Below are 226,414 nucleotides of genomic sequence, written 5' to 3'. Positions count from 1 at the left end.
ATTACCCAGTGTGACTAATTTCATTCTTCCCTAAACCCATTAGTTCCAAAGATCTCATTAGGCAAGCAGACATTTACTTGCCTCCCCTTACATGGCCTTTACCATAGCACATTTGGTGCTTATAAAAGTTGGGATGAGGAAATGTGCTGGATAATACCTCCTGCAAAACAGATGGCACAACATCACTGTGCATACGGGGCTCCAAGTTATCTAGAACAACATAACTAGTGATGCTGCAGCCTTTCAGTCTAAATAGTCCATTTAATGGGTAATATTCTATTTAAGATAGTTCTCAAAATAATAGATCAATAATCATATACCTAATAAAATCCAATAACAAATCAAAGCTGCCAGTTAAATAATTCATTAGCTTACATCACCATGTACCATCACAACAGAGTTTCTCTTGAGCCTGGTAAGACATTTCAATTGGAAGTGGTTTTGAAGTTCTTTTCAAACCCAAAAAGAAAAGCTTCATTCTAACTACCCGGGGAATTTAAAAAGTTCACAATTTTGAGCTTTAGTCTCAAAAGAATAATCTCCATTCAGGCTGAGAATTTAGCTCATTTGATGTTGAATCATTTATTGCATTTCAAGTTGAGGTTTTTGGATGGGACAAAGATGAACGAGTACCAGGAGTTAAGAAACAGATGAAGATTTTGTTTGGTCTTTTTTCTTTTTTTCTCTCTTTTTTTGTGATGCCCACTTTTGTGACATAAATAATAATGAAGCTTGCAAAGTCTTGGAGCTTCTCTCCAGTTGACATGGGTTTTCCTTTACCTCTAATTAAAACCTGGAACAATAGTTTCCCACTTAGTATTATACAGAGTAACGTTCTTGTAAGATCAATATTTTCAGATGTTGGATGATAAAACTCACTCTGAGATCAACACTTTCTGTGCTGAATTAATCAAGAGAAAAGCAAATGAAGGTACTTCTGTAGCAGAAATCATAAACCTTGAAAATGAGAAGGACTCTTCTGCCACCAAGTCACTTTCGTGGGTGTATCTAAGGACATGAAATGCCAACATACAAGAAAAAGGCTGTTCCTGTCTCCTGTCAGGCACTGGTGGTACAGGTAGTATGTGCCTTTTACTTTTGAGAGTAAAAAGGCTTACACTGCCCAATAAAGAAAATAAAATCAATGGCATCAAGAAACACCTAATCTGAAGTATATATATATACAAGTATATGTATGTACATGTATTACCTGTCTTTGCTAGTTTTTTCTAGTAGCTGTAAATTTGACTCAGTGCTGAGTGCCTGATTAAATAGAACACAGAATAAATTACTGCTTTTTTTATTAGAAAGGTGTTAATGCAGTGCAGGGAACTTGAGAAAGGCCTGAGGGTGAAACTATCTTCTAATGTGGGGATGGAGGTTGGCCTGGGTGAAGCACAGCCCTTCCTCACTGCCCTGAGATGGCAGGACAGCACCGGGCATGGCTGTGTCTGTGGAAAGGACACAGGGAAGGAAAACCAGGGACTTGGTTTAGTCCTACCTAGACTTATTTATTTGAAGATTCAAACCTGTCACCTGATCTGACTGACTCTCCTTGTCCTCCTGGGAAGAAAAATGTTGGTACAATTTCATTCCTGAAGAGCTCTTCAATCCCTGTCTGAGAAAATAATTAGGAGAGAAAGCCCAGTTGGAGAGGTCTCTGGTGCATTACATGGGTGCCATTATGGGATGCAAATGAGGTGGCAGAACTCCATTCAGGGGTTGCACCAACTCCAAGCAAGGATTTGGTTTGTGTCGCTACTGGTTCTCTAATGGGAGCACAACAAGCAACAAAACCCCACTGCTAATTGCTGAGGGCAGAGTCTCTGAGATCCAGGTTAATTCAGTGAGTCACAGAAAACAGCTTGGCAAAAAATAACATTTATCTGGCAGCTGTTTGTGAATGTGGCCAGAATAACCCTCAGCCTGCAGCACCACATGAAGCTGCAGGTAGAATCTTAGTGACTTCTCTGCTGCTGTTTGAAAACTGACCTTTTATGTGACTTGCTCTTAGTAATTGTTTTAAACCTAAAAATCAGAATTATGGTCTAATTCTGTAAGTTTCTACTTGTCACTGAAATCAGGGGAAATGATTTCTAAAGCAAGAAGTGCTCACATGTGATGGGAACTGGACGCATTTATTCCCAGGCAAGGACCACAGTGCCCAGGAAGGGGCAATGGGTGCAGGCCAATCATGTTACCATTTCTTGAATTCCCTGTGCTATCCTAAGGAAATCCTGCACATTTTTTTGCATCTGAACCAGAGCTTACAATACTTGTGAGATGAGTCTTATGTTTGCCAAATTCCTGAAGATGCCCTGATGAAATGCCATTTACAGGGCTGTGGTTTTGCCAGCTGTGACTCGCAGACCTGCTGGGGGGTTTATCCAAACACCACCCTGTTCCTGACAGGTGTCTTCATCCCCACACCAGTCTGTGTACACAAAATGGCTTCATGGAAGTGCCTGGTTTGGCAGGGCAGTAGCTTGTTTTCAAATGCAGCATCCCAGTAAAAGATGGGTTACAAAAGACTTCACCAATATGGGTAACTGCTCATACATTTCATCCCATGGAACTCAGGGATACTTTATTACTTAGGGTGAAACCTGGTTACACTGACATTCATGGCCTTTTGAATGCTTTTTGAAATTTTTGAAGGTTTTTTTGAAGTTCAAGGTCTTTTTGCAGTTCTCCCAGAACAAGTCAGGCAAAGACACAGAGAAGATGAAGGAATCCCCTCTATGTTTAAGTAGTCAAATGTGCAACCAACTGTAAACGGCAGAGGCGCCTCCCAGGAAATGAAAGCATTCCCTGCACCACGGCCTGGCTCCCTGCTCCAGAGAAGCTGCCTGCAAGGATGAACTTTGCCTCCCCATTCTCCTCCTCACAGGGACCTCTCCACTTGTAATCATTAATGAACCATCCCTGTAATGGAGGAGTGACTGTACAGTCTGGATATCACTCAGAGCTGCCTTGGGAAACCAGAAGCTGCTGAAAATGTCGAGCAGGTATCACAAAGCAGCGGCCGATGGCAACTTGGACCTCTTGAAAGAAGCCACTAGGAAAGACCTCAACACTTCAGACGAAGATGGGATGACACCCACCCTTCTGGCAGCTTACCATGGGTATCTGGAGGCTCTGGAAATCATATGCCGGAGGGGGTAAGTCAACCGGCCTCCACTGCTTAAAGCTTGTGGCTCAAAACTGTAATGAGTGCTCGTGTTTCTAATGCCCCAATGAGCTCAGACCCTGAAAAATCAGGCTGAAAATCACAGTAATTTCTTTCAATGCATTGCCAAGAATTGTTCCTTCATTTACAGTGGTTTAGGTCCAAAGCCTGTGAGGGGTGGTCTGTCGGTGAAGTCACATCAGCATCAGTGGGACCACATTGTGTATGGAGCCTGCAGGGAGTGGGACCTGGGTGGGACCTTGACTCACTGTAGTGGAGGAGAAGGTGGTCTTTTGATGATGTCTTTGAGACAGGCCTTACAGAGAAATGCATTGTTTGAAACATTTTGAGCAAAAAAGATCTCCCATTTGCTTCCAAAGTGCAGTCAGTAGACACTTGTGAAGATTTAATGCTGTCCAGAGGCAAGTCACAACTGAGAGTTTTGAAACAGTAACATCTAAGATGGCTATTTCTCTGCTTTTTGTAGTATTAACAACTGCCATTGTGCTAAAGCTGAAAACACTATTTTTTCAGAGGCTGTGATAGGATCCTTGTAAACCAGAAAAAAAAAAAAGAAAAGAAAAAAAGAAAGAAGGTTTTCTACAGGTTTATTTTCTGATAGTAATATTGCTGTATCACTTAAATGTCCTACATGATTGAAATGTCCTACTGAAATGGTAGTTACCTCCCCACCATCCGTATTCTCTTTCTCTGAGCCCACCTTTTAAGCTGTGATTCTATATTAATATCTAATAAAAGAAAATATGCTCTTGTGTAGAGATACAATTAATGAAATGTTCTTTCTGGGCTGAGATGAAGATTAAGTTGACCTGTATTTCCATTGATAATAGTTTAAAGAAAATTGGAGGGAAAAGTTGAATGACTGTTTGGAGGTATTTGAGTTTTATTAAAAATGAAGTTGAAAAAAATGTTTTTTCCTAGATTTGCTTTCTAGCTCACTGAGCTCAGGTGTGGCTGTAGTATCACAATAAAAAAGACCTTTGGACTGTGTGGTTATTGCTGTGTCCTCAGGAGAAGCAAAAATAGATTGACAGTTTTTCAACTTCTATAATTAAGGCAGCTCCAGGGAAATACCTAGTCAATAAGGTTTGTCCCTGAACACATACAAGACTAGCTAAGGAATATATAAGAAAAATAATTTCTAACTCTTTTTCTCGGTAAAGGAGCACTTTGGGACAGTTTTACACTCAAAATCTTCAAATATATGCATTCACCTCTACTTTAATCTAAGATTTTTTGGCATGATCAGTGTTTTCTTGAGAGAAGCTGAATTTTGGAAGACTTACAATCTGTTCTCCAGTCAGTTAATGTTTTCTTGTGAGAAAGTATTTTAATTATTTTTAACAAATTCGTCATTTCCTTGAAGAGGTTTTCTGACAAAGGCTCTGAGGTACAGGGTGGGTTTCTTTAGAGTGGTTGCAGATTTTAGGACTCTCAAGCTTGCAACACATTCAGCCCTTGGAAAGTGTGGCAATACTAACAATAAACCCCTTTCATCTTGAAATACTTTGTCTTCTCAGGCATCAGGAGACATTTTCTCTACTTGTCTTGCAGGTACATGAATAAAAGCAAGACCACGTAGCAGAATCTGCTCTCTTTTGAGTGAGCCTTTTTCTTGGGAAAGCAGGGAAAGGAGGAGCATCAGAACCCAAAGTAGATGTCAAATCTTATCCAAAGTCCCACTGAGCTGGGAACAGCCATTCTAGTTTGTCAGTTGTTTGAGACTCAAAGGTGGCAGGTTCCACGGGGAAAAGAGGCCACAAAGAGCTATGAAGGGACCTGGGGGAGGCCGGATGACCCAGCGCTTCCAAGGCTCAGGATAATGCAGGCTGTTTGCTAATGTGGGAATTCAGGAATCCGGCATGTTTGGCCACAGTCAGGCAGTTCCCCAGGGCAGAGCCACAAAAGCAGAAATATGTACACATGGTTTGCATATGTCTGAGTGGAGAAACTTTGATCCTCGGCTGCCACCTCCTTGCGGCAGCGCCTGCGCTCCCGCGGCCACTCTCACCCGCTGTTCCACGGGGAACCCTGACCTTGCTCCTGCCTGGGGCACTTCAGGCTGAAGGATATGTTCAGATTTGGCCCTCAACAAAGCTGGTAGTGCTTTTCTTCAGGGAGACTCAAAGCCAGAGATCAGGGCCTGAAGGACACGTTGCGACAGGACATGCCACTTCTTTCACAGTACAGCTGCCGTGGCACCAACCTCCAAGGCTTGAAATGCTTGAATTCCCAAGAGTAGAAATTCTCCTTGTAAATTTGGTCCCTGGCTCTGAAGTTGTTAAAGATTTTGGGCTGCTGTGGCTGCCTCGGTTGTTGGTCACAAGAGGCCACAAGCTCTGTTCTGAACATTGCTAGTGTTGATCCTGCCAAATGTGTACCGAAATATTCAAGCTGACTCTTGTCTGCAGGCAGCAGTTCAGTGTGAAGTCAGTGCAAGAGTTAAAAATAAAGCAATACTTTTCACTGGTTTTAAATTCAATTGAAAAATGTGGCATTTTATTTTCAAATGAGCTTCTGCTTTTCAAACCCCCATGAGCAAAAGCAGCTAAAGGAGAACAAAAGAGATAAAGAAAAACAATGGCATCTGTCTGGGTTTAAACTAATAGCAATGGAGACAAATGTGTAATCAGGTCTTTACTCTTAGTCATTTACCTATTACTTACCCCAAAACTTACTGCATGTACTCATTAAATATGTATCACTGTGGTCAGTGAGGAAACCTCCTAATATTGTCCCTGCATTTCACATGCAAAACAGAAGAGTCACCAAAACCCCTTTAAAATATTCCATGCAAAAGCTATTGAAACAGTTTTGCCAATAATTCCAATGAGAGTAAGTCAAAGTCAAAGCCTGAGCCCACTTTGAGCTGCCAGACCCCGGGATGACAAAGGAAATGCCCTGGCTCTGTTATGGGGGATGTATGAGCAGTCACACCCAGCCCTGTGAGCTCCTTTAATTCCCAGACAGGCAGCATTCAGAGCTTGTGCCACACACGCAGCTCAGGGCTTGTGTAAGTGGGTGCAGCCCCGTTCCAGTGGCTGGAGCCAAGCTGACCCATTGTCACTGGGCTGTTTTCCTCAGAGCAGAGCAGAGCTGAATGTTTGGTGTCTGTTCAATCCCACTGCAGTGCTGTGTGTGGGAACACCCAGCTCACTGTGTGCTGTTTTCCTTCTCAGAGGAGACCCGGACAAGTGTGACATCTGGGGGAACACGCCTCTCCACCACGCTGCCTGCAATGGCCACCTCCACTGTGTCTCTTTTTTGATCAACTTTGGTGCCAACATCTTTGCTCTGGACAATGACCTCCGCACTCCCCTGGAGGTGGCTGCCAGCAGGGACCGCAAGGAGTGCGTCCAGATCCTGGACAAAGCCGCCATCGAGCAGATCATGATGAACCCCAAGAAGGCTGAGAAACAAAAAGCACAGGCCCAGAGGAACGTTGAGAAACAAATCAAGGAGTGTGAGAAGCGCCAAGAGAAACACCAGCATGAGATGAATCGGAATTATATGAAAGAAAAGGCTGGCACAGTGACTTCTTCCAGAGGAACGCACTCCAGAGTAAAGCTGCCCGGTCTATTTGCTTCGAATACCACAGGTACTTTTTCCAAAAACCTGAAAGATACCTTGAAACTGAAGGCAAAAAAGATAGCTGGCAGCACAAGAAGCCAGGAAACACAAAGAAATGACCAAGAGGATGATACAGGTCAGAGAAATGTGATGCATTTGTTTGATGAGAAAGAGGAGGAGGAGATACTGAACGACCCTGATGAGAAAAACGTTGCTGATAGTGACAGTCAGCTCTCCATTTTTCAGCGGCCGGGTCTCGGCAAGATTGTGTTTGGAAGGAATTTGGCTGCAGATGTAAATCCTGGAACTGTGTCTTCCGAGAAAGAAGGTGTCAGCTTTACAATGTCCAGGGAGCTCTTTCAGTATGAAAATGCTGAGAATGGCAGGGAAGGTGATGCTGAAAATGGTGCTGATATCCCTTGGAATGAGGAAGAAGTCATTTGGGATGACGAGGAAGCAGAGAACACACCCCTTGAAGTGTTTCTGGCATCACAGATGCTGGATGAGTTTCTTCCAGTCTTCATGAGGGAAAAAATTGATTTAGATGCCCTGATGCTATGTTCAGATGAAGATCTACAGAGCATTCAGATGGAGCTTGGGCCAAGAAAGAAAGTCCTGAATGCTGTGAATAAAAGAAAACAGGCACTCAAGAACCCTGGAAAAACTGTAGATACTTGCTTATAAATTATCACCCCTGTTGCTGTAACCTGCACACTGATTCTCTTTACAAAGAGTATGCAATTCCTTTCAGATGTCTGCTAAAGCAAAGGGCAGAGAGGTTACCAATTGCTTTAGAAAGTACAGGAGGGACAAAGATTTTTCTCTCTGCATAGATGGCTGTGGTGAACAGGATATTAATTAAGCACATTCTGTCAAAAAGAAAGAATGTGAAGGCAAAAACCCAAAAAGCTTTTTCTCCCTGAACTGTTTATGAGGTTTGGATTTCTTTTGGTCCAGATAATTTAAAATATCAATGAAGGCAAGCCATGCTACATTCCTTTATAAAGCCCTTCCTTTTTTCTCCAAAACCACAATGCAAAGACCATTCTCAGAGCTTGAGAGCTTTGAGTTTTCTCCATTCACTTCTGTTCTGATCACTACAAACCACTCTTCCTAGTACTGATGATATGTTAGAAATAGCATCTGAACCTTGATTTCAGCTGTGGTTTATTGACAGTAATCACCTCTGAATGAATGTAAATAAGATTAATTTGCAGCAAGTTTCATATTTTTGACTAGTAAAGTTTTTACTACTGTACTGATAATAATTTAAAAATACATGAAGTATCTTGCAAAGAGATGTTCAGTCTGGGTTGTATTTTCTTTTCTCATCTCATTAGGCTGGATCCAATTGCCACAACTCATCACATCCTAAATGTCATCAAGACTGCAATACTTTTAACTACAAGAAGCTGAGGTTTAATTATCAACATTTTGGATCTGTTTTGGTGTATCCTCAGCTTGGCTCCTATAGGCTGCATTTACCATGCGAAGTCCCAGAAATGAGGATTCATATCACACACCGTTTCTTGTGGGTTGTTGTCAGACTTAGCCTGAGAACTGTGTATAACACACACAGAGCTCATGAAAAGAAAATGAGACTGTGCTGCTGTGGAAGCTCCTGTTCTTCACCATCTGTCTGCAGGCATTCACAGCAGGGTTCCCCTCATCTCTCTCTCAGACGTGTTCTTTTTGGAAGCCAGCACTAGCAGATATAAATTAATCACTCCTGTTCAGTTTTGTGACTCTCATAAGGCATTTGTGGCAGCTCTGGCTAAGATCACATTTACTGAGAAAGCAGTCACTGCAACAACTTTAATACTTTTCTTGTCTTAAGAAAACCCCCAAAAAACACTAAAACCAGAAAAGTAACAGACAACAAAATGAAGATGAAGAAAAATGGTAGTGTCTATTTATTTTTAATATAAATGCAAGTTACACAATTTCTTGATCCTCTAATTTGTAAGAGAAGGAAACATGGAAACTGATGCTATTCTTTCCCCTCAAAAAACTTAAGGATGGCATTCAAGCAATTCCCATTATAACTGAACCGATTCCTCTTCATGACATCAGAGGTACAACACTGAACCAGGCTCCCAGAACCTCCCATTGCCAATGAAAGCTGAGAACACTGTGGGTTTTCAGAACCAGCTCTTTGGACTGGCTCAATCTACTTTTTAAAGTGCATAGTCTGTAGCAGAGTACGTGTGAAAATAAACTTCTTCCCAAACATGGTGTTTCACTTCAAATTACAGATCTTGTGTTACATGGGCACAGGACTGGGGGAATGTTGTCATAAATAGTACATTTCCATACAGTTCCTGAATAATGCAACATTGATGGCTTCCATGTTTGCCTCACGCTAGTGGAGTTCTCCATCACTGAAGTAACAAAACTAAGTCAGCACACACACTTCTGAACACTTCAGAAATTACAAAAAGGAAACAAGACATAAAAATAGAAGGGTAATTTTGCTACAATTAAAATGCAAAAGCTTACAGAGAAATTTCTGTTGTTCTTTCTGATGTAATAAACAGGATCAATGGAGTTCAACTTCTATCCACACGAACACATCCTTTGTCGCTATTTCCTTACTGGTCTGGTACCCTTTCTTTGCTACCTCTGCAAATTACAAACTGCCACTTACTACTTTTTTCCAACTAGCTTACACCAGGCTTATAATTGGGAGTATTATTTACATCACACCTGCACTGTACTCATTAGCCTCTTCTGTACTTACCTATGCACCACCAAGGGCTTTAATGCCACCTGCTTCTGACCCTCCTTCCTGTTGCTCCACTCTATTCTACTGGCATTGTTTCATCTAACTCTTCCACAGCATGAAGAAACACTTAATAGCCTGCATGAAATAATATGCAAATAGAAATAAAATTTTGCAAGGCACAGCTCTAGCCTGAGACAGGAATTTGTTTCCAGGGCAATAGCTATTTTTCAGCAGATGCTCGATCTTTTGCAAGGCAGTTGCATAACAACACAAAACTGGAACTCTTCCTTATGTCACAGGGTTCCTCTGCCAGGGAAGGATCATGAAAATTCCTGCCCCAGCTAATATTTGGGATAATAGAACAATTACTAATCGAGGTATGGCACAGCCAAACTGAAAATATTTGCCTGTACATTTGAAGTTTACCATACTGAAATGAGTTTGTGTGGTTCCAACCTTCATGAAACTTAGAACTTACAGGCACCATAGGTTAATAGCAAAATCTCCCCACAGAACACAGATAAAAGTTAAATCAAAACACATTTTAGTTCTCATATGAAAATGGCAGTATCCCACAGAGGAATGAACTAAGGGAAGTACTGAGAGGAAATCTAACAGTGTGGAGGCATAATTATGTATATAAACTCCCACTCAGACCTGTGCTCTTAAATGAAAAACCACTGGGTCTGGGGGTGGGGAAGGTGGATTGCAAGGGGTGAAAATAAAAATGGTGACTTCCAGATCCCAGTGTAAGTTGGAAGGGAAGGGATGTCCAGGAGTCAGAGCTGGGCTGTGTTCCCAGGAGACCAGAGACAAGGTTACTGTCACTGGAGAACTGAGACCCATAGCTGCATTTAAAGTACCATCACAGGCAAATATGATGCCAGAGTCCATTCTCCAAACTGATGTATTTAACCCCAGTATGAATTAACTGTCAAAAAACCACAAAATCTATGGAAAGACGGCACATACATAAATAATTAGGGAGGAAGGCATTGATTCCAGAATGACACCAAAATATGGAAAGATACCCTGGTTAGTATCACTGCAAACATCTAATACCTGTTGTTACAAGAGAGATACATTTATTAGCAATACTGCAGATGTCTAAGATTTGCAATTAGAAAACTTGAGAAATCAGTCAACTGCTGAATTTTTACTTTTAATTCTTGAGTGTTCTAGAAGGGCTACTTTAAGATGAGATTGGTGCCTTTCTTGTTAACAAAGGATCCAAGGAAACCAAGTGCAAACCATTCTCTTGGTCTCATTGGCATTGTAGACTTCCCCTTTAGTTTGCAGCTGACCACGCATCATAAACAAATTTTGCTGCTACTGCATCTTCAATTGCCAGCCCTGAAAAAGAATTAAAGGCACCTTCAAACAGTTCTTCAGCTGTACCAACAATTTAGCTTCGGGAGGCAACAGAAGGACTAGGAAATTATCTAAGTGGGCAGGAACAGCAATTATTCCCCATCCCAAACACCTACAGTGTTACATTCAAAGCCTATGGCCATCATGGAACTCTTGGGTGTGCCCTAGGACATTCATGGAACCTAAGTAGGAATCTCATTTTCAGTGCTCACATCACCACCTGGCCCTTTCAGAGATGTCATCCAGCTCAGAGAATGGCAGTTCATCCCCACTCCTGCTCTCTCCCCAAACACCAGCCCCACAACCCACTGGCACATTGTCTGTGGGTCAGACAGACCCCATGGGTGCAGCAGCGGGGCACTGGGGCTGCACCTGGATTCAGAAATGCTGCACTCATGTCTTGAACCACTGGGAAATGGAAAATGGACTTCCTATTGTTTGCTTGCTTTCCCATCACTTTTCATTACATCAATCCTGCCAGACAAACAAATAGGGAAATCAAAAGGGAAAATGCAAATCACACCCTACTTCCTTGTGGACAGTGCGTGGCCACGGCAGCTCTGAAGATGATCAGCAGCTTTCCCACGCACGGGGGACCCCAGAAATAACAAGGCTTTGTTTCCTGTCACACTTGGACACACAAGGGGCTCTTCTTACCCAAGGATTTAAACACTGTTGTTTTCTCAGGCAGGGCTGGTTTTGTACCCTTCAATACCTCTCCCAGCTCAGCAAAAATCTCTGCCTGTCAAAAAAATACATACTTATTCAAAACCATAATATACATAAAGAGAAAAAACCCTTTTTTTTTTTCCCTGAGTGACTTCAGAATAAAGAAATCATCCAGCTCTGCATGCCAAAACTGATTCTTTTCCATGGGGAAGCAGATCAGTATTCAGGCAAATAATATAGAAACTGGACAGAAATCAGAGAAACAGAATGGTTTCCAAAGAAAAACAGCTGGCACACTTTCCTCAGTCAGTAAGGTTTTGTTACAGTGGATAGCTTGTTACTTATCCAACAAAACACATGGGATCCCACACACATTACCATATCTAGAGCTCTGATGTTAAACTTCAAAAGTGTAAATCACATTTGCTCTGCAGAAACATTAAAAGAGAAAAAGAAAACGCCATTGAACCTAAAAGAGTCCCTGCTGTCAAATCTGTGCAGAACGCTGTCTGCTCAGCTTGTGTGGTCCATCCCCAGAGGCCTGATGTGTCAATCACACTGAAATCTTAGGGGAACAAAGTTACAGGTTTTAATAAACAGATTTGAAGAATCGAGACAACTAAACACTGCAGGAAATGCAGGTCTTTCAAAAAACAATACATTGTTATCATACCCAAAGGCCAATGCTGAGTACCTGCTACTGTAATATGGTACCATGTAACAGTAAATACAAAAGTTTCAGTGCAGAGCATCATCAAAACACACTCATTTTGTGGCCAATTGCCACAAAAATAAAGCCTACCATTTACAAAAGTCTTACCCCTGATAATATAACATCTCCTGATTCAGTAAGAGCAGCCTCTTTGGAATCCACAAACAGAAAGCAATTCTTCATCAGTTCATCATCCAATTCTCTCCAGTCTGGTCTGCTTGCACCAATAGCTAAGACAACAAAACTGATAAACTTGGGAGTAATGTTTAAAACAAATTCAAACCACATGTTGTTCAAAAGACGTGTGAAATAACAATGGACATTATTGTGGAAATGTAACATACAAAAAATCCATGTTAGCCATGGAGATGTGTTGATTGATAAGACAATGAAAAAGCATTCAATGTTTGATTTGTGAGCAGAATATCCTTGTCAGTGGACTCTGGGTAACCTTGTAACTTTATAAGCAGTACAAGTTGAACAGACTACAGGTTTTCATTTATCTGGAGAAACTGAAAACAAATCAAGGAGCTTAACTTCTTACACACAGCACCAAGATCAATATCCACTTCTTAAGGCCTCAAAAAACAAACAAGAAACCCAGCAGAAAGTAAAACAATCACACAGTTATACTGTAATCATATTTTTCTTAAGTATCCAACTGTTATGGAAAAGTAAATTGCACATTGCACAAACGCCTCCTCAAACAACACAAATGCCTCAATGAAGGGTAAAAAAAAAAAGGCAAAGAAAGAAGGGAAGTCTTTGTGTCGCTTCAGTGACTCTGGACCCTAATTGATTTGGGTTGTATTTCTGGCTTCCATGCCATGACACAACACAGACAACAACTGTCAATGACAAAGGACTAAATTGAGGTTGAAAATTTGGTAGGATGCTGCTGGAATGTGGGACCTTTCTTTAAATGGTTCCCTTGGAGAAGCTGCTTTTGTCTTGTTACTACGCTATCTGGAAAGGCCACAAGGTCATCTAAACCAGGCCCACAATTAATCAAAATAAACAAAGAGGGGCATGTCCAGAGACTCCAAACAATAGTGTGGTAACATCATTACATGGCAGGCAACAACGACAACAAAAAGCACCCCCCAAACCTCACCAAAATTACAGGACAAATTATGAAGTTCTTAACTCAGTTATTCCATCTTTGTAACTCAGGCAAAAAAGGAAATCAATGTGATCAGCCCAAAAAGAAACAAACAGAGAGGCTACAAAATTGGTGGAAGAAAAGATGACAACTACCAGGGAAATAGTACAATGAGCAGCAACCACTGAGGAAATAACAAGTTTGAGTGGGTCATTTAAATGGAGAGCAAGGTAAGAATAAGGGACAACATGAGGGCAAAGAGGATGCACCACCAGGGAAAAGAGTGGTCCTCACTAAAGAGGAAAAGTCAAAACAAAAAGAACATTCAGTCCAAGGACACAGAACTGCCTTTCAACAGATGTTGATGCCAAGCAAGGATAATAAACACATCCTGTACACAATGAGAACACAGCCTACCATTGATGTGGGCACCTGGCTTTACCCAGGCCCCAGACAGGATGGGTTCTGCTGCCATGGTGACTGTTACAATCACATCAGCCCCAACAACGGCCTCCTGGGCAGAGGAGCAAACCCGCACGGGACCATGGACAGAGCTGGCAAACTTCTCCGCTTTCTCCTTGCTGCGATTCCATATCCTGACCTGCAAGGGGAAAAGGAGATAAAAAACGACAAATGAGCTTGGAGAATTTCTCCTTGCTGAAACAGAATACTTGGGTTCAGTTTTCCATAGATAGTCACATGTATCCTAAAGGTTGGGTTTTTGTTTCCATTTAATGTTCTCACCACACAAGTCACTAAATTCATGAGTGTCCAGCTACATTTCAGCAACTGTTTTGTGATAACAGAGTAACAGCTCCTTCTCAAATGAAAATATTTCCAATAAACACTTTTAAGCAAAAGGCACAGAAAGCTTATCAAAGTATGACAGACAGGAACTTTGGAGAGCCAGCCTTGGTGTTGTGGGAGCACTGCTCAGCAGTAGCCAAAATACTGAGGTGGTGTCAGCACCCTTCGAGCTGCCAGTGCAAAGCACAGTACTGGGAGGGCTGGGGAGAACATCTGCTCCATCCCAGCCACACCTCACACAACTTCATTGCCTGTACTTTATTTAGATTAAACCCTGAAACATAACAGAGAACAATAAATGGATCCTGTGAAGATGTGTCCATTACCTCTTTAAACGTGAAGAGTTCTGTGAGGATTTCATAATGGCTGTATGCTTGAACACCAGCTCCCAAAATGCACAGCACCTCTGCAAAAGCTGGCATTAACAACTGAATGGCATCAAAAGTAAAATAAAGAGAATATGTAAGTACAACAGCTTCACAGATATTACAAACAGATTTCAAAATGCCACAAAAACCAGCAGTATTTTTAGTCCTTTTAAATAACAAAAAAGTGTGTTTAGTCAAAAAGCTAGAATCGATTCATATCCATATAAACAGTATTCAATACTCACTGCATATTAGGGAGTTTAATGCAAAAGCTAGTATCAAAAAACATCTTAGCTTAATTCCACTTTTGAAATTCTGACTCCTGAAATTCAGATGTAACAGCATGAACTAACACAATTTCTGAGGCCTCAGCACAGTCCAATATTAGCAAAATGTATTACACCCACATGACTGATTAAGTAAGTGTAAAACCATAGTGTTGATGTTCTGTGCTGGCTGAAAACAGGGCTCACAATTCCAAAAGCTCTCTGTGCTCACAGTGCCAGCTGCACAGGTAAACTGGTCTTGGTGGCCCCACCCTAAAACACCTGTTTGAATTCACTCAAGCCACACATTGTACCACAGGCACATCCAGGCTTTGCAAGAGCCATCATTCATATGCATCATTGTCAAAACAGGGATGGTTCTGAGGAACAAAGAATAAAATTCAGTTCTAGAGTTGCTTTGGGTTTTCTGGTTTCCTTCTTGCCTGTGATTCACCAGTCCTTGGCAAAGGGGAAGGCAGGGCTGCTGGAGTCCAGCCCTGAGCTTCCCGTGGGTCTTGTTTATGCATTTGCTGAGGCCACTCCTGTCTAAAAAGCTTTGGAATTGTCTAGGCTCTCAACACTTTTGCATTTTGCACTTATTCTGCTGCAAACAAATTGAAATAATCTCATTGATCCACTTTTCAGTCATAAGAGCTTGTTTGAGTGTTCCTTTCAAAGACTCTGAAGCACTGATTTCAAAGGTTCCCTGCATAAAAGCAGGGGCCTTTCAAAAGCAAGTGCCATAAGGGGGACAAGAGGACAAGCAGGAGCTAAACTCCAACACTCCTGAAAATTTCCCAAAACAACAGATGGCAAGGAAGGACCTGAAGCCCCTTCAGCAGCCAAGTTCCTTTGAGGCAGCAGAGCCTGGGCTGTGTAAAAACCATCACAACTGCCCAAATACAGAATGGCCAAGATGAAGGAGGGCCTGTAACCTCATGGCTGAGGAGTTCCTTGTCAGTTGTTCTGGCCTTTGGTTCAGGAGAAGCTCTTGGGCACAGGTTCTTCACTCCAGTTTTATGTCAGTTCAGCTCCACTGCCATGGATGGAGTTCCCCTGGCATGAAGGCTGCCCCTAATGAAGGGTGAGATCAGCCTTCATTTGGATGCAAAGCTGAGGGGGGACAAACACCAGTATTTTTCAGTCCTGGCCCTCTTCTTGTTGGCTCACCCTTTGAGGGGAAGGCTAAAACCCTGATGTGCAATGCATGCTGACTTGCTCTCTTCCTGCTATTAGCAGCCCAACCAAAAATACTTTCAAAAAAAGAATTCAAACACAACAATTTCCAACTGAAATTGAAGTGATGCAAAGCCACATACAGCCAGATACACCTCACCTGCCTTTAGACATTAGGTTTATGACCATGGTCAGGGATAGTTACCTAGACAACTTCCAGTGACAACAGGGACCCTGACAGACAGACAGACACCTCTGGGCAATCATCCATCTATACTGGGCATCATCTATTTTAAGAGGACCCACATTGACCCCTGGAAATGTGCTTTTTAACTCTTTCTGCATGTCCAGTGCAACCCACCTATCCTGGCCTGACAGCAGAAGCTATCTGTCTCACTAAAACTGAATGTATCACCACAGCTACAACACGCAAAACTGTAAAGAGGCATGTGAATACAAACACAGGAGAAAGAAAATTACACCGGAAGACACCTCTGTAAATTCCTAGAAAAGAGTGCAATAGAAGACACAAAAACAGAGCTCAGGTTCCTTCTCCAATCACACACAAAGTGTTAAAGCCAGACATGACTCACTCAAAACACAAAACTCTGATTTTAACTTTTCCCTGAAAGTACATATGTTATCATAAATCTAATTTAAAGATGTATTTGATGAAAATTCACAGGCACTGAAAGCCACTTGCATCATTCCTTTGAGTTATTTTATAGCAAACACCACTAACTCTGCCCCACTTCAGAGAACAGAAGACACACCTTGGTAGCAATGGCAGAAACTGCAGCTGTTCGCTTTGCTGTGATGACACTGCCATCCAGGACCTGTAGAAAAATTCAAACAGAAGGAAATGAACACTCAAAATGTGAGGAAATACGAAACATTTTCATCCAATTTGTGAATGAAGTGATATTACAGATAGAAAAGATGCAGACATATAAAAGTTGGCAATTACTGGTACAGCGACCACAAACCATACAAAGTCACATTTAAACTGGGCAGATTCTCTGTGTATTCCAGTTCTTTCATGTCATTCCACCAGCACAAATGGAGTCAGAATGGTCAGAGCTGAACCACCCCAAATTCACCCTGGCTCTCCAGCGCTGGGAATACATGGATATATCTCCAATTCCCTGCACTCCAGTAAGACCAGGGACCAGTGCAAGCTGGCAGTGGTTCACCAGTCTGCACTGTCTTGCTCTGTACAACGGGGTGACAGGGAGCTATGGAATTCCTTTAATGTGTATCACACACGGGGCACTCCTGCCTCTGTGTGCATTAGCCACTGCATGCCAACAGATTAGGGGGCTTAAAAACTGTCAGGTTTGGTATAAGAGACCAAGATAGTTTTCTTGACCAGTTTTTGCCCTTTAATAATTATTTTTACTGAAGTCTAAATGCAAATCATCACTATTCTTAAAAAATTTCTACATTCTTTAAATACAGGGAAAAAATCAGACTCTGAATACTATTCCCTGCAATACAAATTGTGAATCTCTTTCAACTTAGAATTAAGATGGTTCAAGATCAATTCTTTATTCAGCAAGGTGGGATATGTTTTTTCCTTTCAAATGCAAGGTAAGCTGTTCCAAATCATTTCTCTCTACCATTCACCCTCTCAGACATCAGATTCAATCACAAGTAGCAGTAAAGTAGCACAGTGAGTACAGTTTAACACATATAGAAGGCTTGAGGCTAAATCCTGATTAAATATTCATTGATGATGTTGGTAAACTCAGGCCAATTTACAGCAGCTCCAGCTTCCAATAAGTAGAAGGGAGAACCGACAGCATTACCAGAGAAGGATGCAGGGGCACTCACGAGACTTACAGCTTTCAAAGAACCATTGCGAGGGTCAAACAAGAGGACAGTCGCTTGGTGAGAAGGGGCAGGGGAATCCTTCAGGTGCTCATAGAAAGTCACCAGCTTGGTTATCAGAGCATCATCCGCAGCGCTGTACGCGGGCATGACGCCGAGGTACCTTAGGAGACAATTCCCCGTGTTACCCACGGACTTTCGCACCGGAGCCCGCAGCCGCCGGGCCGTGACCATCACTGGCCACCGGCCGGTTCCTCGCTAACTCGGCACCGAGGGCCTTTCCCGGCGCTCCAATTCCTCCCCCCCGGTGCCTTCCCCGCCCCCCGGCGCCGCTGCCCCCGCTCGCCCTCCCCGGGTGCCTGGCCCCGCTCGGGGCTCGGCGCTCACCCGCCGTGCCCGGGCACGGCCAGCACGGTGCGCAGCGGCTGCACGACGCCTCCCGCGGGGCCCGACGAGAAGTTGCCCAGGGCGGCCTCCAGCGCCGGCAGCAGGAGGCTGGCGCGGGGCAGGTGCTTCTCCACCTCCTGGGCGCCGATGAAGGCGGGCGGAGCCGAGCCCATGGCGAGCACCGGCACCACGGGACGGCACCGCGGGACTGCGACACCGCCCGCGCCGCCGCCGAGAACCCGCCGCGGAACCGCCCCGCGTCCCGCCCCGCCGGGCCCGGCCCCGCCTCGGACCCCTCCAGGGGTAACCGGGACTTTTCAGAAGCAAAAATAGCTCGGCTGCCCACATCTGGAGATGTGCACAAAAAGGCGTCTTTTACATCTAATGCTGTACTTCGGATGCGTGTCCTGTACTATCTGATTAATAGCTCTTAAGTGCTGTAACAACCCACATTCATCCGAATTTGGTTTCCTTACCGGCAAAATAGGGGTGTTATACTCCAACTGACATTCCACTAACAGCCCGTGTTGTTGAAATGTATCTATTAGTTTTTCCAGCCCCCTCTTCACACCTTGTTTTATAGGACCTTGTTTCTGCCTTAGCGGTTTGACATTAGGTTTTGACGATGCTCTCACGGGTTCTGCCAATTTTGAATGTCCTGGGACACCCATAGCACATACCAAGGGAATAACTGTGTTTTCTGCCTCAGCCAGGATTTCTTCTTCTGATGGTTCAAGTGACTGTAACATAAAAACTTGGGCTTCCAGAGGCTTAGGTTCAGGTATGTGAACTTCTATTTTTCCTTCATCAAAATTTATTTGTGCTTCTAATTTGCTTAAAATGTCTCTTCCTAACAGGGGCATAGGACAGTCTGGACTATCATATATAAAAATTGATGCATTAACCAATTTTTTCCCCCCAATTTTAAATTTCAAACGTTGAAAGAATGGCCGATTTTGCCTTTCTCCAGTGGCACCAAGTACATTAATAATTTCCTTACTAAATTTTCCTTTTCATGTCTTTAAAACCGAATACATGGCTTCAGTATCTACTACGAAATCCATTTTCTCACTCCCCAGTGTTAATGTAACCAGAGGTTCAGCTGGAGATGACACCTCTGGTCCCTGTCACACATCTTCACATGTCAGGAGCCATCCTGCCTGATCGGGAGCCCTGGTGGAATCCAGGGTCCGGCAGCTCCTACCTGTCCCTTTCCCCACTGACATTCCCACTTCAGTGGCCCTTCTCTCGACAAATAGCACACTGATCCCTGTCCAACTGCCTCTGTTGGAGTCCACTTCTACTAATTACTCCTCTGCCTCTCCCCCTGCAGTGCCCCTGTTTTGGGGCTTTCTTCCACTAATGCAGCTACTTCCATGCTGCTTCCAAAAACTTACTCAAATTCCTCCCAACATATCCAATACTACCGGAATATCACTCCAGTCAGGGTCCTGGATTCAGATAATGCCTTCAAATACCTTCACAGCTTTCCCCGGGTCTTCCCTATAAGTCCCTGTTAACTTTTTTAAGTAGCACTGGCTCGGTAGTTCCTATTGCTCACCTCAGCGGGGCTCGCAAAACAGCCCCGGAGTTCCAGCTTGTCTGGTAGCGCAGCACGGAAACAGCAGCACTGCCCCGGCCACCTGCCAGCCCAGGCACACGGCCAGGGCTGCTGTCAAAATGCGCCCCGGCACAGTTCGGTGAGGTGAGCAGCGGTACAGCAGCAGCGAAGGCAGAAAGTGGCCACTAACAGGCACTAGACTCTCCTATACAGTCAGGCAAGTGAGTGCCGGGGAGAGCACAGGAGCCTGCTCGTTACCAGCACTAACAGATCGTAATCGTGCCAAAAGGTGTGGTTTAACTCCAGCCAGCCCCAAGCACCACGCAGCTGCTCGCTCAGTCTCCCACCAGTGGAATCAGGGAAAGAATTGGAAGGGTACATGAAATTCGTCCACCGCTTCCCACGGGCAGGCAAGTGTGCAGCCATCACCAGGGGAGCAGGGCCCCCCCACGTGTAACAGTTACTTGGGAAGACAAACACCATCACTCCAAATGTACCCCCAAGGTCCTCCTTCTGTATCCATTCTATCCCCTCTCCCAGGAGCTACCAGCATATCAACCTCCTCTTCCTCTGCACAACACTTCCCAATACCACAAGCCAAGCAGCATTGCTTAGATTCTTTTTTTCTTGGTCTTTCTCTAAAGCCAAAATCATAGGATCACTTGGTAACATATCACACTCTTTTTAATTTTTTCCTTTTTGTTTTTTTTCCATTCCAGATGATTAGACAGTGTGAAAACCAAATCCACATGCAACACCACATTCCATCTCCCTTCCCAACAACAAAACAACATCAATTTTAACATCGTATTGTAATTTAAAGGTCCATTCATTGGCCATTTTTCACCATCATCCAAAAGAGTACAAAGGCCACCAATTATTACCATATTCAATTCACACTGTTTCCTGGAGAGATAGCACCTTCCATCTCCCTGCAATGTTTCAAAATACAGCCTAGGGGGGATTTCTCCAAAACCTACTTTTGATGATAGACCACAACCCATCACACAGAATATAATAAAACAATTAAACTTCCCTTTGAGAGGGGTGTGCAACACCCACTCACACACCTTAGAGCTTGAAACACAGGGTACCTCTGTAAGCTTGCCTACAAAACAGCCCTCACGGCTTCCAGCCTGTGGCAGTGGGACTTTGACCCACAAGGGGATTTTCACTATTTTACCGTTTTCACTATTTACAATTTTTAACCTTCCCCAGGGCTGGCACTCAAGGTCTCCCTGTAGATAGGAGAGCAAGCCCAAAACCTGGTTTCCAAACTCCCTTTACCTTAATCCAGTGAGACTTTCCAGCAGCTCTGTTATAACCCCCTCCAGTAATGCCTTAATAAATCCCAGCAGAACTTGCCTTGAACTCACCAGATCCTGGGACCAAGAGGATCTCCCTGAATAAAATCTTTGGTGTGCTCTGGAGTCCTCAGGATCCTGGAATCTGTGCAGTGTCAATAGCATTGTCCCATCTGGGTCACCAGGAACCATCACCAAAAATGGGGAATAAAGCCCTCTAACACTCTTTGTAGCATTAGAAAGTGGCATTAATTTATTTTTGGTGCTGGGCACGCAGGGGATATCTCCTCCTATCACACACCCAGCTATGTAACATACTGATTTAGATCTCTTTAACTAATACATATTCATGACATTTCCCCAGATCATACATATATCCTAAACATTCTTACCAATTCTTTTACATATTTAAATCACTTCTCAAAATTCATTTGCATTAGAGGAGGGGTCTCTTGAGGGTCTCCATGGTCTTTTGGGGAACATCCCATTCTGAAAGTTATTCTTTTTTGGTCACAGGCCTCCAAAAAAAGTCTCTTCTCCTTGAATACATCCCAGCTGTGTGGTCTGGCCAAGCCAGACCTTCTTATCAGTGTTGCTCAGGCCCACAGTCTTTGATCTCAGGGCAAAGACATTAATCACTGATATGGGTGATTACAGGACTAAGCACTGTCTGTTAAAGCTAAAGGAATTCACAACGCTTAAAAATTATGTGTTACAATTAAAGACTTCCCCAACATCACTGCAAACATCTAATACCTGCTGTTACAAGAGAGATACATTTATTAGCAATACTGCAGGTATCTAAGATTTGCAATTAGAAAACTTGAGAAATCAGTCAACTGCTGAATTTTTACTTTTGATTCCTGAGTGTTCTAGAAGGGCCACATTCAGATAGGACTGGTCCCTTTCTTGTTAACAAAGGATACAAAGAAACTAAGAGCAATCAATCCTCTTGGCCTCATTGGTGTTGTAGACTTCCCCTTTAGTTTGCAGCTGACCACGCATCATAAACAAATTTTGCTGCTACTGCATCTTCAATTGCCAGCCCTGAAAAAGAATTAAAGGCACCTTCAAACAGTTCTTCAGCTGTACCAACAACTTAGCTTCAGGAGGCAACAGAAGGACTCAGGAAATTATCTAAGTGGGCAGGAACAGCAATTATTCCCCATCCCAAACACCTACAGTGTTACATTCAAAGCCTATGGCCATCATGGAACTCTTGGGTGTGCCCTAGGACATTCATGGAACCTAAGTAGGAATCTCATTTTCAGTGCTCACATCACCACCTGGCCCTTTCAGAGATGTCATCCAGCTCAGAGAATGGCAGTTCATCCCCACTCCTGCTCTCTCCCCAAACACCAGCCCCACAACCCACTGGCACATTGTCTGTGGGTCAGACAGACCCCGTGGGTGCAGCAGCGGGGCACTGGGGCTGCACCTGGATTCAGAAATGCTGCACTCATGTCTTGAACCACTGGGAAATGGAAAATGGACTTCCTATTGTTTGCTTGCTTTCCCATCACTTTTCATTACATCAATCCTGCCAGACAAACAAATAGGGAAATCAAAAGGGAAAATGCAAATCACATCCTACTTCCTTGTGGACAGTGCGTGGCCACGGCAGCTCTGAAGATGATCAGCAGCTTTCCCACGCACAGGGGACCCCAGAAATAACAAGGCTTTGTTTCCTGTCACACTTGGACACACGAGGGGCTCTTCTTACCCAGTGATTTAAACACTGTTGTTTTCTCAGGCAGGGCTGGTTTTGTACCCTTCAATACCTCTCCCAGCTCAGCAAAAATCTCTGCCTGTCAAAAAAATACATACTTATTCAAAACCATAATATCCATACATGTGTTAAGAGAAAAAAACCTTTTTTTACCTGAGTGACTTCAGAATAAAGAAATCATCCAGTTCTGCATGCCAAAACTGATTCTTCTCCACAGTGAAGCAGATCAGTATTCAGGCAAATAATATAGAAACTGGACAGAAATCAGAGAAGCAGAATGGTTTCCAAAGAAAAACAGCTGGCACACTTTCCTCAGTAAGTTTTTTTGCTTGTTTTTGTTTTGTTTACAGTGGATAGCTTGTTACTTATTCAACAAAACACATGGGATCCCACACACATTACCATATCTGAAGCTCTGATATGGTAAACCTCAAAGGTGTAAATCACATTTGCTCTGCAGAAACATTAAAAGAGAAAAAGAAAACGCCATTGAACCTAAAAGAGTCCCTGCTGTCAAATTTGTGCAGAACGCTGTCTGCTCAGCTTGTGTGGTCCATTCCCCAGAGGCCTGATGTGTCAATCACACTGAAATCTTATGGGAAGAAAGTTACAGGTTTTAATAAACAGATTTGAAGAATATTTAAGACAACCAAACACTGTAGGTCTTTCAAAAAACAATACATTGTTATCATATCCAAAGGCCTATGCTGAGCACCTGCTACTGTAATATGGTGTCATGCAACAGTAGATACAGAGGCTGCCTGTTTTAGTCATAGACACACAGAAGCATCAGTTTGAAAGCAGTTTATCCTTCAACCTTGTTACTGGAAAGTGTTAACAACTACGTTTGATGCTCTAAAAAGTTTCAGTGCAGGACATCATCAGTATCAACTCATTTCAAATGCAAGCCAATTGCCACAAAAATAAAGCCCATCAATTACAGAAGTCTTACCCCTGATAATATAACATCTCCTGATTCTTCAGAAGCTGCCTCCCTGGAATCCACAAAGAGAGAGCAATTCTTCATCAGTTTGTCATCCAGTTCTCTCCAGTTTGGTCTGCATGCTCCAACAGCTAAGACAACAAAAATGATAAACTTGGGAGCAATGTTTAAAACAAATTCAAACACCATTTTGTTCAAAAGACGTGTAAAATAACAATGGACATTATTGTGGAAATGTAATATACAAAAAATCCAGTGTTAGCCATGGAGATGTGTTGATTGATAAGACAACCAAAAAAATATTCAATAATTGATTTGTAAGTAAAATATCCTTGTCAACAGACTGAGTAGCTGAGGCATGAAAAAGTCCTCTCCCTTTCTCCATTACCTTGTCCTTCATCAGATCATTACCAAATGCCCTGAATTTCATACACCTTTACTTGATTCAGATTGTGTTTACGTGTCTACAGAGAAGAGTAAGACTTGAAGAATCCCTCAGTTATTCTGAGATGGATGTGCAGCAAAGGATGTGCAACAAAGCCTTGCACATGCAGACAGAGTATTCGGCGATCCTAATGAGGACTTCTAAACCTGTGGCTTTGGATAATTTCCTTATAAATAATACAATCCTCTTATAAGCAGTACACGTTGAACAGACTACAGGTTTTCATTTATCTGGAGAAACTGAAAACAAATCAAGGAGCTTAACTTCTTACACACAGCACCAAGATCAATATCCACTTCTTATGGGCTCAAAAAACAAACAAGAAACCCAATAGAAAGCAAAACAATCACACAGTTACACTGTAACCAAACTTTTTAAAGGGTTCAACTCTAACGGAAAAGTAAATTCCACGTTGCCCAAATGCCTCAATGAAGGGTAAAAAAAAGGCAAAGAAAGGAGGGAAGTCTCTGTGTCTGTGTCGCTTCACTGACTCTGGACCTTAATTGATTTAGGTTGTATTTCTGGCTTCCATGCCATGACACAACACAGACAACAACTGTCAATGACAAAGGACGAAACTGAGGACACAGAACTGCCTTTCAACAGATGTTGATGCCAAGCAAGGATAATAAACACATCCTGTACGCAATGAGAACACAGCCTACCATTGATGTGGGCACCTGGCTTTACCCAGGCCCCAGACAGGATGGGTTCTGCTGCCATGGTGACTGTTACAATCACATCAGCCCCAACAACGGCCTCCTGGGCAGAGGAGCAAACCCGCACGGGACCATGGACAGAGCTGGCAAACTTCTCCGCTTTCTCCTTGCTGCGATTCCATATCCTGACCTGCAAGGGGAAAAGGAGATAAAAAACGACAAATGAGCTTGGAGAATTTCTCCTTGCTGAAGCAGAATACTTGGGTTCAGTTTTCCATAGATAGTCACATGTATCCTAAAGGTTGGGCTTTTGTTTCCATTTAATGTTCTCACCACACAAGTCACTAAATTCATGAGTGTCCAGCTACATTTCAGCAACTGTTTTGTGATAACAGAGTAACAGCTCCTTCTCAAATGAAAATATTTCCAATAAACACTTTTAAGCAAAAGGCACAGAAAGCTTATCAAAGTATGACAGACAGGAACTTTGGAGAGCCAGCCTTGGTGTTGTGGGAGCACTGCTCAGCAGTAGCCAAAATACTGAGGTGGTGTCAGCACCCTTCGAGCTGCCAGTGCAAAGCACAGCATTGGAAGGGCTGGGGAGAACATCAGCTCCATCCCAGCCACACCTCACACAACTTCATTGCCTGTACTTTATTTAGATTAAACCCTGAAACATAACAGAGAACAATAAATGGATCCTGTGAAGATGTGTCCATTACCTCTTTAAATGTGAAGAGTTCTGTGAGGATTTCATAATGGCTGTATGCTTGAACACCAGCTCCCAAAATGCACAGCACCTCTGCAAAAGCTGGCATTAACAACTGAATGGTATCAAAAATAAAGAGAACATGTAAGAACAAGAGATGCACAGATATTACAAACAGATTTCAAAATGCTACAAAAGACAGCAGCACATTCCAATATTAGCAAAATGTATTACACCCACATGACTGATTAAGTAAGTGTAAAACCATAGTGTTGATGTTCTGTGCTGGCTGAAAACAGGGCTCACAATTCCAAAAGCTCTCTGTGCTCACAGTGCCAGCTGCACAGGTAAACTGGTCTTGGTGGCCCCACCCTAAAACACCTGTTTGAATTCACTCAAGCCACACATTGTACCACAAACACATCCTGGCATTGCAAGAGCCATCATTCATATGCATCATTATCAAAATAGGGATGGTTCTGAGGAACAAAGAATAAAATTCAGTTCTAGAGTTGCTTTGGGTTTCCTGTTTTACTTCTTGCCTGTGATTCACCAGTCCTTGGCAAAGGGGAAGGCAGGGCTGCTGGAGTCCAGCCCTGAGCTTCCCATGGGTCTTGTTTATGCATTTGCTGAGGCCACTCCTGTCTAAAAAGCTTTGGAATTGTCTAGGCTCTCAACACTTTTGCATTTTGCACTTATTCTGCTGCAAACAAATTGAAATAATCTCATTGATCCACTTTTCAGTCATAAGAGCTTGTTTGAGTGTTCCTTTCAAAGACTCTGAAGCACTGATTTCAAAGGTTCCCTGCATAAAAGCAGGGGCCTTTCAAAAGCAAGTGCCATAAGGGGGACAAGAGGACAAGCAGGAGCTAAACTCCAACACTCCTGAAAATTTCCCAAAACAACAGATGGCAAGGAAGGACCTGAAGCCCCTTCAGCAGCCAAGCTCCTGAGGCAGCAGAGCCTGGGCTGTGTAAAAACCATCACAACTGCCCAAATACAGAATGGCCAAGATGAAGGAGGGCCTGTAACCTCATGGCTGAGAAGTTTCTTATCAGTTGTTCTGGCCTTTGGTTCAGGAGAAGCTCTTGGGCACAGGTTCTTCACTCCAGTTTTATGTCAGTTCAGCTCCACTGCCATGGATGGAGTTCCCCTGGCATGAAGGCTGCCCCTAATGAAGTGGTGAGATCAGCCTTCATTTGGATGCAAAGCTGAGGGGGGACAAACACCAGTATTTTTCAGTCCTGGCCCTCTTCTTATTGGCTCATCCTTTGAGGGGAAGGCTAAAACCCTGATGTGCAATGCATGCTGACTTGCTCTCTTCCTGCTATTAGCAGCCCAACCAAAAATACTTTCAAAAAAAGTATAACTCTGCCCCACTTCAGAGAACAGAAGACACACCTTGGTAGCAATGGCAGAAACTGCAGCTGTTCGCTTTGCTGTGATGACACTGCCATCCAGGACCTGTAGAAAAATTCAAACAGAAGGAAATGAACACTCAAAGTGTGACTAAATACGAAACGTTGTCATCCAATTTGTGAATGAAGTGATATTACAGATAGAAAAGATGCAGACATATAAAAGTTGGCAATTACTGGTGCAGCAACCACAAACCATACAAAGTCACATTTAAACTGGACAGATTCTCTGTGTATTCCAGTTCTTTCATGTCATTCCACCAGCACAAATGGAATCAGAATGGTCAGAGCTGAACCACCCCAAATTCACCCTGGCTCTCCAGCGCTGGGAATGCATGGATATATCTCCAATTCCCTGCACTCCAGTAAGACCAGGGACCAGTGCAAGCTGGCAGTGGTTCACCAGTCTGCACTGTCTTGCTCTGTACAACGGGGTGACAGGGAGCTATGGAATTCCTTTAATGTGTATCACACACGGGGCACTCCTGCCTCTGTGTGCATTAGCCACTGCTTACCAACAGATTAGGGGGCTTAAAAACTGTCAGGTTTGGTAAAAGAGACCAAGATAGTTTTCTTGACCAGTTTTTGCCCTTTAATAATTATTTTTGCTACAGTAAAAGCAAATCATCACTATTCTTAAAAAAAATCCCTAAATTGTTTAAATAAAAAAGCAATCAGACTGAATACTATTACCTGCAATGCAAATTGTGAATCTCTTTTAACTTAGAATTAAGATGGTTCAAGGTCAATTCTTTATTCAGCAGGGTGTTTTGGTTTTTTTTCCTTTCAAATGCAAGGTGAACTTTTCCTGATTAGAGTATACGGAGGCACACACGAGACTTACAGCTTTCAAAGAACCATTGCGAGGGTCAAACAAGAGGACAGTCGCTTGGTGAGAAGGGGCGGAGGAATCCTTCAGGTGCTCATAGAAAGTCACCAGCTTGGTTGTCAGAGCATCATCCGCAGCGCTGTACGCGGGCATGACGCCGAGGTACCTTAGGAGACAATTCCCCGTGTTACCCACGGACTTTCGCACCGGAGCCCGCAGCCGCCGGGCCGTGACCATCACTGGCCACCGGCCGGTTCATCGCTAACTCGGCACCGAGGGCCTTTCCCGGCGCTCCAATTCCTCCCCCCCGGTGCCTTCCCCGCCCCCCGGCGCCGCTGCCCCCGCTCGCCCTCCCCGGGTGCCTGGCCCCGCTCGGGGCTCGGCGCTCACCCGCCGTGCCCGGGCACGGCCAGCACGGTGCGCAGCGGCTGCACGACGCCTCCCGCGGGGCCCGACGAGAAGTTGCCCAGGGCGGCCTCCAGCGCCGGCAGCAGGAGGCTGGCGCGGGGCAGGTGCTTCTCCACCTCCTGGGCGCCGATGAAGGCGGGCGGAGCCGAGCCCATGGCGAGCACCGGCACCACGGGACGGGACGGGACGGGACGGGACGGGACGGGACAAGAAGCCCAATACACCGCGCACCGCCCGCCTCGCCGCCGGGAACTCGCCGGGGTGTCCCCACCCCCCGGCCCGGCCCCCCTGGATCCCGGCCCCGCCTCCGCCCCCCGGGAGGCGGGAGCTCCGGGACGTCCCGCTCAAGGTGCTCCCGGACCGAAGCGCCGGCGGTCCTGAAAGTGGTGCGCTCGCCGCATCGCCGGCCACCACAGAACCACAGAGTCAGAGGGGTTGGAAAAGACCTCTGAGATCATCGAATCCCACCGTTGACCCAACACCACCTTGTCAACTAGACCGTGGCACTGATGCCGCATCCAGTCTTGTCTTAAACACCTCCAGGGACGGTGACTCCACCGCCTCCCTGGGCAGCCCATTCCAGTGCCCAGTCACTCTCTCTGTAAAGAACTTCTTCCTAATGTCCACCGTAAACCTCCCCTGGCGCAGCTTAAGACTGTGCCCGCTTGTCCTGTCGCTGGTTGTCTGGGAGAACAGACCGACCTCCACCTGGCTACAACCTGTCAGGGAGCTGTAGAGCGTGATTAAGTCTCCCCTGAGCATCCTCTTCTCCAGGCTATCAATCCTCAGCTCCCTCAGCTGCTCCTCGTAGTTGTGCTCCAGACGCTCCACCAGCCTCGATGCTCTTCTTTGAATACGCTCCAGCACCTCAATATCCAGCACTCGGGGAAAGGCGGCTGCAAGCGCCACGGAACGGCCCTATCGCTGTTTGTTTACGGCTCGGCACAGCCGCCCCGGGACCGCGCGCCCCGAGGCACCTTCCCGAGGGATATTCCCAAGGGATTCCCACCCGCGCTGCCCGCAGCGTGTCCCGGCCCGCAGTGCCCGGCAGGGGGCGCACTCCGCGCAGGCGCACTGCCCCTGGTGCCCGCGCGGTGGCGCTGTTCGCGCCCGGCCGGAGCAGTAGAGTTGGGCCGCGCTCGCCAGAAGGTCAGCGCGGCGCGGGGCGTGCCGGGAAGGCGGGGTGTCCCTGCGGCACAGCCATCTTGTCCTGGCCGGGGCCGAGCCGAGGGGCGCGGGACGATGAGGGGCTTCCCGGTGGCCGCGCGGTCGCTCTCGGTGAGGCGGACGCGAGGACGTCGTGGGCGGTGCGGGAGAGGCACAGTCGGCCGTGACAGCCGCTGTCCGCGCCCCGGCGGCTGCGGGCGGGCCTGACCCGGGCGGCGCGGGGCGGGAGCCGGGCGGGGGGCGCGGGCGGGCCGTGGCCCCGGGCGGGGCTGGCGGCGGGGTCGCGGTGGGCGCCAAGGCCGGGGCCTGGCGGGGCGGGCGGGCAGAGGAGTGTGGCGGCGGGTGAAGGTCAGAGAGGCCGCGGGCCGGGCCCGGGCAGGGAGTGGCCCCGGGGGCTGCACCGGAGCCGCCCCCGGCGGCGCCCGAGGGGGGAGCGGCCCCTCAGGGGATCCAGCTGCTTGTGGTGACACGGTGGTACCTTTGGCGTTGGGGCTCGGCCTGTCCCGCAGGCGGGAGGGCAGAGACCTTGTCCCGCTGCAGAGGCTCCCGTGGAGCTGGGACAGCGGGATAGAACCGGGGTTAGAGCTCCGCGAGAAACGCGCCCGAGTGGGAGAATGACTTTGAGTGAATGACAGCGTGGTTGTTTTAGACGTGATTTAGTAATTGATAAATAAGGAGGCTTAGAGGTTAAAACTTGGAGTCGTACCCAGTTTTTGGTGGGGGAAGAAAGGAGTTTTTCCCAGACTCATACACGGAACAGCCTGTGGCAAAGCAAGGGCAATTACATCACTGGTATCCCTACAGCTGGGGGCAGTGGTGCTGCTGCCACTCAGTTTTCACCTTGACATGTATGGGAATGAAGTTACTTTTTTAATGTGAAAATAAGAGTAATATGTAAGTTTATTCTACAAGTATAAGCATCTTCTAAAGACGGTGGAAAGAAATAAATTTCAGATTCGAAATTGATAGTCTTGTAATTTCTGTTGCCAGCTGCTGAAAGGAAGGTTTTTGCTATCTGAAGAACTGCTTCTGGTTCTTAGAATCTTAGTGTCATGGAATTGTAACTGAAAAATCAATAAAATTCTCCAACACTCTTTGCAGGATTAGAAAGCAGGCATCACTTTATTTCTGTGCCAGGCATGCGGGGATATCTCCTATCCCTTGAATTAGCAGTTTATTTATACTGTAGAGATATACACATTCAACATGTTTCTTAGAAAAAGGTTGGACTGTGTTAACTGTTTTCCTGAAATTATTAGCACATTTATTCACCAGTCTGAGTTCTTAGAAGAGGTTGCATTGTATTAATTTTCCTTATATGAAGTTGTTTGTTTTCATTTATACAGCTAAGACCCCTGGGTCCCCCCAATGTGAACTTGATGAGCAATCTTGTGCACCCAGATTAATTATGCCCTTAGCCATATCAACTCTTAGCCCCTGGTTTTGTAACCAAACCACTGGTTTGAGTTGGAAGGGACCTTAAAGATCATCTAGGTCCAACCCTCCTGCCATGGTCAGGGATTTCATTCACTAGATCAGTTTGCTCAGAGCTCCATCCAGCCTGGCCTTGAACAGCTACAGCTTTGCTGGGCAACCTGTGCCAGTGCCTCACCACCCTCACAGTTAAGAATTTCTTCCTAACACCTTATCTAAACTTGCCCTCTCTCAGCTTAAAACCATTGCCCTTTATCCTGTCACTGTCTGCCTGGATAAAAAATCTTTCTCCATCTCTCTTATAAGCCCCTTTAAGGTACTGCAGGACTGCAGTGAGGTCTCCCCAGAGCCTTCTCTCCCCCAGGCTGAACACCCCCAGCTCTCTCAGCTTGTCTGTGTAGCAGAGGTGCTCCAACCCTTTGATCATCTTCATGGTCTCCTCTGGACCCGCTCTGTCATGTCCAAACTTCAGTTTGAGGACTTGCCTACGTGTCCTCTTTGTGTGCAGCAGTCAGTGTAGACAGGTTGGTGCTCTGAGGGGTGACTCTTCAGGAGCTAAGTGCCTACACCTGATAAATACAGAGTTATCTCCAAGCTGGTGTGCTGCACATGTGGCTGCTGGTTCAGTTATTGCTATGCAGGGGTCCTACAGACTGTATAGGACAGGAGAGATTCCCACTGCACAGCAGCAAAGAGAGGGGAAAAACAAAAGCTTTCTTGCAGTGCTGTTTCTTGAACTTCCAGAAAGCTTGTGTACATCATTGCACAGGTTTCAACAGTGATGTAAAAAATAATCAGAGTAATTACATGGGAATCACTGTTTTTACTCTGGGGTTTGAAATCCTTCATTGTATTTCTAGTTTAAAATTAGTTGCTTCTTCAGTATGTGATGGAACATATGATAAATGAATTAAGGAAATCCATTCTCTTTTGTTTTCTCTTCTAGAAGAGATTTTACTCTCTTAAAGTAGCTCCTAAAGTTAAAAGCTCACCAACTGCAGCAAAAGTGAAATTATCTCCAGAGTCTGAGGATCTTGAGGTCAGTATGAGTACTGGTATTTATTTCTCTTTCCTTTTAATTTATTTTTTAAAACTCAGTCAAAGCAGAGCTGTGATTGTACTTCCAGTGAATGACTAAACCATTTTTTTTTCCTCTTTAATACAGATCACAAAATTACCAAATGGCTTAGTTATTGCATCTCTGGAAAACTTTTCTCCAGCTTCAAGAATTGGTGTGTTTATTAGAACAGGCAGCAGATATGAAACCACCAGTAACCTGGGAACTGCTCACCTGCTTCGTCTTGCATCTAATTTGGTAGGTGCTTATTCCTTTTGTTATGATGTTGATGCAGTAGATGCAGTGGTCAAAGGTTTATTATTGCAAAAATAAATGTTACAGTAAAAAATTTAATGTAACATCCTATAAAGTGGAAAACAGTGAACCCTGGTACTTGGTTACCTGGTTTGAGTGCAGGAGAAATGACATTACTTCCTGGAAGACAGGAAGAAATATTTCTTTAGAATTATGCTCTCCTGTGGTGCCTGAAAGTGTATGTGTATATATATATATATATATATACACACACACGTAGTATATCTATACCTAGCTTTGCACGTAGATTATTTTATTTAGGCTGTAGTAAAAATTATTTTAGGGGGCTGACACAAACTCAGTTTTGTGCATGTGTGTGGAATATTTCTGAATAGTTTTTCTTATTGTTACCATTAACCCCAAACCTGTTCTTAAATAGCTAGAATTATAAGTTGCCTTTTTTTTTTTTATTATTATTTTCACAGACTACTAAAGGAGCATCCGCCTTCCGGATTACTCGAGGCATTGAAGCTGTTGGAGGCAGCCTGAGGTTTGTAACCACATAGAGAAATAATCTGTCTTGGTAAGATGCAAATGAGCCCTGTGACTAAAGGGAACAGAAGATAATATGCACAACAATATGTAGGTGGATAAGCTCAGTGTGGAACTGGTACTTGAAAAGTGAATGTTGTCAAGGAACATCTTGTACTTCACATTTTACTAAGCTTCAAGAGTGCACTCGGGATTTGTATTTTACAGAGACCTTTCAGTAAGCAAAATATAAGTGTTGTGTACCTGGAAGAAATATAATTTGTCCAGAAAGCTTACATTTTCTTTCTGCCTTTTCAGACTTCAAGATTAAACTTGCTGAAGTCAGTAGGTTATTTTTTTCTCCATCTTTTGTGAATAGATACTACTCATCATACTGCAAGTTCAGGAACAATTCAGACAGTAGTTGCCTTTTGTGGTTTGAGAGTTTAAAGCCTAGAAAACAAGACTAAGAGAAATAAAAGAGGGATCTCGCTGTACCTGATTTCTTGCAATGTATCTTGAAATCATCCAGTAAGATTGTTTTATTTAGAATTTGGTTAAAAACAGACTTGAGACTCTACCCTTTTCTGTTCCTGTCAATAACAAATGCATTGAAGCAAAAGGACAAGACCTATTATGTTTTCTGCCCAAAGAGAATAATTTCTAAATTTCTTTATTTAATACATGTATGTATTTTTCTTGTTTTGCTATTCAGCCTTGTTTGCTGTTTTACCTTGAATTATTGTGGTATCTTAAATTCTGTTGGTCACATGACACTTGTTATTACTTGAATATTAAAGATGGGAGTTTTAATTATGTCTGTTTCTGCAGTGTTTGTATTATCACTCCTTTAAACAGTCATCCCAAGCAGATTTAAGGTTAAATGATTATTCCAGTCCATATCTTGCTGCTGAATTCAATAAATGTGGAAAATGTGGAGAAATCCACTTCTGTGTTCTGTGCTGAAATGGGTTTTGCTTTTTTCTCCTTCAGTGTGTACTCAACAAGAGAGAAGATTGCTTACAGTGTTGAATGTCTGCGGGACTACGTGTAGGTATCTGATGTGCTGTAAAGGGAATTACTGCATTCTGTACAAACTTCTTGTAGTAAAGATCTGTCATTTTACAGGGTGGGAGGAATGTCCTTGTGCTTCTGTAATAAATCAATAAATCAGTATGTTAATATTCAACTTCTGTGTCATATTCCTGAGCATATGAATGCTACAGAACTGAAGTTGAATTCTTGTGCTTTGTACAGCAGTGGTAATAACTGCTCTGATACATTTTGTTGTTAATGTGTTGCTTGCAGATCTGTTTGAACTGCAGAAGTATGTGTTACTCTTGTGGTTAATGCCTTTGTAACTTTTTTTGTCTAGTGATACAGTAATGGAGTATCTTCTTAATGTCACCACAGCATCAGAGTTCAGACCATGGGAAGTAGCTGATCTTCAGCCAAAATTGAAAGTTGATAAAGCAATTGCTTATCAGAGTCCTCAAGTTGGTAAGTGTGTTTTCTAATCCACTGCATTGGCTCTATGAGAGTTCCTCCAAAACGAAAAAAATGTGGAAAAAATAGTTTCCCTTTTGCTCTTTCACATGACCATTTAATATTTCAGCCTGTCGGTAGGTATGATCTTTTTGTTGTAATGGAACTTTTTTTAATGCATAGGTTTTTCCAGCCCCTGATAACATTTAGCAAGTAAATACTGAAGACAGTTTACACCGTTCTTGACAGCTTTCATGTTACCTTTTTCATTCTTTTGGAGTACAACCAAAGAATGTGCAAATCATGACTGTTGTTGACGATGTATTTGCAACAGCTTGTGTAGTGAAAACTATTTAGGTATTACTCACTGGTGTGAAAACAGTATTCTACAAAAGACTTCTTGAATATGGTTATTTTGGTATAAAAACAACATGTATTTTCATCACCCTGAAAATGGATTCTAGCTTTAGGATTGTAAATTTAGGTTTCTGTGTTTAAGGAAAAACAAAAAGACACACACAAAGCCTCAGCCAGATCGAGCCTATTCCACTTTATCTTGTGTTATTAACAGTAGTGATCCAAGATCACCCAGGTAGTTCTACACGATAAACATCATCTGTACCACTGTGAAGGATGCTCACCTTCATAACCCACTGAAGGTGACAATGTAATGTTGGAAAAATCTCTGACTTATGTTGAAGTCCTACTATTTTTTTAAATCAGAGTTACAGTCTTTTTTTTGTTTTGTTTTTAACTTGCATCAACTGCAGGTTGGTTTTCATAGTAATTTAATATTTTCAGTTACTGTTACGTTCAGAAACAGAACTATGAAGAAAGGATTGTCATCTCTTTAGGAACAAATACTGGGAGAATATCAAACAGGAACGAGTAGAATGCTATTGGATACAAGAAAAAACTACAGAGAAGGGAATTTAAGACACTGGCATGCTTCAGCTCAACAGGGAGATAGATGAGACACCTCACAAAGCTACAAATAGTATTGCAGAGCCTGTTCTTTTCTCAAGATCAAGAACAAGGGATGCTTACAGTGAAGATGATGATTCTGAAACTAATTAAAAGATTGCTGTTTTTTTTCTGCTGCACCCCCTCTCCACACACTGATTGCATTTATAGCTTACTGTTGAGGCCAAAAAATGTTGATCATATACAAGTTATTAGTTTGTTTTGGTTTCTTTTTAATAAGTTACAGAAGGATAGAAGGCCTCAGACCAGATTGCTCCAGCCCAAAGATTTGGATGAAACTTCGTCTGGGTTGGATTATTCCAGCCCTACTTTTTCAGATTTTATGGTTCTTAAAGTGGACCACAGCTCTGTTTTGTTTAGTTACAAGTGTCTGTTACATTAACTATCATCACTGAAACTTTGTTCCTCTTAGGAGTGCTGGAAAACTTGCATGCTGCAGCTTACAAGAATGCTCTGGCAAACCCCTTGTACTGTCCAGATTACAGAGTTGGAAAAATTACTTCTGAGCAGGTAGGGTTATTTGTGTTGTGTTAGGAATCTGCTTCAGTTTTTTTATCAGGAACAGGTGATGTCACTTGTGAGAGAAGATTAATTTAGGAAATATACAGTTAGTATTTACTACCTTATTAGTCTAGTGTTCCAGTAATTTTATTTTCATGCAGCTTTTAGTACTGGGTACAGAACTCATATTCACACTTAGGGAGGTGGTTGTTGTCAGTGGCTTTCTGTTGATAATAAGGCTGTCAATGAAATGCAGGTGTTCTTGTATAAAAGGGTTTTGTGGTTGTCACTGGGGAATGCAATAAAGTGCCATTCTATGGGCAGTTCCTTTTGGAAGCATTGGGGTTTGCTGCATGAAGAAGTACAAAGGGGTATGTCAGAAACACACTCAAGGTGTTTGTTTTTTATACAAAATACCCTAAAACGTGAATTTACTGTTGCAGCTTCACTATTTTGTACAGAACAATTTCACAAGTGGGAGAATGGCTCTCGTTGGAATAGGTACGTGTGTTCTTGGATGGACTCTGCGGGTCATACAGGAGAACTCCGGTAGAAATTGGAGTTCTCTCTAGAAGTAAAGTGTTGTGGTACACACTTCACACGCTTTTATCTGACTGCTGTAGCTTTTCAATGTCATTGCATTACTTGGAATAACTTGTATTGCAGGTGTGAAGCACTCTGACTTAAAGAAAGTGGCAGAGCAATTCCTAAATATCCGAAGTGGAGCTGGTGCTTCTGGTGCAAAGGCTGTTTATCGAGGGGGTAAGTTTCTTGTTCTGAGTGACTGATTTCCTGTCTGTTATAAATGTAGTATTATTCAAACTTGCAACTGAAAACTATATAGTTGCACTAAATGCTGGACATGGGAGGTGACAGTTCAGAGGTGTAACCCATTTAAATAAGCAGAGGATTATTCCCCACCGTGGAAAGTTCTGCCATAAAACTGAACCCAGATCTTCAACAAAGATCTGCAAGATCAACTGCAGGATCATTTATTCTATAAAGTGAAAAACAAGCTGACATATGGTTTCTCTTGGCAGTTTTGGTAAGATTCCCTTAAGAGTAGGTTAAGGGCTGTCAAGAAGTGGAGGTAGCATTTCTTTTTAGAGAAGATGTGTTAAAATGTCGTGAGTCAAAGCAATGCTTAGCTCTTTCAGAGCAGTATCTTGCACTGATACCGACAGCTACTGGTTAGTTGGAGTATTGGATGTTTCTCTAAAGAGATTGGAGGGGAAAGAAAGTTTCCAACATTTAATATTTGACTGGAATAACTCCAGTTTCTATAAACCAGAATAAATATTATTATGAACAGAAGGTGCACTGCTTTTCTGGATATTTGTTGTGTGGAGACTCGTTGAGTTTTATCATCCCACACTTTGTATGGTTTAGGGTCAGGCTCAAGTAAGGCATAGTGAGGTACTTGGTTTTGCCCTTGCAAGAAAATTTTGAATGTAAAGGACTTTTAAAATTATGTACAGTCTACTAACAGCTTCATGGTGTCTTCCTGAGTAGACATGCAGTAACTTCAGACCCTGGTTTCCCTCTTGTGAAAGGGAAATATTTCCTTTCCATATCTCTGAATGCACAGTGGTTTCTAACTGAACACTTACTACCTTTTGTTCTGTTTTTGTATTTTTAGGAGAAATCAGAAAACAGAATGGTGATAGCCTTGTCCACGCTGCTATTGTAGCAGAAGGAGCTGCTGTTGGGAGTGCAGAAGCAAATGCCTTCAGTGTTCTTCAGCATGTTTTAGGTGCTGGGCCCCTTGTCAAGAGGGGAAGCTGTGTTACCAGCAAATTGTCTCAGGCTGTTGCTAAAGCAACTAGCCAGCCATTTGATGTAAGTTCTGTAATATTTTATGTAAAATGTGTATTATCTTTGAAAGGCTACTACCTTTGGCTGCAGTCTTAATTAGTTCATTCTTGCACATGTTACAGTGTATCAGTGAAGCTTTCCAATCTGATCTTTCCTCTGCACAGATGGAGTTTAGCTTCCTGAATTAAGTACTTTAGGTCCTTATAGTAATTATTTTCCCGTGTTTGATGCTGAATTGCTCTGGTACTTGAAACAGTTGATGATGTTTGTTTTTTGCAGGCTTCTGCATTTAATGTTAATTACTCTGATTCTGGGCTCTTTGGGATTTATACCATATCCCAGGCTGCAAATACCGGGGAGGTGAGTTGCTGATTAGAATTTAAGTATTAACAACATAACCTTCAAAGTAGTGTTTTGATTTGTGATAGTGACTGATTCATCTAAAGAAAAGAAAATTCATCTGATTTCCTGTATAAGAATGCTACATGTTTAGTTATGACCAAGCTCTGTAAGCTGGGAATGAGACTTACTTTCTGGGAAGGACAGATACATAATGTGAACTGGAAATAGTAAAGTGCCTTGAATTGCTGACTGCAATTGCTGATTTACATTTGTAAGATGGCTCTTGAAACTGGCAGAACCGAATACTCTCATGAAAAATGGTGGGGCCATATAAATTAAAGTTGTGGTGCAGTTAAAATCCACACTGGATTCTGTGTCTCTCACTGGGGCATTTATTACAGTGGTTTTAGTTTTGTTATAAAGCCGTTCAGAATTGTGTTCAGGCAGACAATCCTAACACTGTCAGCTGCTCTCCCCTGAAGTTTCAAAGATCCCAGATCGTAGAAATAATGTGTTGAAGTTTAAATGTGGGAAGAAGTTTTAAATGGTGTGATTTTCCTCAGGTCATTAAAGCTGCTTTGAACCAGGTAAAGGCAGTTGCTCAGGGCGGTGTCACCGATGCCGAGGTCACAACGGCAAAGTAAGTGTGTAAAGAACTGGCTCGTGTGCTGTAAAGAAAAGTTTCTTAGCATGTAGCTACTTTGTCAAACACTTAGACTGTACAGCAGAGTTTTTCATCCTGTAGTTATTTCCATGGGGAACTGCTCACGGTCCTGCATTAAAACTGAACTGCTGTCAGTACTGGTTTCCAAAGCTGTACTGGTTCTCCAGTAGTGTTATTTCCTAATAAAAGCTTGTTAGGTAAGTGTTCATGTTTTCAATATAAGAAATTAGCTAGTGTCAGCAGATGCTGTTGTTTTAATCATATTCTGTAGTATTAAGATGTATTTAAATTAGAATCCTAAATTGCCTTATTTAGGTAATTCCCTTTACAGTTGCACTGCAGGAATTCCCAAAACAATTATATTAAGCAATCTGTGCCATCTTCAAAGAATAACAGTAATGAGGGTCTGCGAGTGTGAAGTGCTGAATTAGTGATGTTCCATCCAAGGGCTTGAAATACATGCCCCTAGGAATGTTTCAGATGGAGGGGGGGCAAATTACTATTACAGAAACAGTAATACCAACACTTCAGCAAGAAAATTTTGTCTGTTGCATGTGTAAAATACTTATAAGACTCCATGTAAAGTATAATTACTCAAAACTTGATAGCCTAGACCTGATTGGTTCTTCTTTGGTCATTAGTAGCTAAATGGTGGAAATACCAAGCTACTTAATAATTTGCTATTGGAAGAAATAATTTTCTATCTTTTTGTATTTAAAAAAAAAAAAAAGGACTGGCTTAAAAAAAAAGATTTTCATATGTAGCAGTGAGACTGCATAAAACAGAAAAAAGTGTGAACTTGCTGTCTTTTAACAAGATATGGAACTATTGCACAAGGAGACTGACCATTTACATTTACTGCTTGTCATTTAAAACAAAATTGCTCTGCACACATCTGTTCTTCACGAGAAACATTAGGTTTAAACTTCATTAGTTTAAACTGCATTAGTTACTTCAAACAGAAATCCTGAGTTAGAGATCTTCTGGCCATGTGGGGAGGCAGTAGGTGTTCAAATTCCTGTCATGTTGATGCTTGGGCTATTTGTAGTGACACTTTCCTAACTGTGGAACCCTTCTGTACTTGAAAAGGAAAACCTTGCAAAATGGAGAGCAATCTGGAAAACTTAAAAAAGCACCAAAACCTCTTTGTGTTTACAGGGGTGGTGGGGAAGGTGATAGCAGGACTCAGATCCTCACTCATTCTTGGTGCTTTGTTTGATGGCAGAAATCAGCTGAAAGCCAACTATCTGATGTCAGTGGAGACAGCACAAGGGTTGCTGAATGAAATTGGCTCCGAGTCGCTGGTTTCTGGCACACACACGTCACCATCTGCTGTTGCTCAGAAAATCGACTCTGTAGCCACTGCTGATGTTGTGAATGTAAGTATGTGTTGGCATCTACAGGTGTTCCTTAATCACTCTGTGAGGGTTGTTTTTGTGGAAAGCTGATGCTCATTTGTGTGTGTTTGTAAACACACACATAGACTGTCTTTAAAAAAAAAGGCAATTCATTTACAAATCCCAGCTGGGTATCTTTTGATGTCTTTACATACTTGATTGACAGAAGATCCTTTAATCCAATGCACTGTAAGTAATGTAGCTAGGACTGATGTAAAATTCTCATCTACTTCACTTAAATTTACCAAAATTGCCAAGTAAGATTCATGGAGAACTTCATATTAGTTCCAGTGCAGGTGATTCTGTGTCTTTTTGGATTCCTGAGTCTAGAATATTTGATGTGCTTAATAAAACAATTAGGCTTTCAGTGATAAATTGATTTAACTGCATTGCTGTTGCACATTATCTTGTGCCTTTTATGTGAAGCAAACTTCATACAGAAATCCATCAGAAAGAGAATTTCTAAGATATAAAACTTGCTTTTTTTACATTCATTGCTTATTTGTGCTGCAGCAGAAACTAGCAGTAGCTTTAGTAGTGAGGAGAGATCTGTATTTTTTGGTGTAATAATTTTTCTAAGAATAACCATTTTTGGAGTTTATGCCTTTTATATCCAACTGTCATTCTGCCATTTGTGTTTAGATTATAAAGTAATGAACAGCTGGATTAGAAGCAATTAGGTTTATGCAGCCAAAGGAAGATTGTTTACATGACGTTAAAGTAGTGTCAGGATGTGTTGTTTGGTTTAGTGACTGGAGGCTGTGAGCAGCATGGGAAGCTGTTGCAGTGAGTATTTCCTGACAGCCACTTTCCTGATTCATTTTCAGGCTGCAAAGAAGTTCATCAGTGGGAAGAAATCAATGGCAGCTAGTGGGGACTTGGGAAATACTCCTTTCCTTGATGAGTTGTAAAAACAAAACTGAGATACAGATTCAAGATGGACCTGAGCTCTAAGTCACCCATGTTCTAAATAAATTACCACTAACTTGTTATTTATGAATTCAGTTCTTTCTGAAAATTAATGTGGAGTAATTGTGGGCTTGCACTCATCAAATAAAGTGCTGAGTTCATACATTTTGTGTTGAGTTTTTTTCACTGAAAATGGTATCTAAAAGGCTGGTAAATCTGGCTCTGTACACTGAAGGTGAAAACTACAGTGAGAAAACAACGTGAGTTTTAGTCAATGTAAAAAATAAATATATAAAAAATGATCACTGTGATGAAGACAAATACTGTACTGGAAATACACAGCTGGTATAAGTTTAAGATGCAATAATTCCCATAGCTATTCTGTTAGCTAATCAGGAAGTCTTCATTTCTTTCAAATACTTGTTCTAAAGACAAGGTCATTAGTTCTGAAGCTCCTCTAATATCAAATTAATATTGTCCATAGTCATACTATTTTGTTTGGACTCTAATAGCTAAGTTGCAGTTCAGTCAACAAAAGCAAGCTATTCGTTTTCTGCTCTTTCAGCGTAGCAAATGATTTATTTAAACATAGGCTTAGAGGTTTAATCTCTTGGAAAGCCCCTTGCTGTGTGAGCTTCCTTTCTGCTGTTCTAGCCTAATTATCTCATTTTAATACTTCTGTTCCTTCCCCTGCCTCTGAGGTTTATTTCTATTAAAACTTTGTGCCTCGGGAAAACTTGTAACTGCCTTGTATCCCAACTAGATTAATTGTACTTACTGCATGGACCACCTTTAGCATTGAGAGCAATATATTTTGAAAAGCTGTGTGCCATGGCTCTCACAAGAAGTGCTTATTTTTTCCTGCTGTTTAATTTTAAAATCCTAGTCTTTAAGTACTGTCAGTAGTTAAACTGATAAAGAAACAGATAAGCTTTTTACAGGATTAGAGCAAGACCTTCCTCTTGGTATAATCAGCTGCTGGCAGTCGTCTTGATCCGTGGCTGTGACAAATGGACATGGCCTCTGACTTCAGTGACTTTATTGCCAGCCAGACTTTATGCTCCCTGTGGAGGCAGCAGAGGGCACGTCAAAACAGCCCTCACATGGGCACGGTGCAAGACACTGTCAGGAGAGGCCAGGGAATGAGTAGGAGGTGCCTACAAGAGCCGAGGCATTCCAGCAGAAAGCATGGGGATGGGTTTGTCTGTGTTTGACTGTGTGTTTTCAGGGCTAAGGCTGCAAATGATGTTCTTTTTACCAGCTGGCAGTGGAAAGCACGGAGCTGCAGTTTGTACTGCAGCCAAGAACAGCAGACAGGAGGCCCAGCACATCTGTATACCATGGGGTATAACAAGATGGGGTATGGAGGGATTTGCAATTACTGTGTAAACCTGTGACTTTTGGGGGACTGAAAAAAGGCAAGCAGGGTCAATGTGCAGCAAACTAAAGCTCTGTCTGCAGCCTGGCAGAACCAGCTGCACAGAGGAGCAGTATCAGTAAACACTGTGTACTGAACTGCAGCACACCAGCACGGGGCTTAAACAAGCAATACCTCTGTTTGCTGCAGAGCAGGCAGAGCAAGGAGCCATAGAACACATCACATGCCATAAATAATTTGACTCCTTGTTCTTATAGCCTTTATTGAAAATGCTTTTGGTGCTTGCCTTCTTCAAATTGTTGCAAATAGAACTGCTTAGTTTCAGTGATGCATATTCTTAATATTCAATGATTAGTATTCTAATTATAGATTAAAAAAAAAAAACAAACAATGAAACAAACCAACAATCAAATCAGTACCATACATGTACTTTTGTATGCCACAGGGGGTGTTTTAGGGAATAGATGAAAACTATCAACTCCTAAGAAAATAATAATTAGAAAGTACTTAGTTCAAATCCATTTGTATTTTATGCTCTGGATTTTTCCACTGATTTTTATACTTGGATCAAAAGGGCAAAGCCTTTCCTAAAAAGAGGTATTGTATTTCACCAAACAAGTAGATATCTCTTCCTGGTGCTTGGAATACTAACTCTCTCTGAAAGGTGCAAGAAGAAAGGACTGCCCAGACTATGAAGGCAATGCTGGGAAAATTGTTCTAATTTAAAGATATGCATTTTCACTGTACAGACAGTAAATTTCTAAATTACTTCATTACACTCAAGTCTTCACTTCATAGATTCCAATGTTAGAGACAATTTAATGCCTGGAATTAATGTAGCACACTATCATCTCCAAACTCTATCCATGTGACTGATGTAATTGGTCTGGGGACCCCTGTGAAGCAGTCACATTTACAGAGCTTTCAATTACAAGTTTAATACAGGTATCTGATGTTCCACAAGAAACCCTTAATAAGTGGTAATAGTCTGCTAGCACTGATGTGGTTCATTTCAGGTTTAAAGCATTTAGCAAGTCAACACCTGCATGGATTGTTAAAGCACAGAGATTAGTCCATTGCCACTTTGTAACTACTCTGTGTAATAAAGAGAAATAAAAAATCAAACAATAAGGCAAATTAATTTCAAGCCTTGGGAAGTTTTGTGTTACTTGTAGAGTGAAATTACTTGAACAATACTACAGTGAACAACAAATGTTATTATTCAAGTTTAGTTGCTACATAAAGGTAATAGTCAAAATATTTTTGGACAAACCTGCTGATGAATAGGAAATCTGTTTTTGCTGGAGAAAAACGTATAGACTTAAATCTTGATCTGATTATGAAACAGTCACCATATGAGCTATTTTAAGATCACAGGTATTTTATCACAATGGAATGCTGGCACTGAGCTTTATACAGTTTGTGCTGGTTTCTTTTTTCTGTAATTTTAAATAGAGTTTCTTTTGATCTGCCTAAGTGTAAATAAATCAGAGAAAGACTCAAAGCATAAATGCAGAACAAGAATATTTTCAGTGCTATTACATTTGAATATCACAGTTGGTTCTTTTTATCTGGTTTTAGCAGAGCTTTTCTTAACAAGGTTTGTTATCTGGAGATACTGCCCATCCAGTAACATTGTGAGAGCTAATCCTTGTTCACCCATCCTGATATTTGCCATCAGTGCTGCAATCAGTGTGTGCTGAGAGGTTTTCCAGTGCTGATGATGGCCCTTTGAAAAGTGAGAGGAAAACTTTATTAGTTGAAAGTGTGATATCATTCCTCAGTAAAGAGTTTAAAGAGACATTTGAGCAGGTGCTGTCCCCACTCTTAATTGTCCAAGCAGTTAAGCCTCTCATCCTTAGTTGCTTCTGTAGATAGGCATTGCCTGCTGAGTTGCTGCCAAAAAGCCATAATAGCAATAGTTATAAAAAGGTAGTGTACTCTATAAACCGGCTTTCTGCAAATAAATATACTGGAATTCGTTTTTACTTTACTTAGAAACTTATTTCTTAAAAAGTGACACATTTTACCGAGTGGAAAAGCAATAGTGCTGTTACTTAAGTATTCATTACAAATGGCAATACATTCAGGGAAGGTAGGGAACAGGGCACAAAATAATAGAACAGAGGAGTTTCCAGCTATTAAAGACTTGAAGAAAATATTGCATGCCTATAACAAATGGATTTTTCAAATCCATATTTCTTCCATGCACCAATTTTTCCTGGTTTAAAGGGAATAATTTCAGCCGTTTTTCATCAAAAGCCTTATTATTTCCTTCACCCTTAAGAAAATCTGTCAAGTAAAGGCAATTTCAATTGAATGTAAGTACAGGGTTTGTCTTCCAAATAATAAATCCTACTGATTGCTGTCGAACACTTTAAGATTACTTTACTAACATCTGCATTTTGTTTGTATAGTCTCCTGTCTACACAAAAGATTTACATAAAAATAAACAGCACAGACAATCACCCACTTGGCTTCCCGGTATGTTCCATATAGATCAGTCGTGCTGCTCTGGAAAAAACAAGTGTGTGTTTGCTGTCGAAAGGGAAAAAATATGTAAGCAATTAGGTATTTTCCAAGTACCTGTAGATGTGGGGGCTGTTAGGTTCGTTTGCTGCAGCATTCCCATAGCAGGATGGCAATACCGAAGGCACAGATTTACTGTGGCCAGAACTGGGCTGGTTTCCCACAACTGGTGCATTGTTCATTTATTGGCTACAGATTCCCCACGGTTCTGAATCCATGGAAAAGCGTGCCATCAAAAGCGGCTCTGTTTGGGTGAGATTTCCAGCCAGGATTAATTGGGTTTTGTTCCAGAGGCACGGCACAGACACAACGCCGTGTGTCCGTGTGTGGGGCTCCACAGCCGCGCAACCCCGAGGGACCTCAGACCTTCCCCTTACCCTGTCCTCACCACTGCTACAGAAGCAGCTCCGAAATTTAGGCTCATGCCCAACAGATAGAGAGCAGTGAGCTGAAAAACAGGAGGCAATTTCTGTGGTGAAGACAGATCTGCGACAGCTCCGCAGCCCTTGGCGCTGACCAAGCGGCTCATTTCTCCGTTCAAAAACAGTTCTGGGGACTGGAATGCGACAGGGCATGAGGGCAGGGGATTGATTATTCAGCGCCTGGGAAAGCGTTGGGACCCCCTCGGGGCAGAGCCCGGCTGGGACGAGGCGGACCGGGGGCTCCCGGCCCCGCCCGCCCCTCACGACAGACCCGCGCTGAGGCACCGCCCCCTCCACTAGGCCACACCCACACACTGACTCGGCCCCGCCCCTCGCCCCTCACCAGCCCGCCCCTTCGTGCCGGCCCCGCCCCCTTCCCCGCCCACTAACAAGCAGCCCTCGCCCATCATCGACAAGCCCCGCCCACCTGCTGTAAGCCCTGCCCACTCCCTGCGCGCTCCCCGGAGATCCCCGCCCACTTCGGCTTTGACCACGCCCCTCTAACAGAAGCCCCTCCCCGTCCGTGCTGCCCTGGTCCCGCCCCCTGGAGAAGCCCCGCCCCGCCCGGGACGCGCGCGGGGAGCGCGGGTTCCCCTTCCGGAGCGGCCGCCGCCCCCCCGCCCGCCGGGTTCGCTTCCGGCGCCGAGCGGGTCCGATGGAGCCGCGGCCGTGAGGCGCCCCCGGCCCGGGCCCGCTGCGGCAGCCGGGCGGAGGCCGGAGCCGGGAGCCGCCGGAGCGCCGGAGGACATGGACAAACTGACCATCATCTCAGGATGCCTCTTCCTGGCCGCCGACATCTTCGCCATCGCCAGCCTGGCGAACCCAGACTGGATCAACACCGGCGAGTCCGCAGGTGAGGGCGGCCGGCGGCGGGACCCGGCAGGTGGCCGGGGAGGGTCTCCGGGGGTCGGGGCCGAGCAGAGCGCGGGGAGGGCCGGGGGGCTCCCCCGAGGAGCCGCTGCCCGGGCGGGAGGTGCCGAGGGTCCGCTGGGCACGGGGCGGGCGGGCGGCCGGGCCGGCTCCCGGGGGCTCCCGGGGCCCCCCCGGTGCTGCTGCGGGCGGAGCGGCTGGAGGGGGCTGGCGGGACCCCTCGGCCCGGGCAGAGCCCCCGGCGGTGCCTCCCGGTCCCCCGAGGGGTCCCGCAAAGCCGCAGAGCCCCCTTGGACTCTGCATCCCCGCCTGTGCCTCCCGTCACCTTGGACAGGGAATTCAGATCAGGCTCCGCTTAGTTCGTGGCAGGTTTTGAGTGTCTCGTACTACACTGACGTTTCCTTTGTTGCAGGGAAGTTCTTGCCTTCCTTCATCTCTTTTTTTCCTTTTGCTCCTGCATGCTGATCTTTATCAGCTTTTAAGCCTAGATCCCATGTGGTTTTTATTTTAGAATGTGACACTGTTTTCTTTAAAAGAACAAGGATTTGTGCGTCTCTCTTCTTGCTAACGGTGTAATTGTTTGTATGAACGATTTATTTTAGCCTGTTGATAAGGACCTGGATAGTCTGATCAGTGGAGCAGGGAGAGATAACAGGAGAAGGGCCGCTCTTTGATGTCATGTCCCCAGGGAACACAAAGCTCCGTGTCAAGGAAGGAAGCCCTCCTTACTGCAAACAGATGAAATTAAATTAACCACCTTGACCAGCATTAGGACCCGAGGGAATGGCCTGAAGCTGTGTCAGGGGAGATTTAGATTGGATCTCAGGAAAACGTTCTTCCTCCAGAGGGTGGTTGGGCTCTGAACAGGCTCCCCAGGGCAGTGGTCACAGCACCAAGCCTGACAGAGCTCAAGGAGTGTTTGGACAGTGCTCTCAGGCACATGATGAGATTTTTGGGGTTGTCCTGTGCCAAGCCAGGAGCTGGACTTGATGATTCCTGTGGGTCACTTCCAACTCAGGAGATTCTATGACTTTTCCTAAATGTATAACTTTGAAGCAAACCACAAGTTAGTATAAAGAAAAATGGTCTTGGTGTAAAGAGTTCTGTCATAAATTCTTGCTGAGAGTTTAAAAATTTTTCTTTGTCTGGCTTGCACCTTTCATGGCTAATATGCAGTGTGATGTAAAAGGATTGAGCTTCAAATTATGTCATATTTCATTTATTCTAATGAATTAGAGTATTGAAAATGTTGGCTGTTAAGGATTGATGAGTGGGCATTACCTCTGACCAGACTGTCCTAATGGCTTGTTTGAATTGCTTCTAGTCTAGAACCTGGCCTTTCCTACGTGCTCCAGACCAGAGGAACAAGTCCCTTTCCTTCCCAAAGTGCAGCATTCAGTAACTCCCCAGATGACTTCACCGTTCCTCCTGTAGCTAATTGTGATGATCTTCCTGCCTGTGGCTATATAAAATAGTTGGTTCTTTCCTCTTAGAATTCCACCTAGCAGTAGTGCTGCAGTAATGAGCTTCAGGGGCTTAAATAAAATAATCTTAATTTTAAATATTTAAGTATATCTTTCTGAAGTCCTGCCTCACATTAGCAGATCCTGTGCAATGTGTGAGATGTTGGTTTCTCTCTGCCCATGTAGAAGTGAGATAACAAAAACTATTCTGAAAAAAGCACTGAAGGAAAAAGAAGGTCCTTTGGGAATTAAGCACAGTCCTTTACATTCTTTCTTAGATAAAAATGTTCAATATCCCTTTATAATACAAAAATTATCTCCTAAAATATTATAAGTAGCAATCATTATTTCTTGGTTACTCAGTGGGTGATTACTTAAGAATCATCTGCCATTTCTGAGGTGCAACTAACAATATTACTTTTAATTAGGCTGGCAAACGTGAAACCTGTGTGGATTTTTCTGAAGGACTTCACTAGTCAAATAGTGTTTTGACAGACCTAAGTCTTTTTTCTATTCTTTGCTATGTTTTGAAGCCAAACAAATTGCTGTCTTGATAAAACCATAAAGGAGAGCTAGCTGTCATCCTTCCTTAGTGACTCTTTTGTAGATTTTTGTTGATAGGGGATTCAATGCATTATTATAAGAATTCTGGTTAAAAGCAACATAAATGTATATTTCTAGTGCTTAGACCTTCTAAACTGAGCCTTTTGCCCAAACTGCAAAGAAAGGAAGTGTGAGGATGCCCATTGAACCGAGGACTTCCTGTAGCAAACACGGTGGTATTGAATTATGAGGTGGATGCTTTTATGAGTGCCATTCATTACCCAGAGCCTGCTGGGGAGAGATTTGGCAAAGGAGGGCACAGCCCTGATGGTAAAACCTGTCCCAGCTGCTGGTGACATTCAGGCACTCTCAGCAGACTTACCGTGCTTGGAGCACGTCCAAGGCCTCCAGCTTCCATATGTGCCACTCAGAACAAGGGGTTTTTTAAGCATCCTGCACTCTGCTGGTGAAAGGAACTGTTTTGTAAAAGAAAATATTTCTTTGCTTTCTGTGTTCTTAGGTCCATCTCCTGTGGGAATTATTCTAGATTGTGCTTCTCCAAGTCAGCCTAGTCCCGAGGAGGAAGGGGGGTAACAGTGTCTCTCTGCTTGGCTGCTGAAAGGCAGCGTGGAACAGCCTGGTCTCCTCAACACTGCAGCTGTTTGAGGATGGCACAGAGCAGAGGTCTTGGCAATCCTGGGAAGGCAGCACTGCATTGGCTCATTCAGAGCTGTTTACAGCCATTCATTTTGGGAACCTGGGCTTATGTTTCAGGGAAAAAAAAATAAAAGGAATCTGTTCTGATTTGAATGCTAAACAATACGTACCTCTTACTCCAGAGATAATGATGATTTTCTGCTAAATTGGATAGCAAAATAAATCAGTGACTTTAAAGCTTTTCTGAAAAATCTAGATGGTTGTCAATATTTTTTTTAAGGAGCTTATGTTCTGTGGAATCAATATAGAAGAAGGGCTGATTAGTCTACTAAATCTTAGTCATAAAGATAAGTTTTACAGTCATTTGAAAAGTGTTGGCTATAAAAATTTCTCTCCAGCATTGCAATTAAGAGCAAAGGAGTGCAGCCAAGATCATTGAAGGTTTCAGATGCTTATCTGAACCACACCTTTGTGAACATGGGTCCAAGTCTCCAGTTGGCTCTTTGTGTAGTTTTATAAGAATTGTTCATTAGCTGAGTTTTGGGTATCTCATACATCTTTAAGATTATAAAGGAAAGATGAAAATAAAATGGATTTTTCTTTCAGAGAGTTCTCAGTGAGGTTTTGTTATTCGTGCTGTGCAAGTGCTGATAACCAATCTGGAAACCAGTGGCTGCTCAGTATTCTTGCACTGACAGCCTTTTCTTATCAAACTGACACTCTGTGTGAGAAATAAGGACAGAGTTGGCTTTAATTTAAACCAATGCCTAAAGTGCCACTGATTTCAGTAGGAAGGAATTCTGCTCCTGTATCTCTACACTTCTTTTGAGAAGAACTTTATAAGCTGATAGTTTTGTCTCCATATGTTCCTTTTTTGTGTGGGAGGGTCTTTAATGGTTTTGATATTTTGCCTTCAGTAGGGAAGGAAGGGGGATAGAAGCTGCTCTAAGCTTCAGCTCTCAACCCTTTTGTAGGGAAGAGGGTATGAATAGTGTGCACAGTTGAAATTAGAGTTGTTAAAAGCTGTACATGTTTGGGGTTTGACAATTTGAAGTGCTTTTAGGGTAGGTCAAATAATTCAAGAAGATAATTTAATCAAATCAAATCTCCCTTCAGAAAGCTAAGCTATCAGTTTGTTTATGTGATTTAGTCATCCCTTCCTATGTAGCGTGATTGTTCACTTGATTCCAATTTACAGAACAACGTGTACCTTTTTTATAGCACTCATTAAGTTCATATGGATGTCAGAATTTAAGGATGCTTAACTCTGATGGGTAACTCCTAAAGCAAGTATATATCACATCCTCTTATGCTGATCCATAGATCACCAGGGAACATTGAGTATAATGTTATGGCCAGGCCACTCAGCATATGCACAGCAGTGCTGACCTGGGTGATATTGGTGTTCAGCAGAGCTTCCAATTTCATCTCACATCTGTGACATAAGCACAAGGTCCTTGTGTTAGGAATTCTACTTTTCATGTGAACTTCTGTATCAAACATTCTGTATCTTGCTGTGCAGTAACAGTATGAGAGTGAATTGTGAATCTACAAGATGCCACTTATTTTAAATTGCCTGTTTACAAATGCTGCCTTTCCGTGTATCTTCCCAAGTGCTATGTGTAGTTCTTGGGTTTGCATTCTGAGTTGTAGTTTTATTTGTGAAGCACGATTCCTGACTCAGTGGTATCTGTGGTCTTCTAGGAGAACAAGCCATACACAGCAGGCCGTCCCTCCTGAGGCAGTTACCTCGCTGCTCCTGTGAAATAAGTTGTCTGGTACTAAGTGGAAAATTACTGATGTTCAGTGTTATTCCTCTGCATGTCATAGCTCTTCCTGAGGAATTTTGCTTCACAGTTCCAAGAGGAACTGTAGCTTTGTTGGGATCAGCTTAATGAACTATCACAGGTGATGTGACCAAGCAGTGATTCCTGGCTCCTGCTGAGCTTGAGACCACTGAAATATTTTTCTCTAGTTGGAGCACTGACTATACATAGAATAAACCCAAGACCACATGGGGTACTTGAATTAATTAGTATTTCTGAATAGAATAGAATAGATAAAATAAATAAAGCATCAACAATTTAAAGAGCTTGCAAACTTGAGTTCCAGCTGGAACTATTGTTCTAAGTACAGTTGTCTGCTCCAAAACTAGTGATATGTAAAAATCAGGATGGCATATTACCACTGCCTTCTGCCCTTTAGGGCCTGTGCTGAGAAGCTGTTCATGTACAACACTCCTCTGTGGAGGAATCATGATATAGAGCAGTCATTGTGCTGCTCACTGAAGGAGACAGTGTTTTGTTTCTGTGATGTATGGATTGTTGGCTTTTCAAAAACTGGTTGTAAAAGGATTCTGGTCATCTTTGTTAAGCATCTTGCAGTACACTCAGAACACAGCACGTGTCTCCCAGTTCTGCTCAGTAGAGGATGGTGGGATGTGATTGGAAGCAATTCTACAAAATTACTTTTTCCTCATGTTTCTTGTGCTATCGTGTAGTGACTGTGACAGGAGAAGTTATTTGCCCTTTCATGGACCTGTTTGGATTGCATGCTGAGAATACAAAAAAAAGGATGAGGATACAGAGAAGGAAGAATTATGTACCATCAGGTCCTAGAAAGAGGTGAGTGCTGAAAAGCAATCTCCTAAGCCATCTGAACATCAGAGTGCTAAAATTAGATTCTGGAACAAAATTTTCAGGAAAACACATTCCTTAGACAGATGCTCCCAGATGTGTGAGCAAGGAGGGAAAGGTGATGAGTTGTGATTAAAACCTGCTGGTCCTAAGATGCAGGCACTGCCAACTACTTGCCTTTCAGAGATGTTGCCAGTGCCTTAAAAACAACAATACAAAACCCAAATAAGAACTAGAATCTAAATCCTGTATAATTTGGTTACTCTATCAAGAGTAGTCTGTTAATAGTTCTGGGAGGGTCCGTGCCATATTGAAAATGAACATTTCCATTCCACTTTGGGACTGTAGATGTAAAAATGTGACAAAGAAGAGTGTTTGAATTGTGCTTGGGTTCTGTATTTGACCAGGCCTTAAGGCACAAGAAAAATCAATAGAAAGGCATTGTTGTAATGAATTAATTTTCTGCTTACTCAATCAGTCAACATTTAAACATATGGAACTATTTTATGTGTAGGAAGAATCCCATGAAAGAGAGCTGTGTCAGCCTGGTTACTTGAGCCTGCCAGAGCAGAGATGAGAGAGCCAATTGTTTTTGTCCATTGAGAAGCTGATGTTTTACATCTGCTTTTTAACAAATACAAACTGATACTGCTCCTGTGAGATGCACGTTTTGTTTTCTCTTTAGCATGTGAAGGTACAAAATTAATAGTTTGCCTTCAACCAGATGCTGTTGAATTCCTCATTCTCTAATTAGTGTTAAAGTTCATGGTACTTTGTAAAGCTGCTGTGTAGAAGTACAACCTGTGGGAAAGGTGCCTTGGTGAGATTCAGCTCTGTGGCTTCAGGAACTTACCTGTGTCTCACAAACAGTGATGGTTTTTTAAATCAGCCTAGAGCTGATTTTACGTGTCTGTTGCATTTGCTGCCACAAAGTGACACTGAAATCAACACAAGAGTGATTTAAATATATGAATCCTAGAAGGAAGGATTCATTAGTGTGTACTGCAAAACAAAGATTAAAAAGTGTCTGAAATAATGAAAAAAGGAATCCTGTTAATGGCTGAGGCTTATTGAAAACATTTGTATTGTTCAGTTTCCAGCCAGCACTTACATGTAAGCAGCATTATGTAAACTCCATTTGTACTTTTGCCAAAGCAAAGAAGATCAGTAGGTCAAACTTTTAAACTTGACCTACTTTTTTTTATAGGTACTTCACAACAGCTTAACTTTTTCCCACTTATTTTCACGCTAGTCTTGAAACAAAGTGGGGAGAACTAACTTTTCTTGTGTACTGCATTGTGTAGGATTTTCATCTTATTTAGGCAGTTCTCGAATCCTTTTCCAGAAGTGGTTGAGAACTGTGTATTTCAGAAGAAGGTAACTGGAGTGACTCATAGATGAGGAGGAATACTTACATTTGCAGTGGATAAATGCTATTTTAAAAACAGATACAAAATTATGTTTGTAGTGTGGTCGAACAAATAAAACATGGAGAATGTTTTATTCTTGTACAAAGTAATTTGGGAAAATTATAAATTATTTTATAGTATGTACAATTTTAAATTTTAAAATAAATTTCTCAATACCTAATGATAAGTTCTTATAATTCAGAGTGCCTACAAATGTAGTAATTCACAAAGGTTTTTATTACTAAGGGCTATATGCAGGAAAAAAGTTCCGTGGTAATTTTGCAGCAGTCCCCTTATGTGTGCTCCAGCTGCTTTGCTGAATTTCACTTTTCTTCCCCAAGCCTCTGACTGATGGAGATATACACAGATCTGAAAAACTGGAGATATGGCCAAGAAGAGGATCTGTGCAGGGTAGGTGTCTATTTTAAGGAAAGCAGAAACAAGCTAGAGCATTTGACTGGAAGAGCACTTCTATTGGCCTGATTCTGTAGGAATCTACATGGAATCAACAGTCATAGGCTGTGTCCTTTCTCAGGGTGAAGCTTTTGGTTTCTTCCTGTGATATCATGTTTGATTTCCTTCTTAAAGGATTTATCTTGTAGGATTTATCTTAAAGGTATTATCTTGTATATGTGTTTTAAATTTTGTAAATAGAGTTGACGATGAGAGTTTGGTCTCTCTTGACTACCTTAGGAAATGTCTGATTGTGATGGTTTGTCTGTGGGATGGGCTAATCCAGTATGAAATACTGGAAATACTGCTGCTAAGAGTTAGAGGTTCAAAATTCATACAGAGTATGTAGAGTCTGGTTCCTGTCTTTGAGTAAAACATAGTCTAATATATCTGGGTCCTTGGGATGAACTAAAATGCTCCCTTGTGAAGGCACTGAAAGCTTCTCAAGGATTCACTGCAGTATCCAAAGCCAGCATTTCCTATCCAGACAACACAGTGTGATAAGCAACAGTTGGCTGCTGCCCAAGAACCTCATGGTAGCTGCAGTTCTGTGCCATAAATTACAAAGCACTTTGGGGTTATTAAGGATGACAGTCTCTCAAGGTGTAGTGATTAATACCCCACTTAGATGTTTAAATACTTGTCCAGTTGAAGACAGTTCACATGAAGCCTTGAACTTCCTTGACCCTGAGCAATTCTTTGTGCTGTTGTTTGGACACTGCATTGGTAGGGCTGGGCTGCCTCTGGGCTTGGTACATCCAAGAATTTAATAATCAAATTATAGTGTTCATAGACAGTAAAGTCTAGTAGTTTATTTCTGTGCTGCTCATCATGTTTGTAGAGTTTTAGTGTTGCAGTTCTTACTCGCGGGTTTTCCGTTCCTTTGCCCAGGTTGTTCTTGCCTTGTTTCCACTTTTCTTGCTGTGACTACTTTCAGCTGTTGGCAATAATGTCATTTAGTTGTATTTGAAGGAATAAGTGTGGGATCAAAATAGGACGGAATAGGGCAACTGATCGTTCACTGTGTGCCTCAGAACTGTTCTGCTGTGAATACTTCAGAAGGGCTGCTTTGAACGCTGATTCTTTCTACTCCTCTCAAATTGATGGCACATATACTAATGTTCTTAGGCTTAGTGAAACAGCTTGCTTTCTGCAATAAAATCTTTGTATCCATGTGGAATGAGAGGGATTCAGACTTCATTGATGGGCAGGACAAATGTACAAGTAATGGGGAATGGTTTTATCTGTAACTTAATCTGTGTGAGTTTATTGCATCAAACATTCACAACCTTTGGTTATAATGTCTTTATACCAAACCAAAGTGAAGAAAACTGATGAGAGGTTGTCATGGACCTCAAGTTTCCTAAAGGATGACTTTTGTATAGAGAGTGACTTGTTTGACTTAAAAATTTACTTTGATGTTCAGTCTTCTCTACACAAAATAGAAAGGCTCTAAATTGCAGCATCAAGAGGTATCTTTTCTTAAGCATAGACAGTAATCCAACAGTATTCCCACCATCAGTGGAAATGTCAGCTCCAGAACTGCCACAGTGGAAGATTCTGATTTCCTTTCTCGTAGAGGAGAAAAGGCACTGCTGCTTCTGTGCCTGTTGATGTGAGGAGCCTTGTGGGCGTAGCGTGCTGTGGGGGAAGAGGAGTCACAAGGGTGAAGAAAGAACTTCTTTTCCTTAGGTTGAATTCCGTTCTGAAACTAATCATGCACCTAAATTCATGAGTTAATGATGTGCTCTCCATTGCAGAAACTCATGTGGGAAGAAGCACGTTTCATGTTGTCTTTGAAACCCACACTTAATTCAATTTAAAAACTATGCTACAAGATTGTACAGGAAACCTGGAAAGATTGAAAGGACAAAAATTTCTAATGTGGTCCTGTAAATTCTTTCAGTGGAATATTAGTGGGTCATTCAGCAATTCCAAGAAGCACTCTGAAGCTTAATACATGAAAAATGGTGAAATAAAGAGAATTAAGGGCAGAAGTAGTAGTTGCTGTTTTACGAACAGAAGTCTGTTGACTTATGCCCAGTGGAATGTGAAGTAAATGCTGTCTGTAAGTAGATGTTCAGTAAGATGAAGTTGATGAGTATTTCTTGTTTTTTTTATATCAAATCTAACATTAGAGTGAATTCTGCTTCAGAACGTCAGTATAACAACTGTATCAACATTTGTTAACAGATATGCTCTTTGGAGCACTATATAACATCTGATTGCTTTTGAAGAATAGTCCCACTTGCTCAGAAAGTGCTGAGCCTTGCTGTTTTCAGTAAAGTATAAATTTAACTGTTCAGGAATGGTCTGTCTTCTCTTATTCTAGCAAAAAAAAAAAAAATCTCCAGACTCTAAGAGTCTATTTTTGTAGATGCCAATTTGTGATAAGGGAGAAAGTGTTATCACCACACAGACAGCACCTGTTAATTGCCTAAATAATTCAGGCTTAAATTATGCAGGCTTCTAAACCAAGGACTTGCCCTGGCAAAAGGGATAAGAAAATATAACTTCAGGACAGACCCTGAATATGCTTCCTGCCTTTCTATTCTCCTTTGTTTTTAATGTTTTTCTTGTGATGGGAACAACAAGCAAATGCCTAATTTTGAGAATTATTACTGCAGAAGAAGGTTGGGGTTCGGTTTCGTTTGGTTTATTTTCCAGTTTGCCTGAAAAGTAGAAGCTACTATTTAAACTGGGGGGGGCTTCAAATGTTAATCAGGCAGGAAACTGTGTGCCAGCAGTCCTTGAGGACAGGTGGTGTGTAGTTAAGCTGTGTGTCAGTCTGTATTTCAGCACGTGAAGCGTTATTGGAGATAATGAAATCTTTGCCCCTGTACCTCATCCCTTTCAAGTGCAGTTTAACCTGCATTGCTGGTTCTTACAAGCGTGTCATACACAGGTTTGGCAACAGCTAAAAAGTGCCTTTAGGAATAAAAACTAAGGTTGGGGTTTATTCTACTTGAAATATTATTCCAGTTGCTATGAAATATGTCTTCGGGCAAATAGGTGCCATTCTTCAGTTGACAAAGATGCCTTATGGAATAAAGCCAAGTCTGGTAGACAGGGATAACATCTTTTATATTCCCAACCAGTACAGTGAGGGAAACTTGTGTGTCCAAGGAAGGGCTTGCAAGACCAGAAATGTGCCTAATCTTTCCAGTTATTCTAGAGGTTTTAATAAAAGATTATTTCTACCTGCCAACTTCCCTTCTCGTGTCCTCATTGCTATAAATACAATCCTGCCATCAGTTGTGTGATTTAAAGGAACTACCACAATTGTTAGTACATTTTGTTTGCTTTTTGAATGTTTTGTTCTTTATTTAGCATAGTCTGTTGTACTTTCAGGCAATCTGGGCCTAACATATTCTCCCAGAAGTGGACCAAGAGAAAGTTAGGCTCAGGTGTAAGTAAACATTCAAGCACATAAGGTGCATTTGGGCTGAGTGTTTGCAGAACACACACCTAAACTTTGCAAATATGTTTCTAACCATATAAATGCCAAAAGGCATTTCAACACTTCTCTTTTCACCTTCACCACTGGGTGATTCACAAGGCCATGGAAGAGCCAGATTAGTGGGTGTCCTTGGAGCATGTCTGATGCAAGCTGAGATCAGCACAGCAGTTACATCTGACGGAGGAAGACGATCCTTATTCCTCCTGAATTTGATTTGATAAAATGCACAAGGAATCTTGAGGGCAGGGCCAGGACCTGAATTTTTCCCCTACCTTGAGTGCCTTTGTCACTAGGTGAGAGACATTGCTTTAGACTGTAAGCGGGAAGGCTGATACTCCTCTGATTTTTCTCTCCATGAATAAAGAGAGAGAACAATAGGATACTTTACTTGGTGTGGTTTGAGGATTTTGGTGTATCTATCCTGATCTGCTTGAACATAACTAAGTTTGAAACTCAACTGACTTGGTGACGTGATGCTTTTGGATATGCAGGAGTTAAAAATGGAGCCTGTGAACAGACCACCTGATAAGACACCAGTGTAGTGGATCACCTTCTACACAGAAGATGCAGAATTTCTGTGGTTTTCTGGTTGTGTCATGTTGGTACCACAGGGCAACTCTGGTGCTGCCATTACTGACCCAGCCTGGCCACCTCATGTCACTGGCTCGAGCCCCAAAGACCTGCACATCAGCCACAGGTTGGGAAGTGATGAACAGACCATTTCTGATAAGGCTGGGGTAGGGTCGTGTGGGGTGTTGGATAAAGAGGTGTCACTTTACAGCTCTGTCTGAAGCCAAATATAACTAACTCTGTTAAAAAGAAAAAGAGCTCATCAGATGTTAAACGGCAGAACAGCTGTAGGTGTCGTAGCTTGTGGCTTTCAACTGAACATATGGCATAAAACTGGTGTAGCTGACTAGAAAAATCGTTTTTAAATATTGACACTGCCTTTGATCTTTCTTCTCTTAGGCAGTGAATTTTGTCAACCTTGAGTAGCTCTGTTTTGGTTGGAGGAAAAATGGGAATAACTATGGATTTTTGTTTGTTTTTTTAAGCTAAATAAAACATTAAGTTTTCTTATTTTAAAAAAGGTTCTCTCTTTTTTCCAGGCCTTTGCCACTTCAGAAGCTGTAAAGATTCTAGTCACTGACAACACTGTCCCATTGTGAAAATGCTCATAGTGTTAGAAAATTAACAAACAGAAGGATGCAGCTTATTAGAAATCCTGTTTACCAACATTTAATTACTGCTGACTTCTCAAGTAGGAAAGAATACCTTCAGCATGGGCAGATTTCTTGGCTCTGATACATGAGAACACAGAGCCTTTTTTGTGTCAGGAGAGTTGTTCCTGCATTGTTGCCTGAGGATAGCTCTTAGAGAGTCTGTGGTCCATCTCAGAAAAATAATTAAAAAAAATTTATAAAAAGAGGGGATGCAGAAGAAAAAAATCATTAAATAAACCCAACACACAAGCAGCATGGCATTGAAACTTGTATACTGGGATTCAGAAATAAACTTGCTTTTATTGGTCCAACTGTCTGCAGTGTAAACATCACTTGCAATTAGTATATCATAATGATTGTCATCTGTAGTAATAAACTTTTGTAATACATGTAAGTCTTTCCCAATAGATGGCCCCTGATTTTTTTTTTTTTTAATTTAAGGAGGAGGGAGGGAGAAGACTGTGGTTTTTGTGAAGGGGGGATTTGGTTTGCATTAGGCATGATACAAACATGGAATTGAAAACTTTTGAGGCAACTCAGGCACCAGATGTTGTTCAGCAGCAAGGCAGGCTTTTCTGCTAATATACTACAACTCTTCCAGCTTTGACTTTAGACTTTAAAACTTTGAATTCTTCTCTTTAAAAGCCAGAAAGCTTTCTGAAGAGTGACAAAAAATGGTACCTGGTAAGTTAAACTCTCTGGAAATGAGATTGGTAAATATAATTAAATTGGTAGGTTCCTCATAGCTGGGTTTGAAGCTAGGGATGTTACCTCACCTATATGAGTATTTTTAAGAATACTTAATTCCTGAAACAGGGAAACACCCTTTACATCTCTAGAACAAGAAGGATGGTGCATTTCAAAGTTGGTATGGATAAATGGAGTAGAAGAGAAACATCAGCTTATATAACATAATCTTAAAACATTGACTTGAATTGCTCTTAAAAGAGGCCCTCTAGGTATAGCAGAGGCTTTGCAAATAAATCTAGGTCTTTAGTGAAAACTGACCTTTTAACATTACATAAATATTTTTAGGTGTGTCTTTCATGCCAGTAAACATTCAGTGGGTGTATGTATTCATCTTGAATCTGGTCTTCTTCAAAGTGAGAAACTCCAAAGCTTTTTTCCCAGGGTTACAACACCTGTTAGATGATTTGAGAGACAAATTGGAGTGAATGCCAAAAACATAAGATTTGGCTTACAAAGGGCAGGAAAGATAATTCATAATCCCTTTGTTTTGAACTCCTCTATGTTCGGTGCTTTTGCAGTTGATCCTCTGTTATTCTTTTCAGCCTTCCTTTAAAATTTATAAATCTTATTTTTGTGAATCTGAACTTGGTTTCCTATGAATCTTACTGACTGAACTACATACTGGAACATCCGCAGGGAAAGAATCGACCTGTTATGCCACATCCTGAATACTGTACTTGCATGGTAACCTCCAAGTTATTTTAGTGGCATAAGTGCTAAAGAGCATCTACTCAGAGTACCCCCATCCCTCACAAAAGAAGTAATTATTAATGTAAGAACAGTAACAGATATGTATTCTCATACTTGATTAGAAACTGGTAGTGGATCCTATCTTATATTTTGACCATTTTGGATACTTTTTATTGCTATCGAGGTGTAATTCAGTTACTGTATTGTCCTACAACAATGACCTAAGCACAAATGTGGAGGAAAAGGTGTTCAACTTGCTTATAGTTACTTAGCTGCAGTTAATTATGTGGGGGGGCTATTTAAAAAATGCTGATATGACGTAGTTTGAGGCTGTATTAAAATTGCTTTAATCGGTCAGCGGTTGAAAATTTAGACGAGGACTAACTATATTTCCTTTTACAAGGCTCTGCTTGTGAGCAGTTGTAGATACAAACCAGTTCTGGGAGCTCTGTCTGTGGGCACCACATGGTGGGACCGGACATACAGAGCCCCCGTGACTGACTGTTAAACCTGGACCGTGCCTTGCAGAGTCAAGTGGTCTTCCCCAGCGTTGCTAATCCCTTTTTCCTCCTCGGTTTTGCAAACCAGCAGGATGCTGTTGTCTTTTCCCCCTTCACACCAGAGGTGGTGCCTTTCCTACAAAAGCGTAGCTTTTCCACTAACCTTCTGCATTGCTTGCTCTGGGCGTGACTAATCTCCTCATAAGGGTACAGGGCCTGATTTCTGATGGAGTTTTGCAGTGGAATAAGTCGAATTAACTGTATGAATCACTTCCAAGGCTGTGGTAGGGAAAGATTAGCAGTGTCAGTTCCCTGGATTTTGGGAAAGGCAGAAGGGAGAGCACCCTGTTTCCAAGGAATCAGTACCTAGAACATAGAATTAATAGAATTTTTGCCCAGAACAAAATACATATAAATAAACCAAAATAAGTCATTCTCTCTTCCCCCTTTATATAGCAACATCACTTCAAGTGCCCATTGCAGGAAAATAAATTCCATATGTAAGAATGGGAAACATCCCATCTTCAACTGCCAAATTCCTTTGATGACTTTGAATATTTTCTTCTTGGAAACACCTTCTCCTTGTTTGTTATTCCCGGCAGGTGTGTTGGAACTACTGTTACAGATACAGGGATTTAGCCTGCCATGACCAAAACACTGCGTTTTCTTTAGACCTTTCAAGTTTCCCCCTGGGTTGGTAGCAAGTACAGCTGTGCACTACACAGCTGCAGCCTGGTCTTAGATGGACCTACACCTTTTCCCATTCAAGTTTATCAGCTCGACAGAACTTAGAAATTTTCCAAAGATGACTTAACTCCTGCCCTTGTCTGTGGCACAATGAGAGTTCCAGGGAATGCCTTAACTGTGAGCTGCCCTTATTTTACATATGTCATTCCCTGGCATGTGACTGTTACCTAACCAGCAGTAATGAATGTTTTAGTGTGCCCAGATAACTCAGCTCCATGTCCTGTGCTCATTACTAAACCACAGAACTTACCAGTGTCCTTGCCACATTGGCGATGTGCTAAGATTTATGTGACCAGCACCTCGTTAGGAGCCCTCTAAACTGTACTCTTCACTTAGCAAAGATGGTTTAACAAGTCCACAGGACACTGTAGAAAAGCATCTTGTTTGAGCAGAAATTGTCTGGCACTCACAAATGGCTTTTCTGGCAGAATCATCCCATCTCATCAGGACAGCAAGCGGGGGAGAGCAGGTGGGCTATCTGGGAGTGGTTGGATGCTTTAACCTCCTCACTAGGCATATTGGCCTGTAATATTTATTTAATGTTAGTGTTAAGCATTTTGCTGAGGATGTCATTGATGTATGGAAGGTAAAAGTGAGGAAGCTGTTGTCACAGAGTATAAGGGGTTGCAGATGCACTTAAACCCAAGGGATAGCATTTTCTCTAATAGGAAAGAGTAAAGAGATTTTCGAGTGGGGACAGTAGGGGAGGACAGAGGAGGAGCAGCACCCCAAGCTGAGCAAGAGCAGTTCTGAGGATGTTTGTGTGAGAGCATAGCTGCTGAGCTCTGTGACCTTCTAATGTTTGAGCCCCACCTCGTTCACTGCGTTGTGCTTTTACCATATTAGTTGTTTCTCATGCTGTGGCAAGCTCCTCATGGCAGTGGCACCTCTCCTGTGTCCATCTGGCACGCTTGATCCCACATGTTCTGGCAATCAAGGAACAGATGAACAGCGAACATCTGAACGGCCGTTATTGTGCTGCTGCTTTCCAGCCGTGGTATTGCTGTGCCACTTTTAATAATTCAGAAGTGATGTAGAGGAGGGGGAGTCAAAGGGCTGCAGCAATCTTTGTTTCTCTCTGTAGCGTGTGATTCCTCCTTGGTGGCTCTGTAGTTACCAGGGAAACGGGAGAGGGATGGCACAGCACCGCGGGGCTGGAGTGGGACTTGGGGGTCTGCTCCCTGGCAGCTGCTCCTTGCACCCAGGGGGAGAACAAGGGCTTGCCTTTCCTTGGTTTGGTGCCTTTCCCCCTCTTTCCCTCAATGGTTTTGTGAAAATTGTTAAATTGGTGATGCTCCCCAGTGTTGGTGTATTTGTTAAAGAGTCTTTTTATTACTGATTCTAGCAAAAACATGCAGTGTCAGAAAAAGAGCATTAGTGTCAGTCTGGAGGAGTTGGGCGATCACAAAATCTTTCTCTGGTATTAACTGGACACTGTCACTACTGGAAGGTTGTTTAATGTGTTTGAAATGCTTTGGCACTTCAGGGAATAGATTTACTGGGAAAGACTAAGGACCACTTCACTAACATTTGCTCAGGGCAGCATTCTCTGATTTGATAAAGGTTGAATCTCATTTTTAGTAATTAGCATATATATCCTAATCACCTCTTGCACCGCCTGCGCTGACCTGAATAATGCCTGTCTTGGAAGCTCTGAGGAGAGAGGCAAACAAGAGCATGGGAGCAGTTCCTGCACCTCGGGGTCGTCCCTGTGGCTCCTGACGTGTGGGAATGGGGAGGTGGAGGAAGGGCAGATGTGCTCACTCCACTGCACATGTTTTAGGGCTGGATCCATCTTTAGGCTGCCTAATCTACTGGCATTAGCTGTGCTGATAAAGATAATATTTCTTTGCACCTGTGTTAAGTGCTTAGATTTGCAGCAATTATGCTGAAGTTGTTCTGAGAGAATGACTTAAAAACCTCTTTTACCTATGGATCAGAGTGGAACTTGGTGACTGGTTTGAGATGGACTCTTGGGCTGTTCTCTAACTACAGGCAGAAAAGGAGACTGTTCAGTTTATTATCTCTGTCCCTCCTTCAGTGATAGACTAGATAAGGTTAAGCAAGACTTCCTGTGATAAGTTAGTTTGTTGGCAGCTGCCTGGCAACTGTTTGCTTGATTGGTTTAGAACAGGACCAACACAATAAAATACCATATAAACACTCTTCTTTTGAATTCCATGGCAAATAAATATGCTTTTTCCACACCAGAGACTTCTTTTGAAGTCTGCATTCAACAGGAGATTTGTCATTATGGGAGAAAGCCCTGAGATTTAATTTCCTTGTGCCCAGTTTATGTACACAAGTGAGGTATTCCTGTGTAGTCAACTTAAACTATAACTACATTCATAAGTTCTTAATGAGGTTGTTTTTCCAGTTACCTTTGTGAAACCTTCAGAAATGGTTCCCAGACCTCTTGCCCTCCATTTGCCTCCCTAGAGTCTGCAGACTCGAGATTCAAAACCTTAAATATGGAGTATATCCCCTTCAGATTTGTAATCCATGGAGCAGATTTAAGAAAAAATACTGGTATGTGCTAGCAAAAGCTTAACCATAAAGTTCACTATATTTCCTCCAAAAATGGCAGATTCTGAAATTTAATTGCTGACACTGTAAAATTCTGTTAAAAAAAAAAAAAAAAGAAGAAGAAGAAAAAGCCAGAGTGAAACAATACACTTGGGCACCAGAAGTGGTGTTTAGGAAACCATTCTCTCAATAGTTTCTTGCAACTATCTTTGTATTAAAAAGGAATGCTACTCTGGTACTCACAATTCAGAGATTTTTGTCCTCCTTTTTTTAATTTTCAGTTGTGGGTTTCTTGGTTTGGGTGGGTTTTTTTAGAAAATGACCCTTTGGATGTTGACAGTAAAAAAAGCATTTCATTGAAAAATAGTAGTTCAAGATGGAGTTTTCTTGTGTTTCCTCTAAATATGGCAGTACTGGGCTTAGCTGACATGTTAAATGTGCTCATGTTAATTGAAAAATACCTTCAATATAAATTGTAAATTCATCTGAAAGATGAAGTAGTTGTCCCTTGCTAATACATGCTCTTCTATAGCAGCTGTTCTTTAGTTTCAGTTAACACACAAAATGGAACCAAGTCCAGCACAGGGGCTCTGTTGCTTTTGCCAAAGTTAAAAATGCACTAAATTATTGCCACTGAAGTTAGGAGAGGTCTTTGAATTCAGAAAACATCTACTGAGTGTGTGATGTCATTTTTATGAAGTCATTCTTTGATCAGAAATGCAGTTTGGAAAAAACTGACTTCTGCTGTAAGTATAGTAAAATTGTTGGTAAATCCTAGTCCTGCAGAGTGATTGGGATCGATTTCCTGTTGTGTGATACTGCAGTGAATAAGACCCTTTATCCCCAAACTCCAGGAGACTGCTTAGTGTTTTGTATGAGGTTCTGCAGTGTGTTCCAGGGAGCTTGACTTTTAAGGACACAGCAGCTGATGTGCAATGAAAACATTGCAGGCTATGAAAAGCCAACTGAGAAGCAGTTCCTGTAAAACTGTACTGTACAGGTGTGTGAGCTGTGCAGGATTGCTCATGTGATTCTGGCTCAGTTTTGTGCAGCCCTGGGGCACAGCAATGGTGTGATTGCTGTGTATCTGGAGTAGAAAATGCCAATTTTATTGGGTTTTGTAGCTGTTCAACTGTTAGCTGAAAATTCGTCTTTGAATCTTTCAGTTGTGTAATTAAAAGGATGTATTTGAATGGGGCTGAAATTTGTAGTCTAAGGAAGGTTACAGGAATGCTTCAGCAAAACTGATTCCATAACAGTTTTGCTTTTGGTTCTTCCCATCCTCTGGGAGTGTATGTGAAGCACTACATCTAATCAAACATCATATGCTGCCTCCTAACCCAAGGATTCTGAGGTCAGAAGCTGATTCTGGTGGTACTTCTTGCTGAGGTGTGAGCACACAGGATCTGTAGAAGTTGGCTCCAGGGTTCTAGGAGGTGCAGTAGGACTGGTTACCCTTTTGACTCTTGGCTTAATTCTTTGTTTCATGCTTTTTTTTTTCCCCAAAAAGAAGCTAAAAAGTATGACAGATGTTTCCCCCTCCAAAGGACATGCTAAACCTAAGCTTCCAAGTCTTACTGTAATTGTTTCTGAGTTGCCCTCTTTTTGTTTGAAACAGGTCAACTAAAACCATATTTACTTGAAGTAATTTCTGGAGAAAGTTTTTGACTCTAATGCTATCCACTATTGTTTTTTTCTCCTAATTTAGATAAAGGATAATTGTGATTATTTAGGAAAACAGTTCAGAAGAAGGGACAAAGTTGAAAAATACAGAACTTACTGTTTAAGAGACACTGGAAGAAATGGGTCTTAATCTTACATGTTAAAGTGGGGTTAAAATTTTCCAAATTAATATAACTTCATTATTAAAGCTTAGTAAAAGCTTCTTGATGAATCTCAAAACCACTGAATTAGATTTCAAAGCAGATTTTTTAATTTTATTATTTAACAGAAAATACATAATTTTGTGTAAAACTTTAGGGTTCCTGTACCAGTCTTACCATTTTTCTTGGTATCTTTTTGATAGATCTTTTGTGTAGATATCCCAGTTTATGTGTGCAGTTATTCTTGTTAACCATCAAAAGGATTGACCAGAGGGACTCTTAAAGAGCTGTTGTCAATAAGCAGGGGTTTAAAATGTTTTTAAAATCATACATGAATCAAATGCAGTTTCTGCTGCAAGACTTAGAGGATTAAAACTGTATTTACAGATGAAGGAAAAAGGTATTAGACAATTAAAGGCATTTTAGGGGGACTTGAGCTCCTTTTGTTAGATTATAAAAGTACTTCATCTTGCAGAGATGAGGGAGTGATCCTCTGTACAACTCAGCTACCACATTAGCTGATACTGGCAGGCTTTATTAGGAGTGCTTTATCCCTTTGATTAGACCTTGATTGCCACTCAGGAACCAGATACAGCTTGCAGCCATCTCACTTCAACTTATGCAAGTGCATGATGACAGAACCTGAAGATAGATGTTCGAAGCATGCCCCCCCCATCCTCTGTGTTTGAAAGGCTTATTAAGGTTCATCAAGGAAAGAATCCCTTATTTTGGGGCAATTCTGAGCTTTGGTTTGCGATTGAGCGCCCCTCAGAGAGGATTTTGAAAGTTTACTTGCCTCTCTGCTGTGTATTTTCAGGTGCTCTCACAGTTGGCCTTGTGCGACAGTGTCAAACCATCCATGGACGTGACAGGACCTGTATTCCTCCACGGCTGCCTCCCGAGTGGGTCACTACGTTATTTTTCATCATAATGGGAATCATTTCACTAACTGTCACTTGTGGTTTGCTGGTGGCTTCCCACTGGCGAAGAGAAGCTACTAAATATGCCCGCTGGATAGCTTTCACTGGAAGTAAGTGACCTCAACTGCACAGTTGCCCTGTATGCAGGATAAACTGGTGGAGTCTGAAATAACACTGTAGTGTGGTTAAGGAGCAGTGCTCAGGGCTCTTACTGTACAAAACATTCCCTCTCTTTTAAATACCACATCTGAGGGAAAAATAAGTCTTCCAAAATAAAGGGGTTGGTGTCGTAAGTGACTGTAATTGAGAGGGAATAATAGTCTGTGGGCCCAAGGTGAGAGAAGGGAAGGCCTGATCCCTTGACCTTCCTTGGGCAGTGCCATTAATTGACCTAAGGGAATGAGCAGGGATAGAAGAGGTCAGTCCTGATTTGAGTGTCTGTAGTGTTTCATACTGCCCTACTCCCATATAGCCAGGACTTATTCCCAGCTGCATGGAATGACAGAGAATCCTCTCCCCAAGGCAGTGGAGGCAGTTGGTCCATCTGAGACCATCCATCCCTACTCCAGGTGTCTCGTGATCACCTGGCTCGGGGTTGATGCTGGTTCAGTCCTGCTTCGTGCTCCCAGTGGCTGCTTCATTCAGAGTATCTGCATCCTAATTGGCAATGCAGGAGGATTGCCCACTGCAGAGCATCTGCTGTGCTTCACAGCACTGAGACTTCTGCTTCCAGGAGTGACCTGCAGCCGTGCTCTAGCCAGAGGGAGGAGTGCCGCTGTTTCTCTGCCTCCCCTGATTGTGCTCTGCATGAGCACCCATTGTAACTCCTCACAGCTGAGCCCTCTCTAGCAGCCCTGTGTTTCCACACAAGGAAAAATATCCTATGGCTACTTCAGTGCAAAAGAAAAACAGTTATAATGAGCAAGGGGAATAACTTTCAAACTTCCTTTTCTTGGTGTGTGTTACAGGCTTAGCCCAACTGTGAAATGGTGCCTTAATGGTGGGGAGGACAGCATGAAAAAACTCAAAACCTGAGGGCTTTTAAATTGACTTGAATTATGACATGCCACTAAAGGTAGTGTGAACACTAACTAGAAAATGCAAGTTTGTGGTTTACACGGGCATAAATAAGGTTTAATGGAACTCTGTGACATCTAATGATATCTAATACGAGTAAGATTTAACCTTGTTTTGGGGAAGGGAATAATATTAAAAAGTGCTCAGCTTCAACAAAGGTACTTCACTGAGGCACTTGTACAATCAAAGCCATCATTCTGACAACTTTGCTACACAGCATATTAAATTAATAGTGCAGCTCCTGCAGACAATGGAGCTGTTGAAATGCTGTATCTGTTGCGATTGAGTTTTATTTATTTTCCGGTGAATGACTGAAATAGCAGATATGAGCATTCCTGAATATTCCACCCCAACTTTTCCAGTGCACTTGTTTATCTATACATATTCCATGTATATCTAATATATGTGGGGGGGTTAGTCTCAAAATGCTGTATAAGATTAAGATGCTTACAGTAAGCTGAAGTCAAAGCTCTAGGGCAAGAAAGGGGTTTTGAAGTACTATGTATTAATGTTTTTCTTAAATATCTCAAATTGTCACATCCCTGTAGCTTTAGTTTTCTACAGCTGTGATGATTAGTTCAGCCAAAAGGGCTGGTTTTTGTCTTGGGTTTTGGTTTTTTTTCCCTGTAGATTTCTTTAGGCTTGCAACAGGTCCATTATTAGATGTTTCAATATAGAAGGAAATTCTTTTATTTCAGCACTTGTCTTTTGTTATGAGATGTTTAATAATGAAACACCCTAATTTATTCTTCTGCAAGTCAGAATTAATCATAATTCTATTATGATATGATCTCTGCGTTGATGAAATTCTAAAATTCAATGTCTTTGGTATTCATCTCCAATACATACAACTCTGTGACGTTTGCATTCCTGTTAACAATGATGATGGGAAATCTGATTGCTTAACTCACTTGTAAGAAAAATCAATTTTGCAAAACAGAAATGAATGGAAGGAAGAATTCTGTATTTTTCAAAAGGTTGATGAGAGAGACTTCTGTGGTTCACTGGATGCAACACAAATTAGTAACCTATTTGTAGATCAGTGTTAGGAAACATGCAGCCATGTGGAATCAACTTGGAATACCATGAGCAGGTTCTTCCTGTGAAGTGCCAGTGCTGTTTAGATGGAAACATGTGTAACTCATTAGAAGGGGGTAGGGAAAACTTCATATTTGTATTTCATCTCGTCTGCAAGCAATTTCAAGACTTAACAGCCTTGTGCAGGCTGCTGGCAGGATATTCTTCTCACAGAACTTTCTGAACACAACTCAGGACATGCCATCCTAGGCAGGCAGGGAAGTCTGCTGGGACTTCCAAGGGAAGCTCTGGGACTGGCAGCTCCGTTCCTTCAAATGCAAGGGGGTCTGGAGTAAATACCTGAGGGCAAAGGAGTCCTCTTGCTCAGCCCTTTCTTTGCAACTCTGACAGCAGCAAGGAAAGCCTGGTAAGAGGTCACTGGCCCAGTTCATGCTGGAATTTATATATAAATGCATAACTTATATTTCTCATGGAATTTTTGCTTGTAATCTTGTCGTCTTGGATGACTTCAGATTTTTTCAACTGTGTACCTAGAAATATGAATTATTCTGAGAGTGGTCTTGTCTGTCTTGTTTAGTGAAGAGGCAAGTGAAAGACAAAAGTTGGATCTGGCAGTTCTCTTTCCTGTATGCATCTCTGAAGGGATCCACCCAAGAGGGGTTAACAGGCACAGCCTTTGCCTCATTCCCCAGACATCGGTGGGTTTTCTGCACAGAAACTTGTCTGACCTTTCTGCAAACCAGCTTTGTGGAGAGGAGAGATATTGCTGTCCTTCAGGTCATACTGCATGAGTGACAAAAGTCTTCTAAAGGCAAATGTGAAGGTCTTCCTTCATTTTCTGTGGATCAGTCCTTCAGGAATCACAGTATTCCTACTGATGTGATAGGTTTTGTCATTTTGGACACAGACACTGTGAAATCTGTCACTGATGTTAGTAGTCTTACACTCTAAAAGAGAGGGTGTGGGGAAGGTATGAAAATCTCAAATGTAATTTTCATGGTCCTTCGGACAGATACTGTTAAGTTCCATAATTCAAAACAATGCTCAGAGGTTATTCCCTGTGGAGGCTTCCTAGGTGGTCTTATGTATATTATAACAATCTCGGCTATTGCAGGAATTCACAGAGCTCCCTCAAGATCTGTTTACATCTTACAGATTCAGGCCTCTTGCCATCTGCTACAACCAGAAAGGGAATTAATTCTGTGTCTGCTACACTGAATGAGGTGCTTCTCTGAGATGTATCAAGGGAGGAGATGTTAGAAAAATCATATTGCTACCTTCTTTCCAGCAGTTACCACAGAGTCCCGTGTTTGGTTTTTGGGGGTTTTTTTATGAGGATTTAAAAGTTCATGAGCATAATGGACTTGCTTTTTGGAATGCAAGTAAAAATAGGGCAGGATAATCACATCCTTAACTAACAGTAGCTATTCTGTGAACGTCTGTCACTGGTGTTGCCCAGTGAACAAAGTGCTTCATGAGTTATTAAAGATTTGTACCAGGTGCTGCTTTCTATGTTATGTGTCTCTAAAGAGATGAGCAGATATTACAATGAGCCCTCTAAAGACTAGACCAATTTTTTAAGACTGGATTTTTTGAAGTTGTCATTAGATGCTCAAAACAATTACAAGCTAAAGAATCATGAGAACTACTGGGGGTTTTTGACAGCCACCATTCAGATGGAAACTAGACATTATTGTGTTTTATTACCTAATTATTTTTGTTACCAGAAATTGTACTCATTAAGTGGCTTTTCTGAAATTTTTCCTACACAAGGAAGAACTTGAAATCAAAAGCAAGTATTCTTAAGGGAGAAGTTCTTTATGAGTTGCTAGAAATTCAATGAATTGATACTACTAGATATGGAGAGCTACTTTTGGACTACAGCTTGTATAAGAAATTCCTACCCTCTGCCTTAAAAATCTCCTTCTAAAAGAATAAATGAACTCTTCATATATTGGATTTTCTCATTAGTTTCTTCTACTTTTTTTGAAATAAATTTATCATGAAGTCCTTCTTAATGACTTCTCAAAACTTTGCCTTAATTCTTTTGCCAGGCTTCCTAATCTGCCAGAGATTTTGATGGATCCATTTTTTATTAGCTATTTCAGTAGACTAAAAATTCAGTCCATGCTAAGAAAATTGCTTGGACACCCTCCCAGCAGAACATGTGCACAGTGGAAGAGAAAAGGTGGCTGGTTCCCTCTGTAGTAAATGTTTGAAATGCATATGCACATCAGCATTCTGCACCCTGCCTGCACGTGCAGAATTTATTTTTGTTCCTGCTGTGAACTGAGGGAGAGTCTGCACCCTTTTGTCCTTGGGCAGGAGCACAAGGAGACCCTGGGCACGTTCCACTTGGCACACTCCCAGCTCTCAGACCTGGGAGCACTGATGTGTGTAGGTACAACACACCTCAAGAACAGTTTAGTAGAGGGGGATAAAGATCTGTTCTTCGACCATATCTGTGAGGCCATCAGAACGTTTCCAGCTGTATGGTTCTTGAATATAAAAAAGGAGATTTAATCTTGAAAACTGCGGGTTGTTTTCAGAATCCAAAAGCTATTTGCTGTAAGTGTGTTACTGTTAAAATATCAGACAAGTTTTGTAAAAACTGGAATGCTTGTCATGGACAAACTGGATGTAATAGGAGGGGTGCTGAGTTATGACAATGTGCTTCATCCTGGGGATATCATTCAAACTGGTACTATTCGTATGTTGTGTTACTAATCACACATCAACCACTGTTTTCTGGACCACTAAAATACAGAGCTCTTCTGTACTAACACAGATCTGCTCAAGAAACACATACACCCATGCTTTCCTCAGAGGGACCAGCTGTTTGTTAAGATACAACTGAAAAAAAAGGGAAACATTCTTTAAGGGTTAGATTGTGTAGTGTGGAATTACATGGACCAATAATCACGTAGATTAAAACCTTCTGGATTAATGTTTAACGCCTGTTTGCTGGGCCCTTGGTTCTGTCTCAGTGGCCTAACGAGGTGGCACTGAGCACCAACGCGGTAACTGTGCAGTTGCCAGATGTTTGCTGTTTGTGCTCCGTCTCTTCCCCCTGGAAGAATAACCCGCCGGTGCGAGCACATTGTGAGCGAGACACGAGCCCCCTCCAGTGGAACATCTGGTTCTTCCTGCTCGGTACTGTCAGCCCAAGGAAAGGCTGATCCTGGTGCTGGCTGCCTTTGGCTCGATGTGTTGTGAAAGCTGCTTTAGGTGTTTTGGAATTCAAGGAGTAGCTGAGGTTCTGATGTGGATCGTGGTTTATGAAACCATCCTTTTTCGTTTGTGCCCAAGTCCTATCTTAACCGGGCAAAAATTACTGTAAAATACCTGGAGAAGTAAAGAACTCTGTGACTAAACTTGGAGATGGTGGTAGAAGTACATCTACCAATTTTTTATTCTTTTAAGACAGGTCATGATCTAGTGAGCAGGCCTATTTACAGAAATTACAGTCAAAACTGGTGTCTTTTAGTCTTCCTTGGGGGTAGTTTTAAAAGCAAGATAAAGCCTACTCATTTCAAGCGATTTATGTACTGGCATATCTCAGTTCTTGAGTTCGCTCAGAATACTCTGCTTGCTTTTCTGGGTGCTCTATGAATGAGTAAATATTTTCACTTTAACACAGCAGTGACTGGTTTTTTTTCTTTTTTCTTTGCAGTGATTCTATTCTGTATGGCAGCCCTAATATTTCCAATAGGATTTTACATCAATGAAGTTGGAGGTCAACCATATAAATTACCCAATAACACAGTGGTTGGGTCTTCGTATGTACTGTTTGTCTTATCAATTTTCTTTACAATAGTGGGACTTCTATTTGCTGGCAAAGTTTGTTTACCTGGCTGATGAATGTCTGAACTGCAGGACTTTATTTTGGAAAAGAACAAGACATCAGAATTGCATTCTCAGGAGGATGTCTAAATCAGACTATCAAACACTGACTGAAAAGAGGAATGCTTTGACTTGTTCTCACTATGCACTTTGGATGAAAAAAAGGAGAGCCTTTCCCATAACCAAATACAGACAACGTGGACTAATCTCCTGAGCATACTCTAATGCAGTCAGGTCTGCACTGTGATAGGAACTAGTGAAGAATGCTTTACACTGAAAAGCATAAATGCCCCATGTTACTGGACTGTTCCTGTTTTTAACGTCTAACAATTTGGAAGTCAAAGTATTTATGAACTCTGTGGTAGACCAGAGGGTTGCAGAGGAATTCAAGTGAGGCTGGCCTCGCTGTTTAGGAGATTAGTGTTTTACATCTTCCTTCTGATGAGCAAAGCCTTTGGCACCAATGTGGATCAATCTTGCATTACTGCACCAAGAAGCCAATAGATCAAAACATGTTCTCTAAATGTATGTAACAGCAAGAAGACATACATCCCCTCCTCCCCCAGAAGCCCTAGGAAACACTAAGGAACGTTTTAAAGGGGGATTTCTTCCTTATATTTATATAAATATATATATAAATATATATATATATTTTGCTGATGCAGTATACAGTGTGTGTGTATGTGTGTGTGTGTGTATATACACATATGTATATATATGTATATACACACAAATGGTTCCTGGAAAAGAACTCAGAACGCTTTGCTAGCAAAACACTGTGGTGTGCAAAACTAGAACTCAATAGAAAAAAGCCATTTCTCTGAAGGCCACATAGCTGAGAGTCTTCAGTTTACCTCATTCTTTGTAGCAGCCCTTGATTTTAACAGTTTTTTGTAATAGGTACAAACGATCCCATGCCTTTCTAGGTGCAATTTTAAGTTAAGCTAAAATTCTTTTTATGGTAATTTATTTGTATATGAGGGTAGAAGGTGAGATCATGTCATGCCGTAAAGTTAAAATCCTAATTTTGGGAAACTGACACTATTTAAATTATTAGCAACTGTTGTACAGAAAATCTCTTTTTCTACTGCATTGTTACATTAGCATTCATACATTTTCAAGCACAGCATTTTACCATGGGTAAGCATTTCTCTAGCACATGTCAAATGCAATGTTTAAAGTAATGCAAATACTATTCCACTGCAAAGATGGATGAACTTATTTTCACTTGAGTATTAATTCATCTTTGCCAAAAAAATGAGCAATATAAGTATTGAAAAATATATGCCTTGTTTACTAAAGTTGTTGTTTTAAATGTGGATTTAATGACCACCCAAATTTGGAGTAAATATTCCTCACTAAAAGTAGTTTTACTTTTCAGCACATGGATAAACCATTGAACCCACAGACGTCTTAATTCACTACTTGGTCTAACCTTGCAGAAAGTAGTTTGGTGTTCCAGGGAAGCTGCCTGCACTATCAATATTTGTTTTCCAGTTAATCCATGTTTTACCTGGGATTCTTTATGAAAACAAAAACAAAAATCCGTTTTGAGCACTGTTTCATTGCATTTACTGGGGGAACTGCATTTCTGAATAGACACTTTCCTAAACTGTTAGGGAAAGTGTATTTTAGAATGAGGTGGTTATTGAAATATAATCAGCAGTTCCCAAATTAATCACTGATCAGATAAGCTGAAGTGTTGGAAAATAACAAAATTTGCACAATTATTTTAAACTGTGTGCCATTCAGACCCTAGTGGGTCCCTGTCCTTCTCACCTCTTCCCTCTCCCCCTCCCAAGGTATTTTAATACAAAAATACTATTTGCTGATTTAAGTCTTTTTTCTTTTGAAATTTTTGAACAAACTTGTCACTGGAATGGTTCATAAGCAACTTTTTCTTTTCCAGTCAGCTCATTCACAGGTAAAATGGAGTGTTTATGGATAACTAAATTTTTCTAAAGTATACTAATCTGTAAATACAGCCAGGCACCTACTTTGAAGTAGTGGTTTAAATATGATTTGGTTCCTAATTTAAGTCTGAGGTCCCTAGTGATGTTGGTGGAGATAAAAGGCAGGGTTCAGCTGCTTGATATGTGTCAAAATTTTGGTGTTATCACTACTGTGTCCTAAGCAAAAGTATTCACTAAAACTTAGATTATAAATTATATTGAAAAAAAAAAGGCTCTTATTTTTTTCAGAAATTTCACACTTGTAAATAGTTCTAGATCTTTGTAACTGGAACACAGGTGGGGGGTGGGGAGGGTTTCTCAGCTGCTAAGATTTCTTCCCCTTCCCTGCTCCCCCCAACTTATTTATTTCAGTTATAGTAACATCATATGGATTTAGGCTTTGATTAAATGGATCATCATTTAATAAAAATAAAAAAAAACAAACACTTATCTTGGAGCATACCCAGACTGTGGTTGGCTGACTGGAAATTTATCTGATCTGCCAATGCTATTGCTATGAATTATTAAATGATAACAGAGATTTAACAAATAGATTTATTAAATATTTGAGCATTTTAAGTCCAGAAATAGATGCAGCCATTTGCAATTAAAAAAAGCCCAACCCAATAACTGAAGAGACAGCTGTCAACAGTTGCTTTTAATAAGGTCACTAAGTACTATATAGTACAGTATTTATAGAAGAAAATCAAATCTTGTAAACTGTATATAAAACACTGTTTTATGGTGCAATCATTTGTCAAACTTATGTCCGTTACTTTTTTTTTAAAGTTGTGTGCATTCTTTTCATACCTAAGAGCATCACTGTAAAATCTGCTGAAGACTATTTATAGGTTTTATTTGCACAAGGTTTTGTTTTAAACTACAGGAAGTTCGTATTGAACATGCCTAAACATCTGTAGACTTTTTCAGTTCGTGAAAAGCAAATGGTTCCATATGAATCTTCTCCAAAGGTAATCCCATATTTGTGTTGAGTGTTTACATAAACTTTTCTGATTCTGCCAGCCATTATTTTTAACTTTTTGAAGGACAGCTCATTTCATATGTCACTAGAGAATCTCATTTAGTCTTTTGCTTCAACATTCCCCCAGAGGTTTGATGTGCCATCATAATGTAATTTGTGCACACTTGTCATTTATTTGGCTAACAATATGTAAGATTGGAAACTTGAAACACTTTCAGAAGGGAAACTAGTTAATTTGTCTGTGTAAATCTCATTGTTGAGCTCAGCTGAAATAATTGCCTGGAAGCTGTTTGTCTCGGACCTGGGGAGGGTGTGCTTCCCTAGGCACACCAGTCTGACCATTTAACGTGGTTTTCTGTTGTTACTCTTGCTGGAGAGCGATACCGGTGTCCCGCAGACACTGGTAGTGAGCCACACCACCCTGTCCCCCGGCCGAGCTGGCACCGCCAGATTCGGGCTCTCCTGCCATCCCTGTGTTTCTGAGCCGTTGTTGAACCACTCCAGAACACAACTGTAGGTTACTGTTCGCCCTGACACACACACAGGAAAATGGAAGCTGTCCTTTAAAACCTTTGTGAAGGATGAACATAATGAAGGAAATGGTGTCTGCAGGCGGGCTGTCCTGCCTGGGCGCACGTTGCTCCCGCTCGAGGCCGGACCCACTGCCTGCGCCCCCGGCCTTTACTGAGGGTTGTTTTCTAATTGGTTTAGAGCATTTTTTCAATTAATGATTTCCGAACAAATGTTAATACAAACTGTATAAAATGAACATAATTTTCTTCACTTGTATTTTTGTTATTGAGCAAGTTTATCAAAATAAATTGTCTACTAAAGCGACTGGCCCCGGCTGCGCTGACTGGAACCGGCCCTGCCCTGCATTCAGGTGTCCCCACAGCAAGCCCTGCAACTGTGCCCTCAGGTGTCCCTTGAGATGTCCCCACAGCAAGCCCTGCAACTGTGCCCTCAGGTGTCCCTTGAGATGTCCCCACAGCAAGCCCTGCAACTGTGCCCTCAGGTGTCCCTTGAGATGTCCCCACAGCAAGCCCTGCAACTGTGCCCTCAGGTGTCCCTTGAGATGTCCCCACAGCAAGCCCTGCAACTGTGCCCTCAGGTGTCCCCTTAGGTGTCCCTTGAGCTGTCCCCAGAGGAAGCCCTTGCAACTGTGCCCTGAGGTGTCCTCCCTCAGGGTATCCTCTCAGATGTCCCCCCTCAGGTGTCTTCTCAGGTGTGCCCTCAGGTGTCCTCCATCAAGCGTACCCACAGAAATCCCTGCAACTGTCCCCTCAGGTGTGCCCTCACGCCCGCCGGGGCCCGCGCCCCCCGCCCACACCGCCCCCAGGGGCGGGAAGCGCCGCGCCGGGGCCGCTCCGTCTCCAGCGGCAACGCCGTAACACGGCGGAGCCGCCGCTCCGAGCCGGGCGGGGACCGCGCTGGGCCCCTCCGCCCCCGGACCCCCGCACGGGGCAAAGGTCGGGGGAGCACCGGGAGGTGCTGAGGGGGCTTGGCGGGGGATCCCTGTCGCTGGCGCGGTGCCCGCCCGGGATTCCGGGGCGGGCCCAGGGAGGGTGGGCAGGGAACGGGGGAGGTGAGTCCTACAGGGCGGTGCGGGGGAGCCGAGGGGTTCTTCCCCCGCCGGGGGAGGTGAGTCCCGGGGGAGCCCAGGGGTCTTTTCCCCCGTGGGGTGAGGAGGGTCGGGGGGACGGGAAGGGTGCGCTGACTCCGCTGGGAGCGGCAGGGCCCGGGTGGCCCAGGACGGGGGAGCCCAGCGGAGCGAAACCCGGCATTTTATGATGGTTTTTGCTCAGTTCTTACCGCGCCCAAGCCCGAGGGGCAGCTCTGCGTTTTGCTGTGGTTAATCTCGTTTCTGGCTGTGAAGCGGGTCTCCCGGCCGCTGTGCATAGTTACATTTAACTGCATAAAATCCCTTAACAAGCAGCTCCTGCAGAATAGTTCCTAAATCCGTTTTCTGTGAATGGATAATTGTAACTTCTCTTTGTTGTTTTTTTTTTTTTAGTTTGCTGTTGTCCCACATACAGTATAAATTATCATTTAAGTTGCTGACAATATCAACAACACCTTTTTAAGTAGTGTTTATTCCTGAGGATTTAAACATTTTTGCTTTTTGTCTTTTTGCTTTTAACAAGGCTAAGTCTATTCATATAATGGATACACCCATCAGGAAAACGGCATGGTTGTTGGACAATGATCAGTTTTTGGAGAAAAATGGGTGAGGAAATTGTTACAGAAGCTTGTTGGGGCTTCATACATAGATATAAAATAAATTTTAGCTCATATAAACTATGTACTATGTCCCTTCAAAACATTTATCATATATTAAATGAATGTTTAAACAACTGGCAAAGTATAAAACAGTTTCTACAGAAAAAAAATTAAATGACTTTACGACAATACAGGAACATTATGGGTAATGAAGTAATCCCATAAAATTAATTGTCTTGTAGGGTGGCCACAAAATCCCATGTACAGGGTGATCCTCTACCATGGTAAGATTTTACTGCGTCTCATCTAGGACCAGATAATGGATTATTGGGAACACATACCAACAAGACACAAGATCTGCTGGTAGGCGAGTTTTCCTGCTAAATGGAGCAACTAGAACAGTGACACATACCCACTGTAAATACAGAGTGAGAAATAAATAAGCTGATAGACAACTAATATGTTTCCTTACATATATTTGCATATACACAGACAATTTGATAGATATAATCACTGAAGTGATGCAACTACATGTACTTGTTCTGCAGAGATAAATCAGTCTGTGAACAAATCAGGCAAAACAATAAATGTAGATCAGCTGTAGACCCTGCATTTTTCTTCAAAACAGCAGAAGGCTATATGTCCCTTCAAACTCTGAGTCACTTTTTGGAGATGCTCATTTCGTTTTCCTCTCTGGTAAATCACTGGGGTGTTTATTTTAATTCTTTTACTGAACTCTCCTATTTTTTGTCTTCCCTTCTGTCTTCTCCAAACTCAGTTCTCCTTCCCCTTCCTTTATCTCACAATCTGGGGGTATTCTGAAAGCTTCTTTTCCTTTACATTCCACATCCAACAGAATATTCCAGTAGCTAAAATTATGTTGTTCTTGGACATGCACTGCCTACCAGCAACTGTCCTTAGGACATACATTTTTGTCACATTTGAACAGCACATTTAATTTCTCATGCTGCGTGTAATTTTTTCTTATTTGATCCATAGAGAGGACAAATGAAGACAATAGAGTCTCAAATGATGCAAACCACAGAGGAATGGATAAGAAACTACAGTTTAGAATCCTTGCAATTAACATTAGAGTATCTGGTAAACAAGGGCAATATTATTTCGTGAGTACAACACTACCCTTGCTGCACTCAGTCCTAATTTGTGTGCACCTCTGATGTTAATTATGCACAGTGTTCCAGGAATTCAGGAGATGGTGTTGAAAGGATGGTGTTTACAGAGGAGACTGTTACTGATTTTGAGTCCAGACTTTCTGAGTAAGTATCAGTCTTGTTTACAGTTTTGATCTGTAACTGATTCTATATCCCCACTCCCCAGGACTGCAAGTCCTGCCTTAAATCTTAATTTGTTGTCTGTGGGAACTTCAGAGTACCTCAGCATTAAATCCTTTCTGCTGGGGTTTAGGGTAGGTGATAATTGTGTGTCACTACAGCTGAAGCTTGGGGTTCTTTTTAATGAAGATGCCTATTAACCAGGTGTTGAGAAAATAATTTCATTAATAGGTTCAATAAGCTGTAGAGTAACCATGATGTTTTTACTGGTCTTCACAATTCCTAGGAGTGCTGCCACTTCAGCATACCTCACTGTGTCTGGCTTTTATAAAAAAGAAGCAGCTTTTTTCTTTTGAAAAAGCAAAAAGGTTTTTCCCCTTTCAAATATTTGTTTAAACTTTTTGTTCACCAAATTGTAAAAATCCTGTGCGTGGTTTTAAAAAGAAGTAGGTTAAAGTAAAACAGTCTTAGAGGCCAGCAAGCATTTTGTTTTACCTCAGGTTATACCTATTTTGGCATTAAGTTGTTGAAGGTTGGGCTGTAGTTAGTCTGGCACAACAATGAACGTGCTGCCTTTCAGTCACAATGTTATATTTCATAAGTGTCTTAAGCAATAGTGTAGTTTATATTAAACACATCTCCTGACAATAAACTGTGTGTGATGATCTAAACTCAGTAGTGCCTGAGCTGCTGTTGTTCACATACAGAGGTGGTGAGTATCCCTCTCCTGTTTCTGAACAGAATAAACCAGCAACTCGTTAGAAAACATTTCGGTGATCCAGTTTTTCAAACACCTCCATATCTGATCAGTCAAACAGCTTTAGGGGAAGGGGAATTTAAATGGTTAACCCTGCAAGCACCAGTTGTGTAAGAGCACTGAAAACAGTATTTTTAAACACCTGTTTCTCAAAGATTTTGCATCTGTGAGAGAAAGGATGTGATGAAGAGAGGTGGTTGATTGTTGATTGTTACACTGAAGCACAATGCCAGGGAATGCCTTAGCTAAGTGTGTGCTATGCCTTTTGTCAGAGCAATTGAACTTTATCAGCAGAGAATTCAGTGGCTCTTGGAGGACAGCAAAAAGGTAACTTTAACTTTGCAATATATTTTTAGAGTGGAACTGTATATGAAATTAAAGAATAAATTAACTTTTGAATACTAGTGAGAAGTGACTTGCAGAAAGCTTATGCATTTTCCTTTTTTACTGTGAGTTCCACATCATGTGCAGCGATCTTGACAGTGGATTGGGTTTTTTGATCTTTCATTGGTATGCAGTTTTCTGCTTTCCAGATCTAGTATTTTTCTTTCTCTTAGCAGTTTTAATCATCAGGACCTCCCAGCACAACTTAAATGGGAGCAGACAGTGCTGAGCATCCTCTGACTGGAGTGGAACTGTCTTGTGCCCTCTCTTGCCCAGCTGGTTATGCGCTAACTTTGCCCAGCAGTGCTAATGCTCAGGATGTAACTCCCTCTCGAAGGGGAGAGAGAAGGAAGCAGCATTCCAAAATCTGGTTTCCACAAAGTTGCTTGATTTGGCCTGAAGGAGATGCTACAGACAATGTTATGTTTGATTTATCCTCTCAAATAATGAATAGGTTGTCTTGGGAAGGAGGTAATATGATTCACTGGTAAGGATTAGCTGGGACCCAGTTACCTCTTTTGTTTCTTTTTCTTCTTCTTTTTTATCCCTTTTTTCCTTCTTTTTTCCCTCCTTGACTTTGTCACTGTGTCATCTTTAGTCTAAAAGGTTTAAAATGAAAATAAATATCCAGTACATGATTTAAAAATGGTGTTGTACAGAATAAACCGTAAAATTATTAAAATTGAGATAAGCTAGTATTTACAATTACTTGTCTCCTGTAAGGTGTTTGGTGTTATAAAAGGAACCAAAGTGGGACTTTTGATTGATGTGTCTCACATGAGTTATGGACCTGGACTACTGGATTTTCAGAAGGACCTTTTGGTAAGTAATAATAAAGTAAGTTCTGCCAATTCTAACATTATTGAAGTAGCATTATTAAATTTTCTCAATTCTGTCAATGTTCTCAATAGGATAAATTTGCCTAACAGAAACAGTTAGAGGTAGAACCCAGTTGTACATAGAGCTGTTTATAATAAGGATGGTTTTCTTATGCCTTTACGTTTTGTCACAAGGCACATTTCACAATCTTGGTCAGAACCTTGGTGAATTAATCAGTTTCTGAATTCTTGGAAGAAAATTGTCCTTTATTATGCTCTTTATTTTTAGAAAACTTTTGTAGTAAGGAAGGAAGATATAATGTAGCTGGTTTACTGTTTAAATTTGACATTTGGTACAGTTTAATTTCCCACATTCTTGAAGTATTTAACATCAATTTATATTATCTGCATCTTTCATTTGTATGTTTCAGATTAAACTCCTTCAAGAAAACTCAGTTTCTTTAATATCTGAACTATTGTTTAGCCCCATGCATGAACATGTACTAACCATTTTTAGTACTTGCTTGGTTGGTGGATATGTGCATTCTAGATCAGGGTTGTTTCATGTGCTCATCAGCTTTACAGAAAAACTGATACCAGTACAACAAATATTCCTTGACTCCTGCCCCGTTAACAAATCAGTTGGAATACCATAGATTTGCAGGTTTTGTCTCTGTACTCCTCAAATATTTGAATATGTATGAGTTTTTCTTGAAAGCTTTTCTCAGTGGTAGCCGGAAATACTGCTGTCAACTAATTTATGGGAAATTACTATTCTTAATCTTTTACATAATAACCCTACTACTGGATAGTAATGGATTTTCAATTTTTTGTTCATTAGTGCTTAATAGATGAGCAGCTTTGTTATAAGGAGCAATTGTACTGCCTCTCATTCAGTGCAGAAATTTCACCGCTGTGGGAGAGCCCAAAAAACATCAACGTTCACATGTAAGTAAGTTTATTTCTCCAAAAAATAAAGGTGTTTCAAACAAGGCCTCCATTTAATTAGAACTATCTTTTGTGGGCAATAGTGTTTTTCGTCTTGTGCCTGTAGTGATTTTAAGAGGGGAGAAAAAGCAATGAGTTCAACATGCAGTCAGTGATTTCCAGCTGGTTGTTCATGTTTAAAGTATCTGAGCAGCTCCTGTGGTTTGTAGTAATTTTCATGATCTTCTTCTTTAGCACCTGTACATATTCTTTTTCTTTTTTCCCCCTCCTAGGCTACATGAAGTGAGACAGTGGATACAAGAGCTGGAGCCTGGTCAAGGCTGCAATTTGCTGAAAGCCTTTAAGCATGTCCTTGCAATGAAAGAACTGAATTCCCTGGTTCTTATTGTAGGAAGCTGGTAAATTCATTCTCTCTCTTAACAACCAGCTTTAGCTTGGATACAGAATTGGGACAAGAAACCAGACTGGATACAAAAATAAATAGAAAATTTAAGATCCAGGTTTTATATGTTTTTACTGCATACCATTGAATTCCTTTATTTGTTCCCTTTTTTACTATTTTTAAATCTTCTCTTTTCTGATATGAAGCTACATTTTTCTTTTGCAGATAGATTATCACAGTAATCTATTGAGAGTCTGCTAGCTCTAATTTTACATCAATAAAAGCCTTCAGCATCATTAAGGATGTCACTGAAAGGGCCCATGCCTCTGTGAAGATTAGAGGATAAGCTAGATTTTGCTGTAAAATAGCATTAAATGTTGAAGGATTGTCTTCTCTCTGTGATCTTAGTTGTGCTAATGGAAAACTTAAAATTTCTGATTAAATAAATGAAACCAGGCTGAGATTATATAAATTATGGACATAAATTCTGCAGTTCTTTTATCATAATTTGAAAATTGCAGTATTGCAGTTGGGATTACAAGGAAAAGACTACAGTGGAGATTCTAGGAGTGTTACCCTACTCCTAGTTTATTAATTGTAAGTGAAGTTCTAAAGCACAAAGCAAAGTTTTCCTTTCGTTTGGGCCTTTGGAAGACAGTGTTGAAAGGTTTTCTGTCATTGTTTGTCACAGGGGCCAAAGCCACAACTCCTAATTTTTATCTTCCAGGGCCAGCAGGGAATAATTCAGATAATTTCATCCACAAGCTGTTGTGAATTGGAATAGAATCTTAGTGCTTTTGTTATCATTCAGGCTTTCAGGACAGAATTAAACCCTAGTAGTGGTACCTCAGTAATGGTTGAAAAAGGGAGAGGAGGTCAGTTTGTGCTAAATGCATAAATCATTCCCATGATTTATTATTTCTTTCCCACTGTTTTTTCTTCTCTGCCTTCTTCAATATGGCCCTTTTTTTCCCCATTTAATTACTGCCATTGTTAATATCTCTTTTTCTTTACTTTTTGTATCAGCCCTGATCAGCCTTTTGAAATATTGTGTGATTATGCTCAGCAATGTTTGCTGGGGAGAAAACTGCAGATTCACACTGTTACATATGATTGCAGCAATCCTGCTTCTCTTGTAAGTAATTGTGTTAATTATTAACTTCCTTAAGTGTCCTGTCTTTTTTTTCCTATTCAGCTGTAATGCCTTCTCTCATAAACTTGTGGGGGAGCTGACCTAGTCATTAGAGAGTTCTTGATTTAGTGTTATATTTTCTTTAGAACAGATTTGCACACATGAAAAAATCTGTTTGAAGCATCATCTTGTAACTTTACTGAATTAGTTTTTCAGCCTTATTAAAATAAGACTGGTAAGCAAATGATGGAAACATAATTACTTTGGTTTCTCACTACATGTACCTCAAAGATTCTTCTTCTATCTCTAATTGAGAATTGAATACCAACAACCCAAAAGAGACTACCAAATCAAAGTAACTCTTTTTCTTCCTGTTTATATTGTGTAGGCAGTTCTGAGGAATCTTGCAGAAGCTGTAGAAGGCCGTTATCATTGCTACTCTTCAAAGGGAGAGGTGGGTGACAGTTAGAGAGGCAAAGCATTTTTCTCTCTTTTTGATGATTCTTCCCTTTGAGGCAGTAGAATAATTATGATCTGAGTAGAAGTTGCTAGCAAGGCTTGGTACTGAAAGCCTCTGTCACAGAAGTGCTGAGGAAGTGGTCAATAAACCTGTGGTTAATTCTTTCTGCAACTGAAAATGTTCCTAAAAGCACAATAAATTCTGCAGATACTGTTTACTGACTTACAGCTGATGAAAGCAGTGGTTTATTGTAGCATGATTCAAAATAATAAAATAATATCTTGTTTATAAATTATTACTAATTTATATGCAGTGCATTAAATACATTTACCCTCAATTCTGCTATGCCAGGCAGTCTTGTATTGATGTGTGCACTTTAAAATAAGAAAGCTGGTATGGGTTGGTGTTTGAATAGTAGTTAACTTATTTTTCCCCATTTGTTTTTATATTTGCAGTATTTTGATAGCAGTGATTTTCATTTGCTACTTCAGGAGTTCCTGAAGGCCAAGGACCTACTCAAAAGCATCAAACAGACTTTTCAAAGAAGACTTGGTGGCTCAGTTAGTAGTAAAACAAGAGATGTATCCTTTCATTTTCAGATATATGTTGAATAACCAAGGTCAGAAATGTTTAGGTTCACAATATGAAAACAAATTTTATAAATAATCAGGCATTTTCAAAATGTTTTGCTTGTTGTAATCACAGCACTTTAGTTTTAATTATGTCCACCATACTGGATACTTCGGACTGAGCATAAAAAAAATGATGCTGAAACTTGCAAGAGCTTTTCTTAAAATCCATTTCAGGTTTCTGCAGGATTTGCAAATACAGCACCTTCCAGCTTCTTCCCAAAGCCTCCAAAGCTCAAAGGACCATTAGTTATTCAAACACCAAGTGTCCTGGCCAAAACCTCAGCAGACTGGTTAAAGACATATGGATTGAAAGGTAGCACAGAAGGAAAAACTTAACAAATATGAAATATGAATCTGAGTGTGTGTTCTATATAAAGTATTTGTTTCTTCCTATAGCCAAGAAGTTAAACCTTTATCAAGTTCTGGCTCCCAATGCTTTCTCTCCTGTGGTGGAGTTCATACCTATTCTTAAAAAAAGAATATCATCAACTCTGCATGAGGTAAGTTTTTTAGCCTGTGTTTGTTCCTTTCTATTGCTACGTATTTCTAGTTAAAATCAGTGCTTTGTAAGTTAGTGAAATTCTACAGGCTTTAAAAGAAATGTGAATCATAGATTCAGATCAAATACTACTGCCATTCTTAAAAATGATTATTATTTATCCTTCTAGAAAATCATGATGCAGTTTGAATGGCATGATGGAAGTGTGAAAAATATCCATGTTGACCTGCCAGTATTATACAACTACCAGGTGAGTTGTCTGTCTCAGGGCTGGATTACCATCTAATTATTCCACATTAAGTGTCCTTTTCTATCTTGATATGCCCTCATATAATGCCTGCATATACTTGCAAAGGTCATTTTCTGTAGAGTTTAGACAAATTACCTTAATGTCATTAATTTGATACTGTGTTAAAGAATGATACATTTGAAAATACTGTGTTTCTTTTAAATGATGTATTTTGTTATGTACACTGCCTAAAAATGCTGTTGAAGAAATGGTAAACTTGCAAAAGCTGTATTTTTTAAGCTTCTTTTTTTCTTTTGGTAATATGCCTGACCACTATTTTGGGACGTGCTAGCAAGAGGAAAAGTGAAGAGGAGAGTTTAGACCTTCAGACTCTTTGTTGCTTTTTTATCACTGTATGTTTTTCTCATGGACTGTATTCTCTTATTGTTACTAAGAATGAAATACTGCTGTCAAAATGAATGAAAATCTTTTTTTTTTCCATTACTGTGCTGTCATGTTACTTCTGTGTTAATCATTTGATGATAAAAGACTTGAACTTTTTATGTTTAACATAAATTTTCTGTATTTTATCCATAGAAACTCCTTACTAAAATGGTAAATATCTATGAGAAACGAATTGACTGGCTCTCCATTGCTAGCAGAAGAATATGGGGGAGTGTTTGTGAAAAGAGGTATTGTATTTGACAGCCCTTTTTTGTGAGATTTGAAGTCTTCATCTAGTTCTGTGTTTGAGGATAGTGCTTATTTACAGTGTGTCTGAGGCCTTACCCAACCTCAGTTGTACAGTTGCTCTTTTTTTCTAAAATCTCACCTTATCTTTTGCAGAATTAAATTCAGTGTTTATACATTTTGATACAAAGGTAGAAGATACTTTTCCCCTGGCAAGTTGGAGTGCAGTGAAGATAAAAATACATAATGAAATAAGATTTTTTTTCTTTTCTTATCCAGGGTGGTTATACTTGTTGATATATCAGTGACAAACTCTATGTACATCACCCATATCCAACATTCTCTGCGACTTTTACTTGAGGAACAAATGTCAAATAAGGATTACTTCAATATCATAGCGTGAGCAACTGTTGAGGATTCTTTTAAAATAATTGTAATGCATTGCCATGAAACAGGTCTGCTCAGAGACTGTAGTTACTAATGGACATATTTTAGATTTTTAATTGTATTTAATGGTTTTTAGTGAAGTAATTGCAAAACTAGCAATGGTTTGTCTTTATTGGGTGAGTGCATGGATCAGATGAACAGAGATCAGATTAGTAATTAAAAATCACTGGTTTGGGTGTGGCTCACTGGAACTGATTGCATCATCCCTGCAATCCAATACTCATCCTGCTATACTGTTCATAGCAGTATTAATACCCCAAATGAGATTTTTCTTTTGCAGTGAATTTATTCTTTCTTTTTGCTTGTTCTAAACCATAATCTGCAAATTAATTGCTGTTATCTTTCCATGTAAGATTTGGGAGTGACATTGTGCCTTGGCAGCAGGAACTGCTTCCTTCCCATCCAGAAAACTTAGAAAAGGCTTGGAGGTAGGATCAAATAATTATCCCATGTGTGTGAGTTCGGTGATCACAGGTCTTGTGAAACAGATGGAACAAAGAACAATGTGAACAATTAAAAATATTTATACATTTATCATATTACAAAAATAGGTTGCCATGTTCTGCACTGATTGTTCATGATGGGTTGTTGTAAAGACACCATTATAAAGTTTAATATGTCTTAATGACTTTGTATTTCGTATATGTACACAATATATATGTACACAGATAGAGAAATGTCTGTGTAAGAAATGCACAGGTTACATTAGGAGTTGAAGACTGCTTCAAATACAACTGAAATGTGAAACCTGAACTATGTTTTTTCCCCATATACTTTGGAAGTAAATCCCAGGTTTCTTTTTGTGGAGTGACACCCAGAGTATATCAGGTTTCATTTTTATTTCTGTAAGTTCTAGTATGCTAACATTTTTCCATATAAAATTAAGAGATAATTGTTTCCTTTTCATGCTCTGTATCTTACCTTAAAAACTGGTTTTCTATGGTGGCAGTACATAAACTAGAACAAATAATTTGGGCCAATATATAATTTGGTTTTGCACTCTGTCATTCTCAAAACTTTTAGACTCCAGTGCAGTGTTATTTCAGATTCTTAGCTCTCTTTATTGCTTTAAGGAGAAACAAAAGCTTTTGTTTCTTCATTCTTTGAACTGTAAACATCTTTTTTTAGATGGGTGTTGAGCCTGCAGTGCAAGGGCAGTAGAAATTTCATGAGTGCACTCAGGAGAGCTGTAGAAGTCGACTTCAAAGACAAAGAGAAACACAAATCACAAGGACTTTACCTGCTGACTACTGGAATACCTGATCAGGAAACAGTGAGTAGGCATCATAGGCAACTCTTCTGTAAGTTCCTATTAGAATTAGTCTCAACTCTGGTTTTCTCTCTTTTTTCCCCTTTTTTTCTTTTCCTTTTGCTAGTCATCACAGTTCATTGGCAGAATACTCCTCCTTTACATCCCTAAGGCAGCCCAAACTTCCATCTCTGCAATTGCTGTTCATGTGTTGGAGGCAGCAATTATTAATAATGTGCCATTCATGGAAAATTCAAACTTTGCTTTTAGGATTCCCTCCCCTCCAGCTCTGGCCATCATTTCACTGGACATTCCTGAGTTTGAACAACTCTGATTTTTTTGTATGGTACCATTTCCTCATAACTCAGGGGAACAAAGACACAAATAATTATCCAGTGAAACTCCATAGTACCCTGTGCAGAGACAGCTCCTGTTTTTAACCACAGTAATCCCTTGCTTGGATACATGTTCATAGTTCATGTGCTCTAGGGCTGTTAAACCCTGTGCACAGCCCAGAGTTCCTCACCATAAGTGTACAGTGAGGTGTCTCTTCTCTGGAAATTCTGTGCAAACCTAAGAAATCATCAGATTGGGAGGATTTGTATATCATTTATAAGTGTCAGGAACCAGTGGAGTAGACAGAAGCTTGTCTGAGGTAGGGGGTCACTACTGATGGGTTTTTTTCTCTGTCTTACAGCACACCATCAGTGCTTATGTGGCTGAGGTTTGCAGAGGTTTTGATTTACAGCTTCATGTCTGTCTGTTCAGTGCCATGGAGGACATTGGCTCCAGTAGGGTTATCCCAGCCCGCTATGCCAGCCCTGCAGAAACTGCCAGTGCTTTTAGAGAAATAGTGCAGGCAGCCAGGGGCAGATTCCACTGGTTTGGAGAAGCAGGTATGTGAGCAGGGAGGTCAACACATACTTCTTTTTCATTAATTAAATAATATGTATTAATGCTTTTTTTACTCCCAGATCAGGTAGTTGGCTTTTTTTAGGTTATGCCAATGCTCTACTAGCACTGAGATATAAACTCAAGTTGTGGTTTTATTGAGACTTTCAGTTGCATTGCAGAATATTATAATGCAGCCTTAACACAGCAATTTGGTATTTTCTATTTGAATTCACCATTTTCTGTTAGTTTTTTTAAAAATGAGCATTTAAAATATAGTAATATATATATTACTATATATATAATATATAAAATATTATAAATGTATATATATTATATATAATATACTACTAACATGATAGGTTCAGACAGTGAGGGTTGCAGGAAACAGGTTTTGTGATTCTTTTCTCTGATATTTGGCATATCTACAAATTGTTGTACATTTACAAAAATACATGTTTTGTACACTCTAAAAAACCCTAATTAGTGTCTATTTGATTATCAGGTATTTTTGAAAGTGATGATATTACTAGTATTGTGTCGGAAATGGAAAAAGCAAAAAACTACTCCCAAAAGGTATGAATTATATGTAACTTTTTAAATTATGTATTTCTTCCTAAAAAAAAATTCAGTGGTGTTTGTTCAGCTGTCAGTGGAGGAGATTGGACAAAATGAAAATCCTTGCAAGGGCAGGAATGTTCTGGAGTATTAGAACAGTCACCAAAGGGTGTAAATATGGACTAGGAAGCAGTTGTACAATAGCACTGCAGTGACTGGTGTTGGAGTAGCCACGATTCCTTATCAAATGCATGGATTTTACAGTTGAAATGATTCTCCTTTCTTTTACTAATCCTGTGATGAATGTTTCTGAAATAGAATTAATTGTACCTTTTAATTATATATATGAATAAATAGATCTAAAATTTATATGTGTTATATAACAAACATAATATTATGATCTTAAAAGTCACAGTGGAGGGAGAGTTGTCACTGGCACAATACCTTTGTTCAGTTCTAAAACAGTTGTTTTCTGAAGTGTACCAAGGGTGTAGCATTAGACCATATCTCTCCATATACATTCACATGACTTTTTTCCAAAGATATTTAACAAAATAACTGAGGCAGTATAGCCAGCCTGGCACTACAGTGGTTGTTTCTTATAAAAGTGTGATTAGGAAGAGTTATGCAGTAAGATACATGTCCAGAGAGCTGAGCACTTTGTTGGATGCAAGTCTGAGTCACAAAGGTTTTTGGTCTTGTTAAGGAAGAGTCAGTGGATATTCAATGACATCTTAAAATATTTTAGTATCATTTAACAGATGCATATACTTGGTTCACCATCTTCCAATTTGTTCTAGCCTTGGTATGCATACTGTTGCCTTTTCTTTTGGAATGTTTACTCAGAGCAGGAAGGATTTCCATCCAGTGTGTTTGAGCAAGCACAACACAAAGGAGTGTTAACTATTCAGTTAAGGGTTTTAAGCATTATCAGATTGATCAATTCAATATGAATTTTATTTATTATTACAGTAATAAATATAAAATACCTGTCTTTGAAATTTCATATACTTACATTTCACATATTTGAATTCCTAAACAAAGTGAACTTCCATTTCAGTGTGCATTCCTGGTGGAATCCTTGAAGCAACGTTCAGTAAATCAGTCTGTTAATCCATTTACACCAGAAGGAGATTCAAATGCACTTACAAAGAATGAGAAAAGAAGGCCACAGAAGTTGCCATCTCCTAAACCCACAGCTCCAAGCCCGGCTAGAATGGTTTGAAATGGTCCCATTGTTAGTGTGCTGGGGTTTAATTAGAGATCCTTCCCAGATATTGGATGCTTCTCTTTGTGACAGAAGTGCTCAGCTGAATATTTGAGGGAATTAAAACAGCACTGTGATAGTACTCTGAATTTCCATTTGCATTCAAAATGCTACCTGTACCAAAAATTACATCTTACTGACTCCTGCTAAGTAATTAATTATAATGGAATCACAGAGTAAAGGTGTCTAAATAATCCCTGCTCTGATATTAAAAGCTTAATGGTTAATGAAAATATGGGCAAAGCAAAAATGTGCTTTACCAAATTACATCTGTTTTGCAAGTCCTTCTAGAAGGTACTGAATTTTATGGTGTTCTGCTCATTTACAGATGAGCTGCAGCTCAGTAGCACATCCAGCATAAAACAAGAGCAGGATTCAGGATTTGTTTCCTGCCCTTATTTCTGTGCTTATTTCTGTGGAGTTACACTGCTGAGTCCTTTGGGATTTTGCTTATGTTTTCTGTGTTGTTTTTGGCTGTGCACACATTTGGTTTTAGTGGGTGTACAAATCTGTGACAGAAAGGGACAGTGCCAGTGTTTACCATTTTGGTGTATAAATGAATAGATACAGAGCTTTCAGTTGCAGAGGATGTATTTAACCTCTCACCTGGAACTTTCAGCTCTCATGGGAACAGCATTGTAGGTGTGGGAATGCAGGGAATGGAAATGTAGGTGTGAGAATGTTGCACAGACCTCGTAGGTGAGCTCACACAGGCCTTCCAGGCTGTTTTAGCAAAAGTGGCATATTCTCAACACCTCTTCACAAATGCAGGGAAAAAGTAATTACTCAGAGGTGACTACATAGCATAGTTTTGCAGGGGTTAAAATTGTAGAAAACTGGTACAGGGTTGTCTGTAGATGTTTGGGGATATTTATAGTAGTGCTGTATGTTTAATTAGATGTCACTTGATGGCTCAGTGTCACAGCGAAAGTCTTATCCTACAGGAGGGTTACACAAGTGCTGTGTTGTTTAGCAGAGTGCTCAGCCCCTGCAGGGATGAGCCATGCACCTAAAGGAGGAATTACTGGGGTCAGCACTAGATTTCCAATGTTCAGTAAAATGCTGAGGAGGACAGTCTACACTGTATTCTATAAAACAATGCCCTCACCATACTAGACTGCTCCTTCAAGTGGCAAAAGTGGTCCCAACTCCTCTGCCTGTAGATGTTGGTCTCCAGTTTTATGGCAGCAGATGATATCAACAAGATAATAAAAACAGAGCAATTAAAAGTTACTTCACCCAGCAAGAAACTACAAATTAACACATTGTCGTGGCAGTCTGCTGACTTGTCAGAAAAGCCAGAGTAAAGCAGGAACTAGAGAACAGTGAAGGGTAGTTCCAGTTTTGAATAATGCAGTTATGATCCAACTGAAACATTTTTTACAATTATTTTTTTGATGTGCTTATAGGATGTTAAAGACAACCATGGTGCAGGGAGAAATACTCCTGTAAGAGTCCTGGCATGGCGTCCTCCTAGTGCCAAAGCAGAAATTCCACCAGGTCTGGATGGATTAGGGGCTTTTTCTCTTCAGTTTCTTTGGGGTTTTACTTAAAAGACAGTATTTAGATATTTTATTTAAGCTTTTAGAAACACCTGAAGTTTTAATCTTTAATCAGACTGATAGAAAACATTGTGGTTGTTTTGTGTAGTGATTTTCAGCTCATATGATTGAGTACCCTTCCTGTATCAGGAAATGTCTGGTGTGTGTGGTGGAAAGTAGAACCCAGCTTTGTCCACACTTGAAACCAGAAGGCTCAGCAATTCAGAGGTTTATTATGTTATTAGTTCAATATATCCATTTCCACTCATACTGTTAGATCCTATTGTCATTAATATGCTGTTTCACTTGATTTATTTATGATCTGGTAATGAAGGAAGATTACAACACAAATGTCAGGTTGTCTGAAGTGCTGACTCTTCCAACTGTTCCTGGTATATGAGAAACTCAATTGATTCCAGTTACTCTTGGTCCCTTAAAGTCCAATTCATTTCTCCTCCATTTTTTTGTAGTTTTCCTGTGTTTTTTAATTTGCATCTTTGCAAATTTAATTTGCAAAATTTTTTCTTTTTTTTTTTACATTAAATTTGAGTCTTCAAATCTACTGATTTATTGAAATTAGAATGTTGGTATGTAGCAGTGTTTACAAATCTGGATTCATATTTGCTCTGTACAAAGTTAATTGGTTTTTCCAATAAATATTACGCTTATTCAGAGTCCTAATATTTTCAAATTAACTCCTGTGACATTCTTCCCGATGGTAATTTATACATTTGTACAAGTTTTAGTTCCATATCTATGAAAGCCACATAAGTAGTTCTGTAATAGGATTTTTCTTAACCAGTAGCTAAGAAAATGAAGTATTTATGATTGTGGTAATAGGAATATATGAAGTGAAGAACAGGGTTGCATGTAAGAGTTTTATCTAGCTGAAGTTAGTTAATTTTTTTTATTATTTCTTATTTATTTATAGCACAAACAGTAAAAGAATGGCCTCAGACTGAGAATAAAAGAAAGGATAAACCAAGGAAGCAGCCAGAGCTTTCTCTATCTGTATTTCACACTGATAAAGGAAGAAATGTGGGTATGTCTTACCAGGATAGGATGGGTGAAGCCCCTTTTCTTATCAGCATTTTGATTATAAAACTGTCAGGTTGTTAAGTCACTGATAACTACTGTGCTTTAAACAGTGAGTGGAAGTGAGTTTATCAAACAGGGGGAAAGATTTTTTGGTTTGAGTGGAGGTGGGTGGTTCTTTCTTTTTTTTTTCCTTTTTATTTTCTGTAAAGTCCTTTGGCATCTTCTGGTCAAAGGTGCTCTAAGTTAAAATGCTGTCATTGTGCTTTAGATCATTATAGAAAATTTGGGTTGGAATTTTTTGAAGGTGACAGTTTTTAAAAATAAGTGATTTTTTTTTTTAGGTACTTTGATATGTAGAAACTGTATGATTTTTTCAAACGTGGAATTGTGTATGAAATGTTAATCTGTGGGTTTGGGGGTTTGGTTTATTGGGGGTTTTGTCTGGTTGGACTTTGTTAATCAATGGTCATATGTGATTCAAAAGGGCTATATTTTAACCTAGAGCTCTCAATATTACTTGTTCATTTTCTTCAACAGGTACAGTAAACCAGAAATATCCAAAGACTATGTGCATAAGAAAGTCTGTTCCCCCTGTTACATTGCCAAAAGAAGAGGAAATCTGTTCAAGCAAAGAGGTAATTTTCTCCTCACTAATAAATTGCCATTTTGGAACTATCCATCTGAATTAATGAGAACATGTTGACTGTGATTTTGTACAATGTATTATTACTTAAAATTAAATTAATGTTTTCCAACAAGCAATTTTTCCATTGGTTTGTCTTACAAGTGGCTGACCAAGTACAGTATAAAAAAGCTTGAATTGGAATTGCCCAGGCTGATGTTTGGTCCAGGCTGCACCCACCAAAACAAAACTGTGGAGTCTCTGCACAAGAAAGTATCAGCAAAATACTGTTCTATCTTCCCTAGTGCAGAAATCAATGTAAGTTTTTTCAGATGTCCTCTATCTACTTCATTGAAAGCCTTTGTATTTGTTTTAGACAGTGCATGTTGATCAGTGTTTGTGGCTTGCTGGTGTGATGTTCCCTCCACTCATCTCTGTTCTTCTTTCTAAATCATACTTGTAATAGAAAGCCAGAGAAGGTCTTTTATTCACCACAAAAAAAAACATTTAGGATGTTTGAAGTCCATGGGATCTTTAGGGTGTATCTCTTCTGCTCATATAGTATGAAAAATAATTTTAAAATTTTAAGTAAATCTTTTCAAAATCGTGTAAGTTGAAACTGGGAAAATGTTAGATCTTAATTTTTCAGTTTGTGTAGTGACTGGAGAGAAGCATAGAAAGGATATTATTGCTCTATCACATCTATAAACTCTCAGAAATAATGCAAGAGATGCATCTGTCCAGTCAAATTATATAATTGTGTTGCCCAGCACAGCTGGCTGAGATGAGAGCCAAGCTTCCCTAATTTGGGTGAACCAGTTACTTACCAGCAAAAGAGTCACAGAATTGTTTTCTTGCCCTATTTCCTGGAGGTAAAGACAAAAAAAAAAAAATTGATCTCCCTGTTTTCTGATGCCAACATGGCATACATAGCTCAGATTTCCTGAAGTAAGATGTTCCTGTACAAACTGCATTTTTCCAGGGGGTTGTGAAACATCTGCAGTTTCAACCTAAAGAGCTGGAAATCTACACAGAACAGCTGGAGCGAGTGTTGCAGCGCTACCTCCAGAGGGTACAGTGGCTGCTCTCAGGTATTGCTGTGCAGCTGCTCGTCTGCAAAGCACAACTTAAATATACACCAAGTCTTCTGCTCTGCTGTTTCTAATAGGAACAAATCCAAAGCTCAAATATGAACAAAGGTTTATCTGTTTTGCGTTTCATGGAAATTTTAAAACTCGTTTTTATGGATACAAGAATACAGTGGAATTTTCCATCTGTGTAGCTCATAAACATTTAGTTTGCTGTGAAATAATTGGAGCTGTGATGTAAGTTTTTACTTTTTGGATGTTGTGTTCCTGAATACAGAACTAGAAGCTTTCTATCAACAAAATATATACGGTAACATATACAAGCTTTTAAATTAGCTTTTTTGTTTCTTTTGCTAAGAATGTGCCCTGTTTAGAAGTTCAGCATCACTGCTGGTGAAAAGCATTTTGATCTCTGTGTTGCTCATAAAGATCTTTGTTTAATTTTTTGCTGGATTGTGAAGTAGGAGCTACAAATTATTTAATGCAAGTTGCTACAGTTGCCTAGTAATTAATGCTTGATAGTGCTAGATTTGAAATGGTAGAAAACTTTTCTATTATTAATCTTTTAACTACCTAGTTACTGCATAGATTAATGATGTAGAAATGTGCCCAGAATAACCCCTAAAATGAAGATTTACAATATGCTCAATAAAATACACCTGTGTAATGACCCTTAATTAGTTTTCCTGTTCTGGCCCAGGAAGCCGAAGGCTGTTTGGTACCATTTTAGAAGCAAATGTCTGTGTTTTGATTGACACATCTGGTTCCACTGGCCCATATTTGCCACATGTCACAAAAGAACTCACCTCCCTTATCTGGGAACAGCTAAGAAGAAATGAGGTCAGGTATGTTGAGTTACTGATAAAGATTGAAATCTGCACTACCTATTATGTAATAATTGCTTGTTAATTATAAGCAATACAGTGCTGAAACACAATCCAAGTAATTGTTAAATGTTAGACTATAATATGCATGTGACATAACTGCTTTTTCTGTTCTTTTTAACCAGCTTTTAGTTCTGAGCTCTCTAAGATCTGAGCCTATGTTGTAGGCTGATGCTGTTCACTCTTTTGGGCTCAGCATTCCCATAGGTTTTCTGTTCATGCAGAGTGAGAGATGCTTTGGGACTCCTCCAAAGCTGAAGATTTAATCCAACACTAAGTTCTGGGGTGGGGGATTTGGTTGGGGTTTGTTTTTTTTCTGTTGGGTTTGTTTGTGGCTTTTTTAATTAATTTATTTATTTACTCCAAATCTACCTTATCCAAAGTGACTCATCATATTGGTGAGGGTTAAATGTTGTGGGTCATCTTTCTCCTCAGGTTTAACCTGCTGAGATTTGCAGAAAATACAGAGAGTTGGAAAGAGTGTCTTGTAGAGGCAACTGATGAATCATGTCATGATGCTGTGCAGTGGGTTTCCAAATTCCGTGCCCATGGTAACACGTGCATCCTCACAGCTTTACAGGTTAGTAAATTGGAGAAGACGTTGTGTCTTGTGGTGATAAAACACTTCCCACTGACTGGTAACATTTTAGGAAAATGGTTAGGTCAAAGCATACAACATTTTTATATGCTCAAAATTATGTTTATGTACCTCTGTGGCTGTGGTATGTTGCTCTGAGCCAAACAGGGTTTTTAAAGAAGCAGTTTGTTGGAATCTCATAGGCTTTGAGTGCAATTCTTGAACTTCAGTAGCAGGTGAAGAAACTTTTCTCCTATAAAAATGTTCAGTGTAGAAATTAAGTAGTACTAATAATTTAAAACAGATGCTGAAGGAACTCGCAATTCCACAAGATTTAAAATTTGAATCAAAAAAGAAGTGTTACCTTAAATGAATGGTTCTTCTTCCAGACACCCTTGCACAGTCTCCATATAAATTTTATGGAATTCATCATGAATCAAGTCCAGTAGAACTCTGAGGTGTGTCTGCAATACAAAAATGTCAATGACTGTAGCAGTTTTTCATAATATGAAAAGGTCAAATCCTAATGAGCCTGATTTTCAGACATTAAACATCTTTAACTCCTACGAAATGTGATGTGAAAAATCTTTTGTCAGCAGTTCTCCAAAACCAATTAATTTTCTTATTCCAATGAGTCAATTTTTAATGACTTCCTGCTTATAAATATGTTGTCTTTTGCTACAAATTATCTACTTTATTTTTCAAATGTATATCCTTGGTCTCTTTCATGATTAGTGAAAAGGAAAAGACAAAAGTAAGTCGATTAATGATGTGGTAAATATAAAACTATCTTAAATCATTGGAATTATGTTTTTCTTCTTAAATATAACTTTTCATATAAATGTACTAAGTATTTAAACTTATGTTTTGCTTTTCAGAAGGCTCTCAGTTTCCAAGGTGTAGAGGCACTGTATCTATTGACTGATGGAAAACCAGACACCAGTTGCAGTCTGATTTTGGAAGAAATTGAACGATTGAGAAAGGAACAAGATATTAAAATCCACACCATTTCTTTTAGCTGGGCAGACAGGTATATGATACTTTGCAAGAACAACAAAAAAAACTTTCCAAATTACTAGTTTATTTATTGTCAGAAATCTCTGTTACCAAGATGGGAACAGGGAAGGTTGTTCTGACACAGGTATTTGCCACATGACTTACGTTTCATACAGAAGTTTATAATCGTGTCCTCCCAACTATTTTTAGATGTAATATTTTTTGAGGAGTTCTTAGAAATTCTTTTTCTATTGCTGTTGCTTTCAGAGAAATCAATTTTCATAAGCATCTTTCTACTTTGTTGTTAACAGAGGAGCTAATGAATTTCTGAAGAAACTTGCTTCCCAGACAGGAGGGCGCTACCATTGCTGCTTTGGAGATGAAGATGGACAATTAGCAGCACACAGAATATTGGCAGAGGGGCTTGAAGATGAAGATGTATGCTAAATGGATTGGTTTGGGTTGTTTCATTTCAACTTAGTTCTTCACCAGAAGTCAAACTGCATTTAAACCAGAAAAAAAAAAAAAAGAGAGAGAGAGAAAAAATAACACAAGACTCCTAAGATACTTCACATTGAAACCAAAAGGAGGAATCTTAGTATTTGTCTTTGCCTTTCTTCTAACTGCCTTGGTCTGGTGCCCAGACCCAGGAAAGGAGTATACAATGCAATATAGGTTTTGAAAGAGAAGTAAAAAACATATCTTGGACCACTGTGGATTTTAAGCTAACTTTAGCTTTTACTGTGCTTTCTTATGCTTGCCATCTTGTATTTCATTTAAGTAATTGTAAAATCCTTCTAGAGTGTTTGGCACATTAATTCTCCAGCATGAGACCTCAGGGATTCCCACAGCAGAAAAATGTTAGTGAACAGAGCCAAGTTCAATCTAGAATTGCTCTGCTCTCCCCTTGTAAGACCAAGACCTTCTCTGCAAGTAGGTAGGAGTAGGGAAATGTAGAACTTAGGCTCAGTTAACTAAGTTGGTAGAAACAGAAAATAATGAATTGTTGCAAGTTAAAGTAGAATATTTTAACTATGTTTTCAGGATCCAGCTTTCCCTTACTTTGAAGGAGATGATTTAAAGAAACTTATTCAAGAAGTAGCAAAAGCTAGAAGTTTCTTAAAGCAGGCAAAATCTTGGAGGTGAGTCTTTGTATTTTTTATTTCATGGAAGGAATACAAGAGTATCTGACTCCCAGTGTCTACTATATAAAAAATAGGATTGGAGTGAAAGACAATTAAATTGTATTGATCCTTATGTTTCTTCATTGTTATCCTTCCTAACTGACAATCCAGAACCAGAAAGCACTATTTCAATGGTAACAGTGGGCAAAAGTACATGCAAAGAGCTCTAAAATGCATTATACCTCTTCAAACAAAAGGTTTTGTCATCCAAGGACACAGCTGAACAAAGGCACAAAGGTACTATGTGCCTCTGTGAAAAACTGCTGGAATTCTTGGGGATTTGTTTTTCTTTCAAACAGATTATTACTTGAAAAACGGAATACAAACCAAAAGGACAATTCCAGCTTTCAAAGAAGTGCTCAGGTAAATAGATCATAGTTTATACAGGGTTCATGTGTTTCAGTAGAAGGCTAATATTTTATAAGCCTAATGCTAAATGTATTCATTTTCAGCAGGGAGTTTTTCCAAAGTTGAAATAATTTGTAATGATTTTAGTTCTTAGCTGAGCTGGTCCCCAGAATAACCCAATATAACCACAGAACAGTTCAAAGGGGACAGTGTTTGGGGTGAAAGGAGTAAGGCAGGTGTGTGTTTGTAGTTATCAGTGGTCCACTCATTCTAAGAGTGAGCAGTTAAGCCCATTAGAGGGTTAGAACCAGATGTAATGGCTGTAATAACAATTGCTGCATGTGCTGCATGATTTATCTGTTAAATGAACAAGGCTGACTGAAAAAAGACCCCACTAATAGTAAAGAGCCTCAGCAAACATGGCACTGTTGTTACAGAGTGGTGGGAGAGGCAGCTGGGCAAACTAAACCTCTCCCAGAGCCAACCTCCAACCTGCTGCTTTTAAACTGGCAGAGTATCACAGGAAAAGAGAAATGACTGGGTGGAAGTACTTTCTCAGAGTTAAACAAGACCAGAAGCATTTCCCACAGAACTGTTTGAGGGAGAGCTGTGGACACACAGACAGCTGCAGAGAGTTGCACTACAGAACTTTGGTCTGCCAAGATATTCCTCAGGGAAATGGGTAATGCAGACATAGTGAGACTGGTTTTTAAATCCTTGTTTCTGTGGCTGTAGTTTGTATTTCCTTTTAAAAACATTGCCCAGTCATTCAAAGAGGAGAAAAAAAAATCCAGTCAGCCCCACTGGCTAAGAATGCTTGTTCGTGGAGAGTGGAACCTGGAGCCTGGCCAGGTATGTGCAGAATTCAGCATTTAAGGGCTGATCACTCAAGAGAAAAGCTTGGAGAGGAAATGAATGTATAACCATCCTGTAGTAGCAAGGAAGTTGTTACAGGCGTGCAGGGATAAACCTAATGTTCCACAACCATCTCAGTCTTTCAGCCTTCCAAGGAAAACTGTATTGCTTGTAAAGCATATAGGAATACATTCCTATTAAAGTACTTCAGAAAGTACATAGCCCTGGAGCACCATTAAACATGTAAGGAAACTTTCAATTTAATTTGTGTTGGTTTTCCATTGCCATTTTTTCAGGGGTGATGGTGAGCCTGTGCAGTTTATATATTTTGAGTTTTTAAAACTATTCATGTGCTTCACTTGCAGGATTAAATTTTAGATGAAGAAAAGATGCTGAAGAGATTTGGAGTCAGACTACTAACCTGCTTCTTTTCAGAGTGTGCTCAAAGCTTCCAGCAGAAAGAGAGAAGATGAATTCTTTGTTGTCACGAGTGCTGGCCAGAGCAGTTGCAGGTGATAAGTGCTGCATTGACCCCACTTGCAGACTTTACAGGACTCAAAGTAAATCAAGCCCTGAACTCTCCAAAGTTTCAGCATAAGTAGAGGATAGTTTCCAATATAGCTGATACAAATTTTAAAAGTGTATGCATTTCTAATATAATTAGGAGTTATACAGGGTTACAACTTTTGTTTCTATTCTACTGCATCATATTAATAATTTCTTCAGTTAGTTGTTGGTATGTCCAAATTGTCTTTTTTTGGAAGTTGGTTTGAGATTTCGTTCCTGGTGCTCATTATACCCAACAGATGGGATGGATGGCTGTGATATTAGGAAGAGAATTCTCTATGCCAGGTTTGCATAGAAAGTCCAAGCAATAACTTTAGTGCAGAAAACAAGCTTGGAATTCATGTTTTTGTCAAGAGAAGTTTGCTAATAATTATTTCTGCCCTTTGCTTTTTAAGTTGCCAGTACAGAAATATTTAGAGTTAATGATTCAGAAATGATCAGACATGCAAACAAGTAATATATAGTTGCTGATACAGCTTGGTTATGTTTGTGTAACCAGACACTGCTAGTCTTCTAAGCAATTCTGTTAAGTTCTTATGTGTTTCCTGTCTGGAAAGATTTAAAGTATGTTTGCCAGTACCAGCTGATTTATGAAATACACTTTTTTTTACTGCAAGTCTCGGTAATGACAGCCCACTAGTATTTTGTAGGTGTTTATTGTTGCCTTTAAGAGGATTATAAATTTATCTCAAGTGTTTAATATATGTAATATAATAAAAATGGATTCAGACTGCAAAATTCAGATACTTGATCTGCATTTATTTAAGAGCCATTTGCATCTCCTGAGTGCCAGCTGATGGGGATGACTGGATACACTTTGATATGGGAGACAGTCTCTTTTCTGTCCCTCCATCTCTTTTGTCTCTATAAAGAATTAAAAACTATCTGTGTCATAGAAGTCTCTTTTTAGTGTTGTATGCTCTGAATCAGGTGACTCCTGCATTCCAGGTTAGTCCCAGCCTACACTGGAATACTGCAGTTAAACTGGTGCTTTGTGCTGTGCTGTACTTCCTGGGATTTTGGTAGTGTATATGTGGAACTATTGAGATGCTTTGATATGAAAATGTTAGTTGTAAATGAATAGGATTTGTTACGTTTCTGTTTGGAGTATAGAAATATTAGATGACAATCACTGATAAAATAAATGAATTTGTATTACGAAACGTTAAAACAGTAAATCCAGGTAGGAAGGATGAGTGTTCTGTATTGCCAGGAAGGGTTTCTTATATGTTCCTTGGAGGATTTGAGAAATGTCACAGTACTGCAGCATAGATTCTGATATTCTTACAAAGGTCCTTTCAAAGAACTTAAAAGGAAATATGCTTGTGCAGGTGTGGTAAATGATCTCAGAGGCTCTGTGTGAAGGAAGAGTGTCCTGCACATGTCCAATTTCAGTGGGTTCTGTTAAATTACAGTTGTCAAACCTCTCATTTTATAGCCTTTTTTCCCCCTGTGTAATACTTGGTGTTCAGATATTTTACTCATTCAAAACAATTCCATTTACATGGGCTCATTGCCAATGGATCTGTGTAATCCTGAGTTGTGGCAGCCTACACTCGTACTCATCACTCAGCTGATTGTTTTGGCTTGGACTGGTTGTTTCTGTGGGCAGAGCAGAGCACGTGTCTCTGGTTCTCTTGAGCTCTCACACTTAAAGTAGGTGTTAGGAACTGAGGAATCTTCTCTTTGGTTAGAATTTGTGTAACCCCAGAAGCTATAAAAGTCAGTATTTAGCCATTACACCCCATCCAGGGTGCCTGTATTCAGGCTGTGCAGCCGAAGCCTTGTTGTCTTGGAGGCTGGTCAGCCCTGCTACCCACTCACAGCAACTGCTTCCTTAAAATACAGATCCTGTCTCCTTATTACCCACCTGGAAACTCCCATCCTACCTGCTTCCATCAATCTGAGGGCTGCCGAGCCAGGAACACATTTTAAGGAGATGGTTCATTTGGGACGATCTGAGTAATGGAGTGCTCTGTGAGTGACTCCAGTGTCAGTCTGTCAGGTCTATGTCACTTGCTTTCCTGCTTTATGCTTCCTGGAATGCAATTCACTGTACTCAAGAGATAATAAAAGAGGAGTTTTATAATTGACCAAGATGCATACTTTTCTGCCAGCTCGTTTGTAAGTCATGTCATTGCTATGACTCACTGAATATGTTGATTTGTGTGCAGTGAATTAAAGACAAATGGCTAAACCAGTTGCCACCTCAAAGTATGTGTGCTTCCCCTATGAGAGGAGTGCTGTTCTCACAGCAGGAGTGGGTAACTTCCATGTGGAACAGCTCATCTACTGCCATAATTTACAGTTTCCAGCTCCTGTGCTACATTGAACTGGTGCACACGCTCATAAAACCTTCGGATGGACTGGCAGTTCAGAAACTCCTTTGTTGTGCTTCAGGGGACAAAAACTTCCAGAAGAAGGGTGGGACAGCTTGGCATAGTAACAAATTCCTCCATCTAAAGATGCCTGAATTTGAGTCAACCCCAAAAATTGATTCTTCTCCAAAGGAAGGTAACGGCAGTGAGTGTTGTGTCCTTTGGAATTCTGTTCAGGAAGAATTGCTCTGTGCTATATTAGTATATTGCCTACTGTGAGCACATATCTGTAACCACAAGGTTCCAAGACTTTAGGCACCCAAATGTGTTAACAGAACTAAGTCACGGGAATTTTCGTTAATTGTTTTAAAGCATCTCAGTCAGATGTATATAGAATACTTTTCATTCCACTGAACCTCAGTCCTCTGAGAAACCATCTCAAACAGATGCATATGAGATGTTTGCTTATGGATTAGTTTAAATAAATAAATAAGACAGAGAGAGGAAGAAGGGAAAACAATTCCAGAAACCTGCCAGCATCAGAAAGCACCTTATTCCTTCCCTGTCTCTGTTACAATAATGATAATCTAGGGTTTAGGTAACTATACTGAATGCATTGGTGGAACTACTGTATGAGGACACTGGTAATCTCTCACTCATATCATGTGAGACTTCATCAGTTAGAGTCTTAAATTCTACCCAGAATTTGATAGGTAGTTTAGGCTGACCTTGTAAGCCACAAATTTACATCCTATGGGCTGCCTCTGTCGTCATGGCCACATTTAATGTGGTACTAAGGCTCTTTCTAAACAACTAGCAAATAACAATCTCTTCTAGAGGGTTTCTCCGTTTTTATTTCCTACTTGGAAGGTTCTGCAGCTTTTGTTATGATTTCTGGGTTAATAACAACAATAGAGGTGAATGGAATTTTGCAAATGACACCTGGTAGAAGTTATGCCAAGGTTTTAACTATACCCAGTGGGCACAGTGCAAAACATCCTCCACTTCTGTCCATCCTAAGCCACCTCCCATGCCCTCAGAACTCCTCCAGTGGTTTTTGGGATGAAAGCAAACCATGTAATAGTAATGTTGATCTGTACTTCTCTCTAGTGAAACAACCATTAGAAAACCTTTGAATTAAGAGGAAACCTATTGGAATTGTTCTTATAGTCCTTTTAAAACCTGCATCTATATACTTCATCCCTGTGGCTTGTTTTCTCTGTGATTCCTGGGTGTAAGAAGCCAAGCTGTGATCCCTGCTAATTATATAGAAATCTGCCTTTATTCAGTACAATTTAATGCAGTATTTTTATTTATGATGCATTTGTATTCTTTCCCTTCAAATATTGCATAAACTGTTGCCTTTTTTTAACAAGACCTAAGAGCTGATAAAGGGATGTTCACTGCTGCTGTGAGAAGTTGTTTTGTTTCTTCCTGTAATTCCATCCTGACTTGGCAATGCAGGCTCACAGTTATCATTTCATTTGACCTGTAAATCAATCTGTGTAACATGCAAAGCAGCCACGAATGCAAAGGAAATGAGAACAAAGTCACGGGAAAAGCATTTTATATGACACATTCCTAGGCTCTATTTATGTGTGCTTTATTCCTTCCATGAGGAAACAGTGAAATATGCAGAATTGTAACTCAAATACACAAAGAAACAGGAAAAAGGAAGGAATAGAGACTGTTTATGTATGTTAATGAAGAATGGAGGGATTTAAGAAGAAGAACCTGATCTCTCAGCTTTGCAGCTTGGAATAAGGATCTGCATCTTCTTTTCCCTTCTGGTCTGGACTTAGAGCATGACATGGGTAAGTTGCTTTGCCTCTGTGTCTTACCCTTCTAACTTAGCAAGGAATGTGAAGAATGTTGCATTATCATAATACTTTGGGTATTAAATTACATCTGTTATTGCATTAATTGGGAAACCTTTTTTAAGGATGATGTCATGCCTTAGAAATATTTGATAGGTACCACTGTTTAGCATTGGGTTATATGAAAAATAAATATTAGGTTTCCTTTAATTCAGATACCATGATTTATCTTTTTGACCAAAACTTTTAAGCACAGCAAGACATAATTAGAGGAGAGTTTCATTCTTTTCCCTTTTTTCCATTAACATTGCAAGACATTCTGATTTAAATGCTTTTTAACATTTAAATGTTTCATCTTCTCTCAATGAAAGTGTGATTCCCTCACCATTGACACTTCCCTACTCTCAACTCTCTGTTGGTTTAGACTCAGTCCTTGCTATGAGGGTGACTGTTTTTGTAGTCACATTTAGTCAGAAGTACTCAACAGATCTGTCCAGACTTCTCTGGGGTTACAGAGGAGATCAGTGATGTGGTGCACTGTCCAAACAAGTCTCACCACTCTGAGTTCACAGATTGTGTCAGTACATGTGATGGGGCATCTGGATGTGAACAAGTGCACAAGGAGGTGTTCAAACACATGATGAGTTTGAACAACTCTGCTAATTTAGGGCTTAAATATAGAATTTTTAATAAGTCAAATGAAAAGAGGGTATTTTTATGCTGCAGTTATTTCAGCAAAATCCTATCCTTGAGTAGCTTTAGGAGAGAGCTTAGTTTCTGAAGCTTTTCTGCTATTCCCCTGCCCTTGGGCACTGCAGAACACCCCATCCTGCCTGTGACTCATGTCAAACATCCAGCTGTCACCTCAGCTCACACCTCTGCCGAGCTTTGCACGCTTTGGTACGTCTCTGTTAAAGGCTCTTTTCTGCACAGTATCTTCCACACAATTAGAAACCCTCCTTCAGGTTCCTGTTACCTCAGAGCTGGAGCATTGCTCCTGTTCTGTGGCCTGGAAATGCAGAGCTATGGAGTTAATGGGACCTGCTGAGTGGAAGGGACAAAGCCCTGGTCTCACACATCTGTCTGGTACCTCTCTGTGACCCAGCACTGCCCACAGAACCAGCCCCAGGACAAGACTTTGTAGGCTGGAGACAGACACCCTCCTGTCTGTTTTAGGCCAAGTCCTTCTTACTCAATTCAGACCTGCATCTATCAGCATGTAATTTGAAATGAACTTGTGTAAGACAAACTCTCTGACACCTTCCTGTTGTGTTTTATACAGTCATCTCCTGCAAGTACTGCATGGTTTTTTTCTGTGTGCCTGCATGAACTGGGACTGGTTATAGGAGAAAAAGTAGAAAAAGGCAGTCTAGAGTTGTGATTCAAAAAGCAAGCTCAAATCTTAATGCAGCAGCTTTTCTCCTTGTAACTTTAGCTTCTGTTTCTTTCAAAAATACTTATAATGATGCATTAAATAAAATGTGGTCACCCCTCTTCACTGAAGTCAAGAGAATACAAAATAGCACTTTGAAAGCTCCTCTGAGGTGTCCTCTTCTGGTGGAAACAAAGCCAAGTTAAAATACTCTTTGTTGAATTTCACCAAGAAATGAGGGATTGATATCTATGAATAAGCTGACCAGCTGCTCTGACTTGTGGAGGAGTTCTGGAGTAGTTCAGGGGTAGAATGGGCACTTTATTTCTTGCATTAAATGGTAAAAGCTCTCAGTGCTGTGGACAGCTCAAACCAGGGAATTTGGTGGTTTGGGGGTTTTACTCTGAGCTGGATTTGTCCCTCATCCAGCAACCCAAGAAGTGCAGATTGGTGTCACAGGCTCAAAAAGGTTCTGGTTCTAATGCCAACTACAGGGACTTAAGAACATATATGTTATGCTAAAATATACTTGCCTAGGTGTCAGTTTGAGTTCTTGTCAGCACATGAACATTAAATTACATTTAAATTGCAAGGCCACCTGTGAACTTGAGATATTTCTAACATGCAAACATTGAAAATTGTAGTCATTTATATTTAGATGTGGGAGTGTTTCTTTAGCATCTTAACTACTGCTTTAAGACTTAATTTTAGACACACCCTTTTGAAAATGTTGGCTTTGATTTCTCATTGTTGAATTTGTAAAAGGATATTTGTTTTAAAAGGGCTTTAAAATCTTAGGATCAACGTCTATAATTGTTAATCATTTAATTAATTATCATTAATTTAAAATGTATTATTTAACAGTAAGTCACCTTTCCATGTTGTGTTGTCTCTGAGTTAATTCACTGCCTTCATTCATCTTGGAAGCCAGAGAACAACCCTTGTGCCTACAGTTAAGCCTCTCTGCAAGTACAAAATTGGGTTGGGGATGAAGGCAGAAGAGTGAGGATGGAAGTGCTGGGTACCACTGCCAAACTGGAGTTTTGTTTCTTCTCTAGTACAGTTTATCTACAGACTGGTGGTACCAATAGTGTATTTGTGTCACCTACTGTCTTATACTTCTACCAGGTAACATTAAGAGGGTCTGATGTGGAGAAAATATTCTTTTATTTTCCCAAAAAGGAACGTAAATTATGTACAAATTAAGCCCTGCCCTTTTTTGGCTCACAGCCCAGCCACCAGCTACAAAGGAGCAGGAACAGCAAAAGGGCCTGAGCACACATGAACATCTCTGTGCTGAGAGCACCTGATGCCCTGGAGTTACAAATTGTCCAGCAAAGAGACCTCTCCCCATCTCACCTGGCCAGGAAGGACTGGGACAGCTGACAGCCAGCATTCTACCAAGGGTACTTACTACTTCTTTAGCTAATTTTAAAAACCTGAAATGTTTGACTCTAACTTTTTATGGGAAGTAATTTGTTCTAATATTTGAAGTGACAACAGGGGAGCTAAGAACAACTCATACTGCATGCACTGCCTGAGATGTAACTGCTCATCATGCAGAATACATTCATAAATCAGAATAGCTCCTATAAATTCAGAGGAAAAAAAATTACCTATCTGGAAAGAAGTATTTTCTTAAAGAAAATTGTTTGTGTTCAAAATTTGATAACAATTTTCTAATTCCACGAAGCAGATTAATATATTAATGCCATTAGTGCTTTTTAAGAAAGAGATTTCTAGAAAAAAAAAAAAATCTTTAAACTTTTTTTGTACAACCTGTCTTAGTTAAAATGTAAGGAGGTATTAATTACAAGTATTCAAATATATACCATTTTTCAAATGTCTTTTTGTGGTATTTGTGATAAGCTTGACTTCAGTTCTCTTTATAGTGTATAAAAAGATGCTTTTTCTCAGAAGACCAAGAGCTTTATATGGCTTAAGACTACTGAACAATCTAGAGATGCAAATTTATGTTTCCTTGCTTGAACAGGAGAGCATACTTGTTTAGTTTTGTTATATTAGTTCTAATTTAAATTTTGTTTGGAAACATGGATTCTTTTTTATTTTTGAACTGTCAGGATATTTTTCAACATAAGGAGCTTGCATTTTACACTTATTTTTTACACTAGTTTAGCTGTATATAAATGCCCTAATGAGAACAATATGGACAAGTTAGTGAGAGCTGGACAAAAAACTAAATGTATTTAGTGTATAACCAGAGAAGCTTAAAATAGAAACAAATTTGTATCACTGCTGAAGAACTGTGACCCAAATGTGAAATAAAGTGAATTTTAAAAGTAGAATGCATCCTTTCTTATATTCCTTATCTAATGTGTTGGTTTATTTTCCTGACTAGTAGGGTGACATCTACTTGGCATTAATATGTCAGAAATCAGTGAGTTTTCAAGAATAAAATGTTTGATTAAACCAAGCTTTTGAAAATGTAATCATACCTGTTAAGGTTAGGTAATTATAATGGCTCTAAAGTCTCTTTATTTCTATATAATATGAAACTTCTGGGTATGAGGAAAAAACTGTATCTTGGAATATAAAAGTATTCAGACTCGTTACTCATTGTACATAGGAGGCCCATCACCAAAATTTTTACTGTAAACATTTTAAACATGTTAAGATAATACAAATAGAACAGCCACAAAAGGGACATTGTAATGTGAAAATCACTGAAATTACCCAGATCTCAGTGTGTTGTGCAGGAATTTCCATGAGATCTTCTCTGTTGCAGTCGTGATGCCAGAAGGATCCCCAGCGGAGCTCCCCAGCAACCAGGAATGTGAGAACCAAGGGAAGGAGCCTGCTGGGCTGCTGGGGAACAGGAGCACAAGGACAATGGTGACAGGAGGCGGAGGCTACCTGGGATACAATCTGGGATGTGCCCTGGTTAGGTCAGGAATTGCTGTCGTTCTGTTTGATGTACGGAAACCGAAGTGGGAGATTCCCAACGGAGCCGATTTTTTCGAGGTACGTTGAAATCGCGTCTTTAACAGCAGTGAAATAACATTATCCTGCTTGTATGCACAGTGAGGCTTCCTCTTAAGGATTTAAAAAACATTTACTGAAAAGCCTTTGAGGACAAGAAGTCGTGGTAGAAGGTGCTCACATGCATAAGTAACTGATGAAGAGATGGCAAACAGTACAGGGGAGTGTCTGTGTCCCCACTGACCTTCTGCAGTCTTGTGAGGGAGGTGCCCCCCACACTCATAGCTCACCCCCCTGAAACAGTGGAGTGACAAAGTTACTGCTCAGGGAATTATTTCAAGGAAAAGTTGAGAGACAAGGCAATAAAAGTGCTGACAAATGCAGAATGACTGCTGTGCAGAGAATGATTGAGGAAACCAGGATTTCCAGTCTGGGAAAGAGGTGACTTGGGAGCAGGAGGGCTCTACAAAGTGAGTGGCATTGACATGGATAGGGATTGACTGCTCACTGTCCTTCCTGGAACGAGAAGGAAAGGCCACCAGGGGAAATGAGGAGGAGTCAGTTCAGTACAAAGTGACGTTGTTTTTCGTGCAGTGGGTAAAGCGTGTACAAAGCCTCACCAAAAATTTACTTCCTTTGGAGATGACTAAATAGGTAAACTCATTTAGGCTCAAGAAATGTTCTGAATGAAAATACTTGGAGACTAGAAGAGTATTCAGGGGGAAAGTGTCACATATCCTTGCCCTGTTCATACTTTTCCCAGGACACTCATTTATTAGGTTTTGATTCTTAACAATTCAAATTGGTGGAGTGATGGCAATTTACATCTTCTAAAGGAGACTCAAGATCTCACAAATGATCTTCTACAATAGGGTTTTTTTATAATTCAATTTAAAAAAAAAATAAATATTACAAAGTATAGGTGAGTTACCTGGAAAATGGAACTATGGAGTCCTAGTAAATAAAGTAATAAGTCACTTCAGAGATCTGAGCCTTGATCAGTGATTTGGGGATTGTTAATATTGTTTATCCTCATTAGCTGCTTTAGCACTGGGTAAAGAGTGGGAAGTGTAAGTCAACCATATTTGTGAAACACTTTACCAAACTCAGAAGAAAAAAGTTGAGAGTTAAACACTGTTAGATTAGCTCTTAATATTACCTCCAGCTGTTTCTTTGGAGATTATTCTATCAAGTTCATTACAGTAAAGTAACTAATATCTAATTTTGAAATATTGTAATTCTGAAAATAAAAGTATAATATTTTTATTAATATTTGTGTATGTGTGGAGTATTAGTAATATAGTATTACCTGGTATACAAAAATGCAATATAGTGTTCTAACCCCAGCATAGCATTTGATATTGGATACAGTGTGGGTTCAGTGATACACAGGATTTCATATGTGTGATTACAATACACTACTGTACACTAATAAAATATTCAATGCATATAGTGTGTACTGCTTTTTAAAATCTTGTACAAAGCTGTAATTGAAGTTATCATACAGTGCACCTAAAATAAACCTTAGATGGACAGAGACATTTGTGAAGACGGCACAAATCCCATCCCAGGGTGCTAAAAAAGGGGTTCTCTTATTTGGTGATTCCCTGGCAAACAGCTGAACCCTTCCCGCTGTGGTTTATTGTCCCTGGGGCTTCATTCTCCAGCACTGGAGCATGTGCTGCTCCCATTCAAGTCAGACAAGTTCTGCCAGGCTGCAGGACTCAGGGTGAAAATACGCATTATAATCGAAGCCAACAAGAGTCGTGTTTGCTTTGCAGCAAAACACTGACAAAATTCTTAGTCACGGATTTTTCACCCTGTTTATAATGGGGTTTTTTAATGCCAGTTAAATACTGTGAAAAATAGATCTAAATATCTTTAGGTTTTCATTAACAGCCATAATTGATGTAATTCTATAGAGAATGTAAGCAGCTCTACCTGTCAAAAACTCATTCTTCTCTCATTTTCCAGGGAGATGTGAGGGATTATGATGCAGTGTTCAAGGCATGTGAAGGGGTTGACTGTGTTTTTCACGTGGCTGCATGTGGAATGTCAGGATTAGAACAAGCAAGTACTATTTTCCCAATGTTTTCTGTTGTTATTTTTGAGAAAGAAAAAATTGTCTGCATGTAGCAAAGAATGTAATTCTGTGATATTTATGTCAGACAGAGGTTGGTTAGAAAGGTCAAGTCATCCATACAGGCAACAAGGGAGGTATTCCTTAAATAATAAATGTCAAAGCATAAACCTAATGTACTACAAAATATTTTAGAAAAATGAGATCATAGTTTTAAGATCTTGGAGAAGAAGGCTTATACTTTTTTTTTTATGTTATCAAAAAAGTCATGAAACTACTCGTTTATTTCTAGAAACAAGACAGATTGCACTGGAACAAGACTTTGTAGAAGCTTTCAGGGAGCATAACCCCCACCTGTAATTTTTGTTTCTGTATCATGGATTATCTGAGGAGGTGACAAAATGTTGAAGCATTATAATTTCATTTTAGATGCATTTTATCTTTCATTTTTCAACTGAACAAGACTAGCAAAATGAGAACTGCCAGAGATCCCTGTCAGACAGGCAGAAAACTGTAACACATCACAAAAAGGCCTCAGCTGTTCTACATCTGGCAATTGTAACAATCATATTGTGAATGTGACTTGTTCCATGAATCAAATCTTGTGCAAACTCTATTTCCAGCTTCAAAAGAAAGATCAGATTGAATCCATAAATGTTGGAGGCACAAAAATAATAATTGATGGTAGGTACCTCGCTTTTCTTTCTTTGCATCTGATTCAAACCTAAGTGTATTGTAAATACCAAAGCTACTTTCTCCTTGCTTTTCCCTCAAAAACCAAATGGCAAAAAAAAATAATCAAAACTAGTTTTTATTTAGACCAAGTTTCATGCTGCCTGTGTGTTATTACTGAAAAAAAAAGCAAAATGGAATAGTAGGCAAATAAAATTCTATGTGAGTTAGAGGGAAGAGGTTCCCACATATTCCCTTTTTCCTACCCCAACCTCCAGACTCACAGAAACATGTCATGGCAAATTTCCATAGGCTCCCAGCAAAGCAAGAGTCTGGGAGGAGCATGAACCTGTTCATCTACATTTTAATAATAGATGTTAGTATTCTGTTTGGTTCCAAATATTTACAACACAATAATTTTATTTGTTATTTTCAAAAGGAGCCAACGACCCACCTGGACAGACAGCTCTGCAAATTCTAAAAATTCTTGACTTTGAATATTAATTCACTTAAACTTTAGAAATATTGTTAAATGAAAAGGAAATTTATGTTATTCAAGTTTGCAATGACATATATGCAGCAGAATTTAGCTATAATAACACAACTGGAATCTATAATTAAGGCTTTGTTTTGTAAATAACATTAATTTCATTTGCATTTAAAGCACTACTGATTATACACTGGCAGTGCTATACCACAACAAATGCTCTTACTCATGTTCTTTTTATTCCATTTGTAAAGTGAACGTGTTTTAAGAAATGTTTCTGAAGGAGGAATTTTTTCCCCACAAAGATTCCTCTGTCCAGTTGGTGACTGCAATCCAGTGGTGATATGATTAGTTACCCAATCATAAAACATCTGGTGACCACCACATGTAATATTTGCATAGCAGATATTTGGGGTGAAGAATTCCATCTGAATGAAAGACAATGCTATATTAAATGATAATGTTAAAATTAAAATATTACTTTTTTTGCTGTAAGCTTAATGTTTGCTTTCAAAAAGAGAAGCTGCCAGTTCATGTGTTATTTCTCACTCTTTATTTTTGTTTTAAAATAATTTCTTTTGTCTGTCATTGTAGTCTGCAAACAAAGAAATATCCCCAGACTGATATACACCAGCACAGTGAATGTGGTGTTTGGAGGGAATCCTATTGAAGAAGGAGATGAAGAAACTGTGCCGTATTTTCCACTGGAAAAGGTCTGTTGTTCATGTGATGGTGTGGATTTACTGTGCTTGAAAGGGCAGATTGTGTGAGGCTGCTCTGAGGGAAGAAACTGTTTTACTGTAGGTCACATCAAATTCCATTAAATTATTTTTCATTCCTGTAAGTTGACCCATGATCAATGAAGAAATAATCAAATCTTAATGGCTTTTGGAATTTTCCATGGTATATTTTCCAATATAAAATCTGGCAATACAGAATTCAACAGATAACTAGTCTTGTGTGGACAGGTAATCACTAAACCAGCATGTGCCAACTGTGTCCAGAGTCCTATTGTTTAAATACACACGGGTGCAATTTTTAAAGTTCACACTGAAAGATACTATTTGGGAGAGAATGATTTATAACTTCCCAAATAACTTCAATAAGAAATGGAACTGTTTTTTGGAAAGTCTGAATTTTTAATTTCATATTTAACTTACTGTTTTTATAAAACTTTTTTCAATTCAAAAAGGATAATTTGAAAAAATATCTGTCCCACCAGAACATTTGGCTTGGGAGTAATTTTTTCAGTACATCCAGCGCAAAAAGTGAGTGAAGTAAATACTGGTGTACTTAAATTCACTCTGAAACTAAATTTGTGCCTCTAAAATATAAGTCTGATAAGTTTTTTGTCATAAAGTATATATTTGCTAAATCTTGTTGTTATTTCTAATTGTGTTTTGCTCAGCTGATATCTAGGAGCTGGCTAGATTGAAATGTTATCAGTCAAAAACAGTAAGTTTGCCTCTACAGATGCAATAATGTGATTTAAATGATTGTATTCTGTCTTTCTTTATAGCAATTTAATCATTATTCTAGAACCAAGGCAATTGCAGACCAAATGGTTCTTGCTGCTAATGGAACTTTACTCAAAGGTACGTATAAAGCATTTGGGGTCTTCCTATCATTAGTAGTGCTAATGGGTTTTGTTTTCTCATTTATCAATAAATAGAGGATTTTAACTGAAGTGAGGATTTATTTTGTTGCAGCTATCTGGCAGGAATAGCAGCAGTTTCTTTAACAGATTGGTAATATCATGTGACTTCCAAAGTTGCACCTGCAGGAATAGTTGTGGCTAAAAAACTATCTGTACATGGCAGGGGAAATTTTTAGATACATATTTTGCTATTCCTACTTATTTCTCTTAACTGCAAAGTTGATTTTAGCATCCTTGATTAACTCCTGAGCAAATGCCTACCCCCTGTTACTCTTGGCCAGATACGAGGTGTCATTGTGCCTGTTCTCAGGGGTCAGAGGGGTCTGCTGAGTGATTCACTGGTCAAACTTATTCATTTTGATTTAAAATATTCAAACTCATCTGAAAGCCTCTGTTTAGGAGACCTCTTCTATTCCTTTGTGGTGCCCCTGAGCTGCAAGCAAGCCAGGTGTCTGGATGTAGCAAATGGAATGATCTGCTCCCAGTGTTGCATGTGTCTGCAGGGATGGACAAATATAAGTTGTAAACTTATCTCTGTAATAAACAGCAAAAGCCAAACAACCAGGAGGAAAGCTTGATTTGCCCTGTTCCTAATCAGACTCTTCTGTGGGATTTGGCTTTTCAGGCTCCCAAGCTCAGGCCTTTCACAGCTACTGAATTCAATTTTATAGGGAAATGAAATCCAGTTCCCAGGAAACCGAATCACACAGAATGGTCAGACTGAGCCTTTATTTTGATAGTGTAAGATTCAGACAATATATGTCAGCCATGTGTTGATATCCAAGCTGTCTGAAGGTCCCCCGTTGTTCTCTCTCCCAGGAGGGGACAAGCTCCACACGTGTGTGCTTCGCCCCCCGGGCATCTACGGACCCGAAGAGCAGCGGCACCTGCCACGAGTAGCCGTATGTGTTTTGTAGTCAGCTCTGGAGGACACCACAAGTAGTTGTAAGGGCATAACACAAGTGGAAGTACCTTGATTGCAGTTCTTAACCGTTGCTCCAGGAAGGCTGTTGTGAAAGCTGGGTGACAGGGGATGTGACACAGAGTAACAGACAGCACAAAATGAGCACTGCAGACACGGCCAGGATCACCTTGCAGTGAAAATTAAAAAATGCAAGGCTGAAATGCCATGGTAAAAGAAGTAGGTTTGCATCCCTGATCGTTTAATGGAAATGTTGACTTCTAAATATGCACTTTAATTTCTGCTAAACACTCTAATGTCACCATATTTGGCCACTGCCTATCAGTGCAACAGTCTTTGATTCATGAAAACACCAACTAGTTTTTTTTCTCCCTGTGACACATTTCTTGTGCTGTAATTGTACACAAATACAGCAAACTCTGAGTATTTGGGCTGAGATAAAATGAATGTTGTAATGCATAATAAAGGAGTAACATAGTTATCACATGTTTTCTGTTTCTACAGATAAACATCCAGCGGAGACTTTTTAACTTCAAGTTTGGGAATCACGAAGTTCAGATGAACTGGGTTCACATAGGAAATCTAGTACAAGCTCACTTACTGGCTGCTGAGGCTCTCACCTCTGAGAAGGGTTATGTAGCTGTAAGTAAACAATATAATAACTGTGTCCCAGTAGCTTTAGCTCTCAAATAGGTTTAATTTTTGATATTTTGAGATCAAAGGGTTTCCAAAAAGTCATATGCTAAATTCTCAAAAATGGTGTGTGGCTCCAGAAACACGTGGACAGTGCAAATGCAAACACATTTGGCTCATGTTTTTTTTCTGGTTTGAAAATATATAATTTCCTGGTTTATTGGAGGAAACAGTATTTTTAACTACCATAATATATTCACCATCATACATGGGGTTACCCAAAACTGTGTTTGAGAGCACAGTGAAGTGCAGTGCAGGCAGTTTGCTGAGCTGCTCTGTGTACATTCACTGTGTTCGTGCCTGTGTGCTACTCACAAAACCAAGACATGGGTAGGTATGAGAGAGAAAGGAATGCCATCCTATGTATAGTGTTTTTCTAACTGTTTTTCTCTGCTTCTTTAACAGAGTGGTCAGGCATATTACATCCACGATGGTGAAAATGTGATTTTCTCTGAGTGGATCGTGCCCTTGGTACGTGTTCAGCTCAGAGGCACCTCACAGGCTCTGGCCCTACTGCTGGCTAAAAACCATACAAACTAAATGAAGTGCAGGGCATATTAATTACTGAATGACTTAACATCAAACTCAGTCCTGTTCTCCCTGCATGTCCCAAAGTTCCACTGGCTTTCAGGGAAGTTTTGGCTATGTATGAGTGTGGAATTTGGCCTTACTGTTTTGAGATAATTTAGCCAAGGTACAGAACCTGCTGCAGAGCAGCAGCATTTCTGTGGAGCAAACTCACAGTGCAGGGCAAGCTCTGCCACGAGCATCTGGCAGGTTTCTCAGAGCCATTGCTGATCTCTGTCCTGCCATCAACTGCAGCACAGAAGGGAATTGGAATTCCCTTCATTCAGAATCTTATCTTAGAAGCTAAAAAGAGGCAACATTATATTTTCATAAACACCAAGCTGGGATTTCAGGAGCATGCCAAAGTTTTAATCCTGCAACGCCAACACAGGGAATTCCTCTGGGAAAATTACTGCAGTAGAACAATGGGCCTGTATTTAACTGTAGGGAAGGATTCCAGCCTGGGTCACTTGCCCCTTGGAAAAGCCTTGTTCCCCCTTTACTATCCAATTGCATTTGAAGGGTGGAAGGTGGGCACCAAAGAATGAGTAGTGGGTTTCAATTGCATTTCTTACTACCAGTATTGATAGGAAGACTAGCTGGAAAAAATTTTAGATACATGTTTTATCAACATTCCTTTTTTTTTCCTTCCATTTTCATGCTTCATGACACGCTCAATTTGGTACAAGGTCTCTCTTATTCTTTCCTTTTATACCCTTTCTAGTTTGAAAAATTAGGCTACAGGAAACCCTGGATACATATTCCTGTTCTCCTGGTTCATATAGCAGGTAAAAGAAATAAAATACATTCTTAATTACTGTGGGCTGTATTTTTTTTTTTTATTCCTAGAAAGCTCCATAGTGGTTTTATAAAATGATGGGACTCAAACTGTAGGAATTATGTAACTTAAATTATTCCAATAAATAATAATCCCTTGTGCCATTTGGCACTAATTACTAGATAAATTTTAAAGGCTATTCATAAACCGTGTCCATCATGTACTTTATAAGTTAAACCCTGCCTTCTACCACCCTAATTGCATCCTCTGATATCAGAAGGAATTACAGGATGTGCAATGTCAGCACTGTCTCAGTTTATTGTTATCCAGCCGTCTGTCTCATTAATTAATTTTGTGTTTCACAGCCACTGTGATGGAATATCTGCACCTGATACTAAAACCAGTTTTTAGCTTTACACCTTTCTTGACAAGGAATGAGGTAAATATATATAAAAAGACAGAATGTTTATATATTTCTGACCAAAACTCTCATGAAGTCTGTGATATGCCCTTTGGATGCAGACAGGATTCTCTGCAGTAGAGTTCTGTTTGCTGTTCTGTTTCCACTGTAATATCATTGCCAATGTATTTTCATCCAAGTTCTAGAAAATCTGATATTAAAGTCACTTCCAAAACTGTCCTTTTGGGTTTCAGGTGTGGAACGTTACTGTAACTCACACGTTCCGAATAGACAAGGCACGAAATCAACTTGGTTACAAACCAAAGAAATTCTCATTCGCTGATTCTGTGGATCATTATCTCAAAACAAGACCTACTTGCCAAGAAGATCACACATTCCTTAAAATGGTGTTTGTTTTTGGCATTATGTTAAGTTTGATCATTCTTTCTTTCTTCTGAAATCAAGTAACTCCCCACCTGTTCCAGAAAACCTCGTTTTATTTCTGAGTATTAATGATCTGGTCACGGTACATTCCTCAGCCACCATGGATTTTGTTATTGTTATTACTATGGTGACACCTCTCTGACTTCCTTAAGAAAGAAAAAAAACAAACAAAAAATAATCACAAAAGTGAAAACATGGGACACATCAGGAAATGTTCCCCTGGAACAACAGCGTCACAAATCAAAGGCGTTCACCACTAACAGGTGCAGGAATAGTGTTAATGGATCTTTATTAATTGATTCCTTCATGCTGAGAGGGATTTTCTAAAAATGATAACTCAGGAGGGTGAGAAGCTGGAAGAAGAGGAACCATCATAGGACTGCAGTGCTGCCTCAAGTCCAGCAGCTCCAGTGAAGAAGAGTGACTAAACAACTCCTCTGATGAAGCTGCTGCTACAGCTACTGTCTGTAAGTCTGAGGAATTATGGAGACCTGGGAAATAGGAAAAAAATATGGAAAGAAATATTTATAAATAACAGGTGGTGAGAGGACTGAAAATCGTATTTATATAAAAATAATTTTATTGTTCAAAAGCTTTGTAAAAATGTAATAAATAATATGTGTGTTCGTAAATCAAATCATGTACATTCAAAGCAATAATAAATAATAACTGAACCAAATACTGTTTTTAAAGAGCTTCTGGGAAGGGGGAGGAAGGATACTTAAGATCTTGGAGTTCAGCAAGGTGTTCCTGCTGGAGTCATGTTATCTGCAACCCTGTACTAGCGCTGGCACACGCTGTGCCTTCAGGGAATTGCCATTTGGGGGTGAGCAGGCAAACCAAACACCAAGACATGAGGGAGAATCCAACCTCTCTCTTTTCCCCCTTCTTAAGGCTTATATTTATTGCTTATTGGGTGGATTGTACTGCCCGAGCTACATGTGCTGGCTCTTATTTGAGTTACTCCTGCTCTAACAAAACTGCAATGTGTCTTTAAATGATTAAAATTTAATATGAATGTTCAGACACTGCACAGCTGTAATAGAAGAGGTAAACGTGTTCAAAGCTTAATTTTTGCCTGGAATGGGTAACTCTCAAATTCTGCAGCTCCTGACCCATTTCCCATCCTCCCAGGCTCGAATGACCACAGGGACCCACTGCCAGCTCAGGTGGTCAGGGCTCTTAGTCAGTGCCTATTTGTTTATGATTATACCCTCCTCCTTGGGAATTCCTGCTGTTTCACAGGTGTCTTTGATGGTCTGCACCTCTCTGAGCCATGTCCTGCCACCAACTGTCCAACCGCTAAGTAGGAGGTGCCCTTTTTTTTCCTCAACAACCCGTTCAACAGGTGTCTCAGTGTGGTCCGAGGCGTCACTACCAACAGGATGCGAGTGAAGACACTCGGAGGTAAGAGCCACCCCAGGGTGCTGTGGGATGAGCAGAATCTCAGGGGTGCTGTGGGTTGAGCAGAATCTCGGGGAAGTTGTGCGATCCCAAAGATGCTGCCCAGGTGAGCAGGGCCCAGGGGTGCGGTGGGACCCCAGAGGGCCTTCAGGAGCCCGGGGGTGTGGTGGGACCCCAGAGGGCCTTTGGGGTGCGGTGGGACCCCAGGGGGCCTCTGGGAGCCCGGGGGTGCGGTGGGACCCCAGGGGGCCTTTGGGGTGCGGTGGGACCCCAGGGGGCCTTTGGGGTGCGGGGGTGCGGTGGGATGCCAGAGATGCTGCGGGATGAGAGGGACCCTGAGGAGCCCTGGGGCGGTCGGGCCGTGGGTCGGGCTCCCCCCGGGGGTCTCTCCGGGCGGTGCGTGGGGCCGGCAGGGGTGGTCCCGGGCCGGACACCAGCCGGGAGCGGCGGGAACTCTCCCGGCACCCGTGAGGGCTCCTGGGGCGGCAACGGCCCCAACGGCCCCGGCCCGAGGCCGCGCTGAGGGCGCGGGGCCGCCGACCCTCGGAGCACCAGTGCCGGCGCTGCGGCCCCGGGCCATTCGCAAGTGAGATGCAGAGAGTCCCGGCGGGGCCCGGGGGGCTTTGAATGTTTAATCGCGGCCAGGGCAGGGATGTGGGTGACGGGGGGAGGCGGCAGCCACAGCCTCTGAAATGCCCCGACTGGCAGTGATGAACCCATAGATGGGCAAGAACCTCCATGCTCGGGAAATAAGTGATTCGCTGTTAACTTTTTCTTAGTGCACTCATCGACCCTTTCTTTCAGAGCAGCTGTTTTATTCAAGTTCCTCTCAAAAGCGAGGGGATTTGATAACCTCGTTCTCTGATACACCTTCTAAAATTATAAAGTAAGGATCAGGCATTCCTCTTCTCTCCTGAAACACTCATCTCTCTCAACTCCATCACTGCCAGTGGTAACTACACGGTGTATTCTTAATTTATGCTCAGCTGCTCCTACTTAGAAAGGAGCTGGAAATACCTCTACACTCAGATGTCTGTCTTTGTGATAAACTGGGGACGAGTGGAAGAAATATGGAAGATTTCTTTTGCTCTAGGGGACATTGTGTTTGGCTGCTGTTCTGCCTGGCCCTGCTTGCTTGGTTTTAAGCACAGAAACTTAAATGCAATTTGTTCACCTCTAGAGTTTTCCTGACAGTTCAAGAGTTCGAATTCAGGTATGACCCCTATAGCACATTGGTCCCTACAGCCATCTTTGAGTTGTGATGCAGACCAGGATGAACTAAACTGAGCCCAGACTGTTTCACATAGCCAGTGATTTCTCTTCTACTAATAAAAAATTAGGGTCTGTACTATTATTCTAATTTTGACCCATTTGTGGAAAAAATTTGAATTCACATTCTCCGTGTTAGGCAAAAATATTTTTTTTGTTTAGTTTTTCTTTTATTATTCTGAATGCCATTTGCAAATTAAGACTTAGCCCAAAACATGCAACCTTTGTTATTTATTTTCAGGATGCTATCTCTAGTATAGTATACAGACATTTGAAATGTTTGTAAAACTCCAAATGGAATGGAAATGCTGCAGCATTGAATAAAACCAGTATGAAAGCTGTGGTGACAGGAGGTGGTGGCTACTTTGGATACAAGCTGGGATGTGCTCTTGCCAGCAAAGGAGCTTCTGTTGTTCTCTATGACATGAACGAGCCTATTTGGGAAATTCCCAGTGGAGTGGCGTGTATCCAGGTATGATCAATTGTATTTTCCCAGCAGTCAAAATTAGTTCATTTGCCTTTTCCATAACATTTTACTAGTTTTCAGAGAATCCAAATAGCTAATTGCAAATTATTTCAAATTCCAATAACCTTTTTGACTGTGTGAACATCCCACAGGAATTTTGGTGAAGGGATTTTAGTTTATCTGAAATATGGAAAGCAGTGAAACCTGTAACGTGGAGCACAGAGCAGTTCTGCTCCTGCCTCCTCAGGACCCTGCCCTCACGTGTGCCTTAGTTTAACCCCTGTAGAAAAAATACAGGAGTATTATGAAGCTTAATGAATGTCTTTAAAGCCCTTTGGGTTCTGTGAAAGAAAGGTATGATTGTCAGCAACCACTGGGGTGGGCCCAGGGCGTACAGCCCATACAATTCTAAATATGCATTATATATATGGATTCCCTCTGTGCTAACCCACTGTATGACAAATGCTCACCTGAAGCTTTGATTTCAAGTCCAAATATGTTTTCTTATGTATTACAGGCAGACCTCAGGAATTACTGTGCCATACTTGGAGCCTGTGAACAGGCTGACGTTGTGTTTCATGTAGCTTCATATGGAATGTCAGGAAAAGAGCAAGTGAGTCCAAACAGTTCTGGTTTTTTTCTGTGTGACTGCCCACAATGAGAATGAGAGACTTGATGCTGTAGCACAGCATGGTAGATTTTACCTGTTCTCATTGCCCTGGTGTTCTGGTAAATTGTTCTGTGCAAACTGGAGTGCCCCCTGCAAAAAGGCTGCTTGCAGAATGATTTCCTCTCCATCAGAGGCTCTACCAGCAGCCTGGGAGGGTGTTTGAGATGGAAATGGCATTGAAGAGTTCTGAAACAGCATAAAGACAAAAGGAAAGACAAGAGAGGCTGGTTCCCTCCAAACCCCTGATCCTTCCCTAAACTTTCACAAGGAACTCCTTGGTGTAAGGTCACTGTGAGGAATAAAAACTGCACTAAATTATAAATTATGTATCTAAATTATAAGGACCACTGTATTTCAAGTCAAGGCAAAAAGCTGTAAGGATGTACTCTGAGTCACAGTTTTTATGATTAGGGTTACACACATCCCCCTTTCTTACCTTATTTAATAAAAGGAACTTCAGTAATTACCCTGTCCGGATAGAACAGCTCACTCAGAGCTGTTTGCCACTGAGCAATGCATAATGGGAATTGCTCTGGGCAGAGGCCACTCATCACTGAAGTGCTAATGAAACACAGATATTTAACATTCTAATACCAGGACATGTTTCTTGGAAGCACTGTGATTCTCTTTGCTTCAAGCAGACTAGTCTGCAAAACTACAAGAAAAATACAGGCATAGCTTAAGAATAATGATTTGACTACTCGAAGTCAGAAACAACAGTCTAAAAGATCTTTTTTATAATCAAAGCACTAAATTAATTACCTTTATTTGAGGACATTATAACATCCTCCATATTGAATTTGCTATGTATTCAAAAATGCACAATTTCTTTCTTTTCCTAGTGGCAGAAAGAACAGATTGAAAGCATAAACATCAATGGAACAAGATACATCATTGATGGTACGTATCTAACTGTGCCATTGGGTGTTAGTAGAGCACATCAAGTATCATATACCATTTAGAGAAAACCAGCTGGTGTTTTTGGCACACACTATTTGTTACCAAATGCTTTACATTGTTGGCAGAAGATGAGGAAACGTGTCATTGCTTTTTATGCTCCATTCTGTGACAGGCTGTGATGTGTCAGACTGGGATGTGCCACAGAGTGAAGCACTTGGTTCCACACTGATGCCTTCCCTTTAAATATGCTTTGCATTTCAACTCACCAACCATAGAATGGAAGGATTTCCCCTTTTAAGATTTGACAGTTTCTCAGAATAAGGTTATACAAACTTTTTTTCCCCACATTGTTTCATTTTCCATAAAGTAATTGACTTTGTATGTTCCTGCAGCTTGCAAAGAGCACAACATCTCTCGGCTGATCTACACCAGTACAGTGAATGTGGTGTTTGGAGGGCTTCCCATTGAAGATGGGGATGAGGAATCTGTGCCATATTTTCCACTTGACAAGGTATTTTGTTTGTACATATTTTCAAGTTTCCTCTTAATTTATTTTCTTGTTTCTGGAAAAGCCTGGAGCTTTTATGACAATGTTGTACCTGATGCCAGAATCCAGGCACAAGAAAGGCCAGGTTGGATGAGAGTTTGAGCAACTTGATCTAGTGGAAGGTGTCCCTGCCCATGGCAAGGGGGTTGGAATGAGGTGATCTCTGAGGTCCCTTCCAACCCAAACCATTCTGTGATTCAGTGAAAGAAGAAAGAAAACTACTTTTTGAAAATGCTATTCACAGCCTTGACACATCGCTTTTATGTACACTGCAGTATATATTTCTCTGTTTCCTATTAAGGCCTTGATTTTGGCAAATAACTCATACAGTGTCCCATTAACATCAAGGAAATTCCACCTGGACATAAGGACTGTGTTCTATGGCTTGGTGCCTCTCTAGCTATTTATTATCTACATGATTTTTCTGTTTCTCCCTTACTGAAGATGACATATATTCAATGTAGAGCTGATCTGGAAAAGCAGCCTATTTTTATGTGGTTTTATTGCATTTAATTAAAAAAGGGAAAGTACTTCTGGGTGCTTTGCCTACACAGTTGTTTTTTGTGTCCCTCCTCTCTCCATCTAGTACTTCACAATCTTTCAAGAAGTAGGGATGGAGAGAAAATACTGATTCATATTTTTAATAATATTTCAAATCTTTTCTCTGGGACAGTGCCACACAAAAGTGAACAGGATACTTCAGAGGTAACCTCTTCAAAACTTGGCTTTTGACTTTTCCATTACCTGAAGAAGAAATCCAGATTACAAAGTAGTGATTAGTTACATTCCTGGCAGCATTCAAAGTATACACATATTTATTGCTTCTCAAATGTGCTGAAATTAATTAACCAGATTTGCATAAACAAAAATGCCTCCTTACAATGTGCACGTGTTTTACCCTAAACCTAATACCCCAGGTATTAGATATTTGTATTTTTGTATTTTGAGGTATTTGTTGCCATTTGCTAAGTAAAAGCTAATGGAGAAGAGATGCCCCTCTGCCCTGTCATTCCAAGAACAGATAAAAATGTATTTGCTTTTTCTCTGTAGCACGTTGATCATTATTCCAGAACCAAATCCATTGCAGAACAAATGGTACTGGCAGCTAATGGGACTCCACTAGCAGGTACTTTTGTCTGAGCATTAATTCATAGCAGAATTTACTCCTCCTCTTCTTGTTCACCCCCAACATCCTGTCTCCTGTATCAATCCTTCCTTAATTATGAAATTAAGTTATCAACCCCCTCTCACAAACTAAAGTATTTTCACTTAAAAATTACTTTTAATTGTTTTTAAGTTCCTGCAATGTCCACAAAAGGTTTTAGCATGGTAGCAATGAGCTCAGTGTGTTAATGGAAAATATTAAGACAGCTAAATTAAACAAAATCAATTGTTTATTGTCACTGTTTTATGCAACAGAAGTAAAACATGAATGCTGATTAAATTGTTACACTCTCCATGCACCCTCAAGTTATATATTAAAATCTGAAGTAGCCACCTGATACTACAGCCTGGAATTATTTATTAGTGCTTCCCAAAGTTTTCCATGTTGAGGAAGCCAGTTATACACTTGAGTACTTAAGCTCACCTGTGAGATACTATAACTGCCAGTGCAAAACAAATTAATGTAAAGTGCAACATGATTCTATGTGACCAAGTGATACTGAGCTAAATTTAGCTGTAGACAACTTACAGAAAAAGACTCACTTGATACTTGCAGAGGGCTATAAGAGATAGAAAGTCACTGATGGACATTTCATCCCAAGATAATTATTTTGTTTTAAAAAAATAAGGGTTTGGGGTTTTTTTCCTCATTTCTTTGGCAGCTCTTTGCATCAAAGCCCCTCTTAATTTTAGGACCAATACACAGTTCTGCATTTGTCAAGGAAATTAGAACCACTCGGTGTTCCAAACATCCCATTTTGATCCTGTGCCATAGCAGGACTGAGTATTTTACATGTTTTCAAGTACTGTTCAGAGCAGTTATTAGCAGATGACTAACCAGCCAACCGATGTACTTGGGAAGTGATTGGATTTTATGATCCCACTGGAATTGTCAAGTGTCTCCAGCAGCTCTAGTGGGAGCTGTGCCTGCTGTTGAGGGAACCTTTCAGCTCTGCCTTGTACTGATAGGGAGTCACTGCTTCCCAGCAGTAATTTTGGGTGAGCTCATTTGGTTTCATTCTGTTTTCCAAAATATTTTTGAATAACCTGCTCACTTCACCAACCTCATCACCACAGCTGGCACATTCATTCACTGCTCTGGCACAGAGACAAGGGACTGGTTAGAAAGAGGTTTTGAAATATCTAGTATTTTCTAGTAACATAACTATGCTGGCAGGACCTCTCTGAATATTACCTTGCTATTTCACATGTTCTGATTCTCCCAAATTAATATCTGACTACTAATACAGCACCTTTTCAAGACAGCAAAATTAATTTATTTCAGAGTAAGTTCTGTTACCACAGCCTTTGGTTCATACATACAAAGATACAACATAGTCATGTGAGGGTCACTAAAGAATGCTCTTATCAAATCTTGCAGGAGGTGGAATACTCCATACGTGTGTTATTCGCCCCCCAGGAATCTATGGACCAGAAGAGCAAAGACACTTGCCAAGGCTGGCAGTATGTGATTTTCATTTTCTAACCAGTAGAATTTTCTAAGATACAGGTAGAAAGCTGTAAGGAGCATTACTTATTTTGTAGTATAAATTGACTGACCTTACTGGGCAGCAATTCAACAGTTCAGTTGTCTGCTGGGTACATTATAACCTTCTTTAAACAGGCATTTCATTACATCTGTAAAGGGTGTACCTTAAAAAAGCCTTTTCTTGAAATACAAGCACATAAAAATCCAGCTTTATAATTTAACAATTACTGTAAGATTCAGGCCAATCCCTGATATTTCAAATGTCTGTTTACATGCAACTTACACCAAATGGTTTAAAATATTAATGAAAAGAGATACAGCAAAATATCTTATTTCCAGTCTCAACTATGAACAGCTTTCACTGTCCAATTAAACAAGTTAGGGAGCTGGAAACACTTTCTGGTACAAGAGGTTACTGAAAGGCAGTGTTTTTAGAGCTCTTTGTACTTCTCTTGTTTCTTTTTAATTGATTACAGAATTTTTATTTTTTTGTTAAGTAGAGATAAACCTACACTTTGCTGGACAAGGAAGTGCACTGTACCTCATTTTAAAACACCTTTTGCTCTGGTTTCATGTTTGTTTGTGTCTACAGAAGCTAATTCAGAGAGGGCTACTTAGCTTCAAGTTTGGGGACCCTTCTGCTAAAGTGAACTGGGTGCATGTAGAGAATCTTGCCCAAGCTCACATTCTAGCTGCTGAAGCTCTCACCCCCGAGAAGAACTACATAGCTGTAAGTACACAATAAAAGCACCACAGTTTCCATTTGACAGTGGACCCTGTGCTATAGTAACTCCTGTAGTAGCAGTAATTAGTGTTACTGTCCTTCAGCTTATGTTGTTGTGTGTGTGTGCTGTGAACAGTGTGGGACTGGGCAGCACTGGCTGTGCAGCGTGTTAGGAGTTGGAATATTCAGTTCTGTAAGAATATCTCTATCTTTGCATTGGTTTAATATAATATTTGCCATTTCTGGAAGGTAAGCAAAGAATTGTCAGATATGACAGTGGAAGTTCAGGCAGATCTACCCCCCCGCCCCTCCCCTGTATACAGGTCCAGGTTTAATGTTCTGAACTGTGATGATCAGTTCTTCCCATACCATAGCCAACAGAAGCACATTTCATTTGGATTCATTGCTTTCAAAAACAGTTGCAACTGTTTTCTTCCTTGTAAATACAGGTTTTTATTCACGTAGAAGCACTGCCTTTAAAGTCTATTAGAACGAGTTTCAGAGTAGATTTAACTACTATTTCTAAAACCCTAAAAGCAAAAGGGAGAGAGGGAACTTAGCCCTTGGTTTACACAGATGGAGTCTTACAGATCCCAGTGAATCTCAAGTAGACCCAGAGCAGAGCATGTCCCACCCTTTGCTGGGTACCTGTCAGCAGCACCAGTGAGATGCAGCACCACCTTCAGTGGTGTCTCTGTACAGCCAGTGCAGCCACTCTGAACAGGCACATCTGCAATAAATCATTTATTCCAGGGCATGTTAATCACACAAACCACCTGTCCACCAATTTCACTGCACTCAACAGTGCAAGTGATTGAAACACAGGTGGACAGCTTGTGACTCACATGTACATCCACACATGTTATAGTGCTGGGTTATTTTGAAGCTATTCATAAGGAGTGAGATAAAGAAAAAGAAGTCAATATATATGCACTATTATTTTTACTAACTTGTCTCTTCTCTACTTCTTTAACAGAGTGGCCAGGTGTATTTCATTAATGATGGCGAAAAATACAACATTTTTGAATGGTTAACTCCACTTGTAGGTGCCATATATACTCATCTCCAAATACATTAATTGCTTTAACTGTGTGCAACTCCAGCCTTTGTGTGCATGTTAAATTCTGTATGTTTGCTTTGGGAACTCTCTGAATGTGGGTTTAATTCCTGCTTGAATCTCAGTGTGATCAGCACTGTAACAAAGCCCACCTAAAATACTGCATTAAAGGAGCAAAGGACCATCTACATCAGTGTCCTGTTCTGAGCTGCTACTCCCTTCATTTTTGGGCCATGTAGCTGTGAATGGTGGTTACTTTGGGTGGATGAAAAATATAAATCTTAAGTATTAATCTGTAATATACATTCTTTTCAAAGTACCATTTAATTTTTAATTATAGACTAAAAACCATAAATATGTCACAGTGTTAAATTAGGTATCAGCACACCATGACATTTCAATCAATTTTTGTAAATTTTTTCCCTTTTTTTAAGACTGATACTTGAAAATTACATAGTGTCTGCATATGACATTTAACTGGAATCCCCTTAAAAATGAAAAATAGTAACAGCAATAATTATTTTTTCTGTTTTATCAGTAAATATTTCCACAAATATCTTCTATAATGAAAACTTAAAATTTGTTTGAAGTTTCTGGGTTTTCCACTGGTTTTTTTATTCTCTTTCAGTTTGAAAGATTAGGTCGCTGGAAGCCATGGATACGTATTCCTACTTGCTTGGTTTATGCATCAGGTAAAATATTTTATCAACATTTCTCTTTCCTGTTCCGTGCTACCCTCATTTCTAACTGTAATATAATGTTGGGTTTTTTAATTTGCCCACAGTTTCCATTTTCATGTATAAAACCAATATGCTGTGGGCTCATCTAGTGTGCAGCAGTGTGAAGTTCAGCTCTGCACAGCATGTTGAAACTAGACTGATCTCTTATTGAAGTCCCAGAAAAACAGGTTTTATGTAGTATTTAACAGATGTGTAACTTTGTGGAGTTAATGGTGTAAGTATTAAAAGTTAAATGTGAAAACCCATGACTTCCTGAAATATGCTGAAGAGTATCTGCTTTGCTGCACGTGTGAATGTCTCCATAATCAATCCCCATGTGCAGCTCAGACAGAATCCCACTGAGTTCTCTGTTGTTGCCACATTTTTTGTAAAGTCTCATGACCTTTTCATTTGACCTGTGCCCAACCCTCCCAACCCTCTTCCCACAAGGACAATAATTAAGATTAAATCCAGCCTCTTGTGAGCAAGTAGTCTGGTGATGTTAGTGATGGTGCCCTGAGGTCTGTGCTGATCCTTCAGGAGTATTTACAATGTGAGATATGCCACAGTCATCATGGCAAAGCAAGTCACTGCTCTTAACTCAAGTAGAAATCTTTTGTTATGCAGCCATGGCAATGGAATACCTTTATCTGACGCTGAAACCAATTGTTGAACTGTCCCCAGTGCTGACCAGAAATGAGGTAAAGTCTGTTTGTAAACTTCCCTTAATTCCCACAGGTTTAAAACATGTTAATAATGAGGTACACTTTAAGTCAGTAGAAAGTAAAATCCACCCAGTGCTACTTCACTTTCCAGAGCAAATCCATGTACAATTTAGGGACTGCATTATGCTTATTGCCCTGATTTTGGAAAAGGTAAAAGCTTATGCTTGCAATGGGGGAGAGGCTGCTTCAGCTCCTCCCTGCCACGGGCCAGTATCCTGCATGGCTTTGGCTGGGCCCTTGGAGGCTGAGACATGGCTTTGATCTGCCTTCTTGGGTACATAAACAAGACAACATTTGCAGAACATTTTTTTTTTCCAAGTTTTCAAGTCTTATAGATTCTGTTCTGCAGCTTTTACTGCCTGTTTGGGCTTTCTCCTTTTGAGCGAACAGTTTAAAAATAACGTGATGTATGTCAATAGGACACTGATATAATGTTGGGGGGGTTATTTTACATTTCCTTTAACAGTGTCTTTGCTACCATTTACAGTTTGTTCCAATTGCCTAGGTATTCATACCTCTATATGCTGACTCTTTTACCCTGTAGGTACTGAATATTTCTGTGACTCACACATTTAAAATAGACAAGGCACGGGCTCAACTGGGGTACAGGCCAAAGAAGTTTGTGTTTGCTGATTCCGTGGACCACTACATTAAAACCACACCAAGAGGCCGGAACCATCACATCCTCCTCAAAGTTTTGATTCTTTTCATTGTTATTTTCGGTTTTATCTGTCTTTCTTTGGGATGTTATGGCCTTTCCCTTTTGCGTTCTTTTAGAGAAAGGCGACACTGACTTGCCTAAGCTGGACATGCTCAGTCACAGCATTACCACCCAGATCATTCCAATCTCCACTATAGTCACTGGCCCCAGTGCAATAAACAGGCAGCTATTTTTAAATTTGCAGACAGAATCGTAACATATCACTAGCTGCACCTGAGAAATTAAAATACAGTAAACTATTATGGCCAAATCACCCAAACAGACCAGAGTCAGGATTGTTGCCTCTATTTCACATCAAAAAAACAACCTTCCTAATTGATTGCTGAAGTGAATGAGAACCTGCAGAAAGAACAAGAGCTACAGCCAGCTGAAACAAAAAGACTGACCACAGCTTCTGCCATGACTCACTACCACTACCTTGGGGAACAGAGGAACCAAGGAAAGGACAGCCAGAACAGGCTTCTGTGAATAACACACACCAGCTGTAGAGAGACTTCTTGCTGTGCGAATTGGTGAATTAGCTGTTTCAGGGCATCTGAGGGAAAATAAAAGTGTACTTCAAACTTTGCTGAAATGTGTGTTGTGCCTCTGAATGCTGCTCCAGAACTGCTCCCTGCCCTGCCCCAGGTGCAGAGCCATCTGTGACAGCACCTTGCAGTTCACAGGGTTAAGGGTTACATGCTGTTTTTCACAAGTCAGAACTGGGTATTTTAGTTAAATTGGAAGTTACTAACAAAGTGCATTTATGTCACAGTACAAGAATCTGCCACTATGGGGTGCCCGGATCTTTGCATAGCTTCCTTCACCTCCTGAAGCTATTGCAGACAACAACTAACAGAGTTTAGTTGCTTCTCAGCTGAGCTTCAGGTGCAAGTGTGTTTTCACATGTAACTTCTGAAGCAGTTGAACTGAGCAAATCCCTACAGCCACTAGAGTGAGCACAGTGCTTCTGAATTACTGCTCAGCTAAAATGAAGAGCGTGATCTGAATGGGAGAGCTTGGGAAAAGACTAGGGATGAGATACAGAGGAATCACGGTCTGGGCAGGGGCAATAATCATAGATGGATTTGAGAATTCTGGAGAAGGTGGGAGCGCTGACACCTTCCATCAGTCCAGGGCAGGGAGCAAAGCCCAGAGGCAAGGCCTGCAGTAATCCAAACACAGCGAGGAAAGACAGAACCGCCGAAATTAGGATTTCTCGTTTTATTTTAAAGCAAAAGACACGCAAGGAAGACATTCCACTGTTGCCAGTACTCAACACAACACGTATGGAGTGTGTTTTATGGAGTGTGCCCGGCAGCGCCCCGCAGCCCCGTGCCCGGTCCGGCCATGCCCTGCGGGCCCCGCACCCCCCCCGCGGCCCCGCTGTGCGAGCGGCGAAAAGGAGCCGCCGCCGCGGCGGGGACAAAACAACTTGGCAGCGGTGGGATTCGAACCCACGCCATCGAAATGACTGGAGCCTAAATCCAGCGCCTTAGACCACTCGGCCACGCTACCGCCTGGCTGCTCAGGCGCCCACCAGGCCTCTTTCACCGCGGCCGCCCCGCCGCTCTCCACACCGACCCCCTCACGCGGCCCACCCGTGTCTGCGCCACCACAGCGCCCTCGGGCGCCCGCCCCGTGGCGAGGACACGGCTGCTGCCGCGGGCACGGGCTCGTCGCTCTGCGGTTCCGCCCCGGCCTGGCCCCGCGGGTTCCCCAACAGGTGGCGCCGCCCGCACGCGTGTCCCGCGCTGACCCCGCACCCGCGGCCCCGGCTCCCTCCCCGCTCCCTCCCGCGGGGCCCGGCCGCCCCCTCCTCCGCGGGGCCCCGGCCGTCGGGCCGCGCCTCGGGGCACTTTGTCCGCGGCAGGCACGGGCCGGCACCCCGGCAAAGCGCTGCCGTGCGGCCTTTCCCCACAGCGCTTGCAGCAGCGGCGGATCAGCTCCAGCCCGTCCTCGGGAGGGCTTTGCCCGGCGGCGCGGACCTGCGGCCCCAGGGATGGCCTTCCCATGGTCACGTAGGGTCGAGGGCAGCCCTTCGCAGGTGCCAGAGCAGGTCTGCGCACACCTCTCAGCCAGGAAGAGGGTCCGTCCCGCCCCATATCAGCCCCCCCGCCTTCTCTGCCCGCTGCTCTCAGGAAGGCAGTGCCTCCCGCCCACCACAGCACAGGTGCTGCCCACAGGGCTGCCAGCTCAGCTCGCCAGTGACCTTCCCGGCCAGCTGCTCGCTTGGCACCGCTGTGTGTCTTCAGCTGAACCATTCCCACCCAAGACGGTGGGTCCCGGCCGCCTTTATCTTGGTGCTGCTCCACATGCAGCTGCGGAGCTGGTACAAGTGCAGCTGGTGGCCGGGGCTGTCCCTGCACAGCTCGTGTGCTGCTCTTGGGTGCCTCGCTTACCTGCTGCCGCCGAGCTCGGGCACGGGGCGAGCGAGCTTGTCCTGTGCACCTCGATGAGGGAGCTGGGTTTGGCAACCAGAACCAGATTCCGGCTGCCGCTGGTGAGTAGAAGGATGAATTCTCATATTCTGGGAGGCCCGCAGGAGAAATTTGTATAATTACTTGTGGACAGAGCTGAAAACATCAGGACTAAATGCCATGCAATTAAAAAAATATGAAGAAATTATATCTACTAGAGCCCTTCTCCCCAAAGGAAGTCACGTGCTGGAATTTTTATGCATGTGTATTAGATGCACCTGCCATATGGACATTTATGACCAACTGGATTTACCTTGTAAGACAGGACTGTCACAGGCACAAATTGTCGCAGGATTAACTGATTTACAGTCAATTTTTAAATCTGGCTTTTCAAATGAATGCAAAACAAAATTGCTCTGAAAGTTAGTATAATATATCTGGGGTGTGCTTTCCTTTTTCCTTTCAAAAACTGCTGTTCCCTAGAACAACGATTTCTAAGGGGAACCTCATTTATTGCGGGCATACTGAACTTTACAAGCTACCATGCTCTTGGAAAAAAAAATGCAATGCTGAACATACTGAATGAAAGAACAGCATACTAGACTTGCAGGTCACTAATTTCCTAAGTTGCCATTTCAAATTTAATTTTTAGTATTTTCAAACAAACAAAAAATGAGAATCAAACCCTTTCAATGTTAAGGATATAATAGGTAACATATAACTAGAAAACTAAAACTAGAAGATGCAGCGTGTCTGGGCCGATATCTGATTTCAACATACATCTTTAGTATTTCATCAAACACTTTTTCACCATCACTGATTGTTCTTTTAAGAGAATATTATACAGAATAGAAGAGAAGCCTCAGGCTTAAATCTGAAAGTAAGTACGCCCTTGCATCAGAACTGGCTTATATAAAAACATGAGACGTGTAGCTTGAGAGGGTGTATCCTAACTACGTTCTTAATAGACCAGGACACTCTCCATGAGGATTTATGGCATAATACAGCCACATGCCACTGGGTTCCTTTTGGTCCAAGCAATGCCGAGTGTTTGCCTGAGTTTAAAGCCAGCTGCTCTTGTGACTTCAGTTGTGCTCACCTATCACACCAGTAACAGTATTCTGCTGTTATCAGTAGCCTACCATAGCAGGTGGTCATTTTTTAACCATTATCAACACATTTTCATGCAGTGGGAACGAGACATCTGGCCTCCACTAGGCCTTCAGAATTCATTTGATGAGTGTGTGCCCTTCCCAGGCCCTGCCATGAGGCATCCCCGAAGCCAGCCCTGCTGGGTGCTGCTCTCCCTGGGGCGCTCAGCCAGGCTGCCCACAGAATGAGAAACGGGGAGACACAAGTTCTGGTGCTGATGGGAGCAAACGTGCTCAGTTTTTGATAATTGTTAATATTTACCACCGTGATTTGCAGCTGGGAGATGAATAGCAGGTTTTCCTACACAATCACAAACATTGTAAATGTGTTTGAGCTTAAACTCTGCAGGAATTTGAGGCTGGCCAGAAATGTGCCTGTAGGAAGCAGCATTAGACGGGGGATTCATGAAATCTCTGCTTTACATTCTCAAAGGAGGGCTGAACCCTCAGCATGGTGCTGGAAATTGCTGCCAAAATTAGTTACCCTGAAATCGCACGTGTGCTGCTCCCTCCAATCTCCAAGCTAAGACAGAGTTTAATTTATGTAAGTAATGGTGGTGGCAGGCGGGTGTTCCTGGCAGAAAGACAGAGCATCTGCTCTGTGTGTTTTTAATTAAATATTAGTAATCTTCCTCCTAAGGATTATCTCAGCACTAGCACTGCAGCAGCATTTCTCTGTTGTGTTGCCTCCCTCTTTGCAGAGCACAGGGATTGTGCATTTTTCTGTCTGTGATACCACAAGAGACCATCCATCTGTCATGAAGGACGTACTCCCATCTTCCAGTCTCGGTTCTGTAACCCCTACTCATGGTAAAAACCACTAATGAGAGTTATTTACATGAATAAGAGATTGAACAGCAGTAGAAGAGGCAGACTCTTTGCAGGCTGCCAAGTAATACAATTAAGCCAGAACCTCTTTACATTAATTTCCATGTAACCCATGAAAGGATAAGGAGTTTTGTTTAAATTTTCCACAAATTCTAGCTTGAGGAAAAGCTTAAACATAGGCACTCCCCACCTGGAATGCCAGTGTTTTAGGAAGAATGCAAATGTGGGTGCTTTGAGGAACCTCGGTCTTTGGAACTTGAAATTTGGTGCATAATCCTGCCATTTCTTATGGGGAAACGTGCATTTGTGCCATTTAATTTAGCTGGAAAGGCCAAGCTGAAGTGCATATAGGCCCTGCAGTCGCTGCCCAGGTCTGCTCCTTCCGCCTTCCCTCAGGGTGCTGCCGTGCAGTGGGACCCTCCTGCCCCGGAAGACCCGCCGGGCACAAAAAGCGAAGGAAATCTGGACGCCGCTCCTGCGAGCAGCGCTCTGGAGACCCGCACACCCGCTCCCCCTCCTGCCCCCCGGGATCCTCCATGGCTAACACCTAACGGTGCTAACTGGGGAGGGGGAAGCTCTCCTCAGATTTTCATCGGTTTTCTCATGGGAATAAAGCGTCTGGCCGTGTCCCCCCGTCTCCTCGGTGTCAGGTGGTGTGGCGGAGACCGCTGAGGAGAGCGGGAGGCGGCGCCTCGTCAGCGCCGTGGGCGGGGGGGCCGTGAGGGGCGGCCTCGCTGCCCGACTCCCGCCTGCTTTCGCGGGGCGGCTCCGCTGCCCGACTGCCTCCTTCCCTCAGCGGGGCCCCGCCTCCCTCCTCCTTTGCCTGGAGCGGCTTCTCCTCCCGTCTCGCTCCGCGGGGCGGCTGCGGGACTGGGCGCGGCGGCTGCGGGATCGCTCTGCACCGAGCCGGGCTCTTCTGCCCCGGTAGGTGCCGTCGCGGTGCCGGGCCGGGGGTCGGGAGCTGCCTGAGGCTGCTGCGCGGCGTGGAGCGCGGAACGGGCTTTCTAGATTTGTTTGTAAATGTTTCAAAATTTGCAGAACGTGATCGACGGCCGCGGTGGTTTGAGCCTGCAAAAGGCCGGGGCCAAGCCTTTGCGCTGGGCTAAAAATAACCCGATCCGTGTGTGCTGGGCAGCGCTGCTGCGCGTACACCTGGAGTTTGGCGTTTCTTCCGTGCACATAATTTTAATGCATGCGCTGATAAAAGTTCCCAGTGGTGTTCGTGACCGTGGAGCAGCTGGTGTGTGGCCGGGGCTGGGTCCCCCGTGACAGCCCGGAACGGCTCCGGGACTGCTCGTGTTTGGGTAATTTTTCAAGTGCCTCAGTACTCGTAAAACATGAGCTTAATTAAGACCGTGGGATACTGCGCAAATGCTTACAAAAGGTCAGCGATAGGCAGTTTTTCAGTGTATTTAAAGCCAGTTGAAATGACAAGGCTATTAATGTCAATGGAAGGGCATTTTGAAGTTGTGTTGGAAGTTCCTTTTGTGCCCTTTTACGACCCCGTGGTTTGGGTACTGTTAACATAGTATTTATTTGTATGTTTGGCAGAAGGGTGGACTTGGCTCGGAGGGGTCGTTCCTGTGCTTCACTTCTTGTAGCTCTAAAAGCCATTTGTGTTTTTGAAGCCTCACTGTGTTTCCTAGCGCAGGGTTTTGGGTCTCAAATGCCTTGTACTCTGAGCTGGTGCAGAGGAACTCACCCATTTGCTCCATGAATTTTGCATCGTTGTTCCCTAACACTCAGGCTCATGCAGACATTATCCCAGCTGTGCTTGCAGGCAAGCTGAGTGTGGTTTGTGCCATGGTGTTTGCAGTAGTGGCACACTGGAAGGGACCTGTAGTAAAACTTCTCATTAGAAGATCTGTCCTTGATAAGACAAGGCTTTCAAAGGTAGACAATGAGTTGAGACATCTCTGGGTTTTTTTAATCTTGTTTTTTATCAGAGCTCTTATCTAGGCTCACTAAACCTGTTTTCATGCGGTGGTGCAGACGAGAATTGACATTTGCTTTGCAAGGGTCAGTTGGGTGTTTTTAAAGCACAGTAGTTTATAGTGTACTACAGGACATTAACATAGCTAGTAGGCTTGTTCTGGACTGTGTTAAGTAGCTTTATGTCTGTAGTTCATGAAAGTAATAATAATTTTTAAGGTCTGTATAGTTGCTTAGGTTAAATTTTAAATTATTATCCTAAGAGTGTTAATCTGAAAGGCGATTTCTCTCTTTTAAGAAAAACCTGCTTGTTACTCTTACAGGTATCCTCCTAAATGGCTTTAGCTCATGTGGTATTAAATCAAAAGGGATTTAGTATTATACCAGGGAGAGCTGGGTCATCCTTGCTTTAATGCTTCTTTACAAGAGAATCTGGGACTTGTGTTACAGGGCAGTTCCTGCTCCCCTGTTCTGTGCTAAAGAGGTACAGAGGGCCATGTCTGAGCTGAAACGATGGGTTAGGAATTGCTGGAGATGCTCCAGTTGTCTCTTTTGCCAAGTAGAGAGGTCCTATTGCTCACCTCTTTGGGATGAATTAAGGCAGGTTTAGATGCTGAGGCAGCTGGCGGGCCTTGCTAAAGAGTCCCACCAACCCAACAGTGCTTTGTAACAACAGACACCTGCAAGAAATCTGCAAGTGCTGTTTTAACAGCAGTGATGTTGATTTTCCCCTCTGCTTCTATGTGTTTGCATATTCACCATGCTCAGCAGCACAGTGGGTTGGCTTTGCAACTCACCTGCCCCTCCTGGTCATGTGGCTCTTGGTTATAAAGGCAAATACTTGAGAAAGAAAAATACTTGAAACACGCATTGGGAAAACACAAAAATTAGTAGAAACTTGAGCAGATTTAGTAAGTGACTGTATTTTAAATTATCTTCATTTTGAATCACATAGTACAAGGCTGATTATAAAATGGAATAAATTTTCAAAGTGGATCGGAGTGGGTAGTTTAAATTACAGGTGTGTGATAATGCAGGCTTGCAGGCTTGGTTCAGTGCAGTCCTAGGAAAGCTCCTGTAATAGATATTAAAGATTAAATTAGCAAAACAAAGCAGCACTAGTAACAGGAATTCATAGATAGCATAACTTTATGCCATAATGCAAAAGCACAGAATATAAGCCTTGGGATGAAGCATAGGCTTTTTTATAAGGCTTTTCATCAAACTATGAGGTTTAGAGCAGTGTTTGTGTAGTTTAATGTTTGGTTATTGAATTTGTTTTAAAGAGTGTGTTACGTGAGGCTTGGTTTTAGTACATACACTTCCAAAGTAAACACCACAAGCACTTTACAAGAAATAGGGTTCCAAGAAAAACGGTGAGGCTTTTATAAACACCATTAGCTTTAAATAGAAGCTGATTTGTGTGACAATGTTTGGTTTGCACAGCAAGTCACAGGAACCCCAATGTTTGCACTCACTGCTGCACAAACCTGTATTCCTGTTGCTGCTGCTTTTCAGACTATCGTGGACCCCGTGGATCTGGAGATCCTGTGGCAGCAGGAGCAGGAGTGAGTGCAGGGCAACAGTTACCTGTGTTGCTGGTTATGTGGGAATGTTACCTCCATCAGAAAGGCAGGAACCAACAACATGATGTTGCTGGTGAAAGCTGCCATATGGTACTGTTTCTGTGGTGACCAGTTTCTCAGTAACTGTGGAGTAGGAGCTGTGCATGCTGCTGTAGGATGTATTTATCTGTTTCTTGGAGAAGGAAGGCTGAAGAATAACAGTGAAGCAAAACTGAAAACCTTGTTTTATGGCTGTTTTATTAGGCTAGCTTTGTGAAAATCTCTGATTTTGCTGGTCGAGTGAAGAACTAAGCCAAGTGACAGAAGTATCTGTTTTAAATTATGTGCTGTTGCTCAGCCAGCATCAGGGCCAGATTTTGAAAATTCTCACTAATCCTCTGTTTGGTAGGTGCCAGTGTTTTCAGAGTATCTAGGCAAACTTCCACCTCTTCCAAGGGCTTTGATCATTCCTCCACCTCATTTTCCTGCAATGTGCTGCACTTTCAGCAGTGTGGTTTACTGTGGATTGTTGGCTGTATAGGAGCTAAAAGCCAGCTTAAATCTTGTTGATGGTGGAAAATTTTTTTATGTTGTCCTAATAATGCTATCTAACTCACTTGACTGTTAATTTGTGTGCAATATCTTTGAGAAGACTTGTCCTGAAAAAATTTGAAAACCTGAGTGTGGTGTTCAAGGTAAAACCCCTTCAAGTTTCTAAGACTAGTGTTGTGAAACTCAGGAGTTAAAAAAAGGAAGAATAAAAACATTTGAAGGAGGAGATAGGAGCTAGTTTTATTCTATACTTGATTGTCTTCTTTTCTGAGTTCCTGTAGCAGTTTAAAACCAAAAAACCTTCTGGAAACCCAACACTGAGGTGTTCAAAACTACATGGAAGTACTGGGGGATTACTTTTACAGAACCATATGCAAATGTGTTGGGTTTGTTGTTTTGGTTTGGTTTTTTTCTGCCAGTGTGCTGACATCAGTTTTATGCATAATTTATGCTTTTAATAATAATTTTTTTTCTCTTCTCTCCCACCCAGCTTCTTCCCTCCGTTTGCACGTGCTTTGGAATAGTGGGTGTTTCAATCCTTGTAGGAGTTAAACCAACCTCCTGCAAACATGGCAGACGAGGACCTTATTTTTCGTATGGAAGGGATTGATAATGCCAGGACGACCACAGCGAACTCTGGGGGTTATCTTGATGCTGATAGTGATGATGAAGACAATTATTTTATCTGTCCAATAACTGATGATCCGATTTCTGACAAGTCTGCCAGTACCAAAGTAGACAATTATTACAGCAGCTTAGCAAAAAGTGAGCAGTACAGTTCAAGCTCTTCTCCTAGAAGCTTTAGCTTTAAGGTAAGTATTGGCTCCAGCCTTCAGCAAGGTTTTGGTTTTACTTTGTTGGCATGAGACATTCTCTAACTGCTTCACCTCTTGTAACTAACACTTTCCAATAAAAAAACACACTCGTTTTTTTCCAGACCTGCAGTTAATTCCATTAAGCCAATAGTCTGACACTGCCATGGAATTGCTCACTGTCCCTTTTAGTTCATTGACAAAGGTGGCGCGATCCAGGCAAGCGATTCACTGCCCTGCTGATCAAACCTTGACTGAGAGACTCAGAAGATTATACTCTCGTTGTAAGCTAAATTGGGGCCTGTCAGAGGATAATTTATTATGGATTTTGCTAATCCATAATATTTTTAGTTGGGCAAATAAAATTGTAAATGATAAATGGTAAGTTTTTATGTAGTAATTCCTTCTTAGGGAGCTTTAGACATGTTGGCTCTCATGCTTGGGCATCAAGTGTCACACTGGCGGTAGTTCTGACAGTGTACTCGAGCAGTATCTGATCTTTTTGAGATGAGGAGCAGTCATAGCATTGCAGGGAGGTCGAAAGGGCCATAGTTGGTGCTTCCTTGGCAGTGTGTCCTTTTTCACTGGGCTCCCTTGGCACAGGTCAGCCAAGGAAATGGAGCCTCAAGAATGCAAGTGACACTCACTCTGTAGCTTAGATAATCCAAATATACACCATTTGTGGTAAACTGGCATGTCTCTTAGATTTTGCCTAGACTAGGATTTAATGTGTTTTATTAACACGTTTCTTATTGTAAATATTAACATTTATTTAATAGATACTCTAAAATCTTGGTTATGCCTAATGCATGCTTTATTTGTGAAGAGATACTGGGGGTTATTTTAGTCAGATAACATATAAAGTAACACATGGAAAGTGAACCTGGCTTGTCTGCAGTAAGATTTTTACCAAAGGTAGTTAATAAAAACATTAAAAGGTACATAATCCTAAGGAAAGTGAAGAGTAAAAGCTTAGTATAGAAAGGTGACAGATGTTAGTGTATTCTATGCTAAGCAAGTTATGACCTGACAGGGAGCTTAGTCTTCATTTGTGTGTACATTTTAGCACATACTAAATACTTGCCTCTGGGTTTGCAGTGCAAGTTCTGAGTCATATGGCCTGAGATAAAACTGATAAGGACTTCAGAAATTGCAATTATTTCCTCCTTCCTAACCTATCATTTTGTTTCTGCAGAATGTTTGTGGCTATCTTTGGTCTCCACAATGTCTAGTTTGGCACTGTGGCTCCTATCACAGATAAAATGCTTTATGCTGAGATGTGGAGCAAGCAAGTCTCCATCTCCTGCTTAATCTGCAGGAATGGTGACTTCCAACACAGTGAAGCAAACAGCCAGGACTGATAACATCCTAAACCCCCCCAGCCTGCTCTGATCACTCTGCCTGTCAGACCCCAAACCTAAAGGCAGTGTGGGCCATTGATAATGAAATGCAGAGACAGAAACAGGACTCAGTAGTGTTTAAGTAGCTAGTTAATAGGCAAGATCCTTTTAATGCATGCTTTCCAGTTTAAAAAATTGCCAACTTACCTCAATAGGTTTGTTCACAGATGTTCTAAGAGTGAACTTAAATTGGGGATATAAACTGAAGAGTGGCTTTTAACTGGAAACGGTTTTTTTTAACTAACAAAGAGAACCAAGACTCTTTGTCAATCATTTGTCTTATCACATGTATTTTCCTGCTTTCATGTCTCTCATGGATCCTTTAGAATGACACACAGCACCGTTCTAAGCATGGCTCTGTGGTTGACCATGGTCGGGTAGGTTAAAAAAGAAATGTGAACACCATATCTAATAGATGAATTATGATTTTTTTTCCTTTTATGGACTTTTTTGTTCATTATATTATTGTCTGGGAGAACTGCTTGCCTCAGCCCATAAAAGTCATTAAGTCAAAACTAAAAAAGATACCTGTTAAATGAAATAATACCCATCTTTTGTTCTCTACCCTGAAATGTCTCTGTGTGGCAGCCATATGCCTCCAGCAGGAGAAAAATTGCACTGGTAGCACCATTTCCAATTTCTGTTAGTTTGAAGATCAGAATACAGCTTTTGTACAAAGCACCTATGAGATCATGCACAAGTAATTAACTGATTTAAGTTACTGCCTAGCATGGACACAAATCACTTTTTGGAGCGGGAGTCTACTCAAGAGCGATTTGACACTGATGATTCACTGAGCAATTCTATTTGTTGCTGTCTCTCCCTATTTCTGTCATATGTATTTAAGTGTGGAAGTTCTCAGGTCCATGTGAAATGTCTGTTATTGCATGACCTGAGGCAACTTCATTTGCTTATGAAACATAGGAAATCTTTCTCAACGTGTCCTTTAAACTTGTTTTATTTATTATAGTATTGTGTTCATTTTATGGTACTCTTATCAGAAAGGGGAGCATTTGAATTGTTTGCAAGGTATGCAAAGTTACAGCTGAAATTCAGAATAAGCATGAACAATTTAAAAGCTCAGCTGCTTCAAAAACTTCCTTGATGTCATTGCTGACCCAAACTTATACTGTAGGATTTTTTTAAATTGGCTGATTTAAATTCCGGAGGGGGGGGTGTGGGAATTCCCAAATTTTAGAAGTTGCCCTTTTCTGCACACTTGAAATTCAAAGAGACAGTAGCAATACCTCAGGGCCCAGTATTTCTTTACTGATGGGGTGCAGAGTGCTTTTTCTCCTGCTCACCTTGCAGAAGGCATTTGGCACATCACAGGTTTTCTTGGAAAAATCCGATGTAAAAAGAGGGAGATCAGAATGTTAAGAGAGAAGCATCCAAATTGACTGGTAGAGGAAGACTGTGGATATTCCAGAAAACTACTTTGATGTTGTACTGTTGACTTGGTGAACAATGAAGTAGCTACTTGTCTGGAATTGTTATAATAATAAATTTATAAAACATTCTAATATCTTCTTTCTTATGCTGAGCACAATCTGGGGCCTTGGGGTTCCCAGAACTTTTTTCTTTGTCCATATTAGCTCTGTTGCTAATGGACTTTTTTATGCTTACACAATGCATGCTGTTAGTTACGAAAAGTTAAAAATCAAAACAGTAGAAGTGAATTAATATCATCTGAATGTGCATTATTGCTATTTGCAGTATGTGATGGAGATATTTGCAAATTACCACAGGTTTGATAAATTATGTTTGGTATATACTGTACCAGATTCTGTTCTCAGTAACTTCACAGCAGTGCAGATTGAACTGAAACCTGATGATTTATATCCCTGAACTGTGTTTCATTATAACTGAAACTATAAAAGGTCACAGTGGTCTCTGGTACTGCTTAGTCCCTGCTCTGAGTAGTGCTTTGCACATCTTCCTAGCATGAGGATCCTGATTTGGTCTAGAAAATGCTGGTTTTGTGAGCTGCTGGTGATTATAAATAAACTGCCAGTTTGTAACTTCTTCAGGAAACCTGGAAACATGCTATTGAGAAAGCCAAGCACATGCCTGATCCATGGGCAGAATTTCACCTGGAGGATGTTGAGACGGAACACGCCACTCGTTACAGGTCTGTGGGTCTTTGGATGCTGATGTTAAACACAACTGCTGGTTTCTGTGTTTATGTAGTGCAGAATATCTGTAATTACATGGCTGAAAAACTTTCAATAATACCCAAAGTGAGCGTGTCTTAATCTCTCAGGAGTATGTAAATACTGCCCACCAACAGAAAATAAACCTTTCAGCAAACCACTGTCACACTCTTTCTCTCCCACCTAAGTAGTATCTAGGACTTTAACCATGTAGACAGGAAACAAGGCTGAGAAGTATTGTCTAGTTGATTTATTAGTGCTATAAACTTAATCTAATAAGGAAATGAATTCCAATAAAGGGGCAGCATACTTAGTTTAAATAGTTTAGGGGGAAAAAAGCAACATAACACTCCATGCCTTTCCCAAAATAGCAGTTTCAGTGTTACCAGTCCATGCAGTATTGTTGCATGTGGCTGGAATTTAAATCCTTATAAAGCCCAGAATAGCTCAGCATGGTGTACGTGCTGAAACTGAGTTTGGCCATTAAACTGGTTTTAGTGCTTTAACACAAGCTCTGCCAAAATATTTACTCTGCTGACACAGTTTTCTGGGTGGAAGGGGTAGGGGTTAGAGGCCAGTTAATCACCACTTAGCATCAGTGTTGGGGAGGCCTCCCTTCCAATCACATACCACTGTCATGCAGTGCTGCTCTTCCCCACAGACTGCATCTGTCCCTGGTCAACCACACAGTCCTGAAATAGTTTGCAGATTTTAAAATACAAATAAGTGGTAATACTGGTTTAGGACTACTCAAATACCCTGTTAAAAAGAGGTAGCTCTGATATTTCCACTGCTTTTATCTGCTGCAGACTGGGGTGATACAGTACTCAGTGCAGGATGGGGGAGTCGGGCTGGAAACAATCATGTGTTGGTGACTCAATTGCTGTGGTTCTTCATTTGGCTTTTACTGTGTTGGGAGTTAAGGGGGTGGGAAGAAACCACAGTTGTGGTCTTTGTATTATCACAGGGTTGTGCAGGGACTTGCTCCTCCCTCAGTGCAGTGTTGGGCAGTTCTTGGCCCCCCTGCTTCTCACAGCTTGTTCTGCTCACATCCTCGACAGCCCTGAGGCAGACTCTCAGCCAGAACCAGCTTTATACAAGCGGAGGTTTGGGGAACACAAACTGTCCAGTGGGTAGAGCTTGGTAAGGCTCTTTCTGCCCCCAGTGTGCTGCCCAGGCATCACAGAATAGGCTTAAGTTCAAAGCAGATCAAGCCTGATTTGTAGTGTTGCAAAAGTATAGCTTCTGCAGTGCAGTCTGTTCACTGTCAGGAGGATTCAGTGTCTCTTCAGAGAGTTAATCGTGTTTCTGCTTTCCTGTCTGAAGCAAGGAGGGCCTGACTGTGGTGGGAAGATTAGAAGCTTTTGTGTTGGAGTGGCAGCAGCACTTTGTGGCGTTCAGTTGCAGATAAGGAAGGATGGATGTTGGGAATAGGAGGATTTGGGGTCCCTCTGCATTTTTCTGAGACACATCTGATTTTGCAGGTACAATGCAGTTACTGGGGACTGGGTTGAAGATGAAGTCCTTATCAAGATGGCTGCACAAGTAAGGTCACACTCTCCTTCATGTTCATTAACAGCAAGTTTGTAATTCTTTTCTGTTCCAGAATAGTGGCAGCAAGATGTTTTCCTCATAGAAGTTTTGAAGTCTCAGTGTAACTCATTTCTCCCAACTCTCTGTTTCCTTGGCTCATTCATTATGTTGTGGTGTCCCAACAACCTTTTGTCCCTGGAGTAGAGTAGAAAATGGAGTCATCCCTTCCCTGTCAGCAACGTGAGGCATTTGTTCCATTTCCAGTGATTTCCCTTCCATTTCACCACTCCCATTTCCTGCTGGCATCATTTCCCTGCCTGGCAATAGTCCTACTATTTTATGTGCATCCAAATAATATCTACTCTCAGAATGAAAACCCAGTGAATTTTCTGTATGTGAGGTAGAAGCTGCTGTCACTTCCCAGTTACATCCTGGGGTTGGTTGTGCACTACTGGCATAGTGTCCTACATCTGGGGAGATGATGCTCTGCTGGGCACATCCTGTGTGGAAGCCTAAAGGCAGAGAGCATGAGGTGTGCAAAGCCAGCTTCTCTAGGCAGTCACACGGGGCTGATTCCCAGCTGGAGAGAGAATTTGAATAGCTTATTTGAAAGACATATCATATTTTCTCCACGGGATATTGAGGGGGGCTTATTCCAAGTGTCTTTTCCCCAGATTCCTCTTTACACTGCCAGTGGGTTTTCATTTTTCTTTGAGAAGATATTTTATAGAACCTGTTTGAAAACTGCTTTCTGCAGGATATAAAGGGGGGGGAAAACATGGTTGTGTCTCTTAGTGGTTAGAAAATAACTTTGTGGAAATGGCAATGCTGGGTTTTTCTTTTTCATTTCCGTAGCCTTTTGGCCGTGGAGCGATGCGGGAGTGTTTCAGAACGTAAGTATCTGCTGACTTTATCTTCCTTGGCCTCCATGCAGTATTTTCTTCTGTGGTGACTGGAATTTCACTTTGGTGTGGTGGAAATTTTGTAAAGCTCTCGAGTTCATGTGAGCTCTTTTGGAGGCAAAATACTCATAAAAGTACAGAAACAGTTACCTTCTTTCTGTGTTCCTGGTGTGCTAAAATATCTGAAAATCTGATATGTGGCCATAGGTGTGTGCAGCCTAGAGACCAACTTGAGACCTATAGATGGGCAGAGAAAAGGAGAAAAATATTTGGATGGTGCAGACTGAATTTGGAAAGCCTCCATCAGTGAAGAATGTTATCCTCCTAGAGTTTACTTTGGATTACACGTATCGGAGTAATCCTATTCTGAGTAAAGCAGAACTTTAACAGCTGTGCTTTCCAGAAGGGTAAAGTGTGGGGGAAGACAGAGGAGGAACTTTTATTTCCTTGGAGAGTCTTAGCAATTGTTGTGGACATCAGCATCCAGTTTGTGCTAGAAGAATATCTCACCCTTTCCAGGCTCTGGAAAAACAATGTTTTCTGGAAAATGTACATGTGTGTGTTTAAGAACATTTCCCCTTCTTTCCAGCTGTGGAATCCAGAGAAATTGCATTTCATATCTGGTTTTGCTTCTGGAAAGATAGATAATCCTGAATGACAGAAACATTGGTATAGTTTCAATATCAGTTCATGCTCGTGGTTGTGTTCCTGCAAAGCCACAGAGATACAGTGGTGAATGAAGCCTGGGAAGTAACAACTCTGAGCCTGCTGAGGTTGCTGCTGACATTGCTTTTAGCTCTTGTTATTTTCCAAATTCCCCATTACACAATATTTTGAGAAATGCCATAAACAGAAATTTGTTAGCAGCTGTGCTTTAACCTCTTATACAAAGAAAGCATAACTTGTATGTCAGCTTTCCACTGCTGGATTTTCCAGAAGTCTCAGTGGTGCACTGATAAATCCCATCTGGAACTCTGTCTTCTAGGTTTTTGTAATTCTGCAAGTCTTCAGTTATGACAGTGACAGCATTAGCTGCATGTGGCTCCATGAACTTCAGAGGATACTGGATTTAGAAGAACATCAGCTACCTTGTTTTATAGAGAGGAATATGTTCCTTCAAGAGCTGGGGAGGTTCAGATCCTGGCTGAAATTCTGATCTCACTTCCTTGTTCCTTCTTTCCAAGACCTCTGTTCCAGCAGCTGTCTGACCATCCCTGCAGGAGCACAGACAATCTAAAGATGCTTTGCCTGTAGAGTGTCCCCTGTACCAAGACCTCTGCACCAAGGTCTTGGGAGAGAGAGAGGAAAGGAAGGAAGGGAAAGGGTTGAGAGTTTGAGTGCTGCCATTAATTAAGGTACCTGCTTAATGCACTTGTCAGCCAGCAGATCCACTGTTAGTTTTCCCATGCTCCACACCACCCTCTCCTTGCTTTTGAGGGATCTGTGGATTAAAGATTTGCACATCAATGAAAGGTAAAAGTTACATCAGAAAAAGCAGGTGCAGTTTTCCTTCTGGGAGCATGGAGGATAATCACTGCTGTGTGTTAAGAACACGGCAATTTGCTTTTATTCCAGGAGAGGTTTCTCTCAGTTCATGTTTGAAATGCCACTGCCTGGTAATTTATGCAGAAAATAATTGTTGACATTAGAACACGGTGTTGAGGTGGCAGCAACCCTTCATACTCTTGGTTTGAGGGAAAGGGATTGAGAAAAGGAGGAAGTCCAGAGTAGAACTAGCTGTAGCCAAACCAAACAGTTTGGCATGTCCCAGCCATTCCCATGGAACATTTAATTTTCCCTCTGCTTCATGTTTCAGCCAGAATATCTGGTAAATGATCGAGGGTAATGCTGATCTTGAGGCCTGGCTCTGTCCATGCAGGCAAAGAAATGACAGAGATTGAAGTAAATTTTTTGGGTTTCCTTTCACCACCAATTTCTGTTTCAGGAAAAAGCTGTCCAACTTCTTACACACACAGAACTGGAAAGGTGCCTATAACTATGTTGCCAAGCAATACATAGAGAGTGTGAGCAGGGATGTGTATTTTGAGGATGTCCGACTGCAGATGGAAGCAAAGCTCTGGGGAGAGGAGTACAACCGGCACAAGCCACCGAAACAGGTACTTTCAAAGTGCTGAGCAAAAATGCAGCCTTCCTCTCCTACAGGATTAGTTTTCAACTGAATTTAGAAGGAATTACTTGTTCACATTCCATTAAATTTAAAAGCCCTTTAACTTCTCTTGCCCTCCTGTGTTTTCCATTAAATGATAGTTTATTTTGAATGAAGTAAATGCAGAAATTGCTTTACATTTCCAGAATTAGGGGCTGTGTGTTTGTGAATGTCTCACTGTTCTCAGCTGTTGACTGGAGACCAAGATAAAATGGTGTTTGTATTGCTCTTTGAGATGTGTGCCCAGCTGCTTTTGAGATAACCAGAGATGTCACAGAATTTATTGCCAGCAGCAGTCTCAGCAAGCACTTAACTGTTAGTGCTCCAGGAAGGTAGATGCTTAAATCTTGTAGACCTACCCAAAAACGTAACTAGCATTGATTTTTAAGAACTGGAAACCTGCTGGAAGTCTTAACAATTTTAATAGCCAAAATGAGTGCTTTTGAGTATGTGGGGTAGGTGCACTGCCTCCCATGGGAGGGTTAGTTAATAACTACCTGTCTCACAACAGCAAGGTGAGGTATAGAGTGAAGTGCACAGAGAGGAGTCTGGAAATCTAGAAATTCTGAATGCCACATGGAGGAAAAGAAGTGAAAGAGTTGTGATAGTTTGTCCTTTAGGAATGTGTCTGGAACAGAGGGAGGAAGTAGGGCAGGATACAGAGATACCCAAGTGGTAGATACCCTCAGTCCTTCTCTGAAAAGGCATTTCTTCAAGTTGTGCTGTGGTGACTCTGTGATTTCCTCTCTGGTACAGACTCTTTGCAGTGCACTCTTAGGGTACCCACAAATAAAATAGAAAGCCAGCACTTGCTAAGAATTTTTCAGAGGGATTTGTTGCAGGAGTGAGCTGTTTTGTAGTGTCTGCTTTTAATTTGTGGAATTCCTCCAATAGCCCAAGAAGAATGTGACTCTTCCCCCACTCCCTTGTTAAACAGACGGATCTTTGGAATTGTTCAGCTTCTTGTGTTGGGAAGGTTTTCACAGCTGGAGGATTCACACACTTTGATCTGAAGACAGTCTTCCGTTAGTCATTGTTTATCTTCTTTTCTTCCCCAGGTGGATATAGTACAGACCTGTATTATTGAAATGAAGAATAGACCTGGAAAGCCTCTCTTTCATCTGGAACATTACATTGAGGGCAAATACATCAAATACAACTCCAATTCTGGATTTGTGCGGGACGACAACATCCGTCTCACTCCGCAAGTGAGGCTTTGTTTAGTGCTTTCCATAAAGTCTGCTGCAGGGAATTTCTTGGCTCTATCCAGAGGTCTTGCATTACTGCCAAGAAAGGAAACTGTAGGCTCTCCAGTACAATGCCAAATTAATTTCTCTATTTGCAGTTTGTTGGCCCCTTCCTTGGGGCCTGCTCTTTCAAGCACTGGGTGCTGCTTTGTTGCGTTTCAGTGTCTGTTGGTTTTAGTTGAGTTGAACAGGGTTAATAGTCTTTAGAAACTTTAAGCCCTTTGACTTTAATTATAACTGCAGGCATTGAAATATTTCAAACTTTTTTCAAATTAAGGCAGAGAGATATATCTCTCGTGTATTATGTACTGAACAGGTTTTTTGGTGCCTCACATAATGTACAAAAGGAGGTGGCAGATATCCAACTCATGTAAATAACAAATCCAGGCCATTTGCACATAAAAAGGTGGGGTTTTTCAGCTACAACTCCTGAAGAGCTGAATCTGAGACTGCATGTAGAAATACAAGTACAGATTTCAAGTGATTCTTGGATCTTGTAAAAGAACTTTAAAATACTATTGAAAAATGCAAAGTGGTCAGTGTAGCAAAGGAATGTTGTACTGGGCCTCGAGAGTTTTGTTCATTATATTTTTTTCCCCACTCTTTTTAAGGTATTTGTCATGATGCTTAATGTAAGCAGAGAATTTATGTTCTGGGCTGTCTGAATCAGTGCTGTGCTTTCACAGATTGGGAACAAAATGTTCCATGGTACTTGCTGCCGTTAAAATGTTTGTCTGTCACCACCAGTTACTTCCCCCAGGCCTGGCAGCACTTCTTTGGAGGCCTTCCCAGAAGATTCCTAATACCTCAGCTTTATGCTGAAGAGAAGGGCTTTTTTACCTGATTCTTGAAATGTGTTTTTTGAAGAAGAGTACAAGTATACACTTCATTATCTGATGCAAAAATGTAGAGACAGAGCAGCTCTTCAGGGGGACCTCCCAGAAGCGAAGGAGAATTTGTGGCATGCTCATTTTTTTTGAAATGTGGCTGATCTTTGCTTATTGGCAGAAGGAAGCATGGTCCCAGAGATGCAGAGCTTGCAGATCCACAGGCACAGCCAGAATGTTTATACAGAAGTTATTCTGCACTGGCTTCAGAGACCACTGTTGTTCCCTCTGCCAGCCAGCTCCTCAGTCCTGAAGGTGAAGACTGTAGTGGGAAACAATTTCTAGTACAGGAAGGAGGAACAAAGCAATCTCCTCTCCCTTACCTGTGTCCACTGCTGTTTTTCTCCCTGCCTCTTTTAGCCCACCTCCTAGATGGAGCAGGTTGGAGAGACAAACCACTATGTGCTTTTAGTCTCTTGCTGCTTTCATCATGGTGTTTATACCAGTTACATTTCACTGCCAGGGTTATCAGACTTCCCATTTATAAAGGTGAATATCTGTTGCTGTTTTCACTAGATCAAGGAAGAGTGTTCTCAGACATCTTCTATGGTTCTTTCCAGGCCTTCAGTCACTTCACCTTTGAGCGCTCAGGACACCAACTCATTGTTGTTGATATCCAGGGAGTTGGAGATCTTTACACGGACCCTCAGATCCATACAGAGAATGGTACAGACTTTGGAGATGGCAACCTAGGTAAAATCAGCGATCTGTTTGACATGCTGTGGATGCTTGGTTTCTGTTCCCAGCTCTCTGCTGAGTAGGCACTGCAGGGCTGGGTCAGCTGGCACGTTTCTGAAGAAGTTCTATTGTGAGGAGTCCCTGAACAGGGCAGCTGTCACGCAAGGGCACATTTAAAATGAGAGCTGATCTTGGCTCGTGTCTCCTGGCCTGCTCTGAAATAAGTAATGAAATTAAGTAGCTTCCTGCAATGTGAGAGCAATAATCATGGCCTTTAATTTCCTTGCCACATTGCAGGAATGGATACAGCTGAATGTGGAGAGGTAAGCGCTGCATATTTTTAAATCTGCAAGTGTCTATACATGAAGCTGTTCATAGGACAGAGCAAGGAGGATCCTGTAAGCAGGATTGGATTTAGGCATGTTTCTCAGTGATACAGCCAATTTAGTTTTTTATTGTATCTTCTGCATATATAGCTTTTAAAGATTTTTGAGACTTCCTTTAACTCTTGTGCAGAGAGAGTGAAAAGCTTTTACAGGTGTTGAAATAAAATGGAGGTGGGTTGAGCTGTATGTGCTCAAAGCATTTTTTTCTCTTTCTTTCTCTTTTTAGAAAAAGCTTTGAGACTTCTGGCTTTTAGTAAGTGAACTGTAATATAAAATTCAGGTAAACCCTTTCTTCATTTTTTTTAATGCCTAGGTGTTCGAGGTATGGCCTTGTTCTTTCATTCTCATTTCTGCAACAAGATCTGCAAGAGCATGGGACTTGCACCATTTGATCTTTCATCCAAAGAGAAAAATGCCTTGGATTATAATAAAAAATTGCTTGTAAGTGCTTGAAGGAAAAAAAAAAGTATAACTAAGCAGTACAGCTAGTTCATCCTCACTTCAAAAGCCCTGTAAATAAAACTGAAATACGCTGTTTACATGGAAAATAAAAAGCACCTAATTGCTAATGTTGCAGTTTAAATACAGCAGTTTAGAGCGGACTTGTTCATACTTGTCTCTGAATTAATGCTGTAGCTGTAATTGAAAGGAAACCTTATAACATGGTGTATATTTAGGACCATGTAGGTCTTTGAATGCTGAAATCATTGATAAGTTTTGTATCTCACAAGCCCTCTTGTCTTTAACTAATCTCAGTTTCAGCTGATTTTAGTGGGAATGGGACTTGATGAAATGCTTTGAATGAAATTCAGTCCTAAACAGAACTCTCTCTGACTGTAAAAGTGCCAGGACTTGATATTTTGTTGGGACGTAGAACTTCTCAAAGCAAATTCTTCTGTGTACATTGGTGTATTTGTACCTCCTGTTCGATAGAGGACTCCTGATAAACATCCATGTTGGCTTATGTGGCACAATTAGAATACACAGAAGGGTTATTCACAGGACTTTGTTGTTGATTTGCCAAGGAATCTGCTCAGACCATCCTCCGTGGCACCGAGGAGAAGTGCGGCAGCAGCCGGGTGAGGACGGTGTCCGGCAGTCGACCCCCTCTGCTCTTCCGCCTCTCCGAGAACTCGGGGGATGAAAGCATGAGCGACGTGGCCTTTGACTCCCTGCCCTGCTCCCCTTCCTCAGCAACCCCTCACAGCCACAAGGTGGACATGCTTAGTGAGTGAGCCTCATACATCACCTCTGGGGGGTTCCTGAACGTTGGGCAGGGACTTAGTCGATTTTAAACCCAACAGCATATTGATTTAATCCAGAATACTTGTTTCTAGTGTTCCTCTTTGGGCAGAAATAAAACTGAAAGGACTTCTTTGTAGATAATTAATGCATGGATGCTTCTGTGAAAAAGCAGCAGTAAAATGATGATGTCTAGAGCTTTCTCCTCAAGCATGTTGTCGTTACAATAAGAAACAAATATTTTTCTTCCTAGATTGGCCTGTGTTCAATGAAGTAGATAACTTGGTTCACAAAGACTATGATCATCTTGATAACCAAAGGGTGAGTGTCTTTTCAACAGGAAATGAGGTTGCAGTTCCCTAATGAATGTGTCTTTAAAGGACTTCTCAAAAGCTTTGTGCAGTAAAAGCACATAAAAGTGCTCTGCCTGCTTTCATTGTTGCAGCTCATGTTGTCTTCATGCATTTGCTGTTTCTAGTAAAGGAAGAACTTTTATTTTAAAATAGTATTCATTATTCTTTTTCCACCAGAAATTTATTTTCATCTGATGTATTTTAACAGGTAATTAAAGTGTGTGTCTGTTCCTCTGCCTGTATGTTGTGTCTTGGGCACTTGTGCCAAGTGTTGTGGTATGAAAACTAAGCAGAAACCCTATGGATTAGGCCTCTGCAAATCCTGTGGGATGTTGCAGAACCTCACCTGAGGAGATGCAAGAAGTTCGCAGTGGACTTTTTCCAGTGCTGGACCTTAGTACCAGTTACTAGATTTTTTAACTGAATACTGAAAACTGTATCTAGTGGACTCTTGACTTGATAAAATATGCGAGTCTTTGATTTATTTTTTAATGTATTTATTTTTTTATATATATGTAAGAGAGAAGACAATCTTAGACAGTACCTTCTGTATCGTTAAGTCTTGTTCTGTCTGTCAGAGGTAGCACAACATTACAATCATTTTCATCCTGTATAACCATCCAGTATTTTTCACTGAACCAGCAAAAGGTTTACTCTGTGGGAAATGTCAAGATGAGATCCTTACAAAGGATCGTGCTAATGCTGTTCTGTTCTTGTGTTCTGTAGGATTTTGAAAATGGTGGAGACAGTGGATACCCCAGTGAAAAGAGAAGTGAGATGGAAGATCTGGATCACAGAGAAAGGGTGAGAACCTGACTCTGGGTTTAGCAGAGTTGGGCCTGTTCATACTCGAACTGTTTTCATAGAAGAATCTTATTTTTTATCCCTCTTGATCTAGGCTTTGTAAACAAAGGAACAGACGAATTTCCGTGTGTTGCAAAATTACTTATTCATCTTGGGAATGACAGTTTTACAGGAAAAAGATGATTTGTAATGAGGAGCTTAATTTCAAACATCGTATTTGATTACATATTGTTGTGGGGTTTTTATTATTCTGTATTGCATTTGGAAAATGTATCCAGCTTCTTGTCCTGTGGAATCCATGAATATGATCTGCTTTCAGCCTCTTACCCTGTCTACTTTATATGGCTTGAATATCACAGAACTTAATGTTGTTATCAGTTAATAACGTGCGACTTTAGAATCCCTGTGGGTAAGCTGGTTACTCCTTTAAAATATAAACTTTTAAATAAATGCTTTTTGACCTGAAGATCTTCACAAGATATTTAATTAGAAGACAGGAAAGAGAATACTGCTTCCAAAGATACCAGTCCTTTTGTCACCTGTGAAGGTATTTGTCATGGCATCTCCAGCTCACAAGATTAAAGCCTGTGTGTGCCATGTTCTTTACCATTTTGGTATGCTTCTTATTACATTGTGATATCCCTGAAAGAAAAGGATCCAGTGGAATCGATTTTGGTCACGGTCAGTATTAATTCTGCTGGATAGGAATAGTCTAGAGGGATAACTGGCACACAGCAGTTGCTGCAAATTAAATGATGTAAATCTTTACATTAACGTAGGGCCATTCAAACAACATCCGGAGACAGGAGTCTGATGAAGACAGTTTGGGAAGCTCTGCAAGGGTAAATAAAGCAGAAATGTTCATAGACTCAGTCTGCTGCTCTGCTTGTCCTCTGTTCTACTCATCTAACCACATCACTAAATCAGATTCATTTTCCCTCCCTTTTCAGCTACAGAATATGTTTATTAATATCAGTTTATCACTCTGTATTGTTTCCTTTTTTGTTTTGTCTTTACTTTCCAGTTAAAGAAGTACTGTTAAAGAAACTGTCACCTCTGTAACTGATCCCTGACATAAATTAGTGATTATGCATGGGTTTCTCACTTAAAAATAATAATTACAGTTCTTTGGATTTTTTTCCTGTCTGACTAGATTATAATTCCTTTCTGTACTTCATTTTTGGAATTGCATCCTATATGTGGTTGTATGATTTCTTGAAAACATGCAGTGTTTGAAATAGGTGACAGTAGCTGTGTCCACTGTGTATCTCACTGAGCTAGGGAAGACCAGGCCTTCTCGTATGTTTTTACAAAATATAACTTCTGTGGTAGTTGGTCTGTGGCTGTAAACTTAAACAAATAACTACTCTGCAAGGAAAGAAAAAACAGCTTTGACAACAATAATTTATTTAGATACACTTTTCAGAATTTCCTTGTAAATATTATATATTGCTGTTTTAGGAAATTGAAACAGCTTTAACAGAGTGGGGTTCTTTGCCAGTAACCTTCCCTGTTGTGTTCCCCTGTGTACCTCCAAAGACTTTCATTTTGATAGGATTGTTTTCAGCTACTGTTTCCCACCCACCAGTTGTGTTGAAAAATTTATTGTCATTTGTGTTGCACCTCCTGAGAAACACCAATGCATGTATCTGCCTGTCATCTTCTGCATTGTTACTTCTCATTTTTCTAGAGCTCTGGAATGCAAGCAGCATTTAAAATGTTGTGAACTGAAATTCTGATCATAAATGTGTGGGTTTAATTTTTTTGTGCATGGATAACAGTACGTGCAATGTGACTGTTCAGTTGCTTATTTGTATAAGTAACTTTTTTTCTGATTCAGAACTTAAAGAGGATTCTTTGCTTCATTGCAAAGTGATGATGTTTGGATTAGAAAAAGAGGGCTTTACTCTGTTTCTTCAGTGATGAATAATAACCCTTTATTCAGCTACTAACATGACTTTTGAAAGTCGTGTCTCAAATTACAGTATTTACTAAGAAGTAGCAATATTAATGGAGGCTTTGATTTCTGGATGGCAATCCATATATATGAAAATTTTAATTTTGCATATAAATAATAGTTTATTTCATATTTCAGATCAGTGTGGAGAAATGGAATTTGTACAACTCTTCCAGAGTTCATGTCCACAGACCATCCTGTGTTGCCCAAGAAATTCAGAGGCTCAATGCACTAGAACTTGAAAAGAAAATTGGGAAGTCAGTCCTTGGAAAGGTAGGATGGGTCTAGTAATCCTCTTTTTCTCCAGCTGGAAAGAAACATATTTATTACTTACATAGAGATGTTGCCCCGCATGAGTTTATTTGTGCAAGTGAAAATAAACACATCCATAGCTTTGTGTCCTCTAACCATACTGTATGAAGGACATCTTAGCTCAGGAACCCATGAGTTTCATCTGCTTTTGGACTTGCAGCATCTGGGCCCCTTTGGGAAGGACCCTGCTGTTGGTTAGTCAGCCTCTCCAGAGGCATCATACAGGGAAGTTACAGTGGGATAATTATGGTGTGCCTGACCCACATACCTTGCACCTAGGCAAGGCTGGGCTCCTGAAAAGTGATAGCATGGACCAACTCTTTTTACTCCAGACTATTCAGGATAATGCAAATGTGAATTAAGTTTTGGTTTATGTATGGGCTTAAGCCCACACTTAAAACACGCTGTAGATCTTCCTGAACATCCTGAGAGCCTTAGGTATTCTCAAAACTCTTGGTTTGTGAAGAAGCCAATTTTTCCCTTGGGGAGGGAAGTCGAAAAGCCCCTCAAAATCCCATGGCATGTTTGGAATGAAATCCTGCCCCCCACTGATAATGGAGGCTTCAGTGGTGTGAGGATTTTACCCCTGATAGCCTTCATTTTCTGTGCCTCAGGTTAATTCCTCCCATGGGAGGAATGCCCTTGCCATGCACTGAAGTCTGTGCCCCAGGGTCACTGCTGTTTGCCTTGCTGGCTGCAGTGCCAGGCAGTTGCAGGCTGGGTGCCTTTAACTGTGATTCCCTCCTAGAGCTCTCCAAGGTCCCAGCAGATGTGCCAGGGCATGCCCCTAAGACCTGGTAAAGAATGGACAGAAGGCTTTGGAAGGATCAGATCCATATGAAATCCTTGTGCCTCTTCCCTGTGCAATGGTGCTCCAGGTTCACTTGGCCATGGTTCGCTACCACGAAGCCGGGCGTTTCTGCGGGAAGGACAAGGAGTGGGATCAGGAGTCGGCCCTGTTTCACCTGGAACATGCTGCAGACTGTGGGGAGCTGGAAGCCATCGTTGGGTTAGGACTCATGTGCTTTCAGCTGCCACATCACATTCTTTCTGAGGTCACTGTGGAGGTAAACACGTCAAAGAAAATGCCAAAATGCAGATTAATGGTGCATTGTAAAAATAAGAAGAGCAGGAAGCAGAGAGAAAACAGTCACCATAGTTAGGTGTTCTGTAGCCCCTCAGAGAAAATAGATGACTTTGTAATTAAGGACTTGGACAAAACAGCAAAAAATGCTGCCTCTTTCTGGTTTTGCCAGGAAATTACTGCATGCCTTTGGGAAGTTTCTGAAGTCATCTTCACTGCTCAGCTGCTTTGTTTCTTGTGGCTGTGCCTGTTTCTGTTTCTCAGACACACTAAACACTTCCAGCCATTACTGACATGGAGAAACTGCATTTAGTGTTAGAGGGAGGAAGGGATAGTTTTGCTTAGAGACATGCATTTGAAAGGTTTTGTTTGTTTTACCAGGACACAAAGGAGAACAGAAATAAAGGATTTAATTACTTACTGAGAGCAGCAGAAGCTGGAGACCGGCCTTCCATGATTCTGATAGCAAGAGCATATGATACAGGTGTAAATCTTGCTGCAGACAGGTATGTTACTTTTAATTAAGGATGATTTTAAATTTTAAGAAGTTTAAAAATGCTATTACCTCAGTAAGTCCCTCTTAATTTGACCTTCTAAAAGGTTGTACGGTAGCCTTTTGAGTTATTTCTTTTTTAGCATTTTAGTTGAGTTTTTAAAAGTGGACAAATATTAACTTCCTTAAGTACCAAATATAACAGGTGATGATAGTGGTTTTTCTAGTTCTGTATTTTAGCATGTCCTTGTTATTTACATGAGTTTTCTGTTTTGAACAACAGTGAAACTTTAAATTTCACCTTTGCCAAACAACATTACGCTTTTAATTGAAGTGCACTGAGCATTCTCAATATGAAAATCACTATTTTGAAGTATTTATGAAACAAGACTCTCTGCAAATTCAGATTTTTTTCTAAATCAGTTACCTTCACAAATATAAATGCCACACCAAAACCACACAACTGGTAATGAAGCTCAGATTCTGGAGTTCAGCAAAACACTTCAGTCTGGTACTTTCTCCTCTCTATTTCCTGCATAAAGTGACCCCAGCCTCATTTTGCTGTAGTGACCTGATGCTGCAGTGCAGTTAGTGAGCCTCCATGAGAACGTTTGCTTTCTTGGGAGCATCAAAGCTCTGAGAAGTCAGTGCAAAATTGGATTCTGAATCTCCAGTGCAAAGTACATTTGTTGCCTAAGGGAACCATCTTCAAAAATTGTGTTTAACTGCAGAGCCCAGGACTGGAAGGAGGCCCTGCACTGGTACAACGCTGCGCTGAACATGACTGACTACGATGAGGGAGGGGAGTATGATGGCACTCAGGATGAGCCCCGCTATCTGCTCCTGGCCAGGGAAGCAGAGATGTTAATGACGGGAGGGTTTCACCTGGATAAGGATCCACAGAGATCAGGTGAGGCCTTGTTTTGTTTCTGTAATCAGTAATCCTGCTTTTCCTTCCCTTTTACCCCAGCATGTACCCCAAAAATAGACTTCCTGCTTTATCTGTTACAAAACATCCAGGGGGTCAGCACCTTTGGATTTGTGGGTGAAGCTGCAATGATGCTGGGTGTAACAAGGCTGGAAACAGTGAAAGAACAGATCTTGGCAATGACAGGGGTAGTGGGTGGTGCCAGGTCCAATTATGTGACATGCTGAGTCACCACCAGGCAACCTTCACTGCCTTCCAAGTTGCTCTTTTGGGTCACTCCCCTCAGATGCAGGTTGCTGCTTGTATTTTGAGTTACACCCATGACTCCCAGCCCCTGCACGACATCCTCTTACTTGCTGTGTAATCTCCATGTTCGATGTCTGTGTCTTGGAGTCCTCTTGGGGCATCCTACAGGCTGGTCATATTTCCAGTCCTTCACAATACATTGAAGAGCCATCAGCAGCCAGTCATAAACTTTAACCCAGATTCCCAGCTGATGTAACTCTGACACTATTAAAACACACCCACACATCCTGCCCTGCAGTTTGATCTCAATTTCTCCTTTTGTCCTTTATTTGCTTCAAGCTAAAGCAATGTTTTTCCTTTACTCTGTCAACATAACTGATCCTATTTCCTCCTCTAGGTGAGCTTTACACAGAAGCAGCAGAAGCAGCAATGGAAGCCATGAAAGGCAGACTGGCAAATCAGTACTACCAAAAAGCAGAAGAGGCTTGGGCGATGATGGAAGAATGACACTGAAATTAAGCAGTTCTTGTATATAATTTTTTTATAGACTTGCTGCATTTGCAGCTAAAAAGCTATATTTTTATGTGATGTTACCAGTTCCTTTTTTTGTATTTCAGTTTTCTAAGGTTTTTTGAGGGGAGAAATTCAAATGTAACTATGTAGGGTGCCATAGCATACTTCTGTTAGTGTTTTACAGCTGTAATACAGACACACTTGACCTTTTATACTTTTTTAACTGTTAGAGGGCTTAGTTTTTTTGATCAGAAAAATGAAGCCTTATTGTTTAGGTTTCACATGTCCTGGTTTTTTTCCAGCAAATGATCAATGTGTTTACATTTTTCTTCTCCTCCCCATGCACAGAAAAACATTTTCCTAAATTCTCAGCCTTTATTCATCATTTTTGGTGTAACTCACCAAATTTTCATGAGTGTAAATTTTCAGTTTATGGATGCAACTACTGATATTAATAAGTAGTCCCATTCTATTATGCTGGCATTGTTGGACACTTCTGTTATTCTCAGATGAATTCCAGATGGAATCCTTACAGTTTCGGGAGGGGTGGGAAAGGTGCTTCAGATTGGCAGTGAGGATGTTCAGGATGGAATGTTTTATTCATCACCAACATTGCATATCACACCATTAGAAAATCCTGATGAGGCGAGGCATCCAGCTACCTCTCTCATTTTCACATTTTGCACCATATAATAGCTTAGTTGTATAAAATTCTATTGATCTTACATTTGTCCAATGATGTACAGTAGCAAGATCTGTAATATATGGGTAATTTGAAGTTATTTTTACAGTGGCATCTCAATTCTCAGTGAAGCTAGATCATCTCACTTAAAAGGAGAATATGCTTTCCACCATTCCCAGAGGGATGTTTGAAAAGGTTAGAAGATGTTAATTTGCCTTTTATATGTACAGAAAACAATTTATATGGTTTAAATATATTTTAAAATGGGAGGACAACTACGTGGTGGTGGTTGAATTATCATTGCATAGAGAGACGTTTCTTCCAAATCTGGTATTTTATTCCGTCTCTGTGGATAGTACAGAAGCTATTGCTATTCCTTGGCTGTGGTTAACAGTAATTTTGCAGGAGATTTAAGGTGGAAGCTTCTGCTTTCTTGGCCTTACAGTCTCCTGAGGGTGTAAATTGATGTCCATAAGGGGCAGCCCCTGTCAAATGCTGAATAACCGAGAGTGCTCACCGCTTCAGCCAAGCTGTTAAAAACATGCTTAAAGCTAAGCAGGCTGTGAGATGGTGCAGTTGAACAGGATTTCTTGCATGCATAGCCCAGTAATATTAATTTCTTGTAAAATGCAGAAACTGCTCAAGGAGCAGAAGTCAGTCCTCCCTTTCCTGTGCAGTGCCAGCCCCTGGGCTCAGGTTGTGCTCCCCGTTTTCTCTTTCTGGCAAGTAGATCTTGAATTACTGTCCAGACAATATCCAAGGATGATGTTAATAACAACTGCCACTGTCTGAAAGATCTCCTGCTGGTTAAGGGCGTGAGATAACAAGATTTGGACCCTTTCAAGGAGAGAAGGGAGCTGTCTTTGGATGTTATGCTTCTGGGTGGGTGCTGTAACCACCAGGCAGTTGTAGCCATGAGTAGTCTTGCAACACATGGCAACATCTTGCTGTACATTGCAGGGCTCATGGGACAGTAGTGCCCATGGCCTTTTTAGTTTGTTTTTGTTTTGAGAGTGAAGGCAAAGCTCTTCACCCACTGATGGAGAAGTATCTAATTTCTAGATCTCAGTTGGTCTTTGGTGGTATTAACCAAGGTACTAAAGCAACCAGATCTTTGGACCTAATATTTTTTGGACCTAAGATGGTGAAAAAGAACCAGTTTGTAGGATTGCAAATCAGATGAATGTTTTAAGTGCCTATCCAGAGTTTTGCTTCAGATACCTAAAGCCTCTTTGGGACATGGCCTTTTTTGCTATTTCAGTTCATAGCATTAAAATTCCAGCTGTGACCTCGAAAGACAGCTGAATAGTCTGTGTTTTGTGCAGAACCAATACAGTGTAGGCACTATAATGAATTCAGACAAAAGGATTTGTTTTCCTCATAAGGTGTTGATGCCAAGTCTTTGAGATTTTCCTTGAGAAGGAAACGTGTGACAACACCACCAACCATGTAGGGAGGAGAGGAGACTAAAAGTGCCCCTCTAAAATGTGTATGTAAAGGATGTAGAGTGTAATTATTGACACATTTTGGTGTAGTTTAATTTGCTAAATTCAGTAGTTGCTAAAGTTGCTGACAGCTCTGTGTAGATCTGGTATGTAAATGTGCACACAACTCAGTGAAAAAATTACTATGATTAAATCTTTGTTTGCAAATACTACTTTTTAGTGATGAAGACTACCTTCTGTCCTAAGATGGTGTCATATGATTTAGCCATACAATAAATGGGAGTGTCAATAATATGAAAATTTTTTATGTTTACAGAAATAACTGTATTCTGTGACATTTTTGAAGGGAAAAACTATATATTTGACAGACTTTTGCAGTGATATTGCTACATGCTGTATTTTTAATCTATTCACAATGAATAAAAATCTGTATTTGTACAAAATGTGAAAATAAATCTGAGGCTCAGCCTCCCAGAACTTACCCGGGTTTAGTGTTTCCAGATGTCAGTGGGAATATTGCTTGGGTAAGGACAGTGAGATGGAAGCCTTTGTGTGTCAGACATGCAAATACTGCCTGCCTGCATCACTTAGTCCTCTCATTCACTTTGTCTGGTTTCATTCTGGCTGGTCAATAAAATTGTTCTTTTTGTCACTTTTCTCAGTAGAGTTTTATTTTTTTGCATGTGGGGGTTTGCTTTTGTTTTTTTCTTTTATAATTTGCCAAAATTCAATCCTATTATTGCAAGCTTCCAGAAATTCTCTGTGTTGTTTCTATTATTCCATCCCTGATTTTGTTCACTTTCAACCATCCCAGTAACAAACCGGGAGGAAATAAATTAGATGTTGCCAACAAAATCTGTTTTTCTCAAGAAAACTGAAGGGTTGATGTGCTCTTTGATGTTCATTCAATTTCAGACTGTTAAAAATGGAGCTCTTTATGTTACCTTTTTTTATTGCTTTATTTAGACAGGTAGAACTTATTGTACCTGTGTAGTTTAAACAGTATGAAATTATTCTCTAGCACAGGCACTGTGAAATAGCAGAATCTCCTAACAAAAAAAGCCCCAGCTGGGCCTCTGCAGTGTAGAATCACTAAGAAAAATGGTGAAATTTGGCACTGCTATAGATTTGTAGCCTTTGTAATCTTTAGCTGGAGTGTTTGGCAAGTGTAACAAAGGAAGTGGGAATAGCTTCTTCAAAAACCATGGAGACAGCCAACACTTAGAGCTTATACAGTGTAAATAAGAATATTGCCTGTTCCTTAATTACTGGTCTGGGGGACTGATTTGAATCTCGTTCTCTTCCCCACAGGTAGAATTCCACTCAGAGTAGAAAGACTGCTGACAGACACAGGTGTAGTTTAGATGAGCCAAAGCAGGACTTCTCATCTGAATTTGGAAAGGCAGAATTTCATTTGAACTTCAGGTTGAATTCAGGGCCAGCGCTGCCGGTGGTGAGTCAGGCTGTTCTCAGGTTTATGTTCAGGGACATCTCTCATGTGCCTCCCTGGACCTGACCCCTTACTGGGGAAGCTCCTGGGTTTGTAACCATCGGGCCTGATCCTTAGTCTGAACGTGTTTGATACAAGTGTTGGGTCCTTGCTGTTCTCTGGCCAACTCATGTGCCAGGAAAACAGTACAATGGGACTGGTAGCTTGCGGTGTAGTTTGAGTTCTTCTGGAAGTTCACTCTTTCATAATGTAAAATGAAAAAACTGGTGACCCAACTGCCGCCCCCAGCCTGTAGTGTTGTCCCCTGTAAGTGTCACACATGGCTGATGTGAGTAATATTGGGTACACAGGCTTCCTTCAGTGCTCAGGGGAAAGGTCTCTGTGGCCAGGCACCCAAACATTCCAGGGACAGAGGCTGTGCCCAGCTGTGACAGGGCAGAAAAGCACTTCTCAGGGAGGGTGTTAGTCCATCGCTGCCTGGGCAACACCACCTGTGGGGCCGAGTAGCCCATGCAATAAGGAACAGTTTGTGATGAGTGTTCCATGCAGTCACACACACAAGACACACTCATGCCTGGAGGCTGCTAAATCAGACTCCCTACAATTTTCTGCCTAAGCAGATTACAGTTGATTTGCTGTGTGAAGCCAATTCAGGTCTGCTTGTCTTCCCTCCTCCCTGAACCTCTCCTGTGTCTCTGCAAAGCCATGGCCGTGGGAGGAGCGTCAGCTCCCTCTGTTCCCAAAAAAAGCCCGCACTGAACCGGGGGTGTGAAAGTGCAGCAGCGCCGGAGGAGGAGGAGCCCATTCATGCTTACACGTGTGCGCTGTTATTCCTCGGTACGTGTAGGCAGTGAATGAAATTTTTACCGAGACTCTGCAAAGCTGCAGCCTCTCACGGTGAGGGTGGTGAGACACTGGTACAGGTTGCCTAGAGGAGTGGTGAATGTAATCCCTGCAAACGTTCAAGGCCAGGTTGGATGGGGTTCTGAGCAACCTGATCTAGTTGAACATGTCCCTGCTCATTGCAGGGAGTTGGACTAGCAAGCCTTTAAAGGGCATTTCCAACCCCCCCCCACCATTCTGCGATTCCACGTTCAGCAGCTCCCTGGCAAGAGTGCCGGGTGCTGCAGGGACAGGCTGTGGGAGGTGCCAGGGGAAAGGGTTGAATGAGGCTGTCAGCAGAACTCCACCAGGTTTATTTTCGCCATCCCGTTTAAACGAACTACCATAACTACACAAATAAATCAAGCTGTGTAAAACCTTTGTGGCCTTACCCTAGAGAAGTTGGAATTTTTCTTTAAATAGAACCCTTCCGTTTCAATTAAGTGGTGAAGATAACAGTAATTCCTGAAGAAAACTTACCAGACTTTAAAGCAAAATATGGTCAGAGACTCTCAGAGGCACGTTCATGGGGCTGCTGATGCTACTACCCCTTTGCACAGAAGTGTCCTGGCTCCTGCTGCTGCTGCAGCCTCCCTGTGCTGCGAGCAAAAAACCGCATACCCCAGCCATAAAGCCTGACGACCTTTGGCTTTGCACATTCAGTGGGCCGTAGCTTTGCAACAGAAAATTAAAACTTTAGAATTGCTTTTAGGCTTTCGGGGTGGGTGTGTGCCGGGGCGATACCCCGCGTACCGCGGAGGTGACTGTGCTGCGCCGTGGCATCCACGTGGCAGCGGGGGCGGCGCGGAGGGCGCGGGCACGGCTCGGGCACTGTCCCCACGGCGCGTCCCCGGGGCGCTGCTCGTCCCTGGCTGCACAGCACCGCTGCACGTGCACCGGCTTGGAGACAGGGGTTGAACAGAACCCCGCAGCGGTTTATTTCTCAGGTGGAAGGGGGGGTGTGGGGAGAGCGCTTGATGGGACGGGGGGATGCAGAGGGCAGGACGTGGGTGCTGCTGGAAGGGGAAGGGCAAAGGCAGATCTAAAGTAAAACAGCCGACGCGAAATGTGGTGTCAGGGCGGTAGCGTGGCCGAGCGGTCTAAGGCGCTGGATTAAGGCTCCAGTCTCTTCGGGGGCGTGGGTTCGAATCCCACCGCTGCCATTACCTTTTCTTTTGTGCCGCGGGCCGGCACAGCGCCCCCTGGCGGCGGCGGCGCCCGCAGGGCACTGTGGGTAGGGGGCGGTGCCGCGTCCCCACGTGCCGGCCCGGGTGTCACCAACATGGCGGCTGCCTGAGGCCGCCCCCGCCGCCACCGACACGGGAGCGGGGCAGCGGCGCTGCCGCCCGCCCGGCCCGCGCAGGTACGGGGGGCACCCGCCCGCTTTTGCGCCTCCCGGCGCTGCCCGGGTGGTGGGGACTCTGCGGGCGGTGGCGGGAGAGGAGCGCGGCCTGGGGTGGGCTCTGCCTGTGCGGGGAGAGCGGCGCAGACGGGACTGTCCGAGCACTCGGCACCGCGGGGGCAGCGGGGCCGCTCCGCCCGGACAGGGCTCGGAGCTGGAGGGGAGCGGGCGGGTCCCTCGGCTCCCGCAGCGGCCCCAGGAGCCCCGGCCGGTGCTGCGGGGGCTGCGAGCCCCGCTCCTCCCGCGCCCTGTTCCCGCAGCTCCCGCCCTGCCCCAGCCGGCACCCGCTGTCCGTGCCCGCACCGGCTCCGCGGGGGCTCTGGCCCGGCCCGACCCGGCCCTCCCGCCCCGGGGCGGCTTCGCTCCGTCCCCGCGCTCGGTGCGGGTTGGGCGGTTCCCCGTGGCCTCCCCTCGGGTCCCCCTTCCCCGCACCCGCGGTGCTGCTGTGTCAGGACAAAGCTCGGTGCCAGGAATGCAGAGCCGAGTCCAGCGGGGAGCGCTGCCCGCGTGGGGCACGGCCCGGGCACCGCGACCTGCCCCGGGAGGGCCGCTCACAGCGTGCCCCGGCGGGACTGGCCGAGCGCGGACTGCACTGCAGAAATGTTGAGTGTTACAGAAAGGTTTGTGCTTAATGCATAATCTGTGAAACCCTGAAGGTTCCCTTCACCTCCGGAGAGAGGTCCTGGTGCAGAGGAGCCCTCCTGGGTTCGCTGCCAGAAGATGACTGTGCAAAGCTGCTCGCGGACAGGTAGAGCAAGGAGAAAATTAAGCAAGTAATTGGGTCAAAACGATAATTATCATAAACGTATGGAAGGTGCTTCAGCTGTTTTTTTGCAGGTTCCATTTCACTGTGTGCCATGAGCCACCCTGAGCAAAATGATTGCTGAGACACCCCCTCCAGAGGAGAGTCAGGGTGCCAGTTATGGCAGTGATTCAGGAGATGGCACTTTTCCCACTTTGCTGGTTCGTTTTTTATACTTCAAGGCACTGATGCAGCAGGAATTCCCGACCTTTCCTGCACTGCATAATTATATACGTAGAATATGTCAGGTTGCAGTGTTGGTGCTTCGGGGCCCATTATTACTATCAAATTTAAGTGTGAATGAAATGCTGGAGCATTTCTTGCAGTCCTGGGTAAAAGTCTGTGTGTCAGATGATGCACAGATTTGCAGTTTTCTTTCTTACAGTTATATTGTAGTCTTTGGTAATTAAAAAAAATTTCTAGTATTCAAATGCCTTTTTAAGCTCAAACTTAGAAGTGTAGGACTCAGTCACTTCATCACTGATTTTTTCTATGGTTCTTTACCACAACGTTTTTCTTTATTGGTTCTAAATTGATGTTATGGGCAGTTGATTAGTGGCTTCATTGGTCCTTGTGTTGGTCATGTCACAGGAGGAATGAGAAGATTTGTATCTCTTGCTCTCCTGCAAGCGGTTCTAAAGTTTAGTGATTCACACTAATAATTCCCATTATACTTAGATTTGCAACTGAAAGGAAAGTCCCTCTTAAAAGAAAACAGTTCTGCCAAAAGGAAGTTTGAAACTACTGGCCGTGTTTGCTACCTCTTAATGTTTAATTCTATTCTGTAAGTCTGGTGGTATCATAAATATATGAGAAATGTAGAAATGAATACATATATATATATGTGTGTTAGATGTGGAATTGTGACTGTATGCTGTCATTCTGATTCAGATTACTTCCAGTTGCATCAGTATTATAAATTGTGCTGGGACACACTGCTTCCTATTTATAGACCTGTCAGTCTAATACTCCAATAAGAGGAGCTGTAGTCATGCTTTGTCCTTGCATGAATAAGAAGAAAATGTAATCTCTGTAATACAGCATTTTCCCTGAGTAGTAACAGCTGGATTCACAAAGATTTTCTGTATAATTGTGTAAGCAGTGCTAGGTGAGGGACCAGAGACCAGGTCCTTCAGGCTAAGTTTCTCTATCTCTCCTTAGCCCAGGGAATCTTAATTTCTCTTCTGGAAAATGAAATCAGAAGTGTGAAGCTAGCACACACTTGGCACTCAGGCTGTCAGGAAGAGAAGGGTGGTTTCAGTGCTCTCAGGGGCGTGAGGAGGGAGGGTTTGGATCCAAATGTCCCACCTTCTGGGTGTTACCACGTGTTCTCACATATCCTGGGCATCCTCCTACCCTCATCTCTGTGCTGAATGCAAACTGCAGTTGTTCCATGTCTGCAGAGCTGTCAGGCTGGTGCTACGTGAGGCTGCTGTGTCAGGCTACCCAGGGGAAAAGCAAAATTGGAGCAGTCAAATCTCATTTCTTTAAAATGTATTGGTGTGTATTTCTGGGAAGAACTGAGTGCCTGACAGAAAACACTGAGAGCAGCCTGATACCACTTACTCAGGGTTTTGCTGTAACAGCCCCCCCTTGTAGTTAAGGTACTGGCTTTTTTGCTGTGAAGGTTTTGCATTGCTACAAAACTATTTCAAATATGAATCAGAAATACTAAGTCATAGATTTTTAAATACAAATATGTGGTGGGAAGAGCCTGGGATATGCTGGTGCATAGAGAAATGGGAAATTCCAGCTCTGTACTGGGAGCAGCATTTTTTTTGGTAGTAGAGAATCTGTAAGTGAAAAATTGGAATCAGGTTTGTGTGGAATGGCAGAAACAGTGTAAGCCTAAATGGAAATTTGCCCATGATGTGATGTTAATAACACTTATATCCAGAATGTCCAGCCTCTCTGAAAGGTTTCTGAGATAACTGTGTGTACACTAACAAGATGTTCTGAGAAACCCCTCCATCAGCTAAAATATACTGACCTGCCTTGTGGTTTGTGTATTTGAAAAGAAAAAAGCCACTGTCCTGGATGTAACATGGATGCTGGGTTCCTTCTTCCCCAGCTGGTCCTGAATGCTGCCTCTTTCTCTTCCTACGTAGGAGGTCCAGCAAAGAAGCAAGCTGGCATCAAGGAGTGAGGGAGAGTGAGGGAGAGTTCCTGAACACAGGTCTTGTTCCTTTGCCTGATCATCTTTGTTATTAAAACTTTCCTAGGTCAGTTTGTGAGAGGTCTTATTTTTGTATGCCTGTCTTGACCAGTACCAGCTGATTAACAGTGTCTTGAATGATCTGAACTAATTAACATTGTTGCAGCAGCATCCCAAATAATTTGTAAATCCTTTTGTTTGATTTCAGGAGGGAAAAACTATTGTTGCTTTAGCTGAGGGTTCATTTTTCATTCAGAGGTCTGAACCAGGCACAGCACTGACTCCAGCAGTGGATTGAACATGATGAATTTTTGTTGCAGAGCACCCAGTCCCCAGTTAATATCTGTCGCATTTTCTTTAGGGTTGGTGTAGTTATGAAGTAGAGTCTGGTGCTCTGATGGTTTCAAAGGACTCCAGGAAAGGCTAAGGAGTGTTATTTTGGAGCTCTCATTTAGCAGGACAGTCTGAAGAGTGGTAGGTTGGGAGACAAGGCTGCAATGTCAGGTGAAAATCAAGGTCAGTGTATTCACAGGCAGGAATATGGTCTGGTCCCAAGCACAGCTGTTTTTTTTTTCTTCTTCCAGCTCTTAGCTGGGAGCTTCCTCCATTACCTGTTTTCAGGGGATTTCTGGAGCAGAGGCTGGGGAGGTGGATGGCACTGTCCGCAGTGACAGTGGCAGTTTTGGAGCTCGCAGGTGCTCAGCTGTACCTGTGTGTTACAGTGACACAGCCTATAAAGATACACTTTATTCCAGCATGAAAGGCTGGCCTTTCCCTCCCTGTGGCCTTGATTTAGTGCTCTCCTACATAACTGCAGGCTTTCAGCAGAGTTACAACAACTTACCTGGTTTCGAGACATTTGCTTGTCTCTTAAATTTTGTGGCCTTCAGTCAAGATTGTTGAGTATTAGGGACTTGTTCATACAAACACATACATTCCTACAAAATACAGACTAAACAGATTATCACTGAAAGGAACTGAGTTAACTTGAACAAATTCTCCAGGCTGCATGTGGTATGTGACACAGATGAAATGACTCATAGGACATTTCTGTTTCCTTTCAGGTTGTGCCAAGGAATAAGCCAAGAAAAAGCTGTGTTTTATCCTAGCATGGCAAATGAAGAAGATGATCCAATTATACAAGAGGTAAAAGTGCATTGTGGCAGCAGTGATTGTACATGAGAATTTCTTATTATTATTGTTATTACAGTTCCAAGTGTTCTTAGGTTGCTGAAACAATGTGTCATCAATGAGTGGTTATCTTATAACCAATGGCTTGCTGTATGCAAAGAATTATGTTGTGTGGGCCAAGTATATGGCTCATGGTATCTATTTTGTCAAAATAGTGGTGTCTGTGTTGGCAAGTTTAGCTCAGGTTTTTCACCTTTGTAATCTTTCCATGTCAGAAGTGGAATACAGGAGGGAAATTTGCTTCTACCATTGTATGGTTCCAGTGACTTCATTGTATGTCTCCGAGAACTGAAAAAATTGGAATGACTTTGATGAGTTAATATCTGTTAAATATGAAGCTACAGTGTTTCATGCCTTCTGCTAAAGTGAGCAGTTGTGTTCTGAGTCTGGACTTACTTAAAGGACTGCTGTGTTCCAAGGGGAAGCCACAGTGTCTTGTCACTTTATGTCTGAGTTTACACACCAGAAGTACAAGGAAGGGCAATCCCTAAGAAGGAGGAAAGCCATGAGAAAAAGAGGGGGAATTGTCAGGAGTGTATCTAAGATGGCAGCTTCCATATGTCTTATTCATGAAACATCTGTGGATTTTCAGTGCTGGTGGCCAAATGCAAGTATTGAATCAGATTGGGGATACGGGTGTCTCTTGTCTAACTTAGAAAGATTTTATACCAAAGTACTGGTAAATGAAGTTACCTTTCAGTTGTGCTGCCAAAGGGAGAACTTTAACTTTGGCTCCTTGGAGGAAAAATATTCCTCTTCCATTTCACATTTGTTTGCCAAGTTTCCTTGGAGAGGAAAAACACAACTGGAGCTACTGTCTGCTACCTCTTCATAGTGGGTTTTTTTTTAGGTTTGATTTTTAAAAAAGCCAACTGCAGAATTTCATGTCAAAGTCAGCAGAGGGGAAACTTTTGACAGGAGCGTCACAAATGTGTTTTATGTTAGAATTTATAATGAAAAGCTAATATTATCAGTGTTTGAGCTCTGAGGATTATACTTTTGTCTGAGGCTCCATCAGTTACAGCTGGCATGTGATGAAAGCTGTTTGTTTTGCTTTTTAGATTGACGTGTTCCTGGCCCGAAGTCTACTGGAGAAGCTTTATCTGTTTCAGGTATTTCAGTTAACTTTTGTGCAGTGATAGTTTGTTTAAAAAAAATGCAAAGAGCAGTAACTTTCCTTACTGCTTCAGCCTGCCAAGGTCTTGGATACAGATAAACCTGTTCAGGTCTCAGTCAGTTTGGAGTCCAGGAGTGAGCCCTGGTTGCTGATGGGGCCTGTGGGTGTTGGGGAGAAATGGCAGCTCAGAGCAGGAGGCTTCTGTGGCTGGGGGATTTCATTGGGATGCCACACTGTCCTCTCAGCATTCCCAGGGGTTCAGAAGAGAGACCTGTCTGGCTAAACCTGGGTGTGCTCTCCTGACCAGCAACTTGTGGCCCATGTTCTCTAAGCTGACATTTACTTGTGTAAACCCACAAACATTTTACTTTTAGGTAATAACTCTCCAGAGAGTTAATGCTGAGGGATGGGGTTTTAATTGCTTTTAACACTTCCTTTTCTGCTGAATTAACGTGAGGGACCATTTTCCTGTGTTACAGTTTATTGTGATGTGTGAGGGGGAGCGAGGGGGCTGTGTAGTGACAAAAGCAGAGGGCTGGGAAGAAAACAACAGACTTTCTAGGTCATGCTCCCAAATCCCCTGATGACTCATGAATCAACTAATTTCCTTTCTTGATGTGTTGTCTCCATTTGGCAAGTGGATATGAGTGGACAGGGGAAATGGAGTTAATTTCTGTGAAGTTCTTTGATCTTTAAATGCAGAGGGGTTCATGAAATGGATTTGTTTTCCAGTATCCCATTCGCCCAGCTTCCATGACCTACGATGATGTTACACATTTGTCAGCGAAGATAAAACCAAAGCAGCAAAAGGTTGGTCACCATTTGAGTCCAGTCTGTAAAAGTTGTGTTATGTTGTGGAGAATGTACTTAAGGAAAGCATATTGTGCTGTTAAGTTGTGTTAACCATGCAACTACTTGCAGGGCCAGATCTCTGTGCTTGGAGGTCTGGGGAGTCTTTATTGTGTCTGTGAGGTAGAGTTTAAGAGTAGTTTATAAGTCGTGATGGAAAAACCACTGTTTTAATAGAAAATAGAATGACTCAAGGAAATGTAGTTACTAATGCTAATTCAGTTGGTAGATGCTTGTGTGAATACAGCTTTAAAAGTGAATACAGTTTAAAAGGTCTTTACAGCATTCAGAGAAGGGTTGAAGAAGGATTGAGCCTTGGAACCATGCTCTTGTCTTTCAGTGTCAGTGCAGGTCTTGATTGCTCTCTTGCCTGGCTGTGACTCATCAGGAGTCCTTTTGAAATCAGTGGGGTTTTGTATAGGTAGTGAAAGTACAGCCAAAGCCAGAGTGATTGCACTTGCTTGCAAATGTATCCCAGAACTGTGGCTATTATTTTAAAATGCCTTATTTAAAAACTGCAGCAATAGATGTCTGTGTTACTAGAATTTGGTTCTGGGAAATGATTAAGGAGAGTGCTTGGGTGAACTTTGGAGTTAGGATGCATGTTGTGTTCAGGAAGTCTTCTGTTAAACTTAGCAAACATTTGCATTGTAAGCATTGTGCAGGCCTTTGTAAATACACTGTCTCGTCCAGGGACTTGAAACTAGTTCAGTTTAGAAATAGCATAAAGGGGAAGAAAAATAAGACAGTAGCTGTGATGCACAAATTTATAAGGGCTTTGGCACTCCCTGAGGAAGACCCTGTACTGTATTGTCATAGTATATAAATAAAAATGCGATGCAGGAAAATGCTTTTTTTTGGAACATTTGTCTGAAGTTTAAAGTTTAAGGGAGGAAGTAGTTCTTGTAATTAAAGGCTTGGAGCTCGTTAGAGTGCTCTGACAAATGAAATCAGGAGTAACTATGGAGTCAGTACTAAGTGCTGCAGTCTCTGACTTAGCAGAAGCGAGGCCTTTGCATCTGAAGAGGACTGAGCTTCTTCATACTGCTTGGAACCCAAACCAGAAGGAAATACATCTCAAGGGAGGTTCTGAATGGATCCTCGGAGCCGGGAAGGCTTAAAGGATGTTGCTTGTGCACTTGATCTGTACTAATAAGTAAACTAGACTGATAATATAGTGGCAGGTATCCAACAAAGTGAAGATGTATTTCAAGGATGCCTAAAGAACTCTGTTTCTTCTGATCCTGTTCATGTACATGGGAGTTTATGTATCTCCAGCTTGTTGTTTAAATGTCCCCATCCTACAAAAACCCATATATATGCTGCTCAGCTCTCTGCATGAGATTTACCCTGTGGATTTGAATGATGCTGCTCGTGTGTTTAAATTCACTATAAACCTAGGGAAATGTTAGAAGTGTGGGTTTGGGTTTTAATTGATGTATTTGGGGTTTTGCAATGGTAATGGGCTGTCTTACCTCTTAAATTCTTTAGGTTGAACTTGAAATGGCCATTGATACTTTGAATCCCAACTACTGTCGTAGCAAGGGAGAACAGATCGCTCTCAACGTGGATGGCACATGCACAGATGAAACAAGCACCTATTCCTCGTAGGTGTCCTCTTTGCCTTCCTTTCCTTTTTGTGGTGAACACAGAAATCTGTACGTCCATCAGAACTTCAAGGAGAGCTGTACAAGTGGCTGTACAGTCACAGGGGCTGCTGTGAATTCTGAATTGCAAACAAAAATATGTGTGTGTGTATATATATATGTATATATATTTGCTGCAGTTGTTGATAGTCCATTTTGAGATTGGTAGTTTCAGACCTCTAACATCTGCATCCCTCATTGCCTGTGGAAGGCCATCTCACCACCCTCCTCTGTCTGCAGGAAGCTGATGGACAAACAAACTTTCTGCTCTTCCCAAGCTGCCAGCAACGTTTCCCGCTATGCAGCTGCTGTTTATAAAAAAGGTAAGTTGCTTTTGCTTAACCCTCCCCTCAGTGAAACATGCTCATTTCAGGGTTAAGATAAGACCTGTTTGATCTTTTTGTCTTCAGCCTATGTTTTATGGAACTCAGTGTCCCAAGTGTCCTTGAGAAGGTCTAGCAAAATTGTAAATATTACATAAGAACACTGGGTTTGTAGATGCCTCCAGAATCTTAACAGTTCATGGTGGCCTGAAATAATACACATTTGTAGCATGAATTTATCGTTGTTATTTATATTACTATCTTCATCTAATTTTGTCTGTCTCAGTTTCCAGTTCAACAATTTTTACTCCTCTTGACTGCCCATGCCATCACAGAATTTTGCTCTGGTGATCATCTGAGGTGACAATATGTAGGTTGTTTTCAGTGATGACTATTTTACAAGGAGTCTCCTGAACTACAGGTCAGGCCTGACCCAGAATGTGGCTTTCTACAAGATCTGGTTTCAACACAAAAAGAAAAATAACAGAAACAGCTCTTGGTCTTTCATACTCCTTTGAAATCCTGAGCACTGGATGAATTTTTCAGTTCAATCCCTTTTTACGTTTTACTGTATTAAATATTTATGCTCAATTGAAGCTGTGGCTTTACAGAGACAGGGAGATAATGAAAAGTGCTGTCACTGTGCACTGGAAAAAAATCAATTTTAACCAACGTTAATTCTCTTTTTCAGGTGAACTTCACCTGACTCCACTACATGGAATTCTTCAGCTGAGGCCAAGCTTCACCTACTTGGACAAGGCTGATGCAAAACACCGAGAAAGAGAAGCTACTAATGAAGGTAAATGCTGTACAAATTGTGTTTTCTTTTAGGAGGTGAGATACAAGTTCTCTTTATAATTTTACTCATAAGAGTCATTCTATTCTGAAGGTGTTTTTTTCTGGCAACGTACTGATTATTGTGTTTTGCTGATCTTGTTTTCAGTGTAGCTGCCTAAATGCTTTTGTGGGCATGATGTGGGGCATTGGCAGAGGGATGGGAGGTGGTGGTCAGTGACAAAAGGCGGCAGGAACTGTGTCACTGCTGCCGCTGCAAAGCTCGTGGCAGCAGTGTCTCCCATCACAGGAGCAAGTGTGCTGCTGTCCTACATTGCATAGTTTGGCAAGCTGGGATTGAGCCCATGGTTATGGAGCTCCCAGTGTCCTTTCTTCCTGCGTGGGCCCCCAGACAGTTCCAGCTTGGCTTTGGCTCTTTTATTGCAGGAGTGTGTTTATTCTGGTGTATTTTTTGGCAGGTGGTGATTCATCCCAGGATGAAGCTGAAGATGATGTTAAACAAATTACTGTATGTCCACATTTTCCTTTTTATGATGGTTCAGGTAGCAGTCACAAGACAGAATGACAATTCACACCCAAACAAAAGGACAGGAAACCTCAGTTAGTCCTGGTGACCCTGGGCTTGGGAGGGGGAAAGTGAGATGGACTCGCCCTTATTGCACAGGCATAAAGATGGCACGTGGCACTGAAAGCAAGGGTTGGAGCTAGAGCCCCATGCTTGTTACTTATGTAGCAAATAAATAATGCAGGTGGGTTATTTTTCTGAGGGTTTTGGGGCTGTATTTAATGATGCCCAAATCTCCAGGTACGATTCTCCCGTCCTGAGACCGAACAAGCTCGTCAGCGGCGTGTCCAGTCCTATGAGTTCCTGCAGAAGAGACAAGCAGAAGAGCACTGGGTTCATCTGCATTATTATGGCTTGAAGGTAGGTGTGTGCTGGCTTTGAGGAGGCTGCCTGGGCCTGAAGGCTCAGCCGAGTCAAGAACTGTTTTTAAATCTGGGCCCGTGGGAATCAGGGAATCTTCAAAAGATAATGAAGCTTGGAGAGACCCTGCAGTGCTCTGTACCCCCTCTGCTGGATAATGCTTTTGGGGTCTCCACACTGCAAAAGATTTAAGACTGAGAGTTGGACAAACATAAAGGGGAGTCTGAGTACAAGAATCATTCAGGCCTTGTATTACAAACTGGACTCTGTGAAAGACTTGGAGAGCCCAGTCAGTCGAGTGTGATAAATGCTATTTGTCTGACCCACATCCATGTCTGTCAGGAGATTTCAAAGTCATGGCAACAGAAATGTTCCCACATCACATGGGCATTGTACAAGAAAGTGAAAGCAGAACGTCAGTTAGTGAGGTGGAACATTTGAATGGGGCAGTAATGACAGGGGGGTCATAGTTTGGAATGAGAAATCCGGCTCTCTTGGCATTTTGTGTGTTTTCAGGATGTGATAATGACACTTGTTTTTCCCCGTGTCTCCAGGATAGCCGTTCGGAACATGAGCGCCAGTATTTATTTAGTCAAGGTCATGGCCTTGCTGAAAACACAGAATTAATTAAATCTCCCAGGTAATGGTTTTCCTACAGAAATTGCAGTCATTTGTTGGGGTTATTTGCAGAGTTATAAGCAAGTATATTCTTTAAAAGTCTGTTCTTTGTTAATTCTATGCATGATAAAAATTGAATTGTTTAAAAAAATAGAGAAAGAAACTAGTTTTCAACTCATTCAAGTTACTCTCTTTGTTTCCCTGTACTCTGAGATTAAAACTTCTCTTTTTCACTTGGGATTGTAGCTTCTTGTGTCTTATCACAACCCTGTGTTGTTGGCACTGTGAGTACTGCAGAGGAAAATGAAAACAAAAGCTCCTTCTGGTTCATATAAGTTGATACTCTGAAGCCAGTAACTTCCACTGATAGCAAATCTCATAGAACTTTCTTTTGTGATTTGTGGAGACAACAGAAACTACTTGAAATGTGTTTGTGTCTTGGTGACTGCAGCTGTACAGGAACCTTCCTACAATGCAGTCAGTGATTCCCTGTCATCTAATACAGCCATGGCCCAAGTAACAGTAAAGTTGCAGGCTCTGGCTCTGTTTAATGGTGTGGTTGTGTTTCTCTTAACATTTAACATCAGTGGATCAGTGGTAGGTGTTCTGAGGAGTCTTTTGGATCTGATTCTTTCCTCACAGGCACAGGTAGTTAATTACTTGGGTAGGAGTTTTTGCTTGTTGGTGGTGTGATTCTCTGTCTACAGGGCTTCACATGATCCCTCAGATTCCTGTGTCAGAGCACCTGTGTTTAATGTATTTACTGTGCAGATCCTCTATTTGGACAGCTCAGTCTACAGGAGAGCTGGGATTCTGACTCCCATTTATTTCATATCTTTGGGCAGATGAATGCCAATAGCTTTTACTAGTATTGAGTTTACAGAGGAAGATGGGAGAGGAAAGGGGAGAGCTCTCTTCAGGCTGATGTTTGTTTTATAGAGTCACACAAGCAGGATTGCCCTAAGAGAGAAATTACTGTACTTAAACCTGGGAAGCCCAAGACAAGGATTTTAAGGATGTGTTTCCTTTTCTTCTAGTGAATATTTAATGATGCTGATGCCTCCAAGCATAGAGGAAGAGAAGTAAGTGTTTGTGCATAATGTTCAAAGTCCATATTGGCTGGATGCTCTTTTTCATGGGCTGCAAATCTGTTTGTTTATCTGCAGTGACAAACCAATGGCTCCAAGCAATGTCCTTTCTATGGCCCAGCTGAGAACTTTACCCCTTGCTGATCAGATTAAGATCCTGATGAAGAATGGTTTGTAGCTTTTGTAATACATTTACTCTTTACTTTTTACTTGCTCTTGACTTTTAGTTGCCTCAGATAAGGTGCACTTCCCAGCATTACCAGTTCTGTTGCCTCATCAGACAGTCTGGCTCTCTCATTCCCTGAAGAATCTAAATCCCAAGCCTTTCCTCAAGAAGAGCAGTGACAGTCGGTCTGACTGCTGATCTGTACCTTTGCAGGCAATTTACTCCTAGAAAAATTTCTAATTTGATGATACCTTTCTGGATACACTTGTTTCAGCAGGTATCTCCTGGAATGTGGGGTCTGAGTGTGAACAACCTGCACTTTGGCACTTTCTGGCAAGTTTTCAGCAATGACACCTCATGAGTGTCATCTAGGAATTTTATTTTAAAGTCTCTTCAGAGTTACTATCTGATAAGAGCAAATCCTGAGGATTTTGCCTCAGGAACTTCCTGTCTTGACAGGTACCTCTGTTTACAGCTATTGCCAAAGACATAGATTTATTGTTTTTAATTATTATTTTGTTAATACATTAATTTGTGACCAGTTAAGCCAGCCAACTTTTATGCAACTTGAGGAGGTATTTTTAGAACAGAAAATGCCTTTAGCACAGGGAGGGACTTAGAACTTAGGTTTTAGGTTTTTCCTAAGATAAAGCCTTGACCACGAACATCATAAATCGTAGTTGCTGGCTCCATAAACCTGTGACTGTGCGTTGAGAAGGCCCTGGGCCGGTGTGTGTTTGCCTTGCAGTGAAGGTGATGCCGTTCGCCAACCTGATGAGCCTGCTGGGCTCGGGCACGGACTCGACGGCAGTTCTGCGCTGCGTGCAGCAGGTGGCACTGCTGGTCCAGGGGAACTGGGTGGTGAAGAGGTAAGGCCGGGCTTTGTCCCTGGGCGGGGCCTGGGAAGAGGGTCGGGACAATGGGCTTTGTTAGCTCAGCCTCGTGTCCCGAAGCATCCCTGTTCTTACAGCTCTGCAAAGCCTTGATTTCGTGTTTGCTGCTTTTAGTGCAGTCAGACGTTCAAAATTGAAGGAGTTCTTAAGATGTTAAAGGATAACGCCTTAGTACCCACCCCGGCCAAAATTATGGCTGAGCAGTGATGTGTCTGTGTTTGCATTTGAGTTATGTCAGGGGTTTGATCTTGTCTGCACTCATGTTCTCTTGTGAGAGAGCTGCCCTGAATTGTTCCAGAGATTAGTGTCAACTATAAATACAGAAAATGAAACCAGTGTCAGCTGTAGTATTTCTTAGCAAAATTCATTCAAATAAGGATGGGCTTTGTGCAGTTCCCTGGCTGTTCACAAATGGATGCTGCTCCTGTCACCTGAAAACTATCCTCTAGAAGGCATTACCCCTTTAATAAATCAAGTGTAGGGGTACTGAGTGTACCACGTGGTTTGGATTCTGTATCATCCTCCCGTTTGTTAGGACAAAGCATCCTACTGGGAATTAAGTCAAAATGCAGTATTTTTATTTTTTTTTTTACCTGGGTGGAGCCCTGCATGCAGAGAATTAAAGTCTCTGGAATAGGTGTCTGTGTTAAGATGACTGGCATCAGCTCCCAGTCCAAGTGTGCCAGCAGGATGTCTCAGCCATTGTGATACAGGCCTGGATTAGCAATGTGACCAGTTTTTACAGCAACCCTGCTGTCCTTCCAGCTGTTAGAGAAGGAAGCTGGAAACAAGTTAAAAGCCAGTATATTAGCATTCAGATTGTTTTGAGGTTATAGCTGATTTTTTTCTGCTAGTCTGAGGAGTTGTGTGTGTGCAGTGGATGTGGTGTTTGGGGTGGGCGGGCACAGAGCAGCACATGCACACATCAGAGAGGGGACTCATTTCTGTGGCCTGGGTAGGATCAAGATCGTGAACCTGGGTTGGATGAGGCTTTGGAGAGCATGACACATGTCATCCAGTTGGTCCTGCAAGCAGATAAGGACTTGGGGTAATGTTGGTCTCGAGCAGGATGTTTTGTAATATTGTTCTCTGAAGCCCTTGATTGCTGAGGAGGAAATAAAAAACTCTTATGCCTGTACATCAGCATTTTGGCTAAATGCTGCCTTCAAGGCTGTGTACCAGGTTAGCCTAAGCATTTCTTAGGATCATCCTGGTCTTGTTTACGCTGATCCAAAGGAGGCTTTGCAAGAACAAAGCAGAGCTTGTAGCTGTGTTGCACACACCTGTAGCCACAAGGCTGTGCTTTGCTGGTATAAGCCTTTATGCACAAGTGTAATTGCAGTGGTGTAATTACACCAATATTAATGCCTTTAATGAAAACCATGCTTTGGGTAAAGGTATAATTTAACAGCAGAACAGGGAGGGCATGTTTGTTGTGTTAATCTTCACCAATGCCATTTTTCTGGAGTACCTAGTAAGTAATCCCTCTTCCTTTTTAATTAACAGCGATGTCCTGTACCCGAAAGATACTTCTAGTCCTCATAGTGGAGTTCCTGCAGAAGTGCTCTGTAGAGGGAGAGACTTTGTTGTAAGTATAAGAGCATTTGTTGTTTTTGAAGGAAAACACAGGTGAATTTTGCCTGAGAGGCCAGTGTTGCAAAACTCTGCTGTCCTACTGCAGAAAGGTGTTTCCTCCACGGAAGTTATTTGTGCTTTAATCCTGAAGGTATTGTTACAAGTCTGTCATGGGAGTGTTGCTGTAGGCTGACATTGTGGCTGGCTGGCAGGTTCAGGTCATCTGTCATTAGCAGTATTCATCCCTCTCTAACACAAGCTGTAGAGCCACTATCACATTGCCCCCACAATGCAGGGCTTACAGAACAGCCAGGACCGGATAATAAAGTGCTTGTTTCTCCAGCTCTGTTTCCGTGGGCACAGGACTCAGGAGGGCAGTGTGAGGGCTCAGGAGGGCAGTGTGGGTAAGCCTTGTGCTCCCTGAACATACACTGTTGATCTTTAAAAAGGACTTTATTCCTCAGAGCTGCTTATCAGTGAAAGGACTTTGTTCCCAGGCACCTTTTGTGAGCAGTAGCTGCACATGGAAGTCGAAATGAATACGGGTCTTGTAAACGCACACGTAACCACAGCAAAAAGGAACAACCTCTGCATTGTGTTTATTTTCTCCAACCATGGAAAGAATTAAGTTCCTAAGTGGTTCCTAAGTTCATAATCAGTTTATGGCTTCTGCACCATCAAATTGAATCTGATGAGTGCATGGCTCTCATTTTTCTCAGTCAGACCTGACTGTTCCCCTTGTTTTCAGAGTTTGTTCCTGAGATTTAGCTCTGAGCAGGAACGTGTTGTACAAGAGACTTTAAGTGTATTACAGTACTAGTGTGAGATCAAACTGATGGTGATTGAGACTGACTTTTGATTGTGTCTTGATGTCTGCCCAAGACACTGCCATATGGAGACCTGGATTCAGGTGTGACCCAGTGACATAAGTCTTTAGGACACAGCAGATTAGGTGACACGTCGTGCATGAAGTTCTAGGGACCAGAATTATTCTGCTCAGTTAAGTAAGCAGGAGTGTTTTAACATTTAAGATAAAAAGATAAGTTATTTTCATTTGAATTATGTCATATATACCTTGTGTGAGAAATGGATCTGTGTTGATCTTAAGGGCAGGTAATTTGCTGATTAGTGCTAGAACAAGGAAGTAGTTAAACTGTTAGAAAATAGAAAGCATCAATATTTCTGGCTTTCAGACAAGGTAAAATGTCTTGTAATAAGGCTCAGAAGTAGCACATAGTGCTTTATTACATCTGTGGAGAAAATGTATTCTAACTTAGAGTGAACTTTATATGCCTGAATATATTTGTGTTAAGTAATTAATAAGGGTAAAAAAACATTTATGGCCAGTAGTGACTCTTAGTGTCCACCTGTTCAATGCTGTACTTTAGGGGGGAGGAAAAGTAATTTGTGTCTTATCTGAAAGCTTCTGTGTTTCCCCAGATTCTCACATAATAAATTCAGGGGACATGAGTACCCTTGGCCTGGCTGAATGTAAAGGGCGTAATGAGAAGTGATTGCCTCAGAGCTGTTTGCAGGGACACTTGATAGATCTGTTTCCTTTGGGCAGCAGCTTCTTGTGCTTTAAAAGAGAAATGCCCTGTGCCCTAAAGTGAGTGGGGTGGGTTTGTGAGAGAGCTCAGTCAAAGAGGAGGATGCAGAGATGACGTTGTAGGCAGGAAGAAATTGGTAGTAATGAGATTTGGAATTCTTAGCAACGTTGCTAATACACACAAACTGAAAGAGGTTGGAGTCTGTTTAAATAGAGACAGGAAGAAATTAAAGGTCATATTCAGGCAGTCTTCTGCCCAACTCTCTCTCCTATTAGCATGCTCTCAGCAGCTGCCTCTCAGGGTGTTGGACTTCAGGAGCTGTTCTGCAGAGCACCAGCTTTCCCTAACTGGGGACAAGTGTGTGGGTGACAGGACATCTCAGTAGAGCAGTGAGTGACTGTGAGGGCATGGAAGAAGGGGCCTCTGCATTAACAGAAATGCATGAAGAGCTTCTCTAGGTTGATGCTGAGGTATGTGGGAAGCTTAGCCTCAGGTATGCCTTCTGGAGTCCCAGCATCACTGCAGTGGGGGTTTCTTTTTGTTTTGAAGCTAAATGGAATTTGAGTTCAAGATATTCTTCATAGCTTTTGTAGTCATAGGTTCACCAAGGCACACCATGGGCTCTGAAAGCTTTTGATACTGTGTTCTTGGCCATTTGAGGACAGAAGGGGCCATAAAATTTTTCTTCTTTACCTGGCTGAGTAATTTTTCTTCTTTACCTGGCTTCCACATTCTTGAAAGGAATGGGGGTTTTATTTTTCTGGTAACATCATTGAACAGGGTCATTACTAAGTTCAGTAAAGAACTGCTACATACAGTTCTGAGGTTTTTCTCCTTTGTTCCCTTCCTAGATGTGGAAGTTCACGCAGGACCGCTGGGTTGTGAGAAAGGAAGTAGCAGCAGTTACAAAAGTGAGTGTGGGTTTTTTTTTTTATTCCTAAATCACAAGTTGGTGATAAGTGTTGGGCATTGTGTGGGGGTTTGTAGTGGATGCTACTCCAAGCCTTTGCTCAGGTTCCCAGTGCCAGCACTGCTCTTCAGGCACACCTGCATTTTAACAGGTATAGTTACCTACTTTTTCTAGAAACATTCTGAGCAGCTCCCACAGTTACCACAGCTCCAAGACTGGCCTGGTAACTGAGCCACTGAAATGCATCGTGTCCTCTTATCTGACAAAGTTCAAATTGAGCTGACTGATGGTGCACCAAAGCAGATGAGAGCTCGTGCAGCCCCCACTGGCTGCTGTGCTTTGGGTGTGTTAGAAAAGAGCAGCTCTTCTGTTGGCATTTGCCAGTTGTCAGTAATGAATAAAAATTTTAAAGCAACTCAAGCACCTGAATATTCTGTTAAAAGTGGCAAATGGAAGAGAAACATTAAGTAAAAGTGACAAACCCCAATTTCGTTAAAATGCAGTAAAATGATAAATCACGAGTCAATTTATGCACAGACCATCTATTTTTGGAATGTAAGATCCAGTGCTGCTTAAAAAGCTGGGCATGTGTAGGTGCAGCATGTCTGGCCTGCAGCTCTAAAATAAGATTAACATTGTAGAATGTGCTTCTCTTCACCATCCAGTCTTTTCATCTCAGTTTGGAAACTCCCTTTTCATCGCAAAACATGCCATGGGCTATTTGACTCCAGGTGATTAATCACCACTCTCTCTGAAGTCCTGTGCTTTTAACAGTGTGTGAAAGTCTTGGTGCTGCAGAGAAGGATGAGTATCTCTGACTGAGCTGGGTGTGTGTCCATGGAGGTGCCTCACATAACACCAAATCAGCCCAGCTCTTCCTGTCTCATGGCACACTACCCACTGCTCCATATGTCCTATGTTAACTGACTTCCATATTATTTATGCTTTTTCCTTTTCTTTTAGCTTTGCCCAGAAGATGTGAAAGACTTCCTTGAGCACATGTCTGTGGCAAGAATAAACAAAGGTTGGGAGTTCATGCTCCCTTACGATGAAGACTTTGTTAAGAAGCATCCAGACATAGTTCAGAGGCAACATATGCTGTGGATGGGCATTCAGGCCAAGTAAATGACTTTCTGTATTTTGGGGAATAAGTTAAAAACAGAGAACTGTCTAGTACAAAAAAGGTTTTGTAGACATTGATCAATAATTTGATCTGTATTGCCTTGAAGTTTCTCCCTCACAGGCCCCAGGCAGTGGTGTGGTGGGGGGTGTCACTGCATCATTCAAGTCATTCCTAGTTCTTGGCTCCCTGGAGAAATGGAATGTTCTAGTTAATGGCTAAAGCTGGCATGGCTGCATGCTGGCATAACAACTGAAACTGCCCTGGTATGTTGTGTCTTTGTCTTTCAGATTAGAAAAGGTCTATAACCTCTTAAAGGAGCACTTGGCACCAAAGAAACAAGAGGCGCAATCAGGTAAATGGAATTCTGCTTGGATCATCTTGAAGCACATGCATCCATTCATATTCCTGAGCCATGTTTTGGAGTTCCTCTCTGGTTTTCAATGTGGTGGGGACTGGTCTTGTTTAATGCTTTTTCTTTCTTGCTGTTTCCTCTGGGTTATTTGAGGTAGATCTTGGTCTGTACTACCATCACTGGTGTTGGGGTGACACAAACCTACATGTAACATCCTTGTAGCAGAGCAGGGAGGATTCCCTGGCACTGGGGCTCCACTATTTGACACTGTAAAATCAGCTGGTTCTGTTATCCACTTATTTAAGGCAACCTGTAGGGTGTAAACAGCTCCTGAAGAGAGGACAGACAGGGCCAATGCACAACTAACTCTCCCCTCTCAGTTTGCAGCCTAATGTGCATGAGATGATTTTTTGACTTCCCCTGATGTGCTCTGGGCTCTCTGGTGTGGTTGAGGGCGAGTAATTACTGAAGGATGTGTTTGGCAGGGACTGGAGGGAGGTGTGAAGCTGTCTCTGTTTGACATCCTTCTCCACTGTGGATGCCAGTGAGGATATTAAAGGAGCTGCTCCATAATCCTAAAAGATTGTGAAAACTTGAGATTCCAGAGAGTTTTAACTAGGTATTTGGCTCCTTGCCAGACACTGGAGCCAATGAGGAGTATAAGCAGAACTGACAAATGAGCATATGAATCCATTTCAATACCTGGTGTCTGATCTGCTCGGAAGGATTAGGTGTTGGGTTATTTGGAGAGGATTAGCAGCCTAACAGCAGAGAAGATAACAGCATGTGTGCTGGGCATGCTTTTGCCTTGAACACAGCACTCCTTGCCTTGGCATTGAGACTGGATTCCTCTGCTGCCAACACGCCCCTTCCTTTCACCTTCGGATAACTGGGTATGGAGAGAGAAGAGGTGCAGGATAACATGGGAAAGAACTCCTTCCTTTTCCTTTCTCCCCATTACTGGGTAATAGTACTAAGAAGAGGGTCTCAGGCTCTCACACTGTGCACCTCATGCTAAAAGAGTGTTCAGGTTCACTGTTAACCCCTTCATGCTCCTCCCTGTACCTGTGGGACATCCCAGTGCTGGCTTTGGCACTGGCTGCAGCAGGGTCCACCAGCCACTAGAGAATCCTAAAAAAAAAGAAAAGTTGTTGGACAAAGAGGCATTTGGGTCACATTTTGTGACAAATGTGTGAACAGTCTGTATACTATTTTCCTAAATTGTGGAAAAGGCCCTGGTGATCAAACAAGTGCACTTTGTCTTTGCTTAAGGTTCCTTAACTGGAACACTCTTCCTCAAGCATTTGGCTTTAAAGAAACAAACACACACCCCTCCAAAAAAAACCCCACCAAAACCCCTCAAAACTAATGTGAAATTTAATCAACAGACTGGGGTTTATGCCTTAGATTTCATAAGCGGATGATGTTTCCTGGTTTTATTTCACCAAGAGTCTTTCAAGAAACATTCTGCAGGACTGGAGCCCTGGTTATGGTGAGATTTATGGCATCTTTTGTTTCTCACCAGCTCATCCGTTGCTGGTTTCTGGGGAGCAAAGGGTCAGCATGGCTAAAGCAAAAGCCAAGCAGAACTACGGGCAGCTGGAGAAGGAGTTCCAGAGGCAGAAGGCAGAGATGAAATCAAACGACACCTCGGCCAAGACGGATGTTCCCAGTATCCGCATCAAAGAGGAGCCTGTGGGTGCCGAGGAGCCCATGGACACCTCGGCCTTTGAGGGCCTGAACAACGGGCTGGTGAACGGCCTCCACACGGCCGAGGGCTCCCCGGAGCCTGTGAACGGCCACCTGCCCGGGGGCTGCATCGACCGCGTGGCCCAGGAACTGAAGGCCTTTGTGTCCTCCACGTTTAAGAAACAATTTGTGCTCACCCTGAGTGAGCTGAAACGGTTATTTAACCTTCACTTAGCCAGTCTGCCTCCAGGACACACGTTGTTCAGTGGCATTTCGGACAAAATGTTGCAGGACATGGTGTTGGACACTGGCTGCAAACAGATTTTGGTGCCTGTAAGTATGGGTTTCCCCTTGGTGTACTTTGGGGAGGGGCTTTGGGGGGGGGCAGATAAACATCTGTGCCGTGAAATGTGTGTCTCCTGTGCTGGGGGAGCACAGAGTGCTCAGAGTAACTGTCCAGTATTGGACCTGTTGGAGCTGCTGGAATTCTGTCTGGTGTCCTGCTTCTGTCTGGCCCTGCACCTTGCTCTCCTGTGGTCTGTGCGTAGCTTAGTTGCCTTTGGGGCTCTGTTTCCACATCCAAGGTGTTGGGCCACAGCGATTCACTGTCCCAACTTGCTCCTGTTAACAGGATCTGAGGCAGTCCCAGATTGCCATCAGCTCTCATGGGATTGCACAAGATCCTTCTCCTGGGGACAGGGACACAGCTGGGAGAGGAAAGGTGACATTGACTGCCTGGGAGCAGGGAGGCACACCCAGCAGAGCCTCTGGGAAGCGACAAGCTGTATCTGCAGCAGGTTTCTTTGGTCAGACTGTTTCCTCCCAGACTGTGCAGAGGTGTCTGGTTCTTTGTCTTTATGGAAATGACATGTGTGATTGCGTGAGGCAGAGCAGGTCTGTGTGCCAGTAGATTGCTTAGGAAAGGAAAAGGAGTCTGGCATCATGGGAAAGAGCCTAGAAGGAAATTAATTTTACAAGACATCTGGCACTGCTGATTGGGTTGCAACCAGAAAGAGCTTGGGAGCAGCTGCCTTTGGGGAGAGAGGAGAAGAAACGTGTGAGCTGCTCAAAAGGGCAGGAAGCAGGCGGGCTGGGAGAGCCCGGAGCACAGGAGCTGGAACTTGGCTAAGGAATAAGGATTTCTACAGGGGGGCAGGAATAACATGTTCAGTCGTGTGCAAAGTACATGTTGTGGCACCTGAGAACCAAGTAACAGACTTGAAATGCCACTGGGGAGAGCACTGACTGTGGTGCTTTCTGCTCCCTCTCCTGCTTCCAAATCCTGGGGCGGTGCTTGCCTGGAACTGTCTCAGTGCTGGCCAGGCTCTCCTCTGCACCTAGTGTAATGTGTGTGTTTGCCATGCTGATGGTAAATAGCTGAGGTCATTCCTTGCTGTTACTTGGGACTGGAAATTGTTTGCTTTGGAAATTTTGGGATTTTGGAAATTTTTTCATCCACGTGAGGAGTGAAAGTGGGATAGTTTCTTTTTTTCAAAAAAAACCCAAACTGAAATCCTGCTGAAGAGAGGTGGTTGATACTTCCTTCTGTCTGGAAAACTGTCACAGGAGACCTGCAGAGGTGCAAAAGTGGTCACTGGAGTGTCTCTTTAGGAGACCTGTGTTCTGCTGGCCCAGAATTTACTGCAACACTTGAGCCTGTGCTGCTGTCAGCAATGTAAATCCTTCCCTCCAGCCTCCCCTCGGTGCTCTCTGCAGATGGCAAAGGTGCTGGGGCTGGTTTTACTCTTTGCATGGGCTCACTTTGGTGTTTCTTGATTGTTCCCCTGGACAGTTTTGTCAGAACCCAACAGGGTGTCTGAACTCGGGGACAGCCTGGAGGGTTGTTTAGCCTGGGGTTTCATAGTTACTCATTAGTTTTCTGTAATTGAAAGTGCTTCAGTGATAAAAATCAATGATCTGAGGTAATGAAAATGATGTTCTGTGGGGGGTGGGTGAAGACACTCCTGGCTTGAGTACTGCCCTGTTATAGAAAACCTGTGGCTGAAAATGGCCATTGAAACCTTACCAGGGGAATGCAGGATTTATTATAGAGCTGACCAAGTGCACCCCGGGGTATGAGATAAATAGTATTTATGGGGAGCCAGAAGAGGTGCCACTCCAGCTGCAGAGGAGGCTGTGGGGATGCCTGCAGGGTGCTGTGCTTGCTGTGCTTTGTACCCTCCTCGGGTGGGAGGGAAAAGCACACATGGAGAAACAGCAAATCCTGGGCAGATGCAGCACAGAGAGCACAGAGAGGGGAGGGGAGGGGAGGAGAGGCATCCTGGGCACACACTGGTGCTGAGCCTGGGTCCAGCCCCACGGGAATCCTTTGTGCAGGAATGTGGCTCCCGAGGATCTACACCCATTTCCTGCACTCTGGTGGGGCTGGCTGGCTCCTGCTGGCTCCCTTCCCGTGGAGTGGCAAGGTTCTGCTCAAATCCTGAGGATATTTTTGAGGCCTCAGGAAATGATGTAACTCCTGCCTGGCTGGGGTGACAGCAGAGGGTGCAGCCCTGCTCTTGGAGAGCCCTTCAGGCTGGTGCCGATTCCAGGCTCCTGGAGAGGGGAACTCAACAGTTTACCCCTAGGATTATTCCAGCTGATAAGTTTTTTCTGGCACACTCAGCCCCTTCCATCTGGTTTAGCTATAACACTGCTCGAGTGAGACACGTCCCAGAGCCCAGAGCTCCTCCCAGGGAGCTTCCCTTTAACGTGGCAGCCCCGGGACCCGGGACAGCAGTTCGGATCCCGAGAGCCCTGCACCAGCTCCAGGGGCTTAGAGCAGGAGGGGCCACAGGCAAATCTTTTAAAGGAGGATTTTAAGGTAGCAGAGAGCTGTTTCAAGGTGAGGCTGGAGAGATCAAGGTAACATAAAACAGCAAAGGGGCAGCAGGTGGCAAGACAGTGAAGCTGTTTGGGCAGAGCTGTGTCTCTGAAGAATCCCTGTTGGCATTTCCCAGTCCTGTGAACAGGGTGCTGTTGGCACCAGTGTTTGCAGCAGTTTGCAGAGGAAGGCAGAACGGGAGGAGGAGATTCTGTGGGTTTTTCTTCCCAAATAAGTATTGTGTTTGTTTGGAAGCCGTTTCCTCCCAGAATGGCTGGATAAACACAGCTGTGTTTTAGCCCTGTGGCCGAGGCAGGAGGAGTTTGCACTCCTGGGCTGTGCTGAGTCACCTTCTCAGAGCCTGGCAGGTTGTGTCCAGGTGCTCCTTGTGCCATGCATTTGCCATTCCTACTGCAGCTGTTGTCTGGAGGGAACCTGAAGTATTTTATTTTATCTGTGCTGAAAGTGTACGAGAGAGATTATTCCTTAAAAACAAGTGGCCTTACAAGAAGAGAATTATGTCTGGTTCTGCAAGCCTAATAAACCTGAATCCTGGCTCTAAACCAAGTGTAAAACCTTGTTATATTACAGCCATTTGGACTAACCTGAGAGCAAAAGCTGCTAATCCCACCAGGCAGCTCCCGCTGGACAAAACCCTTCCCCTTTGCAATAAGATCAGAGGCAAAGCATGAAAGGAAATGCTGATCTTTCACTCTGCCATGCACAAGTCTTTTGGTTGCTGTGAGTGAGGCTGGGAAGAAAGGTTTGGCTTGTCCCAGCAGCCAGGATTGAGGGATCCTGGGACAATCAGGACTGGCTTGTTAGCTTTTCATAACTGATTGATTTAGGTCGTCTGGGTGGTGAGCAAGGAATAAATTGTGAATGACAGACAGGAGGAGACATGTCAGGAGTGAAGGCATATTCCTTGCTCATTAGTCGCTGCTCCAAGGGGAAATGTTAAGGCAAATGGATGGAATTTTATTTTTTCAGAGTTTGGGGCACGGGGGGAGGCAGTTGTGTTCCTTCCTGGGAAACTTCTTGTGAACCTTCCTGGGGTGGGAGGCTTCTGCCTCAGAAAACACTAGTGTGTTTCTCTGGCTTGGCACGTGGGAAAAAAACAAACACACAAACCCACTGTCATTTTTGGAGCCTGAAATGAGCAAGTACCTGGTTCACTGTCCATCAGTGTTCAGTCTTCTGCAGTCCTGTGGTCTACCCCAAAACAGAGATGACAATACATGAGAGCCACTGTGCTTGTCAGGAACGCTGACCTGGGATTAGCCAGGCAGGTAAATACGGGATAGAGTTAAAACCTGCCCCTGTAAATGTAAAAACTTCCAGAAAGACCCTGCAATGCACTTGGTGCTCTCAGCTGATGCTGGTTTTGACAGTTGTTTCAGTTCTCATTACATGGCAACCAAGGTTTTGATTCAGTAATGGGTGTCCAGGGATACAGTATCATAGAATCATTAAGCAGAACTCATTAAAGAGCTGTTATTTTTAACAGCTTCTTGTTCTCAGTTTCCTCCACAGACTGCTGCCTCACCAGATGAACTAAAGGTCTATGCACTTTGGGAAGCTGGTGACACTTATGATCAGGTAAAGATAAAATAAGTGACATTCACAAATATATGTTTATTGAGCATTTGGCATTGTTTGAATCCATGTTTCTAGAACTAGTACAGCAGGTAGTTTTGCTCTTTCCCTATTCAAGTGTCAAGTTTCCAGTTTCCAGGTGAAAGGAAGCTCTTAGCTCACAACATGTTGATAATCATGGCAGTAACAAGCTGAGAGGCTATTTCTGAACCTGAAAAAGGATTCTCCAATGGACTCACACCAGGATCCAGTCCAAGTTTTTTTTTCTTTTGATGGTAATGCAACATAAACCAGAGACTAACTGGAGTATCTGTTGTACCTGTACTTAGGATAGGAAATCATTACAGCAAATGATTACAGCAAATGTGAGCATCTCCTGAGCTCTAATTGCTCTGAGAGTAAATGAGGTGAAAGGGAAGGTGCCCAAAGAACTGCAGATGGACAGTGCAATTCCTGTGTCCACGATCTAAATAAATTTTTATAGGAAAGAGCAGTCAAGTAGTAGCCCATCTCCTGGCTGGAGTGGACCATGGGAACTCCTGTGGAAGCATTTGAGAGGAATACATTGTAGCCCCTTGTTCATCAGGTTTTTGTACCTTTGGAGGTGCCCCAAGTCACGGGACAGGTGCAGGTCAGGCCACAGGGTATGGAGAGATCCCTGCAGGGCACTGCTGGAAAGCAGGAGTATCTGGGATGGTTTCAGGATTATGAGGCAAGAATGAATCCTCTGATGTAGTTCAGAGAATGCTTTGTGCAGACTAAGGCACCTGCAGTTTTGATACAAAGAAAGAGAGGAATGATTGTTCTCTGTGTATTTATGATACATTTTCTTTTAAAGCATCGCCAAGTTTTGCTTGAAATCTTTTCGAGGAACTATCGAGTGCGCAGGAATGTCATCCAGAGCCAGCTGAGCCAGGAGTGTGGAGAGGATCTGAATAAGCAGGAGGTGGATAGAGTGTTAAAGGTAAGTTTCTGTTCAGTTGTGGATTTGATCCAGTCAATACATGAAATTTAATGCTGTTTGAGCAAAGGATTATATTTTACCTTGAACTGACAAATGATAGGGATGATGGAACAGTTGTTGTTGGAATATGGACAAAGCCTCTGTATCAGCTTGTTTTCTTAAAAATGCACTTGGTCTCATTCTGTCTTCTTTCCCTCCAAGGAGCAATGGCTCACTCACTGTTTTGTGTTATTGTAACAAATCTCCATTTGTCATCTTGGAGCAGCAGAGAATAGAGTGTAGTAAATGTGATACTTATTTTTAAATAATGTGGAGTTAAACATTTCGGAGGTGGGAGAGTTCTGCCCAGTGTTCTGAGTTACCTCAGAACTGTGGCTGGGTAATGCTGAAGAGCACAAGTGCCACATATTCAGAAGGAAATGCATTTCATTCTCTAGCAGGGTGTACAACTTTGTAAAGAGCAAAACCAGCAGGCAAAGCAGTAGTTAACACATCTCATTGTGAATGTTTATTTGAATCCTTTCATCTGTCTTTGAAGCTGCACCATTTACTTGCTCAAGAAGTTTAAGGTATAAAGTACAGACCACACAGGCCATGACTTTAAAAGCGGTGCAGGATGGCCAAGCAGAAAGTTGCCAACTAATGTAGTACTTTAATCATTGTGGCTGGGCCTTTGCTCACTGTCACCCACTTCAATAAGACAAGTGCTTAAGTGCTTTATTACATTGTGATCTGCAGATGAATAATAGCATCTTTGAAGAATTACAGATCTGTTGCTTTGATAATAAGCAAACTGGTCTTGCTTGAAAGAACCTGGTTGTCTTAGCAGTAAAATAAGCTCAGACATTTCTGCCTGCTAGACAGTATTTCCTGTAGCTCCCTATGCTGGGAGAGTTGTCAGCAACTACATGAGCTCAAGTATCAGCTCTCCTGGAACATCTAGACAATGTACTGGCATCAGTTTTTCATGATGCTGATGCTATTTAACAGATCACCAATCTCTAGAAAAAATACCTTCCTCTAAAAAAAATTATGCACAATTTTTTTGTAAAAGAAAAAAAAAAGAGGTCCTTGTGTGACCAGCTTGGCATTGTCAGGCTTTATTGCCTTGAGTACATTTGTCACAGGAGTATGTGAAATGATCTTTGTTTCTGAAATAAAATTCAGAAGTATGATTTAATGAAATAGGAAGATTCTCTGGCTTCTTTAAGCCACAAGAGATTGGATTCCTCTTTGAATGAAATTGGATTTGTTGACTCCGATTTCCCCGTCTGCCTGTGCTCCTTTTTTTATACACAGAGGAACAGACTGACAGGGCTTGTGTTTTTGTATCTGCAGAGCAAGTCTGCAAACCCTCTTTCTGAGCCTCCACACAGGGTTGGTTTGTTTGTGCCATTCACGAGTCCCAAAACTTCAGGAAAAAAGATCTGTTGAAGCTGCACGGTGCCAGTTCTGTGGCAGCACTTGTGCCTGTGTTGAATTACCTGAGTGGGAGGGTGGGAGCAGACGAAAGAGAAGCCATTAGCTCAGAACTCCAGAGCCTTGGTGCTCATGGAATAGAAACAAGGAAATGAGCCACAAGACAGCCCATTTCCTGCATCCCTTGCTGTGGTGCTCCCCCGCCGTGGCTCTGGGGTGGGACAGTTCATTATCCTAGAACGGGGTTTTTTAAGAGGCTTCAGATCCAGCGACTGCTCCCACACTCCAGCCCTGTCCTGCTGCTCCCTTCAGCCTCTCCCCCCTCCCCCCCCCGAGCTTCAGCCTGTGCCTATCCTCACTTCCCTGGTGCTCATCCCTCACATCCTTCCCTCAGCTGCTGCTGCACGAGCCTGTTTCTGCCCCCAGAAGCCACCACAGTTCCTCACTGCTGTGGCACCATTTGTCCTCTTTGTGGCCTCCCAACCTTTCCCCACTCGAGTATCACCTTCATTTAAGGGGTCTGGTCCTCAGGGTGGAGATAACCCTGCACTCCAGGTGCTGTTCTGTGCATGGAGAGGGGCTTGTTACTGATCACAATCATTGTCCCAGGGCCAGACAGTGGTTTTCAAGACCTTTTGGAGTTTAGAATCATAAAATTATCAAGGTCAGCAGAGACCTTTAAGATCATCCAGTCCAACCATCAACCCAGCACTGCCACTGTAACCCCTAAACCACATCACCCAGCACCAGATCCTAAACACCTCCAGGGGTGGTGACTCCACCACCTCCCTGAGCAACCTCTTCCAACGCCTCAGCACCCTGACAGAGCCTTTCCCTGTCTCCCCAGGACTGCTGTGTGAGCTACGGTGGAATGTGGTATCTAAAGGGGACGGTGCAGTCCTGACAGCGGGGTCAGGTGATCTCGGACACAAGAGGAACCTGCAGCGGTGGCACAGCCGGAGCAATGCCGGGCCTCGGGAGGGGCAGGGTCTGACCTCCCGCGGGGCACGTGGGCATTGCAGACAGTCACTGACATCCCAACACTCGCAGTGTGCGTGGGAGCAGCCGGGAAGGCACCGTGGGACCCTGTCTGCAGCTTGAGTAATCTGGGATTTCTGATGTATTTCAATTCTCCTTCTGTTTCATTATAAAAAAATAAAACAATATAGTGACACAGACATGATGGAAAATCATGGTCTAAAACTTTATTTTGTAAGTAATGCCAATAAATTAAATTTGTTTACAAACATCCCAGTTTTTGTTAAATCCCTGGATGCTCATACTTAAGTCTGAGCATTGTCATAGCCCTTGCAGCCCTCTGGATAGAGAGCAGGTAGTCATGTTCATGGGAATGTCAGGCCTGGGAGGGGGGAACAAAATCACTGTCTGTGAACTCTGTACTACATTGCAATTGTTCTCACCTGTTGTCTGTGAAATGAGTTATTTGGAAAAGTACCTACATCTGAAACACAGGGAACAACTACTGGATTTCTTCTCCTGGTGTGGGGTTGGTTTTGAGGGATGTTTTGCATTACTGAATGAGTACAGCGAGGTAAGTAACCCAGGGCACCCTCTGGAAGGCATCCAGCTGTAGTTACCACACGGCAACCATGTAAAACCTCTATTTTGTGTAATTTTTAAATAAAATTTTATCTCAAAGGTCAATTCTACCCTGCCTTGTATTTGTCCAGGGAGAAATGGAAGTGGCACCCGGCTCCTTTCACAGCCTGAAGTCTTGCAGAGGAAGGCCAGGTCAGAGATGCTGCAGCACAGGTCAGAGGTGGAGAGCAAAGGCTGTGAATCCCTGCTGGTCTCCTGCCCTCTGGGGCTGTGCTGGGGCTGCCCCCTGGGCCTGCTGTTCCAGGGACAGCGACCCAGCCCTGGGCCAGGTTTAGCACTGGAGCCCAACTCCAGCAGGATCAGGAGTATCTGCTGTGGGCACTGCAGAACACACTGTACTGGTCCTGTTCTCTGCTGTAGCTTCCATCATATGAGAAGCTCAAGGGGATTCTATTGATTTCATCTACTTATGCTCAGAAAAGGCTGAGTTGAGTTGTTGACTAAACTAAGCAGATTAAGGTGGTTAATCCAGATAAGATTGGCTAAGAATGCTGTTACCGTACTTATGGTATTTCACATTTGGGTGGAAAATGGCTATTTTTAAACTGCTAAAATTCTACCTTAATATGCCAGTGTAGTATTGACTACATCAGTGTAATTGGGAGGTGTTTTATGTTCAGGCAGCCCTGGCTGGCACTGACCCAGCATTACCTGTGGCTACAGCTGGAAAGCTGCTTTCCAGGAGAAGCTGTAAAGAAGAGCCAGCCTGGAGTGGGTTATTGCACAACCTGCACAGCCAGAGCTCAGGAGGGGTACAGGCAGCCAAGGGGGAGGTTCAGTACAGAAGAATCAAGTGGTTCTGAGGAGATATTTTTGGTATTTTTAAAGCATAAAAGTTGTATATATCAAAGTGTTCTAAAATAGCCAGAAGCAATAAACCACTGAAGCTCACCTACTTAACCAGAAATGCTGAACTGCTTTTGCATATCTTCTGATCCAGCAGGATCTCCGGGAGATCCCCCTCCCCCTAAAGTGGTGAGGAATATTACTAGGAAATCATCTGGGACTGACCATGTCATGCCTTCCTCAGGTTACTGCTTTCCAGTCTCAGCTGGGCCAGGTCTCCAGGTGAGAAAGGTCCAAGTGGGGGAAACAGGGACAGCACAGGAACCTGATGAACTGCAGCTGTTTGTTCATGGCTGAACAAAGCTCTTCTGCTTTCCCCCACCCCCTCCTTTTTTAACAGCACTGACAACGCCACAACAATGAGGAGAAACTACTTAATTCCATCTGGATTTCTATCCTAGACAGGCCTATCCTTTTCCATGTAGCATAAGTTTTCTAAAATACAAATTTCATGGGAACCCCATCTGATCTATGTAGGAAAGATGGCAAGACTAGATAATGCCAGTGCCATCTGCATCGAGTTTGCTGTTTGCTGGTTGGCACAGATGGATGTAATTACTAGTTACACATGCAGCTTGACTGGATTATTTATTTGCTTAGAAAAATATTCAAAAGATTCAGATTCCCACTTTTAAATAATTTTCAGACTGTAATACATGTTTTAGAGAAAATCCCACAACATGAAGTCTTAATACTGCAGCTGAAGGGCAGCTACACACAGGCTGGACAGAGAACAGAGTAAGGCAGCAGAGCTGCAGCAGCAGCAGTGGAACTAAAGGTGAGAAACTCAACATTCTGTGTCAATGTTTGGTACATCCCAGCACCTTGGAAAGGCAGGTAGCTGATTCCCAAGAACTGCTGGCCACATTAAGCTGTCAGACCTTTACAGGGAGCAGGATGTCACCTTTCATCGTGCCTCCTCCTCCTCCTTAATCACTTTGTTTCCTTCACACAGTTCTAAACATTCTTCTCCATGTTCTTTGTTTTTCAGACTTTAAGTACGTATGAATTACTGTGGGAGTGGAAAAGGAGAGGCAGAACAAGAGTCTGGTCCCATTTGCAGTAGGATACCTGCTGGCAATGTCGTGTCTGTCCTCCCACCCCCCCAGGCAGCATGGAATGGGTGCACAGAGGCTGCCACTGCAAACAACAGACAATGTAAGGTTTTACCTGGCCTGTCTCCTCGAGCACTTGGAGTTTGTGGTACGTAACATCAAAAGCTACTCCACTAAGTCAATGCTACCACTAAAGCTAAATAGCTAAATTACAACTCTCTATCTTACCCAACACACATAAAAATGTACTTTGCAACCACCAGAGAACAGTAGGTCCCAAATCACATACATAGTCAATTCACAGTATCTTGCCTTAAGACAAAGTGCCCTACAAAAGAAAACATACCTAAAAAGCCACACAAACTTTACATCAAATCCTTTCTCAGTAGGAAGACATTTATACTAATCCGTGGGAGAGCTTAGTGCATGTGAAAATGTGGTATTGGCTTGAAGCAAGCACAGCTCTGCTGCCCTGCAAAAGCAAGCAGAAGGCTGCTCCCCTCCTCCTTGAGAACTGAGGAGAGGCTGCTCATGAGACTGGTTGGGGCTTTGGTTTTGTTATTTTCTACATCAGCGTAGTTACAGGGCTAGATCATCATTGTGAACCACAGGAAAGCTTCATTCTGGCTCTTATGAGAGAGACAGAGTTCTGAGCTCTGTTAGTTTTGAAGTGGACTAACGAAATGAATGTCAGTTACTGCTCCAGCCAGAGATGAAGTGTAATATGAAGTAGTAGTGTAGAATTAAGCTATGATGTTTGTTTGCTTTACAACCCCTAGTTTGTGTGACAGTGCTAAACATTAAATCTATTGCTACATAGGAACAGGGAAACTAGCTGTTAACTAACTGGCTTGTTAACTACAGGTCTACCAGCCAATCCAAAACATTCATTTTGAGTGCTCAAGATCAGTTTAAGGGATCTTCTGACATTCGTATAAAGTTCTTGACTAACAGATAAGGTTATGGTTGAGAGGAGAGGGTCTTGTACTTGGCTCGGTGTTCATCTATTTCTTCCTTTGTTTTTCTGATACAGCTAAAAATTTCCTTGAAGAGTGCTTTATATTCAGGAAGAGCATTTGTGGGAGAGTCACTTAGCTCCACAACTGTGAATTCTTGATTGCTAGCTGAGAGATCATACTGGGTGTTCCCCACATTTAGGTCTTTGGAATACTGCTTCAGTGTTTGGACAGCCTTGTGTTTCAAACAATCTTCATCCATTTGACACTTCTTCAAAAGTTCCTCATACTTCACTTTCAGAGCATTATACTGAGCATCGACTTCATTAAGCACAGAGATCCCTCGCTGCTTCACAGCTTCAGCTCTCCTAATGCACGTCTCCTCGTGGCCCCTCAGGATGTCTGCCCCCACCGCGCTGCTCAGCAGGGTCTCGCTGCTGCTCCGCTTCAGCGCCTTCTTCTCCAGCTCCGACACCGTCACAAGTCCATCATCTGCCAGGCTCTGACTGAGCTCTCTGTCCAGAGATTCCCTGAATGAAATGAAAAAGGATTCTGGCACCAATTTCTCTGCATTATGGAATGTGTTTTCAGACTGAAGTATCTGCCGCATTTCGGCTACTTCTGCTTCCAGCTCCTCTGCCCGTGCCCGGTACAAGTCTGTATCCACGAGCCTCCGTTCCAGGTCACAGTTTTCTTTCACCATAAGACTGTATTCCTCCTCCATGGTCACCCTCTTCTCTTTCTCCAGGTTCAGCTGGGTTTGCAGAACTGTAACTGCCTTTTTTAACTTCTCATTTTCTTCTTCTAGAGGGCTTAACTGACTATCCATCGAAGTAATCTTTTCTGCAAACACATGATCGTACACAAAATACCTGCAGAAACAAAGTAAGTGTTATCAAAGGTAAGAAGTCCAGCTGACCACACCTCCTAAAGGTTTCCTGTCCTGAGTAACTAATGACATATTTAAACTGTGTGCTGACAGCCCTCAGAGCACTCACAGGGGCCACTTCACTAACCTGGCAGTCTGTTTAGGAGTCAGAACAGAGTTTGTAACACGAACGTGCCATCAAATCAAGCTCCCAGCTTAGGCAGAATGGCAGCTCATTAAGTTTCAAGTAAAACAGACAAGCTGATTGAATAACCAGACCTACAATTTAAGTTTAAATAAATATTGCCTCAGTGTAGCATGCAGTACTTCGACAGCGGTTTTTTCCACAGTGTTCTACTCTTGTAACTTTTGTCACTGCTGATGGCAGAAAGTAGGTTCAGAACTGACAAGGCAGTTCTGTAGGATGACATTCTCACAAGCCTTTGGCAGTTTGAAGGATCCACTTATCCTCTGAATTGTCAAGAAATAACTTTTTTCGGATGTACAGATTTATTCTAGAGTAGAATATATAGAATATTCTACCTCCATGTAGTGCTGAATCCCAGACACAACAGCCTGTTGGGTCTGTGCAGGTGCTTCACTTACAAAATTGCTTTCTAGGCTTGAAGCTACTCTGAGCTTTCACCCCAGGTGGTTGTCCCAAAGGGCACAGTAATGCAGCTCAGCTGGGTCAAATTTAAAGGCAGCCCAGAGCTCCAGGCTCCATTTTACCAGCTTCAGTATCATTTTAACCAGCTTAGGTTCAGGAAAGCTATTGCAGGGATCCTGCCTTCCTTGAAAAGAAAATATCCATGGACATCCAAAGAAAGGTTAAGTTACACAAAATATTTTGTATTTAGCAAGTTTGTTTTTCAGATTATCTGTGTGTGTGTTTTCATCTGACTGAAAACAGTGGGGTGCAAATTGCTGTAAGCTTTCTAAGCTACCATTTGATATGGCTGGAGACTCTGGGAGAGAACCCATCAAGACAGAAAGTGGAGCACAAATACTACTGTGGTCCAGAAGTACGTCAGACGCAGTGGCAACACCACACAGGGCAGATACTTTGCTACTTGTGAACATCAGCTAATTTTTCTGCCAGCCTGTCTGATACCTGTGCTTGTGTCTTAGTTTTCAAAGCCTTGCTTAAAATAACATCACTGTTCTTTACTATGTAAGGTAGGAAGTCTTACTGGCGCAGGTCATACAGCTCCTTCAAGCAGGAGAAGCTGTGCATTGATCTGGGCTGGTCGGATCTCTCGTGGCTCATCCGGCCTCGTTCAGGCTTCTTCAGTTCTTCTACTTGTCGCTGCAGGTCATCTATGTGTGTTTGTAGATTTTCAATAGTCTCTGTCAAGCTAAAAGGTGGAAAGACTTTTAAATAAAACCTTCCTTTCAATTTACCAGTATTGTGGAACACCACTAGGCAGAGACAGCCACCCAGGAGCTGCACAAATATCCCTGGACTGCTCCCACCGATTTTACCAGCTGGGGGGAGGGGGGAAGTTTGTTACCTTAATATCTTCTGTTGTGAAGCTCTGCTCTCTGCAACCAGCTTTTGATTGGTGTCTTCCAGTTCTCTTGCTGTCACATCCAGCTGCTCATAGACCTTTGCGTGCTGGTCGTTCATCTGGCGCAGGAGCTCCACTTGCTTGGTGAGGTACTGCAAGACAGCACTGCTGTTACTGGCTCACCTGGGAACACGAGCTGCCACTGCTGCTCTGCATTTCCATTCACAGAGGAACAAGTAAGTGTCATAATTTTAAATCCCCCTGGTTGCTTTGGGAAGCTGGAAAGCCACTGTCAGTAACCCACCTTGCCTTTGTCAGGGAGGTTAAAGCCAGGCTGATGAAGCAGCTTTTACCCAGAGGAGCTGGGTTTGTTGTGCCAACTGTCCTTACCTGTGCTTACACCTTCTGGGGGGGATTGGTCTGTATTGCAGTCACCACAGACTTCAAAATAGCCACTAGTCACTCTGTCCTAAATGTTGCAATGGGCTTCAACAGAAATTTTCTAACAGTGTTGACCCAAGAACTCTCTTAACATTAAAACTGAAATATTGGGTAGCACCATCCATAATTAAAATTATTTTTAGCTAACCTAAGTTCTTCCAGTCTGAAGCAGCATTAGGTTCAGCACTAGAGAATTTAGGTTGTGGTCACACTTAAGTATGTGAGTTAATATGTGTCAGGCAGTATAATCAAATTATTGAATTCAATCTTTAATTACTCAAAGTGAACTGTTACTGTAATCCCAAACAAAGGCCTACTGGCCTTTCTGAAAAAAATAAAGCTTCACATGAAGTATTCTCAATTTAATCCTCTTGGGGTTTACAGTTAGCAACAGACTGTTAAGTTTCCTGAATAATGTCAGAAAGCTTAGAATTCTCAGTCTAAGAGCAGTTAACAATCACCTAATGCTCTTAATACAAGTGCCCCATATTGTCCCACCCAGGACATGAGTATTTGCATGAAACAGACTTGAGCAAAAAAACTAATCCTCTAAATCTGAAATATTCTGCTCTTATGTAGAATTTATTTCTTGCAATGTATTCTGTACTACTACATGCTACTTCCTGAAAAGCAGACCTCAGGAAGAAACATCCAGCAAACTCCTAGGCAGAATTACCTCTCTTTACACAGACCTCTTACATATTCAAAACTTCTAATATTCTACTTAACCTTTTACCTCATTAGAAGATTGGTGGGTTTACATTTTAGGCAATTTAAGAACAGATAATAAGTTAATCTAGGACTAGTAATTGCTGCATACAGACTTCCAGAAGATCAACATGATAGCTGTTAGCTAGATCCTTTTGTAGCCTGTGCACACATGACAGAGGATTTACACCAAAATAGAACATAGATTAGCAGCAGAATCTCAATGTGACCCATTTCAGATTAACTTTCCCTATTGGTTATGGCTGAAGGAAGGAGCTGGAGATCCTCAGACTTTCTTCAGCAATAGGAGAGTGGCTGAGCACAGAAGCCAAGGCTTTGGTGCCCCAATAGATGCTACCACTGATCACAATGGGCCTTTCCACAAGTTTTAGATGAATGGAAAAGGTGAAGCACCACTTTCTCCACCTTTCATCTCCAGTATCTTCAGGGCTGGTGTCAAGTTGGCCTGGTATAAATCAGACCACCAAAAGATGGTGTAGTAATAAATACCTTAGAAGTTCACATTTAATCCACCTCCCCTGCAACTGAGCACCTAAAATAAAGCAGCAGTTGAGACTTCTTGCTTTCTACCACATGATAAAAGGACAGTGTCAGTGTTTCCAAAGTCTGAGTGCTAAGAACAGATTCCAACAGGAATGAAGTTGCCCTTTCAATCCAGCATTTATTACATCTACAATGATTAATCAGTGGCACACGTGTCAGCACAGAGGTCAGACATAATGATCCAAAGCTGTAAAATGCTTAATATGTTAGCATTTAATATATGAGATGTAATCTTAAGCACACCACAGCCTTTGACCCTTCTTTCTCAGTGCAGACAAGGTAGTGCCATACTTCAGAATTATTTCTTAGCCAGTTCTAGACTTTGCTACCCATAAGACCTGAATTGATGGCAAAAAAACCCCAAAGATTTACAAGGATACTGCAATGAAAAACCTAGTAAAAAAAATTCAGAGTAGCTACAGGAGCAGCTGAAAGATCATATTTAGGTTACAGAGACAAGCACTTGAAAGTTGGGAAAACTCAGGCACTAGAGACAGGATATGCCATTTGTATGTGTATCCTGTGCACTAGGGTCTCCTGCATTCCCACAAGACAGAAATACAGGCATGAAAATAACAGACTGAACTGCTTTTACCACCACATTACTACACCTTGCACATGCCAACTTTATTCCCATTTCTTTCAGTGAATGCCTGTAACAATTCCTCGTGCCAGTAAGCCAATATATTCAGTTCCTCAACTGGAGGGTCTCTCTGGGTATTTGAACAGGGGGTTCATTTTCCCTTTTCTACCAGAAATCCAGAGGCAAGAGAAACTTATTTGGAAAAAGAAAAGGTTTGTGTTGCTGTTACACTTTTAAACAGCACCAAGGAAGGACAGAAGATTAGGAGAGGTGGTGGTGGCACTGCAGACAGCATGTTACTGCAGCAGACAGGAACACAGTCTACAGGTTCTTTGACTCGACACAGCAAACTGGGCAAATAAAGGTGCAGGCACTATTTATATGTCAGAAACACCCCAAAAACTGTTCTCCCACTCTCTCCCTCTCCCTCCCTCTGAGAGGGAGCTGCTAGGACAACCCAATACACATCTACCCTCACTGCGGGGAGAGGAGGAAAGAGAATGAAGAGGTATCAGATAAAGCCTTCAAAAAGTAGTATTGACCAAGTCTTGCCAAAGTAAGATATTGAGGGAAAAAATTAATCTGTCCTGTCTGAGGCTGTGTGACCACAGAAGTACTTGACCCCAAAACACACCAATTGTAGATCACTGCTGGAAGGACACTGGTGACACTTCCTGGTGCTGAGGCTCTCTTATGTAGTCAATAAACACTGACCCACCAGAACAGCTTAAGCAAATAAACTGGCTTAAACCAACAGGATATTACATTCTTAATAGCACTAGACTATTTCTGTAAATCAATGTAGCTTAGCAATTATATATTTTCTTTATTTCAAGACAGTGCTAAAATGCAGCTGTTTTTTAAGTATCTCCACTCCCTGAGCCAGGTCAGTTATGACAAAGTTATGGTGTGTTATTTCAAAAGGTGTGTTGTAACTGTGTTAAACGCTTTCTTAACCATGGTTGGACATGCAGGTGTTGAACCTTGTGTACAGTATTTGTATAGCACCTTGGAAGTGTTTGTCCTCTCCAGATCTTAAGAATTGATCTTTTTATAAAAACTATTCAAGGCAATGAGTTATTTTCAGTCTCTGCATAAGTAAATACATTTTTTTAATGCTGTGGCACTAATATAAATATCAGCCATTCCAACCATTGTAGCAGAATGAATAGGATAACAAATATGACATTTAGCACATAACAGAGGTAAGAGCCTAAGTATGAAACACAAAACAAAAATATCTTCTAAATTGTTCATCGCTTAATAAAAATGCTGCATTTGTGTTAAGATGACTACTCTAAAGACACCTATATAGCTGTAAGTATTAAGCTTAGAATTCTTTAAGTTACCTGTTACCATTACAATAGTAAGGGTTTTCAGTCTGAAGTTGCAGCTGTACAAAATTCACACATGATATGTAACTGCAGAAGTGCTGCTTGCACAAAGGAACTCAGATTTTGTAAAAATCTGGTGTATACCAGTCATAGCCTGTTCCCTGTGATTCATACCAGAACCAAAATGAAATGCTGACTACATTTTCAATATGTTGTCAGTCAGCAAAGTACTGAATATTTAATAATTTAATTATTACAGACCATGCATTGCCCTCTAATAGCTGAAGAAATCTCATTAGGCTGACAAATGCCAGGTCTGCAAGAACACAGGCAATATAAAATTAAAAAAAAGAAATTGCCAAAGATGGCCAGGTTTTTCCACCCTGTTACACAAAGATGAGCGGCTTTGAAAGGATGGATACATTTTTGGGCTTTATTTTCCTTGGAAAATACAGAACAATATATCCACTGTGTCCTATACTTAGATACTATTTAAGTGGGGTTATTTTCTGGGTTTTATTATTTGTTTGTTGGCTTTTTTTGTCATTGTACAGGGGTTTTTTTACATTGAAATAGACTTTAGCTTCCTTTACCACAGCTCAGTTTAGTGGAAGTACATAGCCCCAGATTTTACTTCAATCTCTCTTCTGCGTTATCAGCATTTAAATTTCAGTGCAGTAACCATTAAGGTTTTCATGTAATAATTTAAATTATTAATGTATTTATTGTCATATAATTTAATGTCATTTTACCGGGCAAGATCAGCAAAGTTTAGCAATAAAAATAACTGAAATAACTTTTGTATACAAAAAAGAAAAATACCAGTCATTTTTCATTAAACGAGCCAAATCCAACATGGCATTTAATGGCACAAAGCTTCTGGTAATCAGAGAAACAGTTCTAAGTATGATGGACCTATACAGGTCCTCAAATTCTCAAAGCAGCAGAAATGGTGAAAGATTGTTCAGTATTTTCCATCATATGTCAAGAAATTCAGATTTTAGCTATTATGTTGCAGCTCTAGATGCCTTTAACATTTGGACCCCTCAAATATTTTACCTCTATCTCCTGCAGTTGCTCTTGATTTGTTGCATACATTTGCTGTAATGATTCCTCTAGTTCAGTGTTACGGTCCAGCAGTGTCTTCCCAAGCTCAGCAGCAAGGTGAAGATCTAAACAAAGGAATCATGTTTGCAGGTAAGTGAAAGAAACAATAATATAATCTAATTTTAAAGCATGTTAATCAGATACTTGAGGTACTCTTTTTACTGCCATTATAACTCCTCCCCCAAAAAGAAAGTGAGCTTATACTTAAGTAGAACGTTCATATATCATCTATAAGGCAAATCTAAGTCAGTCCTGGATCCCAGAAGACACTTTTATTTCATGAAGCTTCCTTAGTTCCTCCTTAGGTCCTGCAGACACATCCAGCCATCCTCACCTCCCACAGCCTGCCCAGTGCTGCTCCAGCAGCTCTGCCCAAGGTGGCTGTTTGCTACTTCACCATATTTACACCCAGGCCAAAGCTGACTGCACTCCTACCTGCTTTGCTGTTCCTCCCCATTACCCCTTCACCGAGGAGCTCAGGTCACACGGGATCAAACTGCTAAATGAAAGTTTCAGGTGCTTTTTATGGTGAAAGAATAACATCAAAAGGCACAAAATTGATGAAGACACGCAGCTATTCTGCCTTTCAAGCTCATAAACCCAGGTGACAAGAATTGTTTCATGTGCTCCAAAACATAATTTTAAATGTCATTTGTTCTCAGGCACTTAATCTCAATTTCACTCCAGTCATCTTCAATCACCTCCAGGGTGCAGTGACTGTAGTTGTTGCAAATTAAGAAATAAGTCATCTGAACACTCAGTTTTGTTCTAGAGGGAAGCTTGATATTTGTTCAACAGCAACAGTAGTGCAAGATATTCTACATTATTATGTTTAAAAACACGTGTAATTTAAAAGCTAACATAATGTGACAAAGTAATAGATCTTGGTGTTATTGCTAAAATTGTAATTACTCTGTGCAGGGTATTACATGTTAAGAATCCAACAGATTTCTAAACTCTCCAATTTTCCACCTCCTTCCTCTCACCTGGACCATGGCCTGCATGCACACAATACAACCTAGTTAGTTTTCACATAGAACTTGCATCACTAATGGGGAAGAGACAGAAAAAAAGTCAAGAAAAACTTTGATTCACTTCAAGAAGACTTAAATTAATAAACAAAGAGACGTATTTTATCATCAGTAGTTATAGCTAGAGAAGAAAATGCATTCCATTTTCATTTGATTGCAATGCCCTTGTTTTAACATGTTATCTTGTCTTTCCTGCTCCTTCCCAATTCTCTTATCAGCCTGGCATTGTAACAGATACAGCCCTGTTCCAGGATTGTTTTGTGCTAACCTTCAGTTTGACAGCCTGGCCAAAATGATTACTCCATCTCCATACATAAGCCAAAGACCAAAATCAGACTTACAAGGACAAGTGAGTACAAACATTTGTCTATAAAGTTGTAGAGTCCAACTGTGGCAAAACAACAGCTGTGCTACTCTTTTACACTCTCTCTTACAACTCCAGTGCCTGGTTTCCTACCTTAAGGTCAGGTTCTTAGAATAAATGCCACAAAAATATTTCAAAGTAATCAGACTGCATGTGAGTTCTTCAGAGTTTCATATGTCCAACCAGCAGCCCCATGGCACACTGAGTTATACTTGGGAGGTTATCCTCACACAGCACCACTCCTTAAGAAACACAGCCTATGCTAGAGCTGGGTTTAAAGTACTTGGATAACGAAATCTTAAGGTGTCCTACTTAAATTTTTCCTATTTTGTAAACAGATTGCATATTGTTTACTGATGGACAGAGTAACTCCCAGTCAGAAACCAAGCTGTTTGTTCTGTCACATTACAGAATATTGTAGTTTTCAAATCCAGCAAATCCATTATCCTATAGAAAATGGAGTCCCAGTTCCCCAGTTCTCATACTACACAGATCTTTACTAGGAGCTTCAATCTTTACAACTAGTCAGCAATACTGGCATCATTCAAGGCAAAGACTAAATAGTCCATTCTTTTATTTTAATAGAGTAGAATAAGAGCTTTAGAGAGGATTTAGGATTATGTTAAAGACATAATGCATAATGGAATTACTTGCTGTCATTTCCCTTCCTAAAGTGAAAGTTTGTTTTGATGTTTAAGTACATATAAGAGTTTACAGTTTCATTCTTAAATGCCCCATCACCTACTAAATCAAGTAGCACATACCACACGGTCCTTGGAATACAGATTGGATAACAGAATTCATGTCATACTTACACACTCATTCTGTTTATTAGACTGGCAGAAGCACAAATGGGTTACAATGGGAGAAACATGCTATTTTATAATTAGGGCAGTTTGTTTCTGAGGGGGAGAATACAAGTGGAAGTGCTCAGGGACACGCAGTAAAACCTGAACTCCACAGAAATCAAGAACTGAAATAATTTCACCTCTTCTAAAATGAAGAATTTGCTTTGTGTCCATTTTTCTACATTGTCAAGTATTTCTAAGCCCTAAAAAGAGCAAATTTTACAAGTGAGATGTGCAATACACATGTTCTCCAGATACAGAAGGAAAACGGTTCATTTACATTTCTCTTGAGAGAGTTACTGCAGAACACTGTAAGCACACTGCATTTTCTCTTGTAAATTTATGTAAAGCAACAGCTAAGTTCTGACACAGACATGCATTTTTCCTTTTCACCACAAAGATGGGAGCAGAGAGGTTTTTAATAATGCAAACTGCCTGTGTGCAGATCTTAAGATCTTCGTTTTAGTAAATCTGATTAGTTGTGCTGGAGTTTAACAGCTCCATCCGAAGGCTCTGAAACAAAACAAGACTTCAAGGATCTTCTGTGATGTTGAACAGCCTTCACTTACCAGCACTTCACATTCTCTTCTGACAGCATTACTATAAGTGAAAAAGAGATAAAAGCAGCACCAAAATCCTTCTCTTCTACTTTTTCACAGCCCACCTAACAAAATTATTCAGAGAATTTTCGATCTAAAACTAAGCCTGTTCTTTTAAAGAGCAAAAGGCATTAATGTAGTGCAAGATATACAAGTCAGCCTAGTTGAAGTTTACTTAACTGTAAAATAAACTCTTAATTTTTTTATTTAGTTTCACATCTCCTATTCTGTATTCAGAATACTCTCTGTTCTGTAGAAGTGAGTAACAGCAAGCTGTAAAAAGAGCAGCCATAGAAAAGAATTCTTTTTCAAAGGTCAGCATACTGCAGCAAAACATGGACGTTGCAGAAGGATGGCTGTTCCCATCCTTACAAGAATTCCATGAGCATTCTGTTTTCATGAACAGCATGCCAGAAAATGCCATCCTCCCTTGTCAAGGCAAAAGCCTGGTACGTACAGACTGTCAAGGTTTTCCAAAACCCTACCGTAATTTCAAGTTTCAAAGGCTGGCTGATAAGGACTACAAGTTTGTTTCTGTGTGCTTTCTAATGTTTTACAACTCAGGTTTTCTCATAAACCTACTGCTCAGTTTTTAAACACGCACTGATTGTTTGGGTTGTGAGGAGTTCCACGAGCCTTGATAAGCAATCTTACTCCCCTGTTTACGTACACAGGCACAGCTCAGGCTTAGGAGGAGGAAGTTCATCTTTCAGACTCCAGAAATAAAGTACAGCATTCCTGTAAGGAGTTTCTTCTTTGCATTTCAACCTGCCCATCTGTTTATTTTCCTCCTTTCCCTTTTGGCAAGGCTATTAGTCACTTCCATTTAGGCTTAAAGAGAGAATCCCCAGAAAAAGGTTGTCTGAGTGTTGAGAGCACACTAACCTCTAGAATGGAACACTGTTTCTTAAAAGCTCACAGAGAGTCAACTGCTGATTATTTCACTCTTTAATTAAAAGATGAAAGTAAAGAAACAAGGCAAGAAGTCAGTTGTTATACATTGTGAAGTCTCTTTGTAGGTCTTCTATCTCATGAACACTGACATAGTAAAAACATTGCTTCAAATTTTCAACTCTCTTCCCTTTGACAGCCAACTATGGTTTCAGGATCTTACTTAAACTGATTTGTTTGTATCCTAGAGCCAGGAAAACATCTATTTTGGGCAAAGAGTATCTAAATACAGCTTTCAAACAGTTAGATATTTTATACAGTAGACAGTTAGAGAGACCTGTTCCTGCCTCAAAAAAAAGTTTCTGCTGTCAGATGCCTGATCTCAGTGTGAATACTGAGATCCCACCAATCCCAAGAATTAATGTATTTCAATCTAAAAGCAAAAAGCATAAGACTGAAGGAAGTTTGCAGGAAGCCACTTCACAGCTTTGAGCTGACCTTTAAAACAAACTCGGGATTAAGAACAAAAAGTAGAACCAAGTAAATACCAGTCATAGATGCCACTAAGCTCTTAAGGAAATTGCACATTCTTTCCATATCGTGGCTGTTGAAGATTTTTAATGCAATTATACTTGTATTCCTGCGGCTCTTTCCTCATCTGTGAAATGAGAACAGGATTTACCCCTTGCATATAATGTTTGAAGACCTATTGATGGAATGACATACAGGAGCTAGAAATGTAGAATTGTGAGGCGTAGTGGAGTTATTTGTGTATTTTAATAAGAAAACCGAAAAAGATTTTAATAAGGGACTTGCAACTAATCGAGCAGTGCTACAACTACACCTTGATCGAACGGGAAGCCCTTACAAAGAGCTCAACAGGGCGCAATAGCGCATCCCACCCTGGTGCTCCCAGCGCCCGCCCCGAGCAGCAGCCGCTTCGCCTCCTGTTCAAGGTGCAACTTTTCGGAGAGCCGCTTCCCTGCGGTCGGGCGGAGAGAGACCCGGCACGATCCCGCCCGGCTGCGGCGGCTCCTTCTCTCAAACAAAGACGGCCGCAGCCTCTCCCGGTGACAGCGATCCCGCGGCGGCGGGAAGCGCGGCCGTGCGGGGACCCCCCGCGCCCGGCACGACCCGCCCTTCCCGCCGCCGCCCCGCGACCCCGAGCGCCCTTCCCTCCGCCGTGCCGGTGCTTCCCCGCCGCCCCCCGCGGCTCCTTCCCTCACACGCCCTCCCCGCCGCAGCCCCTTCCCTCGCACACGCGGCTCTCCGCGCCCCTTCCCTCACGAACCCGCCTCGCTGTAGCCCCTTCCCTTGCACACCCCCGAGGCGGATCCCCACGGCCCCCTCTCTCACACACGCGGCTCTCCGCACCCCCCGTCTCACACGCTCTCCGCTGTCCCCCGTCCCGGCTCACCTTGCTGCAGGTCCTGCTGGTCGTACCACGGCTCATCCTCGCGGATCTCGAACTCCTCCACCAGGCTGTCGGCCAGCATCGCGCCCCTTCCCCTCACGGGCGGGCGCGGCGGCGGCGGCGGCGCCCACCCGACGATCCCCCTCGCGCCGAGCGGGGCAGGGCGAGCCCGGCAGCCTCTCCCCGCCTCAGCAGCCGCCTCCGGCCATTGCCGAGCGGTTCCGGACTTTGCCGAACCTCTCCCCCTTCTGGCCGGGCTGCGCCGGCGGCAACGTGGCAGCAGCCACCGCCCGCCCCCCGCCTCCCGCGATTCAAACGCGGCACCCTCGCCTCCCCGGCGGGCGGCCAATGGGGAGCCGCCCGCCGAGCAGATCGACAGGAGCCTTCACCAATCACAAAGCGAACTGGCAGCGAGCCACCAATGAGAGCGGAGAGGGGGCTGGGCCGGGGCGATGAGGTCCCGCCCCGCCGCGCGGTGCGCAGCCCCCGCCACAGGAGGTGGGTCGGTGCCCGTGCAGGGAGTGGTGGTCGGCGGCGCTGGGAGCGGCCGAGAGAGGGGAGCGGCTGCTGAAGAGTGTCCGCTGGCTTCGTGGCGGAGCGGGGCCGGCACGGCCCGCGGTGCGGCAGTGCGACTCGCCGTAGGGGAAGCCGGGGCTCGTGGTCGCCCCGCGTTGGGAGCGCTGAGGGGAGAGGCTGTGAGGAGGGGCCCGGCGGGGCGCCCAGGTGCGGGCAGCCACCCCGCTGAGCCCGGAGTGCGGCAGGGCAGGGCAGGGCAGAGCGAGGTGCAGGGTCAGTCCGAACAGCGCCGGCTCCATCCCCGCGCCTCGCTCGGGGCGGTCGCTGCCCGCTTTCGCCTCCTTCCCTCACGAGGAGGAGGGAGCCCTGTCCTCTGTCCGGGTACCTGCTGAGCTGAAACGAGCCTGGCTCGCTGAGTTTTGACAGAGGAGCAGCTCCAAACGCCCAGCCCTGCGAGCTCCCCGTGGCCGGCAGGCGGAGCGGGCGTCGGGCGGTGCCACAGCCCTGCCGTGCCAGGGGCTCTCTGAGGGCACCTCCGGCAGCATCGCCCCTCGGTGTTACCCTCGGGACCGGGAAAGCGTTTGTTCTTAGGTCTCCCTTAATGTGGTGCAAGTCATGTCAGAAAGATGAGGAAGATAATTGTGTCCAGCCAGTCCGTCAGGACTGTGAGCATTGCACAGCGGTTTGGGACCCAGGACAGAGCAGGATGTCTAGTGCGCCTCAGTCAACATTTGTTATTATCTCTTGGAATACACTTTTTTCTTTTAGACTGGTGCTCTAGTTTCTTTTAGCAGTTGTCATCCAGCGCTGGGAGAAGCGCAGGTAATGTCACACTGCGTCTCTCGAACAGCCCGTCCTTTTGGCTCCCGTGTATTAACGCAGCTGCAACCACCAGAAATTTCTGAAACCGATTTGCCTTCTGTGAGTCACAAAATGTCAACACCTGTGCTTTTAACCTGCTCAATATAAAGGCTGACTATTAAGAAGAGGGAGGGGATACTCATGCATGATTTCACGGTAGTGCTATTAAAGAGAACATCTGGGAAAGGAAGTGTGGTACCTCAACTTCTAATTGAACCTATTTCATAAACAGGGGGCAGGGCCAGATGTACCAATTAGTGTGGAGTTGTGTCAGATCCTACATATTACAATTAGTCATGACATTAGAGGCAATGTTTGTGCATTGTTAGAAGGTTTTTGTTGAAGAAATTTCAAATTTCTTCCAGTTTTTCTGAAGCTGAGGGGACCTTTATTTGTGCGTAGGAAGGAATTGAGTCAAACGTGATTTGAGCAATAGCTGTTTGCTGGTGATGTTTGTGTGAAACACGTTAATTCTTGGTGCTCGTGGAATTTGAAGGAAAGAGCAGTCTCCTAATTCTCCATTGGAAGACCTGTGCAGGAGGCTCCAGGTAGAAATAGAGAATAAACATCTACCTTTCCAAAAGTCCTAATATCTACTATATAAATCACTTCATTGAGTGTATTTGGGGACACCTGAAAAAAGAAATATGACGTGTCAACACACTGTAGTGATTTTCATGTTAAGATCAAATTTATTTTCAAAAATGAGCATTTCAATTGGGCACCTTTTCAATAACTTTAATCTTCATTTTAGGTTTCTCAGTAAAAGATTGTGAAACCAAACTTGCTATAAAAATATAACATTCCATTCCCTGAAAGTGGAATTGTCTCTACAGCTGTAGGAATATGAAAAAATAAACTTGAAGATATACATCACAATCATCCTTGAGTATTTAAAACAACAGTCATATTCTTAGAAATAAGTTGGCTTTAATAAAAGAAGCCTAGGTTTAAGTTGTTTGCCAGCTTGATTTTTTTTTTCTTAGCTGTGAAGTTATCTGCTCTTTGCATCATGTTTCATATCAGAGCATCTTACATATATATATGCAAAACTGCATCCACACTTTATTTGCTCTTCAAAGGTTCATTCTCTGTGTTGGGGGGGGGTGGGAAAACTGTTCCATCTTTTCCAGTTCTTGCTGGATTTGTGGCTTTTGCCTGGCCCTTGCCTGATGATTGGGAAGTTCCCATCTTTGTGCACAACAGCCTGGCTTGTAAACCACAGGAAGGCTGGAAATGACCTTGGTTTTCATTTCCTGTTTCTTCCATGGTTATTTTTATGAGGAGTTCAGGGAGCTGCTGATCAAGCAGATATTCAAACTAGGTGTTCTGATGGATATGTGAAAATTGCATTTAGGATAAAATTGTTAATATGCAGGGGGCAAAGTGTGAATTATTGACAAACAGCAGGTAGTAAGGCTCTGAGTTCATGTGCATAGTAAGGCTGAAATCTGGACTTGAAATCAGTGACAGACAGCCTCCTTCAACAGATGTAAAGATGAATAAAACCTCAGCTAAACCCACATACTTGGGAGTGTTTTTGTGTTGGGCTCATAGCATCAAATATGGTCAAGGTCTACATCAGGTAGTCATTACTCAGATTTATTAGGTAGAGGTTCCCTGGACCTGGCTCTTTCATGGCACAGTTTATACCAAACATGCTTAAGTTAATTGCTGGATAGATGGAAAAAGTCAGTATCTTAAAAATTTGTTGGCTGAATATCTGATTGATAGATCAAAGGAATCTGTATTCTTGGGCTGAATCTCTTGTTATTTGGACATACTTAAAATGCTGTACCTGTTACTTGCTAGGTTTTATTTACATGCAGTCTTCTATACAATGAAAATGTTAATTAATAGGTGTTTTGATTGTTTTATGGTTTATTAGGTGAAAGTATTGCTTCCATGGCTTGTTAACAATTAACATTTCAAAATCGAAGGGCAAAACTTGGTATTTGCTTTGAAAGAAATATTCCTCTGAATATTCACCCATGTGCATGCTGCAGCAGTGGAATACATAAGGATATGAGTCACTTCATTCCTACACAGTCCATAATTTTAAGAATACACAGCTAACAAGAAAGATCTAAAATGTATGCAATTGCTTTGACCTTTACACCAACATGAGTGTTTGCAACAGCAGGTTTTAAATGGAGTCTGTGCACCAGTTAGGAAGGGACTCTTAAATGTTTGTCCACTTGTTCCATTGATTTTTAAGCACTGACTTATTACTTTTCATCTGTTCAGTTTTAGGCTCAGTGTCTTACAGCTCAGTAAAATGTGTTTCTCATTTAAAAAAAAAGGAAGGAAGAAGAGGAAATTTCCTCCATTTCCACACCTCTGAAACAATCAAATCCCCCGTGATATTTTAATTTGGAAAATTATTCTACTAACTGTTGTAATTCTCTTTTGTGATTTGAGGAGGAAGAGAGCTGTACTTTTGGAAGATGAAGTTTGTTTGGGGGATTCATCCTAATGCTCTGGCATATTCCATGACTACGTTAGGGGCTGGAATGATGAACAGTATCTTTAATTTCTACTACGTTAAGCTTTTCCTAAACCGATACAAAATTTCAGAAGGAGCCTTTAATCAAGCACAGGTATTGTACAACGGAATACTTTGATTACCATATTGTGCTGTGCATCTGTGCTATTACAACAAAGTGATTTTTTTGCTGACAAATGAATTTCGGATGCGTTGTAAATAATTAACAGTAAATTAACTTTTAATTTAGTTAATCCATAAGCAACTGAAAGTACACATAAAGCACATCGTTAAGAGGCTGTAGCGTAAAAATCTCCAGACTTTAATTGCTGAAAAGATTTTTAACTTTGATAGCTTGTAGTAATTTTCTAGACTGATCTTGCATCTCAGCTCCATAGATAAGTTTGACATTAGTGCTTTCCTATGGACTGTTTAAGTACTTAAACACTGCATTTATTCTGGGAGTCATTATCCACGTGAGTAACTCTTGTCGTAAATGGTCTCCTGAAACTAATGGGCCAGCTCATGTTTTGAATTAACTCGCTGTGAGAGTAATATCTGGGCTTTGCAGGATGAAAGCCCAGATATATAAGGTTTTGAAAGAGTGAAGTCTTGGAGACAAGGAGTTTATTTCACATATAGTTGGGTACCACCTGCCTACTTAGTCATCTTATTTTTTCGTGGCTTCTATAAACCTGTAAATATCCTTAAGAATTTGATCTAGTCTGTTTTGACCAGAAGAGCTTTCATCTTTATTTATTCTTTGAATAGGGATTTATTTTAAACAAACGTGTATTACTTCTGTGTTTTCGTGACCTCTGTAGAAAAACGACACTAAGTCTCCATTCCCCTGTGTGTTCCTGTTTGTGGCAGGTCGTGTTTATGATCTGGAACGCCATCAACGATCCTCTCTTCGGGTACATCCAGGACAACTCCAAGCTGCGGTGCTGCGCCAGACGCCAGTTCTCCATTCTGTACGGAGCTCCTTTGTACGGGCTGGCCTTCCTGCTGCCCTGGTTCCCCTGGAAGCAGTACGAGGACGGGGACTGGCTCTGTGGTTTCCACCTCGTCGTTGCCTTGTGTGCCTTCGACGGTTTGCTCACCTTCGTGCTCCTGGCGCAGTGCGCGCTCTTCGCCGAGACCTCGACCAGGCACGAGAGCAGGCTCCAGCTCATCAAGTACAACCAAGTAGCAACGCTAATTGGAACCACAAGCATCCTCTTCTGTGGGCTCATATCGGATAACATGGAAAACTTTGCCTATTTCCAGGCTTTCACTGTTTTGATCGCAGCGCTAGCGACAGCTTGTATGTGTTGCACGGGTAAATACAGTACCAGCCAGTATGAGCAGAGAGAAATTCATGTGGAGAGTGCTAACCTGGAAAGCAGTGAGGGAGCTTTCTCCTTGGCCTCAGTGGTTTCATTGACCAAACAGATTATGACAGAGAAGAACTTTTTATTTTTTGTCACGATGAACTTCTTCCAAGTCTTCCACCTGGCCTTCTACAGCAACTTCATGATAATCTTTGCGGATAATCTTATTCCTACGGATGTCCTTTCTTCCTCAGTCAGAAGTATCATGTATGGAGCGGGTTTTATTTGTCCTCAGGTAGGCAGTTACACTTTTTTATTTTAAAGTATGAAAACCTGGTGTGTTACTAGTTTACAGTATCCGTTTAACACTTGAAAAAATGCTTTATCTGGCAGAAGGCATTGGCCAAAATGAAAAACAAATCTGGCTCAGCGGTGCTCTAGAAGAAAAAAGTCCCTCTGTGCAGGCTGCCCAAGTGTAAGGGGTAGTGAGAACAGACAAGCAGGCTGGTAGAATGTCTGTTTAGAACAATGTGAGACATGAGGAGGCAAGGAATGAATGTTTTGTATCCTACAGGGTTTATAATACCTAAGTATAAAGGAATGGAAAACATAGTCAAGATAAAATGTTTCTAAAAGCAAAATCTACAGAATTCTGAATTCTTTCTTCTTTGGTTTTGTTTTGTAATAGTGTGTATTACAGATGAAAGACTAATCTCTTCTTCAGGAAGTTTCTGAGATGAACTGCACAAAATACCAGAAAAATTATTAGGTATTAAAAGCCTTGTTGAAAATATGTGGTATCTCAGTCATGGAAACCAAACAAAACTCCAAATAGCTGCTTTTGGAGAATCTACATTCCCATTTATTTTGTTGTTTGCTCTCTTGGTCAGCTACATTTATGGGGTAGAGAGAGACATACTTTTAAGAGCCCAGACAGGGCTGAGGGGAGGAGTAATGAACTGGAAAAGAGAAAGAGAACCTGAAAGAGTAATGTATGAGGACAAGAAAAGCAGCAAAAATACATCCCACAGAATGTAAACATACTTGTCTGCAGTGAATAAAAAATTCTTCTGTTCATTCCCTCCTAACTCCTTTCTCTGGATCTTTTAAAACTTTCACTGTGTTTACTTGCTGGGTGTTGAAAGCCATGATACTCAACATCTGAGTATCCTGAGGTTCAACATAGGTGCTGATGGTTTTCAGAATTTCTCAAAATCAGGCTGTTACATTCATTAAAGTGCAATGGGTTTTGGTACATAATATGTATAAGAAGATAAATGAAAGTGTAACTGGAATTCACAGCTCAGTTTCAGTTACCATTTTGGCTTTTGCATATATAACATACAAACCCTGAACATACCTTCTCTGTTCCATAACTCCTGTAATTTCAACTTTTAGCCTTATCACAGGTTTAATAGTTTGGGTTTTTTTCCCCCTGTAACTCAATTAGATAATGAACTTCAGAAATAAATCAGAAACTATAGAAAACAGGAAATCTTAAATAATGTTACACTTACTATATAGCAATCACTTTTGCTGATAAAATCAGTGTGACAATGTGAAACAACCAATCTTTGAGAATATGTGTCTCCCTGCTCCCCAGAGACTCTTTGTCTAGAAGGTCACTGAACCATAGAGAGTTTGCTGTGACCTTATTTTTCTCAGGTTTTGTCCCTTTGAGCTCAAGATATAATAAGGGAATTCTCTGATGGCAATGTCCTGAACTTCACTTACTAGAAAAACAGCCAACCCTTGTAAAATAAAGCTCCTTTTTATGAACTCTGCTTCAGTGGCCTCTACTAAACTAGAATTCAGCTTCTGCTTTAGGTCCCTTTTAATGGTGGGTGCGAAGAATACAACCTGCCTACAAGGAAAGTGTTGCTGTAACATAGGCAAACAAATCTAAATTTGCATCATTAAGTTAGTATTTGCCTTTGAAATATGCAGTCTTAGAAACATGCAAGGAATAAAGAATTTTCTAAGTCATAAGTACTTCCTGAGACAGGGTTATTTGGCAATTACAGGGAGCCAGGATCACGGTGTTTACAATAGCAGGCATTTCGTGATCCCTCACTATTTCTTGTGGAGGCACTTTTCTCCAAAGTCCCTGAAAACAGCCAGAGGGAAGAGTATGTTTAAGTTTCTTAGAATGAGATTTTTTTTCTTGTATCAACTTCCCAGATTTGTTTTACCTCCCTGATCATGGGTTCAAGTGGAAATCTTGAGCTGTTTTACAATAGCATTTGCCACGGTCATCTTTGTCTGACTGTAGCATCCTGGTTTAATTTATGTTAAAGCATTTCAACGTGGGAACAAATGTACAAGGAGAATTCTTTCCTGTTCTTCTTCTGAATATTACACAGTCCATCTCTGTAACACAGAAGAAAGGGGAAAATGTGTATCTCTATTGTAGAGTTTGTATTTTTGTGACAGTGATGAGGACCATGTACGTGAAGATCGTGCCACAGGCTCATATAATAAAAAGAACGTAATTCATCACAAAATGTCCTATTTAAAGTGGACAGTGAGGAACAATATAGAAGAATTTACATTTTGTTCATATTGTATTCAGCACTTAATATCATTTTCATGACTTTGCCTGCCACTAGATTCTCAGAATCTACTGTTTGGTAACAGTGGCAAAATTAAAATTCAGCCATACACATTGTCCTCTGGCATCTGCCTTTCTCTGCTTGCTTGTAAAATCTCTGACTTACTTAGATAAAGCTATCTTGGTGAGCTTATTGTTTTGGTTTTTTTTTTTTAGTTAAAGGATCATGCTTACTTTCTATAAATGTCAGTGAAAATAGTAATATTAATGGAAAAACAATTCCTGAAAGTATTTCCTATCAACAGTTAAAGTTCAAATGGTGAGATGCTTGGTTTACAGTTAACACACTGCAAAGTTAGTTGTTTAAGGGATATCAAAAATAAAGATAATGAGCATTTAATAATAGTTAGCCAATGTGGGAAACAGTATTTTCCTCAGGATACAGCAGTTCTCAGCTGGTTTTTGAGTGGAAAGAGACTGTTTGTACCTGGTAGGGGTAGCAAAGAATGAGCCAATAGACAGCTCTCTGTTCAATTTCTATTTTTTTATTTGGCTTGAATTTCCTAGACAGGGTTGTTGGCTGGTTTTTTTTTTTAATGGGTGGTAATAATCTGTCTGGTCTGTGTTTTATAGCTCTCCTGATGCTGAGACACTGTACTGTGCTTGTCATCCTTTATTTGTACTTATTATCTTTTCAGTGCCTCGTTCTTCTCAGTCATGCTTCGTTGAAGAAGTTTGGTTATTACAGAGTCATCTTGTTTTCCTTTTACTATGAAGGAGTAGCTGCTGCTGTTATGTTTTTTCTAGGGCAAGAACACTATTACCTGTTGGCATTTTATCTCACAACAAACATGTAAGTAAATACACTCCCCTCTTCATAGACACAGCTTAAATACTTGTAACACACTGGACACTTTCTTTTAGTACCATGAAGATTCTGCCATGGCTTTTATGGTTTTCATTCTGTTTGACTTGCCAGAAAAGTTGAAACTCTAGTTACGACTTTTCTCAGCTTTTATTTTATTCTGCTTCAGCTTTTAATTTCTGCTTAAAAAAAAAGTATATTATGATACAGGGAAAACCTTATTTAAAAATAAAGAGCTGTTTGTATCAGAATAATGTTACAGCTGTTTAATTCTTCGTTTTCTATTTCATTGTTGTCTTTCTGCACATTCTTTCCCATCCTCCTTTACTTCATCTTTTCTTTTCCCCCTTGTTTTCATTCTTATTTTCAGTCTCAAGCTACTGTAACACTGAATTGTGTGAACAATAAATTGAATTTCATTATCTGCATTTTTTAAATGATGAAGATGTGTTTTGATTTCCCCAGGAAAAAATTCTAAGGTACCTAAAGACTTTGTTTTTCAAGTGCTAATTGTCCAAAGCCTCTTGTTAGTAAAAGCTCATCACACCCAAACTTTAATAAGACATGGAAATTGTAATATTTGAGTTTATATTTTAATTTAGCAATTTGTTAAGAATCAGCTTTGTGTGTGTGTGTATGGATATATCTATATATACACTGTAAATACATATATAGGAATGCATGTAAAATATTCTTAGTATTCTAACTCTCCCACCTTGAAGTTTGTCTTCTATGTGGTCTTTCCAGCAATGCTCATGTCTTTTTGAGATTCGAAGAGCAAATTTTCAGTTTCCCCTTTTTCTAAGGTGTTTCTTTTCTCTTGGTCATTTTAAATGACTTTTACTGATAATGTCATTTACCGTCAAAGTGTTCATGACCTTTTTCACCAATGTCCAGGAAAAAAAGCAAAAAAAAAAAAAAAAAACCACCTTTTTGGTTTGCATATTGATTTCTAATTTTCAGCCAAGAACAGATTTAGTAATGCTTTCACAACTCCTGCTTAAACAGATGCATCACCATGTTTTAAAGAACATCTCAGCTGTGTGTGTCTGGGGAAATGTCAGCATTGGGGGGGGTGTCAGAATGTCAGTTACAGTTTTATTATGGAAGTGAACATGAGGACTATGAACATCTTAAATACTTTGTTTTTCCTTAGGGTAATTGTACAAGCCTCCTTCAGTTTGTTCAATTTGCCTTTGGCAGATATTGTGGATGCAGATTTAGTAAAGCACAAGCGCAGGTATGTCCCTCGTTCCTGGTTTGCTTTACATGTGCTGTGTTTGCCTTGTTACTCTTCCATAGGTTAAACTGTGTCAAAGTAAAGACAGTAAATGATCTGGGAGCCTTGATCCAGAAGTACTTTTTGTAAGAGCAACTTAACATAAGTAAAAATAAGAACTTGAGTAAAGTTTCCTGCAGTTACTTCAGCAGAGTATTTTAAACAGATTATTATGTAACTTCTAGTTTTTATTATACTGTAATTTAAGACAAGTCCTTCTGATTCTTGTGGGTTGCCATTATCTCTCTGAAATAGAAGTGATAAAACCTGCTGTGGCATAGCATATTGCAACTCATGGATGTTTCAGACTTTTATCAGAGTGCACAGAATTTCCTGTTGGTTCCATCAATGTTTATGCAGGTGCACATTCAGCTCTGGTCACTCTGTTGAAGAACTGGCTCCTCAAAAGTGAGATCTATTGCTTCCATGAGGAAAAAAATTGCCTCCTTTTCTGGCCTCATGCATAGAAAACCTGAAGCTATAATTAATTCTCCATGCACTGTTCACTCTAATCTAACTCCAGTAATTACTCAAAGTGCACAAAGTTGAACCTGAGTGCAAGTCATTCCATAATCAGGGCCAAGTTATATATATACAAATATATATATAGACACACACACCCCAGAGGTTTTTTACCTTTCATTTCCAAATAAATTTAAATTTCACTCTGATAGCAGATCTGTTTGCTATAATGTGTGACCTAGACAAAGCTAAAGATCATGATATTTAGCCTTTGCATATTATCAGGATTTTTTGAATCACTATTGTACTTAATACTCTAGTAAGTTTTTGTCATGCATTAATTTGTTTTTTCCCCTAAATATTTTAGATCACCACTTTCCTCTATGGTTTTTGGTACCAATGCTTTATTTACCAAGCCTGCCCAATCTTTGGCTCCAATGCTTGTGGTTAAAGTACTAAATCAATTTGGATATAGGAACCTGAATAATGTTGATCATCCTGATGCAAGGTGAGTTCAAAAGGGATACTTTAAATCTTAGAAATTATCATGAAATACTCCTGTAATCTAAAAAGCAAATTGATCAGCAATTAGTTTGCTATCTACCTAATTTGGAAAAGCAAAGGATACATTTCAGTAGTTCACCATCCCCTGGTTTATGTTTGAGATCACCTAATAGGTCTTATTAAGATGCATGTTATTGGCTTCTGCTTTTTGTTTATCTTATAAACCTACTTCCTTAAATATATAATCCTAATAGGGTTGCATTTAAGATACATTTTTGTTTGAGAGAAAGCAGTATAATAACTGGAGGGAGGGCATTTGCCTCTAGTAGGAGTGTATAATTTTGGCTTCAATTCCACTTCAGTTCTAATGCTAATGATTTCACTGCAGTCCCTGGAGACCTTAATGCACACCAGAAAGCTGTGGTTGCTAGTTAGCCTGTTGGACATGTGGGGGCTTTTATAAAACCAAATTAACAGGGAATCACTACACTGAAAGGGTCATAGGCTGAATTTATGATCATCAAGAGGAAGTGGAAATGTAAGGAATAACTGAAGGCAGGATTAAAAGGCAACAATCAGTCCTGATTAGGATTTACTTGAGAGAACAGCATGAATATCCTGAGAAACTACACAGCTCTCCTAAATTCTGATTAAACAGCTTTAAAAATGCATTCAGACAAATTTATATGGACTTCTGAGGAAACAGCCCGTGAAGGAGAAAGGTCTGGTTATGTGTCACCAAAGGTTGGGAAAATGTTTCACATTTGAGGAATTTTCTAAAAAAAATGTAAGAGGACAAGCATTACATAAAAGAACAACAGGTGGTCTTCAGAAATGGATCCAGACAGAAGCAAAGGCAGTTTGAGGCTGTGTGAGAACAGTTAATTTTATTTTAATGCAGTCTGTAGATAGCCAGTGGGATGATGTGAAGAGGACATGAACCTCATTATAATGTCAAATAAGATGAGTGATTTTTGCAGAAGAGCAGTAGTTTGAACTGGATGTGGATATGAGAGGGCTGAATATATTCATCTCGATGATTCAGAGAAATTTTGACTTGAAACATAACAACTGCAGTTCTGATGCCTTTCAATCAGAGAAATGATCCCTTTGTGGATGGATTTTAAATCACAGTAGCTATAAATCTTTTTATCCCCAGTAAGTAGCCCCTGGACTATAGCAACAATAAATTTATTATATAGAGAGTTGAAATACTTTGAATGCTTAATCTCTAAAACCTGTATTTTCACTTGAGTCATGCTGAAATCTGATTTATTTCACTAAGGCCAGGAACAGCATAAAGGCACAAAGCTGAGATGAGTTAATCAGAGCACCTGAACTATATTATGTATTTCTCTTGTCCATCTCTTCAAAAATAATTTCTTAAATATGAAGCAGTCTGCCTGTGTTTTCTCTACATATCTGTGTGAACAGGCATGTCCTTTGCTTGCAAATGGAGCTCAGCATGGACACAAATAGACCAGACTACTCCAAGTTGTTTCTAGGGAGTCAGTTTGCTCATGGCAATGCACTCAGACCATTGACTGAGCTAAAATTACTTATATATATTAAAAACCTATCAGCTGATCTCATCTTTCAGCCATAGGCAGGCAGCTAAAACACACTTGCCCCAGGACAAAGTTGTTTGAGGACAAACAGAAACTGAATTCAAGAGATTGTTTAAAATATGCTCAAGCTGTTTTGGGGAAAAAAAAAGAATTTCACACAGGTGAAATATATATAATGAAGTATTATGACCCATGCTAATGCCATCTCAGCTGTGTCCTTCCTTCTTCTCCAAAGCTGGCAATATCTATTAAGTGTTTTGGAAAGCTTTTGCTTTATTAGGTGTAGTGGCAGTGAGTTGTGAACGTAACACACATTCTGCATTAAAAAGATGTTTGGGCCCTGAATAAATATGTCTTGAGAGTTTCCAGCAATGTTGTTTCCTGGAAGAAGACAGAGGATGCAGTCCAAACCCAGAAGATATTTGCTGCATTCTAAATGATCTATTTTTTCTTGAACTGAAAGTTAAACTGTAGCAACAATAATGGAGCAGCTAATCCTGGAAACCATTTCCAGGCACATTAAGGACAATAAAATCATCAGTAATAGCCAGCATGGCTTCACCAAGGGGAAGGGAATCATGCTTGACCAACTTGATAAACCCGTGCAGTAAAATGCCCAGCCTGGTAGCCAAGGGAAGGCAGTGGGAATTGTCTGCCTGGGTTTCAGGGAGGCCTTTGGCACTGCCTCCCTCCTAGACAGGCTGTTGAAATATGGGCTGGATGAGCAGGCAGTGGGATGGGTTCAAAGCTGTCAGGCCCAGAGGGTGGTGCTCAGGGCCAGGAAGTCTCCTTGGGGTCAGTAACTGAGCCCTACGGGTCTGTACCGGCCCCAGTCCCGTTTAACATCTTCATTAATGGCCAGGATGATGGGGCAGGATGTACCCTCGGGAATTTTGGTGATGACACAAAAGTGGGAGATGTGGCTGATACATCAGAGGGTCATGCTGCCATCCAGGGGGATCTGACAGGCTGGAGAAATGTGATGACCTGGGATCTTGGGCTGCTTTGGGTAGAGGATTGCCAGCAGGTCAAAGGAGGTGATCCTTCCCCTCTACTCACATTTTACCACATCCTTAGGAAATGTGGTCACTGCACAGCAGTTAGACAATTTGTAGTGGAAGGTAGTTAAAGAAGTATTTTTTAATATACCTAAAATTTGAACAATAGCTTGCAGAATGGAGGGCTCCTGGTTTGTGGATTTTTCTTTCGTTCCATCATCATAGCAAAACATTACCTGCCCTATATAGCTTGGGGTGGTTTTTTGTTGGTTTTGGGGTTTCTTTTTTTAGTTTGGCTTGGATTATTTTATTTTTTTTTTTGCTGTGGAAAAGATCCCTAGTTTAAAACCTCCCTCTTCTGGAGAACCACTGCAACTACCACCAGCTTCTCTTGGCAGTGCTTTTCAAATTCATCCTTCAAAATGAAGTTATTTGGCAGCAACTCTTCATTATTTGTTTAAGGCACTTTAAACTGTTAATGCTTTCATACTGAATTACTGGACTAGCTGACATTCTGTTCAGAGTGATGTTAGGCTGTTTAGGGCTGTATATTTTATTCCTGTGTGGAAATTTCTGAAGTTACTTGTTCAGCTGTAATTATGATGAAATTTGAGTTCTGCTCTTGATTTATCCCAGTCTCTCAATGAAATATTTTCCTGTTCTTTATTCTGTGTACTATAGATATGTTTCATAATTCCTGCAATAACTTTAGGTTTTACAGTACAATAGGTAATACTATTTTCTTAAATCAATATTGTTCCACTGAAACCAAATCAGGATTGCACCAGTGTGAGTGATTTTGCAGATGTTCTTTCTTATTTTGTCCTTCCTGAAGTCCATATATAAAAACAGAATAATTCCAGTACTGAAAACTGCAATCCTCTTCAGTGTGCAGGAACAGGCCAAAGGTGGGCCTTGTTTCCTTGTAGGTGGACTGGGAATGCAATTGAAAACAGGCCAGTAAACAACATCCAAGTGGTAAATTATTGTCACTGCCAATAAACTTGGCTGTGGACCAGTGGCCTGCTAGTGAACACTCCCAGTCCTAAATGCAATTGCCCAAGTGGTGAAGTGATTCACTTGTGAGCCTGTGGGTTTTGCTTTCTTGTGAAGCATCAGCAGGTACAGGACTTGAGATAAACTGTGCTCGTTTATGAGGGTGTGAATGTACTAAGGAATAAATCTGGGCTGTGGTGGAGGTTACAAGTATTTTCTGTGTTAAATGGAGGGATGAGACATGAGTCAATTCTTTCATGATTCAGAGAAACTCGTAGGTTTTATTTAAAAACCTGTTGGAGGTTTTGTTTGGGTTTTTTTCTCCACACATTTTCAGGTTTTTTGGCTGTCCATAGCTGTTCTGTGAGTCTCCTCTCTCATCCCTGAATGCTAAGGAAAAAAAAAGAGAAAGTAACATAAACTGCCTCATGGAGAGAAAGTTCATTTAGGGGCTGTTTCTCAGCTTGAGTTGACTTTCCTGATATTTAAGTAATTAGAATCCAATAATTAACAGAATGCCAGTAGCTAATGATTCCAGCTACCAGATGAATGCCAAAATGCACACTTTGAGCTCTCAGCAACCATACTGTTCATAAAAGGGAACTCATTTAATTCCTGCCTTTTCTTTTTTGAGTCATATTTGTTGATGCTTTTATTTATTATTCGTTAGAGAAGATTTAGATGAGGAATTACCACGTATCCATTAGAATAAATGAAAATGAGTGGTAATTTCACATGGGTTTTTTTATGGTTTATATTATCTTGTAATCATTTATTTTAAACCCAAATGTAACAGGGCTTGATATTTCAAATAGCCCTTTAGACCACACCTGAATTTTGTGCATTAATCATCACTTCTGTCTAGCACTCAGCAACTAAAACAACACACTATGTGGACAGCAAAGATTTTGACCTAAATAATTTCATATTAAAATGCTTGCTTGAAATGTTTTCTGCTTTTCTTCCAGATTTTTCAGTCTTACTAAAGCTTTTCAGATGCTCTATTCTATAACTGGATGATATTGCTTAAATTGATTTCTATATTACATAATATAGATGAGTGCTAAAGTAGTAAACAGGATTTCTTAGGTTGCCTAGAGTGTATTAAAATTAACTCCTTGAGTGCTAATTGTCTGATTTTCTCACACCTATTATGAAAGGAGAAAACAAAATAAGATATATTCCACATAACTGTATGTGGAATTATAAAATACTATTGAAATACATTTGATACCTTATATATATATATATTTCTTTGATTTAGAATTGACTGTACAGTAACATGTCTATCTGTATAGAATGGGATTGCTTTAAAAATAACCTGTTGTGAATTGACCAGGCAAGTTAATCTTCATACTGAAAGCTGTGTTTCCATGTTTTCCCCAGGACATTTTTAGATCTCCACGATGCCATGTTCAACCTGATCTGCCTGGTTCCACTTTGCATTGCAGTCATGCAGGTCCTGACATGGACTCCCTTTTCCATCCAGAACAGCCACGTGACAGCTGTGCACTAAATACCTCCCCCTTGGGCAGTGCCTCTTCTGCTCAGCTCAGCCATAAAAGAGTTGGTATGATTTTCATGTGAAAAAGCAAAATTGCAAGACAGTTTGAGCTCTTTATAAGTTGCATTCAGCCTTAATGCTGAGCCTACACAGAGTCTTTCCTAGTTTGGTCGTTTTCCTTTAATGGGTGTTATCCTTAATTACTTTATTTAAAGTAATTTCTGGCCTATACTGATCGCTGTAAACTCACTTGAAGAATGGATATGGCAGATCAGGTAAAGGAATCCCAACCCAGCACCTGGAATTCAAGGGAACTGTATTTTCTTAAGCTTACTGGTGGATTAATTTTGCCATCCTGATAAAACAGCAGATCTCTGAAGTTCATCTGGAAGATTCTGGTGGACATCCCTCATGGATGGCAGGGAGATGAAGGGAAAAATTTAGATGGTGTCTGGCTGGCCAATATAACACAGATCTGACAGCTACCACAGGCAGAGGCAAGAGTAATTAACTTCCCTGTGAAAGTCTGTGGAGGCCTAAAGAAGAAAAAGATTAAAATGCTGTTCATTTTAATGCTGTTCATCCAGTGTTGCTGGATGTGGAAAAAGCTCCATAAGTCCTCACTGGCTTTCTGAATATCTCTTGCTGGTGGAAGGTAGATGCAGTTTTCTGGCTCTAAATGGGAAAATTATTTTGAAGGTACCATATTGTCAGTACTTCATACAGAATGTCACGTGGCAAGAACAACATCAGTATGTGGGTGTAATAATGTCCAGTTAGTTGGATAAATCTAAGCACAGACAGTTATTGAAATAAACTCTACCTGTTTAGTAATGTTACAGTGGCAAACTCATCTGGTGTGTGACAACTGAAGTTATTTTCTGATTAATTCTTACCAAAATCTTTTTAGTCAAACTTTTAAATGGATCCTGTGATTTTTATAAAATAAAGAGTTTTGGACAAAATTTCAGAAACATCGAGTCCTGTCTTTATTTCCCAGGTTGTAATGATAAGACATATTACCATGTTTACAATATTCCTGTTCAATAAATATTATTTTTCCTCAATACATTGAATGTGTAATTGGTAGTTTAAGCATACTATCATAGTTTCATTTTTTTTCGTTGTTTTGCCTGGGCAAATGTAATTTTAGAAGCACATTTCTTATGGAGTGCCAGTCACTTGAAAGTACAAGAAGATGCATTGTGGATCCCAATTTTAAAGTGTATCCCAATTTTAAATTGTGTATCTCAAATTTAAAGTGCTGAGCCAGCTTATTTCCAAGGCTCTACATTGGAGAAGAAAGGAGTGTAAGACGAGGCCCTGCATTTTGGTGGACAACTTAATGAACAAGTTTGAGATTTGAAATACTAGAGTTGAAAAAAATAGTCTTTTTGCCTCAGTTTTTACATTTGCAGAGTAGAAATAACATTTCCTTGCCTTTTTTTGAAGTGCAAAGTGCTTTCAAGGCGCTGAGTGAAAAAGTGGGATAGCATCGTTAAATATTTAGAAATCCAAATGAACCCTTTGATAGGAATATGAAGATTTATGTTAAAATGTAACAAGCCAGAAGTGTGGTGAAGTTTTAAGTTGCATTATCTGGTTTTTATCTGTCTTGTCAGAGATCCCGTTATTCATTTGCATGGTACGTGCTAATGGAATTATGTACACATTCCAGCATCACTTGTGTAAATATTCCTTGGATATGTAAATACAAATACCAGAGCAGATACAACCTGTGTGTTTAGATTCTGAATTTTAAAAGATTTCCTGCATTGTGTGTATTAATTTTGTGTCTGAAAGGCAGGATCAAAAGCCAAAGGACAAAAAGCTGAAGAAATTTAAGTTAATATAATCTTTGATTCATTATATGAAAGTCTTCTCCCTGACAGTTCCTTTAAAATGGTAATAAGTAACCAAAAATAGTCTTCTCTACTGTTTCTGTAGTTCCTAAATTTGCTATGTTCATCCTATCCTTGTAGAATATATGTTTTGATGGGTGAAAATATTATTGTACCACAAATAGAGTTTCTTAAGTGACTCTGTAACTTATTTCTAATACTAAGTTATTAGAACAGAGTGTGCAACTGGAAGAGTACTGTGCTATGCAACAGGAAATCTAATAAGTGGGTTTAAGAGTCAAAATTACATCAAGGATTCTTTGAAATTATCAGAATTATTTTTTTCTGGAAAATGTTTGGTAACAGTACCATTCAATTTGCTGAAATAAGAGTAAGGAGTGACCTGACTGAAGGCACAGTTTGAATAGTCTCTACAAACCACTGCATCTTTAGAATTAAGATAGGAAAAGTAAATAGTCAAAGATGTCTAAGCAAGACAGCCTGAAAATAGGGGACATTAATTGTAGAATAAACCAGTTTAGAAAGCAAATTTGAGAAATACAATACAAATTACTTAATATGTAAAATATTAATAATTTTCCAAATTTATTATGTATTCTGCCATTTGTCTGTCCTATTTCTCTTGCAATAAGGGCAGGAAAAAAGGTGTATTTCATTGCATCAATAGTCAATCCAAAAGAGGACTTAAAAGTGCTTTAAATTGGGGTAGTATCTTACTACAGGAGTAGAAGGTTGGCTCTGTGCTGTGACTGACATGGCTTATTCTCCATTTCTCTGTCACCCACTAAACTTTGCTATCCTCTGCTAAACCTACATCTTTGGTTTTGGCTGTGAATCAAATAGAGGATGATCAAAGGCAAAAGTTCAGTGTCTTGCAACAGCTGGTTTCTCTGCTTTCTCTCCTTATTAGCAAATGATATCTGAGTTTGAACTCCCACTGCTGGACAAATGCCTCAGTTTAATCTTGATAATTTAAGAGTGTCTAAAATAGTCTCATAACTGATAAAGAGGATATAAGTGTGTGTATAATATAAAATATGAAATGCTGTGGTAAGTTCAGAGGATGAGAAATGTGATGCTTGAATCCCATTCTTAGAGTTTCTCTATAAATTCTGAGAATGTGGATCTTAATACACTGAATGAATTTTATTTATTGAAAATCAATAGGTAAAAGTGCCTGCTAGATTTAAAAGGCTGTTACCTAACAGACACTCAAGAATGTTAGTCTAATATAGCAGTAATACAATATATAGCCAGTGATAGAGTGAAAATATTGAACAAATGACAACAAAGCGTATTTAACTTTAAGTGGGAAAAAATTATGTTTAGTGGAGCTTACAGGCCCACCTCTGTTCTGGTCTTGTACAAAATGACCTTCCCAGTCTCAAATCTGCTGCTCTGATTTTGGAACTGCTTGGTAATTCATGAATATACTATGTTGACATGGCCAGTAGGATGTTTACATTTGAATATGGTTCTACATCTTAATGGGTGCTGTCAGGAAAGACAAGCAGGAAGGGGAAGGAACAGTTAAGATAAGCCACATCTCCACAATTCTTGCCCAATGAAGCCAGCTCAGGGAAAAAGCTCAGTAGTACATGCAGGCAAAAGAATCCCAGCTGGTTTTGTAAAGGAACACACAATGAGACTGGTGGGAGCTCTTAAAGAGCTTGGACAGACTCTCAACTCCTTAACTCGACTTCCTGGGTTACCCTTGGGGGAGAGGATTTTAGATCCCTATCAGCGTTTACCTTAAAGACCTCTTTGTGGTAACCACTTTCTTACTAATGTTTAAATAATAGAAGGGAAAGTTGTTTTATCAGAGTATTTTATCAGGAAAATTGAAGGTTTACATTTTAGACTCTGTTGAGGCTGTGCAGCCAGCCCTGTCACCAACCCTGCTCCAGAAGCCAGGCTCCTTGGGATCACCACAAAGAAATTCCTCCTCTGTTAAAGCCTTTGGGTATGTTTGGGATCATTTGGACTTCAGGTATTCAATCAATTATAGATATTTTCCATCAAGAGAAAGAAAAAAAGCACTAGCCAAATAGTTGGGGAGAAAATAGAAAAACAGTGATTCGATTTTTTCTGGAAATCCCCTCTCAGCACACTAATTGCTTTGAATGATAAAGCAATACACTTGCACAACAAATAGTTTTCTGAGCTTGTCCAGCAATTGGTTACAACTCCACCAGCCTATATGCAAAAAACAATACATCAAAATTATTACCTAAATATGCATGAATAGTGAGTTCTTTATAGCCTGTCAAGAGAAAAATATGCTGAGTATACAACTACTGCGTCAGAATATTAATGTAACGCTGGGTAGGAACTTTGGGAAATCTCATTAAAACACACCCAGGTTGTAGGCTAAAAAGCAAGTGTATTCCTTATCTGGTATGCAATCAATTATCTGTATTTTCGATGTGATGAAATTAAGGTATGTTTCCCTGTGAGCAACATGTAACTAACCTGAAGCAGTTTTATTTTTTGCTTTATACATTGCAAGAAGATGTCTCTTTAAAAAGCAGCTGGGGAAGTGTCTGGAGCACAAGTCTAGTGAGGAGCGGCTGAGGGAGCTGGGGATGTTTAGCCCGGAGAAAAGGAGGCTCAGGGGGGGACCTTGTTGGTCTCTACAACCACCAGGACCAGAGGACATAGTCTTAAGCTGTGCTAGGGGAGGTTTAGGTTGGACAGTAGGAAGAAAGGGTGATTAGACATTGGAAGGGGCTGCCCAGGGAGGTGGTGGAGTCACTGTCCCTGGAGGTGTTTAAGGAAAGAGTGGACG

The 226,414-nt window shown here is 41.6% G+C and overlaps 13 protein-coding genes and 2 non-coding genes across 35 annotated transcripts; 11 read left to right on the top strand and 4 right to left on the bottom strand.

Annotated features, from left to right (window-relative positions):
• The first annotated feature begins 2,865 nt into the window (after positions 1-2,865).
• Positions 2,866-8,988, top strand: ANKS4B (ankyrin repeat and sterile alpha motif domain containing 4B). Its single transcript, XM_051781508.1, has 2 exons — positions 2,866-3,161; positions 6,370-8,988. The coding sequence occupies exons 1-2, from the start codon at positions 2,998-3,000 to the stop codon at positions 7,442-7,444; spliced, it is 1,239 nt and encodes a 412-aa protein (XP_051637468.1). The 5' UTR covers positions 2,866-2,997; the 3' UTR covers positions 7,445-8,988.
• A 1,565-nt stretch (positions 8,989-10,553) lies between these two features.
• On the bottom strand, positions 10,554-28,440 carry LOC127469355 (ketimine reductase mu-crystallin-like). Of its 2 annotated transcripts, none has more exons than XM_051783973.1 (9): positions 28,349-28,440; positions 18,174-18,381; positions 17,799-17,949; positions 16,730-16,792; positions 14,473-14,574; positions 13,757-13,940; positions 12,346-12,467; positions 11,514-11,598; positions 10,554-10,838 (listed from the first exon to the last, which is right to left on the bottom strand). In XM_051783973.1, exons 2-9 carry the CDS (start codon positions 18,344-18,346, stop codon positions 10,774-10,776), a joined length of 945 nt encoding a protein of 314 aa, XP_051639933.1. In that variant the 5' UTR covers positions 18,347-18,381; positions 28,349-28,440; the 3' UTR covers positions 10,554-10,773. The 2 variants fall into 2 exon arrangements, with proteins under 2 accessions (XP_051639933.1, XP_051640771.1); XM_051784811.1 differs by having other exon boundaries at positions 18,174-18,371; positions 28,364-28,439.
• Positions 20,416-28,349, bottom strand: LOC127468788 (ketimine reductase mu-crystallin-like). The gene is made up of 8 exons (XM_051782730.1): positions 28,161-28,349; positions 27,786-27,936; positions 26,925-26,987; positions 25,537-25,638; positions 24,821-25,004; positions 23,720-23,841; positions 22,762-22,846; positions 20,416-22,085 (listed from the first exon to the last, which is right to left on the bottom strand). The coding sequence occupies exons 1-8, from the start codon at positions 28,331-28,333 to the stop codon at positions 22,021-22,023; spliced, it is 945 nt and encodes a 314-aa protein (XP_051638690.1). The 5' UTR covers positions 28,334-28,349; the 3' UTR covers positions 20,416-22,020.
• Positions 28,441-29,315: 875 nt separating the features above from the next.
• On the top strand, positions 29,316-40,884 carry LOC127467663 (cytochrome b-c1 complex subunit 2, mitochondrial). The gene is made up of 14 exons (XM_051780271.1): positions 29,316-29,456; positions 31,726-31,818; positions 31,945-32,094; positions 32,577-32,641; positions 33,616-33,672; positions 33,998-34,122; positions 35,504-35,601; positions 36,036-36,093; positions 36,259-36,354; positions 37,232-37,431; positions 37,687-37,767; positions 38,313-38,389; positions 39,639-39,792; positions 40,638-40,884. The coding sequence occupies exons 1-14, from the start codon at positions 29,421-29,423 to the stop codon at positions 40,719-40,721; spliced, it is 1,374 nt and encodes a 457-aa protein (XP_051636231.1). The 5' UTR covers positions 29,316-29,420; the 3' UTR covers positions 40,722-40,884.
• Positions 40,885-45,662: 4,778 nt separating this feature from the next.
• On the top strand, positions 45,663-75,928 carry MOSMO (modulator of smoothened). 7 transcript variants are annotated; one of them, XR_007903794.1, is made up of 4 exons: positions 45,663-45,901; positions 65,616-65,828; positions 71,507-75,577; positions 75,783-75,928. XR_007903794.1 is itself a non-coding variant. In XM_051782879.1 (3 exons), exons 1-3 carry the CDS (start codon positions 45,796-45,798, stop codon positions 71,689-71,691), a joined length of 504 nt encoding a protein of 167 aa, XP_051638839.1. In that variant the 5' UTR covers positions 45,663-45,795; the 3' UTR covers positions 71,692-75,928. The 7 variants fall into 7 exon arrangements, 2 of the variants coding, with proteins under 2 accessions (XP_051638839.1, XP_051638860.1); XR_007903793.1 differs by having other exon boundaries at positions 71,507-75,625; XR_007903792.1 differs by having other exon boundaries at positions 71,507-75,673.
• LOC127466272 (WAS/WASL-interacting protein family member 1-like) lies at positions 72,674-77,193 on the top strand. Its single transcript, XM_051776914.1, has 4 exons — positions 72,674-72,683; positions 75,836-76,098; positions 76,755-76,837; positions 77,073-77,193. The coding sequence occupies exons 1-4, from the start codon at positions 72,674-72,676 to the stop codon at positions 77,116-77,118; spliced, it is 402 nt and encodes a 133-aa protein (XP_051632874.1). The 3' UTR covers positions 77,119-77,193.
• VWA3A (von Willebrand factor A domain containing 3A) lies at positions 77,137-100,856 on the top strand (the record flags this gene model as incomplete). Its single annotated transcript, XM_051782647.1, has 32 exons — positions 77,137-77,193; positions 77,830-77,954; positions 78,033-78,107; positions 79,152-79,206; positions 79,987-80,085; positions 80,923-81,029; positions 81,302-81,427; positions 82,438-82,546; positions 82,932-82,997; positions 83,459-83,584; positions 83,810-83,948; positions 84,032-84,135; positions 84,304-84,384; positions 84,961-85,055; positions 85,333-85,452; positions 85,854-85,928; positions 86,629-86,773; positions 87,447-87,645; positions 88,146-88,216; positions 89,259-89,417; positions 90,875-90,965; positions 91,938-92,048; positions 92,582-92,679; positions 92,832-92,984; positions 93,649-93,757; positions 94,455-94,599; positions 95,074-95,218; positions 96,094-96,245; positions 96,523-96,649; positions 97,256-97,353; positions 97,695-97,758; positions 98,964-100,856. Coding segments are annotated over 32 exons (3,432 nt in total), but the record flags the coding sequence as incomplete, so codon positions are not given.
• A 183-nt stretch (positions 100,857-101,039) lies between these two features.
• LOC127468992 (putative short-chain dehydrogenase/reductase family 42E member 2) lies at positions 101,040-117,637 on the top strand. 2 transcript variants are annotated; one of them, XR_007903771.1, is made up of 13 exons: positions 101,040-106,078; positions 107,419-107,654; positions 109,587-109,682; positions 110,316-110,376; positions 111,446-111,564; positions 112,371-112,446; positions 113,328-113,410; positions 113,935-114,072; positions 114,529-114,594; positions 115,415-115,478; positions 115,834-115,907; positions 116,123-116,779; positions 117,558-117,637. XR_007903771.1 is itself a non-coding variant. In XM_051782788.1 (13 exons), the coding sequence occupies exons 2-13, from the start codon at positions 105,982-105,984 to the stop codon at positions 116,324-116,326; spliced, it is 1,314 nt and encodes a 437-aa protein (XP_051638748.1). In that variant the 5' UTR covers positions 101,040-103,297; positions 105,903-105,981; the 3' UTR covers positions 116,327-117,510. The 2 variants fall into 2 exon arrangements, 1 of the variants encoding a protein (XP_051638748.1); XM_051782788.1 differs by lacking the exon at positions 117,558-117,637 and having other exon boundaries at positions 101,040-103,297; positions 105,903-106,078; positions 116,123-117,510.
• Positions 117,619-128,734, top strand: SDR42E2 (short chain dehydrogenase/reductase family 42E, member 2). Of its 3 annotated transcripts, none has more exons than XM_051782799.1 (12): positions 117,619-117,719; positions 119,227-119,457; positions 119,969-120,064; positions 120,964-121,021; positions 121,414-121,532; positions 122,619-122,694; positions 124,114-124,196; positions 124,814-124,951; positions 125,922-125,987; positions 126,631-126,694; positions 127,349-127,422; positions 127,991-128,734. In XM_051782799.1, exons 2-12 carry the CDS (start codon positions 119,317-119,319, stop codon positions 128,237-128,239), a joined length of 1,164 nt encoding a protein of 387 aa, XP_051638759.1. In that variant the 5' UTR covers positions 117,619-117,719; positions 119,227-119,316; the 3' UTR covers positions 128,240-128,734. The 3 variants fall into 3 exon arrangements, with proteins under 3 accessions (XP_051638759.1, XP_051638769.1, XP_051638779.1); XM_051782809.1 differs by lacking the exon at positions 117,619-117,719 and adding an exon at positions 118,188-118,302; XM_051782819.1 differs by lacking the exon at positions 117,619-117,719 and adding an exon at positions 118,906-118,929.
• Positions 128,735-129,582: 848 nt separating this feature from the next.
• TRNAL-UAG (transfer RNA leucine (anticodon UAG)) lies at positions 129,583-129,664 on the bottom strand. The gene has a single exon. It is a non-coding gene; the product is annotated as a tRNA-Leu (tRNA).
• An 895-nt stretch (positions 129,665-130,559) lies between these two features.
• Positions 130,560-159,470, top strand: EEF2K (eukaryotic elongation factor 2 kinase). 6 transcript variants are annotated; one of them, XM_051782678.1, is made up of 19 exons: positions 130,560-130,649; positions 137,085-137,406; positions 139,133-139,183; positions 140,837-140,937; positions 142,444-142,504; positions 143,348-143,385; positions 145,340-145,511; positions 146,620-146,769; positions 148,256-148,388; positions 149,073-149,200; positions 149,785-149,986; positions 150,255-150,322; positions 151,081-151,158; positions 151,938-152,000; positions 153,254-153,388; positions 154,306-154,494; positions 154,893-155,017; positions 155,736-155,914; positions 156,576-159,470. In XM_051782678.1, exons 2-19 carry the CDS (start codon positions 137,164-137,166, stop codon positions 156,683-156,685), a joined length of 2,226 nt encoding a protein of 741 aa, XP_051638638.1. In that variant the 5' UTR covers positions 130,560-130,649; positions 137,085-137,163; the 3' UTR covers positions 156,686-159,470. The 6 variants fall into 6 exon arrangements, with proteins under 6 accessions (XP_051638638.1, XP_051638620.1, XP_051638647.1 ...); XM_051782660.1 differs by lacking the exon at positions 130,560-130,649 and adding an exon at positions 133,006-133,469; XM_051782671.1 differs by lacking the exon at positions 130,560-130,649 and adding an exon at positions 133,912-133,929.
• A 2,592-nt stretch (positions 159,471-162,062) lies between these two features.
• On the top strand, positions 162,063-190,423 carry POLR3E (RNA polymerase III subunit E). 4 transcript variants are annotated; one of them, XM_051782717.1, is made up of 21 exons: positions 162,063-162,097; positions 166,574-166,655; positions 167,762-167,812; positions 168,550-168,627; positions 170,158-170,273; positions 170,553-170,635; positions 171,327-171,434; positions 171,889-171,938; positions 172,236-172,355; positions 172,910-172,995; positions 174,011-174,055; positions 174,140-174,231; positions 174,976-175,096; positions 176,627-176,708; positions 179,097-179,156; positions 180,119-180,276; positions 180,566-180,630; positions 182,156-182,652; positions 186,665-186,742; positions 187,578-187,703; positions 189,970-190,423. In XM_051782717.1, exons 2-21 carry the CDS (start codon positions 166,620-166,622, stop codon positions 190,024-190,026), a joined length of 2,109 nt encoding a protein of 702 aa, XP_051638677.1. In that variant the 5' UTR covers positions 162,063-162,097; positions 166,574-166,619; the 3' UTR covers positions 190,027-190,423. The 4 variants fall into 4 exon arrangements, with proteins under 4 accessions (XP_051638677.1, XP_051638672.1, XP_051638676.1 ...); XM_051782712.1 differs by lacking the exon at positions 162,063-162,097 and adding an exon at positions 162,199-162,513; XM_051782716.1 differs by lacking the exon at positions 162,063-162,097 and adding an exon at positions 165,458-165,576.
• Positions 162,232-162,313, top strand: TRNAL-AAG (transfer RNA leucine (anticodon AAG)). Its single transcript has one exon. It is a non-coding gene; the product is annotated as a tRNA-Leu (tRNA).
• Positions 190,424-190,775: 352 nt separating the features above from the next.
• CDR2 (cerebellar degeneration related protein 2) lies at positions 190,776-206,172 on the bottom strand. The gene is made up of 5 exons (XM_051782769.1): positions 205,866-206,172; positions 200,668-200,780; positions 195,982-196,130; positions 195,661-195,825; positions 190,776-194,471 (listed from the first exon to the last, which is right to left on the bottom strand). The coding sequence occupies exons 1-5, from the start codon at positions 205,942-205,944 to the stop codon at positions 193,604-193,606; spliced, it is 1,374 nt and encodes a 457-aa protein (XP_051638729.1). The 5' UTR covers positions 205,945-206,172; the 3' UTR covers positions 190,776-193,603.
• A 154-nt stretch (positions 206,173-206,326) lies between these two features.
• LOC127468988 (transmembrane protein 180-like) lies at positions 206,327-224,075 on the top strand. 3 transcript variants are annotated; one of them, XM_051782732.1, is made up of 7 exons: positions 206,327-206,360; positions 209,661-209,839; positions 210,598-211,332; positions 214,287-214,441; positions 215,610-215,693; positions 216,562-216,702; positions 221,647-224,075. In XM_051782732.1, the coding sequence occupies exons 2-7, from the start codon at positions 209,687-209,689 to the stop codon at positions 221,774-221,776; spliced, it is 1,398 nt and encodes a 465-aa protein (XP_051638692.1). In that variant the 5' UTR covers positions 206,327-206,360; positions 209,661-209,686; the 3' UTR covers positions 221,777-224,075. The 3 variants fall into 3 exon arrangements, with proteins under 3 accessions (XP_051638692.1, XP_051638714.1, XP_051638703.1); XM_051782754.1 differs by lacking the exon at positions 206,327-206,360 and adding an exon at positions 206,369-206,585; XM_051782743.1 differs by lacking the exon at positions 206,327-206,360 and adding an exon at positions 206,615-207,200.
• The last annotated feature ends 2,339 nt before the right edge of the window (positions 224,076-226,414 follow it).

This window comes from Manacus candei, unplaced genomic scaffold (genome assembly GCF_025592945.1).
Source record: "Manacus candei isolate 608988 ecotype Guabito, Panama unplaced genomic scaffold, ASM2559294v1 h1tg000002l, whole genome shotgun sequence".
NCBI lineage: Eukaryota > Metazoa > Chordata > Aves > Passeriformes > Pipridae > Manacus > Manacus candei.
This window is presented reverse-complemented; position numbering and strand designations above follow the sequence as displayed.

What these genes read in the sequence shown, in the direction of transcription:
- ANKS4B (XM_051781508.1), top strand. Translation starts at nt 2,998, where the DNA reads ATGTCGAGCAGGTATCACAAAGCAGCGGCCGATGGCAACTTGGACCTC. An exon ending in GAAATCATATGCCGGAGGGG is followed by an intron (nt 3,162 to 6,369) that starts GTAAGTCAACCG and finishes TTTCCTTCTCAG; the next exon opens with AGGAGACCCGGACAAGTGTG.
- LOC127469355 (XM_051783973.1), bottom strand. Translation starts at nt 18,346, where the DNA reads ATGGGCTCGGCTCCGCCCGCCTTCATCGGCGCCCAGGAGGTGGAGAAG. An exon ending in GCAATGGTTCTTTGAAAGCT is followed by an intron (nt 16,793 to 17,798) that starts GTAAGTCTCGTG and finishes ATTTTTCTACAG; the next exon opens with GTCCTGGATGGCAGTGTCAT. An exon ending in GAGATGTTATATTATCAGGG is followed by an intron (nt 11,599 to 12,345) that starts GTAAGACTTTTG and finishes TTTTTTTGACAG; the next exon opens with GCAGAGATTTTTGCTGAGCT.
- LOC127468788 (XM_051782730.1), bottom strand. Translation starts at nt 28,333, where the DNA reads ATGGGCTCGGCTCCGCCCGCCTTCATCGGCGCCCAGGAGGTGGAGAAG. An exon ending in GCCAGGTGCCCACATCAATG is followed by an intron (nt 23,842 to 24,820) that starts GTAGGCTGTGTT and finishes TTGTTGTCTTAG; the next exon opens with CTGTTGGAGCATGCAGACCA. An exon ending in GAGATGTTATATTATCAGGG is followed by an intron (nt 22,847 to 23,719) that starts GTAAGACTTCTG and finishes TTTTTTTGACAG; the next exon opens with GCAGAGATTTTTGCTGAGCT.
- LOC127467663 (XM_051780271.1), top strand. Translation starts at nt 29,421, where the DNA reads ATGAGGGGCTTCCCGGTGGCCGCGCGGTCGCTCTCG. An exon ending in TTCGTCTTGCATCTAATTTG is followed by an intron (nt 32,095 to 32,576) that starts GTAGGTGCTTAT and finishes TTATTTTCACAG; the next exon opens with ACTACTAAAGGAGCATCCGC. An exon ending in AGGCTGCAAATACCGGGGAG is followed by an intron (nt 37,768 to 38,312) that starts GTGAGTTGCTGA and finishes GATTTTCCTCAG; the next exon opens with GTCATTAAAGCTGCTTTGAA.
- MOSMO (XM_051782879.1), top strand. Translation starts at nt 45,796, where the DNA reads ATGGACAAACTGACCATCATCTCAGGATGCCTCTTCCTGGCCGCCGAC. An exon ending in CAACACCGGCGAGTCCGCAG is followed by an intron (nt 45,902 to 65,615) that starts GTGAGGGCGGCC and finishes GTGTATTTTCAG; the next exon opens with GTGCTCTCACAGTTGGCCTT. An exon ending in CTGGATAGCTTTCACTGGAA is followed by an intron (nt 65,829 to 71,506) that starts GTAAGTGACCTC and finishes TTTTCTTTGCAG; the next exon opens with TGATTCTATTCTGTATGGCA.
- LOC127466272 (XM_051776914.1), top strand. An exon ending in GGTCGGGGGAGCACCGGGAG is followed by an intron (nt 76,099 to 76,754) that starts GTGCTGAGGGGG and finishes GCTTTTAACAAG; the next exon opens with GCTAAGTCTATTCATATAAT. An exon ending in CAGTTTTTGGAGAAAAATGG is followed by an intron (nt 76,838 to 77,072) that starts GTGAGGAAATTG and finishes ATTGTCTTGTAG; the next exon opens with GGTGGCCACAAAATCCCATG.
- LOC127468992 (XM_051782788.1), top strand. Translation starts at nt 105,982, where the DNA reads ATGCCCTGGAGTTACAAATTGTCCAGCAAAGAGACCTCTCCCCATCTC. An exon ending in TCTCCTGGTTCATATAGCAG is followed by an intron (nt 115,479 to 115,833) that starts GTAAAAGAAATA and finishes TGTGTTTCACAG; the next exon opens with CCACTGTGATGGAATATCTG. An exon ending in CTTTCTTGACAAGGAATGAG is followed by an intron (nt 115,908 to 116,122) that starts GTAAATATATAT and finishes TTTGGGTTTCAG; the next exon opens with GTGTGGAACGTTACTGTAAC.
- SDR42E2 (XM_051782799.1), top strand. Translation starts at nt 119,317, where the DNA reads ATGAAAGCTGTGGTGACAGGAGGTGGTGGCTACTTTGGATACAAGCTG. An exon ending in GACACTTGCCAAGGCTGGCA is followed by an intron (nt 124,197 to 124,813) that starts GTATGTGATTTT and finishes TTGTGTCTACAG; the next exon opens with AAGCTAATTCAGAGAGGGCT. An exon ending in CCGAGAAGAACTACATAGCT is followed by an intron (nt 124,952 to 125,921) that starts GTAAGTACACAA and finishes CTTCTTTAACAG; the next exon opens with AGTGGCCAGGTGTATTTCAT.
- EEF2K (XM_051782678.1), top strand. Translation starts at nt 137,164, where the DNA reads ATGGCAGACGAGGACCTTATTTTTCGTATGGAAGGGATTGATAATGCC. An exon ending in ACATCCGTCTCACTCCGCAA is followed by an intron (nt 146,770 to 148,255) that starts GTGAGGCTTTGT and finishes GGTTCTTTCCAG; the next exon opens with GCCTTCAGTCACTTCACCTT. An exon ending in GTTTGGGAAGCTCTGCAAGG is followed by an intron (nt 152,001 to 153,253) that starts GTAAATAAAGCA and finishes TTCATATTTCAG; the next exon opens with ATCAGTGTGGAGAAATGGAA.
- POLR3E (XM_051782717.1), top strand. Translation starts at nt 166,620, where the DNA reads ATGGCAAATGAAGAAGATGATCCAATTATACAAGAG. An exon ending in GAAACAAGCACCTATTCCTC is followed by an intron (nt 170,274 to 170,552) that starts GTAGGTGTCCTC and finishes CTCTGTCTGCAG; the next exon opens with GAAGCTGATGGACAAACAAA. An exon ending in AAGAGAAGCTACTAATGAAG is followed by an intron (nt 171,435 to 171,888) that starts GTAAATGCTGTA and finishes ATTTTTTGGCAG; the next exon opens with GTGGTGATTCATCCCAGGAT.
- CDR2 (XM_051782769.1), bottom strand. Translation starts at nt 205,944, where the DNA reads ATGCTGGCCGACAGCCTGGTGGAGGAGTTCGAGATCCGCGAGGATGAG. An exon ending in AGCAACTGCAGGAGATAGAG is followed by an intron (nt 196,131 to 200,667) that starts GTAAAATATTTG and finishes GCTGTCTTGCAG; the next exon opens with TACCTCACCAAGCAAGTGGA. An exon ending in TCACAACAGAAGATATTAAG is followed by an intron (nt 195,826 to 195,981) that starts GTAACAAACTTC and finishes TCCACCTTTTAG; the next exon opens with CTTGACAGAGACTATTGAAA.
- LOC127468988 (XM_051782732.1), top strand. Translation starts at nt 209,687, where the DNA reads ATGAAGTTTGTTTGGGGGATTCATCCTAATGCTCTGGCATATTCCATG. An exon ending in GAGCCTTTAATCAAGCACAG is followed by an intron (nt 209,840 to 210,597) that starts GTATTGTACAAC and finishes TGTTTGTGGCAG; the next exon opens with GTCGTGTTTATGATCTGGAA. An exon ending in GTTGATCATCCTGATGCAAG is followed by an intron (nt 216,703 to 221,646) that starts GTGAGTTCAAAA and finishes TGTTTTCCCCAG; the next exon opens with GACATTTTTAGATCTCCACG.